This window comes from Nyctereutes procyonoides, unplaced genomic scaffold (genome assembly GCF_905146905.1).
Source record: "Nyctereutes procyonoides isolate TBG_1078 unplaced genomic scaffold, NYPRO_anot_genome, whole genome shotgun sequence".
NCBI classification, from domain to species: domain Eukaryota; kingdom Metazoa; phylum Chordata; class Mammalia; order Carnivora; family Canidae; genus Nyctereutes; species Nyctereutes procyonoides.
Window position 1 is genome coordinate 20,170,611 of NW_026575133.1, and position 282,571 is coordinate 20,453,181.

General features: G+C 44.3%; 3 protein-coding genes and 1 long non-coding RNA gene across 4 annotated transcripts in view; 3 read left to right on the top strand and 1 right to left on the bottom strand.

Annotated features, from left to right (window-relative positions):
• Positions 1 to 2,768, top strand: part of KCNK18 (potassium two pore domain channel subfamily K member 18) — an 11,919-nt gene extending 9,151 nt beyond the window's left edge. The window contains exon 3 of the mRNA XM_055345962.1: positions 1,972 to 2,768. Coding sequence (XP_055201937.1) covers positions 1,972 to 2,768 — 797 coding nt within the window. The remainder of the gene's footprint in view (positions 1 to 1,971) is intronic.
• A 25,014-nt stretch (positions 2,769 to 27,782) lies between these two features.
• Positions 27,783 to 66,608, top strand: SLC18A2 (solute carrier family 18 member A2). Its single transcript, XM_055346376.1, has 16 exons — positions 27,783 to 27,868; positions 28,176 to 28,310; positions 29,793 to 30,165; positions 39,631 to 39,689; positions 39,968 to 40,051; positions 40,379 to 40,471; positions 41,267 to 41,356; positions 41,483 to 41,526; positions 41,598 to 41,658; positions 44,192 to 44,287; positions 54,244 to 54,322; positions 54,546 to 54,597; positions 55,255 to 55,318; positions 57,035 to 57,154; positions 57,291 to 57,424; positions 63,899 to 66,608. The coding sequence occupies exons 2-16, from the start codon at positions 28,190 to 28,192 to the stop codon at positions 64,001 to 64,003; spliced, it is 1,575 nt and encodes a 524-aa protein (XP_055202351.1). The 5' UTR covers positions 27,783 to 27,868; positions 28,176 to 28,189; the 3' UTR covers positions 64,004 to 66,608.
• Positions 66,609 to 68,437: 1,829 nt separating this feature from the next.
• On the bottom strand, positions 68,438 to 149,335 carry PDZD8 (PDZ domain containing 8). Its single transcript, XM_055346375.1, has 5 exons — positions 148,309 to 149,335; positions 128,052 to 128,177; positions 108,767 to 108,869; positions 75,740 to 75,902; positions 68,438 to 71,777 (listed from the first exon to the last, which is right to left on the bottom strand). Exons 1-5 carry the CDS (start codon positions 149,235 to 149,237, stop codon positions 69,574 to 69,576), a joined length of 3,525 nt encoding a protein of 1,174 aa, XP_055202350.1. The 5' UTR covers positions 149,238 to 149,335; the 3' UTR covers positions 68,438 to 69,573.
• Positions 149,336 to 204,157: 54,822 nt separating this feature from the next.
• LOC129493895 (uncharacterized) lies at positions 204,158 to 205,528 on the top strand. Its single transcript, XR_008661225.1, has 2 exons — positions 204,158 to 204,428; positions 205,199 to 205,528. It is a non-coding gene; the product is annotated as an uncharacterized LOC129493895 (long non-coding RNA).
• Positions 205,529 to 282,571: the final 77,043 nt, after the last annotated feature.

The following is a 282,571-nucleotide window of genomic DNA, read 5'->3' on the forward strand; positions in this document are numbered from 1 at the left end:
TAAGGTCAAGGCCTTGCTTCCCTCTCAACTAGGAGTCCTAGAAGGCAGGACCTCTGCCTGTTTCTTGTTGTACCCCCAACCCCACCCACGAGTGCCTGGCATACAGTAGGTGCTCAATAATCGCGAATCCAGGACGGGTACCTTTGTTCTAGGAGCTCCAAGAACAGTCTGCTCCTTTATGTCCTGTTATTGGTCCCTGTCTGCCATAGCATAGTCGCTGGGGTGGTTATATGATTCACATCTGCCTCTCCCACTACCCAGAAGCTCAGCGAGATGGGATAAGATACCACATCTGCTTCCCTCACCACTGTGTCCCCAGCGCATGCAGTAAGCACTCAACATGCACATGCGCTGTGAATGCACATTCTGCCACAGTATGGCGCCTCGTGGAACCAGCCAAGGGTGGCATGGAGTGCTCTGGGTTGGATGCCAACTGATGAGACCCTTTGAGGTCCACAGCCCTCTCCCAGGACTCCGGTGAGGGTGGGCAACCTAGACACCTGCGTGCTCCTGGGACGCAGGGCCTGAGGCCAGAGTCTGCACAGGGAATTAGCCGTGGAGGAGGCTGGGGCTTAGCCAGCCTAGCAAGTGCCTTCAAATCAATTTACATAGTTGGCCTAGGGGTTTCCGTATTAATCATCTTGTATGACATCAAAAATTAAACACAGGCATTTAATACAAAAGCTTTTCCCTCATTTTGTTGAATGACGGAGCTCGGTCTCTCCAGAAGATCCAGCTACCTGGGCTGCAGGGGTTGACGTCTCTCTGCCCCTGCCCTGCTGCTGACAGGAGGGACAGGGATGGGGTGATGGAAGGACGGAACCCCTGAAAAGCACAGAAGCCTCAGCCCAGCCCTCTCTTTGCTTGGCTGAGTGGTTCTTAAGGATTGCAACCTTCCACCCCCGTGGGTGCTCCTGGCCCCGTGGGGATCAATGCTGGCGTGGCCGCTGGGTGGTTCTCGGGGTTTGACTGCCAACTTCACTCTTTATCACTGAGTGCTCTTGGCCGGGTTGCTTCATTTCTCCGAGCCTCAGGTTCCCCACCTGTGAATGGTGGTAACCGTGCCTGCCTACGCACGTTGGTTGATGCCAGCCCACGGTAAGTGCTACCGGCAGCTGCTTTCAGCTCCTGAGGGCAGGGACGCCAACACTGATCAGCTGCCCACTCTGGGTCAGGCCCGGGTCTCATGTAGTCCTTCCAGCTGGTCAATATACAAAGCAGGGATTGCCATCCCTATTTTACAGACAAGAAACTTGAAAATGTGAGCCAAAGTCAGGTAACGTTCTAGTAAATGGCAGAGCTGGGATTCGAACTCAGGTTCGTAAGATTGCAGATGCTGGGATCCCGACCACTTCACTAGCATTTGCGAACGTTTTCATCCAATCTCAGCCGCAGTGGCTCTGAGGGCAGCAATTGTGTTTCATTCCTTCCATCCTTCTACAATCCCTCACGCTATGCACGCTGCTGTCCACTGTTGCCACATACTGATAGCCCGTTCCGTAGGAACCAATAAACCACGGAGGCCAGACGTCCCGGGGAGGACAAGGGTGGCTTCTTAAAAACAGGTGCCTTCGTGGAGGGTGGAGGTGGACGTGGGTACGATGGCAAAGCCGTCCACAGCCTCTCCCCTGTAGCCATCCAGTCATGTGGATGCTTAGAAATTTTTCAGCAAAATGAAAAGCGATCAGCTCACTCCCAGCCATGCTTGTCCCCTGTCAAGGACATCTTGGGTCAAAGATCTGGCTATGAGCTGCTCCTTATCCTAAAGAGAAGCCGGGTTTCGCCTCCCACTCCCCCCACCAAAGCGAGCGCAATGCCAGATGGCAGATGAATGCTTTAAGAGGAGTATTTTCAAACACATTGTGTAAACCATCCTACCAAGGAGGCGAAATGCCAGAAGGTCTCTTTCCAGCTTCTGGGGGGAAGGGGAAGAGCAGACACCACAATCCTGGGCTCTGTCCTCTTTTTCAGGTTACGGCCACATCTATCCTGTCACCAGGCTCGGCAAATACTTGTGCATGCTCTACGCCCTCTTCGGCATCCCCCTGATGTTCCTAGTCCTCACCGACATGGGTGACATCCTGGCCACCATCCTGTCCACGTCTTACAATCGGTTCCAAAAGCTGCCAATCTTCCCGCCTCACCTTCGCGAGTGGTGCTGTCGCTTGCTCTGCAGAAGGCCGGCCACCAAGCCCGCGGCCAAAGCTGTCCCGAGGATCGTCATAGATGCCCAAGAGCTTCCGGACGTCAAACCCGGCAGGTGTCCCTCGGCCCCGGGCGGCAACGCAGATCTGTTCGAGAGACTCCTTGCACGGGAGAAGCAGAACACGCTGCAACCGCCCCCGCAGGCCGTGCAGAGGAGTAACTCGTGTCCCGAGCTCGTGTCCGGGAGACTCTCCTACTCGATCATCAGCAACCTGGACGAGGTGGGACGGCAGGTGGAGAAGCTGGACGTCCCCCTCCCGGTCATCACCCTCCTTGTGTTCGCCTACATTTCCTGTGCAGCGGCCATCCTCCCCATCTGGGAGACGCAGCTGAACTTCGAGAACGCCTTCTATTTCTGCTTTGTCACACTGACCACCATTGGGTTCGGGGATACCGTTCTCAAACACCCCCACTTCTTCTTGTTCTTCTCCATTTACATCATCATTGGGATGGAGATCGTGTGCATCGCTTTCAAGCTGGTGCAGAACAGGCTGCTTCACCTCTACAAAAATCTCATGCTGTTCTTTGCAAAAGGGCTATTTTACCACCCTGTTAAAAAGTGAAATCTCCACCCTCTCCTGAGTGGCAGATGCCAGCTGAGCTGGTTTCCTCGCCTCGTCTTTTGGGGGCCAGGGTCGTTGGAACTGGTGACCCCGCCACCTGTCACCTGAGACCTTGGGGCTTAGAGATAAATCCTGCATGAAGGCTAATTTGGGTCTCGAGGCCCTGCAGAAACGTGGCCAATGCCTTTCGTATCAAGACATGAGACAAAAACTATCACCATCCTCCAGAGCCCCATTAGTTGCCCTGTCTTCATTTTTGAAAAGCCCCACCTTATGTAGATGAAGCCACCCTATGGATGTCACTCACAGCTTTTCTTGAGTTACGAGAAAAAAAATTACCTTTGCTCTTGCGATGTGTACTTGCAGCTGGATTAAAATCTTCCCGAGAGGCTCCCCGTTCACCCCGGATGAAGCAGAGCTAGTCTGAACAACCTCTTTTCTTGAATGACTTCATGAACTTCTGCAAGGTCGGCCCAGGCCCAGGCCACGCTAAATACACGGAGGCCACGGTGGGATTGTCACCTGTGTTCACAGGGGCCTGGGGCATCTCGACCCCCGATTCTGTGTAGACCAGTGTTCTCGCTAAAGTGGCCCAGGATTGGCACCTCCCGAATGAGAAGGCATGTGCAAATGTTGATGCCTGGGTAGGTGGTGGGTACGGGAAAGGGTTGGTGCTCAGTGGGGGGATGTGCTCCTCGGCTGTTTCTGACCGAGCTGGCACGTGAATGAGCTGGTCTGTGTGGCAGATGCTGTCCATGCCCCACTCCCAGGCCCTGGGACTCCAGCTTGCCTTGCCCGAGGGCTGTCCTCAGTCACTAAAGCATGGGCATGTGCAGAGCAGGCTAGAAGTGCCAAGGGGTTAGCGCTCCTGGGAGCCCCCCTCCATCAACAACTGACAGGACGAAGTAGATGGATGGTGCCCAACTGCTGGCCCCTCCCATGGGCTGACTCTGGGTCATGTTCAGCACTGTCTCCCGAGGTCCCCAGTGGAAGAGAGCCTCAGTTGCTCATCAGCATCCCCTGTCTTGGCCTCCTTCATCTTGGTTTCATTTCCCCATTGCTCTTGAGATCACCCCCAAATGACCCACTAGCACACAAATCCTTGTCTCGGAGTCACTCCCAGGAACCCCAGCCGGGGAGAGGATGTAACAAGTCAGTGTGTGAACATGCACGGAGTGGTCCAAGAGTCTTCCTATTTCTTCGGTCGGTTATAAGAAATGTCTTATTGGAGAGAATCAAAGTTTCTGGAAAGCTTCTTTGAGGGAATCTCGGAAATGGTGAACTTTACTCCAGGGTATAGCACAAAAAATCGCAAAAACCAATAAAAAGTGTTGGGAGGTTCCAATTAGAAAGGAAAGAAACAACTATCTTTTGAAGCTTCTCTGTTCTGCCTTAGGTTCAGGTCACCGCCAAGGGCCAGCTCTCACAGGGGTCTGGGGTCTTCCTTTCTGGATCTTTCCTCCTCCTCCTCACAACTCTTAGGCTCCTGCCCCTTCAACTCTTTAAGACCTACCTCAGGAAAGAGAATTGACGAGGCGTAAGCAAGAACCACTGAGGGGCATAAAGCACCGAAAGTGGGATTTCAGCCAGCAGCCACCAGGACTAGGGGTTTTGTGGGGTTTCTTGGCATCCCCGAAATCACAGCGGCCCAGATGCAACAAAGCCCCTTGAACCCAAAGGTCAATCCAGTAAGAACCACTCAAGACCTCACAAGGGGACCTCAGGGCTATTCAAGGTTCATTCAATTCTACAAACATTTATGGAGTGATGGCTGCTTTCCTCTCAAAGAGGATCCCAAAGATGAATCAGGTACATGCTCAGAAGCACGGAGGTAATCACAGGCGGTTTCGAAGCTCTCGGCCACGCCCTTCCGGCCCAGTCGGGTTCTCATGCAAACATGCAGTTTGTCAGGCATATGTATTATGCAAATTAGGTGTCATGATCATTTGCATATTGCACTTGCTTGAGGGTGTTCTTCTGTAGTTCTGGGGAAATGGCCCAGCATGCCTCCCTGCTCCTCATCTCTTGAACGTATGCACCCCATATTCCAGCCACTTTGGGCTATTAACTTCTGCGTCCCCACGTAGAAATGTGAATCTATTCCCCCAAAGCTTTGCCTGGGGGTTCTCAACCTCACCTGTACACTACTACCCAAGGGGCTTTGAAGAATTTACATGTCTCTCTCCCCTCTCCAGGGCATTCAGTCATAGGTCTGGGTGCTGGCTGGGTGGGTATTGGGTATTGGGGTGATCCGAGTGTGTGGTCAAAGTTGAGAACCAAGGCACTTCTCTCTTGGCCTGAATGCCCTTCTCCCTTCTAGGATAGATGACGACTTATCTTCACGGTTCAGCCCACATGGTACCTCCTCCAGGTCGTGACCCTTGACTCCTGGGAGTGGTCACCACTGTCTCCCCCATGCTCCCGCTGCACCCACTGTCCTCCCTTCCTTTGTTACAGTGCTGTAGTTGGGGCCTCTCCAAACTCGGGTCTGCCCTGCTAAGTGATTGTGTCTTTTTCCATCAACGTTGTTCTTTAGATTTTGTTTTGTTTTGCTTTATGTTATCTTACTTTTTAAGTAGGCTCCATGCCTAATGTGGAGCCCAGTGCAGGACCTGAACTCAAGACCCTGAGATCAAAAAAAAAAAAAAAAAAGACCCTGAGATCAAAAGTCAGATGCTTAACTGGCTGAGCCCCCACAGCACCCCTCATCATCACTGTTCTAGCTCCTTTGTAGTCCCCCCAACCCCAACCTGCAGCATGTGCCAGGGTAGGACTTAGGTGCACACAAATGCCAAGGAGGGCAGCCACCACTTCCTGCACACCTACCACATCCAGGCCCTGAGCTGAGTCCTCAGGTGCACCATCTTATCTAATGCTGCCTGTAGCGCTGAGAGAATGGTGCCCATTTTACAGGTGAGGAAGCTGAGGCCCACTAAGTAGAGTGTAACTAGCTTAGAGACTCACCGGTAGTAAGTGGCAAAGCCTGGATTTGTCTGACTCTAAGTGGTTCTCAGTGGACCACCTGCGTCAGCACCCCCTGGGAACTTGTTGGAAATTCAGATTCTCAGGCTCCATCCACAACCTCCTGGATCGAAATGCTGGAAAGCCAGCTCAGCGATGTTTTAACAAGCCCTCCAGAGGATTCCGATGTTGGATTCTCGAGCTCGAAAGCCACGGCTCTAACTGCTGTATCTGCAGCCTCCCTGAGAGTCACCAGTCAGTGGAGACAATCACCTGGACGGAGGCAGGACACTGAAGGGGTAGACCCTCTGGCCAGGAAGGCCTCCTGCAGACTGGAACGGACCCTGTCCCCAAAAGAGCGAACACTCTGTCTTCTCCAAACTCAGGGTGTATGCCTTGGGGATGAGGAAGGCGCTTCCTGCCTGGTCCCCTGGGCCTGGCCTGGGGGCTCATGATCAAAGTCCCCCCCCCCCCCAGCACTTGAGTCTCTAAAGAGGTCTGCAGGGTCTCAGCTTGGCCAGGTTGGCCTGGGGCATGAGGGGACTTGGAAGTGGCCCAGAAGCCCGTGGGTTGGAGGCAGAAGGGCCTATTCTGGCGATCACCTGCTGCATCTCCCCCTCAGGGGACAGAATCTCTGGGTGCAGACACATGGCTTGTCACTGACCTCCTGGTCCCCCCTCCTGGGGACCACAGCCTTTGGTGGGCGGGGCTGGCCCAGCGGCTGGGGAGGTCGCCCTGTGCAGGTTAGATTCCCTTCCCCTCCTTTTTTTTTTTTTTTTTTAAACAGAGGGAGAACCTAAAGTTCTGTGCTAGCATGTTGAGCAGTTCTCTGGAGGTGACCGGCCACAGGTCAAGGATGGGCCAAGGTCAAGGATGAAGGAGGCGCTCGGCGAGGCCCAAGCCCCGCGGAGAGAGCGAGCGCTGCCCAGGGAAGGGCAAGCGTCCTGGCCGGTGCTGCCGGCTGGGGCCGGGACTCCGGAGCTCCCTGGGGTGGGGTGGGGTGGGGGGACCCCACGGGGACTCGCCCCCGGGCGGCGGGCCCGCGCTCCCCAGAGCGGCCAGCAGGTGGCGCCACCAGACCGCTCGGGCCCCGCGCGGGAGGCCGGCAGGTGGCGCGGCCGCGGCTCCGCGGCTCCGCGGCTCCGGGAGGGACTGGCGGCGCCCCGGGCTCCCTGCCTGGGCCTGTCTTGCGCCGCGACCCCCTGAAGGTGGACGCCTCGGACTTCTGGCGTCGCCGCGGTCCCCAAGGAGGAGGCTCCTCGCCTCGCCCGCCGCCGCGGACGTCGGGGGAGGCAGGACCTGAACCCTTGTCCTGGGAGCCCCCGTCCAGACCGGGCGCTTTGGACTCGGTCCTGGCCATGACCCCCGGGAGGGGCGCCAAGGGCCACCGTCCCTGTCGCCTGCTCCAAGCTCAGGGCAGGGCCGGAAATGCAGCACTGGAGTCCTGGCCACTTGGCAGGTGGTATCCTGTCCATAATCCCACCACGAGCCCCTTCACCCCGGAGAGCAGGGCCCTCCGGCTGACCCTCCCAAGCTGCGGGAAAGGCCCTTGGAAGCCCACAGTGTGCAGACGCCCTGTCCCACCCGAAGTCCTCCAGGTTGGAGGCTCTGCGAGTGGTGCCCAAGAATGGCTGCGTTGTTGGCCTTGCGTGTTTTCTGTTTCCAGCTCCGCTGTCAGGTAATTCTCCCCTGGTGGCCTTGAGAATACTGTCCTTAGGGAGGGGGGCCAGGGCCAGGCAAGCCCCCATTGGAAGAGGCTTGCGGAGGGCCTCTGGATGGGCCCCTGGGAAAGGTCAGGAGACCTGCCCTCCTGCTGGTTCCGGCTGTTACTCCGCTCTGCTGAGTGGTCCAGATGACTGCAGCCTGCTTCTGGGTCCCTTGGAAGAGATAAGTGGTCAGGATAGCTCCTGTGGTCCTGCTTCCAGGTGCGACTGTCCTGCCTTGTCACCAAAAGAGAAGCTGTTGCTTTGATGGGCGGGAAGTGGGAGTGAGCTGGTGTCCTGGGACACGGACTGGCTTGTGGCCTGCTGGATGCGTTGTTCTGACCTGGGCCTCAGCTGCTTCTTCTTCTTCTTCTTCTTCTTTTTAAGTTTTTATTTATTTATTCATGAGAGACACAGAGGGAGGCAGAAGCAGGCAGAGGGAGAAGCAGGCTCCCTGCAGAGAACCCAATGTGGGGCTTGATCCCAGGACTTTGGGATTATGCCCTGAGCTGAAGGCAGAAGCTCAAACGGTGAGCCACCCAGGCATCCCTGGGCCTCAGCTTCTGAGGGCGCTTGGCAGATGGGAAGAAGGGAAGAAAACCAGCATTTAATGAGCAACTAATATGTGCCAGGCTCTCTGCCCACGTTACAAGTCTAAACCTGTTTAGCTGTGTGGTTCATCACGGTGATGTACCCCAGGCCCTCGTGCAATGCTGGCTCGTACTAGGTACTTGGCCAACATATGTTGTGTGGATAAATCCCTGTGGGTAGTCTATAGGGGAGAGGAAAGTTTGGATCAGAGCCTTTGCCCCTGAATGCTTGAGTCAAACCACTGGGGTGGGTCCAGCTCAGAACTATTGGAACCTTCTCTAATACTGCCCTTTCCCCAGTTTGGGTGGGCTGCACCCCGCCCCAGAAGGCAGTGCTTGAAACTAAGATCAGAGACATCCACTGACTCCCATCAAGGTCAGTGCGTGAGGGGCAGAGGGGATCGACCTGGGAACTGTGGAAACAGCAGCTTGGGGACCTCTGGCGGTTGGACAATGCGGTCACACAGGTGCATGTTTTTGTATTTGTCAGCACGGGTAATTTTTATTTGTTCTCGTTCTAAAGAAATATTTGTGTTCACACCTGGTTTGGATTGGGTAATTTTGTACTCTGCTTAGGAGGGCCCCTTACGTTGAATAAACATCCGTAAAACCTGATTCCCTCTCACCCCAACTGAGAAGGAAACCATGTCTTAAGGGACGGACAGCCCCATAAGCCAGCCTCCTGCTGACTTTTCCGACATCCTCTCCAGGCAGAGGGCCAGCCACAGCTCCATGGGGCATCGGGTCCCTTCCTGCCACATCAGCCTGTGCACACAGTAAAGTAACCTTAAAATCACCTTAAAATGACCTGACAAGATCCGTGCTCTAGTGTCTGCCACCGTCTCTGGTGGTAGGACCGCTCGCCATCCAGAGACGCCCAGACAGAAGGTGACTAATGGAAGGGGCAAAGAGGAAGGCAATCAGATGGCCAGCCCAGAAACTTCCTCCAGGGCAGCCCTCAGTGCAACGCTGACCAGGAAGGAGCAGTGCGGCTCAGCGGTTAAGACCTCTGCCTGTGGCGACAGGCTCCCTGGCCAGCCTTGAATCTTGGTAGGTTTTGAACTCACATAAAATCAGTCCCTATTTCAGAGGACAAGATAATCCATGGGAAGTGTCCAGCCCCCTGTCCAGCTCTGCAAGCTCTTAAATCCTAACTGTCCCCATTACTCTGATGAGGAGGGAAACACTAGCACCTTTCTCCAGCAATTCCTAACAACCCCCCCCCCGCCCCGGCCCCCACCTGCGAGGTGGAAAGGCTGTGTTTAGCATCAGTTTGCAGGACACTCTCTGTGAATCCCCCAGTGGTGTTGGGATGGTCTGGTTGGTGGGGGCTCAGGCGGTATGTGCACCCGCACCCAGGTGGGCACATTCCGCAGCTAACACCACAGCACGCAGGCAGTGGGCGGCATTCTTTCCTAGCTCCCCTCTTCAGGCACCACTGTGTCCTCCTTCCCCAGCTGCACTTGCACTTTCTCTTGGCTTCCACTGCCCCGCGCTCTTTGACGCTCCCTCTCATGGCCTTTCCTGTTGCCCTGCGCGCCCCAGAGACCTGAGACCCTTCGCTGTCCCTGGTGCCACTCCCACCCTTGTGGTCTCCTGTGGATATGCAAACCGCCTCCAGTCCCTCACCACAGAACTCCAGATTCACATCGGCTTCCCCAGCAGCTCTACTTGCCGTGTCCAAGACAGGCCCTTGGCATGACCTTGGGCCCCGCTCTGCCCCGTCCAGAGAGGGGCAGCCCTACCCTTCCAGTTGCTCAAGACGGAAGCTTGGGAAGCTCTCTTGACTTGGCCTTCCCCTCTTCCACTGGGACTTGAGAGGCACATGTGCAGCGTTGAAGAAGCACCCCCACCCCCTACACTTTGAGGATAGCTCCCAGAGATTTTTTTTTTAAGATTTTATTTATTTACTCATGAGACACAGAGAGAGAGGCAGAGACATAGTAGAGGGAGAAGTAGGCTCCCTGCGGGGAGCCCGATGTGGAACTTGATCCCAGGACCCAGGGATCACGACCTGAGCCAAAGACAGATGCTCAACAGCTGAGCCACCCAGGTGCCCCCCTCCCAGTGATGCTGATGCAGCCAACTGCAGGCAAGGCTCCTCCTTAGTATATTGGAGAAGCTCCCAGTTGACTCTGGTTGCCTACTCCTTCACCTACCCGTGACCACTGTGTGCGCTAGAGGTGCAGCCCCCAAGAAGAGCATCTCTGACGTGCGGGCACATAGTGGGTAGAGATGAGTCTAATGGAAGTGGCGACCCAGGCCATTCCCGTCCTCCCAACAAAGAGCCAGTGAGACAGCTGGATGAGAGAGGGGCCAGGCTGAGCAGGTCCTCAGCTCCCCACGCAGCTCCCTGGAAGGCAGGCACACAGTGTGGCAGGCAGGGGGCTGGCCAGGGTTGGGAGGCCTCTCTAGGTTGTTGCCATGGTGATGGACGTGCGTCTGTTCTGTAGAGAACTTTGGAGTAGCTTGGAGGCCAGACGACAAAAGGCATCTCCATCTTGGATACAAATTGTGGTTTCTTTTCATCCTCTTTGGCCCTTTTATGCTCTGCTTTTGTTCTTGCCATTTAGATCAGAGACTAAAACCCTTTCAAATGCTGTAAATTCAGAACATAGGCAATTAGGGGACCTCTCTGAGGTTGCAGCACCCTTGTAGTCTCTTTACAAAGCCGGTGCTTGCGTAGTAGAACAGAGATGACCGAGCAGAGGCGGTCAGCATCTATCCAGCCAGTACTTACTGAGCACCCACTGTGTGCCAGGACCCAGGCCGGTGCTGGAGATTCAGTGCGGTACAAGACCAACAGATCGCTGCTCCGTGCCTCAGTTTCCCCAGTGTCAAACAAGGGGGCTGACTTGGCCCAGGGGTTTTCATGTGGAAAGATCTCGGTCACTGATGGTGACCAAGTAGCTTCGCTTCGCTCTGTTTTATGGGCTCTACTCCCCTCCAACATTTGGTTTAAAGAAAGAAATTCGTAACCAAAAGGGGGGGAATGGTGGGCCAGGAATGAAAACCACTAGCCAACGGTCTCTAAGGCTTTTTCCAGAAGGAATGTTCTGTGCTGTTACAGCTAAGGAGACTGTGGATTCCCCAGGCTGTTAGGACACACAGGGCCTGATGCACAGAAGAAGCAAGTTTACATTTAGGATGTTTATCTACCTGGATGAGCAATATCCTGCCTTCATTTGAAATAGTCAGGAACCTCCTGGAGCTCTGTAAAGAGAATAGCCCCAGGGTGTTAGGCACCTGCCCTTCTCAGACTTGGGATCTCACCCTGGCCTCAAGGCCCCGTCCTCACCCTTTCCTCCTGGGACTTCACCTGGGGTGGCAGCCTTCAGGGACACGTGCTCCTCAGAGCTCCCCCCGGCCTCCCCTGGCCTCCATGCACCTGCCCCGGGGTGATGTGGGGTCTGCAGTCTCAGAACATGGTGTGAGTTGAGGAACTCATGTATTAGGTGAGGTGCTGGGAGCCCTGTTGGTGCTACTTATTCTCTAGGCCCTGCCTCTCACCCTGTGCTCTTCCTGGGTTTTCTCCCGAAATGCAGGGGAGCCCAGTGGGCAGCTTCGCAGAGCAAGCCCTCTGCCACCTACTTTCTCTCCCCAACAGGCGCCTGAAGGACACCAGGCCTGCATTACAGAGGCGACCTGAGTTTTTCCCAAAAGCCATTTACACTGTCTGGGCAGGGAAGCGGGAAGTAGGCCGGGGACAGGGTGTTTTATTGACTGTGTCTTGTCTTGAGGAGCTGCAGGAAAGCTTTATTAATACAGCAAAACCAAACAATCTCATTGAGGGCCGTGTGCCACCTGGGCATGTTGGAGGTTCAAGCTGATATTTCTACCCCAAGGCCCAGTCCCCTTGTACTAATTTCTTTAGCATGGACATTACCTTTTCCCCTGAAGGCCAAATGATGCAAGACACAAAGAGATTCTGGATTAGAGAACAGCGTCTATTTAAAACATCCTGAACTTGGCAAAGTTACCCCTCTCCGTGGGGCTGTTGAAATTCTGCCCTCTTGTTTTATTATCGTGGGGTCCATCCAGAGATCAGAGGATCCCAGGGAGCCGAGGCCACATCCCTGCCTGGCACTGCATGGTCCCGGGTGCAGGGTCCCTCCCTGCTGCCACCGGTGTGTAGAATGAGTGACCTCTTGGCTTCGACACCTTGGGGGACCCCTTCTTCTGGGGATATGTGGGGTTGAGGGTTCCCAGCACTCCCGCCCTGCCACCCCACCCTGCTTTCATCCTTTGGGGAGATGTGGGGAGCAGAGGGAAGGTGTCCTGTAGGACCTGAAGCCGGCGGGCGGGTGGGTGATGTGCTTCACCTTCTCATGCGGTGGCGTGATGAGCCCCAGTGTGGGAACTGGTGGCCACACCTCTGGAGAAATGGCACCTTCCCTTGTGAACCCCAACACTGATGGTTTCACCCGGGCCTCTCTGGCCCCCACGAAGTCCTCAAATGCCCAGCACACCTCACGGCCTTTGCCGATGTCGCTGCCTCGAGCTCTCCTGTGACTCCCCGACTGCAGAGGGGGCGATTACCATGCATTACCAGTGCGGGGGGGGGCCCAGCGGATGCCGATGACCACCCACAGATGGGCTCCCAGGGCAGGGCTCTGGGCAAGGGGGATGGCTCCTGCCCTTCTGGGTGGCTGGACATTGGTCTCCCGGGCTTTCGGGTGGCTCAGTTCCAAATCCTGCAAAGGCAGCTGGGGACGGACCACCAAGGAGCAGAGTGAGGGGGTCAGGGCACGAAAACTCTCTGAGAGCAGACAGCAAGAGTAGAGGGGTCCTTGCCCAACCTCCTCAACAAGATTTTAGAGGAAGGCCGACCTCAAGAGTGAGGGCTGTGGAGCTGGATTGGATATGGAGGGTGATTGGGTATCAAGGAGGCAAGTGGTTCTTGCTAAACCGATTTATAAGATTCTTGGTACAGCTGAGCTAGACTGACTGCAGACAGGCCCGAGAGCAAGGAAGGGAGAGTTGGAAAGAAGGCTCAGAGGACCGTGCCTGAGTTTGCCTGGGGAGAAGCTTGGCCCGGACATTCGGACCGATGGGCCACGCTGGGTGCCCCCCATTCTCAACAACCTCATCCTCGTCTTCTTCATTTCTTCAAAGGTTTCCTTACTCTGGTCTCTCGTAGAGAATCTTCTAGCGCAACGCTGGCAACTGCTTAATTGGAGCAGAGTTCAATGGACAACAGAAAATGAAAACAGATTTCTCCTTGAGAAAACAATAAGACTTTGGATTTTTAAAAGGAACAAAAGTGATTTTCTAGGGAGACTGGGGGTGTTTGGGGCCAGGAGCTGAGTCTGTGAGGCACAGCACCAGCCCAGCATGGGACTGGAGGCAGGAGCGGTGTGGTAGGCTCTGGAAGAGAACCATGGGTGATTACACATCTATAGTTTCTATTTACCCAGTGTCTTTCCAGAACCTTCACGCTATGCTGATTAAGGCTCTGTGACATGGACAGCTGGCCGGGACACACCCCAGGTGGGAACCACCCCTACTGCTGTGAGGCTCCCAGCACCTTCTGGACATTGTGTCACTTGAGGCAGGATAGTGGGAATTATCATCTTCTTTTTAGGGGAGGAAACAGAGGCTCAGGGGAGAGGGGGGAGGTGACCAGGGTCTTAGAAGGGACAAATGGAAGAGAGGATGCCAGCCAGTGCCTCTCTAAACCCTCCTAACCACTGCGCTCTGCAAACAACAGCTGTGGAGGGTGGAAATGGGCTTTGCCCACATTGGGAAATTTCCTGTACTTTGATCTCATATGCTTCCCCATATGCCATTCCCAGGGGTTTTCCTGAAGGTGATAATTGCACAGATATGAAAAGGTGTGATCATAGGGATTATTCACTGTGGCATTATTTGTCACTGACCAACAATGCAAATGTCCATCAAAAGAGAGCAATTAGGTGAATCCTTGTGCATTTATGCACTGGACTCCCTCGAACCACTAAAAGTGAAACCTTTTGCAATCAGCTTTTTGCAATCGATGTATTACTTGTGTAGGAAGACAAAAGCACATTAACAATCTTTTAAAAAAAAAGAACTATGGGGATGGTTTGCCACAAAAGGATATCATTCCCCAAATTAGACTCACTGGGCAATAATTGTGCACAGTTCAGTGTGCAAAGCCTGTGCAAGCTCTGTGGAGTCCGACATTAGACAGCCAGCCTGGTCCTCTGGGGGTTCACAGACGGAGATGGTGGAGCGGGCTCTGACATATGGCTGAGTGCGTCAGGTGATGAGGCAGCCGAGGAGAGGCAGTGAAGCCTCCCAGGGAAGACTTGGGTTCAAGTTCTTGGGGTGGAGGGTGTGGGAGATCCAGGTACAGACAGAGGGCACATGGCATCATAGGTGCTGGGATATAGGAGTGCAAGCAGCGGGAGTAGTCAGCAGCAGTGAGGTTACTTTGAGGAAGGCTTTTTACTTCTCTCTCTCCCTTTTTTCATTTCATTTACACGAAGACCTTAAAAATCCTTCGAAATTAGCAATCTGTGTTCATGTAACTGTTTTAGAAAGCATTTGGCATTGCCTGGGAAGGGTGAAGCTGTGCATATCCCACAATCCAGCAGTTTCTTCCACATACAGACCCTGGAGAAACACATGCATAGGTGCGCACCAGGGTGTAGGACAGGCGTCGCCACCACAGCACTTCCAACAAGAGCCCTACATCGGGGAGGCCCCAGCGTCCACTCCCAGAATGAACAAAGAAAATGTGATATAATCACCCCAGGAATACTATACAACAATGAGTGTGGATGAACTTCAGTTATACAGGATATGGCAGCTGAATCATCAGCGATATTGTACAAAAGGAACCAGAAGAAGAACCAGGAAGATGTCATCAAATAAGCCAGAAGAGTGGTCACTTTTGGGGGAAGGGAGGTGATTGTGATGGAGGAGAGGCCCCTGGGGGTTCCCGGGCATCTACAACTTAACCTGGATGGGGGTCACGTGGGACTCACTGAATAACTATTCTTTACACTGTAAATATATGATTTATGCCTCTTCTGTGTGTACACATCATAATAAAAAATATGAGACAGAAGCAATAAAAGATTGTGGTAAATAACCCTTCAAAAAATATAGAAGGGCATACAATTACAAGTGGAAAATAAAGATCTTCACCCTCCTACATGCCTCCCCCCATCTCACTCCCTGGAAGTGGTGAGCACCTTCCAGGGTTGACCAACCCCCACTCAGAACCGATCTGTGTGCATTTTGCACCAGCACAAGCACGTACAGCCTCTTTAATGAATGTGCTTGTTTCCCTAAATTGGATTGTAACAGGCATGCTGCCCTGTGAGCTTTGACTGCACTGAAGAATAATATCTCTTGGATATTTTTCTATGGTAAACACTGCGCTACCTAATTTTCTTAAGTGGCCACTTGGTATTTCACTCTAAGAGTGACCACCTCTTATTTCATAGGTCCCAATGAGCTGACACCCAGGAGGTTTCCAGATTCTTCCTATTGCGATTCTGAAGTCACACGAGAGACCTGACATACACACACCTTAACTAATTCTTTTTTTTTTAAAGTTTCTGTTTGTTTGCTTGTTTGTTTGTTTATTTATTTATTTATTTATTTATTTATTTATTTATTTATTTATTCAGGAGAGAGAGAGAGGCAGAGACACAGGCAGAGGGAGAAGCAGGCTCCCTGCAGGGAGCCCGACGCAGGACTCGATCCCGGGTCTCCAGGATCATGTCCTGGGTCAAAGGCGGCGCTAAACCGCTGGGTCACTGGGGCTGCCCCATCTTAACTAATTCTTGAAAGCTTTCTCATCCTTTAAGTATTTTCTCCCATTTAGGGGGTTTTGGTGAATGGGCTGTTAGAAGGCCCTCTCTCCATGCTACCATTTTTAAAGGGATATTTTCTGCTCCCCTCGGAGGAATCAGGGCTGCAAAATCTGGAATGTCAAAAACAAAACCCAGAAAATCACCCTGGTAGTGGCAGCTCAGGCCACCTGTGCAGAAAGGGTGGACCAGAACCTTCCCCAAAGGCTCCTGGAAAAGAGAAAGCTCTGGTGTGTGTGTGTGCGTACGTGCGTGTTTCCCTGCGGCACTCAGCACTGGTGTTGTGGGGAGACAACATCTTCTGCAACAAGACAACAGTCAATATAAATCCAATTGGACATAATGACTGGATTTCTCTTCCCCCACAGAGATGGTGACAGTGATTTCTCAGATGCCTTTTAGTTACAGACAAGTTTCTGAACAAAATAATTAGGTTTGGGTCTTTGCAGCCTGCCCTATTGGACTATTGATTATCCACTAAAATCTCCTGCCCTGCGGATGTCTGGGTGTGCAGTCAGCATAGCAAGTGGGCAAAGACAGCTCTGAGCAGGGTGGGGAGGTGGGGGTGGTAGGGGTGAACCTCCACAGAGCTGCATCCTGAGCCCCTGAGTCCTCTGTTGCTGGGGACCACCTGTGGGCACCTACCTATTGGTACCCCCACTGCCCCCAAACCGTAAAGGTCTAGGAAGCAGAGTTTGAGTCCCCACTGCCTGGCCTCACACCCGTGTGACATCGGGCAAGGCTGTGTGCGTCTCTGGGTGCTTCCTTGTGTCAAAAGGCAGCCTTTAGACTCCGTAGCCTCCAAGTCCCCTTCCAGGCCTGATGTTCTGTTCCAGCGCTGCCCAGGAGAAATTGGGTGCAAGCCACAAACTTGGGCCAGTGAGTAATTTAAAACTTTGTAGCAGCCTCGTTAAAAGAAGAAGCAACAGGTGAAATGAGTTTTAATAAGATCTTTTATTTACCCTAACGTGTCTGAAATAGTATCATTTCAGCATGTAAACTAGACCACTCTCTTACACCACACACAAAGATAAACTCAAAATGGATGAAAGATCTAAATGTGAGACAAGAGTCCATCAAAATCCTAGAGGAGAACACAGGCAACACCCTTTTTGAACTTGGCCACAGCAACTTCTTGCAAGATACATCCACAAAGGCAAAAGAAACAAAAGCAAAAATGAACTATTGGGACTTCCAAGATAAAAAGCTCCTGCACAGCAAAACAATAGAAAAGTTATTAATACTTTACATCTTTTGTGCTAAGTCTTTGCAATTCAGTGTGTATTAACATATGAAATAAATGCTGACAGCGCATCTCAAGGCTGGTTGCATTTCAAGCACTCCAAGGCCACGCGTGGAGAGTGGCTACTGGAGTGGACAGTGCAGGTCTACCTGGTTCATCTGCTGTCTAGCAGATGGGGAAACCGAGGCCCAGCTGGCTGGGGCAGAACTGGCTCTGGCCCCAGGGCTCCTCACCGTACATCTGACGCTCTGTGGTCCTGCTCTGTGAGTGGCTCCGTGCAAGCTTCCTTGGGGAGACTGAAGAGGAAGAGGTCATTTCCTTTGCTGTCAAGGAGTTAAAGGTCCAGTTGGGTGCAAGCCAAAGAAAAGAAAAAAGAAAAGATAAAATAAAAAAAGAACGAGCCCAGGGGGATCCCTGGGTGGCTCAGCGGTTTGGCGCCTGCCTTCAGCCCAGGATGTGATCCTGGGGTCCTGGGATCAAGTCCCATGTCGGGCTCCCTGCATGGAGTCTGTTTCTCCCTCTGCCTCTGTCTCTGTCTCTCTCTCTCTGTCTCTCATGAATAAATAAATAAAATATTAAAAAAAAAAAAAGAACGAGCCCAGATGAACCTGTTGGGGCACACCACACTCTGGCAATGCTTTGGTGGGGAGCAGACTAACAGGGCTGTAAGCATTCTTAGAGGCAGAAACCCAGAGAAGGTGGCAGCGGTCACTCCAGGCTTGACTGCCTTATGCAGAGAGGACTTCAGCTGGGCTCTGGGGCCGAGAATATTTGGGAAGGGGCATGAGGAAAATGTGAATCATGTCTGTGGCTTGGAGGGTCCCAATCTGATGAGGGGAGAGGGTGGGAGCTGGGGGTGTGGTGGGGGAATTGCTGCCGACCCGAAGAGCGAGGCTGAAGGGTTTATTTATGTATGTATGTATGTATGTATGTATTTATTTATTTATTTAAAAGATTTTATTTATTTATTTATTCATGAGAGACACACAGAGAGAGGCAGAGACACAGGCAGAGGGAGAAGCAGGCTCCCTGCAGGGAGCCCCATGTGGGATTCGATCCTGGGACTGAGCCAAAGGCAGACGCTCAACCGCTGAGCCGCCCAGATGTCCCAGGCAGAGAAGGGTTTAGATTTGAGTATCAGGGAGCCACCTTGGGCTCTTGAGCAGGGGCGGGACTCGCCGGAAGCGTGGTTCATGGCTTCTGCTGGGTTCCTGATGGAACCTGGTCAGGAGGCTGCTGGAGCAGGAGCTGGTGATGGGGATTGGGCGTTAAGAGGAAGGTGGAGCCATTCCACGGAATTGGAGGAAGCCTGCCCCGTGGCCCTGCTTCGATGGTGAAAATGTGCCCAGGTGATGATATCTGGGCATTTTGCTTCTCGCTGGGCTCTCTTGTCCAAGAGCAGGAAGGTCATTTGAGGTGAGGGGATCTGCCCAAGCAAAGTTTGGAGTGAGGAAGGAGCAGAGGTTGGGGTATCCGGGGTCCCGGATGACTGCAGGGGAGAGGGCACGAATGATTCGATTACTTGAGATTTAACAAGCAGAGACAGCCATCCCTCATGGCATCATAAATGGAATGGGTTTTTGGTGAGTCAGTAGAGTGGTGGGAAAAAGGTTTTTCATGCCAAACCAGGTAGGAGGAGACAGGGCTTGGCTAGGTGGAAGGGGGTACATGCTGCAGGTGCAGGGAGTCGCTTTTGCAAAGGCAGGGGACCGGAGGGGAGACACCTGTTAAGGCACGGGTGCCTTCAGTTAGTTACCCTCAGATGGCACTTCTTAGGTGATCTGAGACTGTGAGCCAATGTTTTCTGTGCCAGGCAGTGTGAGGCTCTGGGGGCGATGATGTGGTGAGACACCAGAGGACCTGGCCTCAGCTTGCATGGAGAAGGATGCAAAAATCAGACAATCACAGTCGCAGTGAAATTGTGATTATACTAAGTGCCAGGAATAACAGGGTTAGGGACTTATCAATATACCTCGGGGGACACAGCTAAGCGTAAGGGTCCATGAGGACTTCCCCGAGAGGAAATAACTTTGCCATCTACTTGCTCTCTTTTCTTTCAAAAGTTTATTTAATATCAAGCCAGAGGAGACTTTGCTTAACAGAACATTTCAAGCCTTGAGTTACAAAAGAAGACCACATTATTCGCACTTGTAATTGGCTTCCCTTTTTATGCTTGTTGTTGGCAGGCAGGGAGAAAATTAGCATATGGCTGAAAGATAAAATAACTACATTTCTATGGAAACCTTTAAAATGAAAGGTGAGGCTTATGTTAAAAGTCCATCCATTTACTTTTAACTCACTTGTGTCTTGACCTGAGGCATAAAGGCTAAGGGGGAATTAAGTAGATCAAGGGGAGGAAGGGAGGACATTCTGGGCAGCAGAAATGGCCTGAGGGAGGGCTCTGGGGTGAGAAGGAGCGCAGAGTGCATAGACAGATGGGAGACTGGAATGAGAAAGATAATCAGGCAAAGAGGAAGAGGAAGAACTTCGCAGGCAGAAGCAGAGTGCAAAGGCCCTGAGGCGGAGAGCCCAGCTTCCAACGAGCCCTTTGTGGCTGGAGGGGGACAGCAAGGCAGAGTGGCAACAGAGAGGTGTGGAGGCTGCATGAGCCAGGCTGGTGAGGGCCTTTCAGGCCAGAGCTCTTCAGGCTGCAATGTTGGGACCCTGGGGACCCACAAAGACATCTGAAGCCTTGTGAGAGCCCAGGTAATCAATCATAAGGGAATCCAGTGTTAGATCAGAGGCAAGGGCAATGTGGCAAATAAAAACGGACGTGGTGGTTGAGGCTGGACAGGGTCCCATGAGCCACAGTGAAGACATTTGACCTTATCCCAGGTGAAGGCCACTGCCTTAGAACAGGGAAGAGCATGACCTCACTGGTGTCTGGGAGCTCTCTCCAGCTGGTGGTGAGGAGGGTGGACTGTGGGAGGCCTGGGTGGCCGTTGGGGTAGCCACTGGGGATGACGGCAGTGGTCCAAGTGAGGGTGGAAATTCAAGGCATGAAGGTAATGAAACACTGTTCTTCACAGCTGGCTGGCTCCGTGCCGCCCTCAATTACAGCGAATGTCCTCAGACAGGTTGGTGATTCTATTAAAGTGGCCAAACCTGGAGACCTGCGTTTTACAGATAATGCCGCATGAAGCCAGTTAATTCAGTGATTGGATTATTAAGTCAGAGCATCTATGACTTAATTTTATCGGCAGTCAGCAAGGCGTCCTTCAAGTGAATTGACATTTGCTTTGCCGTTCCCTCTTCAACCACAACAGATTTGGTTCAATTTTAAACAGAAAATGTTCTTTTGCAGTATGCAGAAGAGCTCAGAAACGAATGGAAATGAAATGCGCTTGTTCCCCTCACCGATGGTAGCCTCGTTGTTTATATGTATGCTCAGCAACTGGTCGAGCTGGCTTCAAGGGAAAAAAACCCCGAAACCCAAAAACCAACCAAACAAAAAAACAAAAAAAACCCCTTTGAATGTGATGAAGCCTGGCTGAGACCTTCCACGATCACCGGAAAAGAACGCAGCCCGCTATTGTTCAGGGTAAATAAATATCAATTAGGCCAGTGTGGTTGTTGGTATTGTTTTGATCTCAAATATCTGCTGATTCTTTTGGTCCAGGTGTTCCATCAATTGAGGGGAAAGAAGTGTTAAATCCCTCAATTAGGGGTGTCTGGGTGGCTCAGCGGTTTAGCATCGCCTTCAGCCCAGGGTGTGATCCTAGAGACCTGGGATCGAGTCCCATGCCGGGCTCCCTGCATGGAGCCTGCTTCTCCTTCAGCCTGTTTCTCTCATGAATAAATAAATAAAATCTTAAAAAAAAAATCCTTCAATTAGGATTGTGAAATTGTCTTTTTTCTCCTTTTCTGGCTTTGTTTCATATGTTTTGAAGCTCTATTATGACGATACATACCCACTATGATGACTGTGTCTTCCTACGGCATTGATCACTTTAATCATGACGAGAGAACCTTCTTTTTATCTCTGTTTAAAATTTTGTTTGGGAATCAATGTGATCTGACATTAATACAATTATTCTACCCTTTTATGGTGACGGGTTGCCTGGTATATTTTTCCCACCCATTGACTTTCAACCCGTCTGTGTCTTTATACGTAAAGAGTGTCTCTTATAGGCAGCATAGAGGTCAGACGATTTTTTAAAATCCATTCGGACAATTTCTGTCTTTCAATAATAGTGTCCATTACCACTTAATGTAATTTGGGGTATAGCTGGATTTTATCTATCATGTTATTGACTCCTCTGTGTTTTTGCTCATCCGTTCCTCCTTCCCCACCTTCTAAAATTATCCGAACACTTTCTAGAATTCCATTTAATTTTCATTTCCTGTTTAGCTGTTTTGCTATTCTTTGCATTATTTTTTACAGGTGCCTAAGAGATTGCAATACACACCTTTAATTTTTTCAGTCCATTTATCGTTAGTAATATACCACTGCACACAAAACACAGAAGTCTGGTCACTATAACATCTTCACCACCCTCACCCCTTAAGTTAGAAGTAATACAGCCACACAGGTCAGGAATCCATCAAAACGGTGTTGTACTTTTTTTTTTGACAGTGTTATATTTTTAAAGAGTTAAAGGTTTATAAAGTAAATGGAAAGGGTTAAAATAAGACAGAAGGAAAAAAGCAGAAAACATCTGAGTCTTTTGCATCTCGCCAGATATTTATTTACCTTTTCTGCAGCTCTTCGTTCTTTCCTGAGGATCTGGGTTTCCATCTGCTGTCATTTCCCTTCGGTTGGGCTCGAGACACAGCACAGCCCTGCCCGTCCCTGGGAGACAGGGTCCACGTGGGGCCCATATGCCAACTCTGCACGGAAAGCCTTTGTCTTTTCCAGGCTTCCCTGGCTGACAGCGTCTTTGGGAAGGAACCTTGTGTACAGAGAGCTGATCATCCGTGTACACTATGGTCACTGGTCCTTGCAAGGCCCATTTCTTGGTTTATCCCCACTTCTTTCCACTTTCCCACCTCACCCCAGATCCCCCCGTTCCTGGGCCCCTCCCCGACAAAGGCATCTGCTCCTGTGCACTCAGTACACAGCCTTGGATATGTATGGGGTGCTCTGCGCGCTTTTGATGAACCAACATGCAATCACGCCGTAGAACTTGCTCTTCCCCGCCCCCTCCTCCTTTCCTACTCAGTGTTTTGTGAAATCTGTGCCACTTCTAAGGGCTCCAGGATGCTCCTCCTAGTTTCACTTCTTTATTCTCTAGTGATGGAAACCAGGCTTGCCTCCAGCTGCCCACTGCTGCCGAGGGCACTGCAAGGTCTACCCGTTTTTGGCCCTCGTAGGGATTTCCCTGAGACACAGGCAGGGGGAGACATAGGCTGGATCGGAGGGGGCCTGTTCACTTCATTCCCCCAAGAGGTCCTGATGGCTCTCCAGAAAGCCTGCACCAGTCCCCACCCCACCCCAAGATCAGGATCCCCATTTCCTTACATCTTCACCAACAAATGGCATTTACCCAACTTCCTGTTGCCGGGCCAATGGGTGTCTCGTTGTTTCTCATGGTCTTTGGCATTTCTCTGATCACTAGCATACCTGGGTGGCATGAGCTTGGTAGCCATTCGGGCTTCCCCTTGGGTGACGTACCTGGTGCCCTGTGCCTGGTTCTCCAGGGGGGCACACCGGCTCCCCTCACCACCACCATGTTGACATCGGGCTTCACTAGGCTCAGAACTAGGCTGTCTTTTGAAGATGCCTCCGAACACTATTTGCCTTTCCCAGTTCAATGCCTGGGAGTGGAATCTTTTCCTTAATTCCAAGTTCTGTTATAGGGCGAGTACCTGAAAAATTTCCCCACGGACCACCTACACCTTCCAGGTACTCAGCACATTCACTTTTCCAATGCCAGACAACACTTTTTAAAATTTTGATTTCATTTTGTTTTAATACCAGTATAGTTAGTGGTGTTATTTATATTTAGTTTCAAGTGAATAATATAGTGAAGCAACACTTCCATACATCACTCAGGGCTTGTCACAACAGGTGCACTCCTTCATCCCCATCACCTGTTCCCCCCACCCCCTCACCCATCTCCCCTTTGGTCCACAGCAGTGTGTTCTCTAGAGTGAAGACTCTGTTTCTTGATTTGCCTCTCTTCTCTCCCCCTTTTTTCATTTGTTTTGTTTCTTAAATTCCACATACGGGGTGAAATCATATGGTATTCGTCTTTCTCTGACTGACTTCTTTCACTCAGCATTATACTCTACAGCTCCAGCCATGTTGTTGCAAAATGGCAAGATCTCATTCTTTTTTATGGCTGAATAATATTCCACTATACACATATCCACATTCAATCTTCTTTATCAATTTGTCTATCCACGGGCCCTTGGGCTGCTTTCATAGTTTGGCTACTGTAAATAGTGCTGTTACAAACATAGGGATGCATGTATCCCTTTGAATTAATGTTTTTTTTTTAATTTTCTGTGTAAATACCCAGTAGTATGATTCCTGGATTATACTGTAGTTCCATTTTTAACTTTTCGAGGAACATCCACACTGTTTTCAACAGTGGCTGCACCAGTTTGCCTTCCCATCAACAGTGCAGTTGAGTCCTTTTTCTACACATCCTCGCCAACAAGCTACTTAGTGTTTTTGATTTTAGCCATTCTGACAGGTGTGAGGCGATATCTCATTGTAGTTTTGATTTACATTTCCCTGATGATGAACGATGTTAAACATCTTTTCATGTGTCTTTTTCCAATGCCAGACAATATTTTATGAGTGTGAACATCTGCTATGTGCCTGGCACTAGGCAAGCATCATCTCCTTGAATCCCCATAACAGCTCTGGGAGGGGGCCTCTTATCATGCTTGAATGACAGATGAGGAATAAGGCACAAAGGAGCTTAGTAAAAGCCCAAAGTCATATAACTTGTAAAAGTGACCCAGGCAGGATGCTATTTATAGCTTAGATTCATTCTAGTTTATCTCGAATAACGCCTATTTCAAATAGCTGCTATGTTCGAAGCAGCTCCCTATCATTCATGCCTTATCGTTCCTAAATATTGAAATTTACTGCAAAAAGTCAACCCTGGTGGCACCTTTGTACCTTTCCAGTCCCTAGTGTTTGAAAAGGATGGGAGCGGGTGGAAGCAGGGGGGTCGGTGGCTGAGCTCACTGATCCTAGTTCCCAGTAAGAACAAATGTGTTACTAGGAGGCTTTCTCAGAGCCTGGTCTTCAAGGAGTGGCCTCCAGCAGGGGAGAGAGAAAGAAAAATAGAATCTTCCTTTTTGAGCAAAGGTGATTTCTCTCTGGTTCCCATGGCTCTGCATCAGAAGGGAACCCTACCTGCCCAGTGCACATACTCTTTACAGGCACTTAATAAGCATCGACTGTGTTCAGCAATCTTGGTGACGATCAAAAAGAGTGCCCCTTGTCCTATAACCTAGAGAGACAGAGATAATTGATCACACTCATGGGAATATTATTCCTCATGGGCAGACAAGTTCTGGAGGAAGTAACTGTTCCGTGAGGGTTTAAAAGAGAAGACCCTGTCTGATAATGGAGGGGGGTTTCCATGAAAGGATAGCTTCTCCTAAGAAGTGACATTAGGGCTGATAAAGAAGAATGAGAAGGTGGTAGCCAGGAGAAGAAGAGGAAGAACTTCTAAGGCAAAGGGAACAGTGCAAAGGCCCTGAGGCAGAGAAACACTGAGAGGAACCAGGGTGGCTGAAGGGGAAGGCAGGGGCTAAGTGGGATAAGAGAAGGTTATGGAGTCCCAAAGATCCAGATCAGACTGGCCATCCCAGGCTGGATCTTCAACCTGGAATGCCAGGATGCTGGGTATACGTGAAGGCTTCCCAAGCCATGGGAAACCCTTGATTTACACATGTCCTCTATTTTAAAGGATTGACATGGATCCGGGTAGAGACATGAGGTTGCTCCTATATCACCTCCCCATTCACTAAATCTCCTGTCTCCCACTGGTCGGAGAAGAGACTCAATTCTCACCCAACCTGATTCTTACTACCTTACTGTGTTATATTGTCCAGAGGCACAAAACCATCCAGAGGCAATGTTAGTGTCTGTTTTGTCAAGGCTCAAAAAATCCTTCCCCGATCCATCTCACTGAGTCATGCCCTTCTAATACAATTTCTCTCTTTCTTTCTTTTTTTTTTTTTAAGATTTTATATATTTGAGAGAGAGAGAGAGAGTATGAGCTGGGTGAGGAGCAGAGGGAGAAGCAGACTCCCTGCTGAGCGGGCGCACAATGTGGGGCTCAATCCTGAGACGCTGGGATCATGACCTGAGCCGAAGGCAGATGCTTAGCTGACAGCCACCCAGGCACCCCTACAATTTTTCTTACTATGTTTAATATTCATTTATCAAAATTCTTATGTGTGTATGATGCCTTAATGATTGTCCCAATAACACGATTGTAAAGGTAATTTTAAAACTTAGAACATACAGCCAGAAAAAAACCTTTTTTTAAAGCTGATGCATATTCATAATTTGTTGCAGTTTATGTAATAGACAAGGCGGTAAATAAAGAAGTTAAGTGATAAAAACATTACAGTTGGATCAAATTCTGTTGGAAGTGCAGTGAAAATATACTTTGAAGGCATAAAGAATATAAAGTAAAATTTTTTTGACTTAAAGAGAAACTTCATTGTACTTTTTTTAGTATAATACGGTGGTTTTACGTTCTTGTACTATTTATATTCCATTGGGTGCGTTTAAGTGAGAGTTAGGCTGGTTTATATATAAGGGTCAACATATACACTATACCCCAAAGCATTTAAATTTATTAAAAAAACCTTTTAGATGCCAACTCAAATATGTGTGGGGCATACATATTTTTAGAGGATTCTTTTGTGGGTATCAGTGAAAAGTGTGAAGACACTGTTGTGGCCACAGTGCTCCAGGGGTGGTGGCGTAGATCAGAGGGAGGGAGCATGGAGAGTGGCTTTTTCGTGGGCTTCCAGATTCTTCCCACTGGCTGGGCTGGAGCTGGTGTGGCTTCCCGTGTTCACCTGTATGGCACTGCTACCAGAATGTGTAGGCACCCCAAGAATGGTGATTTTTTGCCTGCTTGGGCCATTACTGTGTCCCCAGCATCAACCATAGTGCCTGGCACATAGTAAGCACTCAATAAATATTTATTGGAGGAATGGATGGCGGATACACCAAGCTTTTGCTTTGCGCGGGGCACTGTATTAAGGGATTCCCATTTCACCTTTACCACGACCCCACAGTTGTCGCAGTTAATATCCCCATTTCAGAGACAGGGAAACTAAGGCACAGAGAAGCTACATAATTTGCCCAAGGTCACCTCTCAAGGAAGTAGCAGAACGCGACCCAGGCAGGCATCCTGACAAGAGCCCTTATGACACCTCTCTGCCCAAGGAAGCATGGAGCAGAGCCTGTGTCTTTGGGTTCTGGAACTCCGGGCTCTTGGGGGCACTCTGTGAGGGTGATACCCTCCACAGCCATCTACACGACTCCCTGCCATCTGCCCTCTCCTCCTAAGTGGTTTTCCTTCTCTCCCTGTTTAATATTTAAGTTGACACATCCTGGGACATCCCGGAGTCCCCATGTTACTGACCTACTTACTTATCCAACCATCTTTCTTACACATCAGGGGGAGCATGGGGGTGTATGGAAGGAAGGAGGTGAGAGGGTGGGAGGGCACCATGCCCCCCCCCCAGCTGTAGGCAGTGTCCAGCTGACAATTAGCCAACATTAATAAAACAAGGCTGGGCTCCAGGTTAGGAGACTGTAGCAGAGTAACATTTATTCTAAGTGGCTTTCCAAGAAAATAGCTCCAGTTCTTTCCACCCCCTAGAAGGGTCTCCAAAGCTCCAGCTGTGTCAGGGGGACATCGGTTTGTTTCTCTGCTGCTTATAAAATGGAGGGACCTTGGAAATCCAGAATGGGCCCTTACCCCTTGGTAGTGAGGATTACAGCTCCTGAGCACCCACAAACGGGCACTGTGTCTGTCTTAACCTGACCCCCCCCCCCAGGTTCCCTCCCCACCTCCCCACCTGGCACAGCACCCAGCAGGGGACTACAGACAGCATCCAGAGTCTGGGCCAGCTGCCTCTTCAGTCCTTTTGCTAACGTGCCAGGTACTTGCCTGGTCTCTAGTGTCCCCTGTCCAGGGTGACCTACTCCTGGGGGCTCCAGATGCCCAGGCCCCTGCTCCAACTTTCTCCTAGGACTTTGGAGTACTAGGCTCCAGGGCCTGGGGTCCTCACGTCCCCTCTCCCACTAGAGGGTGACGCTGAGAGGTGTCCCCTTTCCCTGTGAGGGTACCCAAGGCCCTGCTGGTCAAAGACCCCAAGCGGCACCGTGCATCATGCTCCAGAGGGGCGACAGGAGAGGAGCGGTGGGGCGCGGCGCGCCTTCCCCGGGAAAGAGATCCGTCCCTGTCTCCCAACACCCTGCGACCCCCACCCAGCAGCCTTCCTGTCCTCACGGCCAGTGTCAGGGGGCAGCGAGGCTCGGGGAGCAGCTGTCCAGGTGGAAGCGCGAATCCGGGCTCCTCGTGGGGCCCCTGACCTAACCCGGGGCCCTTGACCTCTCCATCCCTTGGGTCGCGGTCGTCGCGGGGGCGCGGTGGAGGGCGGGGAGGCGGGCACAGGTCCGGGCAGGGTGCCCCCCCCCCCCCCCCGAGGCCGGGACTGGGGGTGGCGCCCTCCCGCCCCGCCGGCCGTGACGTCAGAGCCGGACCGGGTAAAGCGCGCGGCGGCGGCGGCGGGGCGCTGGGGTGGAGCCGCGCGGACGGACGGAGCCCGGGGCGCGGGGCAGGCAGCCGCAGGCGACCTCGAGGTAACGGGGGGCCCGGCGGGGGCGGCGGGGAGGGGTGCCCGGGCCGCGCGGGGGTCTCGGGGCGAGCGGGGGCGCAGGACGCACGGGGCGCGGGGGCCCGGGGCGGGAGGAGTGGGACGGCCCCCCGCGGGGCCCCGGGTTCGCGCCCCGACGCCGCGGGCGCGCGTCTCTGAGCCGGAGCGCCGGTGCCCCGAGGGGGCAGCCGCCGCAGGTGAGCAGAGCGGGGGACGCGGGGACCCGGCCGGGTGTGGGGGGCGCGGGGAGCCCCCGGGCCGCCGCCCCTCAGCGTGCCCCCGCCCGCCCGCAGCCCAGCCGCCGAGCATGGCCCTGAGCGCGCCGGCGCTGCTCCGCTGGCTGCTGGAGAGCCGCCACTCCAGGAAGCTCATCCTGTTCATCGTGTTCCTGGCGCTGCTGCTGGACAACATGCTGCTCACCGTCGTGGGTACGTAGGGACCCCTTCCCCGGCCGCCCCACCTCCCCTGCCTGAGCGCGCCCCGGGAAGGTTGGGGGACACACTTTGCAAAAGCACCTCACCTCCTTCCTCCCCGCGCCCCCCATCCCCATCCCCACGTCTGCCCACTGGGCTGGCTGCAGCCGCGTTTTGTGGCTTCGTTTTCCTGGTGGTCAAGTCAAAAAATGTGACATCTGTTAAGAACCAGAACTTGTGTTTCCTCCTGATAATTTCCTGCTTCCCCCTGCCTGCTTTGACCGCGATGAAAAGATTTCTACTAAGAACCGGCAGTCCCTCGGGGTTCAAAATAACGTTACAATAATTATTATGCAAAAAAAATTTATGCTGACCTTATTATTACAATAATTATTATGCAAAAATGATGATTATTCTTATGCTAACCTGGAATTATGTTAATAGTTGTTAGCAATTTGGCTTATCATTTAAAGGAAAGGGTCAGCATCCCTCCCTCCCAAAAGGGAAGTGACCTGGAAATATGTTGTATCAGTGTGCAAGGCTCCAGGTGGAAACGTTTCGGGACTTTTTCAAGAGCAGTTTGAACAGTGTTGGATTTTAGTCTTTTCTCTACAATGGAGTTTTGAAGAACTAAATAATTAAAATCCAGGTCTTCTAATAAGCCCCATTAAGAGCAAAGTATTTGGTGTACTTTTCTTAAAAATCTCCAAAATTTTAATGAATAGCTTTTTAAAAGAAATTGGATTCTCAGGGATGGGTTATTCCCCTCCTCTGCATTTGTGGGTTCTCACCTCCAGGATTACCTGGGTAGGGATCTCATCAGAGTTCAGTAACAAGGACCACGCTTCTCCTTTGTGTTGAATGCTTTGTTGTCACACACAGGCCCAGAGCTGCTTTTACATGAGTTTTTCTTTGCCTTTGTGGAAGTCTCAGGAGTTTTTACATTTTCCAGGTTGCATGAAACATTGGGGGGACTTCCGACTCAAGTAATGGAAAGATGAAGTGGGCCTGTTGCAGGATTTCCGAGTTATTACTTCCTGTGGGCTTATTTTTCCCCTAAGACCCATAATGAAATTGAGATGCCTCTTTCCTGGATTCATTCACTTAAAGGTCTTTCTGAGTTTCTCTCTCTGGGGAGCTCCTGTTGACCCCAGGTCAGCACTGAACAGACTTCAGACCACATTTTGCTCTCCTAATGTATTCCTATGAGGGAACCCTGAATGAGCAGCCCCACAGAGGCCCAGAACTCCAGGCAGGTCCCTCCTGCACAGTAGCTGGCTCTGAGGGTGGCTGGAGGTCTCCTGGACTCCTGGGTCTTTGTTCTCTCCAGTAGCTCTGCCGCATGAGGCCCTTCTAGTGTGGGCCCAGGGATCCCATTCCAGGGGCAGACCACTCTGGGCCCTGGGTGGCATCTGACACAACCGTCATTTTGCTGCTGTTGGCCCCGGGGTGGGCTCCCATACAGCCACAGCCCCCCTGTTGTGTTTTTGCCCGCAGTCCCTATCATCCCAAGCTACTTGTACAGCATTAATCATGAGAAGAATGCCACGGAAATCCAGACTCCCAAGCCAGTGCTCACCACCTCTACCTCAGACAGCTTCCAGAGCATCTTCTCTTATTATGACAACTCCACCATTGTCACGGGGACTGGCAGTCCCAAAGGACCCCCTGAGGGGCGGCTGCAGCCGGCCACCACGCAGCACCCGGCCACCACGCAGCACCCGGTGACTAACACATCCGCTGCGCCTCCTGACTGTCCCAGAGAAGACAAAGCTCTCCTGAATGAAAATGTGCAAGTTGGCCTGCTTTTTGCCTCTAAAGCCACCATCCAGCTCCTGACCAACCCCTTCATAGGGTTGTTGACCAACAGGTGGGTAGGTGCTGAAATTTTGGCCAAGGAGGGGTTTTTTTTTTTTGGTTGGTGTCTTTTTAAAAGAGTTTGTTTATTTATTTGAGAGAGAGAGAGAGAGAGAGAGAGAGAGAGAGATTGAGATAAAGGGGCACATGGGGAGGGGCAGAGGGGGACCTGGGAGAAGGAATCTGAAGCCAACTCTGCACTGAGTATGGAGCCCAATGCCGGGCTCAATCCCTCAACCCTGAGATTGTGACCTGAGCTGAAACCAAGAGTTGGAGGCTCAACCTACTGAGCCATCCAGGTGCCATCTGGCCTAGGAATTTTATATTTATATTGTTGCAAGGTCTTTTCTCCCTAGAATTCTGTTTCTTGTTCATTTATCAGAATGTGGAAAACCAGTGGTGGGTGAGGTGGGGAGAAACCTCCACCCCCACCCTCCTCCTCCTCATGTTTCTCTCCTTAATTGCGATCTCCTATTTGTTCAACCTTTTGGTTGCCCCTTCTATCACTTAGAAAATAAGAAACTATTGAAACAGAGTAAAGGGTCCCTCCCTGAGTGGGAGAACTCGGGTTCTGTCTAAATGCCAGATTTCAGTAGTACATTTGTCAGAATCACCCTTGGGTAGCAAGACCTCTGCAGCCACCATGGCATCAGCATTGGCTTCTGTGTGTCACACAGCTCTGTCTTTTCTTCTACCCCGGGTCATCCACTTCCCTATAGAAAGCCAGGGTGGTTTGCTTTCAAGCTGGCGTGGTAAAGGCTCAAGGTGGCAGTTGGAGAGGGGTGGGGGGAATGTGGAGAAAGACCAGTAGTCCTGCTGCATAGATGGACCTCTTAGCTGCCTCTGAGGCCCTGGGCAGTGTAAACAGCTCCCTGGCCAGCTACTGAGCTGCGTCCCAGTGCACAAATAGAAAAGTGAGGCTGTTTTTTTGGAGAAGTCAAACCAGTGAATAATGCCCCAACCTAGCTTTATGTTAATCTGGATATTCTGGGTGATTTTTTTTTGGACCCCTCCGAATTTTGAATAATTGTTCACATCTCTGCTGTCAGTGGCCATCCGGCAAGTATTCTTCTACAGCTGAGGTGGCCCAGCTCTGCTTGGTACCTTGGGGATCAAAGTATAGGACAGGAGGCTTGCAGAGAAAAGGAAGAGGCAATCCCTGAAGGTGGTGGCTGCAAAGAGGGGGAGCTGGGGCAGTGTGAGTGGTGGGGTGGGTTGCTCTACAAACATGGTAGCTTTAAAGGCAGAAAAAATGGTAGAGGGGAGTGCCCAGAGTCCTACTTGTGAACCAGCCCCAGACACATGAGCAGAGACAAAGATTACAGTAGGCAAGGAGCCCGTGAGTGGAATGAGTCCGAATAAGGAAGTCAAGGTGACAAGGAGGGTCCAAGACAAGGCTGTAAGTGGCCCCAAGTGCCAGGTTGGGAGAGGAGGGGGGTTTTGTTGGTGTGAGGGGGGTGCTTGGGAGCCACTAGAGGTTCTAGAGCCAAGTTGAAGAGGCGGGAGCCAAGCATGATTTTCAGTAGGTCAGCCTGGCACCCCATGTAGGCTGGGAGCAGGGACATCTCTGCTTCTACCCAGGCTTTGGCCTGTGGTAGGGGAAGCAGGCCCAGCTATGTCATTTGCAGGGTCCTTTGTTCAAACATCATTGAGCATTTCAAGACCGTAACAGCAGAGCATTCAAGCAAGCACAGGGCTCTTGTGAGAGTGGGACCAGCTCTGGGGCAGAGAAGAGGAGGTCTGTTGAGTGAGGGGGCCCCGGGGTTTCTGCAGTTTGACTCTCTGGACCAGGTATGGGGCCACCAAAGACATTTTAACAATCCCAAGCCACGTTCAGCCCCCCCAATATTGTGTCAAGCAATATTATGAAGCTTCCGGGTAAAGTGTGCTAAGTGCAAATGAACCTCATGAGGACAGGGTGACTGGGAGCCCCACCTCGAAGCATCGTTACTGAGGTGCCATTTGCAGGTTCCTCTCTTCTTCAGCAAGAAAACCAAACCGTAGTTGTAGGGTTGTTCTTAGCCTCCAAGAGTGCTTCTCTAAATGCATCTGGTGTAATTACAGAAGACGTCTCTGGGTTTTGTATTCTGAGAAAGCAAACAGCTCAAACGCTACATGAGGAAAATTGGCAAGGCGTTACAACAGTAATGTCTTCAATCACTTGGGCACGAGTGTTCCTAGCTGAGATGCTTAACACAGCACTTAGGGACTTGGCTAAAATGGTGTGAGTATTCCAATCTTCCAAATGCAAATGGTAAATGAAAAGCTTTTTTAAAAACCTCATTCTCGTTTTCAATGCTTTGCTCACACCATGGGGAAGAAGCTTGTTTAAAGCCAGTGGGACCTTTTATCCTATGAAATACTCCAAAGAGTTTACCGTTTGTAGTCACCCAACACTATTTGGGGCACACAAAAAGGGAATCTTCCAAGAGAAACCTAATTTTGTTTTGTGACCTGTGAAAGTCAATCTCTTCTTATGAGTAATCCGCTTTGCAATTTAGAACAAAACTGGCATCCCTAACTGGTTCCCCCAGGTACCCAGCAAATTTCAAAAGCCTCTCCAGTGGCACCTTGTAATATGGAAATGCAAACAAATTTTAATACTGATGTAGCATAAACTCTGTCGTCCCTCCAAAACGCTCATAATTTTTTTGTATCTTTTAAAATATTTTCCAAGCCCAATAGACATGAATTTGGGGGGACCGGCAGCATTTCTGGGCGCCCCATGGCTCTGCTTAGAGAAGGGCTACATTCTGCTTTCCTTAACAGGACTTTCCTAGTGAGCTGCTGTATATAGTCTTTGATATAATTTGTGCCAATCGCATCCTCAATTATGAACAAGATGTGTGACTCACATTGTCAGCGTTGTAAACAAGTGTGTTGGAAACAGCATTTTGCAGTTGGATAATAGTTTCTGATTAAAGAAGGGCGGTGAAAAGCATGGAGCATCAGAGCTTGAAGAGGCTTCAGCAAGGGCTTTGGGGCCAGTCCTGCCATTTTGTAGGCAAAGAAGTTCTCATTTCTTCTTCAGGGGCTATATTTTTACTGCAAAGCGGGTGCCCACTCAGTTCCCTTCCTAAGTGGAAGAGAAAGCACCTGCCCCAGGGCAGCGGCAGGACCAGAGCCAGTGTCCAGACTCTGTCTGGGTGTCTTCCTCCCTTCCTGTGCTTTCCACCTGCTTAGTGTTTTACAGTTTTTACATTTAGCTACTTAGAATCAATGGCGCAGGTCAAAATCTGTCCTTCTTGCATCTGTTTGGGCTCTCTCTCATTGTACCAGGCTGAACTAGTGGAGTGAAAGCCCAAACGGTGAGTTATTGATTGCTATTTTTTTTAGAGATTTATTTGAGAGAGCACATGCATAAGGGGGGGAAGGGGGAGAGGGAGAGAGAATCTCAAGCAGACTCTCTCCGGAGCATGGAGCCCTCCTGCGGGGCTTGATCTCATGACCCTAAGATCATGATCTGAGCTGAAATCAAGGGGCAGACACTTAACCAAACAGAGCCATGCAGGTGCCCCCCCAATTGCTCTGTATAATCATTGAGCAAGGAGTTTAGAAAAAACTAGTGTGGTTTTTTTGGACACACCCTCCTTCACCTCCCCAGCCCCCCGGAAAATATCTTTCTTTAGCCCCTGGTGTGATCTGGCCCTGCTTGCCAGCATCTCTGCAGCGCTTGGGGAGGAAAAGCCTTCTCCATCCCCCCCAGGAGGCTGGTCGGAGCCACTCCTTTCCAGAGCCATTTGCGGCAAGTGGGACCCACTCATCACATGCGTCGCAGCCCAGACCCTCCTGTTCATGGTCAAGTTGCGGCTGCGAGTGGCTCTTTCAGGCCGGTGATACAAGAGGCGGGCTGCCTGTCTGCTGTTCTAAATACCGGATAAGAGCCCTCATTCCAGACCCTGAGTATAAAGTGGCAATTCCCTAGAAATGTTTAAGTGCCCACAGGGCGGCTAATATGATATGAGTTTTATTCCTGTTTTATTTCCGTTTTCATTTCTCCTTCAGGGGCTATATTTTTACTGCAAAGGGGTGCCCAGAGAGGAGGGAGCGAAGAGCCTTTGATTTTGGCAAGTGCAGTGATCATGTAAACAACAACACACTTTCCAAAGCCCGCAGGTGCCTTGGTTGGCTTGACTTTTATCTTGGAGGCTCGTGTGACTTAGAATCCCAGTTTATTCATTTCACGACTGCAGCTGTGTGTCAGAGGGAAGGGAGGAGGCATTAGACCAGCAGCGTCTGTTACCACCTGCCCCGTACGTGAATTTGAGGCCTATGTACACCTGACGGGAGGGTTCCCAGGCAGGCAGACGATGGAAGGGCACCTTTAGGTTTCTCTCCAGGAATCAGGTTAAGGACGCGGCATCATGGTCTTCACTTGCTCACCGCAGGGCTTCCGTAGCGGTTGTATCTGGAGAACCAGGAGCTATTCCAGACTATTCCAGATGCCCTTGGATGGCCGGGGAACGAGTTCACTTGGGGCGCTGGGGGACCGCTCCCTCGGCCCCCTCCTTCGCTCATCCTCGTGGTCTCCTAGGTCTGTGTTTTATCAAGCCAGCATCAGTGGCTTAATTTATTTCCATAGTTACCCCTATATTTGAAAGCCGGTTATTTGTCCTCACAAATCTTAGCCCACATCTGAATGACAAGGAGGAAGCCGCAGGGCATGGATCTCTACAGAGTGGGCTGCCGTGATTTTTTTTTTTTTTTCCTCTAGCTTCAGCCAGTTGGTCTGAAGTAGGCTTTGTGGGAAGAAGCAGTGACCTTTTCAGTTTTTCTGCGGACAGGGAAGCCAGCCCCTCCTGAAAGGGATCTCGCGTCCTAGATGTCATTAGGATGGTGTGACACAGTCTCACTTGTGCAATGAAGAGAAGCTGGGAGTGGGATGGGGCACTTCTCGGGGGAGCAAAGCCCCCACCCGAGCTGCGTGTCAGGGAGCAGGGGTCGCCCCCACACTCTGAGGAGTCCAGGGCTCTGCAACCCCCTGCAGGCAGCTACCAGCCAAAAAAGACAGACCCGAGCAAGCACTAAACCGAAGAATTTTGTTTTACATACGAAACGATGGACCATCAGCTCCTTGGTACATCTTAGCAATGTAAGGCGTCATCCCATTTCCCGATGTTCACTTGCTGTACCACCTTCTAGAAAATAACTGAGAAGGGTGATGTCACCCTTGACGTCTTCTCTCCTCTGATGATAGCTTTGTACCCTTCCAGATCCCCTACTGTGTGTCCTTGCTGTTGTCATGTCCCAGGGCAGAGGGAGCCTGAGTTTTATTTTTTGTTACTGATTATTTTGAAAAAGATATTATTTATTTATTCACGAGAGACAGAGGGAGAAGCAGGCTCCCTGCAGGGAACCCCATGTGGGACTCCATCCCAGAACCCCAGGATCACGCCCTGAGGCAAAGGCAAACGCTCAGCCTCTGAGCCACCCAGGTGCCCTGAGGGAGCCTGAGTTTTAACAGGCCTGAGAAGGGAGCTTGCATTGGTCTCTATGGCAAAGATAAGCTAGTTATTAAAGGAAAAAAAAGTATTGATTTTCAGTGATGAGTTAGGGAATATGGAGTTTCTCCACTGGTGTGTAGGTATATATAATGAACATAACTTTTATTGCTTTGTGCTTTTTTTCTGGGGATTCAATATATGACTTTTAGTCTATTTTCAATTGGATTAACTGCTCCCTGATGCTCTTAAAGAGGATGATCGTGGGCTGGGATGATGCCTAAGGGGATAGAAATGGGACATTTCGCTAAAGGCTGCATCAGATCTAGCTCTGCTTAGCACTGAGACAAGAGGCTGACTCACATGTTCATGATTAATGTCACTTGAGCCTCTGTCCATTTAGGAGATACTGTGAGGAAGGAGAAAGGGCACTGGTGATCTGCCCATCTCCCGGTGACCCTGGGGCACTGGACATCTTTCCTTCGGAGGTGCGTGTTCGGTGGGAGAGGGGGAGCAGAAGAATTTGAGGGCGGAGAGCTCCAGGATCTGCCCCTTGTGCCCTGTTGCCTTAGGGCTGAGCCCTGGGGGAAAGATGCTGCTCAGCACTTTCCACCGGGCAGCCCGGGCAGCAGCTTGGCCAGCGCTGAAAGTCCAGAGTATGTGCGTGTCCAGTAACAGGAAGAAGGGGTGTGAGCCTGTGGTACCCAGAGTGGTGGGCTTGCTCTGGCACCATGGGGGAGCCGCTCTGTGTTTGAACCTCCACGTTCTCATCCAGCATGAAGGTTTAGACTGGCCAGCCTTTGAGTTTCCTTCGTGTTTGGCCACGTGGTTATTCCATACATGCTTTATTAAAATCCCAAAGGGATTTAAAGACAGTAGCTGCAGTGGTTTTAAAGCAAACACAGCACCTGGGCTTGATAACAAGAATCCTATATAAGTACACATCCCTGCATGGAGCCATCTGGCGTTAAGCCATAGAGCATTCATTCCACTCACCCGGTGTGATCCCCCGCCAAAATGTATGCTAGCAGGACCTGGCACACCCTAGGCACTCAAGATAGGCCCGTTATCCTGAATTTGGGGCAGGTTACTTAATTTCCCTGGCCCTCAATGTAGTCATCTGAAAAATGAGGATCATGCCAGCTGCCTCACGGAGCTGGGGTGAGAATCACGAGTGGTCCCCTTCCTAGTTTCCTGTTAACGGTCTGTGGAATGCTAGAGCCTCCTGGTAAGAGGAAGTTACTCTGGATGTGTCCTGCCAGGTGGCCCGGGCCACTTATCCGGCTGCAGACTGAGCATCGCTGCACTGGTATTTCCAACAGCTTTGACAAATAGATCGTTTTCCAAGGAGTATGTTGAAAGGGGGTGAGAAGCCTAGGTGTATTGCAGGGCAGCTACAGGCATCGCCACAATTCCTTCTTCCCCCAAGATGTGCAGGAGTTGCTGAGAAGCAATGAATTGCCTATGAATTCGCTCTCAGCCTCCTGGTAGTTTCTTCCCTCAGTATCCTGCAGTGCTGTGTAGGGCCTGGTGTTGTGAGTGGGGCTCTTTTGCCCAAGTGAATAAAGAGTATGGAGCAGTCAGCTCCAGGCTAGCTGAGGTTAAAGAAGCTGTCATTTGACGGCCATCTGAAGTGCTGTTTTGAACCCTGGCATCCTGCCCTGGCTTGCCTGGTTGGCTCTGAGCCCCACCTGGTGCAGTGCAAGCTCACCTCGGGTCACAGTAGGGGGACTTTTTCATGGGATGGTGGGAGGAGGGCTGTCCGAAATGATGCTATTTTGAGATGTTATTTGTATTTTTGCTAGTTTCTGGAGCACATGAAGCAGTTAAAGAAAAAAAAGAGGAGGGGGAGTATGATGAGGACCTTGTGGAAAGATTCTGTGTAAAGCCACCTATGTCTTTTGGCTTCCTGGGGAGGTGGTGAAGTTTGCAGGGAAAAGCCCTGGACTGGACAGGATGGCCCTGAGTGAAATTAGCCCGAGGGCATTTGACAGGTCACTTTGGTGGCCTCTGTTTTCTCATGTGAGATGGGGAGGTGGTCATCTGCCTTTGTCAAATCTTTGAGCTGATGGCTGTAAGTGCTTAGAGAATTGATTAGAACTTTATTCATTTTTAAATTTTATTTAATTAATTAATTTTTTTAAGATTTTATTTATTTATTCATGAGAGACAGAGAGAGAGAGAGAGAGAGAGAGAGAGAGAGAGAGAGAGAGGCAGAGACACAGGCAGAGGGAGAAGCAGGCTCCATGCAGGGAGCCTGACGTGGGACTTGATCCCAGGTCTCCAGGATCATAACCTGGGCCGAAGGTGGCGCTAAATCACTGAGCCACCCGGGGTTGCCCTTATTTATTTTTTTAAAAAGATTTTATTGGGGATCCCTGGGTGGCTCAGTGGTTTGGCACCTGCCTTTGGCCCAGGGCATGATCCTGGAGTCCCGGATCAAGTCCCGGGATCGAGTCCCACTTCGGGCTCCCAGCATGGAGCCTGCTTCTCTCTTCTCCTGTGCCTGTGCCTCTCTTTCTCTCTCTACATCTATCATGAATAAATAAATAAATCTTTAAAAAAATAAATAAAAAGATTTTATTTATTAGAGAGACAGAGATAGCAACAGAGAACATGAGTGGGGAGGAAAAAGGAGAAGCGGACTCCTCACTGAGCAGGGAGCCCAATGCAGGGCTCGATCCCAGGACCCTGGGTCATGACCTGAGCTGACACAGCCGCTTAACCCACCGAGCCACCCAGGTGCCCCTGCGTGTAACTTTAAGTGAAGGTATCGTTATCGTGATTTTTTTTTAAAAAGATTTTATTTATTTATTCAAGAGAGACACCAGAGAAAGAGGCAGAGACGCAGGCAGAGGGAGAAGCAGGCTCCATGCAGGGAGCCCGATGTAGGACTCGATCCCAGGACCCCGGGATCACGCCCTGGGCTGAAGACAGAGGCTTAACCGCTGAGCCACCCAGGTGTCCCGTTATCGTGATTTTTTAGTCAAGCCTAGACTAGAAGTCCCAGTCACTCACTTCCAGGCTGAGTGACTGGGACTCAGGACTCCTTGGTCCTCACTTGGTTCCTATCCAGGAGCCCGAGGGTCTAGGGCTGGAGGGAAACAAAGCCTGGAGCTGTTCTGGGCTGTTCTGCTAGAGGATGGTCAGTCACTCAGCCAGCATTGGCCTCCCACCCAGGGCAGCAGGGGCCAGGAAGCTGCTTTCACTCTCCTGTCCCGTCCATCCATAGAGCAGGAGCCAAGCAGTCTGCATACTCTGCAGGCACAGAGAGGAAAGAAAAGAGGATGAGGGAGGAGACCCTTTCTGAAGCACCTTCTATGTCCCGGGTGCCTGGTAGCAGTTTATCACCCACATCTCCTGTCTTCCCTCCAGTGCTGGGAGGTGGCCAGTGGCTTACTTGGCTCACACGGTAGGGCCGGGTGCGATACCAGGAGGCCGGGGTCTTCCCACTGCCCCTGTCCACCCGGGGGGGCAGAGCCCTGTAGGGACTGTGGTCTTTCAGAGCAAATAGGATGTTGAAGTTTTGCACCAAAATCAAGGCCTAGTTCTCTAGGCTGGCCTCATCGAGGTCAACGCGTAGGGAGACTTGAATATCCCCTTGTATCCTGATGCCTCTCAGATGTAGTGCCGTTGTCTCTGCTGCCGCACTGATGAATCACCTGATGACCTTTCACTGGACTCATTGGCTTGCCATTGTCCCTTTGGAGAAGCTCTAGCAAAGACAGTAATTAAAGAATAATAATAAAAAGATGGAAACCGGGGTGTTGTGTATTTTAGACATGCCCTGGGTTACTTGCCAATATTGTGTTAACATTTATTCCGGAGAAATTTCTGTCCAGAGTGGCAATCCTTAAATGTATTCACGTTCCAAGGCAGTCAAACACGAAAAGGTCACATAGGAAGCACCAACTATATGAATTTTTAGAAAAGTCGACCAAACCCTCATCCATCTGATCCCAAAGGTAAGGCTCCATACAAAGCCTTAGGGAAATACGGAGCAGTCACCAGACGTTCCCCGTGGCTCTCTTTTGCAGAATTGGCTACCCAATTCCAATGTTCGCGGGATTCTGCATCATGTTTGTGTCCACGATCAGTAAGTGTCTGCTGTTTCCGGCTGCGTGTGGGTCCCCGAGTGGGCTCTGAGGACCACACGCTGGGCACTGAGCCTGGGTCCCCCGGGGTGGGGGGCGGGCCGGGTGTTGGCAGCGGTTGCAGAAGGGGGGTCGGTGGAGCTGTTCATGGCACAGGAGCACAGCGCGGTTAGTAGGGAAATGCGCCGTCGGGGCGAGGGATGGCCTCAAAGCGCCCCTGTGAGATGGTGGCCCCGCGTCAGGCTGGCACTGATGCGCGGCGCGGCCGCCCCCTCCGCAGTGTTCGCCTTCTCCAGCAGCTACGCCTTCCTGCTCATCGCCAGGTCGCTGCAGGGCATCGGCTCCTCCTGCTCGTCTGTGGCTGGTAGGTGCCCTGAAACCCCAATCAGTCAGCGCCCGGGGCTGGTGGGGGGGCCAGGGGAACAGCTTCGGTCTGTTGGAGGGGTCCCCAGGCTCGCCTTGGCTGGCCGGCCCCTTGCAGAGTCAGTTGGAACAGTGCAGGGACTCCCAGGGTCAGTGGTGGTCTGTCGGGAGGGTACTGCTCCCTTGCATTCGGCTTGGCTTATATTTCTGCGAATCTGACAGGTTTGGGAGCTCACAGGTCCAGGCCAGAGTTGGGCAGGCGAGTCACTGATGATTCTCTTGGTGCTCCCTTGACAGCTGGGCTGTTGACCATTTCTTCTCTGTTTAGGGATGGGCATGCTGGCCAGCGTGTACACGGATGACGAAGAGAGAGGCAACGCCATGGGCATCGCCCTGGGAGGCCTGGCCATGGGGGTGCTAGGTGGGTGAGGGCCTCTGGGAGCAGGCTGCGGGGAGGGCCTGTCTGCCGTTGGAGGCCACAGCCTGCCCTCTGCCCACCCTGAGTCTGTTCCCTTTTTATTCCCCGCCGCCCACCTCCCAGCACCGGAGGGAGGACAGGAGATGTCCTGCTGATAACTGCTCCCTTGGAAAACTGGTGGGACCTTCCTGACCTGGGAGGATGTGGGCTCCCCTGCCGCCTCCTCCCAGCCTGCCGGGTGATCTTGGGCAAAACAAACCAACCCAGACCTTCCCGGGTCCAGATGTAAAAGGAAGGCCTGAACTCCTTCTCTTGGACATTCTCCGGGTTACCATCCCAGCCGTGGACCTTCTCCCCTCCCCCTGGCTGACCTCCCCTGCCCCGGGGACAGATCCCTTCCTTGAGAGGACGTGTGGGTCCTCTCCTTTCCCTGTTGCATCCCCAGCCTTCACTGGGGAGCCCAGAGTTCTCTCCGAGCTGGTTTAGAAGGAACAAGATCCGCGCTGACCCATTTTCCTGTGCTCCCTGAGTAGCTCGGTTGTGTGGCCTGGGTCTGGTTGCTCTCTGGTCTTTACTTTTGGGGTGACCTCATATGCTCTTGCCCATGCCTTGTGTAGAAAACTGCTTGGAGGGAGTTGCCGGGGCACCTTGGGCTGAGTAGAATGTAGGGTGGCCACCCCCAAATAGTTTTGGGAACAAAGCACAAACTCGAGGAACAAATGGATGGTCCTAGTGGAGTTGGGGGTGGGGGCACCAGTCCCAGGCCCTGGCACCAGCTCCTCTTTCTCTTCCTTGCAGTGGGCCCCCCCTTTGGGAGCGTGCTCTATGAGTTTGTGGGGAAGACAGCTCCGTTCCTGGTGCTGGCTGCCCTGGTGCTCTTGGATGGAGGTGAGTCCATGTGGGGACCTTGGCCATGCTCTTGGTGGCTGTGACCTGTGTCAGCAGGTGATCCGTGTCAGCAGGTGTTTGCAGCAGGTGCTTGGGGCACCTTTTTTCCCTTCCTTTTTCTTGTAGCTATTCAGCTCTGTGTGCTCCAGCCGTCCCGGGTCCAGCCAGAGGTAAGCCCCTGGGGAAGGAGGGGGCCACGGTGGCCGTGTCAACCTTTTTAACCCCTGATTTTTGCTGACAGAGCCAGAAGGGGACACCGCTAACCACGCTGCTGAAGGACCCGTACATCCTCATCGCTGCAGGTGGGGCCCTCCTCAGTCTCCCTGCTCCTTCTCAGCCAAAGAGTGGGGGGTGGGTGGCGAGAACCAGTGCTCGCTGGGCTGCTGGAAACGTTGGGCGGTAGAGAAACACGAATAGCAGAGGGGTTACGTATGCCCCACAGGGAATGGCTTTCTGCCATCATTAATTTCTGACACTCAGCCAAGTTCCTTTGTCGGTTTTCATTTGGGGCAGAGATGTCCGGGTCACGGAGATGCCCTGACACAGAGGTTTATTTGTGTCGGTGGCCATCGCTGTGTGGCCGTGAACTTCTGGAAGGAGTCCGTGGCCTCACTGCAGGCATCGTAGGTGGGTGGTCTGAGTCACCTGGGCATGCATGAATTAAGGCTGACAGCGCAGCCCCAGAGGACAGCTCCCTCCCGTGGAGAGGTCACTCTGTGCAGTACCCCAGAGGCTGCTGGGATACCGCCCTTGTCTACAGAAGGTCCCATCTTTGGGTTCTTGGTCTAGATGGACTCAGAGGAAGCCCTGGTTCTATGGCTTGTGGGAGGGTAATGGGCTGTCATCCAAGAGACTGTCTCTCCAAGACCAGCTTGGTGATGTAGGCCTGGGGCTGCCGAACAGGAGACCGGTTATGCTGCCTGGGTCTGGACACTGGTCAGCACCGGGCCTGGGGTCCGGTCAGGAGAGGGCAGCCCTGAAGTGTGGCATCAGATGCAGTTAGGGGTAGATTTGTCTAAGCAGTGGTCATGAATGCTGGTAGGGCTGGGAGAGTCTGGCTGAACTGGATCCATGCCCCTACCTCAGAGCATTCCAGTGTAGCCTTTTTATGCCCCAGGCTGGCCGCCTGCTGCTGGATTTGGTTAGGGGGGCACCTGTGTAACCCTGGTCTAGACCCTCTCCATCATGCCTGGCAGCCAAAGCGTTGCAAACCTGGTGTGGTGACCTCCTGATGCAGGGGGACCTCTCTGTGCCCCCAGCAAGACGCAGGGACAATTCCAACACCCAGGTGCCCATGGAGCCCGGGTTGTCTGAGGGGGAGTGAGAAGGTGTATGGTGAGAGTGGGACTCCCTGAAGCCCAGCACCCCCTGCCTCGGGCTTTCTTTGACCCTCATCGTCTCACCCTGACTCAGGGAGGAAAGATCCACCCAGCACTGACTATCAGGCTGTCACACTTCCAGGCAGCCTTGGCTGAGGGAGTTGGGGGCCAGGCGACGTGTCTTATTTGTCGTGGTGGGATTTTAACTTGTGGAGGTGACTGAGTGATGACGCGGAGAGGTCAGTGCTATTGAAAGGAGATTTTATTGCTTACATTTCCTGTGAAAAGGAGGCATGCTACGCCACTCAGGGCCTCCTGAGGAAGCAGCAAGTTTCCTAGGTCAGAGGTTTGCATGGGGAAGGCAAGGCAGGGCTGGGGGAGCAGCTTAGGATGGGCAGGCTTTGGGGCCTGGGGGCTGTCCCTGCATGCCTGGTGCCTGGTCCCGGGGTGGATTCAGGGCAGGGGTGTCGGTTTGCTGTGCGAAAGAGTTGGACCAGGAGGGGTTCAGAGTGTGGGCCCCGGGTCACAGCGTAGATAGAACAACTGTGTCAGTGTGGCCCTAGTTAGTAGACGGCAAATAGACAAACACCGAATCTGGGAAAACAGCAGGCAGGTAAGGGGAGCCAGTCACGTCAGCATCCTTTCTCTGTTCCACCTGTAATGTCACAAAGCATGGAGAAGACCTTTCTTCGTCATGTGACCACCTTACCATTGCACAGTGTCCTCTGAATCAGGATTCAGGCAAATTAGAGGTTCTCGGGGACACAGCACAGAAAGCTCACAGCACAGGAAGCTCCCAGCACGGTGGGGAACAGCTCTGTGCATCTTCTTTCCCGATGGCTCTACATGTGCAAAGGGTTCTGGTTAACAGGGTGGTAATGGATATTTGCAGAAATACTCTATGTGTATAGTGGATTAAAAAAATATCCCTCAACAGCACACCTGAACCGAATGCACTGAGTTTTGGGGCATCCCAGGGCATCTTTAGAAATGTCTGTGTTCCTTGCACAGTAAAACTTGGACGCAGGAGCCTCCAGTTGCTGGGGTCTGTGTGTGGCCTGGAAGTGGCCCACACTGGTGGGTGGCCTCAGGCAAGTTACTTTGTTAATAAATTGGAACTCCTTCACTAATAGGTTGGGATGGGTCATCCAATAACGTCTACAGCTCCCTCCAGTTCCTTTATGACTCTGGGATTCTAGTTTGAAAAAAGTTTTTCTTAATGCTTTGTTTGAATTTAATATTTAATCTTAATTATTAGTATTTCATTTTAACGGATTTAACATAATATTTAATTGTTCTTTGATAAAAATAACAATGATGATGATATTAATAATAAACCCAGCCTCCTCACTATCCCCTTGACCTGTTATTTAGCTTTTCCTCACAAAAGGAGAAGTTCTGAGCATCCAAGTGGATTGTTCTGGCTGTGGGCATGCGGGTTTAACTGTGTTTGGAATCAGGAGGGGATGCTCAAGAAGCAAAACAGAAGCACACTAACCGTCCTCCTCCCTTGAAGGGTCCATCTGCTTTGCAAACATGGGGATTGCCATGCTGGAGCCAGCCCTGCCCATCTGGATGATGGAGACCATGTGTTCCCGAAAGTGGCAGCTGGGTAAGGACTAGGGCAGCTTCTGATTCCAGAACTTTTGTCCTTGGGGTGAATCCTGTCATTGTTGCCCGGCCAATCTGCAGGTACCAGGATAATAAAATGATTGTTTCTGTTTGACACTTAGTGGGGTCAGCGCTTAGGGTAGCAATGAGCTTTGGGGTCTGTTTCAGCCCCAGGTTTTTTTTTTTAAATTATCCCTGATGGGATACAGAATTAACATAGAGGCATCACACCTGGGCAGAAATGAGAGAGCAAAAATATATTCAGTGTCTTCCCATGTTTCTGAATTAGACTAGTTATGTTAAATGTATGTGGACAGCAATAAAATTTATGTGAAAGAGGCTAACAACAAACAGGATTTAAGAGGGTGAATTTTAACATTTTTAATTTACAAGTAATACATGCTTTATTATTAAAAAAACAGTTGGGGTGCCTGGGAGGCTCAGTTGGTTAAGCATCTGCCTCTGGCTCAGGTCATGATCCTGGGGTCCTGAGATCGAGCTCCAGGTCAACAACCTGCTCAGTGAAGAGCTTGCTTCTCCCTCTCCCTCTGCTGCTCTCCCTGCTTGGGCTCACTCTCCCTCCCTCTCCCTCCCTCCTTCTCTCTCTCTCTCTCTCTCTCTGTGTCAAATAAATAAAATATTTTTTAAAAAGTCAAAGGTACACAAATCAAGAAAGTAAATCTTAAAATCTCGTGTTCACCTTTTTCCCCCCAGCCCAGTCCTCTATGAGAGTCATTGTTAATAGTTCTGTCTTTTTCTAGATGGTTCTGCATTTATTGCCATGCTTAAAAGTTGAAGCCAAGTGGAATCTTGCCAGTTGTATCACTGTGACCTTTTGTTTGTTCATGTGTCCATGTCAGAATGGATAGATTTAATTTTCAAAATTAATTAAATTAGAATTTTAATCAATTACACATGTACTTAATGTTTAAGTTAAATACTATTACTAGAATTATAATGAGAAAGACAACAGTCCTTATCCCATGCCTCCCCATCGCCAACCCCCTTCCTCAGATTTGATCCTCTTTAATGCCTTTAGTTGTTTCTTCTGCTAATTTATGTCTCTAAATATGTGTAACTTCTGTTTTTTTTAAAGTTCTCCAATGTCTGACATTTTCTATCAGCTCCCTAATATGGTAGATGGAGATTAATTCCATTATTATTCCACCTGAAAATATCCACCAACACACCTGTTTTCTCAACTTCTGTTTTCCTAAAACAGTTATGTTTGCTGGTTACACTGGTATTCAGATTGACATTGTGACTATGCAAATATTGTTCAAAGAAGAGCTATATATAGAGTTTTGTGATTACTTCTTTTTACGGACTTCTATTTTTCCTAAAGTTAGTCATTGCCATGTTTTTTTCCATTTTCTTAGTTTTCAAGGTAGCATTTATGAACATATTCTCAAATTCTCTGGCAGAGGTGAAAGGCCCTCTAAATGTGGCCAAGTACACCGGCAAGCCTAACCTATTTGTCTTTTTGCTTGTTTGTGGACATTTGTCCCACATTACTTTGTCTTGCTCCAGTTTAGGCTTATTCACTAGGTCATCCTAGGACTTTCTTCTTCCATTGTCTGGACATCTTTGCCTCTTTTCCGTTTCCTGTATCCTTCTCCTCTATGTTCCTTTCTCTTGGTTTACTCTGTCATTATGATGGAACACATCCTCTAGCTGCTTTCTGAGAGATGGTGCGTGGCAGGTAAAGTTTTCAGAGATCCTGCATATCTACAAACATATCTATTCTCTATTTTTGGTTGATTTAGTCTATTTGAGTATATGAGTCTTGGATTGGAAATTATTTTTCTTCTGTTTTAAGGCCTCTGTCCTATTGTGCTCTAGTGTTCAGGGTTGCCGTTGAGGAGGCTAGTGTCCTTCTCATTCCCCATCCTCTGTAAGAGCTGGAAGGATCTCTTCCTCTCTAGGTTATGAGCATCCATGATGGTTTTTGCAGTGAGGTCTGTTTTCTTCTACTGTACTGGGCACATGTTTGGTTAGCCTGCTCATGTGGGAACCTGTTCCTTTTAGTCCTGGGAAACCATTTTGTATTATTTCTTTAATGAATCCTCTCCTGTACTCCATTTTCTTTTATTATTACTCTTGGTTCAATGTTGGACCCTCTGTGTTTTATCCTTTTGATTTCTTATCTTGCCTTTTCTTATTTCCACTGATTTCTTCATTTTCTAAACTGCCTATTGGATTTTTATAATTGGTGTCCTCATAAATTTGAAGAGCCCTTTCATATTTACTGAGTGGTTTTGTATGTGTGGAAGGGTTGTTGAAACAACCTCTTCCCATTTAGTAGGAAGACTTCCACTCACTTCCCAACTCAGCCTCTTGTGTTATCTCTGGTCTCTGTGCTGCCTGGGGTCCCTGGGCCAATTCAGTTAGTTTCTTTAAAGAAGCTGCCTCCTGCCAGGGTGAGTGATTGAGAGCTAGAGAGTCTATGCACTTTTAAAACAGCCTTTCACAAAAAAAAATAAAAATAAAAATAAAAAAATAAAACAGCCTTTCAGCTCTCTTTCCAGTTGATAGCCTCAGCCTTACATTCACAGTACCCGGAGCCTTCAGTTCCTGAATGTTCTAGGTTTGGAGGTACAAAAGCTGTTGCTTCCTGTTAGCTGCTCCATGAGCAGGTGGAAGGTTCCAGTGTTCTCTGTTGTGTCCCTCACTGTTCTCCCTCTGCTTACTTTTCCTTCTCATTGCCTTTTCTCTTTTTATATTTTGTCTGTTTTTGGACTTCGAGGGGAAGGTATAGAGTTTTTTGTTTTTGTTCCTTTACTAAATTTTAAACAGAATTTGCAATGGGAATGGAGAAAAACCTCTAGATTCCATCTGCCCTGTTTAGCTGGAAGCCCATCATTCATTTTAATACTCGGATATTGTTCTATTTTAAGGTTATACCATAAATTTTCTGCCAAGTCCTATTGTTGGACATTTGGGTTAGTTCCAGTTTTTGCCATTTAGAAACCATACTGTAGCAAGATATTCTTACACATATTCCTGTTCGTGTTTAGAAGTGTATCTGTGTGCAAATCCTGAAAGTTCAATGGGTGTTTGGTAACTGGTAATATTGCACTAACACCAGTACTGTCCGTTTTTCCCAGTTGCATATGAGGTGGGGTGTGTGTGTGTGTCTCATTTTGATTTATTTTTACAAATTCTTTGAGTACAATTGAGCATCTTTTCATGTTTTAGCCATTTCTATTTCCTGTATTGTGGATTTCTTAATATTTTTTGCCCACTTTTTTTTCTGCGGAGTTATGTGTCCTTACTGATTTTAAATATTCTATATATATTGATATTCTTTATCAGATGTTTTACAAATATGGCCGTCATTTTGTTGTATGTCTTTTGAGTTTACAAATGGGTCCCCCCCCACCCCCATACACTCAGAACATTTAAGATGCCACTAGTCAGGGTTAGCAATTTGCCCCTTCATGTCCTTGTCATCGGAGTGAAGCTCTGGTGAGATCTTTCCCATGTAGAGATTATTTTTTTCAGCCATGTTTTCCCCTAATTTATGATCTGTTTTATACATAAACATCTTGGATTTACATAGACTTAACTTAGGTACCGGGTTGTGTTAAGGATTTGGTGTTAACATTTTTCTGTATGGCCAGCCAGTTGTCCTAGGAGCCCACATGATTTTTCCCACCTTTATCATACTTGACTGTGTGTTCTTGGGTCTGTTCTTGGGTTCTCTTTTCTGTTCCATGTGTGGAGATGAATTCCTCTGTCAGTACCCTCCTATTTGATTTCTGGAATTTTAGAACATTGTTTAATGTCTGACAGCTTGTCCCTGCACACATACCTTTTTCTTTTTCCTTTTTTTTTTTTCCACATACCTTTTTCTTTAAGAATTTATTGATGATCCTTCCTGGGGACTTATTTTCTTTTCATAGCTCTCTTGGCTTATAAATTGCCATCTTTGGTTGGCAAGTGAAGCCGCGATTTTTTGGTGTCCCCTGCCTTCCCTCACAAACAACTTTCTATCCCCTCTGCAGTGGTGTCTTACCAGATCCTGCTTCCTCCTTCAGACTTGTCCCTACCCCAGTCCTTATGGGGCGCTGCACTGAATCACTGTTTTCTTTCACCAAATAATCCTTCATTAAAAAGTCCCAGATTGCTTGGGGTTGAGCAGGATGAGACTGGGACTGCCAATGGGTGGGTTTCTCTTTGGGGTGATAAAGTATTTTGGAATCAAACAGTGGTGATGGTTGCAACACCCTGTGACTCTGCTAAAAACCACTGAACTGCATGCTTGAGTAGGGTGAGTTTTAGGGTATAGAAGTCATGTCACAAAGCAGAATCCAAAACAAGCCCCAACAACAAGAGTCTCTCCGTGAAGGAGAAAGAATTCTTGGAACAAAACTAGGGCTAGTTCTTAGAAATCAAAACTCAGAACCTCCTGTCAGGGGAGACAAAAAGAAACCCCAAAGACTGGAAGCTGCCAGAGAAAGCACATCACTTTGCGGAAGGGAAAGACTCTTTTTTTTTTTTTTTACTCTTTCTTCTTTCTTTCTTTCTTTCTTTCTTTCTTTCTTTCTTTCTTTCTTTCTTTTCTTTCTTTCTTTCTTTTCTTCTTTCTTTTCTTTCTCTTTCTTTCTTTCTTTCTTTTTTTTCTTTTCTTTCTTTCTTCCTCTCTCTTTCTTTTAAATATTTGATTTGTTTATTCATGAGAGACACAGAGAGACACAGAGACACAGGCAGAGGGAGAAGCAGGCTCCCTGCAGAGAGCCCATGTGGGACTCGATCCCAGGACCCCACAATCACACCCTGAGCTGAAGACAAACAATCCACCACTGATCCCCTGGGCCTTCCCGGAAGATCTTTTTCTAACTGGAGTTAATGAAAAGCAGTTTTGCAAGAGATGAGATGCCGCTCTTCACATCCTGTTGCTGCTGCGGGCCGTAACCCTGCCACGCTGCTTCTCCCCCTGGTGGTCTGGGGCCCTTGACCCCGCACCTGCCGCGTCCCCGGAGCTCCTGCATTCGCTTTGCAAGCGCTCTTGCTCTTGGGCCAAGCCACTCTTGCAGTGTTTCCGATGCCCCCACCTGACTTCCTCTCCTGCTTGGTGCATCTGGGCCATGAGCCAGGCACCTCCGCCCCAATGCCCTCTCCGTCTCCAGACGCAGCCCGAGGCTTGCTTTCTAAAGTCCTCAAAGTCCATCAGTCCCTGGGCCTTCCGGGACCCAGGCCACCTCGATGTTATCAGGAGATCCTCTCCTTGGGCTTATCTCTGAGGCCAGATGTCCCCCCCCCCCTGCTGGCCACGCCTCTCACCGTGAGATCACTCCCTTCCTGCCACAGAGACACAAGAGATTCCCGTATCTCTGCCTCTTTTGCCATGTTGTCCCTAGTGTGAAGGGAACACGCCCCTCATCCTTTCTGGGGAAAAAAAAAACTAAGATTTGAAGTCAAAGCAAAACAGTCTTATCAGCTGCATGGGTGACACATGATTGCTTTTGTTGAACGCTGCATTTTGGGCCATAGTTTTTCGAGGAGGTAGGTGGTAGCCCATCGACACTCCAGAGGGCTTCCTTGTGAGTCTGTCCCCCAGACACCCTTGGGGGTGGCTCTGACTTTGGGGTTGGCGGGGAGAGAATCATTTCATGGCATCTTTCTTTCAACTCCAGTCTGGGGTCAGATGACCTTTCCTTTACACCAGGAGGCTTAGGAACTCAGTTCATGGTAAGGCCTCCAAACCCCAAAACGGAACTTAAGGTCTGGGGAATGGGTCCCAGAGAAGAGTGGAGCTGAACTCTTTCTTCTGGCTCCTTAAGGAGATGTGCTGGTACAGCTGGAGGGGATAGGATACTTGCCTGCTCGGTAGGGGAACCACTCAGTTCCCAGCCAGCCATGACCTTGGGGCACATGCTGTGCCAGCCTGGCTGGGTCCCCAAGAGCAAGATGATTGCTGAATGCTGTGGCTCTGGGATGTGAGGACTTCAGCCTCCTGTGTCTCCCTTAGGATAGGGCAAACTGGGACCATGCCCCGTTCTGGTTCCTGACCGAGTCCTTGGGGACCTAAGGAATGAGTCATCCAGAGCTCAGAAGAAGACCATGGATACATCCCATCACTTCTGGGGCTACGTGTCCAATGTCGGCTCCTTGTGGGCTTCATTGGGGTTCGAGCCCTCTTGTGCCCGTCAAGCCAGTGGCTGAGGCCAGGCTTACCATGAAAGCCCAGGGATGGGCAGACGATCCCTGTGGGTGAACTTTCTCATATGTGCAGAGGTGTGTGAAGGGGTGCAGGCGCCCCTGGAAGGAGACACCAGCCCAGCAGAGGGAGAGGCTCACACGTGTGGCCGCAGGCACTGTGTGCAGGCCATCCTGTCCATACTGTTCCCGTTGTGTCGGGCCAAGGTGGACAAGACTTCCTGTTGCACTTGCAGGTGATACAGGTTTTGGAGGGACAAAGTTGGCCAGTTGGTAACAGATTCCCAAAGATCTCCCTAGGCTCCAATGAAGGTCTGAAAGAGACATGGAGGGATCCCTGTGGTGAGAACTTAGGGTCCTGCCCTAGGGTTGCAGACGCCCCATGACGGCAGGCGGGGACCTGGAGGGAGCGCAGGTCGCGGTGACATGAGCCACATGAAGTTGTGTGAGCCGGGGCCCCAGGGGTGCAGAATGGATGCGACTACATCCAGAGCCAGGAGTGATCCAGGGGCCAGATGGGCCGGCCCTGTGATTCACTTGGTCCTTCTTCCCTGAGGTGCCAGGGGTCATGTGTTGGGCACCCAGCATGGAGCTGAGCTGGGTGGGTTCTGGGCGCCGTGTTTCAAGGTGAGGTAATTTGGAGCTTGTACAGAAGAGTGGCAGTAGATATCCAGTCACTAGGGGCGCCCCAAAGCCCTGCTGGTGGTTCACCAGGAAGCCAAACTGTGGCTGGGATGCATTCTCTTGAGCTGGTGGCTGGACTGGGGAAGGAGGGGGAAGGCGGCCTCTCTTGGCTCTGGAATGCACAGCAGGACCAGTGGGGGGAAGTGGGGGGAAGCCTTAGGGCTTGGTGTTTAGACAGCTGCCCCTAGTAGCAGCTGTCCTTTAAAGGGCTGCCTGGAAGAGCAGTGGGTCTCTGAGCAAAGCTAGCTGGGCTCCTCTTGGGACACCAGGCAGGCTGCTGCAAGAGGCACATTGAAGTTTCTCTGAGTGCCTAGAACAGGTTCTGGGGGGGGGGGTGTACTGCAGCGGGGGCCCTGGCAATGCAGAGGATGCTGACACTGTGTCACAACAGCAGTCGGGAGCTTGGAGCCTGAGGTCCAAAGACCACGTGGGCCTGACCTCAAGCGACAGCGGCCTCCTTCAACATGTTTGGTTCTGTGATGTGCATGTCCTCACCCAGGATGTTTTCTCTAAGTGCTCAGCCGTGTCCTGAGCACCTCCCATGTGCCACCCTGGAGCTGGGCCGTGGGAACAGGTGAAGTGGTCCCTGCCCCTGGGGACCCAGTGCAGCCTGGGGAAGGGCCAGGGCGAGATGCGAGTAAGCTGGAGCTCACGCAGAGGGCCCAGGCAGGGGAGTCAGCCCGGGAGGGCTGTTTGTCACTTGAACCTCCGAGCCTTCCTACGCGATGTGCGCGGCATCCTGGGCTCTAAGAGGTTACAGTGACCCACTGTCATGCCTTGCACCCTGTGCTGGAGGATTGTGAAACTGGATTTGCTGAGAGAGCGTTTGCTGTCTGTGGAACACAAGGTGCACCCCCCGGCAGCAGGTCCCACGTGTGAGCTCCGCGCCCCACCTGTAGGTCAGGAAGCTGTAGCTGGTCTGCGGCTTCCCCTGGAGCACGCTGACAACCCCGCGCCGACGCTCTGCCTTCATCCTGTGCTGAGATTCACCAGGAAGCAGGGCTCCTGGCCAGGTTCTTGGCAATCACTTTCTTTGGCCCCAGTTGACAGCGGTGCCTGTGGACCGGGCTCAGCCCATACGTAGGTTTTGGGTGTCAGCCTGCGAGAGCTTTATGTTTTTAAAAATTAGTTGTCAGCATTTACAAATCCCAAGAGGTTTCATGTAGGAACCTGGAGGTCAAGCTTTTCTGGGAAAACTGGATCTTCCAATCTGGGACTTCCATCCTCAAGAGCAGTAATTGTCCGGGAGGAATAGCAGGTGCCTTCCTAGATGGGGTCTAGGCCCTCCCCCTCCATTTTTGTTTTGTTTCTCCGACACTGAGGCCCAGTGTTGGTGGCTCTTTATCACAGTACCTGTGCTGGTTTTGATCTTATACTTTGCCTCCTCCTTTCATGTACCCCCTCCCTAAACCCCAGAGATACTCATCCTGGGACAAAGGCCTTCATGATTTCTTAGGTCTCCAGACTCTACTATGTTGCATCTGAGATGAGGCTTAATTACCAGCTGCTTTGGGGAGCTCCTGGGTTCCCAGAGCACTGCCTTCGTACATTTGTTAACGTCCCTAATGTAGCCACGTCCCAGTGCAGACGTCATCTGATTCCTTCCTTTGAAGACGCTCTCATGGTGACCAGAGCCACGTTGTGGTCATTGTCTTCTGCCGTAGCAGTGAGCCGGGGCCGCGCTATCAGTACTGTTTGCTGAATCTGATTACACCCAACAATTATTTGGCCACCCAGATTGCCAAGTGTGATGGAAACGGTTTCCTGGAACATGAGATGAGATTGCTCTTTATTATTATTTCCCAGATCACTAAGCCTAGAATGATTTGGTTTTGCATTTAGCTCCTGGACCTAATCAGTTTGAAGTCCTTCCTGTGCTGGAAGGCTCCACCTCTCTGGAGGGCTTGATGGCTTGCATTAGTGCGTACGGAGGTACAGGGAGGCTGCTGGATCCTTGAAGGGGCAACATCACCCTTAGCTGCATGCTGGTGGGCAGCAGGGACAGGCAGGGCCTCAGGCCCTGTGCACTTTGAGTAGCCTGACCCTCTAGTAGGTAGCGTGCATGTCTAGCTTACGCAGTCCTATGATCGCAGACAAAGCAGCGTTCACCATTTGTGGGCAAGGCTTAGAATCAAATCTGGTACAGCAGAGCTCAAGAAGAACACTAAAAGTATGAAGTTTGAAAAGCCGTCTTTCGAAGAGATTGTCCTACTGTCCTGATAGCAGATGGGGACCACAGGGAGCTGATAGAGACAGGCCCCTATCAGGGGCAGCTGGGCTGGTCTGACTCGAAGAGGGCTTTCTGTTCAATGCAGAGACGACTTTCAAGGCAGCCACTCCACCAGCTGCTGGAAATTGGCCCAGGCTTGGCCCAGGGGTGCCAGGTCTCTGGGAGAGCATGGAACCTTGGACATGACAATGCCAGTCATGTGACTTGGCCACCCCAAAAATGACCACATAGACATTTATTATTTTTTTTAGGCATGGAAAGATGCTCATAAAGCTAGTTGAAAGAAGCAGGATGTAGAACAATAGTATAAACCCATGTTTTGTTTTGTTTTCTTAAAATCTCATGCACGTGCATTGATCTGTGTGTGTGTGTAAACTTGTGTGTATAAACTTACAGGAGGAGGTCACCATGGTCATTTTCTGAGTGATGGGGTTTGGAATCATTTCAATTTTGTTCTATGTCCTTCATGTTCCCCATTTTTTTTTCAATGCTCGTGTCTTACCTCTGTGGTAAAGCAACACGGGGGTGAGGCCGGGGGTGGGTGGCACCGTGCTCATGGCCCATGGGGGCTCTCAGGGACCAGCTCCCACGGCGCAGTGTGCCCACACCAGGCCGTGTGTGAAGCTGCCACCAGGCAAGATGGAGCTGCTGATAGAGGAATGAATTTCATTTCTGGAGCATCTCAGCAGCTTTGTGAGGCCGGATAAAGCAGGTGGGGTCCAGTCTGGACCCGTCAGCCGCCGGATATTAGCTGCTTGGGTGCAGGCCCAGGGCTTCTCTCATCGGCTCTAATCACCATCGTGGTGTCTGACAATTATTACTTTTTCTAACACTTGACTGATAATCAATACTGATAAGGTGTCCTTTTCATAAATTTACAGGCATTGCTTTCTTGCCAGCTAGTATCTCTTATCTCATTGGAACCAATATTTTTGGGATGCTCGCACACAAAATGGGGAGGTAAGATGAAATGCGGACAACGCTCACTCTGTCATAATAATGTAGCTTTAAAAAAAATAATAATGTAGCTTTTTAAAGCAAATTCTAGATGTTTCTACCTTAGTTATCAGAAGCAATTGTTTTGATTTCTGTTGAAAATTTGGCCTGGGGAAAAAAACCTAGAGTGGTCATTTATTAAAGGCACTGTTTTTTGTTTTTTTTTTTTTGTTTGTTTTTTTGATAGGTGGCTTTGTGCTCTTCTAGGAATGATAATTGTTGGAATCAGCATTTTATGTGTGAGTAAAAGATGGTATTTGACAAGCGGCAATGATCTGTAAATAAAACTTTTGCTTTGGGCAAGAATCCCCAGGAAACCTTTAATAGCTGTTTGAAATTTGTTGACATTTGTTTTTATTATGTCTTCCATTTTCCTCAACTTTTTTTTTATCGTCTGACACATTTTGGACAAGATTCTCCAAGGGATATTTATATTTTATGTCAGCTGGAGGTTATTTAGTATGTTTTGTTGGATAGTGTACATGTCACTACCTACTCCACCCCCATCATCTTAAACATTACAGTGTCTTAAAACACTTTCAGATAACTAGCCGGAAACAATAGCAAGATGTTTTTCTAGAATAAAACACCTTCTACCAATGACCAGTATCTACCCTAAGTGAGGCCTTCTGGTCCTTGTCAGAAATGGAGTGTGGTCAAGGCCAACCTCAACTATAGCAGTTAGCGAGTTTTTCTTGGTGGTCACAAAATCCCATTTCAGCTTCAACTCAAAGACTTGGAGAACCTGATTCTCCCCAAACTCCATCCACCTCCTTCCCCCCATTTCCTTCAGAAGGGAATACACACACCAGGCTAGAGAAATTATGTCTTTTATATTTTCCCAGATTTACCATTGGATGTCATGATTCTAGTGTAATGTTTATTTCCTCTCACAGATTCCTTTTGCCAAAAACATCTATGGACTCATAGCTCCCAACTTTGGAGTTGGTTTTGCAATTGGTAAGTCTTGTAACCTTAGGCCTAAATTTAAAACTTTGTTTCCCCCATTACTAGGAAGGATTTCCTCTTATTTGGGCAGACTGTCGTTCCTCAACCTAAAATTTCTGGAAGCTCGAGCAGAGGCTGTGGGCAGCCAAGCTCAAGTACAGCCTGTTGATTGTCTACAGACAGATCCTTGCTTCTCTGTACTAGTCATTTATTTCCTGAAAACCAGTATTTTTAAAAGCCTGATATTTACAGAAGCAAACGGATACTCCGTTGCTGCTCTTGGGCAAACAAGAGAATCCCTCAACCAGAGCACGTGTGTTTGGGCTCAGATCTGTGCACAGACCTGCTCCAGTGAATCTGGGGGACAGAGATTGCACATGTAGTTTTTTATAAGGTTTGGTGTAGAAGAGGTGGGCTGATGTATTCATGATTACGTGTGCTGCGGAATCACTGGCAAAGGGGATGAGTATTTGAAATGCGAGGAACAAGAACATATTAAGAACAGACTTGTGAATATTTTGGGTAAAGAGTCTACATTTGTTTCTCTTTTGTAATATACAGATGGGTCATACTAGAAATCAATGCTAAATCTATCACAGGCAAAAGGCAAGAATTGAATCTTTGAGTGGGTACTGTGGAAAGAGAGAAAGGAGCCCCAGGTGGGCTTAGGTTTATCCTCCCCACAGCACCTACCTACTCCAGTGGTGTCAGTGACAGCTGTAATTTATTTTTCAACTCTTTGGGGCCCATCCAAGTCTTCTGTCCATTTTATTCACCCCATGTCCCCAGCACCTTCCACATATTAGGGGATCACCAAATATGAATTGAATGAAAGAAACTTCCCTCCTCTTCTTGCCATCTAGTTGGTGAAGAAGAGGGGACTAAGATTTGAGTACTCTGCTGGAGGTGTTGTCCACAGAGACAGTCTTGTCTTAGCCCATCATTATCTGCACCATTTTATGGATGGGTAAGCCAGTGTTCAGAGAGACGAGGAATGGCCATGCTCACCCTGCCAGGGACTTGAGCCCAGAACTCTGAACACACATGCTCTTTCTTTGTGCTGCCTGTCCCTGACTGTTGAAGGAACAGGAGATTCTAATGTGGCCTTGGTGGTGTGTGTGTGTATGTGTGTGTGTGTGTGAGCCCCAGATTAGCAGACCTCTTTATCTGTTCCTGAGCAGGCTAGGGTCACCCCCCTCCCAAGGCCTCTACATATTCTAATTCCTTCCTGTCTTCCCTGATATTTTCCAGCTTCTTATGGTCCACATGTGAGGCCAGGGCGTGTGGATGGGGAGGGGGTGTATGAGTCTTATAGGTGTGCCCCCTGGGTGAAGGTAAGGGGCCTATCGACTAGAAGAGAGTTATTCTGGATAGCAGCAGCTCGAAGTGAGTGAGGGTGCCACACAGCCAGTAGCCAGTGCTCCACTCAATGTGAAGCCTGGCCTGTGAGTCACCAGAGGGCTGGGTGCCCTCCCCAGGAAGATGAGCCCTTCAGACAGTGGAGGCCAGATGGGGTAAGGTGGCCTGGGTTCCAGTCCCAGCTCAGTGACCTGCAGTCTGTCTTTAGTGAAGGGTATGACTTAGGCAGCCTGCCTCAAGACTCACAGGTGGTGATGACAATTGGGGAAGAGCTGGTGGGCTTGTGAGGTTAGGACACAGTCCCTGGTATTCCCCGCATTTTCGGGTTACATCCGTTTTCCACAGACCATGTTCCCTAACTGTCCACAGGAATGGTGGATTCGTCAATGATGCCCATCATGGGCTACCTGGTCGACCTGCGGCATGTGTCTGTCTACGGCAGTGTGTATGCCATTGCAGATGTGGCGTTCTGTATGGGATATGCCATAGGTAAGGATGCGGGCTTTCAAAGCAACTGTTTAGCTTAATGGATGGTAATGCTGATTGAAAATTATTTAACTTTTTGTATCTTTCTATCTATGAGACATCTGGAGAGAGCTTGATCTAATTCTCTGTTTCCTGAAAGGTCCTTCTGCTGGTGGGGCTATCGCAAAGGCAATTGGATTTCCATGGCTCATGACCATTATTGGAATAATTGATATTCTTTTTGCTCCTCTCTGCTTTTTTCTTCGAAGTCCACCTGCCAAGGAAGAAAAGATGGTAAGAAAATTTTAGGATGCAGTCAAGTGTTTCTTGGTCTTCTGGATAGTTTCTCCATGACTTAGTTATAAAATATATTCTGCTCCTTTTGGGCAGAACTCCCTAAACATAAATGGTAACAGTTCCTTTTGAGTTTATACCACTTAGGCCATACTTCCTTTACTAATCAAGCATTATGTTTATAAATATGAAGAATGAAATGACTTTTGTTTGTAGGTTGGCAGTCTGTACAGCTCTTTTGTCAGCCAGACATGGGGTAGTTCAATGTAATTTTCTTTAGTTCTTAAAAATCTTGATTTTTTTTTCCACCTGCACCCAGATTAGCCATTTTTGATGCTATGTGTTTTTCTCCTAAGCCTTACTGCTTTTAGTAATGGTGTTTTAGTCCTTGCTACATAAGCTTCTGGAAATGGTTTTGGTGTAGATAACAGAGCATTTTGGAAAACTATTGTATATGTATCTTTGGGCACACGTGAGCATAGGTAACCTTTAAATTAACAATTTCATAACCAGAATCATAACTAGATGAAAGATACACTATTGAGTAGAAGGCGTTCCTCTTCTGAACAGATTTACTTACTGATTCTAAGTATTGATACCTTGTAGTGAAGTTTTTAAAACCTCACATGGTGATGGGTACTCATCTAGCTGGAAGAAGAGTGATTTAGATTAAGAATGAATGAGATAGGGATCCCTGGGTGGCGCAGCGGTTTGGCGCCTGCCTTTGGCCCAGGGCGCGATCCTGGAGACCCGGGATCGAATCCCACGTTGGGCTCCCGGTGCATGGAGCCTGCTTCTCCCTCTGCCTGTGTCTCTGCCTCTCTCTCATTCTATGTGACTATCATAAATAAATAAAAATCAAAAAAAAATTTAAAAAAAAAAAAAAGAATGAATGAGATAACCAGGCGAGGAGAGACAGTATTTTGTGATTATGAGTGGCTATGTAATGTTGTAATGTTCTCTTGGGGGTACATCAGAAGTTCTGATGGTTGAACTGAAATGGGTCTTGGTGCTTTGGCATTTCTTGAACTGCCCTTTTATGATTTTCCCCCAAAAGTGGGTTCAAAAACAATCACAGACTGTAAAGTTTAGGTTATGTGCAGCCATTTATTTATTTGGTGCATTCTTTGTATTCATCAATTCCTTCAATATATTTTAAAAATATATTCAGCATGGAGCACTGGTCTTATGCCCTTTATTATATAGGGTGTAACTAGGTAATTTTGAATTACTTATGATCCATTCAACTGAAAGGAGTGGAAGGTGTTGTGGAAATGTTCCAATGAAAACCACCCTTTTTTTCCTTCCTCTTGCTTAAATGCCTCTAGTTCTGAGCAACCATAGTGCTTTTATTGTTCATCTGACTTGTCTTTCAGCCTGACCCCCACAGGGTACCTTGTGCAAATCAGAGTCAGAAAATTCTCAGTGCAATGACTAAAAATTGTCATTCCTTGCCATCAAATCAATTTGATTAAGGCCAAATGAAGGTTACTCCCAACTCTCTCTACCAAAAAAAGATAAATCATCTACAGATGCTCCTGCCACCCAGGAGACTGTTTAAGATTCTTGGGAGATAGTGAAGGGCTAGCATGGCCTTGGCACCAAACTGTCAGCTGGGGAAATGAGAGCACCTGCCTCATTGGGTTGCTCAGTGGACTCAGCGGAGAATCCCACAGAGTGCTTAGCCCCGTGCTTAGCACACAGTAAATGCTCAGTAAATGTGTTACTATTTCTACTACCACCCCACACTTGTTTCTAGCTTTTACCTAACACTCTGATTTACTGTCAGCCCAGAGGTCCCCTGTATCCACCCAAGGCCCCTCTGTGAGGCGAGAGCTTCCTTTTGCTCCTGAGACCCCAGAACTGCCGAACGGGCTTCCGTAGCCAAGCAGCAGACGTTAGCAGCTGTTGTGTTATCTGTGTGTCAGCAGCAGCGTGATGGCTTATCTGAGGTGTTGGAGGAAATGAGTGAGGGCTGAGGATGAGCAGGGGGGGTCCCCCCTGGCAGGGGCAGGAGGCAGGCCCTGGTGTGTCTTCTCTTCCCTCTTGTAAATCAGGGCTTTAGTTCACTTAAAAATGCCAAAGGAAGTGGAAGAGACAATGTAAAGCCAAAGCAACAATTGCAGGCTTCCAGAAAGCCACTTTCACTATAAAATGTCAAAATCCTTAATAAATGCCTAGCAAGAGGAATCATTAAAAACTTGAGAAAATGTGCATCTCGCTGCCCATAATTGCTGCCCATGATTGCAGGTATCTCACTGGGTTCCATTTGCCCAGTGTAATGGTAACGTCTGAGGATGGCCAGCGGCTGCTGCCTTCTCGTGGAGCAAGCAGAGCAGGAAGGAACCTAATGATCAAGGGGTGTGAGGCGGGGACAGCAGTGTGCCATGGAGGAGAGAATTGATTACTGCCCACTTGAGAAAATCCAATACTGACCGGTGCTGGCCTTCAGGATGAGCAGTTACCAAATGCAGGGGGACAGGAAAGCTGGAATAAGACCTATAAACCATAAAAAATAATTCTTTCATTAAGCAGCATTCTGAAAATGCCGTGTTTGGACTTAAGCTCTTTTATATTAAAGATCGAATACTGTTTTCATGGGGCCGCAATTCTAGAAGCATGAACTGGTGTGGCAGCACTTGAGCTTTTCTTCTATTTGGTACTTTTTTCAAGATTTTATCCATTCATCAGAGTGAGAGAGAGCACACATGTGCAGGGGGAGGGGCAGAGGGAGAGGGAGAAGCAGACTCCCCGCAGCAGGGAGCCCGATATGGGGCTCGGTCCCAGGAACCCCGAGATCATGACGAACTGAAGGCAGACACTTAACCGACTGAGCCTCCCAGGCGCCCGTTTGTTTATTATGAAATAATCAGTACGGGTGGAGGAAAAAGCCTATTTGTTACTCAGGTCCCTCTGCAAGTTAAGAAATGCCCATTCTGCCATTTGAGGCCAGCTGTGGTTTAGTTGCACACAATGACAAGCAGCCCATGACTCTCAGAACATCCAGTTGAGAATTAGCTGTGTGCTGATAGGGATATTTTTTTTCAGATTTGAAGAATTATTTTTGAAGATAGGGCACATTTTTTTATATCTTACTCCTGAAGTTTCTAGTTGTGGCCCAGACAGGAAAGTCGGTGTTTGAGATTGCAGCTTGCTTTTCCTGGGTGACTCTGGGCTCTCTCAATAGTTGTTCCAGAGAATCTTTTCTGAATGCAGGGAGCCAGGCAAGGACCTACATGTTATAATCTATTTATAGAAATGTGTCCCTTTGCAGGGCATTTACATAGTAGATATGTAAAAAGATCACTAATTTTTTTTTTTTTTAGATATGGTAAATAAAACTTTCAAGCATTCAAACTGGCATCTCAAAATCTTGAAGTCTGGAGGGCTTACTCAGTGCTTGTACTGTATCCCAGCTGTGTGTTTGCCTAATTTGTATACTTCATTTAGTCCAACAACGGTTTTACCACTTTGGAGATCCTCACTCTGCTCGGTGTCTGATAGGAAGCCAAGCATTTGGCAGGGGTTCAACTCTCAGTAACTGGACTCTGCTCTGAATTCAAACACTCTCCTACTTTCTCTCTGGTCTTCAGTAGAGTCAGACGTGCCTTGTTTCCCCAGCAGAGGGCTGGCTTCAATTACCTGGCGGCTCCCTGAACCGGGTTCTTCCTGGCCCTTGTGCACTTGACTTACCCACTTGACCTTCACCCCTCTTTGTTCCTGGCACTTTGGGAATATTACATCTGCTGTCTGGCTTATAACTTGTTATAAAAAGCAGAACTGTCACACAATCTTTCAAAAGAGGTTCAGGAGCCAGCAAACTAGGTTTTAAAAGCTACAAAACAGTATTTCAAAAAAAAAAAAAACCTTATTTATCTGAGATAGGCTTTGTGTACAAATGTGGTTTGGCTGCATTGATAACTTCTGACCACTGAAGTCTGTTTGATGCCATCACCAGTCTGATTGAACTTCTTCCCTTACAACACAGCTTTTTGAATCCATACTACGTGCCTGCCCAGTGTTAAGTTTTGGGGTCCTTAAGAAGTCTACATGTTATGCAGAGTTAGGTCTCAGGGCAAGAGAAAGCAGTTATGAGTAGGGTAGACTGATGGCTATCCCTCCCAAGGCTGTATTGCTGTGCATGGGCCAGTGATCAAGGCCCCTTACTTGGCCCTGCAGTCTGGCTCTGGTTGGACTTTCTAATAATATCTCACTGTGTGCCTCATCATCACCACATCTGTGGCGGCCAGGCTGGCTTAGTGTCCCTGGTTTTTATTTTATATTTGTTTTTTAGAGAGAGACTGAGAGTGAGCAAGTGTGCTAGCGGGTGAGAGGAGGGGTCAGAGGCTGAGGGAGAGAGAATTCCAGGCAGACTCCCTGGTGAGCATGGAGCCCAATGTGGGGCTCGAGCTCATAACCCTGAGATCATGACCTGAACTGAAATCAAGTCAGCCACTTAACTGATGGAACCACCGCAGTGCCCGTGTCCCTGTTCTACATAGTGGTTCACTGAGTGGATGATTCTTGCTGTGGACATCCTTCCCATCCTTCAAAGTTCAGCCTATATCCTATCTCCTCCGTACAGCTGTCCTTGAGCACTTCACCCACAGCGAGCATTCCACCTGTAAGTGCTGTGGCACCTGTCCTTCTCTCGCCATGAAGTCACTGATGCTCGTATAGGAGCTTAGGGGCATGGGAGCAGGTGCCCAGCAAGCTGTTGGCAGCCATACCGCTCTGCTATACTTCTAGAGTATACCATCTCACTGAGGCAGTGCTTCTCATGGCATGTAGACAGACACACACCATTGGCATGAAAGGTTAGGGGCCTGGGATTTCATGTTTAACTTCCCTCCCCCCAGTGATTCCTGTTTCTTTGAGGATCACTACCCTGGGGAGGTAAGACGTTGAGCTCTTTGGGGGTTAAACCTTTTGTGTATCAAGGACACATCCATATGGGGAGAATGGTCCTGGTGTACAGCATCTGTTGCCTCAGTTATTGAGTTTTAGAAATTGAGCTCTTTATTAAATACATATATTAATTCACTTGGCACAAAGCATTTAAAAAAAAAAGTTAAATTTGCAGCTGACAAGTTGAGCTGACAGCCTGACTTAGAGGGTCAAGGAAGTCGTTATCTTAACATATCACCCAAACAGATTTTAGAATTTCTCGGTAAGCGATAAATGGGTTAGCACTGAATGGAGTCAGAGAAGTTATCAAATGTGTGGGACAAGACCTGGGCGGGGAGTAACTGACAAACACCAAGATAGGTTGTAAGAGGTTAACATAAGATAAATTTTAACAGATAAAGGTTTCCATGTAGATTTTCACACTGCACTAAAAGGTATCGGGGGAATAGTTTATGTAGCGGAAACTCCAAAAGACACACCTCATAGGAGAATCTCCTTTAGTTGTACCAGTGTCCTGTTGTATGGTGTTTTGTATCCCTCTGCCTCTACCACGGAGCAGTGTGGGAACCGACTTTGGCATAAGGCTGGCTGGCACATCTCTGCCCCATTTTAGCTGTATGCCCATGGCCATGTTGTTTAACCTCTGTGCCTACACAGACAGTTATCAGCCTCCCACATAGAGTTCTCATGAAGCTGGGGTATTGCAGCAAGAACCCTCTGCGTGGTCCTGGCATGATAAGAGGCTGCTGTATTTGCAGACAGCATGCTTGGTCTGCACATTTTTCAAGAGGAGTAATGATTACAAGTATTTTTTGAGGATGTTTATCAATTGAGGAAAAATGGACTGTTTAGTTTTCAGTAACGAGAAGACACAAGATTTTTACGTTCCTAAGAGTTGGGTGGTTTTAAATTCTAAATTTGAGCTAGGGGAAGACATTTAGGATTTAGGGAGAGGTGCTGTGGAAATGCCACTTATGAAAAGACGTGACGTTTAGTGTAGGAAAACTTAAGGGGCCGTGGCAATGGTCTTTGTGAAAATGCCTGGAATTGGAACTGGCTCCAGATATAGAAACAATGGAGGGAGTTATCCTCAGGTCCATTTCCAACAGAAGTTCATCTCGTTAAGGGTGTAGTTCATCTTATTAAGGGTGTTGCCACTGTGAAAACCGTGAGCAGCAGTTGGACTGGGTGACCTCCAGGACCCCCTCCTCCATCCCAATTCCAAGATGCTAAATAGAACTCTTCCTAAATGTAGCCTGCATAGCCCTCGCCTCATAGCTTACAAGTTGCCCTAACTGGACTACATGATGGGGTCTCCCTGGCAGAGACCCCCTTCTATACTACCTTCTGTTATCTGGAATCCTCACAGACTGTGGAATGTGGAACTCCAGGGCTTCTGGGACAGACACCTGGCAGTTGCACCGCAGGCACCTGGCAGTTGCACCGGACTGGTTGACAGTGGGTGGCATTATCTATAGCTTTCCAACTCTAGTAATCCTTGAAAATAGTAGGTTATTTTATCTTTGTGAAACAGGGTTAATGTATCTGCACTTTGCTCTCTTCCAGGCTATTCTCATGGATCACAACTGCCCCATTAAGACCAAAATGTACACCCAGAATAATATCCAGTCATATCCAATCGGTGATGATGAAGAATCTGAAAGTGACTGAGATCCTCAAAAGTCATCAAAGTATTTAATTGTATAAAACCGTGTTTCCGGTGAAATGACTCCTCCAGAACTGTCTTAGTCATACCATTCACCCCTGGTGAAAGCAAAACAACCAGAGGTTATTCAGTCTTCTCCGTGGTTGTGATTGATTGCCAACAGCCTTATAAAGAAAAAGCAGCTTTTCTAGGGGTTTGTATAAATAGTGTTGAAAACTTTATTTTATGTATTTGATTTTATTAAATATTATACAATATATTTTGACGAAATAGATATAGTGTAAATCTATAAATATTTGAATCCAAATCAAATATAATTTTTAAAAAACTTACATTCATGAACACTTGGGCAAAAAAATCTTATATTTTTTTCTGAATACTGGTAATGAGTGTTTAAAATTAAAGCACACATTATCTCCGAGACACTTCCAACGCTGAGAAACTAGAAGGAAGTCTGAAAAATAGAATTAAATAAGACAGCATATGATGTAGTGACATTGAGTGGGGTTAACTTGTAATTACTATCAATATATTTATGAGCTAAAGGCTAGTTATCTCAAAGACAGAGGACAGGAACTTGAGCCGTCATTTTTTGGACTTACCCATAAATCGTAGCTGGCATTAATTTTCTACGGAATCATCTACCTGGAAACAGATGGTTATAAATTATATGTTTACAGGTCATGTGGTTGGCAGCAGACACTAAAGCCAATAGGAAAAAATAGTAAATGTTCTGAAAGCAGAGAAAAAGCACCCAAAGTATGTTATGAACTAGTGTTCCCTTTAAAATATATACTTGTCTTAGATGAAAGAAAATTGAGGGTAGATAACACCTTATACCATCAACTTTTAGAAATTTAAAAGGCTAATAGCTGCTATGTCAAAAAAATTAGACTACATTCTTGACCTGTTATGAGGTCATCCAAGTGTTCTCTAGGAACCTATTACATTTTGAATTGCAATTATTATTTTTTAGACTTCTGAAGGTTGTTCACATCAATGTGAAAACAAATTTTAAGATGAGAGGAGGAATGAAATTATCTTGAATTACATTAGGAAAACAGGTAAAAATAATAGGTCAGGACACATTCCCTTTCAGAAAAATCCTAGAAACATCTAGATCTGTCTATTATTATATCATCTAGTGCTGTGTAATGTGGTTTTTCTAAGCATGACAACATTGACGTGCCTTTTCAATTTAACAGCAAATACTGTGTTAGCACTGTCCGTTGACATCAGGTTTTGTATGAGATGTGATTGGAGTGTGCAGATAGTGTAGAATGTCTCAGATATTTGTTAATACTTGTTAATTCTGTAGCTTTGCAATCAACAAAAATTACCTAATGTCTGTACTTTGTTAAAATTGTGTTTCTGTTAACTTGGACAAGAAGCAAAGAACTTTAGACTAGCTAGTACTTGGTTTCCATTTGCTTTATGAAATTTTATGTGGGGCTTTGAAGGATTTGAAATCTGGCTTTCAAGTGCAGCGTGGTGGAAGAAAGGAAGTTTCCTACTCACATATTTGCACTGGGCAATTTACACAAATCTGTGACTTTGTAAGATGTCTCTAGAAGCACTCTCATATGGCTAATGTATGACGGCAGGACTGTTTTCTATTCCCACTGGGGAGACCCTTAAAGAACGTGCTACAGATCAATTCTCTTAGAGGGTTCATGGCTCCCCCTGACCAGTATACAATACTGAATGATTTATTCTAATTTCATTCTTGCCTTTAAGGCTTCAGTTCTTCAAGAATGACTGGTAGAGGCATGCCCACTGTTGATCTCTAGAGAGAACATAAAAAGACGTGAGTTTTTCAGAACTGTTTTGGGAGCAAAAGTATCTTTATTTGAGAGGGAAAAAAATTGCAAGGTCTTTTATATGACTAATATTCTGAGGTTAGCAAGACTGTGAAGTGAGGCTTTTTTTTTTTCTTTTAATGTGTGTATCAGAACTGTGAACATACAGCTCCCTGAATGTTTTCTTGAGCAGTGGTGGGTTATGTTTGTACCTACCAAAATAGATACAAAAACATTAATGAGGTAGCAAAGAATATTCAATTCTTTCAACTGCTAAGTGTATGTGCATACATGTTTTAGCCAGTTTCCTTAATAAATCTTCTGAACACTACTGTGCCTGTTTGTATTCCTTTATAAGCCAGACATGATCATTGGAATAACATGCATGAGGTATTGTTTTGACTGTGAATATCTAATTAAAAACTATTCTTCTCTGCTTGCAGGCATCAGGTAAAATTCAGGTTAGTCTGAACCCTACTTTTTGGCTTTAAATTGAAATCTGTAACTAGTCCCATGGTGTCAATGTGGAAAAGCCCAGTAAGTTATTCTTGCATTTCTAAAGTTAGACTGTTTTCCTGAGTGTTGTGAACAAATAACTCTATCTGACAGAAGTAACTAAGCTCTTCCACAAGGTGAGCCCACAGGGCCCTGGAATCTACACAACTCAGGGTGTGTACTTTCAGGCATGAGATTCACAGGTGTGAGAAAGAATGGCAGTTTTACTCAGAGGGACTCTAAACCTTCCCCAACCCTTTTAATTAAAGGAAAGCTATTATCTCAATTTAGAAAGAAAGACAATACATTTTTAAATTAAAGTGATTTTAAATTTATTCACTTTTAGGGAAATTAAAATCTTATCTTTATAAGCAATAGCCAAGTTATTTTCAAACTGCCTTTCAAAAAATCCAGATAAATTTAGAACTTGACCGTACCCTCCAATTTTCAGCTTTTTTTTTCTCTCTCAAAATCATAAAATGGCCAATAGGATCTCAGATACTCTGATACTCAAGAGTACAGGGCTTGATATTAGGAAATGTAGCATATTAATTCTGCTATCAAAATAATGCCAAAATGTTGTTCAGCTTGATTGTCTAACCTAGTTCTTCACCTAAATACCAGAAATACAGAAAGCAGTCTAATTCCTAATAAATAGCAGGGCCAATCCATACATCTGATATTTCACAGCTTACAAAAACAACCATAAAACCAGAACTTAATGCTTTTAGGCAAATTTCAAAATAGCAATTTTGTTTAGCAAAAGGGCATTTTGTGAAGAGCCTGATTGCCAAATTCAACCAGGCAGTAATTCCAGAGAGATGCAGCCATCACCTCTTTCAGATGTCAGTAAATGAAGATATTCTTGTTTTCTGTGGTAGTTTTTTTTATTATTTTTTAGCTATCGATAACATAGCATGGCAGCAAGATTACATCAGGAATGTAATAGAATACAACTGTTTTCATGGAAGCCTTACACCTCACTATCCCCTAGGCTGTTTGGAGTGATTTCCCCCCTCCCCTGCACTAAAGCACAACTGTGATGCCTCTACTGCCTGTCCCAGTAGATATAAAAATATTGCACTACATTAAAGGTAGATTTTACAAATATCATTAGCAGCATTACTGAGCTTTTCATAATTGTGGTTCTACAGAGTTAAATACTTTTAAAACAGGAGTAGATTTTTAAGAAACCAAAATTTTGCATTATTTCTGCAGCTCTTTCAAATGCATCGGTTTCAGCAGCATGCTTGGATGTCACTAAAACTTCTGTGGTGTCATCCATCCATACACACCAGCCACTTACAGACACTGGCCTTCCAGGTCATCATTGGTAAGTTATTTTTCATAAGATAAAAGTTGGTTATTCCATTGGGCAGATTGTTTCAAGCATGTTACAGAACTTTTTTTTTAGCTTTCAGAGAAGTTGGTATATAAAGACTTCTACAGCAGTGTTCTTTTAAAATGCAAGCATGCTTAGCAACAAAAAAAGGGGATACACAGATAGTTTTGTTATCAACTTGGCCAATAAAGGTTCTTCCTAATATTTCACCCAATAAAACAGCAAGAATGAGAACTGGCTATTGATTTTCAAAGTGGAATAACTTTTCTGCCCTCAAAATTGTTTTTGTCCCCCCCACCCATATGAGTCATACCTTTTTTGAATAGCTTTTGACTGTTTAGAGCACTTTCGCAGTTCTGTTTTCTCCTCACAACAATCCTGTGAGGTAGTTAGAGTATTGTTTATTCCTACTTTGGAGCTGGGGAGACTGCAGCACGGAACCCTCTTGTGGTTACAGAGTTCATTAATGGCCAGTGGAAGAGCTTGATCTTAAGCTCTTGTCTGGAGTCCTGGGCTGTAGACCTGGGCTGGAACCCTTACTCTTCTACTATGCTTCTTTCTGCTGTCCATCAAAACTGTCCCACCTAGCTTTAAATTCATATCAGTCTTTACTATATGTCAATTATCATAGCAGTTACCTACAAAAGGAAAATAGACATGTAAAAGGCCAAAACTTGTATGGTATACCAACACAGAGGTCATGCTCTCATGTTTTCCCTCAGTCATGTGTTCCTGGCGTCCATACAATGGACGGAGTATCAGAACAGATCTTCATTATCAAAGAACTGATGCCAATTCCTATGTATCTATACTGTTAATTTTTATTTTCTTTTTTTTAAACAAAAGACTATCTGAACTACAGAAGTGTTCAGAATGACCACCATTCCTTCAACGGGCAGCATGTCAGAAAAGCAATAAATCTATCCTGCATGATTCCTTTCTTTCATAACACCCTCCTGCATGAATATGTTCCTAAAACAAAAGAGCCAAACCCAGTTATCAACACGGCCATTTTAAGAACAGTTCTCTGAAACTCTATCCTTGACATGCTTTATTTCCCATGGGAGAACTGAAGATGAAAATCATAAATATTCAGAACTTCCATTTAAAAGGAGAAAGCATCAACATATCGAAAGATTATCTTTCAAAATCCTACTGGTTACTGTGTTTTTAGTAATCTTCTCTACAAAACTGACCAACTGCATTCTCTATTCCCTATTACATTTTTTCAATGCAACCTCTTCAAATTAATAACTGTATTCTCACTAAAACTGCACAAAAACTAGAAAAAAATTCACAGAAGGATAGAAAGCAAGCACTATATGTAACTTTTTTTTTTTTTACTAAATCAGTGTAACTGACTAAAGCCGCAGCATCTGCTTTTATGTTACATTTGGCAAAAACAAAAAAACCGCCCCCAAACCCCAAAATAACAAAAATCTCAAGCAAGTAGAGATGACAAACTTCCTAACACAAAGACTCAAAACCTGTTCCCTCAATGATTGCTGTTGTCGATTTGGGCATGCAGCAAACTTGTTATAACCGTGATGGAAATGAAAATCTTCAAGAATTTGGACAGTATCCTATTTAACACTCATTCAAAAACTAAGATGAAGGAAAATAACACAATGAGACATCACACGTACATAAACATGAAAAGTTAGCTTACATAATTACATAATTAGAAAAAGTTAAAAATAAATTAGTAAAAATAAATTCCCAGTATAAACCCAAAAAAGCATAGCTATAAACGCAATCTGAAACAACCAATTTAGTGAGCTGGTCATGTTTTTCCCAAAAAACAACCTTTTTCACTCTTGTTCTTACACAAGCAAATTGCTGTGGAGAAGCAGGCTGAAGTGCATTAGAAGAGGGCTTACACATGGTACTTAAGATGCAACTTTCCCCCAACCACTCGAAAGTTTAAATCAGCGGTTTGTTAAACAGACTCAGATGGGCCAAACAAATCCTCTGATATGCTGCTGAATGGCTGGGAGTCTATTAGTTGGGTTATCTCATTATCAAGATCTTCTTCTGTATCATCTGTGTACTTGCTTATTTTTTTTGAGTGCTGGTCTAAAGACAGACTTTCTAAAGATTCAAGATCTTCAATGCCTGCTCTGTAGTGGATCATGAGAAGTGTTAGAGCTTGTAGTCTTTCACCTGATTTAGATAAAGCAGCAGAAAGAAGGGATTTTTTCCTTGATTCAGTTGTTTCTTTTTCTTCTCTAACAAGGGAATTATTATGTTCCAGCTCCTGGTCAATTTCATTCTGCAGTTTATCCAGCATGAACTCTAGTTTCTGGATCCTCTCCTCTGTAGGCAGGCCCCTGTACAGATCACGGCCAATTTCTTTAACTGCAATGAAAACGCTGTCATCCAGACCACCCTCCTTTCTCACCAACTTTATTCCTGTGTTGTTTCCTCGTTTAGAAGGACTGTTTGGACCACAGACTTCTGTGTCACTGCCTTCATTGTCGGATGTGTTGGGTGTGTGTTTTGGTGAAGGTTCCACTAGATCAGTTCCTGGTTCAGAAAGGCGAGTTTTAGAGACTTGGCGCAAATTTAACAAACGAGAGCTTGTGTTGATAATGTGTCTTGTCAAACCTGTTGTTTTATTGACGGACTTGCTAGCTTCAGCATCAACACGAGGAGGCAGGCCTAAGAAGGTTTCTTGTCCTTCCAGCCTGAGGTTTTTCAGGGTCCGGTCTATCCGCCTATCAGTTGCTCCACAGAGAGGAGTCTCCGCTAGACACTTTTCCTGACATTTTTTATGGCAAACATAAGCACAGAACATACACTGGGAAGCAGCTTTAGTCCACACTTTTTTCTTACAGTAATCACACCAAGTTGGGTTCTGGAACTGAGTATCCTGGAAACTATGTTTATTTTCTGTTAAACCCATCTGTCCAACAAAATGCTCCTCTTTAGGTAGGGCAGAAACCTCTTCGACCAAATGGAGTTCTTTTTCTTTCTCTACGTTAGTAACTACATGGTGGTCTGGTTCTCCTTCTTTCAAATATTTGAAGTGAATGGTAATGTCACCAAAGCAAAATTTGTCATTGAATCCCTTCTGCATACTCAGATTGCGTAGTGCGGTTCTTGTGACCATTGCCTTAGGTGATGGGGCTTCCAATCTGAATTTTGAAAAGTATTCCATGTTTGATGTAGCCAGGCATCCTAAAGCCACCTCTTCAAGTTTTAAGCTAACATGCCCCAAACAGATAAGACCCCCTAACTTGAAAGGATCTCTGCACCACAATGCAATGTTTAAGTATCTGTGGCAGGCTTCTATGTCAAAGAAACAGGTTGCTCTGGCTCTTGTCCATTTTCCTAGCTTATTACGGTAAGGAATTTCTGAGGATTCCCATGTTTGAGGGTCATCCGAACCATCCTTAGGAGGGCAGGAACTTTCTGAAGTAAAATCTCTTGTTACTTCTTGCTTTGCTAAAAATTGCTTAGATGCAGCTACATCTTCTGTGTGATCCATAGTTTTTGCTTGCTTTTCAGCAGGTTTATCTGCAGGAGGAGGAGGCAGCACCTTTTCTGGCTTTTCAGTGAGAACATCTGGTTCTGTCTGATTTGGGGGATCAACAGAAGGCAAAGGAACTTTCACTTGTGGTCGTGGTGGCACGGGTGGTTTGAAAGTGGATCCTTGGGTGGGTTTTGACACTTGTGTTGGATCTGTTATCTCAGAAGCTTTTAGGGCCAAGGGTTTATTTCCCTCTTTACATGGAGGTTTTGGTGGTGGTAGGTGACTTCCTACAACTAATTTACGGTTTAAAACTGGTGATATTGTTCCAAGGGGTTTAACAGAAAGTGTTGTTGGTGTACGTTTGGGGCTGTGACTTACTGATGGAACCTCGTCTTTGAGCTCATTCTGTGTTCTTACATCACTTGCCAGGTCTTCAAATTCAGAATCCAAATCTCTATTTTCAGCATCTACTGCCAACCCAGTGCTTTCTTCTTCATAGTTTGGTTGGCATGAGCTTGATAGAAAGTTTTCTTCCAACTGTCCAAAATTATCTTGCAGCGCTGCACCTTGATTGCTCTGGCCGACAGGCCTCTCATAATACACCAGGACCCGGTCCCCGGCCTGCTTGATCAGCTTTAACACTTGTAGGGTAGATGTGATTTTCACACCTGTTGAAGGTTTTAAGAGGAAAAACATGTGAAGTACTGCCATGAAAAATCACTTGAATTTGCTGAATGTAACTGCCATGAAAATCACCTGAATTTGCTGAATGTAACTGCCATTAGTTCATGATTATGGAAAAGCAATACAGAAATGTGGTGAATGATCAAATTCAGAGGCTGATGCTTGAAGTAAACTTAGCAAAATACTGTATTATAAATAGTGGGACTGTATTATAAATAGTGGACTCTTTTACATATTTTTTTTATTAGCCCTACTCATCAAACTAATCCTTTTATCAGGATCAGAAAGAACAAGGAAAGCATAAATTGCTTTACACAGCAATTTAAAGCTGGTTACTATCTGCATCAATAATAACAGCTTATTTTTCATTTTATAATGTTCTAATAGGTGGCTACATTAACACAGTGTGAAATTCAAAAGGTACAGAAAAATATAGAGTGTAAAATCTCCCTTCCACCCCTATTTCCCAACCACACAGTCCCTTCCCTGAGGCAATCCAAGCTAGCAGTTTCTGGTGGAGTCTTCCAGAGAGACTCTAAGTGTTATCTTTATAGGCTCTATTTGTTTCCTGCCTGCTCCTCACCCCTCCCCAAACAGTCCTTACCCAAGCCATCCCTTTCTGTAGGACTTAGAAAAAGGTAAGAAAGGGTCTCTGCTTTCCAAAGGTCTAAGTCAATCAGTCAATCAGAGAAACATCAGCCCCATCTCCCCAACTGACTTCAGAGTTCCTCAACGTTTATCTTCTGCTACCTCAGTGGTTAAGGCAAGATCATGCTTTAGACTTGGTTATCACTTACAATTCTCTCCACCAAGGTCTTTTACTCACAATTCATCCCTGCTCATAGTCTATTTCCCACTTTGCACAATGCTTTCTGCTAACTGGTTGTTTTGTGGTAGTTTCCAGGCCCAATTATTCCTGGTCTGATATCACTTGATTTTCTCCCCAACTTTAGTCTCAAGATTTCACTGATGTTCACATCAAGATTTCAGATTCTTTTGCCCTGGCCCTTTTTCCTCATGTGTCTAACTGGCTTTCTGATCCCAGCTTGCTAGCCCCATCTCGCTTTTCTGCTCCTGGGAGTACCACGGGGATCTAGTGCTGACCATCTTCAGAAAGGCATTCAATGCTGCAGGAGCATTCTTCTGAATTATTTCTGGTCTCTAAACAACTAAGTCTCCAAAACCCCAGCTTCAAAAACTCCCTGTTCCCCTGAAGCCTATCCTCCCTACTGGCTTTTATTCTGCAGGTGATATGTCCTTATTGACTGAAGAGATCACCAAGCAGCCACCACTTTCCTCCTGGCCAACCATTTTTAGTATGAACCTATCTCAGGATGAAGTAGCCTTTTGCTTGTATTTTGGATCCTACTCCCCCATCTCCTTCAGGACTTTGCTCCATAAGCTATCCTGGCTCATATTTTTATTCTCTTCCTTCTTCCCCTTTAAAGCCTTTTTCTAGGTTTTCACAACACTGTACTAATTTGGTTCTGACCACCTCTCCTTTTTCTCCACCTATATCTGCTCCTTGTATGCAAACGTCCTCATGGTTTTGTATGTCCTGTTCTTGTAATTCTCTCCCTTTTTGCTCTCTGCCTGGATCACATCCACCTCAGTGGCAGCAATGTTCAATGTTTTCTTTGGTTGGTTTCACCTCTTCTTCATCCTAGTCCTACATCCATAACTACTTCCCAAGATCAGCACTTAAGATGTTTCTTCAACCTAACAAATTCAGCGTAGTTAAGACCCATCTCTGAGCTTCACTCTCTGGCCCTCACTATGTGAATTAACTTGCCATCCTCCCAATTAACCCAATTTGCACCCCAGAGACCGCTGACCCCCAGATCTAAGCAGCTCTTTGTTCTATCAGAGTTTTAAGTCCTTTTCCTCTCATGTTCCGATCCACCTGGTCATTGGCTTCAATTACAAGAATCAACAGCACCTTGCTGTGACCCCTCAGACCTTCCCTGTTTTAATCACCAAACATACTGCTCCCCAGTTTTCCTAAAGCTTTGACTTGAAAACCTTTAGTGTACAAACTCATTACACTGAAAGCCAGAGCTTTCTAATGTGGCTCTCTCCATGATTCATCCAGCCTGCTCTTTCCCTCTAGCCACACTATATTCCAGCAAAATTATAGTCTGACATATGTACAAATGAAAAATAAGTCCGTCTACTGAGCTGTAGTAGGGAAAACTTCAACTCAATCTAAATTCATTCTTTGGGACTTAACACCTGCCTTCATCTCTTCCCTAATCACCAGGAGCTTTGTGGAGACCATCACTGTCTTTCTTAGGGCTAGTTGGCCAAATGTGGATTCCTTTTCTTTGCAATGTTACAAATAAACACAAAAGTAGAGGAAATAGAAAAATTAATTCCATCATTGAGCTTCAAATATATTAAGCATTTTGTCAATCTTATTTCAGCTACCGCCAATCTCATTACGGATTATTTAAAAAATTATACACCCATATAAACAAATTACAGCTATAAAAATAAATATGTATTTGTCCGTTATCTCAGTAAATATTTTGTTTTTATAAATGTTAGCCTCAAAGTGGTGACCTTTACTTTTTCCACTCTGTAGACATTTATTATGCTTTTTTTGGGGGGAATATCTATTTTTGAGAATATTTACTACACATGTAACTGAAAACAAAAAAATTCATAAAACAACATAAAAAAGAAAAAAATTATATCCTGTAGGTGAAACCAGAACAAGAGTACGTGTAGATATAAAAAATTTATACTGAATTATAGTATTTAGTTGAGGGAGAGTAACTGCTATGTTTATGTTAAAAAACCATGTAACAGAGGTGGTCTATTTCATGGGTATGCTATCCTAAGTATCTATGAACAGCAGCAGCACTGGGGGCTTGTGAGAAATGCAGAATCTTGGGCCTCGGTCCAGGTCTACTGAAATAGAATCCATATTTCATCACCATGTCTGGGTGACTAGAATACATAAGAAGGTTTGAGAAGCACTATGACATATCAGAGGGATTTCCATGTAAAAATAAGGACTTAGTTGGGCTTCTAAGTGTGCACTAAATTATTTTCATTATTTTACTGTCATGAGGGTTTGAATCAAAAGTTTAACATGTAACTAAGGAAAAACTCTGTACTTTAGGAACTGATCTACCTTGTTATTTATTATCTTAGCTGTGAGAGAATATACCACATTGTCTTTGGAAGCTCAGCCATGACCAACCATGTATTCAATAAATCTCTTGACAAGTCTAGAAGGGGGTGCCAGGTACTACAAAGGTCTGCAAAGGTTTGGACTTTTTCCCCATTGGTGCTTATAGGGAGTCCTACTGCTTATTCATAAATATCCAAGCAAATAATCTGCCTATCAACAGAGTTTATGTAGTTATCAATCCAACTGATAGGAAGGCATGCAGGTGACACATTCTTCCACCAGCAATAGTGATTTGGGCTGTATCCTAATGACTGCATATTAATAAATGGCTGGCCGATCAGGGACAATACAGAGCCATCAATATGGGGCCACAGGACAGTTCAAGTATGCCCCCTTCGACAAAAAATATTAGTCCCTCTCATGCTCATTATCTAGTCCTATGTCATAGTGCTAATACCATCAATTTTAGGGCCAGACTAGTTATGGTGGTAGTTATACAGAAGGAACTACTGACCTGCCCTTTCTTCCATACTAGAGGAAAAAAAGGTGGGACAGAAAGGAAAATTAGAGAAGTTTACCAAAGAGTGGCCTAAAGATGAAGTATTTTAAAGATTTATACATCAGGACTAAAATGGCATTGGTGTTTTAAATTAAGGGTTCCTTCATATTTTTATTTTTAATAAAGTTATTCTCTTTTCATTATAAAAGTAACATGTGCTCACAGAAAGAATGAGATAAGGAAAACTCCCACATTTGCTCTCTAATTTTTCCATAAATGTAAAGTGTATCATGTATTAGCATAATTACCTCCAATAGCAATCAGCCGGTCTCCCCGTTGAAGATCTGCAAGTGCAGCAGGCGAGTTTGGGGCCACAGTCTCAATTATGACATGCCCAGCGTACCCGTCAGTTGACTGGACAAGACGAAGTGTAAGTCCGACACTTTGTAAATTCCCCTTTATTAATTCAACCTTTGATAAAAGAGAAAAAAATGAAAACAGTAAATGGATTCATGATAGAGGAGTGAGAAAATATTAGTCCTCTGTAGCTGAGGCTGACTTTTATACCAAGGCGACTATTTTTAGAGACAAATAAAAGAGGAGATCTTTATTGTGACAATATAAGTTAACATGCACAGACTGCAAATTTGTGGTTCAAAAACATTAAACACTTTATCTCCAATGTGTCTCTAGACTCACTGTAGAAAATTTGGAAAATAGGCAAAATTTTTCCTTTTTCCAAAATTTCCTTTTGGAAAACTTCTCCTAAGCATACCATCCAGAATTGTTGTATACTTTCTAATATATATATTTTAACACAAAATTGAGATCCCATTATGAATATAATTCTGAATCTTGCTTTTCTGAAATATAATGGGAAATACGTTCTACGTCATTATATGTGCTTTGGAACCTCTTTTTTATGATGTATTATTAAATTATCTTTCTGGGGGGACAAAGGAAAAGAGTTTACATTTGTTTAGTAACAGGTATCTTATTAATGAGATCCTTTTCTAACTTATCAACATCATTTTTCTAAACAAATGTCACCTTATTTATCAGAATATGTGTCCCAGATTCACGTCTGTGAACTAGAAAGACAATACAACATGTTATGTCCTCATTTAAATTACTGCTTAAAAAAAAAAAAAAGGACCGAATGCTATATCCTTCTAGATGACAAGAATTCAATCTGTGTTAATTGAGTTAAATAAATTACAAATCAGTCTAATTGTATTATCATTCAGCCTATGTTTCTTAGTTCTGGTCTTCAAGAGGTCTCATGATGGACTGCCAAATAACCTGCTAATATCCAAATATATCACTGTCTGTACTGCTTTAATAAATAAACCCCACTTTAAAAACCAGAAATTCAATTCTCCAACCTAATGGTGTTGACCAGTAAAAGAGACCTAACTGGGCATTGTTTTTTAAATATGTTACTAGATTTTGTAAAGTTGCTTTTAGATTAAGGAAAATCTTAATCACATTATGCTCAAGAAATGGGAAATGTAGTTAAGTTTTTGATTATCTAAAGGTTTACGAACAAAGAACAACCTTTCCAAAAAACATATGTGTTTAAGCCTCCAAAAAACATTTGTTTAATTGTCTTATGATATGGTAAATAATCACCTTATAATGTTAATAGTGGTTCTTTTAAAAAACCCCTTAAGAATACATTCTTTCAGATTCACAAACATATTCTTTCATTTTTAAAAGATTTTATTTATTTGACAGAAGAAGAACGCAAGCAGGGGAGCAGCAGGGAGAGGGAGAAGCAGGCTCCCCACTGAGCAGGGAGCCCAATGTGAGCTTGACTTTGAAGATCATGACCTGAGCAGAAGGCAAACACTTAAAGAACTGAGCCACCCGGGCACCCCTAAATATATTCTTAATATACAAAGTACTGAAGCTAAAGAATTTATAAAGTAAAATGCTCTAATATGAGAAAGTTAATAGTACCAAATGGGCAAAAAAGCTAAATTGTAGGAGTCTGAGAACTACAAATTTTAAAAACACCTGGAATGTGTTCTTCGTGATTTACACTTTGTTCTTAACATGGAATAGAGGTTGGTGGATGGGGTTGAGAAGGAATTGAAGCCAGTATAGGTTCTGTGTAACTGACTTATTTTCTATATATCAATCATATTATTCCCTTTGCTTTTCTTATTTCAAATGATTCTTGAAGTGAACATTCCAGATGGAAAAGAGTAAGTTTTTCAGGAGTAACAATAGGTGTAGATAGTACATAACTGCCTGTCCCCCTTTTTACTACTGATGCTATTGATTTCATAACTTATGAAGGGAACTGAATGAAGGATACTATTTTTTTTTTTTGCCTCTTTTCTTGTTAAGATTGTTTTGTTTCCTTCTAAACTCACAGTGCTGACCTAATTTTGGGATTATAGGTATAGCCTTCTCTGAAACAGTAACTTAAAAATTTAAGTTCTAACAGCGAGATTATAAAAACACCTCCTAATTAAAAACCTGACAAAACAAAGCATTTAAAAATGAATATCATACAAAAAATTTTTATGTGAAATTTATACTTCATAAATTTACAAGTCTTTATACAAGACTATCCAAATGATATCATGACTTCTGGAACAAAACTGACATGTTCATTGGGATGAAACTGTTTTTAAACAAAATAGCCAAAAATATATAATTGTCCCCCCCATGTATCTACATTTTAAAATTAAATATACCATGTACTGTAAAACATGTCAAAATACAATTCTTTAAATGATGAGGTAAAAACAGAAATTCTAAATATTTTCTATACATCTGCATGAATATGTCTGAAATATGTGACATCTCATTACCCTGAGAGGTTTTAGTTTTGAAATTTTTATTATGGAAAATTTAAAATATATACAAAAACATAATAGATAAAATGAACCCTGTGGTAGGTTTTAAGTATGGTCACAATTACTCCTATCCTCATATGCATGTCCCTATGCAATTATTCCCATACCTGACCAGCTATCAGAGTTGTAACCTGTTTCTCCACCCTTCTCTCAGCAACCAATATAACCAGGAAAAAATAAGCAAAGACGATCTGAACATCATCCCTGATATAAGTGACATTTAAAGAACATGATACCTAATAATGACAAACACACATTCAAGTGCATGTGTTAAGTTCACCAGGATGTGCTAGGTCATAAAACAAGTGTCAATAAATTTAAAAGACTGAAATTCAAGATACGTTCTCTGAATGGAATTAAATTAGAAATCAACTAAAAATAAGATAACTAGGAAAACCCCAAATATTTGGAAAGTAAAGTAATACATTTCTAAATAATTCATGGTCAAAGAAGGAATAAAAAGAAACACTGAAAAACATTTCTGAATGGAATGATGAAATTATAAATTATTAAAATCTGTAGGATGCAACTAAAGCTGTGTTTACTAGGAATTGATAGAATTCAGCTTTTCAAAAAATCCAAAATTAGTGATCTTACTTCCTATCTTAAATCAGAAATCTCAAGCTAGAAGAATAAAGAGCAGCAATCAACGAAATATAAAAATAGAGAAACCAATCATGAGAGCTGATTAATGAAATAATAAAACTGATAACCCTCTAGGCTAGACTCATAAAGAAAAAAAGAAAAGACATCTATTAAAAGCAATTAAGAGGGACTATCACTATAAAATCTACAGACATTAAGAGAATTAGGCCATATTTTGGACAATTTTATGCCAATACAGTTGACAACTTAGAAAGATGCACTGGAAAAATTTCCTCAAAAGATACAAATGACAAAACCCCAAGACAGAAATTTTGAAAACTGCCATATCTAACTAAATATATAAAATTCATAAATCTCCCTCCTTGCCCCTAAAAAACCCCAAACTCCCGGTCTAGACTGCTTTGTTGGTGAATTCTCAAGGAAGAAATAATACCAATCTTGCCTAGAATCTTCCCAAATCATATGTAAGGCCAATGCTATCCCAAATCCAAACAAACACAAAACAAGAAAGCATAACTATAGATTAATATTCTAATGTTCAAACACATAAAAAATTTCCTAAAAAATTTCTTAGGAAATTCAACTGAACAATATATAAAAAGGATAATAATCAGAACCAAGTGGAGTTGATTTCCAGGAATTTAAGTTTGATTTAAGCAGCCAGGAATCAATATAATTTACCATATTAAGAAGACAAAAACAAAAGAAAAAACTTCCAACATCTACTCATGATCAAAGTCCTTGAATAAACTAAAAATACAAGGGGACTCTTAAACCTGATTATAAGCATCTACAAAAATCTACAGGTAACATAATACTCAAATGTTTTCTACCTAAGATCAGGAACAAAGAAGGATTTCTGCTTTTACCATTTCAATTCAGTATTACACTGGAGGGTACAGTCAGGGTAATAACACAACAAAAAGGAAGGCATAAAGACTGGAAAGAGGAGAAAAAAAAAGGTCATTTACAGATAACATAATCTTATACATGAATAATCCTATGAAATCTACAAAACAACTATTAGAACTAATAAGTGAAATTAGGTCATAGACTACAAATTCATTTACAATAGCATAAAAATATTTAGGGTTAAATTTAATAAAAGAGAAATAGGAGGGAGGAGGGGCAAAATGGCGGAAGAGTAGGGTCTCCAAATCACCTGTCCCCACCAAATTACCTATATAACCTTCAAATTATCCTGAAAATCTATGAATTCGGCCTGAGATTTAAAGAGAGAACAGCTGGAATGCTACAGTGAGAAGAGTTCGCGCTATCAAGGTAGGAAGATGGGGGGAAAAAAAAAGAAACAAAAGGCATCCAAGGGGGACGGGCCCGAGAGGACCTGGGTTAAGGCCGGGGCGAGTGTCCCCAGGACAGGAGAGCTCCGTCCCAGAGAAGCAGGAGCTGCACCAATCTTCCCGGGTGGAAAGGCCTCGCAGGGAGTTGGAGCAGGACCCCAGGAGGGCGGGGGTGCCCTCAGGCTCCCTGGGACAGTAACAGACACCTGCCGCCAGGGAGAGTACGCGGAGCTCCCTGGAGGGCTGCAGCGCGCATGGCTGGACCTGGAGCAGCTCAGAGGGGCTCGGGCGGCGGCTCCGCGGAGGGGGCTGCACAGCCGGGAGCAGCTCAGAGGGGCTCGGGCGGCGGCCCCAGAGAGGGCTGCGCGGCCCGGAGCACGAATCCAACAGCACAGGTCCCGGAGCACAGGGCACCGGGACACAGCCCAGGATCCGGCCTCCCTCCGGGACAGGCAGAGGCTGGGAGGGTCCAGGACAGCAAGGACGCTCCTGCCCCGAAGCTGAGCAGATCAGCGGCCCCGCCCCCGGAACATCCAGGCCCCTGCAGACCGAGAGCTCTGTAGTTACTGTGGGAGCTGAATCCAGGGCTCCAGAGCTGGCCGCCACCACTGCGGTTGTTCCTCCTGGGGCCTCACGGGGTAAACAACCCACACTGAGCCCTGCACCAGGCAGGGGGCAGAGCAGCTCCCCCAAGTGCTAACACCTGAAAATCAGCACAACAGGCCCCTCCCCCAGAAGACCAACTAGAGGGACAAGTTCCAGGGGAAGTCAAGGGACTTAAAGTATACAGAATCAGAAGATACTCCCCCGAGTTTTTTGGGTTTTTTTGTTTTTTGGTTTTTTTTCTTTGCTTTTTGATTTGTTTCCTTCCCCCACCCTTTTTTCCCTTTCTTTCTTTTCTTTTTTTTCTTCCTTTTTTTTTTCCTTTTTCTCTTTTCTTTCCTTCTTTCTCTCCTCTCTTCTTCTCCTTTTCCCAATACAACTTGCTTTTGGCCACTCTGCACTGAGCAAAATGACTAGAAGGAAAACCTCACCTCAAAAGAAAGAATCAGAAACAGTCCTCTCTCCCACAGAGTTACAAAATCTGGATTACAATTCAATGTCAGAAAGCCAATTCAGAAGCACTATTATACAGCTACTGGTGGCTCTAGAAAAAAGCATAAAGGACTCAAGAGACTTCATGACTGCAGAATTTAGAGCTAATCAGGCAGAAATTAAAAATCAATTGAATGAGATGCAATCCAAACTAGAAGTCCTAACGACGAGGGTTAACGAGGTGGAAGAACAAGTGAGTGACATAGAAGACAAGTTGATGGCAAAGAGGGAAACTGAGGAAAAAAGAGACAAACAATTAAAAGACCATGAAGATAGATTAAGGGAAATAAACGACAGCCTGAGGAAGAAAAACCTACGTTTAATTGGGGTTCCCGAGGGCGCCGAAAGGGACAGAGGGCCAGAATATGTATTTGAACAAATCCTAGCTGAAAACTGTCCTAATCTGGGAAGGGAAACAGATCCAGGAAATAGAGAGATCCCCCCTAAAATCAATAAAAACCGTTCAACACCTCGACATTTAATAGTGAAGCTTGCAAATTCCAAAGATAAAGAGAAGATCCTTAAAGCAGCAAGAGACAAGAAATCCCTGACTTTTATGGGGAGGGGTATTAGGGTAACAGCAGATCTCTCCACAGAGACCTGGCAGGCCAGAAAGGGCTGGCAGGATATATTCAGGGTCCTAAATGAGAAGAACTTGCAACCAAGAATACTTTATCCAGCAAGGCTCTCATTCAAAATGGAAGGAGAGATAAAGAGCTTCCAAGACAGGCAGGAACTGAAAGAATATGTGACCTCCAAACCAGCTCTGCAAGAAATTTTAAGGGGGACTCTTAAAACTCCCCTTTAAGAAGAAGTTCAGTGGAACAATCCACAAAAACAAGGACTGAATAGATATCATGGTGACACTAAACTCATATGTCTCAATAGTAACTCTGAACGTGAACGGGCTTAATGACCCCATCAAAAGGTGCAGGGTTTCAGATTGGATAAAAAAGCAGGACCCATTTATTTGCTGTCTACAAGAGACTCATTTTAGACAGCAGGACACCTACAGCCTGAAAATAAAAGGTTGGAGAACCATTTACCATTCAAATGGTCCTCAAAAGAAAGCAGGGGTAGCCATCCTTATATCAGATAAACTAAAATTTACCCCGAAGACTGTAGTGAGAGATGAAGAGGGACACTATATCATACTTAAAGGATCTATCCAACAAGAGGACTTAACAATCCTCAATATATATGCCCCGAATCTGGGAGCTGACAAATATATAAATCAATTAATAACCAAAGTGAAGAAATACTTAGATAATAATACACTTACACTTGGTGACTTCAATCTAGCACTTTCTACACTCGATAGGTCTTCTAAGCACAACATCTCCAAAGAAACGAGAGCTTTAAATGATACACTGGACCAGATGGATTTCACAGATATCTACAGAACTTTACATCCAAACTCAACTGAATACACATTCTTCTCAAGTGCACATGGAACTTTCTCCAGAATAGACCACATACTGGGTCACAAATCGGGTCTGAACTGATACCAAAAGACTGGGATCGTCGCCTGCATATTCTCAGACCATAATGCCTTGAAATTAGAACTAAATCACAACAGGAAGTTTGGAAGGACCTCAAACACATGGAGGTTAAGGACCATCCTGCTAAAAGATGAAAGGGTCAACCAGGAAATTAAGGAAGAATTAAAAAGATTCATGGAAACTACTGAGAATGAAGATACAAGCATTCAAAATCTTTGGGACGCAGCAAAAGCAGTCCTAAGGGGGAAATACATCGCAATACAAGCATCCATTCAAAAACTGGAAAGAACTCAAATACAAAAGCTAACCTTACGCATAAAGGAGCTAGAGAAAAAACAGCAAATAGATCCTACACCCAGCAGAAGGATAGAGTTAATAAAGATTCGAGCAGAACTCAACGAAATCGAGACCAGAACAACTGTGGAACAGATCAACAGAACCAGGAGTTGGTTCTTTGAAAGAATTAATAAGATAGATAAACCATTAGCCAACCTTATTAAAAAGAAGAGAGAGAAGACTCAAATTAATAAAATCATGAATGAGAAAGGAGAGATCACTACCAACACCAAGGAAATACAAACGATTTTAAAAACATATTATGAACAGCTCTACGCCAATAAATTAGGCAATCTAGAAGAAATGGACGTATTCCTGGAAAGCCACAAACTACCAAAACTGGAACAGGAAGAAATAGAAAACCTGAACAGGCCAATAACCAGGGAGGAAATTGAAGCAGTCATCAAAAACCTCCCAAGACACAAAAGTCCAGGGCCAGATGGCTTCCCAGGGGAATTCTATCAAACGTTTAAGGAAGAAACCATACCTATTCTACTAAAGCTGTTTGGAAAGATAGAAAGAGATGGAGTACTTCCAAATTCGTTCTATGAGGCCAGCATCACCTTAATTCCAAAACCAAAGACCCCACCAAAAAGGAGAATTACAGACCAATATCCCTGATGAAAATGGATGCAAAAATTCTCAACAAGATACTAGCCAATAGGATCCAATAGTACATTAAGAAAATTATTCACCATGACCAAGTAGGATTTATCCCCAGGACACAAAGCTGGTTCAACACTCATAAAACAATCAATGTGATTCATCATATCAGCAAGAGAAAAACCAAGAACCATATGATCCTCTCATTAGATGCAGAGAAAGCATTTGACAAAATACAGCATCCATTCCTGATCAAAACTCTTCAGAGTGTAGGGATAGAGGGAACATTCCTCGACATCTTAAAAGCCATCTACAAAAAGCCCACAGCAAATATCATTCTCAATGGGGAAGCAATGGGAGCCTTTCCCCTAAGATCAGGAACAAGACAGGGATGTCCACTCTCACCACTGCTATTCAACATAGTACTGGAAGTCCTAGCCTCAGCAATCAGACAACAAAAAAGACATTAAAGGCATTCAAGTTGGCAAAGAAGAAGTCAAACTCTCCCTCTTCGCCGATGACATGATACTCCACATAGAAAACCCAAAAGCCTCCACCCCAAGATTGCTAGAACTCATACAGCAATTTGGTAGCGTGGCAGGATACAAAATCAATGCCCAGAAATCAGTGGCATTTCTATACACTAACAATGAGACTGAAGAAAGAGAAATTAAGGAGTCAATCCCATTTACAAATTGCACCCAAAAGCATAAGATACCTAGGAATAAACCTAACCAAAGAGGTAAAGGATCTATACCCTAAAAACTATAGAACACTTCTGAAAGAAATTGAGGAAGACACAAAGAGATGGAAAAATATTCCATGCTCATGGATTGGCAGAATTAATATTGTGAGAATGTCAGTGTTACCCAGGGCAATTTACACGTTTAATGCAATCCCTATAAAAATACCATGGACTTTCTTCAGAGAGTTAGAACAAATTATTTTAAGATTTGTGTGGAATCAGAAAAGACCCCGAATAGCCAGGGGAATTTTAAAAAAGAAAACCATATCTGGGGGCATCACAATGCCAGATTTCAGGTTGTACTACAAAGCTGTGGTCATCAAGACAGTGTGGTACTGGCACAAAAACAGACACATAGATCAATGGAACAGAATATAGAACCCAGAAGTGGACCCTCAACTTTATGGTCTACTAATATCCGATAAAGGAGGAAAGACTATCCATTGGAAGAAAGACAGTCTCTTCAGTAAATGGTGCTGGGAAAATTGGACATCCACATGCAGACGAATGAAACTAGACCACTCTCTTTCACCGTACACAAAGATAAACTCAAAATGGATAAAAGATCTAAATGTGAGACAAGATTCCATCAAAATCCTAGAGGAGAACACAGGCAACACCCTTTTTGAACTTGGCCACAGTAACTTCTTGCAAGATACATCCACAAAGGCAAAAGAAACAAAAGCAAAAATGAATTACTGGAACTTCATCAAGATAAGAAGCTTTTGCACAGCAAAGGATACAGTCAAAAAAACTAAAAGACAACCTACAGAATGGGAGAAGATATTTGCAAATGACGTATCAGATAAAGGGCTAGTTTCCAAGATCTATAAAGAACTTCTTAAACTCAACACCAAAGAAAGAAACAATCCAATCATGAAATGGGCAAAAGACATGAAGAGAAATCTCACAGAGGAAGACATAGACATGGCCAACACGCACATGAGAAAATGCTCTGCATCACTTGCCATCAGGGAAATACAAACCACAATGAGATACCACCTCACACCAGTGAGAATGGGGAAAATTAACAAGGCAGGAAACCACAAATGTTGCAGAGGATGCGGAGAAAAGGGAACACTCTTACACTGTTGGTGGGAATGGGAACTGGTGCAGTCACTCTGGAGAACTGTGTGGAGGTTCCTCAAAGAGTTAAAAATAGATCTGCCCTACGACCCAGTAATTGCACTGTTGGGGATTTACCCCAGAGATTCAGATGCAATGAAACGCCGGGACACCTGCACCCTGATGTTTATAGCAGCCATGTCCACAATAGCCAAACTGTGGAAGGAGCCTCGGTGTCCATCGAAAGATGAATGGATAAAGAAGATGTGGTCTATGTATACAATGGAATATTACTCAGCCATTAGAAATGACAAATACCCACCATTTGCTTCAACGTGGATGGAACTGGAGGGTATTATGCTGAGTGAAGTAAGGCAATCGGAGAAGGACAAACATATGTTTTCATTCATTTGGGGAATATAAATAATAGTGAAAGGGAATATAAGGGAAGGGAGAAGAAATGTGTGGGAAATATCAGAAAAGGAGACAGAACATAAAGACTCCTAACTCTGGGAAAAGAACTAGGGGTGGTGGAAGGGGAGGAGGGCGGGGGGTGGGGGTGAATGGGTGACGGGCACTGGGGGGGGGGCACTTGACAGGATGAGCACTGGGTGTTACTCTGTATGTTGGTAAATTGAACACCAATAAAAAATAAATTTATTAAAAAAAATTTAATGAAAGATGTGTAGGACCTGTATGCTGAAAATTATAAAACACTGCAAAGGAAAATGAAAGAAAACCAAAATAAATGGAGAATGTTTCCATGATCACAGACTGGAAAACTCATTACTGTTAAGATGCCAATTCTCCCCAAATTTATCTACAGATTTGAACAGAAATCTCTGCAGGCCTCTGGAGAGGCAAAGTCAAAGGCAAGTAAAGGTCCTAGAATATTCAAACCCTTCCTTAAATAGAACAGGGATATAGGATTATACTCTGATTTCAAGGCTTACTATATACAGCACATACAACATAGATAAATCTCAAAGACATGTGGAATAAGAGGAGTCAAACACAAAAGACCATATGCTCTATGATTCAATTTGTATGAAATTCTAGGAAATGCAAAATTAGAGTGACAGAAAACAGATTAGTACTTGTCAGGGACTGGGGGATCAGAGACAGCAGATTGAGGGCATATAGTAGCACAAATAAAATTTTCAGGGAATGGTAATATTCTATATCCTGACTGGGGTAAAGATTACATGACTGCATACAATTACCAAAATTTATCAACTGTACACTCAGCTTTATTACAGTATAATTTTAATGCAATAAATTCACTATTAAAAATATAGCAAAAAACAAATCCTCAATGTGCCATTTTTGTGGTAAGATGCTTAAATATATAGACTACTGATAATGCATTCAAATAGCCCTTAGTTTTCCAAATTGATTAATTTAATAAAAACAACTTGGGATGAATTTGGATGGTCCTTAAGTCAATCAGGAAGGAGAACAACATTTAGATAGTTTTTCCGTTTAACTTATGTCAATCAAATGTACAGATAACTGGAAATACTACACTGCGAATACAGAATTAAACTAGACATAACTATAAGAACAAACTATCTGAAAAAAAAAACCCAACACCTGAAAATGTAACCCATTTTAATTTTATGTACTGTTAAATCACCAAAGAATATGAATACACTTTTAATTTTTATCAAATACTTGCATGTGGTTAAAAAAAATCAAATACATAAAATAACATAATAAAAAGAAACAGTCCTTTCTTTTTAAGCCCCTTACTCCCACACTATAGAAACTACCCTTAAACTTTTCTAGTTGTTTAGGGATTATCTTTTCTTCCCCTAGAGAATATGTTATTGCCCAATGTATCAAATTTTAGACAATCTGCTGACTTCCCACTGTAACAGACAAGGATGTTAGCTCCACCTTTCTTTCTCAAAATTATAGTAGAGTTACATCACTATTTTTAGCTCCTCTAAATATCCTCTTTATAATTTTAATTAATACACTTATAATTCTATTTATTTCATTTTTCTTGATATTAGGACTCTAATATCACCTTCACCTCTGCTCTTTACCTTCTAAACTCTACCATCAGAGGTGTTAACTATTAATTTTCTAACTCAAATTAAGATATCAAGTTTGATTCTAAAATCTACCGAGCAGTACTGCTTACAATTACTGTAACTAAATAAATGTTTATTGTAAAGCTGAGCATTTATTACTATATTTTTTGTCTTGTAGAGCTTTTCTTTTTTAAAGATTTTATTTATTTATGAGAGAGAGAAAGAGAGAGAGAGAGAGAGAGAGAGAGAGAGAGAGAGAGAGAGAGAGAGAGGTAGAGACAGGCAGAGAAAGAAGTAAGCTCCATGCAGGGAGCCCAATGTGGGACTCAATCCTGGGACTCCAGGATCACGCCCTGGGCTGAAGGCAGGCAGACGATCAACCGCTGAGCCACCCAGGCATCTCGAGCCTTTTGATTTTCTTGGGAGTTTTTTTTTTTTTTTTTCCAACAACATAGCTTTCACTGTAAATGCAGAATTTATGTAAGTATGGCTTGGGCGGCTAGCTCTTAAATTCATCTATCCATTTGTTTACATATTATTTAGTACCCAGCTGAAGAATACCCACCCTTTGCCTTCTGCCAAAAAGAAGCCAGTTAATAAATGCATTAGAAATGATAATACTGGAGAAATCAACTTCTTGCAACACTGTCCCCCCTCAAAGGTAGAGACTGTTTTAAAACAAAACAAAACAGGACACAGGGACTAAAGATGCAACAACCCAATATTATCTATGAATCCTGATCAGATACCAGTTTTGAAAGAAAAAAAGGCTATAAAAGTATTTATGGGACATTGGGGGCACTTTAATATAGATTATTAGGTAAAATTAAAGAATTAATAATTTTCTTATGTGTGATAGTGGTTATTATGGTTATATAAAATGCTCTATTTTTAGAGGACTCATACTAAAATATTTAGGGATGAAATATCTACATGTTGATGTCTACAATAATCCTCGACCATGATTTGAGGCAAATGTAACTGATACAGTTACAAAAAAAAAAAAGTAACTGGGATGCCTGAGTGGCTCAGTGGTTGAGCGTCTGCCTTTGGCTCACGTCATGATCCCAGAGTCCCAAGATCGAGTCCCATCGGGCTCCCTGCACAAAGCCTGCTTCTCCTTTTTCTGCCTGTCTCTGCCTCTCTCTCTCATGAATAAATAAATGTTTTTTTTTTTTTTAAAGAATGCTAGAAACAACAAAAATGTAACTGAATGTCATTGGTAAAATGAAATCTCCGTCTCAAATGTGGGGCTCTGAAAAGGTTCAGTTATTATTATTGTTATTAGCAAAACTAGTACTGCTAGTTAAAAATAGGAGTACAAAAGGAAATTTTTTAAAAACCATTCTGTTGTGAATGAATTCAATATTGTAGCTAAGGAAACAAGGGCAAACTATTATGACACAAACATCAATTCAGGACATTAGAATATGAAACTATCTTATATTGGGCAAACATTAATTTCGTTTTATAGGATCAAGACTGAGAAGCTAAGTTTATAATAATTAAAAAAACTGTCTTATTAAAAAAGACAAAAAAAAAAAGACAAAGATGGTGACTGGTGTCAACAGTTAGTAAAAGAACAATAGCCAGTTCAAACCCATTAGAAATACAATGGCTAGAGGCACCTGGGTGGCTCAGTGGTCAGAGCCTTTGTCTCAGGTCATGATCCTGGGGTCCTGGGACTGAGTCCCACATTGCTCCACACAGGGAGCCTGCTTCTCCCTCTATGTCTCTGCCTCTCTCTGTGTCTCTCATGAAGAAATAAATTAAAAAAAAAATACAATTGGCTCAAGCAGTGGACTTACTCCCAAAAACGTAGGAATTATGGCATAAATGGTAGTATTTATCTACTTTTTCACAAAATTGTAAGTTTTCATCTTATAGGGAGAGAAAAACTGTATTTCTTATGGCCAAATAAAGTATTATGGGGAAAAAATGAACATGGAACAGTATTATATTGTGCTTTGGGCTGCTGAGCATGAAATCCATTTTAGGAGGGGGGGGTAGAAGGAGAGAGAGAATCTTAAGCAGGCTCCACACTCAGCATGGAGTCCAATATGGGACTTAATCTCAGGATAAGCCAAAACCAAGAGTTAGATGCTTAACTGACTGAACCACCCAGGTACCCTTGGTCAGGAAATCTTTATTAAAAAAAGAAAAGGGGGATGAAAGTAGAGGGGAAATGTTTGTGGTAACAAATCTAGGTATACATTAAGGTGGGGGGACTCCAGGATCATGCCCTGAGCCGAAGGCAAATGCTTAACTGCTGAGCCACCTAGGCATCCCTATTTTATTATTTGTTATAAATATGTCCCTTAGGGGATCCCTGGGTGGCTCAGAGGTTTAGTGCCTGCCTTCGGCCTAGGGCACGGTCCTGGAGTCCCGGGATCGAGTCTCACATCGGGCTCCCTTCATGGAGTCTGCTTCTCCCTCTGCCTGTGTCTCTGCGCTTCTCTCTCTCATGAATAAATTTTTAAAAAAATCTTTAAAATAAATAAATAAATATGTCCCTTAAACCTGTATTTTGTGGCATGACTGATATTTTACGAGAAGTAAGAATTAGTAAGTTAGTACATATTAAATGCTTACTATGTGCTTAGCAGACACTAATGTTTGTCATGTTCTCCCTTGCTCTGGGTCTATCTCTGCAACTCTCTAATTCCCAGTATGGTGGGAAATGGCCATGCTTATATAATATGGTTCTACTGCTCTGCCTCATTATATGGGCCAGGGCACATACTTGACCCAAGTTGGACCAATCAGAGTTCCTTCCTGGATGGTGGGAATGCAGATTCAGAGATTCCTCGAATGGGACAAACATAAGTGTTGCTATAGGCCATCTGTGAATCTTCTTATGAACTGAGAAACAAATCTAGTCTGCAGAGTGAATAAGGTATATATAAACAACCAGAAGCAGAGAGGAAAGACAGGCCTGACAGCGGTTTAGTTTCTGGTTCCAGTTTGTTTCTAAGGCCTAGCTGCACTCCTGCTAAGAGCTAAGCCAAATCTAACCCACAAAACCATGAACAGTGGCCCTTATATCCAACTGTGGCATCTATGCAACACCAAAAATGTACCCCTTTTTTACTTTAGCTAGTTTTAGTAGGTATCTGTTTCAAACAAGTTCTAACTTAACAAACACTGTGTTATACACAATATCTTATTAAGCTCAAAGTGCTGTATTTACTAAACTGGAAAGCTACAAATACATCATAAAAGTTAGAAAACCTTCCTCTGTGGCTTAGCCTGTGTCAACTGGTCTGAATTTCGTTAAAACCAAAAAGATTTTAACTGGAGTAGAAATATTATTTCTAGTATTTTCTGAATTACATACAAAAAAAGTTTATCAATTGTCAAGAACTGCTGACACATACTAACTAAACAGCAATTACATGCAGTGAATCACAACTCAATATATACAAGATTGCAGACAGCCTTCATTTAACTTCACCAATAATGTCAGACACAGGTTAAAAAATTCTAGCTGTATGTGCATCTATCTTGTGGAGAGCAATTTAGTAAAAACACCAAGATAACCTTTAAGAGCTCTCATACTCAAAAAAAAAAAAAAAAAAAAAAAAAAAAAAAAAAGAGCTCTCATACTCTGACATCCTTTTAGCCTTTCTTGGACTCAGCTGGGATGCTGTATTTTCACCTAGGGGGAAAACAACATATTGATTTTAAATTTCTTCCTTATATGCACATAATTTTATACAATGGATAAGAAAAGGATATATTTTAATAACACATCAATATAGCTCTTTTACAAACTAGAAGTTCTGTTTTACACAAGCCTTTAACATTGAGGGGGAAAAAACCCCCAGAAGTGCAAGAAAAAGGATCACTAAGTCAAAGACCCTAATTTACTGTGACCAGGTATACTTTGGAGTATTGTTTCATCAAATATGTTTCTGAAAAAGACATCTGAGAATTATTTCCCAGATTTTTCTAGTAGAGTAGTGGGGCAGGGATGGGAGAAATGACACAACAATCTGTACACATATGTCACAACGCCAGTATATAATGGAACTTTTATCAGCAAGCTTTTCAATGCAAATAGTCATTCTCTTTTTAAAAAGATTTTTTTCATTCATTCATGAGAGACACACACAGAGAGGCAGAGACATAGGCAGAAGGAGAAGCAGGCTCCCCATGGGGAGTCTGATGTGGGACTCGATCCCAGGACTCTGGGATCACACCCGGAGCCCAAGGCAGATGCTCAACCACTGAGCCACTCAGGTGTCCTGCAAATAATCATTCCTAGTCTCCCTGGTCCATAATGTAAACCAATACCTTTTCTACCAGAGTTCTCATTATATTACAATTTAAAAAGATGCTCATGGTCTTCAGAGCATGTATTCTGTAACTCCTTCCCAAAATGAAATGGTGGTAACATTTTCAGAAAAAAAATCAATGGTGATCTAAGAAACAGACATTTAACAAAACTTAGAGCAAAGCTACCAAGGAAGAAAGTAACGGGGACAAAAGACAAATTTAATTTGGCACTTGAAGGAGCAGTAAGTTTATCAGGAAGCCAGGTCAGGAGTAGAGGCAATGTGTCTAACAATGAGAGCAGTGGGTCTGAAGGGAGGAGATGAAAGCTAGCATGGCATATTTGAAGAAATGAAGGAAGTTTAGTATTACAGCTCTCTGACAAGTTCAGTCCATGTGAAGAGGGAGGAAACCTTGTTTCATTCAACTAAATGATCTTTCGAAAGGAAGAAGAGAATCAATTCTACCACCAATGTTATGCCCAAGATATTCAAACGTTAATAAATAATAACTACGGTATAAGAAGCATTTGGATGTGCTAATCAACACTATAATGTGACTACAAACTTGAATAATATTTAATCCACACTGATCATTCACGTACCTTGAAAAAACGCCCAATTTTACAAATACTAGAACAAAGGGGAAGGTTTATCTAAAAAAAAAAAAATCTAAAAAGTCAAATTTCAAAAGAGGTTTCAAATTGTTTCAAAGTTTGATTATTTGCTATAAGATATACTATTCACAAAAATGTTTTATAAAGATACATATATTTGTAAACCATTAAGAGCTTCTCCTTCTATCGGTCACTGATGTAGATTATCCAAATTTCCAAATTATCCAAATTTTGAATTCTGAACTCAGGTACTCTAAACTTAAAGCTCAAGGCCATAAAACACAAACCAAAGTAGTTTGAAAATAGAATTCTTCCATGGACACACTTTATTTACTTAACCAAAATGTGAATGCTGAGAAAGAGGCACTTCATAAATTACTAAATGAAGACTGAGGCTCTAAAAAAAAATCATACAGTTCTTGCTTTTCTCAGGGCAATCTGCCATTGAGATGAGGAACTTGTGACTTAGAGTGATTGTTCTGACAGACTCCCTAGTGGGTAGTTAGGAAAGAGAATGTCTACATGTGATGGACAAAATGGTGAGAAGCACAGAAACAGGTCTGACTTGGGCGACACAATCGTTAGCTCTAAGTTTCCAGGTGAGCTCAGCCTAGCGGTGTTGCTTGCCTGGCTGCAGGGCCAGCATCCAAGTGGAAAGGTCTATGAACTACTTCTTTCCCACCTATCTGGGTGGTTTGAAACTTAATTCCCCTTTCTCCCTTTCTTTCCTTTTCTGTATGGGGGTGGGGGTGGAGAGTGGGGGGTGGTAAGGACCCTGAGCCAGCCACCAAAGACCCAGGACAACAAGATTAAACAAGGACGACAACCTACACTTAATTCGGCTCTTCCCAGGTGGCCAGAGTGGATTATGTCAGGGCAGTGATGGTCTGAAACAGGAAGAGCTTCCTATAGGATTTTTTTTTTTTTAATTTTAGAAGCATGTTGATGGGAGACAGCTAAGTGACAAGCATCTGGCTCTACAAGAGGAGGCCTCTGAAGAAGGAGCCGTCTACATTAAACATTTTTTGGATGGGAATTTCCTACTTACTGCAGTATTCAATTATTGCTGTACTGATTTGCAGTGGTTTTGTTGCCTACTGTTTTTTAAAAACTGAAAACATACATTCTTTCAACTATACTATGAGTTTCTGAAGACTGGCTAAGAGCCTCTACAGCACAAATTGATGTGGGATACTCATGTTTCTGGCAACACCTCTACCCTCCTCCAGGACTCTTTTCTGTACCATCCCAGTTCTCTAGCTTCACCTACTTCCTCACAGATCACAGAGATTTGACCTGTTTTCCTCTCCTTTAAAAATCTGCCATCCAGCCTGGCTTCCTAATTCCTATTACCCCAGAAAAGTGCACTATTCTTATTGAAGTGCCCTCTGGTTTGGGTACACATCCTAAGCAGGGACAAAATTAGAATAACAAGTGCAGAAATTCTAAAAACAATTAGCTTATAAATTTTATAAGTTTTTGAAAATACATGCCTGAAAGTAGAACTATTTTGTTTATGCCAATTGAATACCCTGGATCTTCTGCAATCATTCAAATTCGAAAACTTTTCTTCAGAAACTCTTCTACTAATACAGCAAACATTTCTGTCAGAAAGTCACCTGAGTTTGAAAAACCTGGTCCCCATGTTCATGAGAATATAATACAGATCCTTTGGTCAAAGTAGCCCAAACTCTGATGTGAAGATTTTCAGAAAGTAACTAAAAATCTCCATTTTTGATGGGCCGTTAACTAGACTACTTTAGGTGGCTTGCTTATGGCTCTGGCAATTGAATTCTGAGTATCAGAGATCTAGGAAATTATGATTACAGTACTGAAGATTTATTCTCTAAACTCTGAATTACAATTGAGAAGTCAGGATTTCTAAAACTAGAACTTTTATATTAAATTACTGAGCTGTATGCAAGGGTAACGTTATGTACTACATACTCAGCACAGTGTATCATTCTGGTCATTTCTTTGAATACCAGATGTCAGACCAATCTGCTTATGGTTACAGGGCACAAATTCCTGCCAGGCTAGAAACCAACAGCTTAGCGTCCATCTCAATTAGAAGTAGCAACAACATGCTGTGGAAGATCTTGGGCCAGATTTCATATTTTACCACCCATCACTTTTAAAAATCACAACAATAAGTGACGATCCTACCACAAGGAGAAGCATATGCTCATGTTCACAGCCATTTTCTCTCTTTGAGTTAAGTAACACAAGTAACATTTCGCTCAATTCTGAAGTGACAGAGCTAGAACTAGAGTACTATTACTCGACAGCTGCTTATAAAGCACATTTTGATAAATTAGAATTCTGAGAAGTTAATAAAACAATTTCTAGGTTCTAGAATGAAAATGGACACATACGGGAAGAAAGAAAATAGAGAGTTCCTAAAGGGTCATTCTATATCAATCCAACCTACTTTTTTTTTTAAAAAAAATATTTTATTTATTCATGAGAGAGAGAGACAGAGAGACAGAGATGGAGACACAGGCAGAGGGAGAAGCAGGCTCCATACAGGGAACCCAACGTGGGACTTGATCCTGGGTCTCCAGGACCACGCCCTGGACTGAAGGTGGCGTCAAACCGATGAGCCAGCTGGGCTGCCCAATCCAACCTACTTTTAAGCACAAACAGGTTTGACAACACAGAAGATGCAAATTGAAATACTGCATGGGACCCTCAACTACTGGGTAATTGTGTGCTGCTCCTGAGAACTCAACTACATTCTCAGCCACCTTCTATTCAGGTCTACCCTCATCTAACAGGAAAGAGGAGGCACCATATCTATCAGCAGTCTTTTCTGAAACTGTCTCATATGAGTAAAGAGAATTCACAATTTGTACATAATCATACTATCTTTTTCAAAGAAGGTATATAACTCTGGAAACAAATACGGCAAATATCTTGTTTTTATCTCTTGGCATTAAAATTACTATCAACTCCCAAAGAACTTTTAAAAGACGTGTAGTTAAAATTTACTTCATAAAGATTTAAATTAGAACAGTTCTTAAACTTATAAGCCAGATAAATGAAAAAAGAATCTGTCAGGTAAAGAAGTGCTACTGCAGAACTAAATTTTCATGCCCCTGTCCCAAATGAGAACAAAAATTATTTTAAAAAAAGAATTCTTAAAGGGGCATATTTGAATAGTACAGTGAATAAATCCTAAATTCTCTCACTTTGATTTTTACATGTGAACAGTTTCTTTGTCAGTAGAATGCCTCAATTTTTAGTAATCAGCTCTTAATGGATAGTTAACAAAGCAACACTGGAATCAGCCCCTCAGCACTAGGGTAGTTTCAAAAGTCCTTTTTGAAGAAAAACTGCAATGTCTGGGATGGCATATATTCAGTGCTGGGTTTCTAATGTGCATTAGTTTGGAGATCTCAGATGAGTGACTTAGCCTCTGTGGGTCTTATGTGTATACAGTGAATACTAACATCTATCACACTGGTTGTCAAAATTAAAGAAACTATAGGAATAAATGACTAGTATAATCTAGGCACTTCCATGGTCTCTCCTCAGCTAGAACAGGAAGACTCCTTTTGGGAGTGAAAATAAAAATACAGCAAGGCCCCTCAATCTTCAAAACAGAATGCCAGGGTGGAAACTTCTCTGATAACCTGGTCTCAAACAACTGGATGGTAAATTAGAACTGCATCCTTTGGTCATCTCATCTAAGAGACAACAAAGATATAGAAAATGTGCTGAAAAAGTAAAGTCCATTATACAAAAACAGAGATCTAAGAACAAAAATTAAAAATGATCCTCTAAGTTCAAAGGCTGTTAGGAAAGAAATCATATCAAAATAACTACCTGCAATGTACTTAGGTTTCTTCTCTCTCTTTTTAAATCTGATTGAAGTCTCCATTAATGCTATGATTTGGAACTAATTTAAATTTTATATAACCATTCTGGTGAAATAAAAACCTCTGAGAAGTATGCAGAGTCTGAGTTATTATGGAAACAACAGAGTGGAACATTGTTGCCATTTAAATTTCTTTGTCAGATAGCTCCGATTCAGATCACCAAGTCTACCCTCAGCTTCATATACTATCATTGTACTTCTGCAGGGGGATTTACATCTTACTAAGGAACTATTAAAGAGTCAGATTTTTTTTTTAACTTTTATCTTGAAATAATTTCCAACTTGAGGAAAGATGCAAAAATAGTACAAAAGATTTCCACTTTATCCTGAATCCAGACTTCCCAGTTGTTAACATTTTGCCACATTTGGTTCTCTCTGTATATTTTTTTTTCTGAGCCATCTGAAAATAAGATGCAGACATAATGCCTCCTTTGCCCCTAAATATTTGAGTGTGTTTCCTAACAAGGACATTTTCTTATAACCACAGTACAGAGATCAAAGTCAGAAAAATTAACACATACAATCTACAGACTATATTCTAGCTGGACTGCAACTGTGAACCAATAGCCTTTTTTTTTTTTTTTTTTGGTAGTCTGACCAAAGATTCACTTAGATCAAGGGCCAGCAAACTGTAACCTGGGGACTGTTTTTAAAGAAGTTTTACTAAAAAACAGCCATATTATTTATTTATTGTCTGTAGCTGCTTTCAGGTTAGAACAGCAGAGTTGAGTAGTTGTGACTGTAACTATCTGACTTGCAAAGTCTAAAATATTTACTGTCTGGCTTTTTATAGAAAAAGTATGCCAAATCATGACTTAAAGAATGGATGTGCATGGATATACTCACAATGTCATTACAGATTTCTTTACAACATCAAAAAATTGGAAAAGTCCACACATTCATCAATAAATGACACCGGTTAGATAAACACACATAGTGGTGTATCAGGAAGAAATAAAAACAGTAAGACATGTATATGGAAATAAAAATAGGCTCTCAGCATACCATTATTAAGCAGGAAAAAAAAGCGATTATGAAAGACATGATTTCATTTTTTAAAAAAGATTTTATTTATTCATGAGAGACAAACAGAGAGAGGCAGAGACATAGGCAGAGGGAGAAGCAGGCTCCCTGTGCGGATCCTGATGTAAGATTTGATCCCAGGTTACCGGGATCATGACTTGAGCTAAAGGAAGATGCTCAACCACTGAGCCAGCCAGGCACCACCTGATCTCATTTTTAAGGAACCATAAATATAACCTGTGAATAGTGTGTATATGCTTGTGTTTATAAAGTTCTTCTAAAAAGTTAACAGTGGTCTCTTGGGTAATGGGATTACGGTTGGCTTTCGCTGTTTTCTTTATAGCCTTCTGATTTTTTTTATATGAGTAAGAAATATAGCTCATACCAATTTCCAAAGATATCAGTTTTATCTTACAGAAACTGTTGATTTTATTCTTAAATATGTATTTCCTCAAATTTCACACATAATGTATTACACAGGAATTAAAATTCTGCTTCATGATACCTACACTTCCTTATGCTCAATGGCTTCCCACTCAGACTTCTAACAACATTCTCAGTATTGACGAATTTACGAAAGATAATTCACACATCATTCATTTAGAAAACGAGCCATCTGTCCATAGTCTACGAGTCACTTGATAACCTTTAAAGAAATATAACGAATAACTCAGAGGTAGTCTTATTTACAATGATTAGTAAAACATTCTTATCTTTTCCAGTATAGAGCATACTGTTTATATATAAGCAGCTTTTAAATATAACCACTTATTTGTCTAGTATGATTCTATGTCCATGTAAATTAACATGCTTACAAATGAGAAACACAGCTGTCCCAAACCCACTTTGAACTAGTCATGTTCAGTATTTATATGGAGAAATACATAGCACCTTATGGAAATACCAAAAAAAGGACTGACTTAACAGGACAAAGGAGTTAAGTGTGATCATTGTTCCCCTTTGCCCCTGCCCGTTTGAAGAACAAAAACTTCAACATAGTTTTACTTTTAGCCTACTCATTTTGAATTAGTAAACGATAGAACTTCACATTTACAGTAAAATGTAAAAAACAAGTGCTAGAGATCTATTTAGTCCCAGATATTACTACTTTCTAAATGTTCTAAAACTATGCTGTTAATTACAGATACCTAGACTTTTTCCTATGCTATGACATTAACGCTGTTTATTCCTTACAGGTTCTTGGTTTATCTTAAACCTTCCTGAAATTTAAATGCTTGTCCATGTTTTATCCTCACGTGAGATGGGCAGCAGCTGGCTGATCTCTTAGAAGAGCCCTTATTAGACACATTTTTTTTTAAAATTTGCTAATGTTCTTAAAAGTCATTGTTTGGCCCTTAAGTCTTAAAAAATAAACAAAAAACACTATCCCACAACTGGAAGCGATTCCCCTGTCTTTTTCCATGTTGTTATAGGAAGGATTTAAAAGAATACATAAAATGTCAGCATTAAAAACATAGGAGCAAAGGAGTTGGCATTTTAGGTTCAGTTTGATAATAGTTACTAGTATAGTTATTACGGGCTGGATACCATGCCAAATGTTCTACAGATATTTAAACCTTGTACTATTACTATTTTAAATCTATTTTAGAGACGAGGGAATAACTTGTTCCAAAGGCAGAGAACTAGAGTCAAAGAGGCCAGATCTGAACCCACCAGTGGTGAGAATGGTACAGTAATTAAGAACACCAACTCTGGAGCCTCACTGCCTCACTGCCTCACTGCCTGGGGTGTGCAGACTGTCTTCACCACTTCACTACCTGGGGGATCTGGGTAAGTTACTTTCTCTCTGTGTCTGTTTCCTCCTATATAAAATGGAGATGACAGCCTATTCTCATGGGGCTGCTAAGAAATTTAAATAGTTGTTGCATACAGAGTCTTACAATCATGACTGGCACAAGAAATTGCTCCTAATGACCATGAGACTGAACACATGTGGGCAGGGAGGTATATGCTACTGCAGGATCTCTGGTAACACCCAACGCTTTTCTAATTGTTTATTTCCTAGCTCTGCATCCTGCACCCAAGGCTATGACTCAGGAAATGAGCTACTTGGCTAAGTGGGCTTCTGTGGGCAGGCGCTACTGTGTCTTGAATGGGATGCTTTAGTTCATGACAAAGTATGGACTGAGTAAATGAGTGTTACTTGGACCACAGTAAACTAGAGGGTCTTGAGAAACAATTCAAAAACAGTGTTAAAAGTTTTATTAATATTATTTTAACTTATTCTCAAAAACTCTTTTAAAAAATAGATTCTTACTTCTTTGTGAAACCATTCTGCTTCTCTTTATCCTATTTGAAAAAGAGGTCTAAAAACAGAGCACATAACCCTAATTAAAGTGTTCAACTTTAACTAGATGTTAAGGCCTTATATGACAGCATCGAAAATATAAAAACAAACAAAAAAATAGATCAAAGCAGCACATGAAAAAAATTCCATCTCTATATTGACCTTTGATAACCACCGTACCTCAAACCCAACACGAACAAAATGAGACATTCTTTCTCTTCTTCTTCCTAACTCATGGCTCATCTTTCTGGCTTTGTCTCACACTCTCCCCAAATCCACTCTTTATTTCCAGTGATATCCAAGCCATATTGATTCTATTTTCCATTTTCATTACCACCATTCTGGTTCAGCCTTTCACTGTCCCTCACTTCTACTTTTCATACCCTTCCTTTGTCAAGTCATCCTTGACTTTACCTTTACCCATTTGTTGCCAGATTTAGTAGTTACTATGTGCTTTATGCCAGGTACTGAACTAGACATTTTAATATAGAGAATTTCATTTATCCTTCCTACAACCATGTGAAGCATGATCAGTCCCATTTTATAGAGAAATAAAGTATTTGTGGACGAGATGGGTTTGAGGGCTTTGACTAGGATCATGCTGCCGATAAGTGACCTAGCTAAGACTCAAATTCAGAGCCAGTCCGCCTTAAAGCAAAGCTTCCATAGCTCCTACTGTCTTGGAGAGTAACAGCTAAACTTCTTGGTCTGGTATTTAAAGCATTTCTATAATATGGTCCAATCTTTTTATTGTTGTTTTATATAATTTTCCTGTACTACCATAGTCTTTATTTAATCTGGACAACATGTATTCTGAACATACTCAAACATTCTCATTCTTTGTTTTTACCTCATGTCCTCCTCTTACTATCTTAAAATACTACATATACCTGGAAAGCTTGGCTCAACTGTCACCTCCTATTCTTTCCCAGTTGTCCTAGAATACCATTTCCCCTCATAGTATTTAGTTCTGAAACTCTCTTAGAGCATTCAAATGCTGTTAGTACTGATGTTCACCATACTGTTCATCTTATTTCCTCACTGCTTATCTTCCTTTAAAGAGAAGACCATATTCTCATTGCTTACGCCTCATATTCAGCTTCTATTTCATATTCACATGGTGCCTTATACTGATTTGGAGAGTTGATGTTTCTATATTTTAACCTAAGTTCCTACTCTTTTCACAGTATTTCACAATCATATTAAACACACTAAGAAAATATGAAACAGATAACTGCATCCTTCATTTTTAACCAAAATGAACTTTAAGAGTGGAAATGCTCCATAGGATTTACTCCTAAAGCTTAAAAGGCATCTAGTTTACTTAAGAAGCCAAATTATAGAACATTACATATGGTTAAAATTCCACTGAGTCTCTCCTTATTCACAAATATTATCAAATTGAACTAAACCAGAGGTTTCATAAAAACTGGCATTTTCAAAAAAGCTTTATTTGCTCTAATCTTTTTCTTCCTTTTGATAAGATTAAGACTGTAAATGGCAAATGGTTAAATAGGAACACCAAAATGCTATCTGCAAGGCACCTGGCCTTAAGCAAACAAACCAAAATGCCAACTCTGAAGCATCTCGTCTAATGTATTTATACATTTGTCTGTCTCAGTTCCTACTTGAAATCACAGTTCTTTAGGGTAACTCTTTTTGACTCTTTGTGTGTGTATATTCAACAACTTGCAGATAGATCTGGATAGCTATCATTCAGCAAGACTTCTAAAACTCTCCAAAACCAAAAAGGAAGTAGGACAAATAAATTGTAAGATCACAGTTATTTTATTTAGGCTACACTGAACTATACATATACACTTAGAATAAGAAATTCTTTTAATGCTTTTAATAATGCCATTAAACCATTATGTACCACATTTGTAAACTAAAACTCTTACTGTAAATACCAGGCTTTTAACAGAAGGAATACTGAGCAGTAAATCTCATTTTGTGACTAAGTTATGCTGAAATCTACAAGTCTAGAAGCAAAAAGGTTGAGGGTAAATAGAAGCTCCCAGCTAGTCAGTCATCTTTAGTATTCCTGGAAACATTTACTGAATACCCACTAAATGCCAAGTGCTAAAAGCAAAAACAATCACAGTGTCTGCTGTAAAGAAAGACACTGGTGAAGCTAACACCAATAAAATTGTCACACAAATATAAATATGAATTCCCAACTATGAGAAATATTCCCAAGGCATTTCATGCTCATTAGACAAAGTTTTTTTTAGAGGAATGATGATTGGTTGATATATCAGTCACAGTCTGATAAGGGAACAGAAAACATCTAAGTATTTGAAGCAGACATACTTCAAAAATGGGGAATGGCTACTCAATGATAGAACTGCAAATCAAACAGGGAGACAGTGGAGCAACTTAAGTACTAGCAAAAGTCACAAGTCACCATCAACCTTAGGCTGGAAGGACAAGGGAGGAATTGATATTTGTAGGCCAGGGGCTACAGCATCCAGCATAAGCAGGAAATATAGTGGGCCTATCCCAGATTTGTATTTCAAAATGATCACTTATCCTCCTTCACCCTCCTAGGACACTAACTGCACAACTGGAACATACCAGGGTTTCTACTAGGTACAGTACACATAAGCACAAAAAGAATACAGCATATTTATCTATGAAGTATATTAGCAAGTATGTAGTATGCAGAATTGTCAAACACCTTTTAAGTATCTTTCTTTTAGCATTTATGTCATCTGATCATCAATCATCAGGGATATAAGATTTATCTTCATTGCCCCTCAGACTTAGTTCCTTGTTCAGTATATTTGTTGATCATTCTGCTGTTTACTTTTTGTATTTATATGCTTCCATTAATCATTTACCCATCTTTGTATTTTGAGCTGAAGATCACTTTTCCCCATTCATTTACTATATATCACTATCTCGCTGCCATTTTAATTTTACTTTCTCCTGACGTTATCTAGTTTATCTAGCTCTCAAAAATTTCTTGTATTATAGAAACCAGAAATGCACAAATAATTAATTCTGTGAGAATTTCATGGTTTTTAAATAAGTGTATTCATTTAGTGACATTACTCTCATGAAAAGCTGAAATTTCTTGCTTTACAGGCACAAAGTTGTAATTATTTCTATAACGAACCTAGATCTCAATTATTTTAAACATAGTTTTGAATTCTTATGTAATTGTCCTAAGAGCTTTTTCTTCATTTTGTTCCTCTTAACTTGGAGCATCTTAGAAAAGTTTAGTGCCATGTGCAAATCTGATTCTGTTGTCCATCCTTCTTCTTGATCTGTGCTGTCCAATATAGTAGCTACTAGCACATGTGGCTACTGAGGACTTGAAATGTGGTTAGGATGAATTGTAATGTGCTATAATTGTAAAATACGCACCAGATTTCTAAGACTTTAAAGGAAAAAAACACCCTCATTTTTAATATTGATCACATGTTGAAATAACGATGTTTTGGGTACATGGCTCAAATAAAACATTACTAAAAATAAGTTCACTTGTTTAGCTTTTTAAAATGTGGCTACAAGAAAAATTTAAAATTACCGAAATGGCATACATTTGATTTCTATTGAACAGTGTGGTTTCAGATCATTTGTAGAAACTGATCTAAGTCCTGGACTCAATCATTCAGAATATTATGCCTGGTCATCTTTATCCTTAAGGCAGTTCTATGACAAAATATTATCCTGCTAATGAAATGATTTGGGAACCTTTGGTATGGTTCTTCATCAAAAACTCTGGGGCAGCCCGGGTGGCTCAGAGGTTTAGCGCTACCTTCGGTCCAGGGCATGATCCTGGGGACCTGGGATCGAGTCCCATGTCGGGCTCCTGCATGGAGCCTGCTTCTTCTTCTGCCTGTGTCTCTGCGCCTCTCTCTCTCTCTCTCTCTCATGAATAAATAAAATCTTTAAAAAAAAACTCTGAAAGTTGACTGTTTCCATTTCTTCTATATGCTTGTTTAGCACTGCAATATTAGATAGGGAATGAGTTCTCTATATATTGTACTTTCTTCCAACATTATCTGCCCTCCACCAAGTGTTTCCTGCATTCAGTTGCCCTAACCTTTACTCTGAAAGTGTAGGGAGACTCACTAGGTTCTGTAATAAGGCACACTGCCTCTGAATCGGGCTCAATTTTAGACAGCTGAGCATGGCTGATCTTATTATGAAGGTCATCCTTCCATTCAGATCCCATATCCCTATAGTTTCAGAGCTATCTTTGCCTCTGCTCTAAACTGATTCCAGTACCACTACTCTCAAATTGTCTTCTAATTATTAGAATACCACTCAGTCCAGTATTTGTTAAAGTAGTGGGATTTAATGGAACAAGTATAGATCCTATATGCAAAAGGCTTTGGCTCTCCATATATGAGCAAAGTATTTCATAGACTCGTGTTACACATTTGGTTTCCATGCCTCTTTTCTTATACTGACAGTTCTTTGAAAATAGGGTTATTTTATTTTCAAAGCGCCTCTTTAATTTTAAGGGTATGTTTAAAAAGAAAATTGAGGAAGCCTGATACAAATTCTTTATCTTTCAGAAAATGAGGTTTTGACTGGGAAGTAGCAGTGAAGAGAAAGAAAAGTACCACTCAAGTCAAAACAGAGAGATAAAGTCTAGAATCCAGGAGGTGAATTCTTCATAATCTGTGGTATGGCTGACCCTATCTAAAGCCTTTCTTACAGCAGCTGCCAACTGCAAGTTGCCAGTTGACACCACATAACTGGGCTCTGTAAGACATGAAGTGCTTCTATTTATACTGAACGTATGACTGCTCCAGTATCTCCCTTCTGTCCACCTACCATAAATTCAGGGACCCAGAAGATTCCTTTCTATTTCCTTATCTGTTTCAAATAGGAGGAAATCCATATTCTTTTCAATTACTTGCTTATATCCCAATATAAGAAAAATTTCCTTCAAAATAAGTTCTCAGGCAGACTGGAATATTTCCTTATCATAAGACTATGGATTAGGCACCTAAAATGCATTCATAACCCTTCACCCTTGCCTTCTACTCTACAAAGGCTGAAAAATTAAAATGATTCGCCATAGTTCCTTGCTGTTGGAAACACCGAGTGACTCAGTTCTATCCAAATGATGTAAGTGGAATTGCATGGGAGGAGATTCCAGGAAAGCAATTAAAAAGGACAAAACCTGGCTGACATGTGTTTATGGCATGCTTTAGACCTCACTTTTTTTTTTTTTAAGACCTCACTCTTTTTCTTGAAAGGTGGATACCCGGGGGGTGGCGGGGGGGATTAGACATCTTGCAGCCATGAGGATAAAAATCTCACACTAAGGATGATGGAGGAGAAGCCAGTCAAGAGCCAGGCTCTGTACTTACAGTATCACTGAGCTGCCATACTGACCCACAGCTTTTCACACAAGGCAAGTCTTTTTCTTACTTAAGCCATTATTCATTTTATTTTGCTAATATGGAACTAATGCATTATGACTGTTCCAGTTCCACCTCCCAACACTTGTGCAAACACTACAAATCTAGAGCCTTTCATCTATCATTATTATTTTTAAAGGTTCTATTTATTTATTTGAAAGAGAGAGGGAATGAGCCAGGGGAGGGACAGAGGGAGAGGGAAAGGGAGAAGCAGGCTCCCCATTGAGCAAGGAGCCAAATTAGGGGCTTGATCCCAGGATCCTGGGACCATGACTTGAGGTAAAGGCAGACACTTAACTGAGTGAGCCACCCAGGTGCCCCATTATTATTATTATCATCATTATTATTACTAATGATCTTCCACTATCAGCAAGATGATAAGGTACATTATAATGCTTTAAAGACACAAAGACACATTTAAATTATGGAAAGAAACAAGTTTCTTTTATTCTACATATTCACTGAAACAAGTGGCTCTCTTCATTGAATAAATTTCAACATTTAAAAAACTAATTTAAACCTGAAAACTGTATTTATACAAAGATAGCTTCTAAACTCATCAAGTACTTTCACATATTTTTAAATGATATTCATTTTTTTAATCCCAATTTGCAATATATTGCAAATGATCAAATCCAATTCTGCAATCTTTTATGTAGTCCTAAAGAACAATAAATTCTCCTCTCTAGTTATTAAATTCAGACATATGTAATTTAATGCCTGGAGACACTTAACTGCTGCTGACATTTTTGATACCTGATGTAATTAGTAACCCAGAAATCTTTCTCCAAAACTACCTATGGCATATGTGAAGACCTAAAATTGTAACTCAAGATTAAGGTCTTATTAACCTTTGCTGTAAAATATTAAAGCTGTCTAATCTCATATTTTTGCAAATATAATAAAAGAAACTGAAAATGCCATTAGCAATGGCAAATTATGACCATTTTATACCCAGATAAAACAATAATGCTTTTTCATGTATTCATGTAATTCAGAACAAACTGGTTATTTTATTCCTCTGAGGAGTTGCTTCAAATTGTTTGAAACATAACTTAAAAGAAAGCTGGGGTATGAACAACCACCAAAGAAATGGGACCTTCCTAGAAACCACTATTTTGACCATGTCATTCAGGTGCTCAAAATCTTCAATAGCTCCCTACTACTTTCCAAATTAAAACCCTGTGGCCCATCCTCCCTTTCCAGCTTTACTCCTATTTTCCCACTCGGGTCAAAATTATTCTATTTATTCCAAAAGAATTTCACATATTCAATCTTTATGTAAGAATATTCACAACACTTCTTACATAAAGAAATTATGTAATTTAGAAATAATTCAAGGTCAAAAGAACGTCTAAAGCATACCATATTTCCATTAAAAAAAAGTCATGTTCTCAAGAGCATGGAGATATGCTTATAGATCTTTTATAAAAATTTAGAACTGTGACTATTTTTTAAAATGCTACAAACAATAACAGATTACTCTAGAAATACCAAAAGCACATCATTACTACTATAAAATAGCTAAGTAGCATAGTGCAGAAGTACCTATTCACCATAATGAAGATGTAACAGGGAAACTGTTTTCCTAAATACTGGCTACAAATAATAATCACAGGATTGGCTATATTGCCACCAATAATTAAATGTATTAGAAATAGCTAAATATCTAAGTTATTAAGTATTACATTTTTAAAGAATACAACTATAACTTATTCTTACAAAAAACTTTTGACATGCTAAATGGATCTTATCTTTCAAAAGACTAAAAGTAACTCCAGAGAGGTTTAGGGGTTCCAAAAAGCACTCTTGGAATTTTATTACTATCAAACCCATAATATTTCAGTATACACTTAGTAAATGAAATAAATTGTCTCTAAAAGAGAGGCAATGGTTCCTTTAAGGCATAGACTCCCTCCTCCATTTCAGCCATAAAATTCTGGAATTCTGTTTCCATTGTGAAATTTCATGGGCTTAATACAGAAATTCTATGGATAATTTGGATAAACGCTCTAAATCTTAAAGAGACTACTAGATTTATGCATAATGCAAGAAGCACATAATAACTGCTATTAAAACTGCTACTCAGAATATTCAGAAAATACCAACTCACTTTGGAAACAAATTAACAAATAACTAGTGACAATTTTTATTCATTTAAGAACACAAAGAATCCAACAAGTCCAATTAAATATGTTGAAAGGAAAGCACTACTTTTGTTTATTTTTAATTCTAGCATTTAAAATATTTTAAAAGCAGGGACGCCTGACTGGCTCGGTGGTTGAGTGTCTGCCTTCGACTCAGGGCATGATCTCTGAGTCCCGGGATCTAGTCCCACATCAGGCTCCCTGCACGAAGCCTGCTTCTCCTCCATCTCCATCTGCCTGTGTCTCTGCCTTTCTCCGTCTCTCGTAAATAAATAAATAAAATCTTTAAAAAAATATTTTAAAAACCTTTATAATTTTTTCAGTCTTGCAATTTAGGTAATAGTAGCGTGGGGTTTTTTTAATCAAAAAAGAAAACAGAACTGTAAGTCCTTCACACATCAAAAGTACAGCCCAAATCCACTCTCTTTTTTTTTTTTTTTTCTATTTCCTCAGGTAGTAGCTAAAGTAACCAATGTTTCCCCTAACTGCCTCCTAACAAATCTCTCAGGTTTACTCTTGCCCTCCTACAATCCTTTGTCCACAGAAGCAGAAAGTTTTGTGCAAAATATACAAAGATCATGTCACTTGTCATTTTAAAACTCTCCCACCACAAATAATGAAATCAAATTCTGTATGAGATTAAGCATGACTCTTTAGCTTTCATACCATGCTCTAGCTATACTAGCCTTCTTTTTGTTCTTCAAACCCACCAGCCCTCACACAGGTGCTGCTCCCTTTGCAGGAAATGCCTTCCACTCCCTCATTCCCCCAGACTCTCCAGGTGGCTTGCTCCTTTTCAGGATTCAAGTCTCCAGTGTAGCGTTGTCAGAGTTAGCATATAAAAATTGGGTAAATACTTATAATAACAAAAAAATATTAGTTTATCTGAAATTCTAACTGAATTGGGAATCTTGCTCAAGTGCCATCTCTCTAAGAGGTTTTCCCTATTATCATCAGATCTAAAGAATCTTCTCTGTCATAATCCTATTTTCTTCATAGTATCTGTCGTCAATCTCTGGAAATTTACCATGTTTACTTCTTTTGTTTACCCATTTATTGTCATGTTCTACCACCATCCTGTAAGGTAGTTTACCTCTCCCATCTCTCTTCTAACCCTCACACTGAACTTCTACCCCATGTTAGCACCACAAAAAAAGGTCCTTTTTTGTTCTGAACAGTTTCCTGCATCTAACACAGTGCCTGGTACAAAGCAAGCACTCACTCATAAAACATCTACTGAATGAAAGAATTTACTTGCTTTCTAAGGTATTTAGAATGATTTCTAATTCCATCCTCGTGAAATAATTTTCAAGTTCTAGAAGGAAAATTAGACTAGGTTTCTTATGCAAGTAATCTGAGTATCACAGTTTTATGTGATTCATTTTATTACTGATGTTGTGCTGCAACAGAATAACAGTTGTTCATAATTACGTGTACAGGATCAAAAATAACTCTATAAATATAAAAATGTTATTAAAGGTATGCTTATAGAATATAAACTTTATAAAGAGTAAAACACTATGTAAATCCACTGTACCGTCTTAATAGAACTCCTTTGTTTTTCTTCCCAAACACCACTGCTCAACTCGAGTGTACAATGAATATTTGCCTCTCTGTCATAGGATCCAAAAATGAGTAACCTGCAGTATAAAAATAAAACAAGGAGACTATTATACCAGTTATACACAATGAAATTTTTCTTTCTGATTATACTAAGAAGTAATAAATTACTTTATTACTATTTATAACTTTGGTAACAAAAAAAAATTAAGTCAAATACTTAGTACACCCTCTAGTGGAAAAGTGAAGTAAAGCTAAAATTAGGTGAAATTCAAGGACAAGCTGTTTCTTAGCAGATAAATAGAAAGTAGTATATATTCCTAAGTGTTCTGTAGTTTTTAGAATACAAATACTTCACATCTTTGGTTAGGTTTATTCTTAGGTATATGATGGTTTTTGGTGCAATTATAAATAGGATCAATTCCTTAATTTCTCTTTTATTTCTTTAAAGATTTTACTTATTTATTTATTCATGAGCTACACACAGAGAGAGGCAGAGACACAGAGGGAGAAGCAGGCTCCATGCAGGGAGCCTGATGTGGGACTCGATCCCCGGACTCCAGGGTCACACCCTGAGCCGAAGGCAGATGCCCAACTGCTGAGCCACCAGGCGTCCCTTAATTTCTCTTTCTTCTGTCTCATTGTTAATGTATAGAAATGCAACTGATATCTGTGCGTTGATTTTATATCCTGCTGTGCTGAATTGCTGTATGGGTTTTAGCAATTTTGGGTGGAGTCTTTTTTGAGTTTTCCATATAAAGTATCATGTCATCTGTGAAGAATGAGAGTTTGACTTTTTTTGCCAATTTGAATGCCTTTTATTTCTTTTTGTTATCTGACTGCTGAGGCAAGGACTTCTAGTACTATGTTGAACTACAGTGGTGAGAGTGGACATCCCTGACATCTTCCTGACCTTAGGAGAAAAGCACTGGGTGCTACATACAACTAGTGAATTATTGAATTCTACATCTAAAACTAACAGACTTGGGGGTTCCCTGGGTGGCGCAGCGGTTTAGCGCCTGCCTTTGGCCCAGGGCGCGATCCTGGAGACCCGGGATCGAATCCCACATCAGGCTCCCAGTGCATGGAGCCTGCTTCTCCCTCTGCCTATGTCTCTGCCTCTCTCTCTCTCTCTCTGTGTGTGTGACTATCATAAATAAATAAATAATTTAAAATAAATAAATAAATAAATAAAAATAAAACTAACAGACTTGGGACACCTGGGTGGCTCAGTGGTTAAGCGTCTGCCTTCTGGCCCAGCGCGTGTATTCCTGGAGTCCTGGGATCGAGTCCCACATCGGGCTCCCTGCATGGAGCCTGCTTCTCCCTCTGTCTGTGTCTCTGCGTCTCTCTCTCTGTGTCTCTCATAATAAATAAATACAATCTTAAAAAAAATAAAAATAAAAAAATAAAACTAAAGTGCTATATTTTGGCTAATTGATTTTAAATTTAAAACAATTAACTATACTAAATGGGAAAAAAATAAATATATGTTCATGAGGGAAACACACTGATCAGATATCTTCAAATTAGACTGAATTTAAAAAATAAGTTGCAGAGTGATACATAGAATAGGATACCACCTCTGTGAAAATTACACACACATAAAATAGTACAATATAGTTGTTTATGAACACACCCACACACTTCACCATCTAACAGTGTGACTTTAGGCAAAATATTTAACTTCTCAAAACCCATCTGTGTCCCTAAAATTTAGAGCAAAAATAATACCACTTAGACTGTTGTGAAAACAAAAGAAGACAATGCATCCAAGGCATTTAGTATATAGCACCTAGCAAACACTAAGTGTCCTGTTGTTTATTTCTATTATTTTAAAAACAGCTGTCAAGGATTAACTATCATCTAATTTTACTGTTTAATATTCAGATCTGAAAAGGAAATCTCAGGCCCAATCTTGAGATGATATAAGGCAGTTTTACTCTTGAAGGAAAAAAATATTACCCACATGTCTAGCTTCCATATTACCTGTCTTCTAAATCAGAGCATAAGCCTACCAGTGTATTTCAGGAATAAGTTTGGGAATAGCTTTAGCGTTAATTAGCGTTTTGTCTGCTACTCTTATTACTTTATGTCTACACAAAGATCATGGGGGTAGAAGTGAGATTTAAAAAGAAAAAGTGGATATAACATATTAGAGTAATATGAGAAAACTGTGTCCTAAGGTTGGAGATCTCAAGCAAATTATGTCCATACTTCACAAACTGGTTTCATAAACCAAAAAGCCTGAATAAACTCATGGCCAAACAAAAACAATCCTATATTTATTTTTTAATCTTAAAAGTAAATTTAAACTTTGTGATTAACAGTCTACTGACAAAAAATTAAGAAGATTCATAATTATTCATAAAATACTAAGTTTAGAAAAATGAGAATTTTCATCAAAGCTCTGCTGCCACCATCTGCTCAAAAGAGTAAACTACTACCTGCAGGTCTTCACTGTCACACGCAGGCTATGCACCAGCTAATGCTCCCAAATTCTCAGGAGATATTAATCTTCAGGATTGAAGCACAATTCTCAAGAATCCTTCCTTTTTTAAAAAAGATTTTTATTTTATTTATTCATAGAGACAGAGAGAGAGAGAGAGAGAGAGAGAGAGAGAGAGAGGCAGAGACACAGGCAGAGGGAGAAGCAGGCACCACACAGAGAGCCTGACGTGGGACTCAATCCTGGGCCTCCAGGATCACGCCCTGGGCTGCAGGCTGATCACGCCCTGGGCTGCAGGCTAAACTGCTGCGCCACCGGGGCTGCCCTCAAGAATCCTTCCTTGAAAGCATAACACTTTAATAATATTTTTATATTTTTCATAACATCTTTTTAATGTTTTTGAAGAGAATCACACAAAGCTTAACAATGATTAACTTAAAATTTGAGTCACAGACCTGAAGGTAAGAAAAGAAAACATAAAAGCAAATCTTTTTAACCTTGATTTACGCAATGATTTTCTTAAGACAGGACAGCAAAAGTGTAAGTACCAAAGGAAAAAGAAAAATGAGACTTCAATGAAATTAAAATTTTTGTGTTTCAAAGGACATCACCAAGTAAGTGAAAAGACAATTCACAGAATGGGAGAAAATATTTTCAATTAGGACTTGGACATTTCTCCATAGAAGATAGGCAAAAATAGCCAATAAGCACATGAAAACAGGCTCAACACCATTAGCCATCAGGGAAATGCCAATCAAAATCACAATGAGATGCCACTTCACACTCACTATAGATCAAAAAAGGAAACACATACTAGTGAGGATGTAGAGAAACAAATCTTTGTACTTTCCTGGAAGGAAGTAAAATGGTGCAGCCACTTTGAAAAATAGTTTGGCAGTTCCTTAAAAAGTTAACATATCACACAGCACTTCCACTCCTGGGTATATAACCAAGAGGAATGAAAGCATACATTCACACAAAATCTTAATATGCATGTTCAAAGCAGCATTATTTTTAATAGCCAAAACATAAAAACAAACTATATACCCAACAACTGATGAAGAGGTAAATAGAATGTGGCAGATACACAAAATGGAATATTATTTGGCAATAAGAGGAAATGAAGTAATAATACATGCAACAATATGAATGAACCTCAAAAAGATGCTCAGTGAAAAAAGCCGGTCACAAAAGACCACGTACCAAATGTATCCACCTTTATATGAAAGGCTTGGAGTAGGTAAATTTAGAGACAGAAAGTATATCAGTGATTACTCTGGGCCAGGGAGGAGGGTTAGGGGGACTAGGGATTGAATACTAATGGGTATAGTTTCTTTAGGAGGGACAAAAATATTCTAAAATTAGATTGTGATGATGGTTGCACAACCCTGTGAATGTACTCAAAACACAATGAATGAATTGTATGGTTTGTGAGTTATATCTCAATAAAGCTGATTAAGAAAAAAAGAATAATGAGTGATCATAACAAAGAGTAAAATCATTAGGGTTACACTAAAACTTTTAAGCATTTGCTACAAAAAGATATGATAATAAATCCTTGATTTATCATTACTATGAATCAATATACTGTGAAAAGATGCACATTTCAATAAAACATAAGCATGATATTTATCTGGTATTTGATAACAGAAAACATTAAAAAACAGAAAACCTTTTGAAACAAAATAAATTCCAAATGAAAATTGTTTAAAATATTGAAATACCACAAATATTTAACATTCAATAGTTTTTCTTAACAATGAAATTTTAAAGTACACAAAGCATTAGTTGCTCTGATAATCTTGATCTTTGTTTTGTGACAAATATTCCAGACATAGAAAATTTTCATTTTGCACTGCTAATTGGTCCAACTGTTAAAAGTACTTCCAAAAACACCTCCAGACTGGATGTTAGGGTTCATTATGTCTCAGATAACTTAATTTCTTTTTTTAATAATAAAAATATTTTGCTGGATTGTCCAGAACAGGTTTTGCCATTGAAATAGATACTGCTTTTATTCATTATGATTTTTAATTTTTATTTATTTATTTAAGTGAGAGAGAGAAAGAGCATAAGCAGGCAAGAGGGGGTAGAGGGGGAAACAGTGTCCCCACTGAGCAGGGAGCCCAACTCAGGGCTTCATCCCAGGACCCTGCACCACCTGAGCTGAAGGCAGACTTAAGCTTAACCAACTAAGCTAACCAGGTGCCTCTATTAATTCTGATTTTAGATCAATTTCTGATTCTACCTCAGAGCATACCACAACATTGACATATTCTCTTTACGTTTCTTCCATTAAAGCACTTACAAAGAACTGTAGCCTATAGTGAATATTCAATTATTACAAAAAGCCAGCAAACATTATTAGTACTCTAACAAAGTAACTTCAGTTTCTCCCAGAAAAGTTAACACAACACAGAAGCATGTATCATACTGCTATTTTAAGGATTTATTTTGCTTGGAAAACTTCTCTTTTGAAAAAAATAAAGTATTATTTCTTAGGGTTTGTATATACTATGCATATAAATTTATTAATATTCATTTAGTTTGTAAGAATGACTCCCATTAGCAGACAGGGCAAAAGTTACACTCAAGACTGTTGGGATTCCTGGGTGGTTCGGTGATTTAGGGCCTAGCTTCGGCCCAGGGCATGATCCTGGAGTTCCAGGATTGAGTCCTGTATCGGGCTCCCTGCATGGAGCCTGCATCTCCCTCTGCCTGTGTTTCTGCCTCTCTCTGTGTGTCTCTCATGAATGAATGAATAAAAACTTTTTTTTTTTTTTTTTAAAGACTGACTGTTGAGACCATGACTGTTCCTCTCTACAAGTCCCATATCTGATCCCCAGGACATACTTCCTATGTCAGCGTTTCCTGTGCCTGCTTTTGACGTGTAGTCAGTGGATTTCTTCACCCAATAATGACTCTATGTTGAATGTTAAACTTTAACTCTCTTTTTTGACTGGTATCTCCTAACATGTAAATTTTTGGAGAGATGCCAGGAAGAATTTCCTACTGGAAACACAAGTACCAGTCAGGTGAATTTAGAAAGCATTTGCTTTATCTTAGGCAGAACATTTGAAACAAGAATCCATTTTTCATCCTACATGCCTATGTACTTACAATTCAATCTTGAATTCAAGGCTTTCCATTTAAATTATATAATCACCATAAATAGGTGGTAACAAACACTGGCTCATACATATTTTGAGTCAAATGAACACTCAGTATATGCTGAATGACCAAGAAATGGTACGAAAAATTTTTTACTATACTACTTTGAAAGGGGGAAGAGTCCATACTACTGAACAAAATGGCAAAGGAAATTGCCTTTAGACCCCTCTGTCTCCTGAAAGAGCTATTGTTAGTTCTATGAAAGTTCTAAGTTCAAAAGGTTAATTTTCTTAATGGCAAAAGTATATTAAAACCTCATGTTAACAACACAAACACTACCTATCAAGAAGAGACAATTTATAAGACTCAAGGCCAAACCACTGAGAACAGGAAATTCCCAATGTGCCCTTTTGGTAGAAGCTCATTTTATACCTAAAGTGAAAAACAAAAATCCTCTTAAAAAAAAAAAAAAGATTAAACTTAATTTCAAAGGAGTCTTACACTTACCTGTAGGGAGTCAAATATCAACTCATGGGTTGTGAAAAGAATCGAATGTAGCTGACCTCCTATACATGCTTAGGGCCTATACCATCCCTTCCCTTCCTCTGGAAACCATCCCACTCAGAATTTAACTCTCTTGTCTATGACAAAGACTTCCAAACCTAATGTCTAGTTCCGTTCCTGCTTTGCTCCTTCTTCTTCTTTTTTTTAAGATTTACTTATTTTGAGAAGGGGAGAGCAAGCACACAAGCGAGTGGGAGGAGGGGCAGATAGAAGAGAGAATCCCAAGCAGACTCCCCACTGAGTGAGGAGCCCAACACAGGGTTTGATCCCAAGACCCCAGGACTACGACCCAGGCTAAAATCAAGAGTTGGAGGCTCAACCAAATGAGCCACCCAGGTGCCCCTCTCCTGTTTTGTTTCAAAAACCCCAAGTTTACAGAGTATCTGTAGAGGGAAATCTAACCATGCCCTACTACTAAAGAATATATAAAATCACATTTACCTCCCTCTGAAATAAGCACCTCTATTTCTCTTACTAGTGATGAAAGGCAGAAACTGTGTCTTGCTTTTTATAATGACTAATATCTGGAAAAATAATATCTGATGACCAAATCAAAGTCAATTTGCCATAATTTTACTCAACTCAAATCCTTAATAGTCATTTGCCTCTCCCACCTATACCCATCACATATTCAGCCACTCAAGAAATCTTGTCCTAGTTATCTTCTTTGTCCCCTTCTTTCTGTTCCTATTGATTTCAAGTATCTTTCAAGTGCTTACCTTTTCACCTTTAACCTGTAACACCTCTTAATTAGTCTCTGGGGCTTTACCTCTCTATGCAATCTACCTTATAAATAGCAATCGTCTTAAAACAAGTGTTTCTTAATGTCATCTTCAGACACTTTCAATAACTTACCTCTAATTAAAGGATAACTATCTTGGACTTCTGCTAGCAAATTTGGCCCTGACCTTTCATCTAAACATCGATAGTTCAGACAGGTCTCTGAAAATACTTCAAAAATTCTCACTTTTGTCTTTTTTTTTTTTTTAAAGATTTTATTTATTCATGAGAATACATGGGGGGGGGCAGAGACACAGGCAGAGGGAGAAGCAGGCTCCATGCAGGGAGCTTGACGTGGGACTCGATCCCCAGTCTCCAGGATCACACCCTGGGCGGAAGGCGGCGCTAAACCCCCGAGCCACCCCGGGCTGCCCTTACTTTTGTCTTATTGGCTCTTTTCCCAATCATCTACATTATGTATTTTTATTTAATTGTTTAAATTTTTTATTTAAATTCTAGTTAACATATAGTGTAATACTGGTTTCAGGAGTAGAATTTAGTAATTCATCACTTACATATAATACCCAGTGGTCATCATAACAAGTGCCCTCCTCAATTCCCATCACCCAGTTAGCCCATCCCTCACCTACCTACCTCCATCAACCCTGTTTGTTTTCTACAGTTAAGAGTCTCTTATGGTCTGCTTCCCTCCTTTTGTTCCCACAACTATATGTTCATTAGTTTTGTTTCTTAAACTCTACATATGGGTGAAATCATATGGTATTTGTCTTTCTCTGACTTATTTCACTTAGCATAATACACCCTAGCTCCATCCATATTATTGCAAATGGCAAGATTTCAATCCCTTTTGATGGTTGAGTATTATTCCATTGTATATACATATACCACATCTTCTTTATCCATTCATTAGTCAATGAACATTTGAGCTATATCCACAGTTTGGCTATTGTTGATAATGTTGCTATAAATATTGGGGTGCAGGTACCTTTTAGAATCTGCATTTTTGTATCCTTTGGCTAAATACCCAGTAGTGCAATTGCTGGGTCATAGGAGAGTTCTAATTTTAACTTTTTGAGGAACCTCCATACTGTTTTCCAGAGTGGCTGCACTAGTTTGCATTCCCACCAATAGTGTAAGGGAGTTCTCCTCTTTCTCTCCATCCTCACCAACATCTGTTGTTTCCTATGTTAATTTCAGCCATTCTGACAGGTATGAGGTGGTATCTCATCATGGTTTTGATGTGTATTTCCCTGATGATGAATGATGTTGAGTATCTTTTCATGTGTCTGTTAGCCATCTGGATGTTTTCTTTGGAAAAATGTCTATTCGTGTCTTCTGCCTAATTCTAAATTGGATTATTTGTTTCTTTGGTGTTGAGTTTGATAAGTTCTTTATAGATTTTGGATACTAACCAAATAGTATTAGATATGTCATCTGCAAGTATCTTCTCTCTTTCTGTAGGCTGCTTTTTAGTTTTGTCGATTGTTTCCTTCGCTGTGCAGAAGCTTTTTATCTTGATCAAGTCCCAATAGTTCAATTTTGCTTGTTTCCTTTGCCTCTAGAGATATTTCTGGTAAGAAGTTGCTAAGGTCAAGGTCAAAAAGGTTGCTGCCGTGTTCTCCTCTAGGATTTTGATGGTTCCCTGTCTCACATTTAAGTCTTTCATCCATTTTGAATTTATTTTTATGTCTGGTATGAGAAAGTGGTCCAGTTTTTCCAATACCATTTGTTGAAGAGACTGTCTTTTTCCCATTGGATATTTTTTCCTGCTTTGTTAAAGATTAGGAGACCAGATAGTTATGGGTTCATTTCTGGGTTTTCTTTTCTGTTCCACTGATCTATGTATCTGTTTTTATGCCAGTACCATACTGTCTTGACTACAGCTTTATAGTATAGCTTGAAGTCCAGGATTGTGATGCCTCCAGCTTTACTCTTTTTTTTCAGGGCTGTTTTGGCTATTCAGGGTCTTTTGTGGCTCCAAACAAATTTTAGAATTGTTCATTCTAGCCGTGTGAAAAATGCTGGTGGTTATTTTGATAGGGATTGCATTAAATGTATAGGCTGCTTTGGATAGTGTAGACATTTTAACCATGTTTGTTATTCTAACCTACTAGCAAGGAATGTTTTCCCATTTCTTTGTGTCTTCTTCAATTTTTTTCAAAAGTGTTCTGCAGTTTTCAGAGCACAGATTTCTTATCTCTTTGCTTAGGGTTATTCCTAGGTATCTCTGTTTTTGGTGCCATTGTAAATGGGATCAATTCCTTGATTTCTTTTTCTGCTGTTTCATTACTGGTGTACAGAAATGCAACACATTTCTATACACTGATTTTATATCCTGTGACTGATTTTATATCCTTTATATATATATATTTGTGGAATTCATGTATTAGTTCTAGCAATTTTTTTCGTGTAATCTTTCCAGTTTTCTACATAGAGTATCAGGCCATCTGCAAATAGTGAAAGTTTGACTTCTTCCTTGCTGATTTGGATGTCTTCCATTTCTTTTTATTGTCTGATTGGTGACACTAAAGATTTCTAGTGCTATGTTAAATAAATATGGAATCACCTACATTATCTTTTGGCTCTTTTTCTAAAATCTACCACTCAACTGTTTGCTTGTCTTAAAAGATACACCTCTTATCCATAAGGTTTTCCATAGCAGATTCAACAACAAAATATTTTTCCTTGCACTAAATTTCTATAGTACTTATTCTCTAAGCCTCATTTCAAATCAAGACAGCCTTGTGTAGCTGGCTTGTTTATGTATTTGTTAGCCCCAACTACATTTTAAGTTTCTAGAGCACAGGCACTAGCTTCCCACTTTTCTGTATTTACTGCACTATTTACAATATAATAGTAGTAGCAGCGATAGAGAAACTGGGAGCAGTGGTGGCAGCTAACAATTACTGTAGGACAGTTCTAGGAGCTTCAGTTTATCATCTCACACAATTTTCATAATTATTCTATGAGACAGATACTAATATTACCCTAATTTACAGATTAAAAAACTGAGGCATGGCAGGTTGGGTAATTTACCCAAGATCACACAGCGAGTGAATGAAGGTCAGGGCTACATAAATTGAGATGAATGAATTCAAGAAATTTTGACAGAAACCGGGGGGGGGGGGGCGGCGGCAGTTACCTTTTGGTCTAAATCATCGATCTTATCTACAAATAAAAAAATATTAGAAGTACTGAATGACAGTTATGGCATAATGGTGCAAAGGGAGGGAAAAATCAAAGACATGATATTCTCTTGAATTTTATGTTCTGGCCACAGTTCATTTTACAGTTCAGTTTTTTAAAAGATATTATATATAAGTAAACAGCATACTAACATCACATTTAAAACATTTCAGAGTTTGTCATTTTAAAACAGAGCTTTGGGGATCCCTGGGTGACTCCAAGGTTTGGTGCCTGCCTTCAGCCCGGGGCGCAATCCTGGAGTCCCGGGATTGAGTCCCACATCAGGCTTCCTACATGGAGCCTGCTTCTCCCTCTGCCTGTGTCTCTGCCTCTCTCTCTCTCACTCTCTCTGTGTCTCTCATGAATAAATAAAATCTTTAAAAAAAAAATAAAAATAAAACAGCTTTGCTTTTATGTTAGCTAGTTACTATTTAAGTTTCTTAAATTCGTTTACAATTCAGACATCAGAGGAATTAAAACAATTGTTTTGCTATATGAAACAGCATTGCATATATACAACTATAAAAGAAACAATATTCTTTTAGAACACAAGAACCTTAGAGGAGGTGGGGAAGAAAGGAGAACCCCAGGATAGATGAATTTCAAATTTGGAATCTTCTGAAAAGTCTGCTTCTGGTCAAAAGCAACCTAATTACAGGGAGGATTATTATTTAACTATTCCCTAGAGAAATGTATAGAAACTAAGAAAATATCTTTTTTTTTTTTTTTTTTTTTTTTTTTACTTAGAGGAACTTCAGCAGCTAATAAATACAGATGTAGTCTCAAGATCTCTATAGGAATTCAGTTCATTTGGTGGGGTTATGTCAAATTCACAGAGTTACAGACCTTTATAGTTATAGACATAGCTTTAAAGACCTTTAAGAATAATATTCAGCAACAGTTCCAAGTAATTCCTCACATTTTTCAACAGCAGTAAAATTTAAAAGTCTCATATTTGATCTAATTTATTCTGATCTCTCCTTCCATGAAGGAAAGGCTTCAGCCTTCATTTAAATGATACTTCATTATTAGTACACAAGATCTGTCCCAAGATCTTGCTGAAAAGGTAATATTTTAAAAATAGATCTTGCTCTCAAATAAGCAGAACACTTTCAAAATTCATATACTTCTGACATAATATGAAAAATTTCAGGAACAGATTTTCCTTGTTAAGATTTTTTCAAAGGATATAAAGATAATAGACTGAGGGATTTTAGAATCAGACAAACCTAGATTCAAATTGTAGTTAGGATGTGTTGGGCAAGTAAACTATAGATCTCAATTCATCATCTATAAAATACATACATCACTAATCTTGTAAAGATATTCTGAGAGCTGGAAATAATGAATGCAAAGTGCCTACTACATATTATACATTGAAGGTAATAAATGCTATTAATAACCATATAAGTATTTGCAGAGTCATGATCCCAAATATCTTCAACTTTAGCTAGATTTTTCCCTTTTTAATAAAGATAAAATATCAAACACTAAAGTAAATGCAGATAATAAGAATACCCATTTATCAACTACTTAGGAAAAAAGGAAGTTAAGATTTAGCCTTATTTGCTTCAGAAAGATTTTTTAAAAGATTTCCAGTAGAATAAAAAAATAACTAAGTGAATAGAATCAAACAATACTATAACCTAATGAGAGCTTTACAAACCAATGCAAGCTAAAAATTATTTTGTGGTTGTAACTTCTAAAAGAGCTCATCTTGTAAATGAATTTCAAAATCCATACTGTTAATAGGCTTCTCTCTACAGAAGAATTAAACATTTTGCTATATAATATGGACACAGTGCTTGTGAAGGATTAATTCCTTCTATCAAAATGTGACCTTGAAGTTGTCTCCCTTAATACAGGCGTATCTCCTTCACTTTATTGTGCCTCAGAGATACTGAGCTTTTTACAAATAGAAGGTCTGCATCAAGTCTAATTTCTAAAAATATATGATTCACAAACAGGAAGAACAGAAAGAAGGGACAGAGAAGCAAAAAAACCAAACCGAACCAAACAGATGAGACAAAAAATAAATGGCAAAATGACAGACCTAAATACAACTTAATCATTACACTAAATGTAAATGAACCAAACACTCCAATGAAAAGGCAGATTGTCAGACTACACGTAAAAGAATCAACTGTTTGTAATGTATATTTAAACAAGAAAACACAAAAAGTCTGAAAGTGAAAGACTGTAGAAAAAACATAGAAACGATATAAATAAACATAAGAAAACTGCACCTAATAACGAAACTACAAAAAAAGAGATAAATTCATAGTCATGCTTGAAGATTTAAACACATTTTCATTCAGCAATTGACAGAACTAGACTAAAAACATCAGTAAGTACACAGAAGATCTGAATCACTTTACAGGCAGTCCTTACTTTGAGTTACTGAAAATGAGAACTCTGTCCCTGCTTTATACTGTTCTGATATGCAAGGTTTTGGTTAACATAGTTCCATGCTGAATGAGGACTATTTGTACATGTTTTTATATAGTTTTGGGTTTTGGAAGTATGTTAATGCTCTACATATTAAAATAAGAATCAATAAGGATAGAAAGGCAGAGGTGGGAGGGAGGGAAACCAAAACTGAAAGCAAACAGAAAAAAAAAAAAACCCAGCTATATTTCAAATGAATAACATAACCACTGAAGGGGGAAAATTAATCTAATTTATGAATACAGTACTTGACCATATGACCCTTATCTTGGGTAGTGTGGGGGTGGGGGAAACTACAAATAAATCCTGAATTCCTTTTTGTAAGTACATTTTCTCTACTTCTAGGAACAAAGCAATTCTGAAACTATTTGAGATGTATTACAGGATTAAGCAAATAAGTAAATTGCTGATGTTACTGGGAACCAGGATTTAAGGTACAAAAATATGAAAGGGCAAAGAACCAAGGCAAAGAACAACGCTAAGAGAATGAACTGAAATTGGGAGAACTAGGTAAATTAATGATTTCTAAATTATGTATATTTTATATGTATTATATACCTATAAGTGTCTATACATGTATGTATTTGCTAACCATCCACTAATGGGGCCTATGATTATATATGAGCAGCAATGAATATAATACCCAAAACCCAGATCTTGATTTTAATATCATTTTCAACTAAAAGGAACCATGGCTCTGGAAAAATAACTGATTATAGGACTGTGACAGAGAAGATACAAAACGAACCCAGAATAGCTGTTACACCACAAAATGATAAAAGACCTTAAAAAAAAAAAAGGATTATGTCAGATGCAGCATACATGAGCCAGTTTGAAGGGGCTCCTAGAGGCCAAATATGGGACAATTTAGGTACCAAAATATTAAAAATAGTAAAGAAAAATAAAACAGGAATCCATGAATCCGTGCAGATAATAGGAATAAGGGAAGACTTGTGGTAACTGAGTAAAATGTTAACTGCTGTAGTTTTCTGTTGTGCTAACATTTGAAAAATTTTTAAATGACGTTATTTTTGGAATCCAGTAAAACAAAACACTTTAGAAGCTACTGACAAAATAGTCTTCAGAACAGTGTGACTCAGTGAAGAATTGACCTTAATTAGAATCTCCTATCTATAATTAGTACAGGTTATCCTAAATATACTGCTTTAGAGTACAGAACTCTCACACAACAAAATTTCAGAGTCTCTGCCTTTACAAACTATAATCTTAGTTTGTTTAAAACATAACTGGTTGATAAAACCAGACAAACAAAAGAATATATATCTATTACATCAATGTCTTTAAAAATATAAAGATGTATATGACAAATTCCTCCTAGAATTTGGTGCGAGAATTTTTCCCCTGAAGAACATGCACAGTATACCAGAAAATAAAAGCTACGTAATCCATCAAGTTTCTTTTGTTGCCAGAAAACTGATCTTTTCTTCTCTATATGGTTGTTTTTTTATATACTTTATCTTCTATTTAACTGCACGTGGGCAAATATTTTCTCTGCAAAATACCTCAAATCCTAAAATGAAATATAATTTATGAGAAAATTTATAAATCAAAAAATAATCTTAACAATATGACTGCAATACTAATGTGAAATAATTTAGTTTTCTAATAGCAGTGCTACGAATACAGCAATTGAGTTCATCTGTGGTTTAAAAAGTCAGCTTTAGGGCAGCCCGGGTGGCTCAGCGGTTTAGCGTCGTCTTCAGCCCAGGAGGTGGTCCTGGAGACCTGGGATCAAGTCCCACATTGGGCTCCCTGCATTGGAGCCTGCTTCTCCTTCTGCCTGTGTCTCTGCCTCTCTCTCTCTCTCTCTCTCACGAATAAATAAATAAAATCTTTTAAAAAAATTTTTAAAAAAGCTTTAGTCAATGCAAAAAAAAAAAAAAAACCAGACTGATGTTTTTTTAAAAAAATTTGACACAAAGTAATAGAACCAATTTTACAAGCAAACTTGTGTTTCTACACGCAAGTTAATTGGGGAATTCAAAACTATATTGCAAATAATTAGAAAATAACTTCCTTTTACACTGTGAGACCCTTTTAAAGTAATAAAATTCAAATTCCTGTTCTTACAACCAAATACGTAAAGAACATATTTTTGTTTAAAGATTTGTTTTCTTCTTAATACTATGATTATTACATTAAGGCATAATAAGAGAGATTACTGGGGCACCTGGTTTGAGCATCCAACTCTTGATTTTGGCTCAGAGCATGATCTCAGGGTCATGGGATGGAGCCATGCGCTGGGCTCTTCACTCAGCATGGAGTCCCTCTTCCTCTGTTTCCCTCCCCCCCACCCCGCTTGCACAATCTTTCTCAAATAAAATTTTTAAAATCTTAATAAAAAAGGGGGGGGGCTATATCTACTAAAGGCTTGCTATGCAGCAAGCACTTGAGGGTTATGTATCTATCTCTTACCACAATTACCAGCAAGGCAGCAAGCATCCTTGCCCATTCTATGGATATGGAACTTGTTTAAAGACATATAATAGTAAGAGCACATTGCTAGGATATGAACACGGCACTCTGTAACTCAAATGCCAGTATTACTGCCACTTCATGTTGCCTTTGAAGTATAAAGTTTCCAGTTGTACAACTCTAATACTTTCAGTAAAGTTTGTTTTCTATGAATACTTGGGATTTGTTTCCTCATTGGCAAAATGCACTCTGAAAGATTTACAACAGATAAATCTGAAAAAATCTTCACACAGATTTGTGTGAAACTATATCAAAATAAACTTAAAAAAAAGTCCTCACAACACAGCCATTATTTCAAATTAAATAGTTTAAGAAATAAAAAGAAATCTTCATACAGAACTATAGTTTTCTGGGGGATAATTTGATGTTCTGTTTATGGACCTGGGAAAGAATTAACTAAAGTTCATTATTTTTACCAGATTCAAGGTCAAATCCTAAAAAGCCTAAGAAATAATTCTTAGTATTCCTAAGAATGTTAACCTAAAACTATTAACAATAGTAAATGATACAAATGACATTATACCAACTAGAATCTGTAGGTCTCTTTTGAGCAAGATAAATGTGAATATGCATGTCTAAATGTTAAAATAACTCATAACAGCATGCTAATTCAAAACAATTTTAGCCACATACAAATGGTCAGTCCACAGATATGTTTTAATTTTAAATCTTATGTTCTTGGGGCAGGGGCAGCTGGGTGGCTCGGTTGAGCCTCAGGCCATGATCTCATAGGTCATGGGACAGAATCCTGTGTCGGGCTCCACACTCAGCTGGGAGTCCACTTGAAGATTCTCCCCCCAAGATGCACCCCGCCACAGGCTCTGCTTCTAAATTAAATAAATAAATCTTTAAAAAATGTTTATGTTCTCTTAAAAATTTGTTCAATAATTTTATTCTATTTACTCAAACCTTTATATCATTAAATGAAGTCGTCGTGGCAAAAAAAATCTCTCAAGAAAACCTTTAAGTTTCCAAAATTGAAGCAAGCATTCCTCCTTCCTCCAAAATAGGGCACTTATTTTTCTTCCATTTTTTTCTACAGTGTCGCTTTCTTTCTGCTTTAGAGTTTACAGTATATCACAGGACATGAGTTTATTCAGGACCAGGAAAAATTATTAAAATATAAATGCCTAGATTACAGTAATATATATATCCTCTTTAGTCTGAATCCTACAAACTTGGAATCTATCTTACCTGAGAGTTCTACTTTTTATACTAAGAAAAAAGTTTAGAAGAAAAGTAATGTAAGATTTTAATGAAAAAATATGAAAAGAAAGTTTAGAATTCAATTTGAAGACAAAAAGGCAAGGATGAGTAGAAATGTAATTTATTCTTTACTTCATAAACAATTTTAACTTATGTGAAAATAACACAGCACCACAACACTAGGTAACTTTAATATGGTTGGGTTTAGGGCAGCCCGGGTGGCTCAGCGGTTTAGCGCCGCCTTCAGCCCAGGGTGTGATCCTGGAGACCCGGGATCAAGTCCTGCGTCGGGCTCGTGGCATGGAGCCTGCTTCTTCCTCTACTTGTGTCTCTGCCTCTTTCTCTCTGTGTCTCTCATGAATAAATAAATAAAATCTTTTTTAAAAAATATGGTTGGGTTTATAAAGATAGTGACCAGAAAATGCTCTAGACAGGTACGTGCTTTCTCCCAAGAAGAAGCTGTCACCTGGAGGAAGGTGATGGCAATATAACCCAAGTTTACAGGCTATTGTCTCTACTTTCCTCTTCAACTTCTAAAAATGTGAGCTAACAAAGAACTACTGTCCATGCTTTCCATATCAAATCCCTAGAAATGCTGATCCTTATTTTTTAATTTTTTTGACCAGTGATACAGTAACAAAAATCAAACAATATAAAAAAGTTTATAGTGAAAAGTTTGCCTCTCACCTTTACCCCCAGTCCATCATCAACCCAATTCCCTCTCCTATACCCCTTAAGAAAGTTTTCTTTCAAGTTCTTTCAGAGATTCATTATACAGTTCTTTATTAAAATAAAGTAGGACAGACATACTCACAAATTGTAATGCTTATCACTTATCTCAATCCAATGTGACCTAAATAATGCCTGACTATATTTGCTCAGTGCCTTCATGAAGTCTTTGATTCATGGCTGACAGCAAGGCTTTAACAAGCAGTACCTCAGATAAAGCAAAAGAATGGTGAGCACCGGTGACACCAACAGCTAGTAGTTGAACAGCCACAACCAATATAATCAATCTATAATGCCACCAGCAACATTAAGGCAAAAGAACTAGTTTTTATAAATTCCTATAACAGTATCTCCTTATTACACATCACCTACATCATAGTAAACAAATGTATGTTGAATAAATGAATAATAAATCTCCTTCAAGGCTGTCTTTGCAGGTTTGGGAAAGGGTAGATGAGCAGCCAGATACAGGAGAGGCAAGAAATTTTGTTCAAAACTGCCCTTCTAATGTCTTAAAGTTGCTATACTATTTTGGAAAAGTTAATCCAATGGTATGATTCTGAATCTACAAGAAATGTGAATCTACAAGAAAATTCAGTAATACAAAAAAAAAAAAAAAAAGAAACATCTGGTCAAAATTTCCTTAGTCATAGGTCACTTAAAAAATGTCCTTCCAAAAACAACAACAACAACAAAAAATGTCCTTCCTAATCTTAATACGACAAGCCCAAATTAAAATTAGGTATCTAATAGTCACGCTTACCATATCATATTTAGTTTAGTCATTTCAAAAAGCTGGGTTTTTACTATATATGTCTTTTACTGTACACTGTGGTACCTTTTACAAATCTACACTATATTTAGTCTTTCCTTGATAAAAGAATTCCTTTTCAACCAGTCTTTCTGACATAATGATGTACAGTATTGAATCACTCCAAGACAAAACAAAAAAAGTGTTCAGCACATTATTAGTATACTCAAAATTAACATATTAGCAAGGACACAAATACATTAGGTACAAAATTTAACTCTGTACCCAGACACTTATTTTTTTTTTATGAGCTAGAAATAAAAATAGAAGTGATAAGTACCAAGTAAGGGCACAAATAAGTGTCATAGAAATGTAGCATAAGGACAGTATTCTTGTGCTTGAAATGAACAGAACAATTAAAGAGGCAGTTGCTGAAGTGGATCAAGGAAGTTTGGTTTCAGGGAGCTGAAAACAGGGTAAGGCCTTCAGTGGAGAATCAACACAAGAAGCATAGTACTTTAAAATATCTAAGGCAGGGAATAGTGAACTATGTCCATGGGCCAAATCCAGTCCCCTGCTTGTTTTTGTGTAGCCTATAAACTACTAAAGGATTTTACATTTTTAAATGATAGAAAAAAATTGAGAGTATTTCATGACACATGAAAATTATGAAATTCATATGTAGAGTTTTATGGGCACACAGCCATACTATGCCCATTCATTTACCTGCTGTCTATGACTGCTTTCATCCTATAAGGCTGAGCTGAGTAATGGCAACAGAGACCATGTGAATCATGAAGCCTAAAATATTTACTATCTGGCCCTTGAGAGAGAAAGTTTGCCAACCTCCCGCTTTAAGAAAGAAAGCCTATGTGGCTGAGACATTATGAGTGAGGAGCTAAGAAGTGAAAGAAGCTAGAGAACCAAGAGACGCATGTAGGCCACAGCAAGGATTTGGGTCTATATTCTAGTAACAGGGAAGCCATTAAAGAATTTTAAGTAGGAAAGTGACAAGAAGATTTGCATTTTAAAAAGCTCATTCTGGTGATTACATCTGTAATCAGTATTAGGAGAAAAGTAAGGAGGTTAGTGTAGTAGTTTAAGCAAGATATGAACACAGTTTAGACCATGGGGCATGCAAAGTAAAATAAGGAGGCTGGACAAGATTATTTTGGAGATCCCTTTTCAGCTCTAAAATGTTAAGAATCGCAGGGCTTTCTAAATCTGGATTTGCAACTTTCAAGGGTATTTAAGATTATCACATACAAGTCTCGAGAATGTTGTACCAAAACAGCTCTCCAAAAGTCAGTAAATTAGAAATATGCCAAAAGAGCATCAAGCAACTAAAAAGTTTGGGAATTACTGAAGAATAAATGATCCTCTCCATTAGAATACTTTCTAAAATATGGTATATATATTTTGCAAGCTGGAAAGGATTAGTTTTATGAAATTTATATTTAAAGATTTACAGATCATAAAATATAAATTAACCCAAAGGGGGAACAAACACAAATATGGTTAAGTATATTTTCACTGCACTTTCTTTCCCATAATGTAGCAAAGATGAAACAAAGAACATACCTGCTACACTCTAACAATGTAACTTTAAGGCGGCCTTCAGTAAGTGCCCATTGTTGTATATGGATATGCTCTTCTTCATCTTCTTCAAATCCTTGCGAAGTTTGGAATGGAAAAAACGGCTTAAACCTGAGAAAAGTACAGATAAGACTAAATTTTGGGACAATAAACACCACAGTTTGAAGAGTAATAACAAAACTTACCTATAGGAAAACAACACAAAACACCTAATACTGCATGTGCCCTAAAAACCCAAAGCTTATCATATACTCTCCTACAACTAGCAGCAGATGGTGCCTTCTCTGTGGCACCCAGAACTCCTGTTTTCTTTTTTTCTTTCTTTTTTTTTTTTTTTTTGGCATGCCCTCATTGATAAGGTAGGACACTTAGAAAAAAGGAAACAAAAATCTAAAGACCACCATTAGGCCCTGAAACTTGGGTGGGCCAGGATAGATATTCTTTCTGGACCAGATGGGAAGAGTGTTCCTATTGTGCAAGATCAAAATTCAGAATGCACTGTTCCTGGAAACAATATAATTGATAGTAATTAGTACATGGTAATGATTAATAACAATTAATGGTGGTAAAGGTATTCATTAGAATTGTTTACTATTTGCCAGGCAGTATGCTAAGAGCTTTCCAAGCTTTCTCTCATGTAATGCTCACAATGCTTGAAAGGATGCTATAACTAGCTTCCCTTTCCAGATGAGAATAGTGAGTCGAAGAGGTTAAAGGATTTGCTCAATGTTACATGGTGGGTGGCAAAACCAGAATTCAAGGTAGTCTGACTGCATCAAAATCCAAACACTTCAGTTACCCATGAATAATTCAGGCCTCTATGTGCATATTCTTTAATACTCTGGTTTTCATGGAGAAACTTATGCTGTGTTATGAACTGTAGGCTTTAAAAACTTTAATTTGAAACACAATTCATATGTCTTCATTAAAGCAACGGACAAAGAAAATGAAGAGAAAATTGGGCTCAGCGACCTAAAGTTCTCAATTCACTTTATACACTGCCACTAGACATGGCATTTGTCTGCTTGAAGCTTCAATGGATTCTTAATAACTACACACAAAAAGACAGTCAAAAGTTCTTGATTTCACATCCAAGGTCCACCACAATTAATCTTTCCAATGACATTTTTTCTTATTAGAAACCTTCCTATCTAGAAAGTGTAGACACCTCACATACCCAGAAGATACCATACACATTCCTGTTTTCAGGCTTTTTGAACTAACTGGATGTTTCCCCTACATCTCAAAGCCTAGCCAAATCCTAAATACTTTCTAAAATCAGCTTTAGGTCCTAGATCACAGCAGAGCACACACACTGCTTTCACTCTTCTTTATTTTGAATCACTTAAATTGCCATGCATTTATGCCTATATGTGACCTGGTCTCACACTGTTTGTACCCCTCATGCACACAATCAGGGCTCAAGTATGTGTTGAGCTGATTTATGGAAATCCCACACTAAAAATGAAATAAACATTTAGAAAATATTAATAGCCCACTATGGCTAATATTGAAAGATACTGATACAGGGAGAGAAATACTGTATTGAACAGGATCAAAGGAAAAACTTTTTAGGGAAAGATACGTAGGTATACAAATAATGCTCAGTGCTTTTCTCCTGCTTCTGAACTAGGAGGGAGGCAGAGTCCTCTCAGTTCCTTAATTTGCATTTGAAGTCATTTAATTCAAATTGGCACCACATTTTTGAAAAGAAAAAAAAATTAGGAACTAAGTCTTATTATGTTAATACATTAATGTAATTGAGTGCTTTTAACATGCAAGCCTTATGGTTCCTGTAGGACACACCACTGTCTTTATCTTACAAAGATCACTATACTGGTACACAATCAACTCTGAATATAACAATCCAGCTAAGTCACAGCTGCTCTATGAATAAACTTTTCTTGCCATGTATAAACTTAAAATTCAATAAAAACATTTCCCACAGGTGTGTGACTTCAATGTTCTATGAAACAAAATCTTATTTGGTTTATTAATGCTGCTAGCAGAGTTTGCTAAGGTGTTTATGCACAAAAATACACTAAAATCACAAAACTGAATTCCATTTAAATATAGCACACTGAGGGGGTCCCTGGGTGGCGCAGCGATTTAGCGCCTGCCTTTGGCCCAGGGCGCGATCCTGGAGACCCGGGATCGAATCCCACGTCGGGCTCCTGGTGCATGGAGCCTGCTTCTCCCTCTGCCTGTGTCTCTGCCTCTCTCTCTCTCTCTCTCTCTGTGTGACTATCATAAATAAATAAAAATTAAAAAAAAATATAGCACACTGAACAGTGGGGTAAAGCTATTTGTTCACCAAGCTAATAAACAGAATCCACACATTCATATCCTCTAAGGACATCTGGTTTTCTAAGGTTTTATGTGCAAGGCTTTAAGTATCCCAAACTCATAAAAAAATCTAAACTATGAAGCAGGCTACTTCTGCCCCTCCGTTTTACCTTCTATCCTACATTATCCTTCTTCAGAATTTGTGAGCCTTTTTCTTCTGTTAACCAATCACCCTAAAAATGTTACTGTTTTGTCTTTCAAGTGAACAAACTACCTGCACTTCTTCCTGCAGAAGCCTTAAAAAGCAACCCAGAAAGATTAACTTCTGAAATGACAGCAGGAAAAGCTCCACTGACCCTCTCCACAATAAAACTGGTAGAAATTATTAAAACAAAAATAACAGAAACAAAATAATTAAAGCCTCTGAAATGGCCTAAGGGTAAACAGCAATGAAGAAACTTATATTCAAGAAAATCTACAAAAATTTGGTAAGAAAGATGAGAGTCTGTGGTGCCTAAACCAAGACTACTTCCCTCCAACAAGGTCAGCAAGATTCCACTCTAGACTGCCGCAGCCAAGAACACAAGTGGTCTCACATCCAGCTCACAAACGGCTTTCTTCCTGAGAGGAGCAGGATGGCAGTGTTTCTCATTCAGCCCTTTACTACCTAGGACTCCAGCTAAATTCCAGGCAGGTGTAGTCAAAGAGATGGGAGCTCCCTTCCTTGACCCCGTCCCCATCTGTGGAATGGAGGTTTCACCTTGGGTACAGTGCCCTGATCGTCTTTGCTCTGGCTCATGATGCAATGGCTCTATGCCAAGAGAGGCTAGCCTAAAGGACCTCAGGCTTCTGCCTCCCCTACCCATCTCACACCTAGCTTGGGGAGTTGGGGGTGTCACTCACAGAGAAGCCTGCTATTGTTCCCACCCCCAGCTCCAAAGCCCTGACTCAAAATTTTTGCTAAGTTGGTTGGAAAAGGAAAGGCAGGCCATAAAAAAAATTCCCAGTCTCTTCCCAAAAGAACTAATTTCTTAATTTACCATAAATTTACCATTTACCATAAAATATGGAGAAGCTCAAGCGTAAGTGTGCTCTCAAGAACAATGGAGGTTGTGACGTAAGGCAATTGGGAGGAGATTCATGGATTTAATGAAGATATAGCTTATAAAAAAGACTGCCTAATAGTTTACAGGAAATAAGACAGCTGGGGGAATCTCTCCCAGGTCAGGACAAATATCAAACACTGACCTCAGAAATTATTCCTTCAAAGAAGCCACAATTTGACTGGATTAGTTGGTAGAACAATGTATGCCTCAGGGTACTGGTGAAAACAATAGGCACAGTGGGGGTAGAGGGTAGACTTCACTAAAATAACCCACCAATCACTAAAAGCCAAACAAAAAATAAGCCCTGGGAGAGGGGGACCAGGGCTCAAAGCTGCTACAATATATTACCTAAAATGTTTAACTTCCAACAAAAATTGTGAAGCATGCAAAGAATCAGGAAAGCAGATTTACTTCTGACCCATAAAGTAGAAAGCAGGCAACACAAACCACCACTGAGAATCAGCAGGTGTTGGATTTAACAGGAAAGTTTTCAAAATAGCCATTACAAATATGTTCACAAAAAAAATTTTTTAAAGCATGATTACAGAGGTAAAAGTAGGTATTATGACAATGTCACATCAAAGACAGAATATTAATAAAAATATAGGAATTGTGCATATTAAAAAAAATCAAATGGGAATTCCAGAGTTGAAAACTGATAATTGAAATAAAAAATTCACCAAAAGGGCTCTCAACCATAAATATGAACTGGCAGAAGAAAAGAAGTAGTGAATTTGAAGACAGAGCAACAGAGGTTATGCAAGCCAAAGAACAGAGAGAAAAAAGAATAAAGAAAAATTAACTGAACCTTAGAGAAATGTGGGAAACCATTAAGAACACCAACACACACATAATGGGAGTGCCAAAGGGAAGGACGAAGAGGAGAGGAGAGAGGGGAGCAGAAAAAATAGTGAAAGAAATAACCAAGGCAGCCAGTAAGCCCTAAAGCCACAAATTAGATGATTCCATTCATATGAAAATCCAGAATAGAGAAATCTATAGAGACAGAAAGTACATTTGTACTTAGGGTTGGAGTGGTAGGAGGATCAGGAGAAAGACAGCTGAAGGGTAGGGGTTTTTTTCTTTTTGAGGTGGTAAAACTGTACTGTGGTGATGATGGTACATATCTGTGAATATACTAAAATTTGTTGAATTGTAAGCTTTACGTAAGTGAATTTTATGGAACATGAATTATATCTGAATAAAACTTTTAAGAAAAATCCCAACCCAGTTTACCCGGAAATAATTCTCTTGTTGTTTTGATACATAAATGTTTGGTTAGAATTATCTGATTTGGGCAGCCCGGGTGGCTCAGCGGTTTAGCATCGCCTTCAGTCCAGGGCGTGATCCTGGAGACCCGGTATTGAGTCCCACGTCGGGCTCCGTGCATGGAGCCTGCTTCTCCCTCTGCCTGTGTCTCTGCCTCTCTGTCTCTCTCTGTGTCTCTCATGAATAAATAAATAAAATCTTAAAAAAAAATTATCCGACTGAGAAACAAAACCATAAATGACAGCTCCATAAAAATAACCTATAGTAAAAAAATAAAAAATAAAAAAATAATCTATAGTCTCCTTTAAGGCTTATGAAAAACAAAGACTTATTAAACAGTTACCAAACCAGGTACTGACTAAAAACCACTTATTTGCTCACTTAATCCTTACAACTACCCTGAAACTGGGCTTTCGCAGGTCTAACCAGATCTTAGAAGTCTTACAGATACTATGCACTTAGAAGTTGTACAGATATTGAATTCAATACCAGAACTTATATTAGTCTGCTAGGCCTGATGAAACAGAAAATCACAAACTGTGTGGCTTAAAAAACAGAAATTTATCTTTCATGGTTCTGGAGGCTACAAGTCCAACATTAAAGTATCAAGAGGTTTGGTTTCTGGTAAGACCTCTCGGCTTGGCTTGCAGACAGGCACCTTCTTGCTGTATCCTCTCAGGACTTTTTCTATCTGCACACATACTCATGCTTCTTTCTCTTCTTGTAAGAACATTGATTCCTACTGGATTAAGCCTCCATCCTTCTGACCTCACTTAACCTTAATTACCTCATAAAAGGCCCTATCTCAAACACCATTACGCTGAGAGTTAGGGCTTCAACATATGAATTCCGGGGTACACAACTCAGCCCACAACAAAACTCAAATGTAACTCCAGAGCCTGGTCAATAGTCCCTGAGATTGATTTGATTGCCACACAGTTTTCTGCAGGAATAATGCACTAAACCTGGCCGGAAGGTACCCAGCAAGGATGCTCATGGTTTCACATATATTATTGTTTTTGATCCATAAAGTAACATGGTGAAGTACAGTTGCAAATCATTTCTTCATTTCATGCAGATAAGGAAACAGGTTCAGAAGAAAACAGACTGCTGGAGACTAAATCTTTTATTACGAAGTTACATGAAAATAGGGCAGCCCGGGTGGCTCGGCAGTTTAGCACTGCCTTCAGCCCAGGTCCTGATCCTGGAGACCTGGGATCGAGTCCCACATCTGGCTCCCTGCATGGAGCCTGCTTCTCCCTCTGCCTGTGTCTCTGCCTCTCTCTCTCTGTGTCTCTCATAAATAAATAAAATCTTTAAAAAAAAAAGAAGTTACATGAAAATAACTGCCAGCAAAATGAGGGCATAAAGCAAGAAAGAAGAAAATGGTCCAGAAAACAGTGACTCCAAGTCCAAAAAGCAATGATACCCTACACCCAGATGACAGGTATGTCAAGCCGAGAGAGAAGCCTAGTATGGAACAGGTGAAGAAGGCTCCTTTTTTTTTTAACTTCATCTACAGAGGATTCTAGCAGTGTCCTGTCCTAGTGAGCACACAGTTATGATGTATGAAGGGCAAGACCCACACTGCAGGCCCAGAAGGGGGATTGGTCAGGTTCCCAAGTGAAAGATGGCTCTCAGCTCCATCTCCTCGATCTTCGGAGTGCTGTCACATTTGATTGTACCAGAAGACACTGGGCATTTGTGCCCAGAGTTCTTGTTCCCTGATGATACATTGTGAGGCCCTTTGTTTGGAGTTGAGGCCCATGCTGGTGTTCTAGAACAAGAAGAAATAAGGTAATGGGACAAGAACTTGTTCTAGAACAAGTAGGAAATAAGGGCAATGAATAAGATAAGCAGAAGGAATGAGAAGGGAGAGGTTAATTTTTCATTTAAATCTTGAAAATCTGGTTAAGGCAATTAGGTAAGAAATAAAGAATTCAAACTTGATCATAGGGACACACTGCCTTGAATGGTACAAAGATTCTGAAATTGGAATATAGAGAAGGAAACATAAACTTGCATATTAGGTAGCTCTGCAATAAAGAAAAATTATACAGACATAGTAACAATGTAAACACATAGACCAGTCAAGGAAGACAACTCTGAACAAAACATAAGTGCTATCAGTTATATATAAATAAGGACATAGTTCAATGAATGAAGACAGTGATATAACTAGACCTGAAGAAGGCAGAGGGAAGGTGAGAGAGGGTTATCACCTAGCTAAATCCTACCTACCTCAGAAAGAAGTCAATCAATAGACAATGTCCGAAATTATTAAAATAAGTATCACGATATGACATTGTTGAGCACCACAGAAGTAACACTGCAGTTAATTAGCAAAGCTAATTTTACTAAGTACTTACTGTATAAAAAGCATGACATTTATCAATTCTCACAACAGTTTTAGAAGATGAGTACTACAATTTCCATTTTGTATATGAGGAAACAGACACAGAAGTTACACAGTTTGCTCAAGGTTATACAGCTGGTAAGCAGTGTGGCCAAGATAAAAATCTAAGCAGTCAGGCTCCCAAATCTATGTTCTTAATCAGTGCCTCTTAAAAGCTGTTAAAAACAGAGACAGTTACAAATGGTTGCTTCTGAAGAGTATGTCTTACAGGTGATGAAGGCAGAGGATTTAGGGAAGTGATTGCTGACTTTCATTATAAGTCCTTCTGTTATATTTGATTTTTTATTTGATTTTTAAATTATGTACATTAACTAAAGTGAAAAGACAATACCAAATGCTAGAGATGTGAAACTACTAATGCAGACTATTAGAACTACTTTGAAAACCCAGCGGCAGTATTTACTAAACCTGAAGAGATGCATAACCTGTGACCCAGCAAACCTACTCCTAGATGTACACAACAGAAATGGATAAGACATGTGTATAAGAATATTCACAACAGTGCTATCCAATGGTCTATCAACAAAAGAAGGGATAAATTGAGGTACAATCACACAGTGGAATTCTCCACAGCAAATACAATGAACTATATCCATATACAATAACATGGATTAATTTTACAAACATACTGCTGAGCTACATAAAGAATCTAGAAAAACAATGAGTGGTACAATATGACTTGATTTATATGAAGTTCAAAAACAGATAAAATAATAAAGACCAACCCCAAAGCAATGGTGGTAGAAATCAGGCAGAGCAGGGAGGGCAGTGACTGGGGGGCATACACGGGAGTTCCTGGCTGCTGGTAATATTCTATTGCTTGTTCTGAATGCTCTTCTGTTCACTTTGTAAAAATGCATTAAACTGAATTTTATAATTAGTGCACATTTTAAGTGAGGAGTTGTATTTTAGTAAAAGCTTAAAAGAAAAACCATGTTTAATTTAAAAATGTACATTACTTTGGTAACATTTTAAAAATACAGAGTATTTAAATTTTAGACGTACAAGTGAAGCCAAGCCTTCTTCTTGTATGTGGATCTGAATCTTTTTTTAATGTCTAAAATATGTTTTTTCTCTAAGATGCTTCTTCAAGAATGCTCTTATAGAGCACCCTGAATGCCAGCTGGTGACATCTCCATCACATGGCAGCAGTAAAACTGTTTGCAAACACTGTGATCTTTAGAGAAAGAGGGTTTACTACAAACCCGATATAAAAATAGTCTGAGGTCTAAATCTACTCTTGACTTCAGCATGGGCTTGTACGTCTTTGCCAAAGTAATAAATCTGCTCAAGTTTTCAGCTCAATAAAAGGGAAAACATACTAACAATTGGAGCGAGTCAAAAAAAGACAGCTATCTCCATGCACTGTATCTCTAGAAATAGGCAGAAGTTGGACGAGACTTTGTCAAGGAGGGAGGGTGTCATGAAAAGAACACCAAAGTTAGAATCCTACAATCCCAACTCCTAGAGATTTGTTTCAAAATAATCTGGGGAGGGGAGCGTAGGGGGACATGGAATCAAAAGTGGCTACAAATTAATGACGGTCTGCTATGGATTATGGGGGTTTACTGAACTATTCCTTTAACTTCTAAGCAAGTTTGAAATTTTCCATAATGAAGAACTAGAAGAGGTTTGTTCTGTACACTAAAACAAATTCAGTTCTCCCTTCGTTTCTCCCTTCTCTCTATAGTTTCTTTAGCAACATCATTTGCTCTCACTGCTTTTACAAGTTCTATATATTGATGCCTAAAAGTAAATTAGACACCTTTTCTTCAAACTTGCTCCTCTTCTCCTATTTTCTTACTGGCACTGAAGATTAAATACGCACTTGAGAACCTGTAGTTACCTTTTACTCTTTCCCTTCTCACAACTAATCAGTTTCACCTCCAATCCCCTCTATTTTATTGCTAAAAATGTCTCTTCCACTGTTGTTTTATGTTGCCCACCAGCCTGCTTTAGATTTTCACTACTTAGAAGGTTATGATTTCTGAAATTAGGTTTCCTCTTCTTAATAAGAGTATTAAAAAAAAAAGTATTTTTAAATCCAAAATACAAGCCTGCTGTTTCTTTAAATAAAAAGCTACCTCACGGGATCCCTGGGTGGCGCAGCGGTTTGGCGCCTGCCTTTGGCCCAGGGCGCGATCCTGGAGACCCGGGATCGAATCCCACGTCGGGCTCCCGGTGCATGGAGCCTGCTTCTCCCTCTGCCTGTGTCTCTGCCTCTCTCTCTCTCTGTATGACTATCATAAAAAAATGAAATAAAATAAAAAATAAAATAAAACAGACCAGACATCACCTGTCCTAAATCTTAGAGAATATTATAAAGAACAAAATGAGGTTTTCAGTACCTTATAAAAATGATTACCATACAGTGAAATTAGCTATAATAGAATAGTCTCTTACTTCAGCCACAGAACTTTTTTACTTGCTTGTCCAAATAACTAAGGTAGCAAGGCTATACAATCAGCAACCACAATCATCCTTAGTAATGAGGAGGAGTATAATCCAGCTTACACGAAAGACTATTGTGTGAAGAGGACAATAAGCATACAACACAAACACTAGATGCTCTACTTAGTAGATATGATGTCTAAATGAAATGGCTGTATTTAAAAACAGAACATAGTTATTTTTTAAAATACAGATTTTTGTAGCCAGCTACTAAATACAAATATGTCTTCATCATTATTAAAGATTTTACAGTAAAAAACAATAGTTGCTTATAATTGCAGATTATACAAGGTAGGATATGGGAGTGGATCCTATAAGAAACACTGTTTCTAAACATACAGAGGTCACAGACACCTGTTTAACTGGCATATACCTTACCAATGAACCAAGTATACAGGTACTTAATACAAAGGAAAAAACCCAACCAAAACATTTTTACTGTGCTAATCATAGTATTCTTGTCTGTTTTTTCAGTAAAACGGGGCTTAGAGTCAGGACCCTGAGATCAAGACCTGAGCTTGATCAGATCAGAGCTAGATCAGAGTCAGATGGGTTAACCAACTAAGCTACTCACCCGCCCCCACAGTATTCTTGTTTTTAAGTACACACCAACAAGAACTAATTATGCTGTGCAGTGGGACATTTTCTAGCTCTTTTCTCAAAGCTATGCAAACCAAAACACAGACATCTCAGTACTCCAACCACCATATCATCACTTCCATTCTCCCAAAAGTACGTGAAGAATTTATGAGCATAAATACCCAATGTGTTGACTAGAGAAAAAAGAAATATATGTACTAAATAAAGCGTTCTGCTGGTTTCATGAAAATTGGTAATTATGCACCAGACCAGTGAAAATTAGTTTTACTGTTATTCTGTATCAGTCCAAGGAAAGGATCATCTACAGTTTCTCTATAGTGACCTTTTCTAAGAATGTGAAATTAAAAGCCACAGCTTCTGAAGTGTCAGAGAAGGTTGCAAACACATTTGCGTTTTGTTTTTATGGAAAAGAGAGGAGAGCTGACCTTACCTCAGCACTGTGAACTGCTGGAGACTTCAATCAGCACAATGTGTGTGTGTGTGTGTGTGTGTGTGTGTGTGTGTGTGTAAAGAGAGGAGGCAATCCTCTTTAATACTGATTTTATAATCAGAATTAGGTTACACAGCAGCAAACTGTATTTATAATAATGACCTCCACCATTAAAAAAAAGTTAATATATGTTCTTATTTACATCTGGTTATGAAATTCAAATACAGAGTTCTTTAGACTGAATTCAAAATTCCAGCACTTCAGTTACATAGCTGAGTTCACTTTGTGAAAATTTATCAAGCATACACTCAGGATTTGGGCAGTTTCTATCTACCAGGCCGACACACACACAGACACACACAAATGCATATATATGTCAATAAGAAGTTTGTACCAAGAAAATGTTCTGGCATTTAAAGGACTAATGTGCTTTTTCATACAAAATAGTCAAAAGATGGTATTTCAGCAGGGATGTGAAAAATGATGGTGTGAGCTTTCTGGCTATCTGTGGGAAAAACATTCCTAAAGACTAGGAAGTCCTAGTGATGGGCGCATGCTTGCAGTGTGAGAAGAGCCAGGAGGTCCGAATAGACTAAGTGAAAGGAAGAGTTATAGAAGATAAGGTCAGAGCTGGAGACATGGTCAGAAGTGAAGTGGTGAAGGAGGGAGTTAGATCCATATGTACCGCCTAGAGGGACAGCCATGCTATACTTACAAACCAATTTGCAGGGTCACATTTATATACTCTCCCATTTTATTGTTAAGGAAAAAGGGAGGGGAAGATAGATGGGAGAGGAAGAAAAGGGGAGAGAGGAACCTCCCCAGAATGCAAGAGGTTTGAATATGTGTCTGAGTATAGTTAGGTATACACTTCAAACTTAACACTGGATACATTGGGGGATGAAATTAAAAGGGAGAGGAGTACATTTTCAACTTGTTTTCCTAAATACTATCTGAGCATTTGCAAAAGTTATGGCTAACAACAACAACAACAAAAAAAAAACAAAAAACCTGAAGAAACATCAGAAAAAACCCCCACTAAGATCTACAAAGATATAGGTAGCAGGATGTTCATGGTATCATTATTTATATTAGTTAGAAAAATGAAAAAAATCAATAAGGAATTGCTTATAGTAATTCTGATCAATGTAATTCTAAGAGCCTATTAAAACAAATGAAGTAGGTATATTTAGGAAAGCTGAGGTATAGCTTAAAAAAGAAAAAAGCAAAATAGTAAAAGTGGGGTGATTCTGGTTTTATTAATTAACAATAAATTAGAATACATTTAGGAAAAAGTATGGAAGAATAGTCCCCAAATATAACCATTTTAGGATATTGCAGGAAGTTTTTCACTTTGATATTTCATATTTTGTTTGAATTTTTACAATGAGCTTATCATTCCTTTGAAAAGGGAAACAAGGGATCCCTGGGTGGCGCAGCGGTTTGGCGCCTGCCTTTGGCCCAGGGCGCGATCCTGGAGACCCGGGATCAAATCCCACGTCGGGCTCCCGGTGCGTGGAGCCTGCTTCTCCCTCTGCCTGTGTCTCTGCCTCTCTCTCTCTCTGTGTGTGTGTGTGTGTGTGTGTGACTGTCATAAATAAATAAAAAAATTTAAAAAAAAATGAAAAGGGAAACAAGTTTAATGTGTCACCTAGCAAAGGTCTGACATATCGAATATAATGTTCGACAGATGTAGGATAATCAATAAATGTGTATATTCAATTAGTTACTAAAGGGAAGTTACGTGTTTATTCAGTAGATACGACATGTGATATTTAATATCTATAATTGGATAGATATTACTTCCATTTCCATTTTACAGATATGGAAATTGAGACTAGGGAAGATAAGGCCTCTTGTTCAAGGGCTCTCGTTTGAGAAAGTGCTGAAGTCAGGTATGTATTACCCCAAAGCTCTATCAACTGGAAAAGATAATTTAAGTACTTCTCTAGAGCCTCAACCCAACAGAATAAAATAATTCCAATAAGTATGGCAGTCTCTACTTAGCACCTGCAGTTCTACTCAATCTGAAGATAAATAATTAACAACTATTCCTCCATTTTTCCTTGGTGTAAGTATAGTAAGTATGTGGTTTTACGTAAGTCTTAGCAATTTGGCAAGACACATTTTCAAACCAAACTTTTGTAAACCTTCTACTACTAACTAGGTGGTTGTTTATGACTTTCTAGTGAAGTATGATGTGCTCCAATGCCATGCCAAAAGTGTCGGCAGGTCCTATGACTCTAGAAAGGGAACAAAAGGATTTAATAGCACTTGTTTCCTGGTGACAGTGTTCTAAGAAAATGGAGAATCTGATAGGAAGGAATGTTAGGTCGATATTTAACTTCTAAACATGGCATTGAGTGGTAGAAACTCTAACTTTAAATTTCAGATAGTCTTTTTTTTTTTTTTAATTTCAGATATTCTTACTGAACAAGTGATTCAAAAAGCCTCACTCTGCTATCAGCAATCTTACTAAGAGGGAAAAGAAAAGAGAGACTGGTTACACTGCTTTGGATACAGATTTTTGAAATACCTAAGCCATATAAGCCCTATATACCTTCTAAGAAGGCCAACAAAATTAACAAAATTATTAAAGTGCTTAATAATTAACCACTTTAATTTTAGTTATACTTATGGCAACAAAGTTGTATCCCCCTTGCTTACTGCTCAACCTGGAGTCTAAGCATCCTAGACAGGTTTTGATGGGACCATAAATTTCATGAAAATTTGTTTATGCATTTTTCTGCAGAGAGCCAAAGTTCTCATTAGCTTTCCAAAATCAAAAAAGATGAAACCCTCAAAAAAAAAAGGTTTAAAGATACCTTTCAACATGCATGTACATCTGCTCTGTTTTTGTAGGCATTTAAGCATAGTTTTTGTCTTGTTTTTTAGGGGTTTTTGTTTAAACGTTTAGAGCAATTTTTTTAATAAAGAACCAGATAGTAAATATTTTAGAATCTGTGGGTGTATATGATCTGTCTCATATTCTTCTTCTTCAAGCAACTTTAAATGTAAAGTTTAAAAATGTAAAAACCATTTTTAACTCAAGGGCCAAACACCAGCTTGTTTTAGAGTAACAGCTGGTTTAGCCCTCTACAGAAATAACACAGCATGAGTTTTGGGAATCCAGACTCTTTTTTTGAGAAAGTCAGTAGCTCCAAGTCTGAAGTTTCCACATCTGTAAAAATGAGACATTAAACTCTCCCACACAGTAGTTTTAACTACTGAGGCAGCAAGTGTTTAGAACTTCCCACACAGTGCCTGGCATATAGTTAGCAAACTGATTTTATTATCCTTGCCTCTGCCTCATATGATAGATTAGTAATATTTATAAGTCAATATTAAGTGTTCGATCAAGGTGCCCGGCTAGCTCAGTCGGTAGAGCATGAGACTCTTAAGTGTTCGATCAGCAGGTATGCTACTCCTATACAATCTACTTTATAATGATCTGCTTCAGCTATTGCCAGGAACTAACCGGAGTTTTCCTGGACAGCTGGCATACAGGCATGTTAGTCATGTTACAGTCTTCTTCCTCATAATTACTTCTTTCCATTTAATGTAGGAGTCAAATTTCTAGAGTGAAGATTTAATTTATCAATATATTATTTTCCATCTAACGTGTTATAAAGTCCAAATCACAATAATTCAAAAAATCTTAAGAAAATCCAACTTGCAAAAAGTAAAACCAGCATTAATGGCTGTATACTTCGTGGAACCAAGGACCTAAGGTCACAAAATATTATACAACACAAAGTCATCAGCAGAGATACTGATCTATCCTCTTCCCATTCCTCACAAAATGGAAGGTCTCAAATATATCCAAGATGTCATTATAATGAGATTCAATTGTTCTGTTTTCTCCAGAAAGATGAACTACTCTTTCTCTCCCGAAGACTAATCATGTTTACCTTTTCCAATACTCACCACAGAACTAGGTATGGTAGTCTTTAGGAAACTGTTAGTGAAAATAAGTATTTAAAAAATGATTTTATTTATCTAAGACAATGATCTTTCAATTCTATTTCTATATTCACCTGAGCAGCAGGAAAAGCGAAAGCACAACAAATAAAAAATTAGCTATTACTAACTACATCATTACTCCAGAACAGCTACAATGATACAATAATGTCCTTATCCATACTCTCCCAAAGTATCGAAGATTCTATTTCCTACTATCCTTAGTAAGTAAAACTACAACTCCTACAAATACTAGGGAATTTCGCAAGCTACCATAAAGTATTATCCAGCCTGAGACACCTTTTAAAAGTTGTCCATATAAAGTATATGAAAGAGTAAGTGAATAAACACATGACACTTTTTAAATCATTTTGTCAGCTTTCAGTAAATTTACTTTGAAAGTTTTTAAGACACGATTACTCAAAAACCATCTTTATCAGGTGCCTGGGTGGTGCAGTCAGTTAAGCATCCAACTCTTGGTTTTGACTCAGGTCATGATCTCAGGTTCACAAGACCAAGCCCTGCGTTAGGCTTGCACTCACTGCTGTGTCTGCTTGAGATTCTGCGCTCCCCCGTCCCTCCCACTCGCGTACTCGCTCTAATAAATAAATCTTTAAAAAAACATCTTTACCCTGAATAGTCAGTAAAATGAAAAAGCTGTAATTAACAGGAAGAGTAAATGTTTTTCTTCTCATCTCAGAAGACAAAGAAAAAATAATTCAATTACAAACCACATTATAGAGTAAGAGGCTTTCCAGACCAAGTCTAATTTAGTTCTCTAAAATTTATGGTATACTTAGAGAAGATACAGGTAAATAAAAATATGCCAAAAAGCTCTACTTAAGTAAATGCTGCGCAGTTCTTGCCTTTTGGTGGAACAGTGGTCCTCCCTGATCTCTAGTCAGTAGGAATATGTGAAAAATTTCCACAAATGTATATAGCAGAATTCTTTTCAGGAGTAAAAGGGCAGAACAGTTATTACAAAAATAGTCCTATTCAGAAGCTACTTCATGTTATTTGTAGATCAGAGAAGTATATACTTATAGTTAATGACCCAATTCACACTCAAGCAAAAACCCACCACACTCCAGTGAAAAGCAGCTACTATGTACTTACTATCATTGTACTGCAGAGAATGGAAAGTGTTTCAAGGGATTTTTAAAAAAATTCTGGTAGAATGATTTTTTTAATTCAACATTATGACATCTTTTACAAAATAAAATTGGTCAATGAAAGTCCCTTGAAAGATAATAATGTTTAAAGAAGGATAGTAATTATCACCCTTTACTATCCAGCTATTAACTCTCCCCATTTCACTGATTAGCAACAGTATTACTCCTTGTTTAGGAAGGATCTCAAATTCATATGATGGCAGGCCAGACAAGGATCATTTGCAAGTAGGGGGACTATAATCTACGCATAAGAACTTCCTGCAGCTGCTACCAGATCCATCTCTCCATCCTGTTATTGCTGTGAGAAATGCAGGACTGGTGCAACAAGATCTTCCAATGTTTCCTAAGAGAAGTCAGAAATCCAAATCATGCAAAATCTTCCATTTTTAAATATTGGCAATTAAAAAATAAAATACCGTGAGGCTGAATTAAAAGTTCCTACAAAAAGAATTTGGCCTTTCAGCATGTAACCACTGCTAAAATACAGCAGTAATAGTCTAGGAAAAGAAGCCAGTAAGAATCTCAAGTATTTAACTTTCAAATTCTAAACTCCCCAGATTATTACTTAGATTTCACGTTGAAGATGGATTCTCCATGTAGTCAAAAATCTTAGTGGTAATCTTTCTCTCCTGAAGACTAATTTTGGGGTTAATTAAAAAAAAATACTTGGCACCCCCCCCAAATACTAGTACTTTAATTAACTATTTTATTCTTTTTTTTAAGATTTTATTATTTGACAGAGAGAGAAAGAGATGGAGAACAAGCAGGTGAAGCTGTAGGCAGAGGGAGAGGGAAAAGCAGACTCCCCATTGAGCAGGAAACCTAATGCAGGGCTGGATCCCAGGGTCCTGGGATCATAACCTGAGCCTAAGGCAGACATTTAATGGACTGAGCTACTCATTAAAGGTGCCCCTTTAATTTACTGTTTTAAGGCATACATTTTAGGAAAAATATTCAAAACAACATTTGACGGAGATGAACTTAGAATTAATATTAGTAAAACTAGAATATGTAAAAAACGTATACATATTATAACTCATTTTTTGAAAATATTATGTTTTATAAACTGTGTTAATTAGGTAAAATGAAGTGTTAATATTGGCAATCCTTAGAAAGCAACCACGTGAACTTTAAATCTCTAGATTGAGACATCAGGAACTGGCATTCCTGACAAGCCACCTTCACTTTAGCAACATGAAATGGAAAAACAAATAAAGGGTGGGGAGAAGTGACAACAATGTTAATTGGCAAGGTATTTCTGTTATATAATAATTAAAGAGCCAAAGGATCCTAAGACTCAATACAATTTTCTTTACTGCTTTAGCTCTAAGTAGATTAGATGGCTAAAAAGGATAAACTAGCAGACCTTCTATTTGGAAACAAAATCTGCTGGATTAAAAAAGAAATACAATGTGGGGCAGCACCCAAAGACTTCACCTTTAAAGGAGCCACTCTCAAAATTTTCAATTTAAGAAAAAAAAAAATCTTTAGTTAACACTTTTCTCAGAGTTCTCAGTTGATTTTTGTAACGATATCACCATATATATGTCATATTGATAGCATACTTCAACAAAAAAACCAAAACTTTAAGAATAAGGTGACAGAGTTGAAGAAAAAAAGGCAGTTCTGGCTTTATCAGGGCTGGATTTCACTAAATAACAGTTGTGTGGGGATCCCTGGGTGGCTCAGCGGTTTAGCGCCTGCCTTTGGACCAGAGCGCGATCCTGGAGTCCCGGGATCCAGTCCCACATCGGGCTCCCGGCATGGAGCCTGCTTCTCCCTCCTCCTGTGTCTCTGCCCCTCTCTCTCTCTCTCTCTCTCTCTCTCTCTCTATCATAAATAAATAAATACATCTTAAAAAAAAAAGTTGTGTGACTTTTTTTTAATTTTTTTTAATTTTTATTTATTTATGATAGTCACAGAGAGAGAGAGAGGCAGAGACATAGGCAGAGGGAGAAGCAGGCTCCATGCACCGGGAGCCCGATGTGGGATTCAATCCCGGGTCTCCAGGATCGCACCCTGGACCAAAGGCAGGCGCCAAACCACTGCGCCACCCAGGGATCCCTTGTTGTGTGACTTTAAGCAAGTTTTTTAACTACTACTCCCTCATCGATATAAAAGGGTAAAACACTAGGTGCTCTAATTCTCACTGAGAATCGTGATACATCTTAAATATATTTTACTTCATTCTTTTCACTGAAATCTGAATCTGCTCAACATCAGTAGTTTAAAATATTCTGGCATGAGAGCTACATAGACAAGAGAACTCAACTTCTGGAGCTGCCTGTTTCATCCTCACATTTCTATTATTTCTTTTACAAAACTACAATCAGCTGCCTACTTACTTCAACTCTCCATCAATCATGTTCTAGCTAAATCATATTAAGTATTGCTAATTCAGTTCTCATTAAACTTTAAGATCTACAATGTTTGAGGCTGTTCAGTATTGAAGCAACAACACTCAAACAATGATAAGCATATAGCCCATGTACAACAAACATTTGCAGACTGATAAGTTCTGTTAGTATTTACTGAATGACCACTGAAATGCCTTCTAATATAAAGAGTATAAATAAAAATGTGTACATTTCTGGAGGCAATCACTTAATGTGTAAAGTTTAAAATTTGAATTATCATACATAATCAAACACGTGCTTCGTTTAAAAAAAATCCCTTTGGATATAGTGAATGAGAGCAATTTTGCTGTACTTTAAACAGTGATGCTATTCAATGATACGGATGATAAAGGTCCTTCAAAGCAATAAAAGCTACTAATGCCGCCATTACTGCTATTCATAATTTCCTTCAGATTTAACTGAATTCCAAGTCTACATTAAAAAACAAAAAACTGTCAAAATGATATCCAACCTCATTGCCACTAGCTATTCTGCAAGCAACCCCCAAATAATAACTTAGTCAAATTTTATTATCTGAAAGTTACTCCGAAAACATCAGAATTGAAGTTGAGATAGAATACCAAAATCTGTAACTTTTTCTCATTACTTTCTTAGTAACACGCTGCTATAAATAAACATGTCATTGGTTAAACACTAGAATTTAGTCACTTTCATTCCAAAATTTAAAGAGTAGATTTCATAAAGTATGTTCTACTTCACAGAATAGGAAATCAAACACAGTGAACAACAAACGGTTCACCACCCTCTGCAAATCTATGGAAACATACCCATTATGAAGCAAATTTCTCCTGCCACCCAACAGTTTAAAGCTGTCACTCTATGCTATTCCCTTAAATAAAACATAATTAGTAAGGCATATCTGCCACATACACAAGTCAATAATCCAACAACACCCAAACAAAATATCTCTGGATTACCTGGATTACTGGTTCGCTGGACACTTTGGTAGAAAATTAGTGATCTAAAAATATGCAACTCAAAGGCACTGGTAAGGCAAATACCAGACTGACACCGTTTTATAAGGAAGGACAAAATCCGAGAGTCAAACATTTTAATGAACAGAAATTTAGAGGACAGAAAGTGACATTAAACAAATCAGCTGATTATAGCCATGTGTGACCCTTTCCACTCCAACAAGTCAGGCCTAAGTAGATGAAGCCCCCCATCCCTACAAAACTTCCTTTCGCCTTCCATTTCTTCTATGGCATTAGAAAACAAAAAAACCCTCGTCCATTAATCAAAAAAAAAAAAAAAAAAGTCCACTACACAAAATTAAGCCACCACATACAGGAGAGCTTTGAAAGGTTAAAATCACTCCCTATCATTAAAATCCCATCTGCAGGATGATCTCAGGTATTGCGTGAGCAACTTAGAGCCATAGCTGACACAGGAGGAGCAAAGTCTAGGTCTGGGCTACAGAACCTACCCCAAAGGAAGACGTGACCTTAACACAAAATCTACGGAGAACTACAGTATGTATAGGCTCCCAACGGGCTTCCAATGTGCCGTGGGAGTGTATTTATTCCTCTACAACACACATTACACTTCTGCCCTTAAAGTTGCCAAAGCGCCATCGCAAAAGTGGCCGGCAGTTGCAAAACAGACCAGCCTCCGGCTGTCGGCACGCTTCTTTGGCACGCTTCTTTCTCGTGCCTTGTGCTTCCTATCCAGGAACAATTTCTCAACGTGGTCAAGGTGATGCTGCAAAACTGCCCTGGATGCAGCAAGCGCGTAGGGGAACAGTTGCTCACCGGTCCCCGAAGCCTACACCTGGGGGATCAGGGAAGGGTGACCGACTGCCCTGCCATTTTCAACATGCTGCTCCTAGCCACGATGGCAGCACCTTGCGTGCCCACCAACACGCGAGGAGGCTTCTGGCTCACGCCGATGCCCTCTGGAAGCAGAGGCGAGTGTGCACTTCCTGCCTTCCTCCAGGGTGCTGTCCAGCCAAGGGTTGGGGAGGGAGATCCCTGGAAAAGCAGGGGCTGGGAAGGAGCCTCTGCCCTTCCCCTTCCACGCAGGCAGCAGCAGCATCCCGCCCAGGCCCGGATTCCCCGCAGCTTAGGCCCCCGCGCCTGCGGGGGGATCTTCCCCCCACACACCCCCACCTCCCTCCTTCCCTCCCTCCCTCTCACCTGATCTTGTAACTCGGGAGAGTGTGCTTGCGCTTGATGATTTTCTTGAGCTGGTTGACGATGATGGAGGTGAGCTGGGGCATAGGCCGCCCTTCGAACTGGGAGCGCACCTCGAAGTCGATCAGCGGGTCCTCCACGAAGGAGAAGAACCAGTGGGTGAAGGGCACGCGAGTGAAGACGAAGCGCAGCCTGCCCACCACCCGGGACAGCTTGACGAACAGGTAGGCGGACTTGCCGAAGACCAAGTCCACGTCGATGGCCAGGTGGAAGCCCCCGCTGTACTCCACCTCCGCCTCGAAGGCCAGCTCCTCGGGGGAGGTGGCGGGCAGCGTCTCCCCCTCGGGGCCGTCCGACTCCCCGCCGGCCGAGGGCGCCACGGGCCGGAGGAGCCGTATGGTCTTGATGAAGGGCACGGTCTCGCCCAGGAACACGTCCCGCAGGCTCAGCCCCTCCAGCAGGCGCCCGGCCGTCTTGGTCTGCAGCAGCTCCTCGAACTCCACCTTGATCTTCTTGGTGACCCAGCGGCGGGCCAGCGCGGTGTCCCGCAGCTCCCGGAACAGGAACAGGATGGTGGCGTTGAGGAAGTAGCAGGTCTCCCGCGTCGGCGGGGCGGGGGTCTCGGGGCCCGGGGCCGGGGCCGGGGCCGGGGCTTGGGCCGGGGCCGCGCCGCCGTCGGGGGGCCCGCCGGAGGGCTCCTCAGCCCCGCCGCCGCCGCCGCCGCCGCCGCCGCCGCCGCCGCCGCCGCCATAAAGGTACTCCCTCAGGGCCAGGCCCGGCACCGGCTTGATGTAGCGGAAGCCGTCGCCCGCGCGGGCCGCCTCGTCCGGCGGCGGCTCGGGCTGCCTGCGGTACAGCAGCAGGAACTGGGTGAGGAGCGTGAGGAAGGAGCCCAGCACGGCCGACGCCAGAATCATGAGCAGCAGCCCCATCCCCGCGCCGCCTCCGCCCGGGCCGCCCCGGCCGCGGCTCCCGCGCCCACAGCGCCGCGCTCTTCACGTCGCCGCCCCCGCTGCCTCCATCTTGAGGACATCGGGCGGCGGGGTCGGGGCGAGCGGCTCCCTGGGCCTCGTCCGGCGGCTCCGGCAGGCGCGGTGCGGCGGCGCCCGAGCCTGCGGCGGCCCGCGCGGCTCCTCAGACGCTCCCGGAGGCGGCGGCTGTGGCGGCGGCGGCGGCCGCGGCGGCGGCGGCGGCGCGGAGGGGGCGGGGCGGCACTCCCTCCGGCCCGCGGTCATTGGACGAGCGGCGTGTGACGTCAGGGGCGTGCTCGCTCCCGACGGCGTCGCCTGGCAGCCGGCGCCCGGGCGCGCGCACGCGGGTCCCTGTTCACCTCCCGGGCGCCCTTCCAGCCCCGCCCCCCTCGCCAACATCCCATTCCCGCGTGGTCCACGTGGCTGTCACTTCTGGAGCCGCGGGCGCGATCCGGGGAGATAACTGGGGCCACCGGTGCAGCATAAGCAGGCCGGGCGGAGGTGGCGTGGCGCGTTCTTGATCCCGGTCCTCCCGTTACCCTCTGAAGCGCCCAGCCCCCCCCCTCCCCCTTTGGCCGCGGTCCCTGCCTGTTACCTCTGCTGCAGTGTGCTGCTTCCACTTGCGCCCCTGACACCCGGGCTGGCGCGGCTTTCCCTGCGGGGGCAGCGCCGCAGAGGATCCGAGCTGGCCGTTCCGAGACTTCCCAAGCCCGGGAACAAGACAGGGCTGAACTGCCTCAGTCACCGCCGTCGCTGACCGTCAATCCAACCAGCAGACGCTCTGCGTCTGCGAAGGGTGGGCCTGGGAGGGAGGGACGGAGAGAAACGCGGAAGATGCAAACGAACTTTACCACCAAGGTGAAGATTCGGGATTTAAATGAGAAGGACGTAGAAGAGCCAGGATGAGCCGGATGATGATGATGATGGTGATGATGATGGTGATGATGAATTTGCAAGAGGATCAGATGATGAAGAGTGGCTCACTGTCAAGCTCTTGTCGTGTGTTAAGCTCCGCGTGTGTTACCACATTTAGCCCATGGGAGAAGTTATTGTTAGCTCCCACCCATTTCACAGGTGTAAACGCTGGCGCAGAGAGGCAAAGGAACTTGGCCTAGGGTCACGCAGGGAGGCTGGTTTGGCTAAAACTAACTCTGGAGCCCTTGGTCACTGATCTGTACCATGATAACCAAATTGCTAGGGTTGGAAGGGGGTTTACGGGTTCCCTCCCTGCTGCACAGAAAGGGGGAGTTGGGGAGGAGGGTCAGGAAGGACTTGGAATTTTGCACAGGGTAGCACCTTGACCGAAGCCCTGGAGTTTTAAGGAAGCCAGGTTGCCCAGAACAGTGTTACTCATCATGTCCTCTGGCTACTCGGTTGTTACATCATAAATGCTTATGTGGCTCCTGCCACATTGACACCACACCAGTTCTACCCCTAGTCCTACAGGGGTCAGATATCCCATACTATAAAGTCAGGACGGCTCTGGATGGCCCTAGGGGTCAGGGCATGGCCCCTCTCTCTAGCCCTGGAAGATCTTCAAGCTAGTGATTGTCTCGAATCTGGGTGATGCTAAAACAAAAAACCAGAGTTCCGCTTCATTTTGACCCAGCTGGAGCAAGTACAGAGCTTTGGAACCAGGCCTGTCTTAACTTACTCAAGTCCAGGTGTGAGACCAGAATGGCTCCTGTAAGATAGGTGCTTGCTGAGGAGCCAGACTTAAACCCCATATTCCACATATATGGAAGCCCAAAGTCCTGTCAGGATTTCTGAGAACTCTGGCAACTTCTTTTCTCGTGGTCACCTTGGGCTCCTGGCCTCTGCTTCAGGACTACTGTCTCAGACCTACATAGTTTCGATCCAAATGGGAAGTGTAGGCTCTTCCTCAGTTTCAGCCGGAAACCTGATCCATAACTCATGCGCCACTGTAAGAAATGTCCGAGAAGCTGGAAGTGGGGATGGATGAAAGTAGTGGTTCTTATCTATTACTGAGATCCAAAATCCTCAAATTGTACATTGACCCGTCCAGCATCTTAAAGTATTCCTTAGCCACCTCCACAAGGAAAGTTGGTGATCTTCCTGGGAGTGAGTCCACAGTGTGGCACTCCATCTCACAGGCTCCTCTCTCCTCTCCTCTCCTCCTTCTTCCTGCCTCACTCCTCAGATTGCCTCTGGGAATCCTGAATCTTCTCAATCCATTATACAGATTTACTCCCTTCCCCAGCAAAACTTGTCACTCCAAATCCATGAAGGAGCTCAGCACACCTTTTGGGAAGATTAAAAAAAAAATTTCCCTGGTGTTAAAAATGGCTGACATTTATTATACACATATGATTTTAGTAATTACAGTATTATTGTAAATAACAGCATTTATAGAGAATTGACTATATACCAGGCACAGTGTTAAAAATCTTATGTGCCTATTCCCTTTAAAACTATCAAAATGTCTGGGATGCCTAGGTGACTCAGTTGTTAAGCGTCCAGTTCTTGATTTCTGCTCAGGTCATATCTCAGCATCCTGAGATCAGGGGTCTCTGGACTGGGTGTGGTACCTGCTTAAGCATCTCCCTCTCCCTCTGCGTCTGACCCTCCCCCCACCGTGTATGCTCACTCTCATGCTCTCTCTTTCTTAAAAAAAAAAAAAATCAAAATGCTTATAAGTGTTGGCCCCATTCAGGCCTCAGGTAATGAGTCCAGCCCCTGACTGGCTGACCTCATCACAACCCACCTGGCCAACCCATTCCATATTGCTACTTGCAAACATTCACCAACTTGGGACCTTTGTTTCTTTTGCCTTTTACTATGTCATTCAGCCAACCCAAGTTTTCTTAACCTCTGCACTATTGCCATTTGGAGCGAGACGGTTCTCTGTTATAGGGGCTGTCCTGTGCCTTGCAGGAGGTGATGTTATGTTTATAGAAGCTTATTATTCTTCCATTCCCTGGAAGAATATAAATTCAGCGACCTTTTTTTAAAAAAAAAAATCAATCCTAGTTCATAGAAACTCAAAAGTCTAAAAACCTTTGGCCCCAGCTCTGAAAATCTATGATTCTAAGTAGGTTTTCGAAGGAAGAAGTTGCATTTAGCCTGCCTGCTGACTTTTTAATGAGTTTTAAATGACATCATTGAAATTAAGCTGCCCCAACACCCTTCATGGGAAGTATCTATTTCATGGGTAAAGGCGGTTGAATAATGCAAGATGGGATGCTTATAAAGACTAGCATCCTCACCAACTAGAGACAGGCATGGACCACTTTTGCTGTTAAAGTCTAAATCGTTTCTCCCGACCACTACCTAGGACGAGAAAGCCAAAGCATGTGAATATAGAGAGTTTGTGAGTAGCATGAAAACCAATTTGATAAAAATGATATAAAATGACACAAATGTCACGAAATATGGGGCAAAGCCCAGAGTAATTTAGAATGATAACAAATCTAACAAATGATACATCACACCATTTTGTGAACTGTGAGAATTCAAATTCAATGAGTATTTTTCAGCATCCAGCGTGTGCCAGGCTCGGGGATGTGGAATGAATAGGACAGAGTCCCTGCCCTCCAGGGCTGCCAAGGTGTGGCAGACACACACCTACATAACTGATGTTAAGAGATAGCACCCAGTGTACTGTTAGAACAGAGTCTTGCTGGTTCAGGGATAGGGACAGTACATGGCAAGGAACACAAACTGCTTCAAGCTCACTTAACTGAAGTTGGATTCATGTTAAAGATACTGGGGTCTTTCCAGGAACTCAGCTGCAAGATATTCAGCTGGGGCTTTCAGAAACCTAGGACTGAGAGGGCTGTTGCTCTCGCTTGTTTCCTCTGGCCCCATCCTGACCTAGTATCTTGTTGCTACACCTCTTTGCAAGTCTGTGCCATTTTTTCTGCCTAAGGTTCCTATTGCCTCATGGCCTCAGCAAATAGACAGCTTTAGAAGGCACCAGCTCTGCACCAAAATCTAGAGGGTCCTGTGTTCTTGGTGCCTAATGGGACCTGCTATTTCAATCTCAAGTGCTGGGAGAGAATCCCAGGGAGGGCTCTACTAATCCAATCATTTACGCCCAAGGAACTTGTCTCTTCTGGTTGCTGGTGTATGGAGCAACTTTGCCAAGGATGGGGAGAGAGTTGAGAAAGAGCATAAGTGGGCAATTCTAGTCCCATAGTGGACAAAGAGTTAATTCTGGCTGAGGAAGTTGAGGAACTTCTTGGGGTGAATGGAATTTCTGTTGGCCTTTGATGACTAGAGAGACATTTTAATCAGAAGGAGGCCAAAGTCCAGAAGTTGGAAATCCAGCAGTTTAGAGAAATTGTGACCAGGATGAATGGAGGGTGGTATAAATAAATAAATAACTTTGGTGTAGGGAGGAGGGAGGAGAGATGGAGGTAAGATTAGGTAAAGTGGGCTTGAGCTGAATTAGGGAGAGTTTGTCAAGGCAATTTTAGATTCTGTTTTATAGTCTTTGTAAAGTCTCCAGAGATTTTCATGCCAAGGCCATGGTCTTATCTCTTTTCCTTCCATTATCTCTACCTGCAAAACTTTACCCAATTCAACTATTTACTTCCTCCCCTCTGCATCTATACATTCATGCTCTTCGTTCTCATTTGGACCCTCAAAGCAACCAGGCATTTTTCTCCATCACCCTAGCCAGTATCTACTTGATGCCAATATTCATTTTCAGTTGGCTCAGAACTCAGGTAAAGAAGAAGAGGGGGGCAGCTCAGGTGGCTCAGCGGTTTAGTGCTGCCTTTGGCCTAGGGTGTGGTCCTGGAGACCCCGGGATCCAGTCTCATGTCGGGCTTGCTACATGGAGCCTGCTTTCTCCCTCTGCCTGTGTCTGTACCTCTTCTCTCTCTCTGTGTCTCTCATGAATAAATAAATAAAATCTTTAAAAAAGAAGAAGAAGAAGAAGAAGAATGTTGTTGATTGATCTCTAAAAATCTCTACATTATTTTGGACCCCAAGTGATTCAACAATACTGAAATTAATCCTTCCTGTGCTTCCCTTTCTCTGTTTTTGTTTGTTTGGATTTGATTTTTAAGGCTTCTCATCCTCCACTAGCCCATACAATTTTGAATGATTCCACAATTCTTGACCTGGCCTTTTTTTTTTTTTTTACTCCAGATCTTTTTCCTGGATAATGACTGATTCTGGAGGTTTCAACTCACACCTCTCCAGCTACATTTCTTGCCTATTCTGAAGACATCTTCAACTCAACCTGACCTACACTGAACGTCTCCCTTTTGACAGACCCTGTTGGTTGCCTGCCTCTTGGCTATTCTCCCGTTCTTTCTCAATAAGAGAACTCTCATTTTATCACAAATGGCAATGCACCTAGGTAAAAGATTAATATTCCCCAGTCTCCTTTATCCTTATATCCATGTGACTGGCTTCTGATCTGTATGAAGAATTGTGTAGAACCTTCTGGAAGTGTCTCAAAGGGAATTGAGACAATTGACCCAGCTGTAAGCCATACCATTTTGCTCTCCTCTTTTGGTCCTTCTTCCAGCTGTCTGAAATAAAATCAGGATTTTTGGAGCTCCTGTAGTTATTTTGGACTTTGAGGTAAGTTTGATGATGGAAGCCATATGTTCAAGATGGCAAAGCAGACAGACACCTGGATCCTTGATGACTTGTTAGAGCTACTGTAGTGGCCCTGGATTTTCTGTTACATTCAGTCAAATTACATTCAGTAATCTAATTGTTTCACCTTACAACCAGCCTTTTCAAGCTGGCTCATCCTCTGTGTTTCCTCCCAGTCATCCACCTGTCTAAACTTTGCTTGCCCTTCTTACTCCCCCACATTCTTTATACTCCTCAGTATATCTCAAATGTGTCTCCACTTCTGTCTCCCTATCACTAGAGCCTATTTCAGGGCCTCTTCCTCTCACTTGCAACGACTTGACTTCTTCAATTACATCCTACCTAGTCACTCTGCCCATTGTGTCTCCTATAACCATTCTACACATTGTTGCTAGAGTAATCTTTTCCAGGACAAATCCGATCCTGTCATTTGCTGCTAAAATTTCTCCAATGGCTCTCCACAGCCATATTAATAATTATATATCTCAAACATCAGGAACATTATAACTGGGAAGCATTGTGCTAAGTACTTTAGAAGCATTTACATTCTCTCAATTGCCCTTTGGGGTAGGTACTATCATCTCCAATTTACGGGTAAGAAAACAGATGCTTAATGCAGATAATGTACCAAGGCTTACTAAGTTAATAAGTAGAGGAGCAGAGATTTGGACAAGCTGTTTAACCCACAGCCTTTCATTTTAGGGCAGCATCCCTTTAGGATACCATCCAGACTCATTGGCAAGGTAAACAATGGCTTTTGTGATAGGGCCTTTGCTTACACTTCAGCTTCTTTTTTCACTACTTCAGGAGTGATTTTGAAGATGTTATCAACAAATTTGGTTCTATTAAAGCCAGGAAAGTAAAATTATAATAAACTCTATTTGGGGCACAAATTATTTAGACCTAATGTGAACTTCAATGTACCTACCTTTCAAACTTTTGATATATTTTCAACTAGTTTAATGTTCTGGAATAAATTAGCCACTAAAAATATGTGAAAATGGGAGCAACTGGGTGGCTCAGTTGGTTAAGCGTCTGAGTCTTGATCTCAGCTCAGGTCTTGATCTCATGGTTGTGACTTCAAGCCCAGCGTTGGGCTCCATGCTGGGCATAGAACCTACTTAAAAAACAAAAGACATAAAAATGTATATATAGGGATTCACATTTTTCCTTTCGTCTTAAGCTCCAATATTTCTTGGCATGGCACTATCAGAAGCTGTCTTTATTTAAAATCTTGATATTTTGCTAATCATAGATTTCATATTAATTTTAACTTTTAGATGTTGTATTAAATGTTATTTATCTTGATGATTGAGCTTTTGACACCCCCTTAAATTTTGTGCCTAAGGCAAGTGCCTCCTCACTCAGGTCATCCTAATCCTGGCTCTGCTCATTCACCATATGGAATCCCATTTACAGGCTCCTGAATGCACAATGATCTTAATTCCCTTAGTTTTGTCATTCTTGCCTAGCACATAGTAGGTACTCAGTAAATATTTATGGATAGGTGAATTAATGCTTTTCCTTCACGTCCTTTGGTCTGCCTGCACATTGCCTGAATAACTTGGGCTCTTTTTAGACTGAACTAGAGTATTACCTCTACCAGGAAGCTTTCTCTTACTGTCCATGCCCCCTTCCCTCCTGACCTCCTCTAAATCTGGTTAGGAGCTTCTCCGCGGCCCTCAGTGCACTTGGAGGTCAGCATGGAAATAGCATTTCTTACCATGTTGTGAGTTACTGGCTTGGAATCAAAGGCCACTAGTGAACTTTTGAGAGTAAAGACCATGGCTTTTTTTTTTTTTTTTTTTTTTTGTCTCTGTATCCTCAGCCCCCAAAGCACCTATGAGAGAGCATGCTCATAGGATGGAGGGAGGACAGGAGGAATAGAAGAATGGTTGAATGAATGCAATCCTTTTTAAGACATTACTGGAAACAGACTGCAAAGGGGTTTGTATTGAAAGAGTGCAAGACTTATGAGGAACTTTTTCCTGAATCCAGGTAAGAGTTGAACAGGGACTAAACTAAGGCCATCATAGTACATTGGATTTAAGAGACATTTTTAGACGAAGAGTCAATGGAATTTGGTTGGAAATTAAGTGAATGGGGAAGTACTCAAAAGCAAATGACGTTTTACAGTTGAGTGAGTAAGGAGATGTGGATTCCGGGAATGGACAGGTAATGCAGGAGGAGTAAACTGGAGGTCTGTCACTCCTCTAGGGCATTGGCCCAGAGAATGGAGAGATTGCCTATTATTAGATTCTTATTAGATAGATGAGGACTTCATCAGCATTTATACCCCACTAAATTGTTCTCTAACCCATTCCACTTCTATCACCTGACACTTCTCCAGTCTGGGCCACTGTCATCTCTCACCTAAATTCCTGCCACTGCCTCCTAATTGGTCTACCCACCTTCAACTTTACTCATCTTACTTCATTTACCACTGCAGCCATGCCAAATTAAGCTACTCCCTGCTTAAAATCTTTCAACAGCTCCCCATGGGCTTCTGGATGAAGTGCAATCCCACAAGCCTGTCTCAATCTAGCCTTTGCCTTGAAATTCCACACCATCCCTAACACTCTCTCTGCTCATGGCTGTGCCCCAGGCTTCCCACACTTGCTGTGATTTGTTCTTGTGCCTTGTTCTTTCTCTTATCTCTTGGCCTTTGCACATGCTACTTCTTCTACCTGAAGCTCTCTCCCTCTTCTCTGTGCGCTACCAGTACCTTTCACGTCTAGACTTTAACATTCCTCTCTAGGAGACTTTCTCTGGCCCTAGCCTAGGCTTGGCTCCCTGCTGTATGCTCCTATAACACCCTGTTCTTGCCTTATGCTGATGCTTGTGGCAGAAACTGCTTGCTGCCTCTCCAGGGTCCACTCATTCCGCCTTTCATTCCAAAGAATTTGAGGGGTGCCTGGCTGGCCCAGTCCAAAGAGCATGCAAGTCTTGATCTTGGGGTTGTGAGTTTGAGTCCCACATTGAGTGCAGAGATTACTTACATAAATAAATACTTTTTAAAAAATCCAGAAGATTCAAGAGCAGCAAATTGTTCAGCTTGAAAAAATGACATTTCCCAACCTGCCTTGCAAATAGGAGCTGTTGGCTGTGCTCCTTTGGCAAAACAGGAGAAGGTAACCGTGGGAGAAAATAACAGGTAGTAGCACCAATAGGCTTAGTGATGGTAAATTCTTGAGATCTTCCAGTAGAACCAGATTGACTGGAGATCATTGTAACTGCTGAGGCCCCCAGGCTCATTCACCTCTTCTCTGTTTACATTCATTCCTTAGATGATTTAATCAGCCTCATGGATTTTAGTATTATCCATATGCTTATGCTTCCAGATGTATTGATTCAATCTGGACCTCTCCACTGAACTCCTTTAGGAAACCCATATGTCCAACAGCCTAGCAGATACCTCCACTTGGGCGTGGCTGTGGATAACTCACTGTGTGTAAAACTGAGCTGATGCTCACTCTACACTAGTTCCTTGGGCAGTCCTCACTATTTTAGTTAATGGCACCTCTGTTCTTCCAGTTGCTCAGGCAAAAACCTTATGTTGTCCTCGACACCTTTCCTTTGTATCTACATGTGCTCTGTTAACAAAATATCTTGGTTCTACCTTCAAAATATATTTGGAACTTAACCACTTCTTTTTTTTAAAGATATTTATTTATTTTAGAAATAGAGTGTGTGTGTGAGCAGGGGAAAGGGAGACGGGGAGAAGCGGTGGAAGACTCACCACTGAGCACAGAGGCCCACACAGGGCTGTATCTCAGGACCCTGAGATCATAACCTGAGCCGAAATCAAGAGCTGATGCTTCTGACTGACCCACTCAAGTGCCCCAGAACCTAACCACTTCTTAATACATTTGCCATCCTGGTTCAATCATTATCTGGGGCCTGGATTATTGGAGTGTTCTCTTAACTACCTGTTTGCTTCTGCCCTTGGCACCTCAATGTCTGTGCAAACACTGGAGCCAAAGGGACTATGGTAAAGCACCAGTCTGATTGTGCCACTAATATGTTCAAAAGCACCAGTGCTTCCTGTGTTGGCAGAATAATGGCCTCCCCAAAGATGTAACACAACCTGTATGTTGTGTTACATGGCAAAGGAGAATTCATGTTGTAGCTGAAATTAAGATTGCTAACCAGCTGACCTTCAAATAGGGAGATTATTCTGGATTATCCAGTTGTGCTGAATGTAATCACAAGAGTTTTTCAAAGTGAAGGAGGGAGGCAGAAGGGAAATCGAAGTGATGTGATATGACAAAGACTCAACCACCATTACTGGCTTGGAAAATGGAATTGGGCTAGGAGCAAGGGATGTGGACAGCCTCTAGAAGCTAGAAAAGACAAAAAAAAAAAAAGTTTATCCCATAGAGTTTCCAGAAAGAAACAGCCCTGCCAACACCTTCATCTCAGTCCAGTGAGATCTGCTGGAAGTCAGGCTTTTGACCTCCGGAACTCTAAGATAATAAATTTGTGTCGTTTTGATCCATACATTCATGGTAATTTGTTATAGCAGCCATAAGAAACGAATTCAGTTTCTTCTCTCACACAAGGTAAATAAAGCCTTAGTCCAAGGTTTCTAATGACCTGGTCCCTGTTACCTCTCAGGGCTCGTCTCCCACTTTCTACCTTACTCACTGTTCAGCCACACTTCCCTCTTGCACAGCTTTGTAGAATGAATGAATGATTTTGAAATTCCTCGTTTTCCAGAAGAAAGAGAAGAGAGGCAGCTTGTTCACGGTGCCCCAGCTGGGACTTGAACCCAGGACACCAGCCCAACTGCCAGCAGGGTACTATTTCTGTTGTGCTTAGCTTTTACTTTGGCTTCCTCTCCCAGAAAGTCTTGTGGTTAAATCTCCTCTGGCCACCTACCAAAGTGTTTAAATCCCTTCCAATGAGAGAAGCTTTATGCTGGCCATATTGTTCCTTTGCCAGAAGAGTAGCTCATTTTTTGCTGTGTGAAATTCAGCGACAGAAACATTTTCCCTTTAAAAGGCAGAAAAAGAAATGCCCAGGACATCAGATTGTACTGATCAATATAGGCAATTTTCTTAGGAGAAAACAACAGTCCTGGTTTTCCTTCAGCTAACTAGGTTTACTATGTGGAGTCCTGTTTATGCCCGGGGATGCAGAGGAGCTTCATGGAAATCTGGACAAATTGCTAAGTGTTGTTGGCAATCTCAATCTGAAGGCGAAACGGCCTTCCTTTTTTGCCAGCCTGGCATTTATAGTTCCAAGTGAGGAAGTTTGATTGGTTAGCCTGTAGCCACCTAGTGAAGGGCCTCCACTGGTCAGCTGTGCTGAGTCACCTCAGAGCTGATCTGTTTCCTCATGTCCAGGCAATACATATTTCAGGCTGCTGCTCTGGGGCTGATCTCTGGTCGAGTCAGCTTTGGCCACAAGAGGGGAGGCAACTTCCCTACAAAGTTGTGGGTACTACCTAGGCAGATATAACAGGCCTATTATGCTGTTTGGGTTTTGTTTTTGTTTGCCCAGCATTCTTTTCTTTTGGGAACTCCTACTTTTGGGTTGTTCTCCTGGAGTTCTCAATTCCTAACCACTAGTCTCAAGGCTAGGCACATGACCCATGTCTGGCCCATTTGTAGTAGTCAATCCCTCTGACAACAGCAATTGTTCTAGAAAGGGTGGGCATGGATTTAAGCAGAGCCCATTAGAATCTGACTCCAAGAAGAATATATAGACTATAGAAATAGACCCTTTTTTTATTGTTGGATGGCTAACCTTGGTAGAACACGAATCTGGAGTTGCCCAGTAGAGAATACTTGTTTGTGCGAGAAGCTAAGTATAATCAAGCAAAGATGAGAAGCAAATGAAGGGATGGTTCTTGAGGTGATGATGAGTCCCAGGTCAAGTGCTGCAGAAGTTTCGAATATGCAGGGATCAGGGCTAGAGTACAAATGGCCTAAATGTTTAAAAATTATAAATCAAGCTGTTAAGTAGAATTTATCTTCTTCCTCCACATGAACAAATCTAGCCTCATTTTGGCTTTTTTTTTAATTGGAAAACTATAGTTTTTATATGATTAAAAACTGGCAAAATAATAAGATAACTGAATTTAATTATTATTATGTATGTGCTATTGATAGCCCAGAAATATCTGGATAAGTGATAAAATAAAGTCCTATTTTAGGAATTATCATGTATTCCATAAAACCTGTTTTTGTGCTTTCATGATAGGAAAAAATCTCTAGTTATGTAATTATATCAAAATATACACATAATTTATGTGCCATTGACAATAATGATCTAAAGGATTAAAAAGAACATGAAATTATATTCAGAGTATCAAATTGAATACATTTCTATCAAAAATGTAAATGAAGGTAAATGTAAAAATAAGAATCGAATATTTTAAAATAAAATTTATCTCTTTTCCATCAAAAATGTAAATGAAGGTAAATGTAAAAAAGAATGAATATTTTAAAAGAAAGTTTATTTCTTTTCCATCAAAAATGTAAATGAAGATAAATGTAAAAATAAGAATTGAATATTTTAAAAGACAATTTATTTCTTTTTTTTTTTAAAGATTTATTTATTTATTTATGAGAGAGAGAGAGAGAGAGAGAGAGAGAGAGAGAGGCAGAGACACAGGGAGAGGGAGAAGCAGGCTCCATGCCAGGAGCCCGACGTGGGACTCAATCCCGGGACTCCAGGATCACGCCCTAGGCCAAAGGCAGGTGTTAAACCACTGGGCCACCCAGGGATCCCTGACAATTTATTTCTTAAAGCACAAAAATAGTAACATTAGAAGGCAAAGTAGAAATTATAATAATGAACAAGAATTGTGAATCAAATTGTTTAAAGTTGCAGTTTTTATGTGATGTTTCAAAAATGGAATAACATCTCAGTATTTTTACAAAAAATAAAACTAATCACAATTCTAATCTCCATTCTCTTAGTTGATGATCTAAATAATTGGTATCATCCTTCTCTCATGTTAACGCCTAGACTTACAAATATGTTTCAATAATATAAATTGTTTAATATGATAGTATGTTTCTCCACTACCCATGCACACTTTTGTTGTGATTTTGCTAATTCTTGAGTTCTCTAGGAACTGCAAATAAGACACAGCTAAAAGAAAAAAAAAATGGGCACCTGGGTGGCTCAGTCAGTTAAGTGGCCGGCTCTTAGTTTCGGCTGAGGTCACTGTCTCAGGGCTGCAATCTGTGCAAAGGTGGCTTGTGCCTTTTCCTTTGCCATCCTCCTCCTCTCCCTCTTTCCCTCTCTTCAGTCTCTCTCTCTCTAAAATAAGTAAATAAAATCTTTAAAAAAAAAAAGAAAGAAAGATACTCATTGTTAAAAGGAATGACTCTGTACTATACAAAAATCTACTTAATTCATGCTAAGAGGAAGAAATCGACAAGTTAATTAATCTGCCTTTCTGTTGCTGAGGGCTCCTACCACTTCAGTCCTCTCCTCTGGCTGAAGCAGTATCCATTTCTGCTGCTGGCAGCAGCAACTTAAAACCTTCATGGCATTTGGACCCAGTTGCCTTTGTTTTGAGGACAAAGGCAAAATTGTAAAAAAAAAAAAAAAACTTTCCCACAAACCTGTACAGTATTGATCCTGAGGATGGATATCTACAATTAGGGATAGTGATATACTTGTGTTGAGCACCAGGCCCCAAGTGACAGAGTCACATATATGCTTGTGTGTGTGTGTGTGTGTGTGTGTGTGTGTGTGTGTGTGAGAGAGAGAGAGAGAGAGAAACAATGTGGGGTCCTCTGGGGCAGAGGCCTCTTCTCTTGCCCAGGTCTAAAAATGGTATGAAAAGGAATTCCTTGGATGGTTGACTGATAAGTCATTTGGGGTTCCCAAAGAATCCCTGGGATGAATGGAGCCTTAGAAGGTGACCTTGAGCCAAGGACAGGTATAGCACCTCTTGCCTATCCTGGCCCTTCTTGCCCACCACACCTGAGAAGAGTGGGGCTCTTCAGTTAGGCATTCCCAATCTGACTTGGCACCCCGTGTGCTCTTGCTAGGCAGCAGTACAGCCTCAATTGTTGAGTACCAAATACTTAGGAATCAAATGTTTTGGGGTGCCTGGGTGGCTCAGTTGGTTGAGCATCCAACTCTTGGTTTTGGCTCAGATGATGATCTCAGGGTTGTAAGATGGAGCCCTGTATCTGGCTCCATGCTCAGCAGGGAGTCTGCTTGGGATTCTCTTTCTCTCTCTCTCTAAAATAAATAAATAAATCATAAAAAACAAAATAAAATGTTTTAATTGTTTCCTGATTGATAGCTGAGTTTCACACAAGAACTTTGACAAGTAACTATAGGGGACAAGGGCATGGTGACCCAAAATGTGATACTTTTGCATACTGACTATTTTTTTTTTAAATTTTTATTAAAGACTTATTTGAGAGAGAGAGAAAGAGAGAGCACGCATAACATGAACAGGCGCTGGGGTCGTGTTGGGCAGAGGAAGAAGCAGACTCTTGGCTGAACGGGAGCCCAATTCTGGGCTCGATCCCAGGACGCCAGGATCACTACCTGAGCCCAAGGCACAAGGTTAACCAACTGAACCACCCAGGCGCCCCATATACTGATTATTTTACATAAAAGTGACTTAAGAGGCAGCCTGTGTAAGGACACTCAGACCCACCTCTATCCCACTGAAAGCAGGAAATAAATTTCCCCTGTGAAAGGTCCCCTCCCTGCAAATGGGAAGTAAAGAGCCATCCTGATCACCAGAGATAGGGAATTTAGAGCTGAGAAGACTATATAAACAAACTTTGTTACTTTTCACTAATTTACTACCCCAGCCCAAATTCCGTTTAAAATTCCTTACTAATTGCAGCTCCGGAAGTATTCTTTGTCCTGTCAAATTCCTCACAGAGATATTATCTCTTTGTCTGAAAAGTAAAAAAAAAAAACTGCCTTGTGTTGGTCATTTCTTTAGGTCTCAATTTTGTTATTGGGCCTCCATGCCCTTGGAATGAAACTTTTTTTTCTCCTGTTCATGTTTAATGTAAATTTAATCCTTAGTTGGGCTGGAAGAGCATGAAGGGTAGAAGAAGAATTTTTCTTCCTCTAGCAAATCAAAATAAAACAGAACTAATGAGTGGATAAGATACTGATCTACAAAACATGACATCACTACTTTTTTTCAAGTCAGGAAAATATTGCCAAGAGGTATTGCTCATAAGTGCCCATTAAGAGTATTTTAAAATAAAGATACTCTTTCTTAGTAGGCACCCTACTCTAGAATAAGCTTTCAAATAAAAACAGAGGTAAGCATAGAATTCCCATTTTACAGGAAGGAAATGGAGGCCCAGAAAGGCTAAGCATCTTGCACAAAGTCACACAGCTACTAAGTGGCAGCGGTAGTATTCCAAGCCAGGTTCATCTGTGTCCAGATTCTGACCTGGTGACCACCATGCCATATTGGTCACCTCACACCCAGAAGAACCAAATAATCAACATCAGCAAGAGAAATTCAGGAGGGCCCCTCCTGACCAAGCACCATTCTTCAGCTTACTCTTCAGGTTCCTCCCAAAGACAAGTTTTATTATGACTGCCCAATGGTTAAGGATGTGTTAGAGTGTTAGGTTGTAAGATGTGAAGCAACACCTGCTGACTTATATTTTCCTATTGGGTAACACCTGACCACTGAACTCTGAAGTACCTTTTCCCTCCAATTACAGAATGTTGACTTATCTTACTTTGGAAGACCAACAAAATTTATAAGGTCACTACAAGTTGAAAAAGTGCCAACCGGGCCTTGTGTAGTAAGATGAGGAAACATATCATAGTGCTATGAAGATGTTTACAATACGTTTGTGTTTTGCCAATATCATTATGATTAATGAGATTTTAATGGCTTGATGGGTATTTTCCACATACCCTAAAATTCACCTGTCAAAAGTGTATGGCTGATTAGTTTTAATATATTCAGAGTTGGGTTACCATTGCAGCAATATAATTTTAGGACATTCCAATACCCTAAAACGAAATCCCATACCCATTACCAATTATTCCCCATTTCCTCTCATCTCTGCCCTAGGCAAGTATTAATTAATCCCTTTCTGTATTTACGTATTTGCTTAATCTCAGTATTTCAAGCAAAATGAATCATATGTGGTTTTTGTTGTTGTTGTTACTGGCTTCTTGCACTTGGCATGATGTTTTCTTTTTTTTTTTAAAGATTTTATTTATTTATTCATGATAATCACACAGAGAGAGACAGAGAGGCAGAGACACAGGCAGAGGGAGAAGCAGGCTCCATGCAGGGAGCCCGATGTGGGATTCGATCCCGGGTCTCCAGGATCGTGCCCTGGGCCAAAGGCAGGCGCTAAACTGCTGCGCCACCCAGGGATCCCTGGCATGATGTTTTCCAGGTTCACCTATGTTATGGCTCAGTACTCTATTCCGTTTTTATGGTCAAATAATATCCTGTTATATGGATATACATTTTGTTTTATGCATTTATCCACTGTTAGACCTTTAGATCTATTTCACTTTTTGGTATGATGAATAATGCTGCTATGAACATTTGTGTACAAGTTTTTGTGTGAGCATATGCTTCCATTTCTCTTAGATATATGCCTAAGAGTTCAATAGCTGGGTCATATTCTATGTTTAACCTTTTGAGGAATGGCTAGACTCTTTGTAAAGCAATTGCGCCATTTTACATTCCCAACAGCAGTGTATGAGGGTTCCAATTTCTCTACCTGTTCACCATTACTTGTCTTGATTTTAGTCATCCTAATGGGTGTGAAGTAGTATCTCATTATGGTCCTTTTTTTTTTAAAGATTTATTTATTTACTTATTCATGATAGATATATATATACAGAGAGGCAGAGACTCAGGAGGAGGGAGAAGCAGGCTCCATGCCGGGAGCCCAATGTGGGACTCGATCCCGGGACTCCAGGATCGCGCCCTGGGCCAAAGGCAGGCGCTAAACCGCTTAGCAACCTCATTATGGTTCTTATGTGCATTTCCTTAATGTCTAATGATGATCTTCTTTGGGGAAATCAATTTTTGAAAGTCAATTCAATTTTTGAATTGAAAGTCAATTCAATTTTTTTTTTTGCCTATTTTTAAATTGGGCTACTTATCTTTTTTTTTTTATTAAGTTGTAAGAGTTCTTTATATATTCTGGATACCAGTCTTTTCCCCAGATATATGATTTGCAAATATTTTTTCTCTCATTCTCTGAGTTTTCTTTTCACTTTCTTGATGGTATCCTTTGAACCACAAAAGTTTCTAATTCAGGTGAAGTTGAATTTGTCCATTTTTTTTGTTGTTGCTTATGCTTTTGATATCATATATAAAAAATCATTGCCTAACCCAAGGTCATGAAGATTTAGTCCTATGTTTTCTTCTAGGAATTTTGTAATTTTAACTCTTATATTTAGGTCTACAATCCATCTTGAGTTAATTTTTGGAGAAGGTGTGAGGTAGTTGTCCAATTTCATTCTTTTGCATGTAGATATGAGTTGTCCCAGGCCATTTGTTGAAAAGACTATCCTTTCCCCACAGAACTGTCCTGTATTCTTTTTTAAAAAAATCAATTGACCATAAATGTGGAAGTTTATTTCTGGACATTAAATTCTATTCTATTGATCTATATGTCTATCCTTATGCAAGTACCACCCTGTCTTGATTGCTGATTTTGAAATCGGGAAGTGTGAGTCCTCCAGTTAACTGATCTCTTTCAAGATCATTTTGACTATTCTGGGTCCCTTGTATTTTCATGTGAATTTTAGGATCAGCTTGTCAATTTCTGCCAAAAAGGCAACTGGGATTTTGATAGGGATTGCATTTTGGGAGAATTGCCATCTTAACAGTGTTAAATGGATATGGTACATCTTCCCATTTATTTAGATTTTCTTTGATTTCTTTCAATAATGCTCTGTTCTCCAATGTGCCTATATTGTACTTTTCTGTTCAATTTATTCCTAAGCATTTCATTCTTTTTGTGTTATTATAAATGGGATTGTTTTCTTTATTTCATTTTCAGTTTGTTCTTGGTAGTGTATAGAGATACAACTAATTTTTCTATATTGATCTTGTATCCTACCATATTGCTGAATTTGATCATGAATTCAAATGTGGTCTTTAGTGGATTCTTTTCTTCTTTTTTCTTTTTTTTTTTTTTAAAAGATTTGATTATTTGACAGAGAGAGAGAGAGAGCACAAGCAGGGAGAGGAGCAGAGGGAGAGTGAGAAACAGACTCTTCATTGAGCAGGGAGAGCCTAATGTGGGACTTGATCCCAGGACTCTGGGATCATGACCTGAGCTGAGAGCAGATGCTTAACTGCTGACTGTGCCACCCAGGTGCCCTGTATTCCTTCTCATTTTGTATGTACACAATCATGCCATCTGCAGATATATTTTACTTCTTTTCTATCTCAATTCCTTTTTTGTTTTTGTTTTTGTTGTCTAATTGGCTAAGCTGGAATATCTAGTACTGTGCTGAATAGACATGGCAAGGGCAGACACCTTTTTCTTCTCCCTAATCTTAGGAGGAAAGCATTTAGTCTTTCCTCATGAAGTATGATATTACTTGTGGGTCTTTGGTAGATGCCCTTTATCCGACTAAGAAAGTCATTTTCTATTCCTAGTAGTATGTTGATACTTTTAGTATTTACTTCCATATTTCTAAGAATATGCTTATATTGCTACTTTAATTTTTTTTCAGTTTTAGGCATTATCTATTAAGGTCTTCATATAGAAGAAGATATCACACTTTTCTTCTCCCACAGTCCTATTCACACACTAAAATTATAATCTACTTTGGTTAGGTCAATATTCAGCTTTAATATTAATGAGATCATTAATATTCAAAGAATATTATTCTTTTGAGTGGACTCATACAGTAAAATAAATATTTTTCCTTTTCCTTGGAACTTTTTTTTTTATTTATGATAGTCACACACACACAGAGAGAGAGAGAGAGAGAGAGAGAGAGAGGCAGAGACACAGGCAGAGGGAGAAGCAGGCTCCATGCACCGGGAGCCCGACATGGGATTCGATCCCGGGTCTCCAGGACCGTGCCCTGGGCCAAAGGCAGGCGCCAAACCACTGCGCCACCCAGGGATCCCCTCCTTGGAACTTTTTATATTCATTGGGAGTAACTCTTTTGTTTTATCATTTCCTTAGTTTCCTACGTATTTAATACTCATTCAACCCATATCTCTCTGCCAGTTATGTCCACTGCCTCTCAGTACATTCATTCACATCACCTTCTTGAAAATATCCCATCAGAGCCTTCTGATGGGCTCTGATCAGAACTAGTCATCTACATCCAGTCCATAGTGTCACCCAGGGTCTCCCTTAACCACCATCTTGGATTGCCTTCACCTTTCTCCTACTTTGGATCTCCTTTTTCTTATCTTTTAGGTCTTCCTCTCTACTCCCTCATTTTGATGAAGCACATTTTCTAGGACCTTCCAAAGAAATGTGTGGGTTATAAAATTTTGAGAATTCCCATATATGAAAATGTCTATATTTTTGTCCTCATATTTGATTAATATTTTGACTGAGTAGAGAAATAATTTTCCTTCAGAATCTTGAAGACGTTGCTCCACCACTTTATAGCGTTGTTATTGGGAAGTTTGAAGCTATTTTTGTTGTTTCTTTGTGTGTGACCTGTTTTTGCCCGTGGGAGCCTATAGGATCTTCTCTCTGTTCCTGGAGTTCTGAAATGTTACACTAATGTGCTCAGTAAGAATCATTTTCACCCTTTGTGCTCAGTATTCATAGGCTTTCAACCAAAAGCATATCTTATGTATGATTGCTTCCTTCCCTTAAGTTTCTTGGCTTCTCTTCCTGGAACTCTTATTATTCAGAAATTGGAGTTCCTTGTTTGCTCTACTAATTTTCTCCCCCTTTCTCTGTAACTTTTTAGTTCTTTTTGCTTTTTCCCCCTAGGAGTGCTTCTCAACTTTATCTTCCAACCTTTCTGCTGAGTTTTTAATTTCTGACTCAATGCTCTTAATTTCTCAGAGATATTTTCCCCCCATTCTTTGAATGCTTCTTCTCCCCCATTTTAATAGAATCCAGCTTTTATATCACGGATACAATGTTTTCTTGCTCTCTGAGATAGGGTCATTTTTGAAGTTGTCTTCTCTTTTCATAATTTCCTCTAGGTTGGGTTTTTTTTTTTTATTCTTTGTTTTAGGTCCTACTTTTATATTAAAGCCTTTTCTCAGCAGTGGTAATCCTTGGTTGTCTGCACATATTTAAGAGAGGTGGGAAAAAAAGTTAATGAGATCTTTGAGTGTGCTGGGGGCCTTGTAGATTTTGAGCTATGCTATAGGATTATCTGAATCAGCCATTCTTAGGGTAATTGGTTATGTTGTTTCTTTTTGTTTTCATTTCTTTCTTTTTCTTTTTTTTTGTATAATTTTTTTATTGGAGTTCGATTTGCCAACATATAACATAACACCCAGTGCTCATCCTGTCAAGGGCCCCCCTCAGTGCCTGTCACCCAGTCACCCCAACCCCCTGCCCATCTCCCCTTCCACTACTCCATGTTCGTTTCCCAGAGTTAGGAGTCCCTCATGTTCTATCTCCCTCTCTGATATTTACCAGTAAGTTTCTCTCCTTTCCCCTTTAATCCCTTTCACAATTTTTTATATTCCCCATATGAGTTAAACCATGTGATGATTGTCCTTCTCCGATTGACTTATTTCACTCAGCATAATACCCTCCAGTTCCATCCACGTCGAAGCAAATGGTGGGTATTCGTTGTTTCTGATGGCTGAGTCATATTCCGTTGTATATATAGACCACACCTTCTTTATCCCTTCATCTTTCAATGGACAGCGAGACTCCTTCCACAGTTTGGCTACTGTGGACATTGCTGCTCTGGAAAACTGTGTCCTCAAAGAGTTGGATGTTTGGATGTTCTTCAAAGAGTTAAAAATAGAGCTACCCTACAACTGAGCAATTGCACTGCTGGGGATTTACCCCAAAGATACAAATGCAGTGAAATGGCAGGACACCTGTACCCCAGTGTTCATTTCTTTCTTTTTCTGAGAGAGAGAGAGAGAGCGAGCACATGAACTGGGGCTGGGGACAGGAGCAGAGAGAAAGGGAGAGAGAGAATCCTATGCAGGCTCCATGCCCAGCACAGAGCCTGACATGGGGCTTGATCTCACAACCCTGAGATCATGACCTGAGCTGAAACCAAGAGTCAGATACCCAACGAACTGAGTCACTCAGGTGCCCCACTTATGTTGTTTCCTTAGACATTTTGTCTGGGGTGAGTCAGATTCCTCAGAGAATACTCTAATTTTCCTGCCTTGGAGGTAAAGACCAGAATGTCAGGGTTCTGGGAGCTGAATGAGGGCAGAAATCAGGGGGAATCTCATAAATTGGTATGCACACATTTATTAGTATTCTGTGTTTTTACTACAGCACTCCTGCCCTCTGCTATGTTTTACTTTTTCAAGTACTATACCTCCAGCCTTCTGCCAGCATGGATTGGGAGGCAGTTTGCAGTAACGTGGAGTGGTAGCAGAATCTAACTATCTCTCAAACAGCTTTCAACTAGTCCCTCTCATGTTTTAAAAAAAGATTTTATTTATTTATTTATTTATTTATTTATTTATTTATTTATTTATGAGAGACACAGACTGAGAGGCAAAGACACAGGCAGAGGGAGAAGCAGGCTCCTTACAGGGAGCCTGATGCAGGACTTGATCTCAGGACCTGGGGATCATGACCTGAGCCAAAGGTGGATGCTCAACCATTGATTGAGCATTAATTTCCCACCTTCAGTCTCATTTCTGGTGCCATTGGTGCCACCATTTGCTGAGTCTTTTGAATTTTGTACATATATTCCGTTCTATCAGGTTGGCTCATAGTTTTTCCCACTGCCAGTTTGGGACTTGGCACAGTCTGTTAAGTCAGCTGACACTCATCTGTCTGCTTTCCAGAATTTTTATGTTGTCTCCCAGCCTACTCTCCCTGTCCTTGTGGGTTTAGGTCTTACAAATTAATTCCCTTAACACAGTTTTAAATGAGGTTTGGAAAAGAAGCAAATTAGATGCTTGGGGGTAAGTCCACTATCTTTGGACCTGGGAATCTGACAACTATTTATTTTTCAAACACCGAATGAAAAGTGAGTAAGTGTAATGGAGGCTTATCTTCTCATCATACTCCTTCTTTTTTTCGGATTTCATTACTCTGCTGTCTCCCAACTTATGTCTTAAATCTTTACTCTTGGTTTTCTTTGCTGCCTCCTCTTCCTCTCTCTGTGTCCTCTAAATGACAGGGACCTTCAGATTTTGGTCCTCAGTACTCATCTCTGGCCTTTCCGTCCTTCAGGGCTTCCAAAGCTATCACTCTAGCTAGTCTTCCAACACCATGCTTTCTGAGCTGCTCCCTGACCCCATCACTGTGTCTCATCTCCCTGATTGTTTCCTTCATGGCCCTCATCACTTTCTGAAATAATTTATCAACTTATTTATTCTCCATGTCTTCTACCAGAATGCAAACTTAGTCCATGAGGGCAGGAACTGCTTCTGTCTTGTTCACTGCTGCAAAAAGCAGTATCTACCAGATATATAATAGGTACTCAATAACATTATCTGAATCAATGAGTGAAAGATCTGGGCTCTCCCTATATTTCTTCACCTTCATCTTTACATGTCTTCCCTCTCTGTTCCTATACTCATCATGCCTAACCATTAGCAGTCTCCTGAACACTAAGACTTTATATTACAGGGCCTTTGCATAAACAGTTCTCTCATAATGGAGTGCCCTTGCCTTCCTGCTAGACTTGTCCTTTATTTCTGAAGACTCTCTATCTCCTCCCTAGGCATTCTGACATCCTGTCCTTTGGACCTCATTGTTCTTAGTACTTACTTCTGTCCTTGACTCTGTCACTCCACAGTGTCAATTAGCCAATATGCCGGTCACTCCAACTTGACTATGCTTCTCAAGGGCAGGGACTCTATCTTAGTTTTTGTTTGGTTTTTAAAACTCCAGACACAGGAATTCAAAGTGTGTTGAATGACTGATTTACATGCATTTGGTATATGTGAACTCCCGTGGGTAGAAAGGCACACTCCAAATTTTACAACCGTTAACCCTGAAAGGTACACCTGCAGGCATGTTTTTCCTAACTAAACAGGAACTTTGATAGTTATTGGATTCATTGACAAGTATTGGTTTATTAAGAGCCTTGTCAGGTTTATACAGACATATTTAAAAGAAGTCCATTTGAGGGCCTGAATGTATTGATCAAATAAACCGATGGTTGTCAAAACTCCTCTTTTCCTGGAACTCTATAGGAATTGACCTAGACGCTCATTCAGCCCCCAGGAAATTCTGTTCTCATTTGTGCTAAAGCCTTTTTCCTCAAACCACACTTGGACTCATTACATCCTCTAATACCTTTAGATCAATAGGTAGAAGATGCTCATATGTTTCAGATGTTTTTACCCTCACTGTCTCATTTCCTGTCTCAGACCAAAATACCTTTGGACTGAAGACAATTCATGAGCTGGCTGAAAACATCAGTCCTGCCCTGTTTAGACCACGTGTCTTTTTACAGTTGTTCCCCTCAGAGTGAGAGTAATTAAGACTCTAGACTGATGAGTATATGGTTCTTGCCACAGACTTGCTTAGCTAGGCTGACCTTTCTTTTTCCATGTTCTTCAGTTACCTCAAAGGTTTATGGGGGTGGGGGTCTGGGTGGATCCCTTTCTTAAAGCAGAGAAGGCAAATTGTGCATGACCAAGACCAGTTTCCCACCACAACATTTCATACTCCATTCACGTATTCTTTTTATTTATTTATTTTTTATTTATTATTTATTTATTTTTTTCCATTCACGTATTCTAATGAACAAAACCAACATATACTTAGAAAGTAATGTGAAGGTTAGGAATCCTCTACTTTGAAACTGTTCCACATGCCTCTGCTTTGCAGAGGAGTCTTCAAAGGATTTCATATTTCTTTTAACTGCAAAGCCACTCCAAATGGTTGTGCAGAGCCCCCTTTGTTTCACAGTTCAGAGGTCATAAGAAAGCTTGAACAAACTGCACTCAGTTTGTGAAATGGAGAATTCTCATACTCTCTACTTCAGTCATAAACATTTTAATGAAAGCATCCTTAACTGTTCATTCTACTGTCAAAACCACAAGGTTTCAGAAGACTTTAGAAGCAACAAAAATGAACAAAAAGGTTCACTGTGGAAAACCCTACTTGAAGAGAGGAGGAGAAAGACCTGAGTTGCACTCCATCCTGCTCTATTCTCCAACCAGTCACCTCTTCCTCCTCCCAAGGGGGCAGAGAGAAGCCAGCAGCCTTACTCTGATGAACTTTCTTTCACATGGAAATATAGAGAGAGTCACCATTTCCAAAGGGCTTTATCATCAAATAATTTCAGGAAACAATGGGCTGACCTCTGATGAACAAAATCAGTCTAATTTCCTCACTGTAGACCTGGAAACCTCTAATATACTCACGTGTGCTGTGATTCTCAAATGAAAAACGTGGTGCGCAGACTTTTCTAAAGGCATTTGATCATGGAACACTTTCTTTCCAGACCCTCTTTTTTTTTTTTTTAAGATTTTATTTATTTATTCATGAGACACACACACACACACACACACACACACACACACAGAGCGGGGGAGGGGGGAGGCAGAGACACAGGCAGAAGGAGAAGCAGGCTCCATGCAGGAGAAGCAGGACTCCAGGATCACACCCTAGGCTGAAGGCAGGCACTAAACCACTGAGCCACCCAGGGATCCCCTTTCCAGACCCTCTCTTTTCCTGGTTAGTGTTCCATGGGCACGCTTTGTAAAACTGCCTGACAGCTTTTACAAGAGTCTAATTCTGGGTTCGCACATTAGCTCATATTCCCTTATCCATACACGGGAACTCTCCTCTCAGAGAACAATCACTCCACAAGAAGGAGGGATGTTTGTGCTGCTCAGGGCATCTGGGGTTTCATTCAGGGAAGTGTTGCCATGCTGTTTGGCCAGACCTAAGCCATATCCTTCAATGTAGCTTTACTAGGTAATATAGGTGATATTTTCTTTCTTTTTTTTTTTTTTAAAGATTTTATCTGAGAGAGAGAGAGAGTAAGCATGAGTGGGAGAAGCAGGCTCCCTACTGAGCAGGGAGCCCGACGTGAGACTTGATCCCAGGACCCTGGATCATTGACTTGAGCCAAAGGCAGATGTTTAACTGACTGAGCCACCCAGGTTCCCATAAAGGTGATATTTTCATTTCTATCTGTTGGAATCCTGTATCTCTCAATGTGTTCAAGACTCAGACAGAATTTCTTTTTCTGGATTCATTAAAACCCTAACAAGACTCATTAAACTGGGGTCTCTCCAGACACAGTTTGAAAACCACTGCTGTAGGTTAACGGGGGACCATCTCAGAGTTGAAAGCAAAAGAAGAGTGAGATCAAATCAAGAGCTGATGGAGGCAGGGAAACCTGATGAGCCCAGGGAAGACTTGCTGGGGACCTGACCCAGGGTAGTGATGATTAGGGGAGAGAGGAAGTCATGGAGGGTGTAGAAAGATGGGCAGGACTTGATGGCTGATGGCCCTGGGCAGAGGGGAGCTGAGGATGACATCTTCGTGGCCGCCTTAAGTGACCGTGTAGATGGAGCTGAATGAAGAGCAATAACTGGGGGTGGGGGTGGGGGAAGGTCAATTGTGATCTTTAGCTGAGTTGCCTGTCCTCAACTTAGAGGAGAAGAGGAGGAATAAGAAGGAGGTCAACTCTGAGTCTACGGTGAGGCTTTGGAAAGGAAACCCTTTCCTGGGATTGGGGCAGAAAAGTGTGAAGACAAAACATGTGCCAAGAGAAGCCTCCTTTTTGGGTCTTGCCCTTGGAAGCTTCTTCATTTCAGTTCCCACCCAGGCCCATAGCTGGGGAGGTGCTATTAGCAGCTTCATAAGCAAGAAGAGATTCTAGGGGTGCCTGGGTGGCTCGATAGGTTAAATACCTGCGTTCAGCTTAGGTCATGATCTTGGGGTCCTGGGTTCGAGCTGTGCATCAGGCCCTCTCTGTTTAGGTGGGACCCTGCTGCTCTCTCTCCCTCAGCCCCTCCCCCCAGTTTGTGTTGCCTCTCTCTCTCTTTCTCTCTCTCTCTTAAATTTAGGAATAAAATCTTTGAAAAATAAAAAACATATTCTAATTCAGGAAGTACTTTCTGATGTTATGTTTGCACCTGCCCCTCCAGTGTCTACCTGTGTTCTCTTTCCTGAAGTTATTAGGAACAGATCTGTAGGGGCTGATGCCTCTTGGCCCTGACAGGCAGGAACACCTGGGAACATGCTGTTCCACTGACTCAGCAGGTTATGTCCACAGGAAGCCCCAGCTAAGTGTGAGTAGCCTTTTTCTCATGTCTGTACTCTCTCACAGAGGAGCTATAAAAATCAAATGAGATGACAAATGTGAAGCAGTAAACGCACTGCTTGGTAGAGAGTAGGTGATGCCTATGTTAAGTCCTCCTCTTCCTTCTGATACACGCAGCCCTCAAGTGCTCCAGGTCACCACAAGTGTCATCTTAATGGTGAAAAACATTGACTTGGTACCAGACCAACTCGGGTATGACTCCTGGGGTCTGCCCTCAGAGCACTGTTGTGAAGATTCAGTGTGATTCCCTATAAAGAGCCAAGGACAGTGCCTGGTACCTAACAAGTGCTCAATAGATGACAGTAATCGTTTATGTTATCATTATTTATATTAACTATGTTATCATTAAAGTCCAAAAAAGGCTAGAGAAGACAGTGACTTCAGAAGTGATGGACTAGGCTTAACTCCAAATATTCAAAACCAAAATGCTGTGAAACATTTTTCGCACACACAAAAAAATGTAAATTGCTTTTCCTTCACGTATCTATCCTTTAGGCTCTATAAATAGTTTGTGTTGTGGGCTCTACATCAGCTGGTCACTCACAATTTGCAAGGCTAATCAGGAATAGCTGGCAAACTTATCTTAGAGCTTAGCAAGCCACAGCTAGAGTGAAGTGAACGGTGGCCCCCTCAAAAGATATGTCCAAGTCCTAACTCCTGGTGCCTACAAATGTGACCACATTTAGAAAAAGGGTCTTTGCAGGTGGACTTAAGTTAAGGATCTTGGGATGAGATCCTCCTGGATTAAACAAGTGTGCCCCAAATCCAACAACAATTGTCCTTAGGAGAAATGGAAGAGGAAAAGACACAGGGAGAAAGGAAGAAAACTGGGGAAAAGTGGAGGCAGAGGTTAGGAGGATACAGCCACAAGCCAAGGAATGTCAGGGGCCACCAGAAGCTGGAGGAAGCAAAGATGCTTCCTTCTGGGCTTGGAGGGAGTGGGGCCCTGCTGACATCTTAGTTTTAGACTTTGGCTCCCAGGATTGTGCGAGAATAAATTTCTGTTGCTCTAAGCCACCCAGTTAGTGGTAATTTGTTCCAGTAGCCACAGAAGATGAACACATAGAGAACAGAAATGCACTCAGGCTAACTTTGGCAACAGGAAAGAGGAGAGAGGGCATATTCCAGGGGGACACAAGTGCTATCATGGGTCCCGAGGACATCAAGTTCTGGCTGGCCTCATGAGGAACAAGGACCAGAAAGCAGAAAGTTGGGAGTGGGGTGGCTGTCTTGTTTGTGGTCCTTGACCTCTCCTCTCCTGTCACTCTTGGCTCTCCGCCTGCAGGCTGCCTCTCTCTGGTTCTTCCAGCACATGGCCAAAATTGTCACTGTTAACCTGACCTGTCCTCACATCACATTTGAAGCACCTAATGGACCAATGGGTGGCTTTGTGGCTTGATTCTAAATTCCAGGGGGCAAGATCTCTCAGCCTGGGTCCAATCAGCTCTTGCCCAGGAGTGAGCTCTTATGTCTGAGGGCCTTCATTTGAGGGTAAGGGGGCTGCTAGCAGATATCCTGGAAGGTTTTTGTTTGAATGCCAAAGATAGTTTGAAGGTCACACAGCCTCCATCCATCCGCCACCTTGATAGATCAGGGAGGTTCTGACCTTTCCAGATCTTCCTTTCTGCATTAGACAATGTCATGAGCCTTTTAACCTTCTGTCTCCTCAGACCCCTCTCTCTGGTGTAACCACATCATATTACAGAAGGGAGAAAAGCAGGGGAAAAGCTGTCCATTAGATCCCCTTCCTGCTCTAAACATGAGGTTAATCTTCTGGAACAAAAGCATTATTGATTTTTATCTATTGTAGTCTTCTCCTGACACAATGAATGCGTGTTACTACTGGTGAAATATTTGGCTTGTTTTGGACTCAAATATCCAGTTTTAAAAATTCCTGTTTATTATTTTTCTCATGTTGCCTTCAAAAGCCTCCTCTAGGCTAAGTGGCACCGGAGACATTTGGAGGTTGAAGGACTTGGCCTAGAATGCTTTTGATCACCAAAGCAAAGCTTCAAACCAATCAGAACTCCGAGCCAGGCAGAAGTAAGGCATAACAGGAGAAACGGGTTCTGGGGATAGTCCTGTTCCTTGAACTTCATTCACTAATCAAAGGGAATTCGGTGAGTGCATACTGGGTCCTGGACGTTGAGCCAGAGCTAGGATTACAGAGGGGAGTGCACTGGACGTTGTGCTTCTCACATGGAGCCCATGGCCATGGGTAGACAGAGATAAAAGGAAGTGATACAGATGAGTGCATAATTGCAAACCATCCAAAGGTCATGGAGGAGAGGTACCTGGCTCAGGAGACTGAATAACTCAGGCAATTAGCCCAAGGGGTCAGGAAAGGTTTCTCAGGGGAGTCACATTTCCTGAGATCTGAAGGGTGAGTAGGTGGTTAACTAGATGAAGCTGACGGGGGTGGGGAGGCGGGCGATATTCCAGGAGAGAGAACACTGCATGCAGATATTCATTATGCCATCCAGGTAGAAACCCATAAAATGTAAATTAGAGATCTGTGTACGCACGCGGACACAGACTCCTGAGGAAGGAGACGTCAGGCAGTTATGCTCTAGTTTTTTGCCACCTGCAGGTGCCAGAGGCTGCACGAGGTTTTCTCTCACGTCTCTGACCCCATGCAGATCTCCCTAGGGTGGTGTGAGTGCCCTCGGGGCTCTCTGTGTCCACATCATCTTGAGTGTGGCAAGGAGCTCGCAGTGTAAAAGAGCCTAGACACACAAAACAGGACGTTTTGCAAGAAAGAACATGCTGAAAAGAGGAGCTATTTTATTTTCCTCTGTCTTGTCTCTAGAGGGAGAAGCTGGGAATCTGGGGGCATGGGGAGATGCCTGCCTGGGATTTTCTCATCTCAATTCCACCAGTTGTCCTGAGCAGGCCACCTGGAGGAGTGAGTCTAGCATCCCAGGAGCAGGAAGTACGTGGGCAAAAGCAGAAGACATGAGTAGGGAGCCCTTGGCTTCTTCCCAGGATACTGTCTTGACCGCTCCTCATGGACCACTTGCTCCTGTGTGTCCAGGGAGCCTGGGGTGTTTCTTTCTCTCATGACCTGCTTCAGAGGGCTTCATCGCCTGTCTGTCTGCCCAGTAGTTGCTGGGCTTCTCAAGGGCCTGGGTCTTTTCAGTGTTTGTTCTGTGCCTAGCACCGGGCATTTACATGCTAAATATTCAATAAATATTTATTAAAAGAATGAATACATGGACCTTATTAATTTACACTCAGCTTTAGTCCTTAAACATGTTGAAGCAGAATCATGTTGCTTAGAAATAGATGGAGGTGGCGGTGGGGAGCGGGGCAGCACCTGGGTGGCTCAGTTGGTGAAGCATCCAACTCTTGATTTTGGCTCAGGTCATGATCTCAGTGTTGTGGGATTCTGCTCAGCATGGAGTCTGCTTGGGATTCTCTCCCTTTCCCTCTTCCTCCCCTCTGCTCCTTGCCACCCCCAGCTCGTGCACACACCCTTGTGCTCACTCTCTTTCTCTCTCTCAAATGAATAAATAAAAATCTTAAAAGAAATAGGTGAGTGGGGTTCAATGAGAGGTAATGTTCACACTGCCTTGGACTTGGTAGGTGCTCAGGAACTCAATGGTGACTTACCAGGTAGGTGGTAAACAGCTCTGCGTTAGTGCTCTGGGACTTACAGGTAGCATAGCTTATTTCTTAATGGCATTGGTTTCGTGACAAAGCAACCCTCGGGGTAGTATTCACATGTCCCTGAGCTAGTTCTTTCAATGAGGTCCAGATCTTCCAATTGCCATTTGCTTTATACGGAGGAGTATATTCTTCTGCCCTTCGATTAAAGGTAGAACATAAGTTTTTTTGGTCCCATTCCTAACACTTATAGGTTGAGACAACTGGTTTCTCTACATGTGCATATGCATGCATGCATGCATGCGTGCATGTGTGTGTGTGTATGTGTGTGTGTGTTCAGGAAACAAAGGCTGAAAGTCATTCAATGAAGGCCGTTGGGGTTCCTATATCTCCTTCTTGCATAATAAGTGCTGACAGTTACGGCTGCATAGGGTAGGAGAGGGTGGCAGCTTGCCAAGATGGTCTGTGACATTTGGATAAACAAACATCAATGTTTATCAGAGCTGCTCTGGTGTGCTTCCTCAGCTGCCAGAACAGGGAGCCCTCCTTGTGCTTGTATATAGCTTTCTCTATGAGATAAATGTTTGGGGCCATTAAGGGGAAAAAATATTTGTACTCCGCTCCCTAGTTACCTAGGCTAATTTACCACACAAGGAGGCCTTGTAGTTCATTAATAATATACAAATACAATCCAAGGGAAGAAATTGCCTTCTTAATTGACTTTTGAGATGCTAATCTAAGACTCCTTGGCTTAAATATTACCCAGCAGTAGTGCTTGTACTGCACACTTTGGAGAAAGCAGAAAGCCACCCAATGCAATGTCTGAAATCATTGTCCCTTGACTTTATCAACAAGACACTCAACTCCACTGGTTCTCTTGAGGAATCTGGGGGTTCGGGACACAAAGGAAAGAGACAAAGAGATGGGGAGAGACTCAGCCATACTAGATTCAACAGCCCAGACGTGCTGCAGGTGAAGGAAGGCCAGGCTGTGCAGAGCCATGCTGGGCTAGGCCAGGCTGCGCAGAGTTTTGCTGGCCTTCCTGCCCCAGCCCAGATTGCTGCAAAGCTTGAACAGAAAAAATAGTATTAGGCTTGGCTGACTGGTCTAGCTGGGAGCCAAGTCCATCAGCCTTAAAAAACCAAATCTCGGGATCCCTGGGTGGCGCAGCGGTTTAGCGCCTGCCTTTGGCCCAGGGCGCGATCCTGGAGACCCAGGATCGAATCCCACGTCGGGCTCCCGGTGCATGGAGCCTGCTTCTCCCTCTGCCTGTGTCTCTGCCTCTCTCCCTCTCACTGTGTGCCTATCATAAATAAATAAAAATTAAAAAAAAAAAACAAATCTCTGGTGCACCTCAGTGGCTTAGTAGGTTAAGCATCTGACTTTGGCTCAGGTCATGATCTTGGGATCCTGGGGATTGAGCTCCCCATTGGATTCCCTGCTCACCGAGGAGTCTACTTCTCCCTTTCCCTCTGCCCCTCCCCCCACTTGTATGTGCATTCTCAAGTAAATAAATTAAATCCTAAAAAAAAAAATAATAAGAAAAGAAACTAAATCTCCCCCACTGACATCCCTAGGCTACACTTCTGTCTCTTGTCCTCTCTAACTAACCCTTGCCTATGGAGAAAGCATGGAACTTTTGTCAGTTTATTCATATGAACTGGGAGATGGGTCGAGTTGAGTGGTAAGGTTTCCCAGGCAGCCTTGGTGGTCACATGGATCTGGATTTGAATGCTACTCATACTCTCTCCCACTGTAGCTACCAATCACCTGCCCTTACAAGTCTGGAGTTGGAATTTCAAGTGCATAAATGTGACCGAGGCATTAGCAACCTTGTCACCCCACCCCCTTAAATCTGCAGGAGTCACCTGGATGACCAACCTGGCTCTTCCTTGAAGAAGCCACTTACCCATGGCTCAAGGAGCCATGCATATTTTCCTGTGGATCCCATAGTATAGACAAAAGAGAGCCTATAAATTGCATGCCCCACCATGTACAGGCTTCATCCTTCTGCTTTATTTTTCTGTTCTCCTCAAGGTCCTCCTGGATTGCTGTGCCTCTGAACTTTTCCTCTCTGACCTTGCCCTTTGGAGTCCTCCAATTCGTCTCATTCTTGCCTTTCTCGATTAATTGAGGAAAGAAAGTTAGATCTGCTGTGTGAAACTCGAGATTCATTTTCCTGTTCCGTAAAATGGATGTAATAATAATTCCTATAATTTCTACTTCATAAGGTAAGAAAGAGAATTAAATGAGAATTACTAAACATGGGGCTTAAAGCAGTGTTTTCCCAACAAGACCCATGAGGTCAGTTTAATGGGTTCCCCCCAAAATGTTCAAAAATGGAATAGAAAATATCAGAGGGCATTGCTTGTAGTAGGGGTAAATTTTATTTTGTAAATCTTTTCTTTTGGTTTTATGTATGCCTGTGCACATATACAACCACCGGTAGATGTAACAAATATTTTACAATAAGTTATGGTTAAAAAATGCTGGAAATATTTGTCATTAACAATTACCTTCAGCCTTGAGGAGGTGAGCTCTGAGACTTAGGGAGCCTTGAGACCCTAATGTTGAAAGATTGGAGATGGAGATCTAGTCGGGAGGCTATGACATCACACCGAAGGCCCATTCTACTGACCAGGGACTTAATGCCATTCACAAATATATTTTTTAAATTTTGAATTAATTGCTATCACTTGAAAATCAGGAGATAGGACATAAAAATCCAGATTTTCAGTGTCTCTGAAAACTTGGGGAGATTTGGCCACACCCCGTATCTTTCCTACAATCTCTGTCCCACCTGTGTCCTTACGTGTCTCTTACCTGGAAGCAATGCAAAGCTTGTTCCCTGACCTGGAGTCCTTCTCCACCTCAGGCTCACTGTTTGTTTTAAAGAATCACAAAGCTGGAACATATCCAAGGGCTCCTTAGGTTCAAACCCTCCTTTGTGGAGGGAGGAAAGCAGCCCATGAAAGAGGTGGTGACTCACCGAGGGTCACATGGATCATCAGTGAGACAGCTGGGAGTAGTCCCCCCCCACTCCCCTGCTCCCCTCTCCATCCTCCTGGGTCAGTGCTCTTGCTTAGCCCCGTGGGAACAAGCAACCACCACCCTCATAAAAATGAAGGCTTTCTTAAGAGATGTGTTTGATTCACTTCAAAGGTCACCGGTCCTCACTTTTTCCCTCTGATTTGGCCACAGCCAATGTTTACCCTGCAAAAGTGAAATTAGATCCAGAGTGGTTCCTGCTTGTCTTACAAGGTCTACAGGTCTTCAGCTTTGGCCTCTGTGACTTCCTCTTGGTTTGGCCCTCACTGGGGCTACTTTGCGCACAGCTTCTGTGTGAGGAGGAAGACCCTTGTGTGGAGGGGTTCACATTGAATGGGAGCTTGGAAAAGGCGTGTATCTCCAATACTGTCTGGCTATTTGTTTCACCTCATTTCAGTTGAAGGACAGAGAAAATCAGTTTGAAGTGTGCATCTTGTCAAGCACGCTCACAGGCAAGGCCAGCATCTGTTTATGACATAATGTAATTCCCACATCACCCAGGAAGGAGGGCTCAGGGTGGCTCTGATGGGGCTGTTCTCAGAGGGGGAGGCCACCCCGTGCTGGGCACAGGACCAGGAACTTGACAGCTCTTTTGGTTGTGTGTGTGTGTGTGTGTGTGTGTGTTTTAAGATTTTATTTATTTATTCATGGGAGACACAGAGAGAGGCAGTGACATAGGCAGAGAGAAGCAGGCTCCCTGTGGAAAACCTGATGCGGGACTCGATCCCAGGAATCCCAGGATCACGCCCTGAGCCAACAGCAGATGCTCAACCACTGAGCCACCCAGGTGCCCCTATTTTGGTTGTTTTTAATGTTTAATTTTTTTTTTGCATTATAAAAATAGTCAAACATACACAAAGTAGAAAGAATAGTGTAACGAACCTCCATACACCTCACTTGGATTCAACGTTTATAAAGATCTTGCTAAATATGATTTTTAACTTTTATTTGGTGTATAATGTATATAGAGAACCATTGGTAGGTCAATGAGTTTTGCCAAAAATTACACCCATGGAATCGTCACTCAAATCAAGTTACAGAACATTTTCAGTACTCTAGAAAGTTTCCTGGTGCTCTTTTCCACTTGTCATTTTTCACTTCTTTTTATTCATTTCAATTTCCATTCTTATTTTTATCACCACAGATTAGTTTTGCCTGTTCTTGAAACTGATGCCCATGGACTCATCCCCCCACTCTATTTTTGCTGAATTATTTTAAAGCAAACCCCAGATCTTATGTTACTTCATCTCTACATGATTTGTAAGTATCTCTGAAAGCATCTTCTTACATAATCACAAAGCCAATGAGATTATGTAAAAAGTCTTCATAATAAGTGGCTGTGATTATCTCGGTTTCACAGGTGAGTGCTTAGACTCAAGGAGGTGGGAAAATTTGCCTAAGGTCAGTCACCACCCAGGAAGTAGCTGGTGGAGGGGGCAGTCTGTTGGCCCAGTATAGGACCCCAGCAGAGGATCTTGCTGCCTCTGGGGAACAAGGAAGGCTGGACCCTTTCTTTCGGCCCCGCCCAGCACATGGCTGTCCAGAAATGCACACCCAGTGACCCTTTGAGCACACCTACCCGCATACAAACTCACACCAGTGTGTTTTACAAAGGCTGCCTGTAGCCTCTGGCTTCCCCTCTTTAGAGACAGAGGGAAGGGACCGCTCAGGCCTCCAGTGGCTACACATACTCAGAGGCAGAAGTGTTCAAAAGCCACTGAGAGCTTCCCATTCGCCAGGACCTAGACCTCAGAAAGGGGCTACATTAAGCTAAATAATCAAAATGCAGAAAAGACCCCTGCCTTTAAGATTTCAGATCATATTTGCAAACAAGTTCTCGTAATTCACAAACTCACATGGATAAAACAGCAACAACAACAACAACAATAACAATAACTACTAGAACCCACAGCAATCTGTTCCTTCAGGAGGCAAATCTAAGAGTATTTCCACATACCTCCTCCCTTCCCCGCCCTGAAACCAAGCAAAGAACTCACCAGGAGCAAACAACTTACTGTAAGCCTGAATCAACTCCTAGTAAATAGGATTTTATTCAATCTCATAAACTGTAGGGTCCACGTAGCAACTAGGCGAGCCAGACTTCAATGTTCTCACAACTCAAACCCTATGCCCTTCCCAGAGGACGTACTGGTAAAAACAGCCTTATTGTTTGTTCCTAAAACAGAGCTGTATGGAGCTATTTAAATGGATATGAATTTTCCGCAAAAATGCATTTATCAGTTACTTAGAATCCTCAACTACCCCACCATGATCTTGTCTGTTCTCCACATTATGGGCCAGTGAAGTACAAGGTTTTCTAACTGTGTTTCTTTTCTAGATACAGAGTTCAAAGGAAGGACTGAGGGATGGGATGTGGGGAGGGGGGCTAGAGGGGATGATTGAAACTCAGCATCCCTTCCTCACAAGAAGCTTCCTGGCTCCTTCATAACTTGTTTTACATACTAAACTTCTATATAAGATTGCTTTTGGAAAACCACTGGCCTCATGGGTCCTCTCTTTTTCTGGCACGTGAGGTGCTAAGGAAATCACCACAAGGATGTATCATTACCTACATTGTCAGCACCCTGTAGGCCTGGGAAGGGGCCCTGGGTCCTACAATTGTAGACTGGGGTCTGATGCTCATGCACGTGTCACCTGGTGCTGTTTTCTCCCTTCCCCACTCCCCGTGACTTCTTGAGTATCCTGAGAGGGAAAGTGCAATTTTAAATGGGAACTAGCAATACATGGAGGCTTGAGAGGCCATAAAAAGTTCTTTATCTCCTCCGACTACTTCCCCTTGTCCTCATTATTATTACAAAATACATGCTGTTTGAAAAATTAGTAAAATACAGAAAAGTGGGAAGGAGACCAAAAAAGCTTTCATCACCCACTGCCTAAAGGTAAGGAGGTGTATTTTCATCTTCAAAGTTTAAAAATGCGTTTTGACATAGCTTAGGTCACACAGTATGTACACCTTTGTACTCTGCTCTTTTCAAATACAAGCATTTTTACTGACTGTGTAATATTCCATTGTTGGATTGTGTCAAGATTTCCACCCAAGTGGGACTTTGTAGGAAGATTTCCTTTCCTATAAAAATGTCTTTCAACTATTCCTAACCTTTCACCAGAGAACTCACTCCTCTCTCTCTCTCTCTCTCTGACAGGAATCAAGGAGTGCTTACATTTTAGACATAGCCCATGCTCACCATGATGGAGGAGCCAGCCACAAAAAAATACCAGCTAAGAATGGACTTATTATAAATTCTAACACAAGGACTATTCACGCAGAGTGCAGCAAGTGCAAGGCTGAGCTCTGTGACCCAGAGATGTACTCTTGAGTTCTCCCCATTTAGTGGTGCAGAAATATCTCTGCCTCTTGCTTCTCTGCAATACATCACCTCCTGGGAGCAGGTTCAGGAGGCTTACTGCCCTCTCCCCTCATTAGTCATCTGTATGCTAGGGGCTCTCAAGCCTTTCCCAAACCTTTCTTATCCCACCCTTCCCCAGAAGGGTTCCTGCCTCTCCCTGAGCCACCAGAATCCATGTTCTAATATACAGCACTATGGAATGTAATGCCAAAAAAGGAATGACCGAAATAGTTGTTGGACACCGTCCCTGCACAAGGCATTGTGCCAAGGCATTATACATATGAGATTTTATTTAATCCTTCTGGCCACCTTATGAGGCAGGAATTGTTCTGTCCACTTTGCAAATGAGGAAAGTGAGCCTTAGAGGGAGCTTGAATTATTGCTCAAGAACTAGGAACCCACCTTCCTGCTTTGGGGCCCCTGGCTCGCACGCCAGCCTCTTGGCCCTGATTTCAGCTGCATGACTTCTTTGCTTTGGCCTGTCCCTCCCCCCTCACCATGATTCTGTGTGCAGCAAAGGCAGGCAGGACTTCGATCCACTTGCCTCTGGCTGGACCAGCGATACCTCCTCCCAGGCCTTCTTGGCACCAAGGTCGAGAAGCATCATTGCCCCCCACTCCCCAAGAAGACCTCATGATCTCCCCCAGAAACTGATGGCGTGCAGAGAAATGGGGCATGAAGAATTCTCTGGAGACAGGGCCTTTTATTTTATTTCATTTCACAAACACAATGAAAAAAAAAATCTTGCTAATAGGATTGCCAACTCAGCAGGCCTAGGCAAGCTATTCCAAGTAAATATAAAGCATCCCGGCACACCTTGAGATTGATGACAAGTCAGGAACAATGACAGGAAACCAGGAATTAATCAGAAGAGTTCCCTTTCATGAGAGGGCGGGGGTGGGGAGAAAGTGCAAGATCGAGGGTACAACCACCACCACCAGCTCCTGTTGATTTTGAGCCATGGCTCTTGGGCCCCCACAGCTCCCAGGAGCAAAGGAAGCGGCCACGTGGCTCCCCAGGCTGCCTGCGTGCTTGCAGCTCTGACCACACTGACCTCTCCTCCCCACCGGGGAAGTGCACACCCTGTAGACAAGGAACTTCCTCTGGTCCAGGTGTGATAAACCCTCTGTGGTCCTGGGCCTGGCCCTGGAGGGCTCACTGGGCGAAAAGGGGCCCGTCTTTTCTAATCTCGGCCTAGCACCAGCGGCTCTGACTTGGGGCTGATGGACCCCAGCCAGCTTCTGAGCTGCTAGCTGCCATCTCCTGGGTTGGGCTGATCTCGTGTTCATGTTCCACATGTCAAAGTCTAATCTCTCACCTTGCCGGGCAGCTGGCTTCTGTGAGGGCCCTGGTGAGTGAGTGGGTTGGAGTCAGAGGACAGTGGCCCAGAAGCACAGTGGGTCCCTCCCCCAGTGGCCCCGAGAACCACAGCAGACTGCATCTGCAGGCGGTGGTTTCCTTGCATGGCACACTCTGCACCCGAGTCCATCCTCTGCAGCCAAGTGTACAAGTGTATTCTCCAGCCATTGGGCCCCCCAGATGGAAAGGGTGAGCAGAGGGATGCTCAGGTCAGGAAGATTGTTGGGACTGGAGAGAGATTGTCATTGGGAAGCCGCGAGCAGATTGTCAGCAGGGACTTTTAGGGTCAATCAGCCCCATCGCTGTCTTGCCACTTAATAACTGAAAGCTGGATGGTTTGGTTTTAATTTTTTTAAAGATTTTATTTATTCATGAGAGACACACAGAAAGAGAGGCAGAGACATAGGCAGAGGGAGAAGCAGATCCCAGGACCCTGGGATCACGCCCTGAGCTGAAGACAGATTGCTCTACTGCTGAGCCACCCAGGAGTCCCTGAAAGTTGGATGTTTTTGTTTTAATTTAAGAAGAGTATGAACCTCATAGCATTTAACTGAAGGGGCAACATAGAAATCAACAGGACCAGATGCCAGACCAGAGTGGATGCCGATTGGGTGCATTACAATGGCTTGACCAGGAAAAAGGGCCCACCTGAGCTCACATTTCCTTCGGTTCCTTCCTTTGGCATTTCTTTGTTATGGATTAGATCTTGAAACCTTTTCAGGTCAAGGCTGATTTGCCATCAGTTTGTTTTTTTTCCCTTGGATGTTTGGGCCCCACTGGGTCTGGGGCCCAACATTTTGAAGTTCCCTGCTACTGACATCTTTAGAAAAAAGACTTTCACAGTTGGGCTTCCATGATGATTCTAAATGCTAGGAGGAAGGTACTAAAGCCTTAGACATTGTGTGAGGCACATGACATCACTTAATCCTTCTAGGACTGAGCTTGGCCACATTGCGTGACTCGCCATAGGTCGCATACTAGTTGCAAACCATCAGGCCTGCCTTCACGTCCTGGCTCGGTCACCCTACCTCCTGGCCTCTCAGCTCTATGGGTGATTCTGTCCACAAATGACCACCAGCTTTAAACAAAGCCCATTTTACAAAAGCTCTTTTGCACCCATTTTCAGTGGATCAGCACAAAAACTAGGATTTTGCGAACATTTTTATCATGACTTGCAGCATCCCTCAACCTCTTTCTCAGCTTTGCTCCCTTTTTTTCAAGGAACCACATCTTCTTCTATACAGTGAATGGGGTCTAGGGTCAGGCCAGTAGACCCTACCCCCAACCAAAAACCCAAATCAAACAAACAAATGAGAAAGCTGGGCCAGTCATTGTACCTCATTCCTCTGGCTGCACTGATTGGCCCGAGGATGGCCACGTGACCCCAGCTGGGCTAGTTCGAGCTCTCCAGGATTTTTATGCTTTCAGCTGGAGGAGTAAACCTTTCCCTCTTGGGTGGTAACTATGTATGTCTGAGCCTAGAGCTGAGGGTATCCACGTTCTAACCTCTTAGAGAAAACAGATTTGAGGAATGATCCCGGAGGCCAAGGAGAGATATTGAATCTTGAAGTCTTGAAGGTCCTTGTTTTGATTCTTCCTCCTTTCTCTGCCAAAATGATTCTTTTTCATCTAAGCCAGTTTGAGTTAAGTTTCTAGGACATGGATTCAAAGAGCTCTCACTGAGAGGCCAGCAGGAGAGGTTTCTGGGGCAGGAACTGGGTGCAGTGATAGAGGTTGCACATAGGTTGTTTTTAGAGGCGATGTAAAGGAAATGCCCCTGTGGGTGATATGTAAAAAAGTGTCTATCTCTGGATGATGCAAATGACAGAAAATTCCAACCTAAACTGGTTCAGACAATAAAGTAGATATACTAGCTAATGTAATTTAGAAGTCTAAAGAAAAGCCTGCCTTCAGGTGATGCTTGATCCAGGCTCTAATGAAGTCTCTGAAATCATTTCTTTACTTCTCTAATCTGCCTTCCTCGGGTTTCACAGAATGACCTCTGGACATCCAAGCCTTAGCCTTTCCCTTGTAGTAGCAACAAGCCTCAGTTTCAGACCTTCTGAGAAAGATAGGATATTTTTTGGCACAGATTTTTTTTTTCCCACAGATTTTGTACAAGTGCTGGGATTTACTCTTCCTTGATGACTCAGGCTGCATCAGATCCTTAAAATCAGCCACTGGTCTTGGAAGGAGGACATCTGTGGAGAGGGTAGGAAACAATTCTGTCCAGATTCCAGGGCAGAGAATGGAGGAGAACACATTCTCTAATCTGTCGGGGAGAGGAGCAGGGATGGATGTGATGGACAGAGCAGCACATGCTCACCGTGACCCTTATCACTGAGGCCACTGTGTTATACAGGCTTAGACTGTGGTAGGCTGAGATGCTGGGGAAAGCCTAGCTCATGTAGAGACAAGGGGAAGTGAAGGTTTTAAGAACAACTGCAGGGGAAACACATTTTGGGGTGATCTGTAGCAGCTGGTGCCCAGTTTGCCAAGCAATGTCACATGTCATGGTTGGCCATCTGGGGACTCAGCAGATGATGCATGACCCAGCCTTCCTTCTGACCCCTTGATACTCATGTGGTGGAAGATTCCTTTTTTTTTTCTTTAATTTATTTATGATAGTCACAGAGAGAGAGAGAGAGAGAAAGGCAGAGACACAGGCAGAGGGAGAAGCAGGCTCCATGCAGGGAGCCCGACGTGGGACTCGATCCTGGGTCTCTAGGATCACACCCTGGGCCGAAGGCGGCACTAAACCGCTGAGCCACCCGGGCTGCCTATGGTGGAGGATTCTTAATCTTAGCTTTCTGGCACTTTCAACAACTATCCATCAAGGTCAATACCATGTCCTCGCTCCTGCTCTCCCAGCCCTCTGCATCTCACCCCCTGGGCCAGGTACCCACCAGCTGTGCATAGACCTGTGTGTTCCTGGCAGAGGGCAGGCACCTTGGGAATAAGAAGGGGGGCATGTTTGTGAACCCCTCATGCTTACCTCTGAGGTTCCAGCAATATCTGCTGAGTCAAAAATTTTCAGGGCTTAAGCTAAAATTTTTGAGTCTTAAATTCTGGCTGGCTGAACTAAATCTCCTGACTGTGTGGTGATTAGGAAGACACAGCTTCAAAATATGGTACAGGTTTATCACTTCTGGAAAACTGACCTTTCCAAATGCTTGAACAGCTGTTCCTTTTGAATTATGTATAATAGGGAATAATTAGTGATGACTTTAATGTCCATCTGTAGCAAACTTCTCTGATGGGATGCTTGGTGTCTCTTTTTAAAGCATGAGTTAGAATCACATGTCCTTTCATGGTCAAGATGTCCAGGATATGTGTTCAAGTGACAAAGCAAATTACAGAGCAGTATGTGGTACAACTCCCTCCGCCCCCTCCAATGTATAGAAGCCAAACTGTGAACAGTGATTGCCTTTGGAAAATGGGGTTGGGGCAGGGCACTTTTTTACTTCATTTCTATATTGTTTGTTATCTTTGGCGGTAGAGCATGTAGTACTGTTGTAATTAAAAAAAGATTAATCTAAAAAAGAAAATAACTCTAAAAGAAAATTAAAGTAAGCCATGGTGGCATGCACAGTGGGTTGGTGCTCACCATTTATTCTGCTCTCCTGGGGTCATGCAGAAACCAGAAATGGTAAAACAGCACCTCCCAGAATCCCTTGTAGCTAGGATTCTTGGTGTTACTTCTATTTAGCTAGTCAGAGAGATTTGGGAAGTGGACATGAAGTAGAGGCTGCTCTGATGCTGCTGGCTCTGACAAGGACTGACGAGGAGGGACAGGGCTCTATTGGGGCAGTGTTAGAGGAAATCTTAATGTCCAATCACCTGCTCACTTTGTGGGGGACAAGGTGTGGGGCACTACTTGCTGGTCTGGGTTGGAGCAGCTGTGGTATGTCTCTGCAGCTCAGGATGGAAGCCTCCCAGTTCAGCAGGTAGCTTCCTGGTGTTAGAAGAGTCAGCTGCTCCCCTGTGGCCTGATTTTGCTGTGTAACTGGAACTGTATTTTTTTTCAGCCCTTCCTATAATTCTATAAATTGTGAAAAACACTATTCTAGGGGCTAGAATGGATTTTCTTTTTCCTCTACAGATACACTTATTTGGAAATCTGGAAAAGGCAGCATGGTATTTCTTTGGGTTCAAAGCCCTCTGATAACTTAAGGAAGAATGAGAGAATTGGGTGTTTCTTTTAAATAAAGCTCAGTAGGAAGACTCAACTTCCTCAAGTTACATTCTAATAAGTCATGAAATTTGATGGCACAAACTGAGTAAGGAATGTGGTCTTTGAGTCTCAAAAATCACCTCTTTACATTTTCTCTTACGTACACACTATTTCTCTATTGCTGGTCACCTCATAATTTCATTTAGAGCTACTTTGAGAGACTAGTCTCCCTAGGCAAAGCCCTAGGCCAAAGACAAATGGAGACACAAGAAAAAAATGATACGGAAATGAACAAGGGTGTGGTCTACTAGTCCAGCTGATATTAATGGGAGCTCCCTCTGAGGTAAGTCTAAGTAGTGCCTCAAAGTTTTCATTTGAGTTATGTCTTGATGCTATAAAATCTTTTTAAGATGTAATTGTTGAAGGTAGGTGGTTCTTAAAGTTACTCACCAATGCTTATCTCAATGCTTGAGTCCAGAGGAAAACTTAGAGGAAATGCTTTTCTGATGAGGCCACGCTGGCAGTCCAAGGCTGCGTCTCCAGAGCTTCAGTGACATTGGAAATTGGAAGAGTTGTCATGTGGCCACGCCCCCAGAGTCCTAGTCCTTCCTGGTACCTCCTTACCGGCTCCCCTTTGTCCTCTCCATCATCACCTTCATCTTGGTGGTCCAGCCACGCAGTTCTTGCAATTTACAAACCACTTTGCATACATTCCCATTGGACACTTACCACAACCCTATGAGGCTGGCTCAGCGGGCTGCATCAGCCTCACTTCAAAGATGAGGCAGATGATCAGGGGACTACAAAACCACAAGGAGATACCCCCTCACACCAGTGAGAATGGGGAAAATTAACAAGACAGGAAACAACAAATGTTGGAGAGGATGTGGAGAAAGGGGAACCCTCTTGCACTGTTGGTGGGAATGGGAACTGGTGCAGCCACTCTGGAAAACTGTGTGGAGGTTCCTCAAAGAGTTAAAAATAGAGCTACCCTTTGACACAGCAATTGCACTGTTAGGGATTTACCCCAAAGATACAGATGCAATGAAACGCCGGGACACCTGCACCCCGATGTTTATAGCAGCAATGTCCACAATAGCCAAACTGTGGAAGGAGCCTCGGTGTCCATCGAAAGATGAATGGATAAAGAAGCTGTGGTCTATGTATCCAATGGAATATTCCTCAGCCACTAGAGACGACAAATACCCATCATTTGCTTGACGTGGATGGAACTGGAGGGTATTATGATGAGTGAAGTAAGTCAATCGGAGAAGGACAAACATTATATGGTTTCACTGATATGGAAAATATAAAAAATAGTGGAAGGGATTATAGGGGAAAGAAGAGAAAATGAGTGGAAAATATCAGAGAGGATGACAAAACATGAAAGACTCCTAACTCTGGGAAACGAACAAGGGGTAGTAGAAGGCGAGGTTGGGGGGAATGGGGTGACTGAGTGACGGGTACTGAAAGGGGCACTTGATGGGATGAGCACTGGGTGTTATACTATATGTTGGCAAATTGAACTTCAATCATGAGGCAGCTGATGAACAGAGAGTTTAAGGGACTTGCCCAAGGTGACAGAGAAACAGCAGGTCTTAAACCAAGGTTTTTAACTTAAAGGCCTGTGTAGCCACTGACATTTTATTTTTTATGGTCTTAACCACATTGCCAGTGATGGTCCCCATTTGTCCCTGTGATTCTGGGATCAGTGTTCAAATATCCCATGGGCCTCTTGCAAACTGCCAAGGTCCTGGCGGGAATTACATGGCCTCTGACTGCAAATCACAGGGTTCTCCCAAGTTAACAGCACCCACTGATAGCCGACATCCTCTATCACTCCTCCCTGTGAACACCCACTGGATTCTGGACAGAGAGAGATGGAGAGCTTCAGGCAGACAATTTTCTGTGACCACTGGATGTCAGTACTGATCTATGCCTGATAACCGAATCTTTTCCCAGGCCAGGGAGAGCCACCAGCACCAGGATTTAAAATGGAACAGGAGGAAGTATGTCGATTAAAAGCAAAGTGTACGGTGACTATGTTATTTTAACCAAACGGTTGGGTTTCTGAGGCCCCATCGCTGACAGGCTGCTGTCCTTGGATCCCTCGTCTATGCTGTTTGAGCCTAGCTCTTCTGGATCTGATCTAGCAAGAGCGAGAGAACAATCAGCCTTCTAAGCAGGGGCTTAGAACATCTCTGTTGGCTGATTCATTCCCTTCTCAAGGACAGTACAACTCCAGGTTTATCAAAAGTATTATAACGCAAACGATTGAAGTGGATGTCTTTGAGATGAGAAAAACTGAGATGGGGAGAGCCTCAAAAAACTATGACTCTTTATGCAAGTGAGTAGCTTGAATAACAATAGAAACACAAAGTGTTATGGAGCAGCCACTAAATGAGGAGGAAGGGGAGAGAGGAGAAGGTGCGATTGGCTTAGGACCTGGCCCCAGTGGTATTAGGTGCTGCAGTCTCAGTGACCCTGGACCAAGTGCTCTCCCTGCATGAACTCAGTCACTTCTCTTTGGGCCCTAGAGCAACGCTACGAGGTACTAGCAGGTGAGGAAATGGAGGTTTACAGAGGCGAAATAAGGTGTCTGAGGAGCCAGTGGTAGAATTAGACTTCAAACCCAGGCCTGATGGATTCTAGAACTCATGCTCTTAACAGTTCTGTTAGCATCTTCTGTTACTATCACCCAGCAGCTCTGTGTGATTTGCCCAAGATCGCACAATATTTGGAGCTAGGGAACGTGGAGTGGGCCTTTCTACTCCAGAATATTGGGGTTTCCTGACTGTCTCTAATATTTTTCCATGGTCCCTCTGGGGCTTTTCCAAATGTCTGTGTCTAGAGGAAGGGGAGGCCCAGGAGCTTTGCATCTTGGGGACTGGCACAGATGGCCTTGGAGTGGGAAGGCAGATTCAACAGCCCACAAGAGCACAGCTCTGAGCCAGCCCAATAGATAACTCACATTTCCTGGGCCCCTCCCTGCCTTTGCTGGGGCAGCCCGTACACCTGACTTATTTTGCTCTCTCCAAACTGACAGATGACCCTGATCTCCCCCACCCCTCTTACTCCCAGCCCCTGGGAGCTGTTTTTAGTTCAAAGTGGCCTTCCAGTCCTCTCAATCTGGTGCACATATTGTCAGGGCCTTTTCTCATACATGGAAACCTAGCAACAGTGTCTACACATCAAGGGTGGATCTCGGTGACTAGTGGTCAAGTACATTCTGACCTGGCCACCCAGGGCACGGACTGACATGACTTAAAATAAAATATGGATGGACATGTGTGGTTCTGGGGCCCAGAAACCCTTGCTGTGGGTCATCTGTAGAATGAAAATAACCCAGAGGGAGTGTGTTTTTCTCTCTTATTTCATTAGGCATATGGTGTGGGTTTCTTCCCTTGCTAGAGACAGTTTGAGCCTCAGAGAGGCACCCTCAGAGGGTCTGTCACAAGGCTGTATAGTCCTTGACTCTGAGACAAGCTGAGCAGGCTGATTCATGGGTACATTTAGGCACCTTTCTGAACCTTGGAATTATGAGGAAAAATGGAAATATTGATTCCAAATGTATTTTTAATAGAATTTATTTTTTAGAGCAATTTTAGGTTCACTGAAAAATTGAGTGTAAGTACAGCGAGTTCTCATTTCCCTCCTGACCCTAGACATGCACAGCCTCCCCTACTAACAATCTTCCACACCACAGTAGTACCTTTGTTACATTCAACTAACCTACACTGACACGATTGTCACTCAAAGTCCATAGTTTAGAGATCACTCTTGGTCGTGTGCATTCTATGGACAACTGTATAATGACATGTATCTATCATTACAATATCACACGGAGTAGTTTTACTGCCCTAAAAATAGCCTCTGTGCTCTACCTATCCATCCTGCCTCCCTCTTAACCCCTGGCAACCACTGATCTTTTTACTGTCTTCAGTAAACAGCAATAGTTTTGTTGTTTCTGGAACATCGTATAGTTGGAATCGTACAGCATGTAGCTTCTTAAGATTGGCTTCCTTTACTTAGTAAAATACATTTAAGTTTCCTACATGCCTTTTCATGGTGCGATAGCTCTTTTCTTTTTAGGGCTTAATAATATTTCATCGTTTGGAAGTACTATAGTGTACACTATAGTGTACTATGGTGTAGTGTACCCATTCACCTACTGAGAAACGTCTTGATTGCTTCCAAGTCTTGGCAATTATGAATTAACCTGCTATAAGCATACACATGCAGCTTTTTGTGCAGACGTAAGTTTTCAGCTCATTCGGATAAACACCAAGGAATGTGGTTGCTAAATACTTAAACGAATTATTAACCAAAGTGAAGAAATACTTAGATAATAATACACTTATACTTGGTGACTTCAATCTAGCTCTTTCTACCCTCGATAGGTCTTCTAAGCACAACATCTCCAAAGAAACGAGAGCTTTAAATGATACACTGGACCAGATAGATTTCACAGATATCTACAGAACTTTACATCCAAACTCAACTGAATACACATTCTTCTCAAGTGCACATGAAACTTTCTCCAGAATAGACCACATACTGGGTCACAAATCGGGTCTGAACCGATACCAAAAGATTGGGATCGTCCCTTGCATATTCTCAGACCATAACGCCTTGAAATTAGAACTCAATCACAAGAAGAAGTTTGGAAGGACCTCAAACACGTGGAGGTTAAGGACCATCCTGCTAAAAGATAAAAGGGTCAATCAGGAAATTAAGGAAGAATTAAAAAGATTCATGGAAACTAATGAGAATGAAGATACAACCGTTCAAAATCTTTGGGATGCAGCAAAAGCAGTCCTAAGGGGGAAATACATCGCAATACAAGCATCCATTCAAAAACTGGAAAGAACTCAAATACAAAAGCTAACCTTACAGATAAGGGAGCTAGAGAAAAAACAGGAAATGGACCCGACGCCAAGCAGAAGGATAGAGTTAATAAAGATTCGAGCAGAACTCAACGAAATCGAGACCAGAACAACTGTGGAACAGATCAACAGAACCAGGAGTTGGTTCTTTGAAAGAATTAATAAGATAGATAAACCATTAGCCAACCTTATTAAAAAGAAGAGAGAGAAGACTCAAATTAATAAAATCATGAATGAGAAAGGAGAGATCACTACCAACACCAAGGAAATACAAACGATTTTAAAAACATATTATGAACAGCTCTACGCCAATAAATTAGGCAATCTAGAAGAAATGGACGCATTCCTGGAAAGCCACAAACTACCAAAACTGGAACAGGAAGAAATAGAAAACCTGAACAGGCCAATAACCAGGGAGGAAATTGAAGAAGTCATCAAAAACCTCCCAAGACACAAGAGTCCAGGGTCAGATGGCTTCCCAGGGAATTCTATCAAACGTTTAAAGAAGAAATCATACCTATTCTACTAAAGCTGTTTGGAAAGATAGAAAGAGATGGAGTACTTCCAAATTCGTTCCATGAGGCCAGCATCACCTTAATTCCAAAACCAGACAAAGACCCCACCAAAAAGGAGAATTACAGACCAATATCCCTGATGAACATGGATGAAAAAATTCTCAACAAGATACTAGCCAATAGGATCCAACAACACATTAAGAAAATTATTCACCATGACCAAGTAGGATTTATCCCCGGGACACAAGGCTGGTTCAACACTCGTAAAACAATCAATGTGATTCATCATATCAGCAAGAGAAAAACCAAGAACCATATGATCCTCTCATTAGATGCAGAGAAAGCATTTGACAAAATACAGCATCCATTCCTGATCAAAACTCTTCAGAGTGTAGGGATAGAGGGAACTTTCCTCGACATCTTAAAAGCCATCTACGAAAAGCCCACAGCAAATATCATTCTCAGTGGGGAAGCACTGGGAGCCTTTCCCCTAAGATCAGGAACAAGACAGGGATGTCCACTCTCACCACTGCTATTCAACATAGTATTGGAAGTCCTAGCCTCAGCAATCAGACAACAAAAAGACATTAAAGGCATTCAAGTTGGCAATGAAGAAGTCAAACTCTCCCTCTTCGCCGATGACATGATACTCTACATAGAAAACCCAAAAGCCTCCACCCCAAGATTGCTAGAACTCATACAGCAATTTGGTAGCGTGGCAGGATACAAAATCAATGCCCAGAAATCAATGGCATTTCTATACACTAACAATGAGACTGAAGAAAGAGAAATTAAGGAGTCAATCCCATTTACAATTGCACCCAAAAGCATAAGATACCTAGGAATAAACCTAACCAAAGAGGTAAAGGATCTATACCCTAAAAACTATAGAACACTTCTGAAAGAAATTGAGGAAGACACAAAGAGATGGAAAAATATTCCATGCTCATGGATTGGCAGAATTAATATTGTGAAAATGTCAATGTTACCCAGGGCAATTTACACGTTTAATGCAATCCCTATAAAAATACCATGGAGTTTCTTCAGAGAGTTAGAACAAATTATTTTAAGATTTGTGTGGAATCAGAAAAGACCCCGAACAGCCAGGGGAATTTTAAAAAAGAAAACCATATCTGGGGGCATCACAATGCCAGATTTCAGGTTGTACTACAAAGCTGTGGTCATCAAGACAGTGTGGTACTGGCACAAAAACAGACACATAGATCAATGGAACAGAACAGAGAACCCAGAAGTGGACCCTGAACTTTATGGTCAACTAATATTCGATAAAGGAGGAAAGACGATCCACTGGAAGAAAGACAGTCTCTTCAATAAATGGTGCTGGGAAAATTGGACATCCACATGCAGAAGAATGAAACTGGACCACTCTCTTGCACCATACACAAAGATAAACTCAAAATGGATGAAAGATCTAAATGTGAGACAGGATTCCATCAAAATCATAGAGGAGGCAACACCCTTTTTGAACTCGGCCACAGTAACTTCTTGCAAGATACATCCACGAAAGCAAAAGAAACAAAAGCAAAAATGAACTATTGGGACTTCATCAAGATAAGAAGCTTTTGCACAGCAAAGGATACAGTCAACAAAACTCAAAGACAACCTACAGAATGGGAGAAGATATTTGCAAATAACATATCAGATAAAGGGCTAGTTTCCAAAATCTATAAAGAACTTATTAAACTCAACAGCAAAGAAAGAAACAATCCAATCATGAAATGGGCAAAAGACATGAAGAGAAATCTCACAGAGGAAGACACAGACATGGCCAACATGCACATGAGAAAGTGCTCTGCATCCCTTGCCATCAGGGAAATACAAATCAAAACCACAATGAGATACCACCTCACACCAGTGAGAATGGGGAAAATTAACAAGGCAGGAAACAACAAATGTTGGAGAGGATGCGGAGAAAAGGGAACCCTCTTACACTGTTGGTGGGAATGTGAACTGATGCAGTCACTCTGGAAAACTATGTGGAGGTTCCTCAAAGAGTTAAAAATAGATCTGCCCTACGACCCAGTAATTGCACTGTTGGGGATTTACCCCAAAGATTCAGATGCAATGAAACGCCGGGATACCTGCACCCCGATGTTTCTAGCAGCAATGTCCACAATAGCCAAACTGTGGAAGGAGCCTCGGTGTCCATCGAAAGATGAATGAATAAAGAAGATGTGGTTTATGTGTACAATGGAATATTACTCAGCCATTAGAAACGACAAATACCCACCATTTGCTTCAACGTGGATGGAACTGGAGGGTATTATGCTGAGTGAAGTAAGTCAATCGGAGAAAGACAGTGTATGTTCTCATTCATTTGGGGAATATGAATAATAGTGAAAGGGAATATAAGGGAAGGGAGAAGAAATGGGTAGGAAATACCAGAAAGGGAGACAGAACATAAAGACTCCTAACTCTGGGAAACGAACTAGGGGTGGTGGAAGGGAAGGAGGGCGGGGGGTGGGGGTGAATGGGTGACGGGCACTGAGGGGGACACTTGACGGGATGAGCACTGGGTGTTATTCTGTATGTTGGTAAATTGAACACCAATAAAAATTAATTTATTAAAAAAAAAGGAATGTGGTTGCTAGATAAGAATAAACTGAGCTCTGTAAGAAACTTCCCAACTATCTTGCAAAGTGGCTGTACCATTTTGCATTCTCACCAACAATGATTGAGAGTTCCTGTTGCTCCACATCCTTGCCAGCATTTGGTGGTGTCAGTTTTTTGTCCATTTCAATAGGTGCATAATGGTATCTCACTGTTGTTTTAATTTGCATTTCCCTGATGACATATAATGCAGGGCATAGTTTTATAAGCTTTTTTTTACTACCTGATCATCAACTTTGGTGAGTTCTTTTTAGGTCTTTTGCCAATTTGAAAATCAGTTTGTCTTCTTATTAAGCTTTAAGAGTTCTTTTTATATCTTTGATAACAGTCCTTTATCAAATGTGTCTTTTGCAAAAATTTTATGCTAGTCTGTGGCTTGTCTTCTCATTCTTTTGACATTGTTTTTTGCAGAACAGAAGTTTTAATTTTCATGAAGTCCAGTTGCAATTTTTCTTTTTTTGGTGGATTGTGCCTTTGGTGTTGTATCTAAAAAGATGATGCCAACCCGAGGTCATCTATGTTTTTTTCTCTGTTATCTTCTAGCAGTTTTATAGTTTACATTTATATTTAGATCTATGACCCATCTTGGGTTAATTTTGCATAAGATCTGTGTCTAGATCCTTTTTTTGTATGTGGATGTCCAGTTGTTCCAGCACCGTTTGTTGAAGTCGATCTTTTCTCTATCATCTCCATATGTCTTTGCTCCTTTGTCATAAAATTTATTTTTTGAACTGCTCTTATCTAGGTTCTGGGGAAAAAGCAAAGAAGAAAACAGAGTTGTTCCCTGCCCTTTGGAGTTGATACTGTGCACAGTATCAAGAAAGCTTTCTTTCTTATTTTATTTTTTTAAGATTTTATAGCATGAGAGATGCAGAGAGAAGCAGAAACAGGCAGAGGGAGAAGAAGCAGGCTTCCTGCAGGGATCCTGATGTGGGACTCGATCCCAGGACCCCAGGATCATGCCCTGAGCTGAAGGCAGACACTCAACCACTGAGTCATCCAGGCATCCCTCTTTTTTTTTTTTTTTTTATTGGAGAGAGAGAGAGAGAACACGTGTGTGAGCAGGGGAGGGGAGGGGCAGAGGAAGAGAGAGAGAATCATTTTTCTTTAAAAATTTAATTTATTTGAGAGAGAGAGAGCAAGTAAGTGAAGGAGGGAGTGAGTGAGAGCTCACAGGAGCTGAGGGAGCTGCAGAGGGAGAGGGAGAAGCACACTCCCCACTGAGCAAGGAGACCGATGCAGGGCTTGATCCTTGAACCCTGGGATCATAACCTGAGCCAAAATCAAGAGTCAGATGCCCCATGTTCATATGACTTTCTTAAGCCAGGCAGAACATCACTGCTCCAGTATCATTCCTGTTATGTACATTCCTATTACCACTTCCGTATCTTCAGGCTGGTGAGGTTGGGGTTACACCATAAGAAAGCAGAGACACAGATTCAGTTTTAGGTAGGGATGATTTGCTGGGGTCCTCAGCTGATATTTGAACCCAGATCCCAGTGGCTGCTGGGTGAGCGTAGGGACTTTCACAGAGTCTGTATGGGAAGGTCTGTGTTTTCAGAAAGAAGGGACACCCAGGAGAAAAGCCTCTTCAAGAACTCTTGCCCATTCTCCTGGGGAGGGGAAGAAGACACACTGACTTGTTCCCCACATGTCAGGGGTGGAATGTCAGGTCAGGCTGGTTCAGTGGTGAAACTCAGAGGGAGGGGAAGCCCCTCTGCCTCCTCCAGTGAGTGATAGGTGGAGGGCCCCAGGGTCCTCCCCTGTCAAATGGCCAAGTGGGGCTGTAGGACCTTTCAGGTCCATCTGCCTCTAATGTTCTGTGTTTCTTAGGATAGTTGGGTTGGGGGCATGGCCTGAGTCATCTCACTTGGCTGACCTCATTCACGATGATCCGGGTGGACAGACTCTCAGCTCACCTTTGGGAGTGGATAAGAGTGATTTAATGAAGTCCCAGATGGCCGATGGGTGAGGTCCTGGGGGAAAGGCAAGATTACTTTTATCTTCAGCCAAACAAAAATCCCTGCCCAAATTATAGCTTTGGTTTTAGGAGGTGAGAAAGCGTTGTTGAGGTAACTGACAAGATTCATAGGGAGGCTGCACACTGTTGTAAGCTCACTCCCATCTCAAAGGAAATTCTAGAACCTGGCAGAGAGCATTTTATAGGAGGGCAGGAATGGTGGATATTGATGTGGCTGAGCGTGTGGTGTGGGACACAGGTGGACTGGTAGGAGAGATACAGGGATGAGCCCAGTGAGTCGAGAAAGACGCAAAAGGACATGTAACTCAAGTGTGTGCATGTGTGTATATGCCTGTGCATTCACGTGCATGTGTGTGTGGATGTGTGTGCGTGTGCACGTGCCTTAAATTAGGTAATATCTTGCTGCAGCAAAGACACTGTCCCCCAGCCCACATACGGGATTGCCTCAAGGGTCCCCTGACTGGTCTCTCGGCCTCCACTGACTCACTGTCCTTCAGTATAGACTGATCAGCCTAAAGTAAAGCACCATTTCCACCTCACTACTCCCAGATCTCCCGGGACAAGCTTCCTCCTGTGTGGGCCTCAGGCCTTCCCTATGTGGCCAAAGCCTCCCGACTGTCTTTATTGTTTTCTACTTCCCGTCTCACCTGCACACACCCACACACTCAGGTTGCCACACCTTTGCTCACATGGTGGCCCATGTGCAGTTCTCTCAGCTTCCTGTCAACCCATGCACATTGTCTTTTTTTTTTTTTTGAGAGATAGAAAGAGAGTAGGGGGAGGGGCAGAGGGAGTGAAAATCTTAAGCAGACTCCCCCCCGAGTGTGCAGCCCGACGCAGGGCTCGATCTCACGACCCTGAGATCATGACCTGAGCAGAAATCAAGAATTGGACACTTAACCGATTGAGCCAACCAGACCCCCTCCTCTGTCTTTTTTCTTTTTAACAGCTTTATTGAGATACAATTCACACACCACACAAGTCATCTGTTTAAAGTGTAAGATTCAATGGTTTTTAGTACATTCACAGATATGTGCAACCTTTCCAGTTAATTTTAGAACATTTTCATCACCTCAAAATGAAACCCCACATCCCTTAGCTCTCACCTCCCAGTCCCCAGCCCCGGCTATCAGACCCAGGAAAACAGCAATCTGCTTTCTTTCTGTATAGATTTCCCTGCTCTGGATGTCTCACATGAGTGGAATTGCACATGTGGTCTTTTGTGTCTGGCTTCTTCCACTCAGCAGAGTATTTTCAAGATTCATCCATGTTGTAGTGTGCATCAGTACTTCATGCCTTCTGACAGTCAAATAATAGTCAAATTTTCCCCATCTTTCAAGGTTCAGGTTGGTCCCCACCTCCTGTAGGAAGTTGTCTGTAAACCCCTTGGGCTCTCCTGACCTCTCCCTGGGATATTCACGGTGTAGCCTGGGATCATTCCAGTGTCTTATGTGACAGCCATCCTTCCCCCATGGGACCGTAGCAGGCCAGTTCCCTGGAAAGCAGGTTCTTTTTTTTTTTTTTTTTTTATAAATTAATTTTTATTGGTGTTCAATTTACCAACATACAGAATAACACCCAGTGCTCATCCCGTCAAGTGTCCCCCTCCGTGCCCGTCACCCATTCACCCCCACCCCCCGCCCTCCTCCCCTTCCACCACCCCTAGTTCATTTCCCAGAGTTAGAAGTCTTTATGTTCTGTGTCCCTTTCTGATATCTCCCACACATTTCTTCTCCCTTCCCTTATATTCCCCTTCACTATTATTCATATTCCCCAAATGAATGAGAACATACACTGTTTGTCCTTCTCCGATTGACTTACTTCACTCAGGTTCTGAGATGGAGATTTGTGTGCAAGACAGTAACTGGGGGATGCTCTTGGGGTTAACCTCATGGGGGAGTGATGGCTGCAGGAGCCGGCAGAGGGAGAAGTGGAGCTGCAGTGCGGTCACAGCTGAGGTCCTCACCCCCAGGAGCTCCAAATTGGGAGGCCCTTCCGAGTTGGCCAAAGGCTGGCCTTTATAATCCCAAGTCAACAGACATAGGAAGCTGCTGCTCCAGGAAGAGGGTGCAACTTTGGATTTTCTTCAGCCAAGGGTAAGTCCTAGGGAGAGACTCAGCTGAGAGCTCAGCCGGCAGCACTCCCAGCAACTGGAAGAATGAGGGCACAAGCCATCCACGATGGAGCAGAGGCCCCTCGAGGTCGGGGCCGTGTCATCCTTCCTGTTTGTCTCGCTCCTCCCCTGGCACCTGACTTTTGCTCAAATTTAGACCCTGTGGTCTGACCCACACAGATTCAAATCCCAGCTCTGCCACATAGTAGCTGAGGAACCACAGAAAGTCCCCAGCTCCTTTTAAACCTGAGTTCCTGCATCTGCAAAAAGGAGCTAACAGTCCCCACCTTAGAGTTCCTTTGAATCTAAGTGAGTTGGTGTTTTTATATAAGTGCTGGTTCATACTAAGCTTCCCCAGAATGTGAGCTGCTAATATTACACTGGCATTATTAGAAGAACTCGGGCCATCTGATAATTAATGTAAAGAGGTAGAAGCAGATATAAACTAAAGGGCAACAGATGAACCGGATGTCCACATTGAGATGTCAGTATTCTAAGGTAGAAAAAAAATTTTTTTTTTAAATCAGGGAATATTTCAGACATCCATAAAGGCACAGAAGTTTACTGGACATTCATGCTACCACCATTGAACTCAATTTTCAAAATAGCAGATATATGTGAAGGCTTTTGGGTATCGACCCAGGAGGCACCTGTCCCCAAGGTGAATCTTGAAAGCAAGGTTTCTCATTCCAGGGAACGTCTTGGTGCGGTTGCTGTATATGTACAAATCTCTAGATCATATCTCATCTCCAGATAATATGTCACCTTCTGTATGTTTTAAAACTTTATATAAATGAAATCATAGTGTATCATCCTTCTGCTTTTTTTTGCTTAACACAATGCTTGACACCAAACATGAGAATTGCCCACGTTTTTACACGCAGCTCTGGTTTGTTTATTTGCCTTGTGGTGTAAAGCTGAAAATGCTACTTGTGAGGCATAAGAAGTGGAAGGAGAAACTCTTTGCAGCTGACCTGCTTGGCCCTATCTTCTTTCGAACCATCTGCATCTTCTGGAAAGCTGGCATAGCCTAGAGGTTAAAGCTACTGGAGCCAGACTTTGCCATTTACTAGCTGGGAAATGCTGAGTGAGCTACTTACCACTCTGTGCCCCCATTTGCTCGTCTGTAACATGAGAACAATAACACCTACTTCACAGACTTGCTTGTAAACACTGGGTGTAGGAGCTGGTGTATAGCACAGTACTCGTAGGGTTTGCTATTACTCTACTTGGGTTGTTTCTAAGAAGAGAGTATAGAACATGGCTCCATGAAGCAATGCCCCAGTCAGTAGGGCCTGATTCCTGCCACCTGGAAGGATAGCTACACATCCTGGAATTGCCCACATTTGAGGAAGCTGGGAAGCTGACATTTGGAAAGCTAACTGTCTGATTGTTCTGTTCCATATTTTGCTGGTAGTTCCTGGCATAGCTGAAAAGAGAACCCCCAGGTTCCCATCCACCACTGCCTTTGAACTCTCTTGGTCTCTCAAGGATGCTTTGATTGTTCCTATTATACAGGTAAGTAAATGGGCTCAGAGTCCTGAGACACGTAGGTGGCCCTCCAACTTCTCTTACTTGTTTTCAGGCCTGTTTTCTTGCCTGAGGACAGTGGTGGGAGCCTAGAGGCTGAGAAAGGAAGAGAAAGATTTCAGGGCTATGCACCCTGTCAAAGGTATGATTAAATGGCAGAAAGTCACACTAGAGCTAGAGGTTGTATGGTGTTGTTTTCTCGGTTTCCCTTAAGGTCTTTAGTTAAAGAGTCAAAACGTATTTTCCAAATTCCCTAAACAGCTGAGTAGTCAGTAGAGTGGGTGTTAGGGGAATCTGGGTGGGTGAGGAGGATGGAAGCAGATGGTGGCCAGCCAGCAAGGCTTGCTTTCATCTAGATATACAAGTTTTGGCTTGCCTCACCTTAAAATGGAGTTTTCACAGAGGAAAATATGTCAAGGTAAACAGATTTTCTCCTTTATGAGATGTCATATGACTATTCTTGCATGCAGTTATTTTTAAAAAATAATTTGTAATGGCATAGCTCAGTACCATAATCAGTTGTATTTCCATTATAAATCCAATTTTGGAGGGTGACGGTGTTTGTCATTTCATCTTCCTCAGGGTTTAAACTTTATATTTTTCTCTTTTAAAAAAAATAAGGAAGCAATTTGTGTATATGGTTTAAGAAACTAAGGACCTGGGTTTTGGGGGATGGCTTAGCAATACGAATTTAGGCAAGAGAGCAAAGAGGTTTTTGATGTCTACGTCAATTCTGACCAATTTGTGCTGGATGACAGGAGTGCTGTGTGGAGAATGATTCTGAGACCATGTGCAATGCCAGCAGAAAAGAACAGAGATCGATTAGTAATGGCCATCATGAATCTCTGCAATGAAAGAAAAGAGAGCCCAGAGGGAACCCTGCAAACATCCACTTAAAAACTGGACTGAGCTTGGCACTATTTCTCCCAACAGGAACCCCCTTACATCTTGATAGCACTTGATAGTTTCAAAAGCATTTTTCATTTGCTTTGTTTTCACTTAACCATTCTATCAACTGTGTGAACTCAGGAGGGTTAATCTATCTTCACATTGATTAGTTTACCCATTAAACGCTTATTGAGTCATTACCGGTGTGGACTGTGGTAGATGATCTGTAAGGATGACGACCAATAGTTCCTTCCCTTTCTGTTCTGGCATGTTGTCCCTCATCCAGAAGTGGAATCCATTTCTCTTCCCTTAGAATCTGGCAGTTCTTAGTGACTTGCTTGGCTCAGAGGACCCAGCTGAATGATGTTCTGGGATTTCTAATGATAGATCTTAAGAGCCATTCAGTTTCAGCCTACATCTTCTTGAAATATTTGCTTTTTGAGCCCTGGTCTGCCACATAAGAAATGTGGCTACCCTGGGCTGCCTTGGTGGCTCAGTCAGTTAAGCAGCCGACTCTTGGCTTCAGCTCAGATCATGGTCTCAGGGGCGTGAGATTGAGCCCAGACAAAGACTGAACCCAGCTTTCCAGCAGTCCTACTAAGGTACCAATTATACAAGGAGCTATCTTGGACTCCTCTAGACTAGCCCAATTCCCAGCTGGATACTCCTGATTACCCCATTTGAGCTTGTGTGCAACAGAAGAATCACTAAACTGAGCCCTGCCTAAATTCTTGACTCACAAAATCATGAGGTGAAATGGTTGTTAAGTGACTAAGTTTTGGGTATTTTGTTACATAGCAACAGGTAATTAGAACATTGACACTGAGCTTCCAGAGATGAGGAATCTCCAGTTTCAATCTATAGAGAATTCCGAGTCTCTTGAGAGAGAGAGACATGGACAAACTAATCAGAATTCAGTGAAATTAAGCATGTACCAGATAAAGTGAGAGCCAAGAGTGCAGATAAGTAACTCTTTCTTAAAGAGGGTAGGAAGGCTTCCCAAAGGGTGATGTCTTTTTGGGCTCTGGTCCCGTTGCTCTTGGGATGCACAGCTTACAAGAAGTCATTTTTTTCTGGGAACATTCCCAATACAGAGAGAAGGGTCTCCAGTGGCCAAGTCTATATTAGGTGATTCTGCTTCCCTGGCCATAGTTGATAGATCCAGGGGTATACAAGTTCTCAAGGTGAGCCAATCAGGTTCCCTCTCACAGTAAACTGAACACTAGAGTGGAGATTCTTACAGGCAGGGCATCATTGGAACTGAATCATGCTGATAGCATTCCTCTAGAGCACAGTTTCTCGATCTTGACACCATTGGCATTTTGGGCTGATTGATTTTTTTGCTGAAGTGAGAGGAGTTGTCCTGTGGCTCGTAAGGTAGTTAGCACCAGCCCTGGCTCCATCCAGTAGATGCCTCTAACACCCCATATCCCAGTCATGACAAACAAAAATATTCCCAGACATTGCCAACTGTCCCCTGGGGGGCAAAAATCACTCCCAGTTGAGAACCACTTCTTTAGAGTGACACTACTCAATTCATGAGCTTTCTTATCACTGTGCATATTGAAATATGGTAGTTAAACTATTTTTTTTTTAAATCTGCAAGGCATCCCAGAGCCTTCTAATCATTCGGTGTCAGCTTTCATATCCTACAACCCAAAGGATTTAGTTCCTACAGTATTGAAGGTTGGAATAGAGTTTGCTACACAAATAAGTCTTGGGAAGGCATTTTAAATAGAGGTACTCTTTGCATGGAGGCATGGAACAGTACCATGGAAGCGTTGGGTATGGCTAGAGCTGTTCATAGAAGGTGAGTGGTGAGCTGAAGAGGCATAAGGGTCAGCCCATACTTTGCAGGCCACGCTTTAGCTTACAGATCAGATGACTGTGGCCCTGGGAACCTCCATAATTTACCTATGGTCAGTGCTTTCCACTGAACCAAAGGCCTTCCACCATTTTCCATTGTTTCTAGATGGCTAATGGCTATTAAAGGCTAGATTTTGGGGTTTTAGAGGATTATGTTCCACTGAGAATATTTTTCCTTGTTAAGGAACCAATTGCTCCTAGATTTTAACCCTGTCCATGTTTCACTAACAAACTAAGATTAGGACTGAAGTTATTTTTAAAACTTGGCTGAATCCCACATGTCTTCTCAGTGTGAGGCAAAAGTGGACTCCTTTAGGCTTGAGTCAGTTGGATAAAAATGTTTCATTGTCCACTTGGCTATGTGACCATGTGTTTGGGTGTGTGAATGAGGATCTTTTGGGTCACAGAGATCTGGAATTCCGATGATCTCAAATCACAGGGCATATTGTTCTCTGCATTCTTTCAAGCAGCCACGCTACAAGAGCCTTCCTCTTTCCCTCAGAGACTCAGTGTCTCTGAGCTTCAAGTTCTACTATTCTTGCTAATAGTTAGTAACAAATTCTTTGTAAGTCTCGAGTTCAAGTTCCCCAGGAGAGAGTCTGGTTGGTTAGGTTCTGCTCTAGGGCAAAACTTTGGCTCCTGGCCAACCATAAACTCTCCTTTGGGGGCTGTGTCCATGCCCAAGTAAGCTAAGGTACAAAGCATGGTGGACCCCTGTGGAAAAAAGGGTCTCAGAAGAGGCTTGTAAGAAAGCAGGACCCATAAGCTCCTAGGGAAGGGTTAAGTGTCCTTGTTGGGCACAATTGAGTGCTGGAGTCAGGGCTGAGCTGTGCTACTGATCTTCCCTCACAAAACTTCCATGGTGGCTCTGGCCCCAGAATTCCTGTTTCTAACCAATTGGCCAAATCCAGTAGCCCCGGACCCAGGTGCACCCAGAGGAGGCCACTTTTGAGAAGTTAGCTTCCAGGAATAAATTCCCTTGGGAAACTCTGCAGGAAGCTCTCATCCTGGGAACAGTGCTCATTAGGAACTTGGGGAGCTGTTAATTGCCCTGTCCAACCAAGATGCAGTGCTGCCACTTGATGAAAAATAATGAAGTCACTGGAAGTGCCAGCTTCCTCCCTGTCTGTCTTTCCTCTTCCTCCTCTCACCGCCGGCACTATGCATCCTGTTGTCCTGCTTCCCAGAGGTCCTTGCTGTGGTGTTTAGGAACTTGTCCCTGGAGCAATCATTTTCTCAGAAGAAATATACAGAAGCATGCAGAAACCGGAAATGTGGTGTTTCACTGAATTATAAATGCATTCACCTGAAAGTTGTGTTTACAAAGTTAAGATTAAATTATATAGAGCTACTGCTCATCCCTTCTTAAAGAGTTAGGACCCCTCAAGAACTTAATCCAAGCTTGGAAGAGCTGTGACCTCCTGTCGCCATGGCAATGCCCACCTTCTGGACTAGACCCGTGGCGGGCTGGAGGAGAGTGCAGTGGGGCAGAAAGACCACTTGGAGTTGGGGGGGCTGGGAGGTCAGTGTTCTAGTCCCAGCTCTGATGCTAAGCAGCCACTTGAGTTTCTGAAACAGGAGCTGAACTGCTGACATCAAGTCTTTACTAGCAGGAACATTCCATGGTAAATTATCTGAATGCAGAAAATTTTAGACCCTTTGAAAGGGATTTAGTAGGTGAAACTGCTTGGTACTAGGGGCATTCTTCCAGAGTGTGGGGTAGGTTGGGAGGCAGGGCCCCCAAATCCTTGGGCAGAGGCCTTCCCTCTGTTCTCACCTACCGGAGGCAGCACCTAACCTGTGCTCAAGCAACTGGCTTTCTCCCCTGGGACTTGGGACTTGGAGTGTGATCCAAAGACATGGGCTCAGGTAGAGGTTATTGAGGCTGGCAGCGGAGTTGCCAACACAGTGGCCATGGTGAGGAATACCCAATGGCACCAACTGTGCTGGTAGCGCCTCAATCAAGCTTCTGTGGCACAAATATGACTGTGTTGTCACTGTTAACGTCTGTGGTCTCGCCTCTTTTCTCTGCCTCTTGTTCAATTTTGCGAACAACCCAGTACCTTCAGGTTTGGTGTTTTCTCTTTAGTTGGCCAGAGTTGATTTTTATTGCTTGCCACCAGGAATCTTAATCAGAATCTTGATGAACTAATTACCCTGCAGGTTGCTGTTTATGATTTGAAGCCATTTTAAGGTCTTATCTAATCCCAAAAAGGTTTCCACGTTTTCAAAAAGGATGCTAGCATCAGCGATACCTCAACCCAAGGCCTCCATACACTTATCACCTCACCTGCCAGCTCTGCTCAATTGGTAGTGGCAACATGAGGCACTGTGTTGAGGAGGATTCTGAGGTGCAAACTCGTTAGTGGGGTCTGCCAATGGGGAGAGGGTAGAGAGTGGTAGTGCTCTTACCAAGTAGTTGTTTCCCACGCCTAAACTCAAAGGGGGTTGTTTCAAGGGCTTGGGGGGATATATTTTGTGGTACTGGTGGTGGAGTGTCCCAGATCCCCTCAACTCTCCTGCTTTGGTGGAAGACAGCTGAACTTCCTTTGTCACCATCCTTTGGCAGGACAGCCTTCCTGACAAACCTCAGTGTAAAACCGAAGATAAGATCAGTCTCCCTTATGAGACCCAGGGCAGAGAGACACGGTGTGAGCTGCCCAATGACTGCAGCTGCAAAGCCCAGGGCCCTGCCTATGGAGTCAGAGTATCAGGGGCCATCCACTCCAATAGTCTCATTTCACAGATGGGAAAACTGAGGCCTAGAAAGAAAAATAATGATTTGTCCCAGGCTCTGCAGTTCATTTAGTGGCAGTTTGTGGTTTCACATACTAGTTGGTTCTTGGCCAGCGTTCCTCTTATCTCCCTACCATCTCACATCTACTCAGTTCCCTCTCCACTTTTAGTCACCCCACCTTTAGAATACCCCCAATGGCTGTTGTAACAAATTACTGAAAACTCAATAGCTTACAAGAACACAAATTTATTCTAGAATTCTATAGGTCAAAAGTCCAACATAGGTCCCACTGGGCCAAAGTCAAGGTGTCAGCCGGTGACTTTCCCTTCTGGAGGGGAAAATAATTTCCTTGTCTTCTCTGGCTTCTAGAGGCCGCTCCCATTCCTTGGTTTATGGCTTCCTTTGTTCATTATAAAGCCAGCAATGGCCAGTTGAGTCCTCACATCACTGTGACACTGACTGTTCTGCTTCCCTTTACTTTTAAGTACCCTTGGGATTACGTCGAACCCACCAGATAATCCAGGATAATTTCACTATTTTAACGTCAGCTGACTGACAGCCTTAATTCTGTCATTAACCTTAATTCCCCTTTGCCATGTAAGGGGGCAGTCAGAGTTTCCAGGAATTTAGGACAGAAACATCTTTGGGGGCCATTATTTTGCTCTTCACACCCATGTTCTAAGGTCAGGGTTTCTCATCCTAAAAAATCATTTCATTGAACTTGTCACTTGCCTCCAAATGCTACCCAGTCCTCCTGTTGGATTCCATGCTAAACTCCTCAAAGGAGGGTCTATTCTCATTACTTCCTGTCCCTCATTAGCTGCTCTTTTAAAAAAAATTTGATGTATTATTCACTTACCATAATATTCACTCTTTTAAAGTATATAATTTAGGGCTTCTGGGTGGCTCAGTTGGTTAGGCATCCACCTCTTGATTTTGGCTCAGGTCATGATCTCAGGGTTGTGAGATTGAACCCCATGTCAGGCTCTGTGCTGGGCGTGGAGCCTACCTAGGATTCTCTCCCTTCCTGCCTCTGCCTATCCCTGCACTGCTCATACACTCTCATTCTCTCTAAAAGATAAATAAGAGTATAATTTAGCAGTTTTTTTGTGTATTCATTAGATATGCAACCAGCAACGCTATATTACTCCAGAATACTGTCATTACCCTAAAAAGGAAGCCCATACCAATTAGCAGTCACACCCCATTCCCCCATTCTTCAGGCTCTGTCAACCACAAAACTACTTTCTATCTATATGGATTTACTGATTCTACCCTGGACATTTCATGTAGATGTAATCACAGGCTATGTGACCTTTCGTGTCTGGCTTCTTTCACTCAGCATCATGTTTTCAAGGTTCACTCACACTTAAACACCTTGTGGCCTGGCTTCCATGGACCTGCCCCATGCTTCACTTGCAGAGCTCCCCTAGGCTTTCATGATGCAGCCCCCAAAATTCCACAGCCTTTCTCGACCTCAGTGAGTCTCTGGTGGTATCTGTCCTCAGGGCATTTCATCCTTGGATTCCATCACGATATTCCTTCTCGGTTCTCCTTCTGCCTCTGTGCACTTGCTTCTTCTCCTCTGGCCCTAGTCTCTCCTTGTCTTCTGAAAGGATCTGCTCTCCAGTGTTCAGTCCTAGGCTCTCTGCTGTTTCCTCCATCCCAGGGGTTCTAGTAGTCCTGGGCAGGCTCCTGGATGGGCCCTCCCTAAGACCATAGACAACACTTTACACACATCATATCTTTCGTCAGCTTCGCAAATGGGTCTATGAGTGGTAAAGTGTGTTAAAAGACACAGCTATGTGGTCTTTCTGTCTTTGAGAGCCAAATTAACCAAGGCTCTTTGGGTTGCAAGAAACAGAAACCTAATTTAAGGTTAGTTGAATGAACAGGGAATTGCACAACTTCCAAGCCTGGAGTAGCTCAAAGAACTGAAGGAAGCACAGCAGCTCTGGAGGTTTGGGGGGCTGGAATTAGGAACACATTGTGGTCAGGATTTTCCCTCTCTCGATTCCTCGATTCTGCTGGCTTCTGCTTGGCTTATTCTCTCCAGCACATTAGCTGTCCTCACATACCACAGAAGATGGCACCTGGCAGCTCTCAACTTCTTCCTACTTGGGACCCAAAGACAAAGCTCTTCTCTAATTCCAAATTAAAAGTCCTGAGGAAGGACTCTGAGCACCCTGTGTTGGGTTGAACACTCAACATGGGCACAGTCATGCAGCTGTGTGCCAGGATCAAATAGACCCAGGCCTGTTGTCTACTCTTGTCCATGGTGGCGCAGAGCGCAGTGATGGTGGTCCTGCCAGATGCCCATGATGGGAGAGGAGGAGGAGCAGTTCTTCAAAGTGATGTGTGTGTGTATATGCTGGTTAGTGAAAAATGGGAGATGTCTCCTCCAAGAGATGACCCACACCCACTGCTTCGACCCCACCACCACGTGGATAATTTCTACCGTCCCCAGTAGCCAGATGCCTACCGATGTCTACCTAGTTGGCCCACCGGCACCCCCGAGCTAAGCCTCTCTGGTGTCCCAGTCTTTATTAATGGCACCACCCCAGAAAGTCTCCCAAGCTTTTCCTAGTTCCTTCCCCTTGCGATGGTTGTTCCTGCTCTATCTGGGTACTTGGCCAAGTCCCACCAATCTTAGCACTTCACTGTCTTTCACAGCCATTGTTTCCATCCTTAGTGCCTACCCTCAGGGCAGACCCTCAGTGCCTCTGGCCTAAGCCACCGTGCCCCAAGGCAGATTCAGTCATTGTCCATGGAGCCCCTGCTCTATGCCAGAAATGTGCTGAGCATCAGGGTTGTTTTTTTTGTTTTGTTTTTTTGTTTTTTTAATCCTCCTAACAATTCCACGAGTGGAATAGTGTTATCACTAGGAAAATGAAGCTCAGTAAGTGAAGGGCTTTGCGAAGGGAGGCAGGGGTGGTTGAAGGAGTATTTGAATTTAGGTCTCTAATTCTAAGGAGAATGTCAATTCTGGTTCCCCTCCACTGTCTTTTAGAATAGTTGCCAAATGAGTTTATGAAAGATCGAATCGTGCTGATTTCTTTTGGCTCTACAGCTGTTCTGAAATCTTCCCAGTTTACAAATAAGAGTCTTTAAGCAGCCTTGGGTCTTGCCCAGGGAAGTGCTGCTGAGCTCTCTCTGATAATGAGGATTTCCCTGAGAGCTTGTGGGGCTCCTCTCTGCCACTGGGTGCCTGGAACTTGAGGGACAGAAGAAAGCTTGTTTCCAAAAAGAGTTAAGCAAGAGAATCCAGTGTTGAGCACTGAACGCTGGGCACTTAGTAACAAGCAAACATCCAATAAATTGGGGCTGGGGGTGGGGCTGCATTGTCCTGTCTACCCCTGGAGGCGGTGCAGGGGGCCTCCTCTGGGCTGCTCCAGAGGCTCTTTGTATACTTGTTTATATACTTGGCTAATTTTCAGTCACCCCCCTGTTTTCCTCTGAACTGGTGCTAGATGCATGAGGAGGTGCTCAATAAATATTTCTTGGGTGGGTAGATGGAAGGAGAGATCAGATGAAAGGATGAGAAAAAGAGTTTCTAGTTCAAGTCCTAGAATGAGATATTTTGAATTGTTTTTACATCTGGTTATTCCACTCAAGTGTGCCCAAATGGCAAACCAAATGATGGGGCCTCTAAACACTTATTTTATGGGCTCCATGATAAATGCTCTCTCTCCCCGCCCTCCCACAGTTAACCCAGCTGTAGAACTGGGTTGACCTTGAATGAGGAGGTGGTTCCAGCTGCAACTTCACAGTCATTGATCTGGAGTTGATTAAGCTAGCATTGTGAAAAGGAAAACTGCAAGAATGGGACAAAGAACCCCAAGTCCTGAGAATTTCACACCATCCATTCACCCCCTTTGCTCCACACATCTAGTGTGGGGGTGCTTTTAAGAAAATAAACAGCAAGGCTCTCATTCAAAATGGAAGGAGAGATAAAGAGCTTCCAAGACAGGCAGGAACTGAAAGAATATGTGACCTCCAAACCAGCTCTGCAAGAAATTTTAAGGGGGACTCTTAAATTTCCCCTTTAAGAAGAAGTTCAGTGGAACAATCCACAAAAACAAGGACTAAATAGATATCATGATGACACTAAACTCATATCTGTCAATAGTAACTCTGAACGTGAACGGGCTTAATGACCCCATCAAAAGGCGCAGGGTTTCAGACTGGATAAAAAAGCAGGACCCATCTATTTGCTGTCTACAAGAGACTCATTTTAGACAGAAGGACACCTACAACCTGAAAATAAAAGGTTGGAGAACCATTTACCATTCAAATGGTTCTCAAAATATACCCTAAAAACTATAGAACACTTCTGAAAGAAATTGAGGAAGACACAAAGAGATGGAAAAATATTCCATGCTCATGGATTGGCAGAATTAATATTGTGAAAATGTCAATGTTACCCAGGGCAATTTACACATATAATGCAATCCCTATCAAAATACCATGGACTTTCTTCAGAGACTTAGAACAAGTTATTTTAAGATTTGTGTGGAATCAGAAAAGACCCCGAACAGCCAGGGGAATTTTAAAAAAGAAAACCATATCTGGGGGCATCACAATGCCAGATTTCAGGTTGTACTACAAAGCTGTGGTCATCAAGACAGTGTGGTACTGGCACAAAACAGACACATAGATCAATGGAACAGACACCAGAGAACCCAGAAGTGGACCCTGAACTTTATGGTCAACTAATATACGATAAAGGAGGAAAGACGATCCACTGGAAGAAAGACAGTCTCTTCAATAAATGGTGCTGGGAAAATTGGACATCCACATGCAGAAGAATGAAACTGGACCACTCTCTTGCACCATACACAAAGATAAACTCAAAATAGGTGAAAGATCTAAATGTGAGACAAGATTCCATCAAAATCCCAGAGGAGAACTCAGGCAACACCCTTTTTGAACTTGGCCACAGTAACCGGAGAAGGACAAACAGTGTATGTTCTCATTCATTTGGGGAATATGAATAATAGTGAAAGGGAATATAAGGGAAGGGAGAAGAAATGTGTGAGAAGTATCAGAAAGGGAGACAGAACATAAAGACTTCTAACTCTGGGAAATGAACTAGGGGTGGTGGAGGGGGAGGAGGGCGGGGGGTGGGGGTGAATGGGTGACGGGCACTGAGGGGGACACTTGACGGGATGAGCACTGGGTGTTATTCTGTATGTTGGTAAATTGAACACCAATAAAAATTAATTTATAAAAAAAAAAAAGAAAATAAACAAACTTCTGTGGAGAGGGAAGAGGAACCGGGTCCAATTTTGTCTCCGCAGGAGGGCAGACTGGCTGCCCAAGGTCCTGAAAGGGCATTCCCAGCCTTCACCAGTTTTAACTGGCTGGTCTGTCCATTCCCCCCAGAGTGGGCAGCCCATCAGGGCTCAGGCGGTGGGGGCTTTGTGAGTGGTTGTAAACTCTTCGAATCTGCCTTTTGTTTTGTTTTGGGTTTTTTATGGCAGGTCCAGCCCTTGGCAGGGGCCCCGGAAAGAGCAGAAAACTTAGGTTCTCCTCTTGGCTTTGCTTGGCTGAGCTTGACTGGGCAAATGACCTCACTTTTGGAGCCTCAGATCACTCATCTGTAAAATGAAGGGGTTGGATGGGAACAGAGGTTTCCAAACTCTTTATTATTATTATTACTTTTTGCCCTGGAATTGGTCCTTTACACAAAAATGAACTAGGCCACTTCTCTCCCTATAATATATTAAAAGAAAGTTGGAAAAAAAGATGGGGTAGGGAGAAGCAGCATGGTACCATACCGCCCCCTACCCCCTGCCCAGTCTTGGGTCTGAGAGGGCATCACTCTGTAGAACCCCTGGCTTCTGCAGCACACAGTTGACAACTACCCATCAGGCTCTAACTGGAATTACCCCCTCATCTGAAGGAGCTTAACGCTTGCAGCAGCTAGGAATAGTGTATGGCTGCTAGTAATGAGAACCTGACAAATAAGGGCTTAAGGAGATTGGGGGTTATTTATTTATTCATTGATTTGGTAACAAAGTCCATAGGCAGGCACTGCAGGGCTAATGTGGCAGCTCCGTGGCATTATCTGGGAGAAGAGACCCAGGCTCCTTTCCTCTTCCTATTCTATCATTCCAAACTCATGGTTGCCATTCTCAAATTTGGCTCCTAGTCAAAACATGGCTGCTGAAGCGCCAGGCATCACATTCGTACTCTAAACAAGAAAAAGAAGGAAGGGGAGAAAGGCAGATAGGCACACACCAATTCTATCTGTTCCCTTTAAAAACCTTTCCTGGGAGCACCAGCTGGGATTCCAGTGGCTGTCTCCCTGGCAAGAACCACATCATGTGGAGCACCTGGGTGACTCAGTGATTGAGCGTCTGCCTTTGGCTCAGGGCACGATCCTGGGGTCCTGGGATTGAGTTCCACATTGGGTTTCCCGCAGGGAGCCTCCTTGTCCCTCTGCCTGTGTCTCTGCCTCTCTCTGTGTCTCTCATGAATAAATAAATAAAATCTTAAAAAAAAAAAAAGAACCAAGTCACATGACTATCTGGCTTCAAGGAAAGCCAGAAAAAGCTAGCATCAGTATTTTTTAAATTGAGGTGTATTGGCACCTGGCATAAAACCAGGGCTCTGCTAATAATGACAACAAAAAGAATGGATACGGGGTAGGCCGCAGGAAATACAGCCACCACAGCTCACGTCTACCAAGCACTTACCAAGTACCAGGCACCATGCTGAGAACTGCGTAGGCTTTAGCCCTTTTACTTCTCATAACTGCCCAGGGAGGTCAATCAATGCTCATCATCCCCATTTTGTAGCTGAGGATGTGGAGGCTCAGAAAATTAAGTGACTTGGCCAAGATCCCAAGGCAGAGACATGATGAAGCTGCCAGGATATGAACCCAGGCTCTCAGATGCTACAGTCCAAACCCTTCATCACCAGAATATACCGCTACGGTGAAGACTGGGAATAAATTACACGCTAGGCCTTCAATGCTGTGTCAGCATCTTTAGAAAAAGAAGCTGGGCAGGGGGCCGGGGGGACACAGAGGACTCTACACAGAGTGCCAGGGCCCCACCTTTTCTGCTCCTTGCAGTGTCCCTACTGTCTTCCTCCTGGTAATGGAGGCAGCCGGGACACCCTGGATGATACATTTACTGCAAGGTAAGTATTTTAGATACAGTTTGGAAGGAATTCAGGGGAAACATTTTCAGGGACTCGACTTGCACGAATGATTAATGGAGCAGGGTTAAAAGATCTAAATATATATGGGCAGGCACAGTACGAGGAGGGAGAACAGGAGGGAGAAAGGCTGCGCAAAAGTGAAAGATGGAATCAAGCCCGAGTGTTCCAGAAATCCGGGGGAGGGCTGCTGCAACACGGGCCGAAGGGGTCAGGACTCGGATCCAGTTGAGAATGGGAAAATAACAAGCCCTTGGCTCCATCAACCGGCTGTTTCTTCAGCTCTGGGATGGGGGGTGGCGGTGTCTCCTCCTTCCTGGGAGTCTGGGGTACCAACAGAGATGGAGCACTTGTGGGGGGATGGCCATAGAGGCAGAACTCAGAGAGGAATGGGCAATGTCTTTCCGTAGAACTTTGTGTTTACAGACCACCTTGGCCACATCTTCCTCTTTGGTCACGGCAAGAATATTATCTTCATTTTGCGGACGAGAAACCTAAAGCAGAGCTGGTTCAAGGGCCATGTTCAGGTGTTATCACACGCCTCCCAGCAGGGGCAGATCCAGGCATGGGGAGGGCAGCATGAGTGGCTTTGTGACTCGGTGCCGTCACCATGTGTGCTAGGTGCCATGTATCTAACATGCTTGTTGTAACCAAACCCATGGACACATTCTAGTCAGGATCTCTCTTCGGGGAAGTTCAACTTCTGTTTCTGTTCATTCAATAGGAGAAATATTTACTGATGAGAAAGTGGAACATAGCCCTCTGAGACTGAGGGGTAATGCAGACTCATTGCTCACGAGCCAGCACTGAATGAGAGAGTTTCTAACCTGGGATTTTATTTAATAATGGACTTTATGTTTTTGTTATGGGGGGGGGGCTACCTGGGGTGTCGGTAACATTCTACATCTGGATCCATTTGTGAAATTCATTGAGCTTACCTATTTGCATACTTTAAAAAACTTATTTAGGGCAGCCCCGGTGGCACAGCGGTTTAGCGCTGCCTACAGCCCAGGGCCTGATCCTGGAGACCCGGGATCGAGTCCCATGTCAGGCTCTCTGCATGGAGCCTGCTTCTCCCTCTGCCTGTATCTCTGCCTCTCTCTCTCTGCATCTCTATGAATAAATAAATAAAATATTTTTTTAAAAATAAAAAACTTATTTATTTGAGAGAGAGAGAGAGAGAGAGAGAGAGAGAGAGGTACGAGTGGCCGGGGGAGGAGGGGGCAGAGGAGGGCAGAAAATCTCAAGCAGACTCCACGTTCAGTGCGGAGCCCGATGTGGGACTTGATCTCACAAACCTGAATCCATGACCTGAGCCAAAACCAAGAGTCAGACGCTAAGCTGGCTGAGCCACCCAAGTGCCTCTTATTTGCATACTTTTTATTGAAGTACACTAAAGATATAGGAGAGTTCTTTTTTTTTTTTTTAAAGGCATCTTCAATAATTTAAGGTCCTTAGCTGGCATGTGGATAAGGCTATGATGAGGCAGGGACCCCTAGGTATCTCCTAATTTCACTGTTTCCCTTTTAGAAGGAGACTTTTGATATTTGTTTGGGCACAGGGCCAGCTAGAATAAAAACTACAGCTTCCAGCTTCTTTTGTGCGTATGGTTTCGTGACTAAGCCTGGCCAGGGGGATGTAAAGGAATGATAGCTTGCAAACTCTCAAGAAGCTGCTTCAGGCAGGTGACATGCCCTTCTTTCCTTCTCCTCTCCTTCCAACTGGCTCAGGAGTAGACAAGACGGCTGGAGCTTGGCAGCTATCTTGGTCTGGGAGGAAGAAGCCGCGCTGCAAGCCGTGGCACTTAGGCTGGCTGCTTCTTGAACTTCACGGAGCTCCCACAGCAGCTGTGGGCTGATTCCCTCCAGATCTTTTTACAAAGGTAAATACACTTCTCCCTCCCTTAAGCCCCTGTTTCATGGTTTCTGTTATTGGTAGTTCAGGTTTAATCTCAATTGATTTGGGGGGCACCAAATTCAGGTTACTTTGAGGAGGAGGAGGAGAGAGTGTGATCATCTTCAATATTATTGGTTAAACCTTAGTTTCTTAAGCTGAGTGGTGGGCATACAGGTGTTAATAATGATATCTTATTATTCAGGGGGGGTTATTGGAATATCATAAGCACAATCTTTTTATTTATTTTATTTTATTTTATTTTATTTTTTTAAGTGCAATCTTCTTAAAAGACACTGGCAGGAATGGTGTTGAAGCAAGGCCAGGAGACACGTAGAAAAGAGAATCAACTGGTGGCAACTCTTGGCTTCATCCAGCTGCTATGTCTGGATTAGCTTTGGTGTCACGGTCTGAGTGTAGCCTCGGAACAAGCCTCATAGAATAAACAACACTTGTAAGGGCAAAGGTGAGTTCAGCCTGTGGGTATAGATCCAGTGTCTGGAAGCAAGAAGGGAAAGAGAAGAAGGCAACTGGGTACCACTCCCTCCCCCAAGCTGCCAAGTGCTCGTCTGAGTTAGGTCAACAGGAAACTCTCATTGTAGACAAGGCATGGAAGGGTCCCTTGGCCCCACCTACCTTCATTTTAAGGGAAAAAAGAAGTATTTCACAGACATATTTTCTTTTCTCTTCTCTTCTCTTCTTCTCTTCTCTTCTCTTCTCTTCTCTTCTCTTCTCTTCTCTTCTTTTCTTTCTTCCAAGTAAGCTCTACACCCAACATGGGGCTCGAACTCACAATCCTGAGATCAAGAATCATACGCTTTAGCGACTAAGCCAGCCAGACGCCCCCAAAGAACACATTTTCACTGCAAGAAATTCGACCAGATGTGATTGAAATAAAACGTGAACATACTTGCCTCCTCAGATCTCATCTTACCCCTCAGAACCAGCCATGCTGAACAGTGTAGTGAGCATGTGGTTGTTGGCAAGGCCAACGTAAAGGCTGGAGCCCCAGGGAGCCCAGGCGGATATCTTCAGCACCCGGGGGGTCCTCTGCCTGGATACTGCTCACACATACTGCAGGCGATGGGGGCTGGGGAAAGGGCTCTGCTCCTGAGGGGGTAGGGTAGGCCTAGGAACTCCTTAAATGTTTAACTCGGGTGCATGCCTGGGATCAGGATGTTCCAGAAGAGGAAGACCTACTTCTTGCCTTGACTGGTCCTAAGCCTATCAGCCACACGTTACCAGGAGAGGCCCCCGAGCCCAGGAAGCCACTTTCTCCCACATTTGAAAAAATGGCAGCAGCTCCAAGCATTCCTGAGTACCATGGTGACAGACATCACAGACACACATGGATAGACTGGCATCTTTGTGGGATATCTTGAGCCTGATGAATCATGTGTCAGGAAACAGGCACCCTAGACCTCTGAGTATTCAAGTTTGCAGCAGCAAGAACGGCTTGTGATGACACGTATATGGATGCTGTGCCCAGGTAACTGTACCATGGATCATCCCTCGTCTCTGTTTTGTTGGAGGAAGTTATGCTCGTTCCGTTCCCTGGAAGAGCCATGGAGACCACATTGCTTGAGATAGGAATCGAGAGAGACTGGCAAAGGCTTTCTCTTGACTTTAACAATTATAAACATACAAAGGCAGTTAGTTTTCCTACTGAGTTATCTTTACAGAGAAGTCAGGAGTGTTCTCATAATTCAGACTCCCTGTGTCTGACTCAATACTGAGTAGTAACACTTATAGGCACCAATATTGTTGTTAAATGGATTTTTGCATTTTATTTTGCAATATTATCTCATTAAATCCATATGTCAAATCCGAAAAAGGTAATAGGTAAAATGATCCCCAAATTACAGATGAGCAAACTGAGGCTGAGGAAGCTTACATAATTTCAGAAGTCACGTAGCTGATTAATGATGGAGCACATACCTGAACGCAGGCTGACTTCAGGGCCAGACCCCATAGGCTTAATCAACAAGGTGTTGGGTTCTCTCTGGAACGCTAAGGAAGCCAAATTCAGTGTAGATGCTGCGGAAAGGCCATTTGGATATTCCTCACCAAAAGATCAGAAAGGCATCATTGTAAGGGCAATCGGAACCAAGAACATCTTGGTCTTTTTGTGTCATCTAAAGACTATTTTGTCAGGGCACCTGGTGGCTCAATTGATTGAACGTTGACTCTTGGTTGCAGCTTATTAGGTCGTGAGCTCAGGGTTGTGGGATCAAGTCCCGTGTTGGGCTCTGCAATGCATGTAGAGTCTGCTTAAGATTTCTAACTGTCCCTTTCCCTCTCCCTCTGCCTCTGCCCCTCTTCCCACTCTTGGGTGTGTGTGCTCTCTCTCCCTCAAATAAATAGAACCTTTAAAAAAAAAAAAAAGAAAATCTTGTCTTTTTTGTGTCATCTAAAATGCTATTTGCTAGCAAAACAACAAAACAAAACAATGAAAAAACCAACAACAGAATGATCTAGCCAGTGATTTAACCAATAAGGAATATTAACTCTCTCACATAACCCGAGGTCCAGAGATGGCGCAGCTCCAGGGCTGGCTAACTTCACAGTTCAATATCAAATGCAATGCTTCGATGGCAAATGCAAGACCTAGGTTCTCACCGTATTTTTGCTAATCCATCCTCAGTGTACCGTAGCCCCACTTTGCCCATGGGGGATAATTGCAAGGCCTCAGTGGATCCTTGAAATCACAGATGGTCCTGAACACTATATATAACAAGGTTTTTCCCTATCAGCTTATGATAAGGCTCATAAACTCGGCACAGTAAGAGAATAACATGACTAATAATAAAATAGAATTATAACAATATGCTGTAATAAAAGCTATGTGAGTGTAGCCTGTCCCTCTCAAAGTATCTTATTGAACTACCACCACCTTCTTCTTGCGATGGTTTGAGATGATAAAATGCCCATGTGATGAGATGGAGTGAGGTGAGCGACACAGACATTGGAACTGTGTCAGGCTACTATGGACCTGCTGACAATATGTCAGGAGGAGGATCATCTGCCTCCAGACTGTGGTTAACTGCGGGTAACCGAAGCCACAGAAGGTCCAACTGCAGATAAAGCGGAACTACAGTATTGACCTTTGCAAGCTTGTCACAAGATGGTTGCCATCAATCTCACACAACCATGTCCAAAGGCCACAAGGTCAGAAGACATACCTTTTCCTCACATCCCTTTTGAAGAATATGGAGCAGACTTCCTTCCACGTCTCCTTTTATGCCATAACTGTGCCACGTGTGCATTCTTAAGTCAATCACCAGCAGGGAGAATGGAATTGCTACTGTGATTGGTTTGGTGGTTAACAAAGGCTGCACATTAGAATCACCTGGAGAGTTAAAAATTAAAAAAAAAGTACCTATATCCAGGTCCCAGTTCTAGAGACTCTTGTTTTGCCTGATCTCAGATCCACCCAGGGGTACCTTTAAAATCTCCCCAGGCACTCTACTGCACAGACAGGGCTGAAAACCCTTCATGTAGACCAACCAGGTTTCTTCTCTGGGGCTCTGGAGTTAGAGCAGGAAGGGGGTGGCCTGCCATGAAACACATGGTTGCCTGGTTCCTGAACAGAGCTGGGCTTCTAGGTAGCAAGAAAGAAGGTAGGGTGGTGGACCAGGGATGGGGATGGCTGTTGGAGAGGCAGCCATCATCGCCAACCCCCCCCCCCCCCCCCGGTTGGAGGCTGGGATTCTGGCAGAGTTAAGGCACACTCAGAGTTCTTCTCTTCTGGCCATCAGATGCTTTCACTGATACAATCGGGTTTCCCAAAGTGTGGTCTTTGACCCCAGGACAACTTATAATGCAGTCTGGGCTCCACTCCAGACTGGCGGAACTAGGATATCTGAAGGTAGGACCTGGGGACTGGCATTACAACACCCCCCCCCGCCCCCAATAGCGGTCTCCTATACGCTCTCATGCTAAAGAACCGCTGAATTAGATGCAGCAGAAACAAAGTACAAGGGGTCCAGGTTTTCCCTTTCTCCAGGAAGACGCCACTTGAGTATTAGTTTTCTTATTATTCTCTTTTGGCCCCAGTGATTTGGAAAGATGACAAATGTGAACCTGAAAGTTGGCTCTTGGAGCCAAGTGCTGAAGAGGAAGGTGGGGAGGGTTGCTGAGCTGCAATCTCAGCAGCTCAGAGGTGTCCTCAGCGACAGGCCCATTTTCCAGCTGGGGAAGCCACTCTGTGCTGGAAAGAGGGGCAGCAAGGCATGCCCCCGCAGAGGAGGCTACACAGCTGCTCTCTGGGGGTGCTATTGGCAGTTTTGAACAGGCTGTGCACATGTGTACGTAGGGAGATTGGTCCTTCAAGGTTCTCATGAAATACTGGAAGTAATATTAATTAGTCCTATTCCTTGATGAGTGGATTCTTAGCCTGGAACCAGTGAAATGGGAACCAGCATGACTTTCCAGGGCAGGCCTTCCCAGCTGTGGCTCCCAGGCTTCAAGACCTCCAGCCTCCCTCCTGGTCTTTGGTACACGAGGGATGAATCTCACCATGCCACGTCCCCATGTCTTGGCTCCCCACCCCCCAGAACAGCCACAGATCCTTTGGTATCTGTCCCTTTCTACCTCTCTAGCCAGTTGCCTCTCTGCTTGCTCCTTTGCTTCCTCACACTGAACACCTGGGGGTTCCCCCCCCCCCTTGCAAAGCCCCCACTGGCAAACTCAGATCTTGTTCTCTAATTCATACATTGAGGAGCCGGTTCAGGAAGCCAGTCCTGATCTCCTTCCTCCCTCCTGCCAAAGCAGAACTCCCTCTCCTATGTTGGCACCCTGATGGCACCTCATGAAGACTTCCCTGGAAGTGCTTGCAGCCCTTTTTTTTGCGTGCAGAGGAGCACGTGTCTCTTTTGGAGCCCCTTGGGCAAGGAAGCCTTCACTCTATAACCTGAGCCTTCGGAGCAGCAGGGGCCCATCAGGTGCTTGTTGATGGAATGAACGATGTTTGGCCTGGAGATCTATGTGGAGCCGTATCTAAGATACCTCAAGTTTCAGGAGTCTCTCCACCTTCCTGGCAGCCAAAGCCCAAGGGAAATGAGTCTTGCCCCATCACCACTATGTTTTGACTCTAACAAGTACAAAAAGCTAGCCTCTGCTGAGCTGAGCCCTCTAAGAAGCAGGAGAAGCTTCCAGAGCAGGAGCTTGGTGTGCTGGGAAGGCTGAGTGCAGCCTCTTCCTTGAGGGCCTGGAAACCAGTGGAGGAGAGAAGGCAGAAAGGAGGGTGGAGAAGGGGAAGACCAGCTGGTGAGGGTTTTCCAGAAGCCATGTGCTTCATAATGCAGCACTCTTCTCTTTCCTCCCCATGAAAGCACCTCAACGTGGGTGTCACTATTCTCCCAGAGGCCACTAGAGTGTGGTCAAGAGCGTGAACTTGCTCCAGATCCCATAGCAAGAAAAGGAGGCCAGTCTGTTTGTTTTTTTTTTTAATAAATTAATTTTTATTGGTGTTCAATTTACCAACATACAGAATAACACCCAGTGCTCATCCCGTCAAGTGTCCCCCTCCGTGCCCGTCACCCATTCACCCCCACCCCCTGCCCTCCTCCCCTTCCACCACCCCTAGTTCATTTCCCAGAGTTAGGAGTCTTTCATGTATTGTCTCCCTTTCTGATATCTCCCACACATTTCTTTTTAAATACAGAGCAGGTTGGGCCAGGCTGTGCTGTGACCTCCACTTCTGGAAACCAACATGACAGGGAGGCTGCTCACGCATCTGCGACATGGGTCCCACCTGGGCAGGAGAGCAGGTGAGGACACACTTCCAGAACCAGGGCTCTCTGTAGACCCTTATAGACATGCTCCCTCCATGTACGAATATAATAGAGCACAAAGCTCTTTCGTTCTGCTGCAAATGGCTGCAAACGGAAACACTAGGTAAGGGGCGCCTGGGTGGCTCAGTGGTTGAGCATCTGCCTTGGGCTCAGGGTGTGATCCCGGGGTCCTGGGATCGAGGCCCACATCGGGTTCCTTGTGGGGAGCCTCCTTCTCCCTCTGCCTCTCTCTGTATGGGTCTCTCATGAATAAATAAATAAAACCTAAGAAGCAGAAGCAGCAGCAGCACTAGGTAAAACGTGTGTGCTAGAAAGGTGTACCCCCCGGAGAGGAACGATTTTGAAATCAGACAACTCTTAGCTGAGTGAGCTTGGGCAAACGACTTCACCCCACCTGACCTCACCAGCAATTTCCTCACCTGCAAAATGAAAATAACGATGCGTGTCCTGCGTAACTCTTCAAGGATGAGATGTGGATGAAGGAGTCAGCTCAAGCCGGGGCCACGGTGAGCACGCACTGATGAGCTATATTATTACTGTGCTGCTACTAGAGGACATTTTTGTCGCCTCCGAGCTTCCCCTGAGTGCTAGGCTGGAGGAGGGCAGGAACCAGAGCTGTCCCTCGTCTCTGCCTCTCCAGGGCCCAGACGTCGTCTGGCATGAAGCTGGCACTTGGTAAAGGTCTGATGGGTTGAATTCAGAGATTTTTCCTTACTGTTCTGTGGCACTTTGTCCTTCTTCGAATCCTCTGAATATTTTCTGCCATTGCAGCCTGGCAGATGCCTGTGGGGCAGGCAGGGCTTGGTGGTACTATCATTCCCATTCTACAGCTGCCCAAAATTGAGGCTTACGGAGGTGATGCTTCCTGCCCCAGTCACATGGCTGAACTGAGCTGAGGTCAGGCTCTTCAGACTGTGGGTTTCACGGCCACTGTTTGTGAAAACCATGACAGGGAACAGAAGGTGTTGCAACAAGCTGAGTTGGAAATCCCCAGGGAGACACCTCCTTCCTCAATTCCCAGGGCTTCTTGCCCATAGATTCAGACAGGGCTTCAGAGGATGCTCGAGCCCAGGTCATCCGGTCACACTGATCTTGGCCCCTCTTCCTGTCTGGGCTCAGCCCTGCCCTCTATCCAAGGTGGACCCCAGCTGGATGATCCTGGCCCACCAGAAAGGACCTGGCAAGCTCTGTGGGTTTCAGCACATTTGAGGCAGGGACTGCCTGGGGGCCTTGCCCAGCTGCAAAGACACCCGAGGTCCGCATCCTGGCCTGGCCCACAGCCTCACTGACAGGTTTATTACCAGCTTTTATGACTCCCAAGCTTAGTCACTGCTTAAGTCAGCCTGTTCAGAAACAAACACTTAACAAAGCTGTGACCCAGATGGTTGGGCAGGGAGAGGCACGCCCCACCCCTGGTGGAACTGGCCTCCAGAGCCAAGTCTGGGGAAGCGAGAGGCAATGAGCCTGGGGTCCTGGTGTGTTTTGGTGACCTGCATGGTGTCCTTTATTTTTCCCAAGTGTCCATCCCTGAGTTTTCAGGGGGTAGGAAGCAGATGCTGCTGCCATCAGTGACAGCCTGACACTTGTCAAAGGCATCTGATCCTTTCCCCAGGCCTTCCTTGAGAGCTGAGCCTGAAGGGATGAAGGGGACAGAGTTGGTACATCCCCTGGCAGACAAATCAACCCCTCTCTTGGCTTTCAGTTTACATGCTGAAGATGGAAGCCCAAACTCTGACCCAAATCAATCCTACCCTGGATTCCTATTCCTGATGTTTCTCCACCCCCATCACCAACCCAGTGTGGCCTCTATTAAAACCAGAAGCCTCTCCAGATTCTCTCTAAGCTCGTCCCAGGTCTGCAGCCCTTCATCTACCCGGAGCTGGTCCAGACCCAGGTGGAGGGGAGCACACCTGGGCCCAGCTTGCATGGAGAGCCCCAGGGGGACTGAGGAGCCCTAACCTTGGAGCCTCCCTTCCTGCCGTAAGGACACAGGCCTCTGCTGGTGACCCTCCCTCCAGCTCAGTTAGGGCCACCTCCCCAGGCAAGAAAAGAAAGAGGTGAGGTGCCAAGTTAACTACAAACTGTCTCAGATCCAGAGCTTGTGGCTCAGAGATTTGGATGAGAGGAAAGAATTTGGAGGAATCCACCGGACTTGAGTTGGCTTACTTGTCTATCTTCTTTGCAGCGTGGCTTTAGGGCACTTGGGTCATAGCATCTGCTCTCATTCTCCTGCTGCTCATTTAACTCTTATACCCCTGGATCAAGTCACCATTGCCACTTGCCTGATTATAACTGCTGGACTGGTTGGAATGACGTTCTGGTTGGAATGACAGCTCCATTCCAGCTCCTGTAATGAATAATAGTTATCATTTTTATTCTCTTCCCCCCTGGAATTTTTATCTTCTTAATTACAATCGATTTCCCTCACTTCTCTTTCTTTCTTTCTTTCTTTCTTTCTTTCTTTCTTTCTTTCTTTCTTTCTTTATCACACATGCACTGGAGTTTTATTTTAAAAATTGCTCTTGGGCGTCTGGGTGGCTCAGTCAGTTAAGCGTCCGACTCTTGGTTTCTGCGCAGGACATGATCTCAGGGTCAAGACTGAGCCCCATGTCCAGCTCTGTGCTGGGTGTGGAGCCTGCTTAAGATTCTCTCTCCCTCTCCCTTTGCCCCTCCACTTTCCTGTTCACATGCACTCTCTCTCTTAAAAAACAGTAAAGTATAAAATAAAAAATAGAAATTGCTCCTGGGGATCCCTGGGTGGCACAGCGGTTTGGCGCCTGCCTTTGGCCCAGGGCGCGATCCTGGAGACCCGGGATTGAATCCCACATCGGGCTCCTGGTGCATGGAGCCTGCTTCTCCCTCTGCCTATGTCTCTGCCTCTCTCTCTTTCTCTCTCTGTGTGACTATCATAAATAAATAAAAATTAAAAAAAATTAAAAAAAAAGAAATTGCTCCTGATCTCTAGCTAATTATAATACTGTGAGACCCACCATAATGCTGTTAAAGGAGGAAAAACTCACACACACGAAATGCAGGGCAACATGATGGATAAGTTTATAAAACGACTGGGATAAGCTTGTGCCCTGGGCAGCTCCAGGCTCTATTGGCCAAGCTCTATTATCAGTTATACTATATCCGAATCTGTCGTCACAGGAGCACATCCCTGCAGGGTTCTACTGCACAAGTACCAATACCTACATTTTGGACTTTAGCTCCAGAAAGTCCAAGGTTTAAATCTGAGCTCTGCCACTTGCTGATTTTATGACACAGGCCAATGTAGAAGCCTCAATGCCAGTTTTTTCATTTATAAAGTGGTAGAGAATCATACTTATTTCATAGAGTTGCGGTGAGATTGAAGTGCTGTAGCAGCTAGCCACTGCTGTGTAACAATCAACCACCACATTTCAGTGACATACACAATAAATGTTTCTGAGGGCTGGCCAGGCCAATCATTGTAGCTGGGTGCACTGGGCAGCTCAGCTTCAAGTGGCAGGTCTGGCTGACTCAGGTCTACTCTGTGAATCTCGCTGTGGGCCCAGCTAAAGTGGCAGCAGCCGTCTGGGGGAAATCTCTTCTCATAACAATGGCAGAGCACAGGACAAGACTGCTCAAGCACATTTCAGGCCCTGCTTGCATCTCATCTACAAACATCCAGTGACTAAAGTAAGTCACAGGCTGAGCCCAGTGACAGGGGTAGGATACAGCCTGCCCACAATTAGTCCACGGCAAGAGCGTGGGAGCGAGGAGGAGTGAAGAACAGGGCTTGTCATTCAATCAACCACAGATGACAATGCTCCTTCAGTGCAGCTATTTAGCTCCTGACATGTGGTAGGTGCTTAGTAAATGGCAACAATGATCGTTGCATGACTCCTTATAGTTCACTTAAAGCAAAATGTCTCAGTCTCATCCTTGGCTGGTAGCAAAGTCAGGAATGGAATCTGGGCCTTGAACCATCTTGCTACCATTCAGCATTTTCCAGATGGTCCCATCACCAGCCTCCCATTACCTAGCCTGACCCCTTACACTGAAGAGGGGAGGTAGGATAAGAAGTATGAATCTAAAAGTGGCAACCTCGGGCCCCAGTGGCCCCAGATATGTCCCAGACATGTGGACTGACATCAAAGGAACAGTTGATGCGCTCTCTGTTCCCATTTGCTTAGTGATAGGGAACTGGTGGGGGAGAACATGGCTTTAGGTTAGAATCCTGGTTCCGCTACTGGCTGGGTGACTATAGGTTCCAGAAGGCTGCTTTCCCTGGGTGGTTGTTCTATATTAGGTCTCCCATGTCGTCCTCTCATGGCCCTCGTGGCCCTTCCTTGATTGTATTTTATGGTGACATGCAATTGTATATTTACAAGTGGGCTCATTTCTTTAATGCCCCCTAGACTGTAAACTCCATGAAGGCTGTTGGGGTCTGTTGAGGTTGGTTACTACCTAGTGCTTGGTACAGTACTTGGTATGTTTATCTATGGGATAAATGAGTAAGTGAATTCAAACTCCTGGAGTTTTATCACCCTCTTGTGAAATATGAGGTAATAATATGTTCTTTAAAGAGTTTTTTTTTGAGAATTATAGAGGAAACTATTGGAAGAATGCCTTCCATGGGTGCTAGTGTGGTATGGGTGCATGGTACATGGTATATATGTCCAGTGCTCTATCCTTAATTCTTACCATTCAGTGGCTAAGTGCATAGAGTCTAGAAGATTTTCAAAGCAGACCTGTACTTCTAGATTCTCTTTCCAGTTTGTTCCTCATCTCCACAGTGGAGATTGGGGGGTGTTTGTTCTAGATTCCTGGGCTGCCCCACTCAGCTGCTCTTGTCTAGTCGGTAGGGAAACCCTTCCTATTTGGTCCCATTCTATTACCACCCACTTCTTTATGCTCTCCAGGTCCTTCTGACTTAGGGTTGTGATTTAATGAGGACTTACTGGTGAGGTCTCATTGTGGTTAAAATATTGAAATCCTCTTGTACAGGATGTTAAAAAATACTAGTTGATGAGATTATAAACCAACAGATAACCTTGGCCCTGGCAGTCCAGAGGAGGTTACCAGAACTAAGGGGGATGCTGGAGAGGATGCTAGAAGCCATTGGTAGCATCAAGTAAATAGGGGCAGTGAGGGTTAGTACCACGCCTGCCACCACTGTAGAGCAGCCAGCTTTGGTAACGCAACAAAGTAGGGGGCAGGGCAGGCAGCCACGTGACAGATGCTGTCTACATCCAGGCCATGTGGTCGGTGTGTTCCTGGCCATGATGTGTGGGTAGGACACCTTACAGCCCTGGCTGTAATAGAACACTGGGTGCCAGAGACCCTAGTGACCATGATTCTACTGGGGATGCCCTTGGAAGAGTTTGAGGCAGACCCTGTAGGCAACCATGGCTCAGACAGGGGTTTTCTAGCTGGTGGCACCAACAAAGGGGAAAAAATATCATCCCACAAATGAATTGGAATTATTAGAAGGGTTGAATGAATGATGTATAATCCAATGTTTGTCCCTAAAGAGAAATTTCAGTATAGTTTTTAAAGAATAGAAGGTAATTGAATTTACATATTCATTAATTAGTTGATTGATTATGGCCCAGGTTGTACATAGTTTGTACATCCCCTCACCTGGTCCCTCCCCAGGCTCCTCTTCACTTCTGCAGTCACTTGGCGCTACTTGGCTTTACACCTGCTTGGCCTCAGGCTGAAGCAGCTGCAAGATAAGTAGGCCTTTTCCTGGGTCAGAGGTAACTTCTCTTGCTTAGCACTTGGGTGTTTATACTATGTTTCCTCTTTTTTTTTTTTTTTTTACCTTGAGCCCTATGATGGTGAATTTTATGTGTAGACTTGAGTGTGCTCAGATATTTGGTCAAACATTATTCTGGGTATGTCTGTGAATATGATTTTGGATGAAATAACATTTGAACCTACAGACTGTGGAAAGCAGATTGCCCTCCCTAAGGTGGGTGGGCCTCATCCAATCAGTTGAAGGCCCAAATAGAACAAAATGCTCATCCTCCTGCAAGAAAGAAAAATTCCTTCTGCCTTTTTTTGACCCAACCTGAAACATTAGGGATGCCTGGGTGGCTCAGCGGTTAAACATCTGCCTTAGGCTCAGGGCATGATCCTGGAGTCCCGGGATCAAGTCCTACATTGGGCTCCCTGCATGGAGCCTGCTTCTCCCTCTGCCTATGTCTCCATCTCTCTCTCTCTTTCTCTGTCTCCCATGAATAAATAAATAAAATCTTTAAAAAACAAACAAACAAATGGAAACATTAGCTCTTCTTGGGGATCAAGCCTGCTGGCTTTTGCCCTGGAACTTACACCATCAGCTCGCCTGGTTCTCAGACCTTGGTTCTGTTTTTTTCCAGAGAACCCTGACTAACACAAGCCCCAATTCCTCAGACTCTCTTTACTCTTCACTTTGGGAATATGCTGGGGCCTAGCAAACGCCCTGAGGAGAAAAACTTCCCACTTTAGGAATCTGTGGTAATAGGTATTAAACCTCTTATTTCTGCTGTGTCCTTCCTCTCTGGCTGCCTCCCCATCATGTTGCTGAGTCCTGCTCCTGCCGGGGAGGGCAGGGAGCAGGGGGGAGGCAAAGTGATCTGCAAAATACATTAAACTGGCCCAGAGGGGTCATTCCTTAAAAGCATTACCTGAGTCATAGGGAGTCCTCCACAGGGGCCAGGCTTAGTGATTTATGTCACTTTTCCCAAAGACCAGGGGCTGAATGTCAGGGCTACTAATCCGCCTCCGAATGGCTCCTGGCTCAATCCACATGGAATTAAATCCAGAATTAAAATTCAGCACTTGTTCTGGACTTGAAGGGAAGACTTAGCTATTTTCCTCGGGGAAAAAGCTGGCTTGAGGAGCATCGCTGTGGCGGTTTGGAGCACAGGGGCCGCTGTTTGGTGGCCTGTCTGCTATGTGTTGAGACAGGACAGAGTCCCTGTCACCACAGTGTTTAAGATGTAATAGGGGAGTCTGGAGTGGGACACAAGAGGTTAACGGACCCTTAGACAGGAAACAGCCTCCTGCCCACCTGTTCTGCATGGCAACTCTCCCTGCAGGCGGGGGCACCCATACTCCTGCCCTCAGGGCTGCCACTGCCCCCTAGGCCTAGCTTGAGGGGCTGTTTCTCTCCTCAGCTTCTAGTAATCCTCTTCCAGAGGCTGTCTGTGCCCATAGCAAGAGGAAGGTCGGAGCCAGCGAGGTCCAGGCTGGAATGCTGCTCTGCTTCTCCTTATCCCTCAGGAAGGCTGTTTTTCACTCCACTCAGCTGTGCTCTCAGGCCAGCCCCCAGCCATGTTCCCTTGGTGCCCATTGTATAATTCAAACCTAGGGGACCCCATTTGGGGGCCCCACTTATAGGCAGAGGGGGCATAGCGAAGTGGTTAATTCTGGAGGGACCATCTGGACTTGAACCCCAGCTCCACCTCTCTGTAGCTGTATGATCCCATGTCCGTTCATGCCTATGAGCCTCACTTATTTCAACTGTAGAATGGGAGGATATGGTTCCTACCTTCGGGTTATTCTAATTAATGTTATTAATGGATTAAATGAGTTAAGACTTATAGAGCACAGGGTCAGGCTTATCACAGTCCCCAGTAATGTTGATTAACCATTAATCCTAGCTAATTACAGGAGGGCCGCCATGGGCTTCTCCATCTGTTAAACGAGATACTTGCAGAGTGTTTCCTGGAACCCGGTTCCTTGCAGGTTCTCTGAATTCTCATTCCTTTCTTTTCTTCTTGGTGAATGTTCTTTACTCTCGTTGTTGTCTGGAGACTCAGCGTTAATCAATAAAGCCACAGAGGGATCCCTGGGTGGCGCAGCGGTTTAGCGCCTGCCTTTGGCCCAGGGCGCGATCCTGGAGACCCGGGATCGAATCCCACGTCGGGCTCCCGGTGCATGGAGCCTGCTTCTCCCTCTGCCTGTCTCTGCCTCTCTCTCTCTCTCTCTCTGTATGTGTGTGTGACTATCATAAATAAATAAAAAAATTTAAAAAAAAAAAAAAAAAAAAATAAAGCCACAGAGATGTAATCTGGAGTGGAGACGCTTTGCTCTAAAATGTTGCCTTGTATAAAAAGCTTCTGCACAGCAAAGGCTACAGTCAACAAAACTACAAGACACCCTACAGAATGGGAGAAGATATTTGCAAATGACGTATCAGATAAAGGGCTGGTACCCAAGATCTATAAAGAACTTCTTAAACTCAACACCAAAGAAACAAACAATCCAATCATGAAATGGGCAAAAGACATGAACAGAAATCTCACAGAGGAAGACCTAGACATGGCCAACATGCACATGAGAAAATGCTCCGCATCACTTGCCATCAGGGAAAAACAAATCAAAACCACAATGAGATACCACCTCACACCAGTGAGAATGGGGAAAATGAACAAGACAGGAAACCACAAATGTTGGAGAGAATGTGGAGAGAGGGGAACCCTCTTGCACTGTTGGTGGGAATGGGAACTGGTGCAGCCACTCTGGAAAACTGTGTGGAGGTTCCTCAAAGAGTTAAAAATAGATCTGCCCTAGGACCCAGCAATTGCACTGCTGGGGATTTACCCCAAAGATACACATGTAGCGAAACGCTGGGACACCTGCACCCGGATGTTTCTAGCAGCAATGTCCACAATAGCCAAACTGTGGAAGGAGCCTCGGTGTCCATCGAAAGATGAATGGATAAAGAAGCTGTGGTCTATGTATACAATGGGATATTCCTCAGCCATTAGAAACGACAAATACCCACCATTTTCTTCAACATGGATGGAACTGGAGGGTATTATGCTGAGTGAAATAAGTCAATCAGAAAAGGACAAACATTATATGTTCTCATTCATTTGGGGAATATAAAAATTAGTGAAAGGGGATAAAGGGAAAGGAGAGAAAATGAGTGAAAATATCAGTGAGGGTGATAGAACATGAGAGACACCTAACTCTGGGAAACGAACTAGGGGTAGTGAAAGGGGAGGTGGGCGGGGGGATGAAGTGACTGGGTGATGGGCACTGAGGTGGGCACTTGGTGGGATGAGCACTGGGTGTTATGCTAAATGTTGGCAAATTTAACTCCAATTAAAAAAATTTAAAAAAAAAATGTTGCCTTGTCTTGAAAGGCCTGGCAGCTGGGGACAGATCCTCCTTGATCCCAGCGTTGGGAGTGGTGATTGCTGCCCAGAGGACCAATGGTCCTCTAATGGTCTTCTAATGGTTCAGGCCCTGTAGATGCTACAAAGTTAGCTCATCTTCATATCATGCCCCCAAGGCTGCAGCACTTGACAGAGTCCCAGCCTCAGAAACACCACTGTTTGGAGCTAGAACACCCAGTTTTCAGCTCTCCTGTGCTTCGGAGAGAGCACCACCCTATCCCTCATGATTCAGAGATAATCTTTGTCTCTTTTTCTTTGAGTGCCTGTGAGAGTTAATTTATGTATCAAATAGACTGGGCCACAGGGTGCCCAGATATTTGGTCAAATACCATTCTGGGTATTTCTGTGAGGATGTGTTTGGATGAGATTAACATATTTAAATCAGTAGCCTAAATAAAGCAAAGATGGTTCTCCTTAATGTGGGTGAGCCTTATCCAATGAGTTGAAGGGCTGAGTAGAACAAAAGGTTGACCCTCCTCTGAGCAAGAGAGAATTCCTCCTGCCTGACTGCCATCAAACTGGGACAGCAGTGTCTGTCTGTCTTCAGACTCCAACTGAAACACTGGCTCTTCCTGGGTCGTGAGCCTGCCAACCTTTGGATTGGAACTTACATCATTGGTTCTGAGGCCTTCCAACTTGGACTGGAACTCCACATTTGGCTTTCTTTGGTCTCTAGCTTGCCCACCCAACGTGCAGGTCTTGGGACTTGTCAGCCTCCATCATCCTGTGAGCCAATTCCTTATCATAACGAATTTCTCTCTATAGGTACTTCCTATTGGTTCTATTTCTGGAGAACCCTAGCACAGCGCCCACTCTGCAGTGTAGGGCTCCTCCTTTCATGCTCCACGGACCTTCCACCATCTCCCCTATATGGTCCTGGACCCCCCCTAGCATTCCCAAAGGGGTATGTCTTTGATCTCCCCATGCCTGTGACCCCCTCCCGACCCATAAATGCCTGGTTGTGCAGGGAGCTCCACTTGGCATCAGCGGGGGCACCCTGCCAGTGCCTTCCCTGCCCTGACTTCACTTACCAGAAGGCGACCAGAAAGTCTGGTGAATAAAACCCAGCAGAGAGCCTCGACCTGGGGGTTGGTCAGAAGCTGGTATAGGACGGAGCAATGTTACAATTAAGTAAATGGATGACCTCAATTCGGAGACGGTGTTTGTTGAATTGAATCTTCAGCGAGTTAACTTTCCTCATATGAGTAAAAATGATATTTGGGATTAAGTCTTCACTGCACTGAATGCATTACTGGATTTCTGCTTCTCGTCATTAAAAAGAGGACGTAACCTTCACTAAGGCGGTCTGCGGGGACCGGGACAGCTGGTGTAGCCTCTGAGTGCCGGCTGACCACAGGGGATTAAGGCCGAACACAACTCATTTCACACTGACAATAAGCTGATTTGTTTTTGTTTTTAAATCAGCCTTATTAAACTGGCTGCGGCTCGTGTGGGATCTGAGGGAGCATCGCAGGGCAAGGCTTTGCAAAGCCACTTTCAGACAACTGCCCCTTCCTGCAGCAACTATGGGAGTAAGCTGGAGAGATTGGCAGCTGCCCAGAGGCCTGGGTAGGATCCAGAAGGTGTGTGTCCTCCCAGGAAGCACCTGAGTGTGGGCAGCCTGCATCCAGCTGCTGAGCGACAGGGGACGCGGTACACCGGTCACATGGGCATGGCTGAGCCTCGCCAGCGGTTCTCTGCATCCACCAGCCTCCTTGGAGCTCCTCAGGGGTCCTTCCTGACTGTGCATTGGGATAACCTCACTGCCCCCTTTCCCGTCCTCTCCACGGACCCACTGAGGACTCTACCTTAGTTCTAGAGGAGATCATAAATCCTCCAAGCGGGTCCTGGGAATGTTTGCAAATCTGCTGGACCCTCTCAGGAGATCCACAAGGTCAAAACTATTTGCATACTAGAATATTGTGACACTGTTGGCCTTTTCCCCTTTCCTTCTCTCACTAGTGTGTTGTGGACTTGTTCAGAAGCTTTATGACATGTCATGACATCATCACCCTGATGGCTGGTGAATGTGTGCTTGTGCCTGCTAGTTTGTTAAATGTTTCTCCGTTTTGATTTTGGATGCAGAAAATAGAAGGCATATGAATGCAAGTTCTTTGGAGTTCCTACTGCTTTAAGAGTATAAAGGGATCTTGAAACCAAGAAGTTTGAGCACCTCCATTCTGGATCTTTCTTTTTCTCCTTCAAAGTGAGGTTATCTATATCTATCTATATCTATATCTATATCTAATTTATTTATTCATGAGAAACACAGAGAGAGAGGCAGAGACACAGGCAGAGGGAGAAGCAGGCTCCTCCAGGGACCCAATGCGGGACTCGATCCCGGATCCCGGGATCACGCCCTGAGCTGAAGGCAGGTACTCAACCGCTGAGCCACCCAGGTGTCCCCAAAGCGAGGTTCTGTATTTATTTAGTATTTATGTATTTTTAACCATCACCATGTAAGACCATGCTATCATTTTTCTTAGGTTCCTATCTCTCTTTTAAATGCATAATTGACCAAATTTCTGAGTGTTAGGCCCCAACTTTGCTTTTTCCTACGAACTTGGTAACTTTTATTATGTAATTAATTTTTAAAAAATTATGGTAAAATACACATCACGAAATTTAGCATTGTAATGATTTCTAGGCTTACGATTCAGTGGTGTCCAGTGTATTCACGTTGTTGCACAGCCATCACCCACTCACCACACATCTCCAGAACTACTTCTGTCTTGCAAAATTGAAGCTCTCACCTATGAAACGCTAAACGCTACCCCCCTCACTCCCCACCCCCGACCCCTGGCAACATCCATTCTTTCTGTCTCTGAATTTGATTCATCTAGGAACCTCATATAAGTGGAATCCTTCAGTATTTGTCTTTATTTTTTTTAAGATTTTATCTATTTATTCATGAGAGACAGACAGACAGAGAGAGAGAGAGAGTGAGAGAGAGAAAGGCAGAGACACAGGCAGAGGGAGAAGCAGGCTTCCTGCAGGGAGCAGGATGTGGGACTCAATCTCGGATCTCCAGGATCACACCCTGGGCTGAAGGCAGCACTAAAGGGCTGAACCACCCAGGCTGCCCCAGTATTTGTCTTTCTAGATCCTTCTTGATTCTTTCCCATGAGAAAACTACCTGGCATCAGGGTTCTGTAAGGTGGTGCAATAATTGGATAAGTTGTTCCTGTGCTGAGTATCATGTTCACATCATGTTGAGACTGCCAGCCCTGGTGACAGTCGTCTCTGGATGGGGCACAGACATCAGAGAGGCCTAGTTTTAAAAACGTGGCTCCTGGGCAGCCCCGGGTGGCTCAGTGGTTTAGCGCCGCCTGCAGCCCAGGGTTTGATCCTGGGGACTCTGGATCAACTCCCACGTCGGGCTCCCTGAATGGAGCCTGCTTCTCCCTCTGCCTGTGCCTCTGCCCCCCTCTCTCTCTGTGTCTCTATAAATAAATAAATAAATAAATAAATAAATAAATAAATAAATAAAATCTTAAAAAAAGAAAAACCCACCTGGCTCCTCTGCTCTGAAAGCCATGTGGTCTTGGTAGGGGACTTCAGGGCTCCAAGACTCAGTCTCCTCTCTGAAACTAGGATAACAATGCCCTCCTCCCAGGGTAGTTGCGAGGATTAGAAAGAGATCATGGGGGAAAAGGCAGGGAGTTCAGTGGGTCTATGGTTGTGCAAAGGCCCAGTGGTGAGGGAGCAGCTGGCACAGGGAGGGCTGGGGAGGTCGGAAAGGGCGGCAGCTCACTTCTCCAAGTGTAGGGTAGAAGGTGAGCAGAGAGAGAGAGGCCCTGAGTTGCCACACCATGAAGGGTCTCATGGCTACTTGGAAAGATTGGGCTTTGTTATGAGGGCAGTGGGGAGTCATGGAAGGCTTTAGACAGAAAAGGGACAATCAGAGTTGCATTTCAGATTGGTCACTGTCAGTGTGTGGGGAGAAGGCACTGGAGGGACCCAGGGGGAGGCCAGTGAGGACACAGTCCCAATCGCCTAGAAAGAAGCTGAGATGTCATGATGCAGCAAAATGCTATAGAAATCCCCTTGAAATATCTTTGCTCTTTCCTTGAAGTTTCTCTTCCCTGCTTCATATTTCCTCTTTTTTCTAATCTACAGACTCCTAAAACATCTTCCTTATCTTGAGCAATCCCGCATCTGCCCTCCATGCTCGCACCTGCCTCAACGCAGGTCAAGCGGTTAGCCGGCTAGAAACTGCCCTCGCCCCTCAGGCGTGCCCCTTGGGCCACCCCCTCCTCACCCCTCCATGTGCAAGAACTGAACAGTTTCTTTCTTTCTCTGGAAAGAAGCTGCTGTCTTGTGAGAGCATCTCTGCTAAGAGAATATGAGCTGATGTCGTCATTAAAATGTTTGGTTCTCCTGGTTTCTGTCGTCCTGTGTCCCTCTTTGGGCCGTGGGACCGTTGTCACCTCAAGAGAGGACCGTTGCAGGGGCGCCTGGGTGGCTCAGTCAGGTGAGCGTCTGCCTTTGGGTCAGGTCAGGTCCCGGGGTCCTGGGATCGAGTCCCGCATGGGGCCCCCTGCTCCGTGGGGAGCCTGCTCTCCCTCCGCCTCTGCCCGCGGCTCCCCCTGCCTGTGCACATGCTCACTGTCTCTCAAATAAAACAAAAAATCTAAAAGGGGGGCGGGGAGAGAGAGGGAGAGAGAGCCATTGCAGCACAATGCACAGACCAAGAGTTCAGGGTTTGAAAACCGGGGTTCGGGTCCGGATCAGAAGATCTAGAAACCGTGATTGATCGATCGGAGCCAGTTCCCTGCCCCGGGAGGCTGTCCCGGGGGCCCCAGCGGGGTGGGCCCAGGGGCTGGAGGCACCAGAGGCCTTACTCCTGCGGGCTCCTCCTAACCCCACGGACTTCCAGTCTGTTAAAAGGGGGGGGGGTTGGGGCAGGAGGGAAGGGGACACAGCAGAACCTTAAAATAAGCTTGGAGAGCTGAGTGCAGAAATGGCTGCGTGCAGGACACAGAGGCAGGAAAGGGTGCCCAGGAGAGCCTTCCCATTCTACTCTAATGGTGCTGGGAGGCTGGCGGGGAAGGGGGGAGGCTGGCGGGGATGGAGGGAGGCTGGTGGGGATGGAGGGGGCTGGCTGGTGGGGAAGGGGGGAGGCTGGTGGGGAAGGGGGGCTGGTGGGGATGGAGGGGGCTGGCTGGTGAGGAAGGGGGGAGGCTGGTGGGGAAGGGGGAGGCTGGCGGGGAAGGGGGGAGGCTGGGGGCGATGGAGCAGGGCTCTGAGATAATCTGACTTAGGTTTTTTAAAAGAACTCTCGGCTGAGGGTGAAGAATGGATTAAAGGAGTGAATGGAAGTGCTTGGTGTGGAAAAGGGTGAAAACCCTAAGCGGCTCACAGGCCCCCTTTGTAAGGAGGGTGGGTCCCCTGGTCTGAAAGGCCCCTTCCGCGCATCCTCCTGCCCAACACGGAGGAGCAGAGCTGCAGAGACCTGAATTATGGTGTATCCGAAAAGGGAAGGATTTATTATTATTATTATTATTATTATTATTGTTATTGTTATTATTATTTGGGCAGTTGTTTTTCTGAGAGCGAGCAGAAATACAGGGATAGAGAGAGATGGGTTAAGTAAAAAATCTGAAGGACCAGAGCCCCCATTTTGGAAAAGTTTGGGGGAAGTTTTATAGTAATAGGCGTATGGAACTTTGAAATGTTATTTCAATGTATCCAAAGATGTAAATCCTTCCGGTTCTCCTAAGGTTCCCGGAGTCTGTGGCACATGAATAAGCGTGTGTGAGGGGTGTGTTGGGGGTGCATGTGAGGGCGTGTGTGAGAGTGTGTGTGTGTGTGTGTGTGTGAGGCGGTGTGAGGGGTGCATGTGCTACAGAAAAAGGCTCAGTCCCAATGTGACTGAATGAGGCGTGGGACAGCACAGCACGCATGGGATTACAAAATGATCCCAAATAAAATGATTTCAGGGTTGCTCAGAGTGAGGAATCGGAGGCAACCCTAATATTGCCAACTCCTCCCCCCACTCCCAGAACTCCCGGGAAACCTGGCTGGGCCCTGACTTGGGAAAATCTGCGGGAGGGGATGGGAAGCACCATTATTGAGACTACAGGGAGCACGTCATCACTAGCTGGCATCTGAGCTGCGAAGACCGTAGAGCGTACAAAGGAATCACATGTTTTACCTAAAAGTGAAATGAAATAGAAAAAAAAAAGGCTTTCCCCAAGAAATGATCTCCCTTTGGTTTGGGGGTTGAAGATGATTAGAAGAGCATGAATTGCAAGGTCTTTTTGAGATGCTTTCCGGCGGGGCCTCCTCTAATTGAAACGCACATTTCCTCTGGCTCAGCAAGTCACCCCGGACCCCTGGCTGCCGTCAGACCCCAGGGAGGGCCACTGTGATCATCTCTAATCTATAATAATAGACTAATCATCTATAATAATAGACTAATAGGTATTAGTCTCTAATAATAGCAACATCAAACCAAACTGAGCCAACAAGACCAAGTGAAGCCTGCTTGGAGATGACCTCAATGTCCATCAACTGGAGGCTGGTGAATAACATCGCGGTTACTACAGAGTGAACTGGGGTGTCCCCCAAATTCACTTGTTGATAACTAACCTTCAATGTAATGGCATTTGGGGGTAGGGCCTTTGACAGGTGATTGCAGCCAGACAGTGGGGCCTTTCCCACCAATGACATCATGATGTAACAAGTACTAATATGGGGCTCCCCCGTATTAGTACTAATACTAACGGTATTCGTGTTCTTATCAAAGAGACCACACGGAGCTCCATTGCCCCTTCTACCACGTGAGGACACAGTGAGAAGACAGGCACCTTTTTTTTCTTTTTAATATTTTATTTATTTATTCGTGAGAGACACGAGAGAGAGAGGCAGAGACACAGGCAGAGGGAGAAGCAGGCTCCATGCAGGGAGCCCAATGTGGGACTCGATCCCGGGTCTCCAGGATCACGCCCTGGGCCGAAGGGCAGGTGCTAAACCACTGAGCCACCCAGGCATCCCGAAGACAGGCACCCTTGAACGTAGAAGCACGGCTTCACCAGATACTGCACCTGCCAGCATCTTGATCTTGAACTTCCCAGCCTCCAGGACTGTGAGAAATAAATCCCTATTGTTTATAAGCTACCGAGTCTATGCTATTTTTGCTGGAGCAGCCTGCACGGATTAAGACAATGGTACATCCGCACAATGGGATACAATGCGGTGGTTAAAACATAAGGAGTCAGTCCCATATCTCATGAGCTGGAACAATACGTCGGTGTAGCACTAAATTCTTTTTTTAAAAGCAAGTTTAGAAATATGTGTCCTAGTTTTTGTCTGGGGAGGAAAAAGCCAGTAGGTCAATATGTTTTTATAGGCATTAAAAAAAAAATCAATGATACCCATCTAAATAGTAATCCCCAGAAGAGAGGGGTTGGAAGGAGAGAACATAAATATATATTTACCTACAGTACTTTATATATTGTGTAATCTGGTTCTATATTTACCCAATAAAGTAGGGAAGAAAAATCCTGACCTACTCCTTGGAGGAGCTGCCACTCCAAGCAGCTCCTTGGAGCTGTCCTCTCTGGATGCCTGGTGTTTTTCTGGTGGGGAGAGGGGGTCAAAGCAGGACATCCCAGTTCCTGATTCTCTGCCTCTACCCCAAGAAGTGCCTCCTGTACAAGCGTGTGTGTACGTGGGGAGGGGGCCTTGAGGGGAGGCAGGGGAGAGGCCTATAGGGCTAGCCAGTTCCTATAAACTCCTTATCCCCCACATCTTCATCCATAAACCCTTCTGAATAACCAAAAAAGTCAAAAAAAAAAAAAAAAGGCCCAAAAGCCCGTGTTGAGGATGGGGTTTCTAAGGTGGAAGCTGGGCTTCCACAGCAAAGGGAGTAGGTGGAAATCTTGACAAAACCCTGGAGATGGCTGGCAAAGTCCCAGGAAAGCTTAAATTATCTCCAGGCTTGAATTTTTCCTGGTAGAGACTTCAGTCCTCCCGTCTCCTTGCAGGGAGAGTCCAGCTGGCAAAGGAGTGCTGAGCAACATTGGCCCCTGCAGGCCACAAGCCGCTTCCACTGGCCAAGTCTGTCCACTTCCGGTCTCTCTGGCTCTGCTCTCTGCCCGCTTCTGGTCCCCTTACTTGCTTCCTCTGTCTCCACTTCCTGGAACCTGTTGTTTCCTTACCTGTGCCTTACCCTGCCACTCAGTGCCCCGGGGCTGGCCTGGGAAGCCCACACCTTTCTTGGCCTCACCCCCCCCCACCCAGAGCTGGCCCCCCATGGGGAGAACTGTGTCCAGGAGGAGGGCCCCCTGGGGCCCCACAGAGCTGCCCGGCTTGGAGTTGTATCAGCCGGGCTCCTTTCCTGGCTTCGTTTTCTACCTCTGCCCCTCCAACCCTCGTTTTTAGTTGCAGGGTGAGGAGAGGCTAGGAGGCTTCGAGAAGCTTCTCTGCCAGGCTGGCAAGCAAGAGGCTGAGGAGGGGGTCCAGGCTCTGCAGACTGGTGCAGAGAGCGGATATTCAAGTTTCTCCGACTTGCCCGAGCCTGAAGGTTTACCAAGAGGTGACTGGCCACTGGCTCCTCCAGCGGGGCCTGCCACGAGGCTTTCCAGAACACGCTCCCCGCGGGCCCTGGCCAGAGCCCCAGCAGCCTGGGGGTTTGGGTCACTGGGCATGAAACATATTCAGTGAACAATGACTCTCTGCACATAAGTGGCAGCTTTCCACCGGGTAGCATTTATTTTCCACTTGAGAAGCTAATGGAAACCAGTCATGGTGAAAAACCCAGCCAAAGAACGAATTTATCTAGACTTTTCTTCAATAGGAGAATAACAGTGGGCTCTGGGCGGTTCTTCGCGGAATCGAGGCTGTGACACCTGGGGCCCCTGCGACTCCTGCCGGAGCCAGAGCCTTGGGATGGGGGGGCAGCTGAGCGGGGTGGGCAATGGACACGGGGGCAGGAAACGGGCTCATCTTTGTGGGCGTGGGTATGTGCAGAATGCCTGAGCAGGCGGAGAATTCTGGAACATCTCAATAGAGTGGGAAAGTCCGAGCCAGGGGGCCGGAGAGAGGTAGGACCTCAGCTCAATAAATCATACACTTTCGTAGCTGTTTCTTTAGTTCCCCGTGCTAAAGCGGGAGCGGGGAAACTCCGGGCTGATCTAACCCCCGGCTCCAGGTTTCACGGGCTCTGCCCACGTCCTAATTTGACAACTGGTTTTCCCTCTCAACCTGCTGCCTTCACTGCGATGTTGGGCCCAGTTGGATCCTCCTCCCCACAGAGGGCCCTACCTCCAGGAATCTATGCAGAGCACCGCACCCATGCTCTTCTCCCTCGGGACGCCGACAGCATGACTCACTTCTACTGGCCTGTGGTCTTTCAGATGCTCTCTCCCCCTGCTTAGCAACCTTCCATGGCTCCCTATGGCTTCCCGAAGTTCCACCTTTTAGCTTGCCATTCAAAACTCCTTATAATCTCGCCCCTGCCTCCCTTCACAGCTGAAGGGGCCATGACCTTGAACGCCTCTTGGATTCCAGAATTAAACACCTGGCACATACCCCCTAACTGTTCTCTTTCATATCCAGGTGCTTTCTGTACATGCTGTTTCTGCTCCAGGAATTCCTTTCCCTTTGGCTCTGCCTGCTGGAGATTCTCTGAGGCCTTCGAGAAGCAGCCCCGGTACTGTTCTTCCTTCACTACAGCCTGTGCTGCTCTGCAGAGGCGTCTCCAGGCTCCCAGGCTCTGGTTAGAGAACTTTGGACACTGAGTGGCCATCATGCAGACCTTGGGCACGTGAATCTTCTAGAGCCTCAGGATCGTTGTCTGTAAAATGGGGATAACAGGGCTTCCTGCATGGGGTGGGAGGAGGATTGTGAATGAAATGAAGCATGCAAAGCCCCAGGAAGTACTCAGCTATCTGCTGGTGGGAACGATGTTATCAGACGTTATTGGACATTTTGAGGATAGGCACCGTATCTTGTTCATTTTTGTGGCCTTGGCTCCTGGGACTTAAAGTTGGGGAGTTTTGCTGTGTTTGCTGAAGAGCAGGTGGCTGCTTTGTGGTGCGTTATCTGCTTCTCTCTCTGAGGACGTGACCCCAGCTAAGACCACATCCTTCCTGAAGATACTGTCCTCATCCCCCCACCGTGTCTGGGTTACCAGACATACTCAATAAATATCACCGGCAAATAGAGGAGGGAAGGGCAAGGAGACAACCGTGCAAGCCTGCCTGTGGGGTAGGCACTGTAATTGCGCCCATTTTACAGATGGGGAACAGGCTCAAAGACGTACAGACTTGCCCAAGGCCAAACAGCTTGTGCCTGCAGGGGCTGGGGGGTGAGCAGAGGCCCCTCTGAGTCCAGAACTTGGGCACCCGGATGCCAGGTGCCGAGCAGGAGGCTGAACGAAGCATGCGTGTGCTCTGCAGGTAGTGAGCGCCCTCTCCCGAGTTAGCCCATTCCCTCGATGGCAGCCCCAGGAAGGTTCTCTCCACTTTGGAGCGGAAGAACCAGAGGTTGGCACAAGGCTGGCCCACTGCATCCCAGCTGCCTCTAACCGCAGCGTCTCCCCCTGCTGGCCAGGCATGACCTCCCAGGCCCGGTAAGCTTGCCTTTAGGAGTCTTACCCCTTCCGCGGTGCCGCTCACCCCTGGAGAGGGCTCACCTGCTCCCACCTCTCCAGGCCGAGCCCAAAGAACCAAGGCTCCTGCGCAGACAGAGGGATTTAGGAACCCTGAGGGTCCGTCAGAGCTGCCAGCCAGCAACCTTCCAGACTGTGGCTCCCACCTGGCGGTGGACCTCAGCCACCTGACTCCTGGCATCTGCGTCCTCGCTAGGTACAAAGGCCCAGCTCCCTGAACGGGGTTCTGATCCTGAGCTGATTCTTCTTCAGGGGTCACAGCACGTGGGCCAGAGCCCCCCAGGGGAGCCCTGTCCAGTGCTGAGGACCAAGCTGAGCCCCGGCTGGGCAGGTACCGCCACTTGGCCCCCTGACATGTTGTCACAGTGGCTGTCCCCAGATGTGTCCTTAACATGGGGTAGGGTGGGGCTCCCCCGGGTCCTGGTCGCGGGTGGGACTCCACCTGTGGTCTTGGAGGTTGAGGCGATGGGCCAAGTTTACTACCATCAAAAATCTTTAAAAATCAGGATCCCTGGGTGGCGCAGCGGTTTGGCGCCTGCCTTTGGCCCGGGGCACGATCCCGGAGACCCGGGATCGAATCCCACGTCGGGCTCCCGGTGCATGGAGCCTGCTTCTCCCTCTGCCTATGTCTCTGCCTCTCTCTCTCTGTGTGTGACTATCATAAATAAATAAAAAAATTTAAAAAAATCTTTAAAAATCTGTGTACGCATGAGACAGGGGGTGGGAGGCATCGGGGTAACAGGAGAAGGCCGGACTGTTAAAAAATACCTGAGTCTTTGCAGAGTTCTCCGTGAACAGGAAGGACATGCAGCCAGTTCGCTGCTCTGCCCTGGCAGGGCACCGCACCTGGACTCCCAGGGCTGGGTGGGTGGGCGGAGGCCCGGCTGGGTGGGGATCCTGCTCCCACAGCCCTCAGCCTCCACGCCCCCTGCAGAGTAACCCGGGGTTAGCTGGAAATGGCCCTGTTAGGGTTGGAACCCCAGGACACACCTCGAGGCCCCCTCGTCCCCACCCAGGGGCAGGAGCTGAGGCCCAGAGGCCCTCTCCTCTCCTCTGCTATTCCCATACACATACGCTACAGCTCGGTAGCTGTCCTACAGTCCCAGGTTGTTCTGTTCTGGTTTTTCCAGTCTTTGCTCTATTTGCTTTTCAGTTTTGGAGGTTTCTAGTGACCTGTCCTCAGGCTCAGAGATTCTTTCCCGGAGATGCATTATTTTTAACAGCTCTGTAAGTGACAGGAGGGACAGGGGTAGGAATTGCTCAGATTTATTATTTTCGACAAGTGGTGGCCAGGTACCTTCTCTGTACATCGCAAATCCCTACCTTTCCTTCAGGTTGTGTTCACTTGCCAGGCTGCTGTAGCAGAAGACCCCAAACTATGTGGCTTCAATGATGGGAGTGTGTTGTCTCATAGTTCTGGAAGCTGGAAGTCTGAGATTAAGGAGTTAGCAGAGTCGGTCCCTCTTGAGGCTCTGTCCTTCCCTCTTCCTGTGAGGGAGACTGTTCCAGGCCTCTCTCCTGGCTTGTGCTGGTTTGCTGGCCATCTTCAGCTTGTAGACTCATCACTTCCATTTCGCATGGTGTTCTCGTGTGCACCTGTCTTCAGATTTCCCATCTGGGTAAGAACCTCAGCTCTGTTGATTAGGGGCCTAGCCTACTCCAGTGGGACTAGTTATATCTGTAATAAGTCTATTTCCAAGTAGGGTCCCCTTCTAAGGTACCAGGGGCTAGGACTTCAACATATGAATGGGGGGGGGGCAGCATTCAATCCATAACAAAGGCTCATCAGCAATCTCACCTCCTCCAGGAAGCCTTCTGCACCCCACAGGCTCATGCAATGACCCTTCCTGGAATTACTGCAAACTCTGGCCTTGGGTGTGTCTGGCCCCCTTGGGTATTTACAGTCTGTCTAAGGCTGGACTTGACTCCGGGTTGATAACATTTTCAGTTTTTGAAAACAAGCACAGTGCAGCAGAAACTTGCTTATCTGAGGTTATTGAGACCGGTGGTTAGGTGGTAAATTGAAAAGCCGAAAAGAACGCCAGTGGAAGGCTTGCTAGCAACGCAGGCCCAGCATGCGGTGGGCAGCAGCTGTTTGCAGGAATAGAAAGCAGAGGTTAGCCACTGCGTCGGTTAAACGGAATTTGGCTAGGAGAGATTCCCCCACATAAAAAACAAACAGCAGCCCTTAAACCCAAGATGGATGGAAACTGGATGCAAAGTCGTCTGATCTCGCTTTGAGGGAGCAGTTTAAAAAAAAAAAAAAAGGAACCATCAACACTCTGGACCATTTAAGACTCCTATCTGTTCGGGATGTCAAAGGAGGAGCTGGGCAGAACCATCTGGGAGCTTTAGAAGCGGGAAGGAGTTCTGGACCATAGTGAGGGGTCCCACGGTGCCTGGATTCAGAGAAATAAAGCAATCTTCTGAGAGTTAAACTATAAAACAAACAAAAGAGGTCAGAGCAGAGAATAGCAAAGACATTGTTTCACTTGATTTGCAGTATTATCTAAAAGAGAATGTGGTCATCAGAGGTGAGTGTGTGTGTGAGCTTGTGTGATGGTGCATGATCATGTGTGTGTGTGTGTGTAACAGGGAGAGTGTGTGTTGTGCATGATTCTGTGTATATATATATGTGAGTGTGGTGAGTGTGAGCATGTATGTGAACATATGAGCTTGTGTGATGGTGCATGATCATGTGTGTGTGTGTGTGTAACAGGGAGAGTGTGTGTTGTGCATGATTCTGTGTATATATATGTGAGTGTGGTGAGTGTGAGCATGTATGTGAACATATGAGCTTGTGTGATGGTGCATGATCGTGTGTGTGTGTGTAAGAGGGAGAGTGTGTGCTGTGCATGATTCTGTGTGTATATATGTGAGTGCGGTGAGTGTGAACATGTGTGTGAACGAGTGAGCTTGTGTGATCGTGCATGATCGTGTGTGTGTGTGTGTTGTGTGTGTGTCAGAGTGAGAGAGTGCTGCTCCAGAGCAACTTCCACGGAGATGTGATGAGCTCTCCAGTGACCTCTAGAAGAAAACCCAGCATCTAGGAGTTGCCTCTTCTTCCCCCTCCAAAATGTGCACCCCGGGGTCTGACCAGCAGGACGAGGCTCTCCAGGGCTTGCACTCCTTCCCGCCTCATCTCCCCTCTTCTTTTCTGACACACATACACTGCTCAGCAGCCCTGCCTTTCTTTATGATTATAACGTGAATCCTCTGCTACCCGCCCACTGAATCAGTGCTTGTTTCCCTGAAAAGCATGTTTTTATTTCAAGGGAGTTGCTGATGAGGCTTTCCCATGGCGGTGCTCTGTTGCACCTGGTGGGTACGGCTCCAGGCCCTGGCACACACCCTCTGGCGCTTGGGAGCGAATAGGACCCTTACACTTCCAGACAATCCCTGCCCCCCTCCTCTGCTCTTTCTTCATCTGCTCAGATGTGCGGGCCTGGCACACAGGAAAGCCCTCCCTCCACCCTCCCCACCTCTTACCTACTCTGGGGGAGAATACCGACGCAAGTCAATGACAACCAGAAAAACGCAATGACAGCCCAGGAACTCCTAAATTTTCCAAATTGCTGGCTACACTTCCTCTAACTTTACATCCCTGCATGCCTCAGCAAGCCTGCCCCTCCGGGCGCAGTCCCAGCCCCAGCAGCTGCAAGCGTGTCTGCTCATTCCAGATGCTTTGAGAACTGCTGGGGCTCCAGGGACCAACCTCTTCCGATCTTTTCCCAGAGTGGGGTGCAGCTAAGAAGCGGAGTCCCTGGGGGTGGGGAACAGAGAAGGAGCCCAGAACTCTTTCACATCCAACTTTCTCAAAGCTTCCTTTGGCTTCTCCCGGGGAAAACCAACCAGCCAACCAACCAATTGGCCAAACAACCAATAAATAGACCCAGCGAATTTGCGCCAGGAAGCTCAAGGTAGATAAAAAAGAACTCCCAGTCAGTAGGGTTGTGACAAAGAGCCGGTATCTCTATCCCAAGCAGCTCTATGCTGTATGTGGGAACTCAAAAGAAAGGTCTAGAATTTTCCTTGAGTACCCAGAAATTAGGTTTCTATCCTCAGATTCAAGCTGAAAACCGTGGTTGGAATTCTGGCATCAATAATTCAAAGACGTGGGATTGGGGAAGCATTTTGGAGATGACATGATTCCTAGCTAGTTCCTGTGGCCCTGGCACTCACAAAGCGCTTTATAAGAGAAAGGCTCTGCAATGGCCCACTTGTGCTCCTCAGAGGTGCAAAGGGGACAGTGCTTTGCTTCCAATCCTTTTATTCTTTAGAGTAGAATCTTGCAGTTTGGGTGGGAGAAGCAAAGCCAGTTAATAATTCACTTCTTAATGAAGAGTTAATCATTTTTTAAAGCCTCCTGCCTCTTTTACCAGCTGACCCTATAATCAGACCAAGCATGATCATTTCCTGCTGGATCTCCAAAGCAAGATCTATTAGTCAGGGTCTATCAGGAAACAGATGGCATGCTCAAAATAGAATAATTTAACAAATCCTTAAAAAGAAAAAGAACTATTTACAAAAGGTATAGGGAAACCAAATGGGATAGTACAGGCTATGGGGCTAATATCGGATTGTGGGGCTCTTGCCACCCGTGGGACTAAGGGGTAAGGGGAGAGAACAGTATAGGAATCTGGAAAGAGACAGTCAGGAGGAGAGGATCATTGTGAGAGGAGCTGGGCCTGGCAGCCAGGGGCGTAGCCAGCCTGGGTAACCCCACAACAAGGAAGCCAGAGGAATGAATATTCCAGCCTCAGTCTCCTCCTTCTCTCCGCTCTTCTCCCGCACCCTCACCCTATCCTCCTCCACACTCACCCAACCCGGTCAGTAGCCACAGAGAAAGGAGCCTCTTAATGTAATACAGGCAGGTCAGTCTCGTGGGGCAGAAAGCAGGGTGCAGAGGGTAAAGAGCGCAACTGGGGGGGCCATTCAGCCTGGACCCCACCTGATTCCTTCCTTCTAAGGCGACAGCTACACAAACATCTTGTCGTTTTGCTCTTGACCCGTCCCCTCTCGTATTGTTATCATTACACATTGTCTTGATATCTTTTCTCCCAAGCCAGCTTGTAAACTTTGAGGATAGAGATTACGTCTTACCTCACATTCCCCCCTTTGGCCCTGGGTCCATCTCTTGCAACATAGGTACTCAGTAAGTGTGTGTGTGTGTGTGTGTGTGTGTGTGTGTGCGCGCACATCAGTGACAGGCTAGGTTATGCAGCAGCAACGACCACCAGATCCTGGTGGCTTTGCACAATAAATGCTTTCTCTTGTTCATGCTACTGGTCCAACACAGGTTAGCAACGAGTGCTCTGGATACTTTGGGACCCAGGATACCTTCCTCTTGACACACACACGCATCCACAATCACGGCAGAAGAGAGAGGAAGATGGAATGAATAATGTACTGGCTGCAGCTTCTGCCCAAAGTGTCCCTCTGCACAAATGTCAGTGGCCAGAGCAGGTCTCATGGCCATGCCTAACACTTACAGGCCAGGAAGGCAAAATCCTTACACTTTTAGAAAGCGGAGAGTCAGAAATATTTGGTGAATGGTCCTCACAATGAGCAAAGATGGTCTCCACCAGGGAGCCATAGAGGAATAATTGAAGTTTTTAAAAATTTAATTGAATAGTAGGTGTCAATAAAAATCAAATGGATAAACAGGTCAGGGGCCTAGGAATTGTAGGAATGGGCAAACTGGCTTATATTAATGGAAATAAATTAATAAAAATATTTATTTCTGGCCAGTCTTAGCAGAGCCTGTTTTGTTTGATGTGAATTATTTCTGACATGTGGATCTTCTTTTTCCCCCATCAGGTTATGTCATTATTTTCCAGAGTGTCATGTCCTTGGCTATCCTTTAAAACTCCAACAATTCGGTACGGCTATGCCTATTGATCTTGATGGTTTCTTTGGCTCCACTCCAAGGACAAGGTAGCTGCTGCCACACTGCTTCCCACTGTGTGTGGCCTGTCCCCCGGGAATGATACTCTGGGCCATTCCCAGATATCAGGTTCCATACCTGCCCAATCCTGGGCCCCGAGGAAATCCCTGAACCTTCTAGCAAGACCCTTCACCTCAAAACTAGGGAAGAATGAATACAAATGTCCAGATCTGGGCAACCTCTCCGTTGAATGGATGTATTTTATAATTTTAAACCAGGGTTTCAGCATTATCTTCAGAAGTAGAAAAGCATATTCAATCATCTTCAGAAATTGTCCACACCTAATAACTGTTAGGGTGGTGACCTTGGCCAGCTGGGGTCACCATGAGTGTCTCATCTGTTTGTCGTCCCAAAGAAATTACCTTGAAAAAAAAACATGAAGAGGCTGTGACCAAAGGTGTAAAAGACAGTTACGTTAAAAAAAAAAAGCCTAAAACCAGAAAAACAACACTGTAGATGCTGTAGCATCTCTTCTCTGCTCCCTCCTATCTTTTTTTTTTTCTGTAATCTTTTGCACACCATGAGTCCTGAAAGCAAACACAAATACCGCTTCCTTAAAGTAAATTGTTAAAGGAGTTTTTATGGCTGGACCTAGGCAGATGGATGTTTTATTTACAAGGGCAAACCAGATCTCCTGGAATGAACATTAATTCACGAGCTCTCTAGGGGCCTCTGAGCAGTGAGAAGGATGAAATTGACCCTTATCACATGAAATGCACGTGATACAGTGATTGTAGCAGGAATCCCAGAAGCCAACAAAAGTGATGGCTTGCAGGGTCCTTACCTGTGTGCCGGAGGGAGTCTGGCTCAGGCCAGCTCTGGGACCTTCTTCAGGGTCTTTTTAGCCCTGCCTCTCATCTTCAGCTTTTTCAGCAATTCAGATTCTGATATAGCCTGTTCAGAGAGGGAGTGAAAATGATCAGAAATAGGAGCTCCCACTTTTAGAATTCTTTTACCTGATTATAAAGTAGTATATGCTCCCTGCAGAGAATCTGAAAAATATGAAATATAGAAAGAATAAAGAAAACCATATTTCCCTAGCCAGTGAGAATCACCATCAATGTTCTGATACCTCTCTTTCTCTCTGTAGCTTCTAGTTTTCTCTTTATTGATTTTTTTAAATTGAAGAGTAGTTGACATACAACCATACGTTAGTTTCAGGTGTCCAAAGTAGTATTTTGTTATTTACATACATTACCCAATAGTCCCCATAATACATCTAGTTACCATCTGTCACTGTACAAAATTGTTACAATATTATTGATGATGTTCCCTGTACTGTACATTATATCCCCATGTCTTATTTATTTTATAACTGCAACACTGGACCTCTTAATCCCCTTCACCTATTTTGTCCATCCCTCCAACCTCTCTCCTCTGGCAATCATCAATTTGTTCTCTGTATCTATGAGACTATTTCTATTCGTTTTTAATTTTTTGTTTGTTTTTGAGATTCCACATATATGTGAAATCATGTAATATTTGTCTTTCTCTGTCTGATTTATTTTACTTAGCATAATACCCACCAGGTCCCTCCATATCATCACAAATGACAAGGTTTCATCTTTTTTATGGCTGAGTAATATTCCATTGTATGTATATGTGTGTATATCCATCTTTATCCATTCATCGATCAATGGATATTTAGGTAGCTTCCATGCCTTGGCTTTTGTAAATAACTCTGTGCTGACATAGGGGTGCATATGTCTTTACAAATTAGTGTTTTCTTTATTGACTTTTAAGTTAAATATTTCCATCCTTCATTCATCCTTATTTTTTAAGCACATACCATCATCCTGTTCTCAGCATTAGTAATACAACAGCAGAATAAATAGACAAAATCCTGTTCTCATGAAGATAAAATAATATTGGAGACAGTTGTTAAAATTCAGTGAGTGGAAAGCCAACAAGAAAATCTTCAAATACTTGGAAATTAAGCTATATGCTTCTAAATAGCTCCTGGGTTAAAGAGAAATGTCAAAGGAAATATAAAAATCATAGACCATAAGTGAAAATTAAAATATAATATCAAAATATGTGGGGTGCAGCTAAAGCAGGAGTGAGGGGGATTTAAAACCTTAAATTCTTATAGTTGAAAAAAGAAAAATGTCGCAAATTAACAATCTAAGTTCTCCCTTCAAGAAACTAGAGAAACAGGGCAGCCCAGGTGGCTCAGCGGTTTAGCGCCGCCTTCAGCCCAGGGCCTGATCCTGGAGACCTGGGATCGAGTCCCACGTCGGGCTCCCTGCATGGAGCCTGCTTCTCCCTCTGCCTGAATCTCTGCCTCTCTCTCTTTCCTCTCTGTGTATTCTCATGAATAAATAAGTAAAATCTTTAAAAAAAAAGAAACTAGAGAAAGAAGACCAAACCTAAGCCCAGAGGAAGCGGAAGGAAGGAAATAATAAAGGCAGGAGCCGAAATCCTTGGAATTGTAAACGGAAAAACAATAGAGAAAGATCAAACGAAAACTTGGTTCTTCAAAAACATCAATAAAATTGATAAACTTCTAGCAAGACTGAGACTGACAAAGATAAAAAGACAATAATCATAAATGTGACCACTTTAAAGAAATGGAGCAATTCTTCAAATACCACAAACGACAAAAACTCAACCAAGATAGAACTAGACAGACTGAAGAGCCATATAACCATTAAAGAAATTGACTTTGTAATTTAAAAAGTTTCTGAAAAAGAAATCCTCAGTTTCAGATGATTTCACTGGAGAATTCTTCCAACATTTAAAGAAGTAACATCAATTTTATGTCATCTTTTCCAGAAAGTAGGAGAGGAGGGGACACTTTTCAGCTCATTTTGTGAAGCTGGTGTTCTCCTGGTGGACCCAAACCAGGCAAAGACAAAAGACAAGGAAACTTTTGGTTTCCCTTGGTAGCTAAGGAGTTTAGAAGGTGCCAACTCTTCCCAACAGATAAAAAGCTGAACAAACTGAAAACTCCACAACTCCCCTTACATCCACCCGAGAAGTGAGGTGATAGGGCAAACCACTGCCCCCTGAATTGGAGAACAGACAGGAGGATACAGAGAATCACAATTTGCCGGAGCAGAAACCCACTGACAGAAATCTCTGGGGAAATCACTAAGGGGGAGCAGGGAGGAAACCCAGCCCTGTAGTTGACAAAGACTTGGAGGCTCTGCTCACAGAAGTCTGTGAATAAAAACCCCAGAGGGGGACACCTTGGGGGCTCAGTGGTTGAGTGTCTTTGGCTCAGGTTGTGATCCTGGGGTCTTGGGATCAAGTCCATATTGGGCTCCCCGCAGGGAGTCTGCTTCTCCCTCTGCCTATGTCTCTGTCTCTTTCTGTGTGTCTCTAATACATAAATAAAATCTTAAAACAAAAACAAAAACCAGGGAGCCCAGTTATGGGGGAGGCATGTTTTTGTGACTTTTATCTTCAGGAACTCCACCAGGTTCTCACAGTAAACATTGGAGAAAATATCCTTGTGCTTTCAGCAAGGAGATGGAAAAAGGAACGTTCTAAAGACAATTCTCTCTTCAACAATACTTACCTTGAAGAGAAGTTATTTCCTTGAGATTAACCTGTTATTGTTTTATCAGAGCCTAATCGACCCAGGGAAGGAGAAATACTCAGCTCCAGCCTGCTTCAGTCTTTCATGTGAAGGAGGGGAAATACCAACTCCAGCCCTGACCAGCCATCCTTTCCCACCTAAGCTGAGGGCAGGGTGGGAACAGAGGTACTGGTGAAGTGGAGTTCACAGTCCAGGAGCATAGACTCACCCAGGGGCACCTGACCAAGCTTCTGACACTTGGTTATGGCTCAGGTCATGATCTCAGGGTCATGAGTTCAAGCTCTGAGTTGGACTTCACACTCAGCATGGAGTCTGCGTAAGACTCTTTCTCTCTCCTTCTGCCCCTCCCTCCACCACTTGCTCTCCTCTCTCTTTTAAATAAATAAATAAATAAATAAATAAATAAATAAATAAATAAATAAATATTTTTTTTTTTTTAAAAAAGGACTGAGAGCTAATTGTAGGACTAAGGAACGGTTCCCCACCCCCACCCACACCGCCACCCCAGCTTAACACTATATCCCGAAAGGCCTATTTATAGCAGTTCTTTTCACTTGGTACATCATCTTTGGATTTTTTTTTTAAATTATATGGCATACTAAAAGGCAAAAACACAGTTTGAAGAGACTGAACAAGCATCAGCACCAGATCAGATATAGAAGGAATGTTTGAATAATCAGATGAGGAATTTTTTAAAAACTGAGTAATATGCTAAGGGCTTTAATAGAAGAAGTTCTTCCAACGGCAGCAGAATACATTCTTTTCAAGCTCACATAGAACATTCACCAAGATAGACCATGTTCTTGGGTCATAAAATAAACTTTAACAAATTTAAGAGAAAATAAATCATAGAATGTCTGCTCTCAGACCACAATGGAATTAAGTTAGAAATCAATAACAGACAGATAGCTGGAAAATCCCCAAACACTGGGAGATTAAACAACACACTTGTAAATAACACATGGGTCAAGTGAGACATCTCCTGAGAAATTTTCAAATATTTTGAACTAAATGAAAATGAAAATGCAACTTATCCAAATCTGTGGGCTGCAGTGAAAGCACAGGGCTCAGTAGAGAATTCATAATATTAAATACACGTATTAGAAAAGAAGAAATATCTAAAAATCAATAATTTAAGCCTCCACATTAGGAAACTAGAAAGAGAAGAGCAAATTAACATAGGAGAAAACCTAGGGGATCTTGGGTATGGAAATGACATTTTAGATACGACTCTAAAGACACCATTCATGAAAGAAATCATCGGTAACCTAGACTTCATTAAAATTAAAACTTTCTGCTCTGGAAATGACCATGTCAGGAGAATGGGAAGACAAACTTCAGACCAGGAGAAAATATTTGTGTAAGACACATTTGATAAGGGACTACTACCCAAAGTATACGAAGAACTCTAACACTCAACAATAAGAAGACAACCTGATTTTAGAAACTGGCAAAAGATCTGAACAGAACTTCCCAAAGAAGATACATATATGGCAAAAAGAAGCTTATGAAATTATCCTCCACATTATATATCACCACATAAAAGCAAATTAAAACAAGATACCACGACACACCTATTGGAATGGCCCAAACCCAAACCCACTGACAACACCAAATGCTGAGAAGTATTGTGGAGCAATAGGAACTCTCTTTTACTGCCGGCGGGAATGAAAACCAGGGCAGGCTCTTTGGAAGACAGAGAGTTTGTTTCTTCCAAAACTAAACATACCCTTAGCATATGATCCAGCAATTGCCCTCCTTGGTATTTACCACATGAACCGACAACTTACACACACAAAAACTTGCATGCAGATGTCTATAGCAGCTTTATTCATAATTGCCCAAATTGGAAACAACCAAGAGAGCCCTCAGGGGGATGAATAAAGAAACTGTGGGCCATCCAGACAATGGAATACTCTTCAGCACTATAAAGAAATGAGCTATCAAGCCGTGAAAAGACACGGAGGAAACGTAAATGCATATTTTAAGTGAAAGAAGCCAATGTGAAAAAGGCTACGCAACTACATCACCTTCTTGAAAAAACAAAACTGTGGAAACAGTGAGAAGATCAGTGGGAGGTCATGGATATGTTAGGGCAGGGGTTATATGGAAACTCTCTGTATTTCCCATTTAATTTTGCTGTGAACCGAGAACTGCTCTAAAAAATGAAGTTGAGTAATAAAAAGGGAAAACTGTAGTCCAAAATCTTTCATAAATTTAGATGCATAAATCCTCCACAAAATATTAACAAATAGTATCTAGTTATGTATTAACCCACATTCAGAAGTCTGGATGGTTTAATGAAATGAGCTAAGACTTCACATTTAGTTATACTGACTTTCCATTACCAACTTCCTGTTTGGTAAAATAACTCACTGAGCTCAGTTTGCTGATAGGTAAATCAGAAATAATACGTATAATTTAGGACTCATATTTGCATTTAGTAGCTGAAATAATAAATCTAACAATATTCAATGGAAGTTATTATTTTGCCATATTTGCTTCAGGTTTTTTCTTACGGAGAAATAAAATATTACAGAGGTAGTTAACATGTAGTTCCAAATTCCATTCTCTGGTCTCTCTCACCCCCCCCCCCCTCTCTCACCAGAGAACATTATCTGGAAGTTGTTAATATTTATATTTCTGGTAAATGTTTTAATAATATTACTATTTAGATATATGTTAGGGATCCCTAGGTAGCTCAGCGGTTGAGCATCTGCCTTCAGCCCAGGGCCTGATCCTGGAGACGCGGGATCGAGTCCCACATCGGGCTCCCTGCATGGAGCCTGCTTCTCCCTCTGCCTGTGTCTCTGCCTCTCTCTCTCTCTCTCTCTTTGTGTCTCTTGTGAATAAATGAATAAAATCTTTAAAAAAATAGATATATGTTAAAAATATTTATACACCATGATTTGTATTTTTTAAGTAAATGTAAACGGTGTTATACAGTATCTCAAGTACCTATCTCTTGGTATCCTCCATACACACACACACACACACACAACACCTGGGAGTGTACTGAAGATGTGCTTTTAGAAACTTGAACACCTGCTTTTGAAAGTTTGACATCTTCCGCCAGTTAACATTATATCCTGCTAGAACATATACTCCATGGGGTTCATTACTGTGCCCCAGCACCTAGACCAACACCTGACACATAGTAGGTACTCAGTAAATATGAGGGACGTGAATGACAGTCCCCTATTCCATGAGATGGGTGTTGACCTGCCCATTGGAGCAGAAGCTGGGAGACATGAAATAATTCACCCCCCATCCCCAAGTTGGGAAGTAGCAAATCTATGATTTAGAGCCACCCAGATCGGGCCCCAGAGTTCAAACACTTCTGACCTCTCTACACTGGGCAATTGAGATCGGTCATGACTTTGGGGTTCCAGGAAAAGGTCATTTCCTTCGGGCAGGGCTGTGGCAAGTCTTACCCAACTCTGTACCCTCCATAGGAAGCTAGCAGAAGGGTGGGCTCCACTCCCAAGGAGAGGGGCAAACAGCAAAGATTGCAGAAGGAAAGATATCTGGATACATTTTCAGGACTGAGGGAAGAGCAAGTCAACCTACTGTAGGTAAATATGTCAAGAGGGTGTGTTATAGGGTCTGGGGCAGAGCTGATGGGGAAGGAAAGTGAGGGGCCCTAATGAAAGCCTCATTTGTCTCAGCAAGCAGATACTTAGAAAGTCTGCTTGGGATGTCTGGGTGGCTCAGTAGTTCTTGATTTGGCTTCAGTCATGATCTCAGGGTCATGGGATTGAGCCCAAGGTGGGCTCCCTCTCAGTGCAGAGTCTGCTGGAGATCCTCTCTTTCTTTCCCTCTGCCCCTCTCCCAATCTCACTCCCTCTAAATTAAAAAATAATAATAATTAAATCTTTAAAAATAAAAAAAAAGGGATCCCTGGGTGGCGCAGCGGTTTGGCGCCTGCCTTTGGCCCAGGGCGTGATCCTGGAGACCCGGGATCGAATCCCGCGTCGGGCTCCCGGTACATGGAGCCTGCTTCTCCCTCTGCCTGTGTTTCTGCCCCCCCCCCTGTGACTATCATAAATAAATAAAAATTTAAAAAAAATAAAAATAAAAAAAAAGCATGTTTGTGGTACAAACTGATTTTTTTTTTCTTGGAGTAGGTACCAAAATGAAGAATGAAGCATTTAGTCCCTCAATGAGTAGCTGCTCCATATTACACACACATACCCACACACAACAAACACACACACTCACACACTTACTCCCATGCACATACTGACAGGCTACACGCACACATCACCTCAACACACATGGCTTGACTTAATTTTCCCCATCTCATGCACTGAATGAATGAAGAGAATTAGCAGAGTGGCTTGTGTGTTTGAGAGCATTTTCCATACGTCTTGGCATCGTGATGCTACAGACCTGACTTCCCCACACACACCCCAACACGCCACCATTCATGGCATCTCTGAAGTAAAAGCCAATAGTAAAGCCAGTCCATAAGGATTGAATGTTTGTTTCCTCACCCCCAATTCACATGTGGAAGACCTTATGCTCACTGTGCTGGCATTTGGAGCCTTTGGGGAGTATCTAGGGTTAAACTGGGTCATGAGGATGGGCTCTCCAGGTGGGGTCAGTGCCTTATAAGAAGAAGACAGCAGAGAACTGAGAAAAGTCAACATGAGCACAGTGGGCAAGTCACCCTTCACAGCCCAGAAGAGGACCCTCACCAGAAACTGAATTGGCTGTTACCTTGTTCTTGGACTTCTCAGCCTCTAGAACTGTTAAGAAGTAAATATCTATTGTGTAAGCCACCATGATACATTATTATGGCAGCCCAAGTCAATCAAGACAGCCAACAGCCCACAAGACCCTGCACTATCTGGCCTTCCTCCCTCATTCTGATCACTTCTCTGACTCCTCTTCCCTGGCTCACTCTTATTCAGCTACCCTGGCCTCCTGGCTACTCCCTAAATGCACAAAGCACAGTCCTACCCCAGGACCTTTGCATTCCCATCCATTTCGCCAGGTATGTTTTTTTTCCCCTTCCCCAAAGGCCTTCCTTTCTTCCAATCCTTTATTCAAAAGTCACCTTCTGAATGAGGCTGACCCGAAAACTATTTAAAGTGGCAACTCACCTCCCCCACCCAGCACTTCCCATCCCCCTTACATGTTCTACTTTGTAATTTTTTTAATGCACTGATGACTTAAAAAAAGATTTATTTATTTACTTTAGAGAAAGAGAGTGCATGAGCAGCTGGAGGGGCAGAGGGAAGAGAGAGAGTGAGAGCGAGAGAGGAAAGACTCCCCACTGAGAATGGAGCCCTGAGTGGGACTGGATCCCAGGATCCTGGGATCATGACCTGGGCAGAAACCAAGAGTCTGATGCTTAACCAGCTGAGCCACCCAGGCGCCCCACTGATCACACTCTAGCTTAACGGAATTCTCTATTGCTTCTCCTGGACTGCCTGTCACTCCCTGCAAGAACGTAAGCTCCAGAAAAATAGAGAAACTTGCCAGTTTTGTTCACCGATGAACCCCAAGCGCCTAGAACTATGCCTGGCACACAGTTTCCCCTCAATCAGTATTTTTCTATTGAAGGGATGAACCTCTTCACCCCTGGAGAGACGGTCCCGCCTTGGGGACCATGTCATACCAGCCTTGCCCAGCAGATGGCAGCCGGCGAACGCCAGAGACTGCTGGGCGCCTAGGCCGGGAATTCCAGGTTCCCCCCAGTGAATCCCAACATCGCTTGATGGGAGGAGCACTGGGTGTTATACTGTATGTTGGCAAATCGAACTTCAATTAAGAAAAAAAAGAAAAGAAAAAAAGAATTCCAGCATCACCACCCAGGGGACAAAATCCGGTTCGACTGACTCTTAATGCAGACTTGCATTTGTGAGAAAGAGGTTATATGTAGAAGATGAGGCGGCTGAGCCGATAAAGCTTTTATCTAATAAAGGAGGGTGTTTACCCACACGCTTCAGGGGTGAAAAACTGAAAACAGCTGTCTGAGAAGAACCAAGGTCGGAGTCCTCCCAGGGCGAGAGAGGTGGGAGACAGGGGGTGAAGAAGGTTCGTGGCCCCGGATCTGCATCTCTCCTCCAAAGGCTCCAAAGTGACATCTGACCACGACATCCGAGGGGACTACACATTAACACACGACCTGGGGTGGGGTGGGGAGATGGGTGGAAGTTTCCCCGCCTTCCTCCAAACGTGCCAAAAAATGCTCTATTCTGAGAACCTTGAGTCTCCCGCTGCAGTACGGTGGCCTGGGCCCCAGCCAAGCCGCCCTCTTTCTGGGTGCTTCTGTTACTCCTGTAATCAGGGAATGGAGTTGCAGCTGTAACCAAGCCTTCAGAAGCCAAGTGCAGGAGGTGAGCCTGCCTTCGATCAAATCCAGCATTTGAGTGAGTCAGGTTAGGGGGAGGCTCCAAGGCACATGCTGCTTGTGAACCCGAGTGTACTGACCCAGAACTCTCCGAGCCAGCAGGTCAGCCTGGGTACTGACTGGCACGGGGACGACAAGAGCTGCATTTATCCGGTGCCCTCTGTGTGCCAGGCCTGGGCTGAGGCTGCCAGCCACCTTACCTCATCGGCCCTCCCAGCAGCATCCCCACGTCCACACTGTTCTGGTCTCCATCTCACAGATGGCACAAGAGAGGTGTCACTTGCCCAAGGACCCGGCACGTTGCTCTCAAGCTCCCTCTCAACCAGCTTGAGGGAGGAATCTGCTGAGATGCACCACAGATCCTGACAAATCTCAGAGAACATTTAATCCAGCCCCTTCTGTTCACAGATGGAGACGCTGAGGCCCAGAGAGGGGAAGGGGCCAGCCCAAGTTCCCTCGGAGAACTGCAAAGCCCACCCGGGCACCGGGCACCAAGAATTGTCCTGCACTTTACCCTCCCTGGCTAGTGTTGGGAGACCCCCCACCTCATCGCCAAGTCCCAGGCTTTTAGTTTGCCTTCCCAGATTCCAGATCTCCTGCGGCCCTTGCTGGCACTAGACACTTCTGCAGAAGATCTTGTCAAAACAACAGTACGTGTCGTTTTAGGAGTCACAGCAAGTAGGAGACTCTCGGGCCAGGGCCACTGGCCTCTCCTGATGTGAATTCTGGCTTCCGTGGCTCATTAGCTGGTGTTCTCGGTCTGGTCACTCAACCGCCGGGCAGGTTTACTCATCAGTAAAATGGGAATTACAATATTCGTGAAAGAGGGTATGACATCAGAGGCTCGTGCTAACACAGACAGGATAGGGCCCGCAAATGCAAGTCACATATGTAATCTGAAACATTCTTAGCGGTCACTTTTAAAAAAGATAAAGGAATCAGGTGCGTCAAAGTACTTGACATATGCACGTGCACCATTTTTAATTTTTTTTAAAGATTTTCTTTATTTATTCATGAGAGACACACACACAGAGAGAGAGAGAGGCAGAGACACAGGCAGAGGGAGAAGCAGACTCCACGGAGCCCGACGTGGGACTTGATCCCGGGTCTCCAGGATCACACCCTGGACCGAAGGTGGTGCTAAACCACTGAGCCACCCGGGCTGCCCACACAATTGTTAATGAGATACGTCACATATGATTTTCACTCCAAGTCTTCAAACTCTGGTGTGGATTCTGTTAGAGGTGATCTCAGTGTGGACCAGCCACGTCTCAAGGGCCCCCTGGCCATGCGGGGCAAGTGGCTACCGTAGTGGAAGGCCCTGTACTAGGCCCTGCTAAGCATTCTGAGCACACGGCCCTGTGTTTTTAGGTCTGTTTACGGCTGCTCTGGGGCAGACCATCTACGTGCAGCCTGAAGATAATCTGCTGGGACCCTGACGGGTCTGGAGGGTCTGCCTTTGGGCTCAGCGGTGGAGGTGATAAATCCCCAGTTCCTCCCTGCCCCGAGCGGGTCACTGGCTGCCTTTGAAAACTCTCCCTCCCCAGATTCATTTCCTCCAGGGTCACACACAGAGCTTTTGCATGCTCTGCAAATATTTGTGTCCACCTTGTCCTTGGGGTGGTGGGAGTGTTCATAACAACTGCACCATAGACTGAAGGCCAATCAGGGCCAAGAGGGGAGAGGAGAGCGAGGTGAGAGGAAAGCTGGAGGAACTGTGCCCTCCCTTTCCTGGGGGGTCTGGGGCCCGGGGCTCTGGTCACCAGGGTGCCGTCCTTGCTTCCCAGCGTAGAAAGTTGCCTCATCGTACCTGGCTCAACTCCGTGGCCTGAACAGAAAGGCTGTTTTTAGAACACGAAAGACTCCTAACTCTGGGAAACGAACTAGGGGTGGTGGAAGAGGAAGTGGGCGGGGGTGGGGGTGACTGGGTGACGGGCACTGAGGGGGGCACTTGGCGGGATGAGCACTGGGTGTTATGCTATATGTTGGCAAATTGAACTCCAATAAAAAATAAATTTATGAATAAAAAAATACAAAATTGTGAAAAAAAATAAAATGAAAAAAAAAAAGAAAAAAGTAATGCTGTGTTTACCCGGGAGCTCCACCTCTGAGGCCAGTACCTCCATTTGATAGTTCCTTACGGTCTGGGGTGCGACACAGAAGCATGGCACATATGGCACATACACCTACACACCTGAGGCTCTGACACGTAGCCCTCAGCAGCCCCAACACTGCACACCCTCGTGCAGACAGCTGGAGGGTTCCCTCCAGGCCAGCCGACCACATCCCAACCCCAAAGCATTTCACGTCCACAAACACACACACCCAACAAGCAATGTGCTTCCGAGGCGCGCGCGCGCGCACACACACACACACACACACACACACACTCCTCAATAATCAAAAGGGCTTCACGTGGTCACCCAATATCAAAGCATATACGCACACCAATAAGTGAAGAGCTTCACACACATACACACCCCAACAACCAAAGGGTTCACACACACAAAGGGTTCACTCACACCTTCCCCAACAACCAAGGCACTTTATACGGACACCGACACACACGGAGACACACACAGAGGCACAGACACACACACACCTTCAAAGAGTTATACTCTCCCAACCAAGGTGCTTCATCCACTCGTTCCAACAACCAGAATGCTTTAGGCAGATACCCCCACGACCACAGCACTCTGTACAGACACCCCCGCCCCCGCAAAAGAAAACCCCCCAAACACTTTGATTTGTTTGCCGCCGCAGCAGATACTTGAACACCAAGACGCTGCGCTGCGACTTTCTTTTCAGATTAATGAGCAGAGAAAGATCGAGGGGGGGGGGGCAGAGAGTGGCGGGAGAGAGCATTTACACCCAAATCTTTTCTCTGTTGATTAGGGATTCCTTCTCCAGCCTGCTTTGGCTCCCGCTAAATCTTTTTCTAATGAGATGTGGCTTATCCAGATCAGAGCGCTGAGAAAAAAGTTGCAATTAACTTTAAGAAGAAAAGGAGTGAGTGAGAAAGGAGGGGGGCGGGGAAGGGGCTGGGCTGGTGGGCAGGAAGAGTGGGTGCAGGAGGGAGGCTCTCCTGCAGGGCCGAGGGGCCCAGGCCCAGCCCCATCTGGCCCCTCCACTATTTTGGGTTCCAGAGCTTAGGAGAAGTCCCTTGTGACCCCTCTGCCTGCCTGGGTCAGGCCTCTAGGCTCCTCCAGGCTCGGGTAGAGGGTCGGGAGTGGTGGGTATCCTCGGGCCTGGGCCTCCTCCCATCTGCACCCCCACACCTGGCAGGGATGCTGGGGGGATGGATCCTCTCTCAGGTGCATCTCTTTCACGCCCGAGCTCTTCCTTCTGCCCACTTACCCCTGGGAAGAGATGGGGCCCTCGACTGAGTGTCAGGAACCTCCGTGACCCCATGTACCAAGTCAGCACAAACTTCCAGAGCTACTGGGGTCAGCTGTCCCCTCCACTGGCAGCCAGAAGCACCGGTGCTGGAGCAGGGGTGCCGCAGCTGGGGTCTCTAACTCGCTTGCGGTTCTCGTCTGGGAGTCGGCCTCCAGTTATTTTGATGTGAGCCACTTGGGAAGGCAGAGGGGGTCTGGGATTGAAAAAGACATTTCACATAGAAACGTGGAAAATGCCACAATCTCCCAGAAGCAACATGGATTTACCTTTATTTGTTTTTCTATCGATAGACTCAGGCGTGGCCAAGCTGCAACCATAGGAGGCACTTCCACCCTCTGCCGCTCAATTTCTTCCTCTGTTGAGAAAAATAAAGATGAGGGTGTGGGCAGCAGATCTCTAGGGTCTTTGCCAGTCCTGAGGCCCTGAGATGGGTGGGAGCACAGGCAGCCTCGGGAAGTCCTGATTAGAGGGGTCACACTGGCCCCCTGGCACCTGCGCTCTGCCCTGGGCACCCACAGGACACGGACTCATTGCTCCAAGTTCTTACCCATAGAGACTGGTTTCCACCTGATTTGGTGATCAGATCCAGTAATGCCTGAGAGCAGCTTTCCCCAAGCTTGAGGTCTCTAACTCCGTGCTTGGGGTAAGATCTCAGATTATAACTTGACATCTGTGTTTCAGCCGAGCTGGGGACCCCAAACGTGCATCAGATGGAACTAGGAGGGGGAGTGGATGGAAGGGCAGGAGCAGGACACATTCTCCACTCCCTTTTGTCACACACAGCCATATATATGCTCAGAGGGCCCAGGCGGATCATCCAAAGCTGGATTCCTTCATTCTCTTATCCACAGCACGTCCTTTCCCCACCCCCACGGACCTCCCCTTGCAAATTAAAAGGATTTTTATTTCAGTGCTGGTGACTCAGTGGGAAAAAGTGAATGTGGGGCCTCAAAATCTTGCCTCATCTGATGAGTTTGCTTGGTTCCCAAAGGAGAAGGGCCTCTGAGCGTTGATGGCCACCCAGACACACGGCTCCCTCAGGAGGATATTTGGGTAACCCCTTACCTAATAAGCTGTGGAGATCACACCCAGCCAGGGGACGGATGAGCTAAGCCTATTTCCCCTGTGTCTAAGTTCCAGAGAGGTCAGCCTATTCCACAACCATAAGGCCCAGGAATTCCTTCAAGTCTGGTTCCCCGCATCCCTGGTCAGCCGTCTTTTCTGCCTCTCCCCTCCACCGTGTTAGCTGCTGGACACAATCCTGGCTTTCTCCTATCTTTCTCTGGCTGTCGCCAATCTAATAAGCATATGTGCTAGAAATACTAGCTGGAGTGCTAAGTTAGAAATGCTTCTTAAACTTATAGTAAGGTCAGATGAAGGGAAAAAAAAAAACACACCCAGAAAACAAAACACAAAACCCCGAAACAGAAATTGGACACAGGAGGGCAGATGTAGACTGAACAGGAAGTGCTGGCCCTAGGCTAAATGAAACAGCTGTCACCATTGTTCTAGCCTGAAAACTGCCTTTGCAAACTCCACGCGGCCCAGGCTCAGAAAGCAGATGTTAATAATTACAGCACATGAAACGAAGGGCACAGGATTAGGCAAGTGACGAAAAAGAAATGGTACTAGTAGATTTATAACTCGCTCAGGCAAATCTGTTCGGGACGGTGGGGGTGGGCAGGGCGGCCCCGGTGCAGATGCCCCCACCCAATCCCCTTCTTAGTTTGGCATTTTGGCTTCTGGGATTGTCTCTGAATCGGAGGATTGTTTAGATTGTTTTAAGGTGGTGGGCCATGGAGACCTTTCCCAGCTGCCTTTCTGCGGACCCCAGGCCTACAGGCCACAGCCTGCTGCCTCTGATGTAAATAAAGGAAAGAGGTAAAATCCCCAGTACCCAACCCAAGTACCAAAAGGGGATCTTTGGGCAGATGAATGCTGGCGTCGGAAGGCTCACTGGTGAACAGGGACGCGTGGACACGAAGCCGGGCAGCCATCCTGGAGCTCTTGCTTCACCAAGGGGTTCACGTTTAAAATCCAGGAGCTCAAGATCTTTGCAGCTGAAATTGATTCACACTTTCAAGTCAGCCAGACCCCAGCGCCTTGGAGGAGGCAACAGAGCTCTGGGAGAATGTTGGGGCAGTTGAAGAAAGTACGCAAAGCAAGTTTCTTGGGCTAATTACATAAATAGAAAAGGCAGAGTCTTCACATGTTTTCTGAACATTCCTTGGTGCTTTTCCATGTGAGCCTGTGTTGTAAAAAGCAAAACAAAACACACGCTCACATCCACCCCAAATCCTCCCATCCCACCACCCCCTGGAAAGGACGTCTCCAGGAAAGGTTAGAAAGAAGGTAAAGCATGTGTTTGCCATCTTTACGCCTGATATGGAAACCATATGCTTAAATACACTAGCAAACATACTTAATATAACACTCTCTTTTATTAAATGTGGTTTTATAAACGCTCTCCCCAGCCAGGGCACCTTTGCTGTGCTGGAGGCTGGAACTTGGCAAAATAATCTTCCCGCTGTTACATCTATTGATACACATTTTTGGAAAATGAGTCTCGGACCCTCGGAAAATAGACTGGTTCTGATTATTATTGCAAGTGGGAAGGGGCACACGAGGGCATCTTTTTTCCTCTGATAAATTAAAAGAACTGTAACGGGTGCTTTCTGCAACCTGTAAAAGGGCAGAGCCATCTGTGATTCATTTAGCAGCTCCTTACAGAAGATTTATTTGATTAATTCGGTCAGAAGAGAGAGAATATGGATTTTCCCCTGCTCTGAAAGGCACATACGCACTCACACATGCACACATGCACCCACCCATGGGTAGACATCTCAGGAATGAAAAATGACTAATCGTGTTATTGGAACTGGCCAACGCGGGGCCCCGGTGGTGAGATAGCAGGCTCCCGCCCTGCCGATGGGAGGGCTGGTTCCAGAATAGATTTAATATCCTCAGGCCCAATGCCACCAAAGAGTGATCTTAGAGAATAATCCCATGAATGCTGGATCGCTTTCATTAGGTATTGGTTACTGGTACCAGGCTCCGTGCTGAGCACTTGGCACGCATTACCTCATTGCACTGTTGCAACGACCCCTCTGCCTTACAGACGGAAAGATACCCCATTCCGAGCAGGTCCTTGTTCAAAATTATGTTCACTTTTTAACGATGGTATTTGGCTTTCTTAGTCCTCCATGCCTAAACCATGTAGATAGAGGCTACAATTCTACATTGGTTTCGTAGAGCATCACCTGGGAAGAGGTCATCTGCTTTGGCTGTGCTTGGTGCTCTGTGGTTTCCAGTTCAGTGTTGACAGAGAAAGACTCTTCTGGGGGCTTATTTCTAGTCTCAGGAAACTGGCCTCATCTGGCCTCAGTTGTCCCAAACTTGAATGGCCTAACTCTTCAAGCAATTGGCTGAAGACTAATAGTTCCCAGGGAGTGGGAATGGCCCTTTGAAAGAGATCCTTGGAGAAGGCAAAGAAAATAGCACAGTCAAGAGGAATCCTAAAATTTTTGGATTTTCTAAAAGTTTGGAGCCAAAAGACTTTGGATATCAGTGTCAGGAGTGGCAAATACATGGCAAAGAAATGGTACCACCACCCTCATTCCCGTGGTCGTAGCAGACATTGCTAATTGATCCCAGTCCTTGCTCTCCTTCAAACCCTCAAAATCCTTCTGAGCACAGTTCTCCAGGCAGCCTCTACCAAAATATCAGAATTAGGGAAGGAGTTGAAAGCTATTTGCAGTCCCTTCCAGACAAATGTTTCATTTTTGCGGCAAGAGAGACAGGGGCCCAGAGAGAAGTCAGCTACAAAGCCAGTTAGGGAGACAGTTCCCTGACTTGCCTGCCCACTGGTCCTTGAATCCACACTAATGGGGCTGCTGGAAGCCATGGCACAGTGGGTCATAAACCTGTGTTTTGCTGAGTATGCTCTCACCCCCACCCTGCCACCCCCAAGAATGTCACAGATGCTGCTCTGTAAACAGGATAAAAGGTGTCCCCTAGAAGGCTGCAGAAGATTGAAATCTCTCTCTTACTTTAAAATGGTTAACTCCCAAACTGGGATACGGTGGGGCCAACCTGAACCCACAGTATCTCACAGTCCAGAGAAAGAAGTAGAAGGTTTCATTCTGGAAACACTCCGGTCAGCAGACATGCCCCACTCTGGCCTCTCCCACTTCTCTTTGCTTGCTGGACTGCAGGAAATGCCTACATCAAAGGCACCAGCACTCAGCAGGCTGAAGGCATAGAGTGCTTGTCTCAGGTGGTGGTCACACCTTCCTAAGACTTTTCAGCTAAGTGGAATTTTCAGTAGGAAGAATAATGCTTTGGTGAAGGGGAGGAGGCATCTCCAAGTTTGGAAGTTCTCTCCAAGACCCCTTCCTGCTGGTCCTTCCCCAGACCCATCTTAAATGTATCTCTTGGGCCCAGTGTGGCCCAAGAGGGAATTTGGGGCTCTCTCCTTGTGCTGCTGAGTCTTATTTTCCAGGACTGGTTTCCAGGACTGCTGAGGACCAGGACTGGTTCAGAGAATCAGAATGAGTCTGATACACCACATATTTTCATGGGAGGCAGTCACAGTGTGTTGAACACTGAGAGTCTCACCACTATCCCATTTAGCAAGGTTGGCTATTGGATCATTAAGGGACCTGCTTAAAGAGTGGGTAACAGTTGTGTGTGACTTGCATCTCACCTATTGGGTGGCTCTTGGATGTTTCTGCAATTTCTGAAGAGGTTTGAAAACACCTTGTTTAAACATACCTCCTACCATCTTGTTTACACTATGAATTTGGAATTCATAGTGAAGAAAAGTTTGCTAACTGAATCATACTCTAGCCCAGCAGAGGCTCTTGAAAAGATCACAAATATTGAATTAGTGAGGTCCCGAATAATGAGGATTTTACAGGACTCAAATGACATGCCTTGAAGGGGTTTGTTGACCAAACGTCATTTGTTGAATAAAGGTGTTTGTCTGTATTGCAAAGTAGTTTTCCGGAATGTTCCTGACTGAGGGAGTGATTGAACAGTTTGGGTGGGGTTCAAGATAGGCATGGGGGTGAGGAGTGGGCAGGTGGGCAATGAGGAGGGGAGGCATGTGGTACACAATTTTGGATTCCATGAAGGGATACGTGAGTGAGCGGAGGCATGTGTGAGTTGCCTCTGAAGACCCCAACACAAAGGAGAATCAGGTACCGCTGGAAATTACAAACCAACTCAGTGGCCAAGCAGGGATTCACTACTTGTGCAACTTTGGGCAAACCAGGTAATCTCTCTGCACTTTAATTTCCTTCTTTATAAAATAAAGGTAATAACAGCACTTGACTCATAGGGTTGTTGTGAGGGTTAAGTAAAGATGAAGCACTTATAACAGGGATTGACAGCATAGTAGCAAGAAAATTGTATCTCCCAAGCTGATGAACGGACAGACAAAATGTGGTATATCCAACCATTCAGTGGAATATTATTCACCCCTAAAAAGAAACGTAGCACCGATACATGGGACTGTGTCGAAAGACCTGGAAAACATGATGCTGAGTGAAAGAAGTCAGACACGAAGGCCATACACAGCATGGTCCCATTGATAAGAAAAGCCCAGAAGGGGAAAATCTATAGAGATCAGAAGTAGAGTCATGACTGTCGTAGGCTGGTTGGGGGGGTGGGGGGGGATAGAAAGGTAGTGACCTGATCGTTAAAAGGATTCAGGGTTTCTTTATGAGGTGATGAAAATGTTCTAAAACAGACCTTGGTGCTGGTTGCCCATAGCTGTGAATATACTGAAAACCACTGAATTGTACGCTTTGTGTGAGCAAATTATTCGGTGTGTGACTTATATCTCAATAATGCTGCTGGGAAGAAGAAACCTGTCTTACGAGTGTGTTTGAGTGAGTGTGGTTACAACAGAAAATGGCAGTGCCTGCCTGAGACAGCAGGGGACTCCTTGCCTTGCCAGAGACATTCAGGTTAAAGAGACCCAAAACAAGCCTGGAGGCCGGCCTTGACCTCAGCTTCCCCATCTGTTGGAAGAGATAGAAGCTCCCCTCTCCCCTCAAAGGGCTGTTAGGAGGAAAAATGAGGCGATCCGTGTATTGTGCTTAGCATGTCCTAGGCACTGAGGAGACAGTAGATCCGTGTATTGTGCTTAGCATGTCCTAGGCACTGAGGAGACAGTAGTGGGCATTGCCACTATTCCTTTAGTGTCTAGAATTCCATGCTGGAAAGGGTGGGGGGGACAATCTGGTTGAAAAGAGGGGTGCCTAGGGGTCATGTACTGAAGCCGCAACCTTTGCATGTCAAGCCTGCTGCATCAGCTTTGGTCATGCCCTACAGCATCAAGATATTTGCAAAGTTTTCTAAAGATGCTCATATTCACACTTTCGTAAGGCTGAAGGCTTGTCTATACCAAATAACAACATTATTATTGTTAAATTTGAAGCATCCTTGAGGGGAGGCTGATGAAGATTATAGAGGAATTGGAGTCTCCCTCATTCCTGCAAGCCCCCCACCCGTTACCGTTGTTAGAAGTAGGTATTTAAGACCAAGGCCATGTACAAAGAACACTGAACAGAGTCCAGTGCTGGAATCTAGGATTGACCCAGCTGGTCTCAACTGTCAGACTTAAGGAAAATAATTCAACTTCACATTTTTCCATTATAAACTGAGAAGGTAGTGGGTTAAATTGCTATCTTTTGAGCAAAAAAGTTCAGTGTCCGTAATAATGGCCCAGACCTTATTGCCATCTAGGTAAGCCACTCTGGCTTTTCCAAAAGTGTGGACACAGGTTCAACAAGCCTGGAGCTTATCCTTTCTAGTCCAAGAGTCTCGAGTTTAGAATCCTGAGCTGAAGCTCACAGCACCAGGGCCAGAGAAGAACCTCGCTAGCGCCTCTATCTTGATTCCTCCCTGACTGAAGCATCAATGTGGTTCCTTAATCACTCTCTGGACCTGGAGGCCCAGGGTTGGCTCTTGTTTCCACCCCTCCAAAAAAAGAAAAACAAACAAAAATCTCATCTCCATCAGAACCTATGAATACAACTTTACTTGAGAATAGAGTCTTTTTAAAGAAAGATTTTATTTATTTATTCATGAGAGACACACACAGAGAGGCAGAGACACAGGCAGAGGGAGAAGCAGGCTCCCTGCAGGGAGCCCGATTGGGACCCGATCCCAGGATCCCAGGATCACCACCTGAGCCATGGCAGATGCTCAACCACTGAGCCACCCAGGAGCCCCTAAAATAGGGTCTTTGGAGGGATGCCTGGGTGGCTCATTTGGTTGAGCTTGGGTCATGATCTTGATTTTGGCTCAGGTCATGATCCCAGGGTTGTGAGATTGAGCCCAGTGTCAGGGTCTGCACTGAGCGTGGAACCTGTTTGGGATTCTCCTTCTCCCTTTGCTTCTCCCTCCTCCTCCTACTCATGTGCTCTCTCTCTCAAAAAAAAAAAAAATAGGGTCTTTGGAGATATAATCAAGTTAAGACAAGGTCATACTGGACTAGGGTGGCCCTAATCCAATGTCCTTATAAGATGAAGGAAATTTGGAAACAGACACCTAGCGATATAAAGAGGCAGACATCGGAGTTTTACTGCCATCAACCAAGGGATGCCTAGGATTTATAGCAGCCACCAGTGGCTGGGAGGGAAGCATAGCAGACTCTCTCTTGGAGCCTCCAGAAGGAACCAATCCTGATGACACCTCAATCTTGGACTTCTAGCTTCCTAAAAAGTGAGAGAATAAATTCCTCTGTGTTAAGCCACCCAGTTTGTGGTACTTTGTTACGGCAGCCCTGGGAATCTAATAGAGGGCATGAGGCTTCTGGTCTCCCAAGCATCAGCACCATCTTGTTTCAAGAAAGACTCCCGGTAGGGAGGGAAGATGTGGGCACTTTGTGGCACTTTGTCCACCATAGAGGCTCATGAGGCTGCTGCAGGAGACTGCCTCTCTCTGGCCCATGACGCTGAGCATGGAATTGGGCAGCAATGGGCTGGGTACCATACGCCCAGACTATTCAGGAAGGCTGCATTTGACACAGGGTTTCCCCATGTAATCTTGACTGTGCTCAACAGAAGAAAGACATTTTACATTGCAACCTCATACCCACATCCCTGAAATGAATGTCATGAAACAACGCTTGTTCTTACCTATACTTGGATATTTTCTGATCTATATTTTTTAAATGATGGTTGCTACCCACTAAATTGACTTATGATCCACTAGTTGATTATGACCTAGAGTTTGAAAAACACTGACTTGGAGGAAATGTGAAAATAGTAAGGTCTGGTCCCTAACCTACACTCTTTCATATTTGCAGACCTCAGAAAGACAGTCATCAGCAAAAGTATTCATCCAGCAAACATTTATTAGCATCTCCTATGGCTTTGAGAGATGGGGGGCTAAGAGAGAGTGGAGGAACCAAGATAATAAATAACAGTTGGGGAGCCACTCTCCTGGGCCAGCCATTGTGCTAAGCATATTATGTAAATTTTCTCAGGTAAGTTAACATTCAGGTCATGTGCCCAAAGTCAGACAGGTAAGAAAACAGCAAGAGCAGGATTTGAACTCAAGGCAGCTCAACCGCAGAGTCAATGGGCTTACCCACTTGGCTTTCCAGGAACCTATGGATAGAGGGAGGGGAGGCTCGTTTGTGAGCGTTTGTAAAAATCCAGCAAAATTGCCCTTTTCCTACTTGTCTCAACTACTGTCAACAGTTTGTAAAATGTCTATTCAGACCTTTCTCCCTGTATTCAGAACACGGATACAGTTGGAATAAGATCCTCTTTTGTGTTTATGCTCATCGGAGGGGAAACATAAAAGGAATCTGCGTTTTCCGGTGTCATTTACAGATGTGTCTCCGTCGTACTTTTATGTCCGTGCACACAGCACCACTTGTGTCTCTACCCCCTGCCCGGCTACCCCACGGGCCGGCCAGCTACTCCTGTTCACATCTCCTGGCCCTGTTTCTCAACCTTGGGTTCATTTCTAAATTTTCACTCTTATGATGAATATTTCTGTATCTGTGTCTTTGTGCACCTGTGACCTCTTCTCCGGGACGGATCCCTGGAAATGAGTACTGAGTGAGAGAATAGGTGCTTTTTAAGAAATGCTGTCGGGCACCTGGGGCCACACCCCGCCCCCCAGAAGCTGTCCTATTTTCTCCTCCCTCGGGCACCTGGGTGGCTCAGCGGCTGAGCATCTGGCTTCAGCTCAGGTCGTGATCCTGGGGTCCTAGGATCGAGTCCCACATCGGGTTCCCCACAGGGAGCCTGCTTCTCCCTCTGCCTGTGTCTCTGCCTCTCTCTGTGTGTCTCTTATGAATAAATGAATGAATGAATGAATAAATAAATAAATAAATAAATAAATAAATAAATAAATAAATAAAATCTTAAAAAAAAAGAAAGAAATGCTGGCAAATTCTTCTCCAAAGAGGCTGTGCCATTGACATGTCATGGTGGGCACCTGACAGTACGTGTTTCTCTGCAACCTCACCACAGTGCGTGCTATCAGTTTGTGATCCCGTGGGTTCAAAAATAATCTGTGCTGGTTTCATTCGTGTTCCCTTGATTACATGAAGTTGAGCATTGCATCTGCGTGCCATCTCTGGAATCTGTCAGCTAGCCCAATATCCAAAGGCCCAGCACATTCCTATGCCTGGCCCCGTGGCCGCAGGGGTGGGAAGAAGCAGGAATTGCCTCCTCAGCTTTCCATAGTAGGGGGGGAGCCTGCGTCGCCCCATGATACCTCGCAGTGGAGAAAGGCCACGGTGCCCTGAAAGGCCAGCCGGGGGTCAGGAGGAATGGGATTGGGATGCTGTGTGGGAGCAATGACAAGTGTCCACAACCCACCTTCGTACAGTCAATGCCCCTTTCTGCATCTGTTAATCAGTGGATCATGCTCTTCATCCATTTTCCTCTCAGCTTGTCTTTTGTCATATTTATTTGGAGATTCCTTTAACCAGCACACCCCCTTTCCCAGATCCCCTCTGCCATTAGGGCAGCTTTATTTTCTGTGTGTGGTGAGACCACCACTCTTCCTTTCTGTTTGCCCGGAGAGGAAGAGGCTTCCCGAAGATAAGTGGCTTCTCTCAGGATTTGCTGTCAATTATACGGTACCTCTGAGCATCTTTGGAAAAGGGCCGCTTCCTCAAAACATGTTGCTTCTGTCTTTTGGAAAAGTGTCGTAATAAACTGATTTTATTTAGAATAGACACTTTATTGCAATCCAGAGAAATGGAATAAATAGACAGATCTATGCTCTGCAAGATGTGCCTGGTACTCCTTTAGTGAGGCTGCCCTGACGCAGTGCACAATCTGCCCATCTGGATGGGGTGATGCTGGTCCTAACTTCTGACAGCCCCTTCATGGTACACAGTCCCCATCTGCATCCTTGGGAGGAAGCCTGATGTGAATAGACTCCCATCCTGGCCTCTCCACCCCATCTTGCTGGTTAGCTTCAAATTTGTCACAATATGTTTCTTCCTCCTGAATAAGGCTTAAAGAGATACCGTCTCTGGGAAGCCTTTGAAAAGTCAGAGGGTACCTCCAAGACATGCTATTACTACTATGGAAGCACATTCAGGTTACCATAATGTAACAGTCTTAAGCATACCTTCTTCTTCTTCTTCTTTTTTTTTTTTTTAAAGCATACCTTCTTTACAGGTTGGTGGTTCTGTGCTCATCCGGCCATCCATCCAGAAGGGCACCGTGCCCTCCTCACTCTGGCTGCCCTTAGAGGGGCACCCCCAGGGTTTCTTGGTATTTTGTGCCATCTGGACTTGCTTCATACAGTTGCAGAGAGGCCTCTATGTGCAGCCAGGTTTCTGCCCTCCATGATTTTGGGGGCAGACCACTCCCCAGAAGCTGTCCTATTTTCCCTCCCTGCTTGGCCTCAGTACTTGGTCTGCAGGTCTCCACAGTGGCCGGCAGCAGTATAAAGGGTATACCCTTTATGGCCAGAGATCAAAGCTGGGTATACCCTTATGGCCAGAGATCAAAGCTGGCCAGTCCCTTGAACACCACAGCACCCCTGGTGGGCCCGAGGATGGACAATTTGGTGATCCCAGGGCTCCAGGGTTAGCAGAGATTGTTCTGTGGATTCCTGAGCATTTTTGCAATTTCTAAGAATCTCATGGACTAGTGTAGTGACTCCCAACAAAGTCACTCGGGCTGAGTGACGCTTCACATTCCTTTGCAGTGATCTGGAATGACATCAGCTGGACACAGAGACGCTGATTCTCTCGTGGTGATTGGAAGCTGCCCTAATGGCAGGATTGCAGCTAGAACGGACTTTTTAAAATAGGGAAGCAATTCGTGCCTAATAAAGTACATTAGTTTGGCAAACAGACAGTTTTCAAAGTGCAGAACTGTAGGGAGAAGCAAAATAATCAAAAGTGTTCTTGGTGGGAGGAAAGCCCTTAATTTAATAAAAACATCTTTGCACGGCACAGCATGTCAGGTCATGTCCTTGGGGGTGGGGACAGTGACGCACAAGAAGAGAGGGTCCCTGCTCCCACGGAGCTGACGTGCTTACCACAGGAGAGGGACAGTAAGTAGGGAAACGAAAGGGACTCTCTCAGGTGCTTAATAAGTGGTAGTTATTAATTAGAAACAATTTAAATGTTCCACAATAGAGGATTGGTTTAATAGATTTTAATGCGCCCACACTTGCAAGTATTTTATAACCATTTTAAACATGGTTTTGAAGAATAGCTAATGACACAGAAAAGTGCTCATGGTTGATTCACTTGTTCAGCAAACATCAGTTGAGTACCTACTCTGGCAGGTTCTTTCCTGGGCTCTGCAGACTGAGCAGAGAGCAGCAGAGGCAAAGCTCAGACAGGCTCCCGGATGTTCTAGAACTTATATCCTCCTCAGGGAGACAGTTAATAAACTAGTGGAAAAACAACCAGACAGGAAAAGATCAGCTGGAGACCACAAACAGGGTGATAGTAGAGACTGCCTGGGGCAGGGGGGATGCTGTGGGCTGAGTGGTCAAGGAGGGCTTCTCAGAGGAGGTGACCCAGGATTAAGACCTGGTCAAGAGGTGGCCTGTGGGTGAAGCTGAGGAAGAGCTGCATTTGACCATCTTTCAAGGGCAAGGTAAAGATGAGGGTGCATAGATAGATGCCCCAACTTGGCAGGTCAGAGCTTTGGGGAAACTTTAGGACCAGCTAGCCTTTCTTTAGGAAAGCTGAGTTGACGTGATTTGTTCTGGAAGCTGGTAGCAAAGCCAGGGTAGAGCCTTGGGAATGGACTCCCTGGACAGTGCTCTTCCCCTGCTGTGGTTCACTCTGGCTCTCAGTAAAGGCCCCTTTCGAGTGCTTTTACAGACCTAGGGCCACACAAAGCCTGTGTCTCTCCAGCAGGCAGCTCTCAGGGATTCCTGGAAGGCCTACAATGTGCCCGGTGCTGTGCTCACAGCCATGATAAGCCTAACAGACTGAGCCATGAGGGATCCACACCCATGCAGAAAAATGGAAGCAGCTACACCCAAGAGCTTGAATGGGGACACAGCCTCCAGAGGTGCCACCAACAGGTAGCATGTTGAAGGGACCAGGAGGAGAGGTCAATGAAGCCAGGCCGGGAGACCGTACTCTCACTTATTCACAGACAACTTCTCAACCCCCAGGTCATGGGTCCTCCCATCCCTAACGTGGGACCCCAGGGAGGAGAGGAGGCCTTTGCCTTGCACCCTGAGTTGGGGGTGTCCCAGGCCTTCAAAGAAGCCCCAGCCCAGCTGGATGCAGCCACAGGAATGATATCGGACCAGTCCCACCCCTGCTCATTTCTGTTCCTCGCCGCTGTGGCACCCCCCGCCCCGTCTGGCTTTGATCTAGGTCCCAGGGAGCTTGGACCAGCTTTGAGGTCTCCTGCTGTGACGCCCCAGGCGGGGTCTCCAGCTCACAGGGACTCTCTCTGTTTGTCTATATCATAGCCTGGATCTGGCCTCCTGCCTGCTGGGCTGTGGCAGCAGGATCCCTGGGGACCCAGGGGAAGGTAACAGGGGGGACACGGAACCTAGGGCCAGACTGGAGAGGGTTTTGCAGGCTGAGGATTGCTAAGCAGACGTACTTCCTGGGCAATGAGAGCCCCCCATTCATGACCATCCGAGTGGCATGTAAGACCCAGTGGGGAAGCTCGTGGGTAGTAAGGGTTCAGGCTCAGGGGTGGAGGGGTAGTTGTCAGGGGTTCGGGTTCGGAGATGCCTGAACACGGGGGAGACGTGTTCACACACCAGTCTAAGCCATTTCCTCCCTAAGTGACTGTGGCCACATTCCTTAACCACTGCGTGCCTCAGTTTGCTCATCTGTAAAATGGAGTTGAGAGGATAAACCACTTCCCATGGTTTATTATGGGGATGGAATGAAGGGATGTATGTGACGGCAGGTGGCTCATGGTAGACACTGTACCCTAGTTGTCACTGATGTCTCCGTCTCAGCCGACTTCGGGGGAATCGGAGCCAGCCCTCTGGATACAGAGCTGCGCTGGTCCTTGGAGCCTCTTAACCTGCCTTCTGCATGAAAAAAGTGTAACTCCTCTTTCTCAAATCCTTGTTGTCCTTTCTCCTCTGGCTCCCGGTCCAGGTTGGATGGAATGGCCTCTAGGGAACTGGCCCAGATCCTTCCTTCACCTTCCGGACCCAGCCTGTCTCTGTTCTGGCTCCTCCTGCCCCCGGCTGCCCCGAGGATGCCCCAGCCCTGTGGCAAGTCCTCCGCAGCCCCCCGAGACTGCAGGGGGAAAGGGCGGTCTGCTCAGCTCTCCGCAGCTTTTCAGACCCTTGGCCATCTGACCCTTCCTGAACCTTCCGGCCAGAGATGGACCTGGGGAGTCTCAGCCTGAGGTTGAATGCGGTCGGGCTCTACTGCATCCGAGCTGTGAACCCTTGGGACATGTATAGAACCTCTCGCACCTGGGTTTCCTTACCTGTAAAGCGGGGATGATCGTACCTGCCTTCCCGACTTCACAAGGATGTCTGAGGGTCAGATGCGTGGCGTGTGTCCACCTGGAAAGCAACTCGCTGTTTGGGGGCCGCACGATGGTTTCCTTTCCCTGGGGCTTTGCTCTCGCCATTCCCTCCACCCTCCGGACTACCTTGTCCCACCCCCCCCACCCCCCCGGTTAGCATCGTCCAAATGGGTTATGTGTTTGGAGCCCAGGCAAATGCTACGTCCCCTGTGAAGCTGCCCTCGCCGCCCTGCCTGAGCTGATCTCTTGTCTCGGCTTTTCTGTGTCGTGTTGCTTACACGTCTCTGCAGGGTAACAGGGTACCGGGGACAGCCTCACATCATCCCCGTCTTCCAACATCTGCCGTATGTCTTCTTGGACTCCTGGAGGCCAGGGCTACCTTGGAATCAGCTCTGGTTTTCCACCTAGCCCCCCACACTGGGTGCTCAATGTGTGTTCGTTGAGGGGACAGGTGATCGTATGAACGAATGCACGCATCTGGGCAGAGCCATGGAGCCCTGAGGTCGGAGATGGGCCCCATCCATCCCCTGTGCAGCCAAGGGATGGTCCCAGTTGGCTCTGTCCAGCCCAGACAGCCATTTCCTCCATGGGCCCAAATTTTCACAGACAGAATGGACCCAGGTGCCTATTTAGGAAGGGCTGAGGGCAGAAATCTGAGTGGTGGCTGGGGCTGGGACTTGTCTGGAAGCTGTGTCCCGCAGAGCAAATATACAGAGAGATCTCCCCTTATTGACCATGCGGGTGAAGGGCGGGCCTGGTCATACAACTAGACCAGGGGCTGGGGATGAGCCCGTGCCACACCTTGCTCCTATGCCTGAGGGATGGGGTGTCTCTAAAAGTATCTTTCTGGGAGGGAGTGGGGAACAGCCGGGCTGCCTGGGAGTTGGGGGTGACCTGAATTATGCGCCATACACAGGAGCACCTGATTTATTATCAGGGAGTGAAACCCAGGAAAGAACAAAGGACCCTGGGGACATTTGTGACTCAGCTGCTCCGTCTCCATACTGAGCCCAGGCACTGCACTGTCAATACTTCCCAGAGGCCCTGTCGCCTCTTTGCATGAGCCCCTCCTCGACGCTCCCCCCCCCCACTGTTATATTCTGGGGCCGCACATTCCTCAGGCGATGCTGAATCCTAAGTATTTTAATGCCTGATACCTATCTCCGTATGGATTTTTGTTTTATCATGAGGCCACTGGAAAGTTTTTTTTGATATCTCTTTGAAACAGATGTCAACAAAAGCTTCCAGCACAGATCAAGGGCAGGTTAAGGCCTTTGAGATGGGTCTGAATGTCCCTTTAACATCGTTCAATCTAATACCCAAATATACCTCGAGTCATTACCCTGTTTTTATAAGAAGCTCTGAACCATATGTTCGGGAACTAATTAAGCATACAAATCAAGCCCTGGGATCAGGTGGGGCTCTGTTTAAATATCTTAACCTTTTATGATTATCTTAATTTAGAGAAAATTCAAAACACATTCAGAAGTCTTAGAAAATGAACTAACCAGGAATTTACTGGCTGGTTTCTTTTCTTGATGTTGGGATCATATCTTTACAAGCCCAGCCCAGATTCCTGGGGAAATCCTCTGCACTCATGACTTCCCGGGGAATGCAGACATTCCCGGGCCTGGGAAGCCCAGGAGGGGCCACACCTGACTACCTGCCCCCCTCACCACCACCCCGAAGCCTCTCCCAGCCTGAAAGCCCACCATTCCCCAGTTCCCAGCCCAGATGTTTTTTGGTCGCCAGAAAGAAGAGGGAGAAAAGAATGGACACTGAACCCAACGTTTCATCTTCTTTTTTTAATAAAATAAATGAAGTATGCAGTGAGTTTGGTGTGAAATATTCTTGTAGCCCACGTTGTTTTGCGGGGAGCCCTGGAGGGGAGTTCAGGGCAGGGGCCGAGAGGTATGCTGCACAGATCTGGCTTCATGTTGGTCGCAGGTCGCTGAAAGGGAAGACGGGAGCATGGAGCCTGGCCTCCTTTCCCATTCCAGGTCTACTCTGGAGGTGGGGAGTGAGGGCTGGAGCAGCTGCAGGGTCTGTCTTCTAACCTCCTTCAGGTAAAGCACATGCTTGATCCACAGGCATGTTTAAAATATACCTTCTTACCCAGTCTGACTTACAACAAGGTCTCACAGTCTTTCAGCGGCTCATTCAGTACGTCTTTATTGGGGACCCACTGTGTGGCAGGTTCTGTTGTAGGTGCTGGGGATTCAGTGAGCAAGAAAGACAGTCTTGGCAAGGATATTAAACCACTTCCGATACAGGTGCTCCTTTAGGGTACCAACCCTGGACCGGGTCTCAAAAACACTTTTTCTTAAGGTATTTATTTATATTTTTTATTGGTGTTCAATTTGCCAACATATAGAATAACATCCAGTGCTCATCCCATCAAGTGCCCCCCTCAGTGCCCGTCACCCAGTCACCCCCATCCCCCCCACACCTCCCTTTCTACCACACCCTTGTTCGTTTCCCAGAGTTAGGAGTTTCTCATGTTCTGTCTCCCTTTCTGATATTTCCCACTCATTTTTTCTCCTTTCCCCTTTATTCCCTTCTTAGGACCATTAAATCTTTAGAACAGGATTGCCAGATAAAATACAGAATGCTTACGTTTTAATTTCAGATAAATAACAAATACTTATGTACTGTAAGTATGTTCCAAATATTGCATGGGCCATCCTTTTACTGCCTAACTGTTGTTTACCTGAAGTTTGAATTCAGCTGGGCATGGTATATTTTTATTTGATGAATCTTACAACCTTGATTAGAAAAACGATACAAATCCGTAGAGGGTAGCATTTCTGTCTTGCACGTTAAATACTGATTTTGAAGGTAGGCAACCAGAACACAGCCTTGCTCCAGGCCCCTTTACCTGTGCTATTTCATCTAGACCCTACCACGACTCCATGAAATGGGTTCTGTTATCATTCCCATTTTGCCTACAAATGGATGGAAGCTCAGAGAGGTTAAGTGACCTGCCCAAGGTTGCCCAGCCTGGCCTTTTTCCATGGCACCCCAATTCCAAGCCAATTGTTATCTTTGTGGAGTTCTTATTTTCCTAGCTTGTCCTGGCTTCTCTCAACTTCTTCCCTTTTTCCATAAACGTTCAAGGAAAGATTCACTCCCATCAGATCAATGTCAGTGTCCTAATGAAAACCACCACCCAAGCCCATGAAGGACGAGATCTGTCGAACCCTAATGAGAATGGTTCCGATTATGCAAAAAGCAACCTCATGGTTATTCTAATGTTACAAGTAAATATAAAACATTTAGAAATACTTGGCTTGTGCTGTTTTTTTCAAGTACAGATGTCTGACTCCCTGCCAGTTTGTTATTAAAAATGCTACGGTGGTTTGGGTACAAAGATTGCTGTAAAAATAAAAGCTGATGCACTCCGAGCGCTTGTTTTGACTTTGTAGGGAAAGTCAGCGACGGCGGGGCTGGAGCAGATGGTGGCTGGATGGGGGCTCTACAGCGGGTCCCCCAACATTCACAGCCCGGCCACCCTCCAGCTTAAAACACTGCACCTCGAATCCCAGGTCGGCTCCTGCTGCCCTCCAGCCTCACCTGCTGCCTCTCCCCTGCCTACTGGCTGCTTCCAGCTCCACACATTTGCACTTGCTGCATCCTCTGCCTGCCTGTTTCTCCCCATCTAGCTGGTTCCTTCTCAGCTTGCTCTGACCACCTTTTCTGACATGGGTACGCTCCTCCACCCTCCAGTGGCTGGGGCCGATTTCCTTTCTTTCCTCCTCACTTTGAAATTACCATTCACTTTTTGTTTTTCCCACCAGAAAATAAGCCCCATGAAGACAGGGACCCCGTTGGTGCCATTTACCCACTTTGTCCCCAGCTAATAGAGCAATGTCAGGGCACATGGTAGTTGCTCCGTAGGTGTCCGTGGAACAAAGTAACGAATCTTCCAAGGCAACTGAAGCCTGGCATTGCAGAGTCCCCTCTGGGTCCATGGGCCAGCAGGAAACAGGCCACTTCTACACATTTTAATCAACTCATGGAAAACACTGAAACTGGGGAGAATCCTAGACCTCTGAGAGCAATGCTTTTGCTCAGGGTCTCCAGCAATCGAAACTTTAATTTGCTGTAGCTACTGCTTACGTATAGCAGGAGGCGTGTGAAAGAGACGGAAGGTTGAGGGGGTTCCAATGTGCCAATGTCAGTATCGTCACCCTAATAATCACATGCTGTTCCTGGTAAATGTGCTGATGTGGTGAGAATGATTTTGAGGCATGGGAGAGGGAGCATTGCCCAGAGCCTTTGCATCCTAGCTTGGCACTCAAGACTCCTCACACACTTGCTTTAAACTCCTCCTTTGAGTTCTCCTCCTGCCTCTTTTTATGCAGCCTGCATCCCATTGGTCCCAAACTATTTCTCATGCATCCCATTCCCTGCATGCTTTCCCTATGCCTGTCCCTTTACTCTCAAGAAGCCCTTGACCTAAAATGCGCCTCCCTCACCTTATAGATCCAAAGCCTACTCACCAGTCAGGGCTGGGTTCAAAGATTATCTACTTGTCAGACTTTTATTACGTCTACCCCCACCTGGCAGTGATCTCTCCCTCCTCCAAACAACCTGGGCATTTTTTTTTCTTTTCCTCATCATGTTAGACTTGATATCAAGCCTGACTTCATGCTCCATAAGGGCAGGAGCTGTGCCTCATTTTCTGCAATAAATGAGTTCATGACGTTTCCTGGGCACACACAGCCTCATGTCATGAGCTCTGCCCAAGAATGGGGCAGGGTCAGGAAGCTATGCTGAGCAGAATCCAAAACTTAACTTCTC

What these genes read in the sequence shown, in the direction of transcription:
- SLC18A2 (XM_055346376.1), top strand. Translation starts at nt 28,190, where the DNA reads ATGGCCCTGAGCGCGCCGGCGCTGCTCCGCTGGCTGCTGGAGAGCCGC. An exon ending in CCTGGTGCTCTTGGATGGAG is followed by an intron (nt 41,357 to 41,482) that starts GTGAGTCCATGT and finishes TTTTTCTTGTAG; the next exon opens with CTATTCAGCTCTGTGTGCTC. An exon ending in CGTCCCGGGTCCAGCCAGAG is followed by an intron (nt 41,527 to 41,597) that starts GTAAGCCCCTGG and finishes TTTTGCTGACAG; the next exon opens with AGCCAGAAGGGGACACCGCT.
- PDZD8 (XM_055346375.1), bottom strand. Translation starts at nt 149,237, where the DNA reads ATGGGGCTGCTGCTCATGATTCTGGCGTCGGCCGTGCTGGGCTCCTTC. An exon ending in CTCCCGAGTTACAAGATCAG is followed by an intron (nt 128,178 to 148,308) that starts GTGAGAGGGAGG and finishes TACTTTTCTCAG; the next exon opens with GTTTAAGCCGTTTTTTCCAT. An exon ending in AAAGGAGTTCTATTAAGACG is followed by an intron (nt 75,903 to 108,766) that starts GTACAGTGGATT and finishes CTTTTATCAAAG; the next exon opens with GTTGAATTAATAAAGGGGAA.